The sequence below is a fragment of the Meriones unguiculatus genome, chromosome 7, assembly GCF_030254825.1.
Source record: "Meriones unguiculatus strain TT.TT164.6M chromosome 7, Bangor_MerUng_6.1, whole genome shotgun sequence".
NCBI lineage: Eukaryota > Metazoa > Chordata > Mammalia > Rodentia > Muridae > Meriones > Meriones unguiculatus.
The window spans coordinates 80,716,399-81,004,756 of NC_083355.1; the positions used below are offsets into that span (position 1 = coordinate 80,716,399).

Here is a 288,358-nt window from a genome sequence, read left to right on the forward strand (position 1 = left end):
AACCAGAGAAGGCGTAGCTTTCATTTTCTTGTAACTGGAGTTAGCACCAGATTTTATCCATCGGTGGACTGTTATGCCATACCTTGAAACACAGTTCTATTAAATGCATGGTCTCATAAGCCATGGGGGCTGGAGGTGGAGGTGGGGCTTGGGAGTCTATATTGTGCTGTGTATATTGACCTGTAACTGATTTTAACTTCCAGAATCAACGATTATGGAATGATCAATTAAAAAAACCACAACCATCCCCAGATTTTTCTCACTAGATCACCTCACAAGGACGAAAAAGGATGGAGTAATGAGTGGTGGACTACCCGTGCCTGGGGCTAGCCTCATGTAGAAAGCTGGCCCCAGAGTCCAGGAACTCACAGGTTAGCAGGAAAACTGCATGCATTTTCAGTGGGCCATGTAGCAGGAAAAATGGGGCAGATAAAACTCCTGTGTAATCAAGAAGGAGGAATTTCTCATCAGAAATGCAAACACCAAGATGGACACATGCCTTCCCTATCTATCTACAAAGCCACTGATGTCTCAAGCTATGTGTCAAGAGTCGGGCCAGGCACGGTGGCACATACTTGTAATCCCAGCACTTGGGGAGGCAGAGGCAGGAGGAACTCTGTGAGTTTGAGGCCAGCCTGGTTTACAAAGTGAATCCAGACAAGGCTGCACAGAGAAACCCTATCTCAAAAAACAAAAACAAACAAATTTGGGTAGGAGTGCTGTGTGTGTGTGTGTGTCTGTGGAGTTGTAGTTGTTATGGTTGTGATTGAAGTGTGAGAGTGTAAGATTGTAAAGGGAATAAAGTGATGTTCTCTGACCTCACAGGTCACACATGGACAAATTATACACACACATCATATACACTATAAGTAAGTGATAAAGTGTCGAGTGCTGTTAGGACAAAACCCCCAGTGCCTGGTTGGTCATAACTGCGTGGAGTGACTTCCCACCTTTATAGAGGGCCCTTTCCACCCCATTCTAAGTGACCATGGCAGGAACAGCAGCACACCAGAGCCTAAGAGCTTGGCAGGCTTGAAAGGAAGCACAACCGGAAAGAAAAACCAGGCCTGTGAAAGGCTGGGTTTACACCCCGCCCCCCTCCAGAAGTGGAGGGAACCCCTTCTCTCCCACATTGCTCCTCTCAGATTGGTCCACACACCCCACCTCTGGCTCTTCTTGGTATTTCATCCCAACGTTGGGGCAGCAGAGCGCCCTCTGCTGGCCGGTAGAAACAGTAATGCTGGCCAAAGGGACCAAACGACCCAGTTCACAAACACAGCCAGTTTAGTAAGTTAACTCTCTTTAGTAAGTTAACGAAGGTTCTCTCTCAGAAGTGACCTGCAGGTGGTTATAAATCTTCTCCAAGCTTTTATTTAGAGTAGTTTTCAAAATGTGCCGAGTGGTAGGAAGTCTGGTACACAGAAGAGCGAGCAGCCTTCGGTAGTCCGCTTTGGGACGGCACCTCCCTCACAGCAGGCTCGCTTTGAGCTGTTGTGCATTCCTGAAACAACCCTACCAAGGCAGCTCTGCCCGGGGAAACTGCCGGCTAGCAGGTGGAAGAGTGCCTTCCTTGGGTGTAACGGCGTGTCGGTAGCGAGTTTAAAATCTGCGGAGTCCCAAACCCCTTTCTGGGAACAGAGGGTGCAACAAAGACCTGTGTGCTTTAAGAAAAATCCACAGATGAAATGTTGTCTACCAGGTGCCCCAAAAGACCTCTTCTGTTGGACAGCATGGCTCTCTCACCTGAACGGAGCTCCTGAAGGGGACTTACCACCACCACCCGAAAAAAAGTTGGATGAGTCAGCACACGCCCATACCCTTCATGACCACCCCGTATGCACGCATTAAAATAATAAGTGAATGGACACATCAATAAAATCCACCCTCCCGGAAGCCACAGGGGTATTGACAGGGTCGATTCCTGCTCAGCCAGAGGACAAGGCTGCTTAATATGGTGATATTTAGCTTTTCTCTTTGCTACAGGGTCTTCTGTATCCCAGGCTAGCCTTCAAATAACTATGTAGTCAGAGCTAGCTCAGGGAGGAGGGGCTTGTTTGGTCCCAGATGGCATGGTAGCTAGAGCTCCAGGTGGCTGGTTGCGCGGTGGGTGAGGTCAGGAAGCAAAGAGAAGACAGAAGCTCTGCTTCTAGCGGTCGCCCAACCTCCCCTCCTCAACAGCGAGCAGCCGAAGGCCTGGGCCGAAGGCGACATTTCACATTCACCCACAGCAGCTCGCTGTCTGTCAAGCACAAGAAAGCCCCTCCCATTCCTCACCCCACCCCGGGTGAGCCTGGGGCCACAGCTGGCAGCCACAGCCCACAACTTCAGGCCCCCCCCCCCCCCCGGCCTTCCACCCCACGACGCTTTCCACTTCCATACGCAGCACATTCTAGCCGCAAAAGGAGAAACAAAGTCACGGTTTGGTGTGGCCAGTTACTACTGCAGCCAATTCCTGAAACTCATTGTCTCTAACACTCAATGGACAAATGACTAACCCCTCAATAAATGACTTACCTTTTAACATAATTCTTTGCTGTTCCTCCTCCTCTCCTATCACCCTCCTTTTCTTTTATTATTGCCATCATGGAAACCCCCCTCACAAATCTAGTAGGCCTAGAATTTAACTCAAGATGCATTTTCAGTAGTACACAAACACTCTGCTAGGCAACGCTGTGATCTGCATTCTCCAAATACATCCAGCAAAAATGTCAGTTTTGCACACCATCAGATTTTAGGGTATGCATATACTTTATATCTCGAAGGAGAGCAAATGGCCTAGTTAATTAAAAAAAAAAATCTTTAAATTTTAAAAATGAAATTAGTATTTTTCTTTCGGCAATCTCATAATGTGAGGAATGTGTTATGGTCAGATTCTATCCCCTTTGCTCTTTTTCAGAGCCATCCTAGGGCAGTGTATTTTAAAGTATGTTCGCAGTGTGGGGCTACCACTTCATGGAGAGTTTGACTCAAACATCATCAGAAGGGCAGAAATGAACGTCTTGAGGAAGTCACGGAGCCGGGAGGCAATGTTTAGAGTTTTGTTCTTGGCGGAGCAAGGCTAGCTGCTCCACAGGGCAGATCCATGAAGACCGTGAACGGCGATGCCCTTCCCTCTCGGCCCCTCTGTGGCTGTAACTCCTCTCATTGGTGTCCCAGAGCTAAGTGGCATGGGTGAGCAATGGAAAATTCCTTTGACCCAGGGCTGAGCCGTGGAAGGGCCATGCCACAGGCTGCCACGTTTCCAAGATAGAACCAGCGGAGATAAGCTTAAGTGAATCATGATGTCATCCTCCCCCAGTCTAGAGGGGCTGCTGGGACAGTGGTGGCAATAATTATGGTCTGTGCAGAAGATGGGCCACATTTTAACCTTACAAAAACCGAGAAAAGGCTTTCTCTTGAACCTAATCATGCCTTAAACAGTGAAATGATCCTCGTTGAACACACTCTCTTACCCAAGGCATTAAGATTTTTTTTTTTTAGTATAAATGTCATGGCTTCTCAGGAAGGACTTCAACTTAAAATGTGACGCAGAGCTGCTCCGTTCACAGAGGTACTCTGTCGCCCACATGGCAGTGATTCTGGAAAAGGTAACATTATTGTCTGCAAAAGCAGTTAACGGAACAACTTTGAAACTTAGAATAGGTTTAACTTTAGTCAATGTTTTGTTTTCTTCCTCTTTCTTTTTATGGCTCTTGGCCATTAGATGGCGATGTTTCCAAATATGAAAAGAGCTGGAAATTTAGGCTGTACAGGGGTCATAGGCTTTTTTTTTTTTTTAACATTTTCTTGCTGTTGTTTCGATGAAGACATAGACGTTTTAATTTTAATATAAAATTTCTACTATTTCATGGCATATTGGCCAGAAATCCAGAATAATCCCACAGTCTCAGGCAAGGTTTCCCTTGCATAGAAAATCTCTCCTGTGAGACAGAAGAACAATGCCTCTCCAGGCCAGCTTCCTGGTCATCCTGGGCCCTGTGCTGATGACTTTTTACAGAGGCTGAAAGCTTGTGTTAGTTTAGTCAAATCCCGCCATCCCGAGGGTTCCACCGTTCAAAGCATCTACTTGCAAAGAGGAGGAGACAAACTCTCACTCATCTGAGGTGAAGTCTGAACTTTGGAAAAACCGAAACCGGTTGGCTTTGCTCGACTTTACCCCTGGAGGTAGTTTCATTACTCTCACCTGTAGCCAGTTAATGGAAGATGCTGAAGTTTCCCTCTAGACTTCATCCCCTAGGGACCATAGCCTTATGATGCCAGCAGCCTCCCTCGCCTCAGGCCTTCCTTTTGTTCACTCCAGAGCTCTGCACCAGACACATGGCTTCTTCTTCACAGCTCTCTCTCTTCCTCCTGCTCCTCTTCCTCCTTCTCCTCCATGTTGACGTTTCTCACTATGTATCTTCAGTCCAAGTGTTCACTTCTTCTCCTTGGAGGTCCCTGGGCATTCTGAAAGTTAAATCATCTGAACAGAGACTTGCTGTGCCTGAGGCCCCACTCGTGCTGGGAGTGCCAGTGTTTTCCAGGAAGCTGCCTTAGGCTGAGACCTGAGAGATAACTTTGCCCTTCTCCTCCCACTCCAGTATACACACTGTCCCAGGTCTGCCCATCCTACAGCCCACTTGCTCTCCAACCTCCCCACCCCCAGTGCTATCACCTCATGGATTAGGTCACTCAGATAACAACTGATCAAACGCCTGCTAGATTTTGGTCTCATGGCCTACCAGAGCCAGTGTGATCTTGGTATAATGCATGCATCATGTCTGGCTCCCCGACAAGAATCGCTGATGGCTGCTTACCTTTCTGAAGGTAGATCTAACCTCCTTAAACTGTAAGGTCCTGGGCCAGCCCTACATCTCCGGCCCCGTCTCTTCTGCCTCTATACTCGGTTGTAGGACAAGTTTTGGAGGTTGGTCTAATGCCTATTACTGGTCCTCAAGATCTGGTCACTGCCCACTGGATACACCCATCCTTGTTTGTGTAAACCTGCCTAAAACAGCATGTCTGATTGGTTCATTAAATGGTCCGTACCTGGGCAGGGCAGAATGGGGTAGCCGTGGCTAAGACTCCTGGGCTTGGACAGGACAGAGAGGATCATGGGAGGAGATGGACAGGGAGAGAGGAGGAAGGAGGACACGACATGGGTTAGCCATGAAGAAGAAACCACATGGGGCCGGGAGGAAGTACTCCAATAATGGTGTGGAAAGGCCCAGATGAAGAATAAAAACAAGTTTATAAGATTATGGATGAAAGATAGGATGCTTAAGGAGGATGGCATTGAATGGGGGCTGGGAGACGGATGGTGAGGTGATTCAGACAGCGTAGATAGGAATATCAGCCCGGCCCAAGGTAAATGCGGCAAGTATAAAATCTAACAGGTGTCTGTGTCTTATTATTTGTGATGGCAGGTTAAATAATACGGTCGTGATAATCTTAGAGCTGATAACAATAAATAATGTATAGCCAAACACCCTTTTGTTTTTTTTTTAATTTATTTTTTATTTATTACAATTTATTCACTTTGTATCCCAGCTGTAACCCCCTCCCTCATCCCCTCCCAATTCTACCCTTCCTCCCTCTTCTCCTCCCATGCCCCCTCCCCAGTCCACTGATAGGGGAGGTCCTCCTCCCCTTCCATCTGATTCTACCCTATCAGGTCTCATCAGGACTAGCTGCATTGTCTTCCTCTGTGGCCTGGTAAGGCTTTCCCCCTACTCCTTAGGGGGAGGTGATCAAAGAGCCAACCACTGAGTTCATGTCAGAGACAGCCCCTGTTCCCCTTACTAGGGTACTCACTTGGACACTGGGCTGCCATGGGCTACATCTGTGCAGGGGGTCTATCTCCATGTATGGTCCTTGGTTGGAGTATCAGTCTCAGAAAAGACCCCTATACCCAGATTTTTTTAGTTTTGTTGCTCTCCTTGTGGAGCTCCTGTCCCCTCCAGATCTTTTTATCTCCCCCCTTTTTTTCATAAGATTCCCTGCACTCTGTCCAAAGTTTGGCTATGAGTCTCAGCATCTGCTTCAATACCCTGCTGGGTAGAGAGATCCAGCTATACCACTCCTAGGCATATATCCAAAATCTGCTCAAGTATACAACAAGGACATTTGCTCAACCATGTTCATAGCAGCTTTATTTATAACAGCCCAAATCTGGAAACAACCCAGATGTTCTTCAATGGAGGAATGGATACAGAAATTGTGGTACATTTACACAATGGAATACTACACAGCAATTAAAAACAAGGAAATCATGAAATTTGCAGGCAAATGGTGGGAACTAGAAAAGATCATCCTAAGTGAGGTGACCCAGAAGCAGAAAGACACACATGGTATATACTCACTTATAAGTGGATATTAGACATATAATATAGGATAGTCATACTAAAATCCGTATACTTAAAGAAGCTAAGCAAGAAGGAGGACTCTGGGTAAGATGCTCAATCCTCATTGAGAAAGGCAAATGGGATGGACATTGGAAGAGGGAGAAAACAGGGAACAGGAAAGAGCTTACCACAGAGACCCACCACCTTTTGTTTGATTACCACCAAAGACAAGCCTTTCAGCCCGTCAAGCAGTTTGCTCTCTCCAGCCTCTGCACGCATCTCTTGGTTTTCAGTTCCGAGCTCTCTCCTCCCTGCACCATTTCCCGGAGGGGAAAGATTCTCCCACGACCATCTCTACTTAGGGTGTGTTCTCAGAGGCCCTTGAGACACTTATCACATTTGATTTGAGTGGTTGGAGTCTGTTTATTCTCATGGCTAGAAGAACACTTGTATCCACTAGTCGAGCCAAGGGTTAAACATACATTAGATGCTCAATAAATACCTGTTGGGTGACTGAAGACCTACCTACACTGTCAGCAGTCCACAGAGCCTCCTCCCTCCTCATTAAAATCAGTTTGTTTTACATTTTCAGTTCTGAGAACTTGACACACTCGTCAAGCACTCTACCCCTGAACTACATCCCCAGACCTTTACCCACTCTTTAAAGGCCAGGCCAGTTGTCTCCGATGACCCTGGAGGTCAGTCTACATCAGGGGCAGCTGGGGCACTTTCCACGGACCCAATGGGAACATGACACTTCTGTGGATGCCCTGTAACCCTTCCCTGAGCCTGCACGCTGCCTTGAGGAGGCGACCGCATCCTCCTCAGCTGCACCCTGGTGGAGTTCACGGAACAATTTTCCTCTTTCTAAGAATCACGCAGCAAGTTGTGGTTAAGGCAGGATAAAGTCTACACTTGATTTGAGGGTTTAAGCTTTGTCTAGGTTTTCTGGCCCAAACCTTCCATTTTAGTGCTTTAAAAAAAAAAATTTAGATTTAGAATTTAAGGGTTCGAAAACCTCAAACATTTACTCGGAAAAAATAAACCCGAACTACCCTCTATCACTTGAGAGTATCAAGGTCTGTGTTTGAGTGCATTTGCTGGACTTTGAGGGGGGCATGCAGGTCTCCCCCAAAACTCCAAGTACTTGAAGCCATTTTTTTTTACAGCAAGCATAAAATCTTCAGTGTGCAAGCACATACTTTATAAGCGATTTGCATGCATCAATTCTTTCTACAGGAGAACCCCTTGAAGCAGTTGCTGCTCCCATTTTAGAGATAAGAAAATGAAGATGCAAAGGGTTTTATTAACTCACCCAGCGATAAAGGGGAGGAGCTTGGTTTGGGCCTAGGCAGTTGGCCTCCAAATCATGATCCTCATTTACAACACAGAGAAGGGGGTAGCACTACTCTCTTCCTTGTTCTGAGGAAGGCTATGGTTTCACTTTGTAAAACCTTGAGGACCTACTTCAGTATGTCACTCGCTATCGGTGACAAAAAGGGAAGTCTGTGTCCATAAAGCTCCTTCTCCTCAGCCTCCTACCCCAGAACCTACAGCGTCTTTGCCTGGAGCCCCACAGTGAACTTGCAACCATTGTTCCTTCTCTCTCATCCTCATGACTGTTTTTCTTGGGGCAAGCAAAGCTCTTCTCCTCTTTACAAGCTGACAGCCATCTGCATTGCTATTCTTGTTCATGCTGCTAAGGTACGTGTGTGTGTGTGTGTGTTCGTGTGTACATATGTGTAGGTATGTACATGTTTATGTATGCATATGTGTGCATGCATGCATGTGTATGTATGTCTGCGTGTATATATGTAGGTACACATGTGTGCCTGTATGTATGAGTGTATGTATATAAGCATTGTCTTAGGGTTTCTGTTGTTGTCAAGAGACACCATGACCACAGCAACTCTTACAAAGGAAAACCTTTAATTTGGGCTTACAGCCTCAGGGGTTTAGTCCATTATCATCATGTCAGGAAGCATGGCAACGTGTGAGAGGACAGTGTGCTAAAAAGGTCGCTGAGAGTTCTAGATCTGGATCGGCAGGCAGCAGGGAGAGCCACTCGGCCTGGCTTGAGCTTCTGAAACCTTAAATCCTGCCCCCAGTGACACGCTTCCTCCAACAAAGCCACACCTACTCCAATGGGAGCACAGCTCCCGAGAGTGCCAGTCCCTACGAGCCTATGGGTCCATTTTCTCTCAAACTACCACGCGCATGTAGGTGTGCATTTATGCATGTCTGAATGCACACATGCATGTGTCTATGTGTGTGTATGTGCATATTCATGCATGCATGTTTATATGTATGAATGCATGTATGTACGGGTGTATGTGTATATATGCATGTATATGCTGCTGGGAAAGAGAATAGAGGCAGAGCTTACAGCCATTTGGTGATCCCAGAAGAATTATACTGGCCAGCTTTATTGGGGCGTTGGAAATATTATTAACTCTTTCAAAGATCCAAGCTTTTACCCATTTTTCAACTGTCTTCTCTTTCATCAGTTCCTGCTCTTAATTATCTTAGGTTTAATTTGCTCTTTTCCTGACCTTTCAAAAGCATTCTTTGCCTTCAATGTAGGTGTAAATATTTAAACTTCCTTTTAAGCAATATGTTATCTATATCCTACGTTTTTTTTTTTTCTTTTCGAAATCACTTGTGATTTTTTTTTTAAACGTAATCGCTATAACCATGTTGGGAAATTTTTCAAATATTTAGGAACTTTTTCAATATTTTATCTTTTTTCTAATTTTATCCTGTTATGTTCAGAGTTTACCTTTCCTCAAAGTTTTGTATTTATGTCTCATGACATTTATGCACATGGTCTTGGTAACCATCCCATATTCCCTTGGAAATAATATTTATTCTATGGATGCTAGATGAGGTAAACCAAACATGTTAGCGGTGTTAAACTGGTTATAAAGTTGTTCAGACTGGGGCTAAGTGGATAAGAGCACTGGCTGCTCTTCTAGAGGCCGCAGACTCAGAGCTCATCACCTACATTGTATATCACAGTCGTCTGTAAACCCAGTTCCAGGGATCTGGTGCTCTTTTCTGGCCTTCATGGGCACCAGGCCTGCAATTTCTAAGTTTTTAACTTAGAAATTGGTTGAGTCATTCATATTATATTCACTTTAATATAGCTGTATAAAGTATAGAGATGTATTAAAGTAACAGCTGTAATTATGGACTTTGGTATTTATGTCTAATCTTCATTTGTTTGTCTCACACAGTTGAAGGCTCTTGTAGTTAGGGTTCCTGTTAGGGTTAAGGCTCATAATCGAAGCAACTGGGAAGGGAGGGGTTTATTTGACTTATGCTTTGACATTACTGTTCATAATTGGAGAAAGTCAGGAACTCAAACAGGGCAGAAACTTGGAGGCATGCAAAGGCAATGGGGGAGTGCTGCTTACTGACTTGCTCCTCATGGCTTGCTCAGCCTGCATTCTTACAGAATCCAGGACCACCAACCCAGAAATGGCTCCACCTATGTGGGCCGGACCCTCCCCCATCAATCACAATTTAAGAAAATACCCTACAGGTTTGCCCACAGCCTCATCTTATGGAAGCATTTTCCCAATTGAGGGTCCCTCTCTCAGGTGACTATAAGCCTGTGTCAAATTGACATAAAACTAGCCAGCACAAAGGCTTTCTATTACATATGATTTTTATGTCTTTATGACACCATAACCATTTTTCACCAAAGAGCCATTTTTCAAATCCGACAATTCTCTTTGGTTTGAACTCTATCTCATGTGACGATGATATTACTGGTATTCGGTTTCTTAGATTAGCATAATCTGCCTCTTCCCTTTCACTCTTAACATTTTTTGGGTCTTTGAAAGTATTTTAAAGAGAAGCTCTCAATCAAATCCTGATTTCATTAAACCTTATAATCCTTCCTTTTTCTTTAGTTCAGTTGTTCAGTTTACTTGTATTTAATATATTGTTGTTATGCCGGACTCGTCTACCGCCTTGCTATTCATTTTTTGTTTGTTTTCTTTTGTGGTTTTTCCTCATTTCTTCCTTTCTTGTTTGAAGAAATATGACAGCATGCACAAGGGCTGCATAAGCTCAAGACAGGATCTCAGCATGCTAGAGCAGGTGGGCACAAAGTGGCACCCACACCTGGGGGGACAGTTGACATTTGATAGCTTCTGGGAGAAAGACAGTTTCCTGAAAGGGTGCGTTTTTGTCAGGATTTTCATCGCTGTGACTAAATACCAAACAACTTGGGAAGAAAGAGTTCACTTATCTTATGCTTCACCCCAATTTACTTGGATGCAAACACGAAGGGCTGAAATCTAAATTTTATTTATTTTCTGCCCATTTCAATTTAAATGTGGTCCTTTTTGGCTAGGGAGTGTTACATTGGATAGTAAATCTTTATTAGTCAGTCTATTTAACTTAATGGTACATCAAACCAGTTGGGCCACATTGTGTAAAATATAAGACTTATACCTGGGTTGGCAGGGTGGTCAGGCAGATAGGGGCCTAATCATGTGAGTTTGATGCCTGGAGCCCACACAGTGGAGGGGGAGGACCAATTCCTTCAGGGTGCCCTGTGCCATCCACATGTACACTTATGGTGTGTGTGCGCGCGCACACACACACACACACACACAATAAATATTATAAAAATTCCAAAAGAACTTTAAAATGGAACAATTTTATTAACTCTGTCCTTTTAGTTATTATTGTTACACATTTACTTCATGAGCAAAAAGCCCCACGATGGCTTACTTTTAAACAGTTGGTTGTATTTAAAATCTCTCTCTCTCTCTCTCTCTCTCTCTCTCTCAAATTACTTGTGGTGTTGTTTCTTTCTGTGGCTTGGATTTATCCCTGTTAGCATTTCCTGTCATGCTTAAGTATTCTGCTACTCATTTTTCTTCTGCTTCACTGCAAATTCTTACCAAATCATTTATCCGAAGTTATCTTTTGTAGTTTTCACTTAAAAAAGATTTATTTATTTTTACATCGTGTGTGTGTGTGTGTGTGTGTGTGTGTGTGTGTGTGTGTGTGTGCGTGAGTGCAGGTGCCCACAGAGGAGGTGCAGACTCATCTTACCCCTGAAGCTTGAGTTAAGAGATGTTGTGAGCCACCTGATGTGGTGCTGGGGACAGAACTTGGGTCCCCCGAAAGAGCTCATAACTTCCGAGCCATCTCTTCAGCCCTGTTTTCACTTCTGAATTGGTATTTCAATTCTGAATGGAATTCTGGGCTGACGGCCATTTCATCTCATTCACTGTCTTCTGTTTCTGATGTAAACTGTCATTCACAGTATCCTCCCCCTGAAAGCAATTGTCTGTTCTGACCTCAACATTTATACTTCATTTCTGTGTTTTAGGCTTTTGACAATGATACAGTCACATTCAGATTTCTGTTGCTATTGTGTGTTTGTGTTTGGGAGTGGGGCTTCTACTCTGGCCTCTCACATAGTTGGTTCTGCAGGCATTTCCCGCCAGGCCCAGAATCCGCTTGCTGAACGTAACTGTTGAATAGATTGGACTTTCTATTAAAATTTGCCGACGTTTACTCTATCAGGCTATTAAATTACTGACAAATCCTCATAATATCACCAAGCTTTTAGAAATAACTTGTCAGGGAAGCTCTATTCCAGGTTTTTTGTTCTTCTTTGGTTTTAGAGGCAAAGTTTCACTGTGTAGCCCAGGCTAGTTTCAAACTTAAGCTCCTTCTCCTCAGCCTCAAGAGGTCTGGGACTCCCCCCTCCTCTTCATCCTCCTTTTCTTCTTCCTCTTATTCTTTCTCCTTCTCCTCTTCTAATTCCTCTGTTATCTCTTTCTCCTTCTCTTTATCCACTTCTTCCCTATCCTCTTTTATCTCATTATTATTCCCTCCTTGTCCTCTCCTTCCTCCTCCTTTTCTTCTCCCCTTCTTTCTTTAACCCCCCCCCCATACTAAGGATTTAATGAAAGGCCTCATCCATACTTAAGCCCACACTCTACCACTGAGCTATACCTTAACCTGAAAGATCTTTATTTCACTCCTGTACCAGGACCTTGTTCTGGATAATTATTCTGTGTTCTTAATCTGATCCTAATAATCATTACTTTAGATATAGGAGTACCAACCCCTTGGTAAAATGCTTGCCCAGCATATGTAGGTTCAGGGTTCAAAAAGTAGTTTACAGGCATTCACTTAAATTATTGCAGCTAGTTTGTATAAATGAAAATGACTAGTAATTAACATAAATTATATCTGTAAAACTCATTTAACCCAAAACTGAAAAACATTTGTCAAGGGTTTAGCACAAAATTTGGGCGGAACAATGCATATTCTAGTATGCTTCTATTTAAGAATTGAGGTGCAGGGGTTTGGGGAGGAAGCTCAGTTAGCAAAGTCCTTTCTGTGAGGTAAAGGCCCGGAGTTTGGATCTGCAGCAGCCACGTAAAAAGCCAGGCTTTGCTGTGCGTGACTATAACATGTCTTTGTTACTTTTCTAGTGCTGTGACAAAGCACAGTGACCAAGTCAACTTATAAAAGAAAGCATTTAATTTGGGGGCTCACAGTTCTAGAAGCTGAGAGTCCATTTCCATCATGGTGGGAAGCATAGCCGCCAATGGGCAGGCATGGTGCTGGAGCAGCGGTTGAGAGCTTATCTATGATCCAGAGCCAGGGAGAGCCCACCAGAAAGCACAGAGGATTTTGAAACCTCAAAGTCCCCTTACCCCAGTGACACTCCTCCTCCAACAAGGCCACACCTTGTTAATCCTTCCCAAATAGTTTCACCAACTGGGGACCAAGTATTCAAACATATGAGCCCGTAAAGGCCATTCTCACTCAGACCAGCACAGTGAGGGAAGCAGAGGTAGGAGGGTCCCCAGGGCTTGCTGGCCAGCCAATCCAGCTAAGTCAATAAGTTCCAAGTTAAGTGAGAGACCCTGCCTCAAACAAATCAACATGGGGAGCAATAGGGAAGACACCCAATGTCAACCTCTGGCCTCTGCACACATATGTGAACCTGTACACACAGAAACATATACACATTCAAAAAGTGAAACTCGATAACAAAATGGAGACAAAATGTTCTGTATAAATTTTGTTCTTTATCTGTTACTTTCTTTAAAATAACAAAAAATATAACCTTTTCACAATTAATAATTTAAATGACATATCCAAAGAAAGTGCATGAAATAAACTTGCCTGGCACTCAATTTTCCTAGAAATGCTGATATAAATCATTGCATTTTAACTCTCGGGCTTTGCCTTACTGTGTAACAAAGCATATCCAAGCAATGCAAACGATACTGCCGCTCCTAGAAACGCAAAGACCTGCCAGTCAGTGGTTCACTTGAGAGTAGAGCCTGGAGAGAACTTGGACAGGCTCCAAGTCCCAAGAAGTCAGAGAAAGTGTAACAAACTGTGACAAGTGCTCGCCTTCCCATCCCAGCTCCAGAGTGCTACAACAGGTTCGGGTTCAGTCCGGAGTTGTGCTAGCAAGCCTTCTCACACAATCCACACCTCTCTGTGTGTTCTCAGTTTTACTTTCTAGCCCATCTTCCTACTGAAATGCTGTATACATCCATCTATCTATCTATCTATCTATCTATCTATCTATCTATCTATCTATCTCAATTTTTTAAAAAAAAATGTGCATTGGTGTTTTTGCCTGCATGAGGGTGTTGGAGCCCCTGGAACTGGAGACAGAGTTGTAAGCTGCCATGTGGGTGCTGGGAATTGAACCCAGGTCCATCTGCAAGAGCAGCCAGTGCTCTTAACCACTGAGCCATCTCTCCTGCCCCATTTAAAAAAAAAAAAAAAAAAAGCTTAAGACAACTATTCCGTGCATTTATTTTCATGTCAGTTGTAGCAACATCTTCATATAATTATAAATAAGGACAAAATGCAGTTAAATGCCAGGCAATTTTAAAACTTAAAAAACACAAACACAACGCAGTGAGTCTTTACCTCCTGTTATGAAAATGGATCCAAAGGACGAGAAACAGCTTGTGCATTTTCATGGAATCATAGATGCTGCAGTTGTATCACTGCCTGCCATCCGTTATCTGAAACGGAGTCCAAGTTTTTAAAGTCATTTCCTAACTAATGTTAACAACCCCAGGTGTTTCCTGATTTCAGTTGTTCTGACCCTGAAAAAAAAAAGTAAGTAACTCAGGGAAACGTGTAAAATTCCTTTGCGGGCTTCCTTTCTGCGTATCAAGCTTCTGTTTCATCTTAGTGTGCTGGGAGAGTTTGTATTCCCAGGCCCAGTGGTCCTTGGGCTTGCCACGCCCCCTTTCTTGCGCTGTTCTCCAGAGTCCTCCTTTCCCTGTTGGTGTTCTCGCAAAGTTTCATATTGCACTGTGCGCGCCTTCGTTGTTTGCCTTTGATTCGCAGTTGGTGAGTATGTTTAGATTAAGAGGAGATTTCAGCGCCTCCCTCTGGCTTGATGAGCCTCTTAATGGCTTTCAGTGTTGTGGCTTGGTCTTCGTCACCCCAGGGCGCAAGGCCTTGAGCACACTGCTGTAGCAATGATGAGGTGGCTCGAAGGACCGAGCGCTCTAACGTGGCGCTTCCATAAGGCCGACTACTTTAAACTAACTTCAGCTTCTCACTCATGGAAGGGTATGATCTGTCCGACTCGGCCAACAGCTGTGGAGGACGCAAACCCATGTGCTCGGATGCCGCTCCGCCCCACCCCCACCCCCGTGTTAAATTATTAAACACCGTCCACGGTGCCAGTTACTGGCTCATTCCACTCCCCGTGCCACTCTAAAAGTGTTGCCAGGAATGCCCTCTGAGTAGCTTACCAGCTTTTGGAGCTAAAATGATTTTGAACGTTTAAGGCAGCGGTTCTCGACCTTCCTAACGCTGTGACCCTTTAATACAGTTCTTCATGTTGTGGTGATCCCCCAACCATAAAATTGGTTTATTGATAACTCGTGATTGCCATTTTCTACTGTTATAAATCATAATGCGAACATTTGATGTGCAAGATATCTGATAGGTGGTCCCTATGGGGATCTCGAACCCCCCCCCCCCAAAAAAAAAAACCCAAGGGACAAAAGCCTCAATTCTGAGTTTTATCTATTTATTTATGTCTTTGTTTGCTTGTTTATTTATTTTTTTCTTTTAGGTTTCACCATGTAGAAAAGGCTAGACAGGAACTCACAGAGACCCACCAGCCTCTGCCTCCTGAGTGTTGGAGTTAAAGGTGTGTGCCACCATGACCACCTTTGCTTGTTTTATTATTTGTTTGTTTGTTTATTTATTTATTTGTGAGACATGTGCCTTTGTGAGTGTATATGAGATGTTCATGAGTGTGAGAGTGTGTATATGTGTGTGAATGTGCTTGTGTGTGTGTGTGTGTGTGTGTGTGTGTGTGTGTGCAGGTGCCTGAGGAAGGCAGGAGGGGTTTACAGCCTCTGAGCTGGAGCCACCGGGCATGGTTCTGGGAAACACGTGACCCTCTGGAAGGAGGTGCTCTTAACTACTGAGCCACCCCTCCAGCTACCCAACTGAGAGTTCTAAAAGAGCTGACAAGACAAACAGGAATTTGGAAGATTTCAATACAGGACTATATCTTGGCCAGTTACATAGATACTGTTGTTTTCTTATTGTTCTTCTTCTTCCTTTTCCTCCTCCTCCTCTTTCTTCTCCTCCTTCCTCCTCCTCCCCCCTCCTTTTCCTCTTCTTCCATGAGAAAGATGACTGGGGTTGATGTGAAAAATTTCACATGTGGGCAGGATTTCAAGGACAGGAGTGTGTTCTGCATTCCTATGAACACCTCTGGGAGGAGGGCTCAGTTTGTGCCTTCAATTACAACAACAACAACAACAACAACAACAACAACAACAAAGTTCAAGTTTCACCAGAACATGATAGGAAATGATTAACATTTAAAGTAATCAAAGTTGGTCTTCCTGCGATTTGTGTGCAGTTTTAGAAATTTTAATAAGAGCTCAAAACCCTTTATTTTACTGCTAAAGTTTTCACTATGGAAAAATACAAAATAGAGATAATTGAAGAAAAGCTCACTAGCAATTGAAACACTCAGAAAGTTGCTCTCTGTTTTCCAGGCACGATTCCAAGTGCATAGAATAACTTCTTGAGTAGATAAGGAAAGTAAAGTGCAGTAGGGTTCCTCCATCAGGACGGGCTGCCTTCTGAATCCACTCAAGACCTGTGACAACCATTGTTCCAAATTTACAACAAACCCCTTATACGTATTTCCTGCCTGATAGGATTCTGGACAATTGCAGCATTTGGAATACTATTTTGTTAACTCTGTCCCCTGAAAAAAAAGTTAAAGATGACCAGTGGAGTAAGCAGTTGTGGCTTTATCCTGGTGAGGCTTTCGAGTGAAGATTTCCCTGTTCACACTTCAGTGACAAGCAAAAAACATTTTGTGTATTATTTATCATTCTAAAATGGTTTGATCATAGGCTCTGTGTGTGTGTGTGTGTGAGAGAGAGAGAGAGAGAGACAGACAGACAGACAGACAGACAAAGAGAGAGAGAGAGAGAGAGAGAGAGAGAAGATTCTTTTAAATAACCTAAGGGTAATTCTAGAAGACCTTAATAATCCAAGTCTAATGGAATTATCCAGAGTGGAATTAGTGATTATATAGTCACTTCATAGAGCAGAGAAAAGCCAGTGAAGGGTGAAGGCGCCAGCAGAGTCTGCTGGCATTTTCCTTTCCCAAGGTTCTCACACAAGTGACACCAGCTAATAACTTGGTTGATGCTTGTAGTTAACAACCACTTGGCTTGCTAATGGATCAGAACCAAACCAGACAAGCTAATGGGACAAGCTAACCAAACGCTGTATTAATAATAGGTTTAGAGAAAAATGATTACTATTTTAAGCCATGGTCACTCATGAATGCCTTTTTTATGTGCCATGAAAAAGTATTAAAAAGACATATATATATATATATGCTAAGTTTTAAATTTGAATTTGAAGGGAGATTCTTGACTTGCATGACATGCTTTAATTTCCAGTTGTTATTGTAAACTTGGGAACAAGAAGTTTGGGATGACTACATGCAATTAGCTTTGACTTCCCTAAAATAACTTTTTATTGTATATGAAATGTGTTTTCTTAATTGACAAAGCCATACTTAGGCCTTTATGAGTCTGTTTCTTAATGAACTGTCATAAGGTTTCCTAGGGGTGACACCCAGCCTCTAGAAAGGCATGCAGAGGAGCCAAACGTGGCATTCCAATCTGGGTATAGATTCAGCTGGGTGAGTTATTATGTCAAGAAGTAAATTAATCATCAGAGAGATTTGCATTTGTTCTCTAAGGCACATCAAATATTTAGCCCCGCTGGATTTTCCTGTTAGGAAACAGTGGCAGAAGTGTTTTATGGGGTGGCTGCTTCTGATCACTGGGCTAGGGGACAGAACACAGAGTCACTGACCTGTCTGTTCTTTACAGACGTTGCTCTCATGGTCTGCACCGCTCTCAGTCTGGGGAACCTGTCTTACCTGGGTTTTAAAGCTCCCCTTCTTGTGTCCTCTGAGGACATGGAGTCTGCCTGCTCCTTCAGGACTTCCTGTCTTTTTTTCCCTCTTTCCTCACAGTGTGTTTATGCTACAGACCCCTGGCTGACTGTTGTGTCAGGACCCCTGGGCTGAAGAATCCAATCGTCTCCGATCTCACTGTTCTGCTCAGCCTCCGCTTTGCCTCAGTCCTTCCTCTGTCTTCACTGTCACATTCAGAGACTCCACAACGACAGACTCAGGCGTGGGCCTTTTTCACCCATTCCCGATGCGTATCACTCTTCCCTATGAGGCTGGTGTCATTCTTCCATTCTGAGAAATTTTGCTCTTTCTGTGAAATATCTAGCATTTTCTGTTCTTTCCAGAATTCCCGGAAGTAGGACATTGTGGCCCCTCTCATTTAGATGTGCCTCTGCTTGTTTAGAAGCAGATACAGAACAGCACTGCATTGACCCCTCCCTGCATACCACTGTGTCCTGCCTGTGGAGAATCTCTTCGTTGCCTTGTACTCAGAACCAGTGGTAGTTTTCTAACATGCTATGGATTGAAGTTACTCCAGCATGGAGCTTAGGCATGCATTCTCTTTTAAAATAAGAAATGGGCTAAAACCCAGCTTAACTATCTACTAACTGTGATCAAATTCATACAAATCTTTTGACCCCGAATTCCCTTATTTGTAAAGCCCTGAGTCTGATCAAAACAAACAAACAAAGAAAAAAAAAAAAAACCCGACATGTATTGTTGTCATGGGGATCGAATAAATAAAGTTTGTCAAGTGTCTTGCTAGAATGGTGGATGCTTAAAACATTATAACATGGCAGCTGACATCATGACCCAAGAACAACACCCGCCCAGCAATGGGTCACATGCTCTTTCTGAGGTTGTCCTCAGAACCATTTGAGATAAGTACTCTTATTATTTGTCCACAAGCACAACAGTCTAACGCCTGTTTTCATTTATTTGGCAATATAATATTTTATTACATGCATTTTGTGTACTTTATAACATATTTAAATTTCATAGTCTAGTTTTAAATGTTATTTGCTCTGGGTTTTTTTGCTGTTAATTATACGTGCTTTTAGTAACTGCATAGCAGTCCACTGAGTCGCCACTCTAGGATTTGCTTACACATCCAAGGATTACTAGATGTTTGCAGTATAGGAATGAGCTTTGAGTCCTTTGATACTCACTGTCAGATTGCTCCCCAAAGGCTGTGTCGTCTTGTAGTGACATAGAGTATGTTTTGACCTGGCTCTGACATTTGCTAAGTTCTCTAATTCTATTTTAAAAGTGGAATGAGCATTGTATGAAACATCCCCTAAGAAATCAGAAAATTGCTGGTTATACAGTGAAGCACGCCTGTAAAACCAGCACTCGGGGAGGCAGAGGCAGGCAGATCTCTGGGAGCTCGAAGCCGGCCAGGTCTGCAAAGCAGAGAAGCCAGCAAGGCTACACAGAGAAACCCTGTCTAGGAAAAAAATATATCAGAAAATTGGCAGCAATTCAGTCAACCCAGCAGCTAATAATAATAATAATAATAATAATAATAAATAACATACAGAGAAACCCAGTCACCATGTGGCTAAGAGTAGGAAAAGATCCTTCCATTAACAAAGCATCGGCAGCACTGATTTAAGAGGCTGCACGCATCTGTCTCTATCACATTGGTTGCTTTATTGCATCCCATACGTAGCTGAGCTGGGTAGGATGCACAGACATAAAGAACTTCTTGATCTGCTGTCCCCCTTCCATATCACGGCCAGATCTGGACAAAAGCTGTTCTACAGGGGAGGCTTGGGTTTACAGACAGTCCTCCCTGTGGAGGGGCACCTTGGACCTGTCAAGTGTCTCCCGGAAGTCCCATGTCTTCCTGGAGAGTGGCTTGAAGAAGCTGGTAGGGAACCTGCTCTGCCAGAGCTGCTAAGCTGGGCATCTGGAGCTGCGGTGGCTGTCTCCTCTGGCTGTCCAGAAGGAGCTAGCCATTGGAGGAGAAAATCAGGAAAGCAACAAGAGAAGAAAAAGCCTGTGAGGTGGCTCATGTCTTTAATCCCAGTACTTAGAAGGCAGAGGCGGGTGGATCTCTGTGAGTTTGAGGCCGGCCTGGTCTATGTAGAGAGCTCCAGGACAGGCAGGGCTACACTGATCCACCAGCCTTTGCCTTCCTTCCGAGTGCTGGGACTACAGGTGTGCACCCTTGGCCTTGGCTGTTTTCTTCTTTGACGTTGTTGTTTTGAGACAGCTCAGGCTAAGTTTGAGGCCAGCGTGGCCAGTGTCCTAGGCTACGTAGAGAGACCCTGTCTATAAATGAGGGAGAGAAGGAAGGAGTAGCATGTGATAAAGCAGCATGTGGAGTGAAGAAGGTGAGAAAACATGTAATTGAGAGCACTAAGAAATAGTTTGACCTGCATTTGCCTGTGGCATTCTTGGGATCTATCTCACTCTAATGTGTGACTTTAATCAGACAACCTTAGCGAGCAGACTAAAACGCAAACATAGATGTTTCCCTCCCTCTTGAGCCGATGCCTGGCTGTATTGCCTCGGTTGGACTTGAACTTGGGTTTAGCCCATCCTTCCACCTCTGACTTCCCAGGAGCTGGGTCTAGAAGCACGTGCAACCGTGTGTGCTCGGCTAGATCCTTTACAGCACGGCCCATCCCTTCCTTCCCCCCCGATTCTCAGGGCTGGACGGTGCCTCTGCTGCGTTGCCTTGCTACCCATTGTATGGGAGGCCCTTTCAAGTGTCTTCTCTTCTTCAGGGCACCTTCTCCTCATTCCTACCAAACCCCAAGGCATTACCTCGCAACATTTACTTCTTCACTTTCCACCCCAAACCACCCTGGATGGTTATCTACTGCCTTCTGTCTACAGAGACAGCACACAGATCCCCAAACCCCTTGTACATTGCCCAAACCACAGGACACCTTTGCTCCACGCTTATGTAACCTCGGTATCTTTTGACCGAATGGAACACTCTTGCCTGCTTGAACCCTTTTTCCTTTGGCTTCCACCACCTGCACACGGCACCCTCTTGGCCTTCCGCCTCCTTTCATGCTTGCTTCTCGGCATCCCTGCCCTCATCTCCTACACCTATAAATGTTAGTGTTCCTGAGTAGCTCTTTTCATCTCCTGCTACACTCTCTTTGTCTTTTTTTCCTACAGCAGAACCTCACCCACTATTCTAGCTTCGGTTACTATCTATATACCTTGGCTCCTAAATTTATGTCTTTAGCCCAGACTGTCCCTTGGACTGTCACAATCACCTACCAACTGCCCAGTTTCAGAATTCCACTTAAATGTATCAAACATACATCAAACGTGACAAGTTCCAAATTGAACTCTTCATCTCCTCCCACAAATCTTTTCTCCAGCAATGTTTCTTAACTCCTTAATGGCTCCCCAATGGCCCCGGTTGCTTAAACTGCATTCTGCAAGTCATGCTGGGTACGTTCCTTTCCTCCTTTCCTCCGTTAAGTCTAGCCTCCAAACCTGTCAATTTTACCTCAGCCGTTCTCAAATTTAATCAATTTTTCTTCATCTCCATTAACACCTGAAATTTCTAGTCCACGGCAACCTCTTCACAGGAACCCTCTCCACCCAGGCTTCTTCTTCCAACATATTGGCCACATGGCCCAAGAAATATTCAACAACAACAACAACAACAAAAACACATACAGCTCACCCTACCTAGGCTCTGCTTTAGCAGCCTCTGGGGCTTCTAAGACTGCCCATAGGGAATGTCCAAAGAGTTTTTTTCTCTTGATTCCCCTCCCCAACCCCAGTCCGTGGCCACCTTTTCAGGATACCCCTACCCATTTGAGTCTCACCTTCCCTGGCTCCAGTTACCCAGTCCTCTCTGTTTCCCAGACAGGTCAAACTACCCTGCTTCTCAGAGAGGCTGACCCAATCCTGCTGCTGCTCGCATCCTCAGGGGACTCCTCTCTACCAGTTCACAGAGGGGTAGGGGAAGTCACTTGGCCTTTTCGTTCTTGCCACGCGTGATGTTTTCTATTTGTTGCGCCTCACAGGATTATCAGGCACTTGCCCACCCTCGTGCCTGACAGGATGAACCTGGAATGTCCGGCCTTCCTCCAACCCCAAGCCAGGTCTCCCGCGGGGCTTGTCTTCCTTTGGGTACTGTCTTTTGCTGCCAAAGCTGAGCAGCAGCAAATCCCTCGCGGGTTCTGAAGAAGAGACAGCTCTTTGGAGGAGCCGGGCCCAGCTCTTTGGGGAAGGTGATAAAGTTGACAGTGGACTTGACCTCTTCCCTAGGCGTTCCTCCAACGTTTGCTAGCACACTTTAGAGAGTTCTGCCTGAACTGACGTGACCTGTTACATCCTTGCCCTACTCAGGAAGCTCTGGTATTTCCAAGAGAGGCCCTTCCCACCAGCCCATTGTTCTTGCTTCCAACCTAGAGTGGAGAAGCTGTTACTGGAGAGGCCTCAGTCCACTGATGTGGAATTGCCCGAACCTTCTCCGAGAGCCAAGCCAGGGGCTAAAAAGGGGGCTACGTGTTCCATCGGAACAGTAGGGCGAGAGTATCCTTAAGTGTTTTTTAAGAACAGCCTAGACTTTATGGGAGACAAATTGGTGGTGACTGGCCCCCAGGGAGCAAACTTTGTGGTAGGATGGATTAAGCCAAGAGGTGTTTTTGTAGGTGACAAAATCTGCAGAAGCCACGAGGTGGGTGAATTTGGAGTCTGCCCACTCTAACAGTAACAGCAAAGTGCTCCTACAGGGGGCAGATCCGAAGCCCCCGCGCGGCAGGGTGGCGCATGTGAGCACTTTCTGCCCTTACAGTGCCAGGACTGGGTGGACCAGTAACCACCTCTTGCGGAGGAAGGGACTTATTACCACCTCCTGGCCTTGTCTGTCTCTAGCAGAACCAACCTTTCCTGCTCTTCGTGCAGTGCCACACCTCTCCGAGGAAGGAGGAGTACAGGATTTCCATCATTACCACTGCCCTATTAAAAAAAAAAAAGAATTCACAAACAAAACAACTAATTACTCTCTGCGGAAAGGCACATAAACAGGATGAGTCTAAACTGACCCAGGGATGAGCCATCCCTGTAAAGATGAGGAAAAGGTACCTCCCCACCACCGTGCTCCCGGCCTCCGGGTAGGCTCTGCCCCTCGCCCCAGAGCGGGGTCTCCAGGCCACCGCTTGGGGTGGGAGGTAGGGCTCTCCGCTGCTCATCTTCCGCATCCTCCCGGCCTGGCAACCCTCTCCCGAGCTGTCTCCCACGCCTCAGGTGTTCGCTGGCGGTGGGCCTGGATTCCTTTCTTTCTGCCCAGCCCCTTAGGGCAGCCTCCAGCCCGAAACACACCGCCAACCCCGTCGCCAGGGAGCACTCCGAGAGGAATCAGCCCTCGGGGGGTGGGGTGGAGGGGCACGGGCCTCCGGGCACCCATCCCGCAGGACCGGGCTGCCCCGGGGCGCGCCACGCCCCCGGGGTCCGGAAGGCGCAGCAGCCCGCGCCGAGCTCCTGAGAACTTGGAGGCCGGCGGCGCGCGGCTCGGGGATGCGGCGGCGGCGGCGGCGGCGGCGGCCGCTTCCTGGTTCGCAGCTCGCCGAGTGGGGGAGAGCGTGAGCCCGCGGAGGCGGGGGCAGGAGAAGAGGGCGGAGGCGGGGGCAGAGACGCGCCGAGGCTGGAGCTAGCCGGACGGGTCGCTCCTGCTCTCCGGGGAGACAGTCTGCCCGGCCCGGGAGAAGGGGCGAGCCCGGCGCGCTCCGGAGGGACGATCGGGAGCCCAGCAGCCCGCCGGGGGCTCGCAAGCCGGCTCCCCTCCTTTCCACCTCGGGAGAAAGGGCGGGAGGGAAGGAGGGGAGGGGAAGGTCCCTCGGAGGAGGCGGAATGGCCGGTCGCAGGGGGATCGGGAGCTGCTTCTCCCGGGAGCTGCCTCCACGCCTGGGGCTGCGGCGAGGGCTGCCCTGAGCCGGGGCTCCCCGCTTCCAGGTGCCAGCTAGCGCCGTCCCCGCGAGGACCCGGCGGCGGCGCCGGCATGTCGTCCGGCACAATGAAGTTCAATGGCTATCTGAGGGTCCGCATCGGGGAGGCTGTGGGGCTGCAGCCCACCCGCTGGTCCCTGCGCCACTCGCTTTTCAAAAAGGGCCACCAGCTGCTGGACCCCTACCTGACCGTGAGCGTGGACCAGGTCCGTGTGGGCCAGACGAGCACGAAGCAGAAGACCAACAAACCCACCTACAACGAGGAGTTCTGCGCCAATGTCACCGACGGCGGCCACCTAGAGCTGGCCGTCTTCCACGAGACTCCCCTGGGCTATGACCACTTCGTGGCCAACTGCACGCTGCAGTTCCAGGAGCTGTTACGCACGGCGGCCACCTCGGACACCTTCGAGGGCTGGGTGAGTAGCGACCGCCTCGCCCCTTCACGTCTGCTGGACCTTGCCTCCTTTTTCATTTTATTATTTTATTTTATTGTTTCGAAACTCGTCAGGGTCCCGCTTTCTCATCGCTCCTCCGCGGAGGGAGGGGATTCCCTCGAGACGTTGGTCCTTTTCTGGGTGGCCTGCCCTGGTGACGCGCGCGCGCGGCAGCGGTGGGTGTGCGCGGGCGCAGGTGTGACTCTGGGAAGCCGGCCTGGACACCCGTCCCCTTGGTGGATCTGGACTTTGCACTTGGGGGAAGCCTCACAGAGACAGAGAGCGCTATCACCCTTCCCTCGGGGTTGGGCGTTTAGGGATCTCAGCTCTCAGCCCACCTGCTCTAAATAATATTAATAATAGTAAAAGCGGAGGAGGGGTGATATGAAAGTGATACGGTTTGAGGAAAGTGCTACACCACAAGCGCTCCTTAGGAGAAAGCCATACATTCTCCAGAGTATTATTCATAGTGTTTATGGATGCATGTTGGTTCAGCCACACAGACGTGCACACGTGTTTCAGCATGCACATCCATTACATCCCAGAGATACAAAAGCCACATTGGCAGGGATCAGAGTGAGAGCACCCTGGCTTTGCACGCTGTCAGAGTTTTGTTAGCTTTTTCCCCCCTCCCGAGGGATTGTGTGTGTGTGTGTGTGTGTGTGTGTGTGTGTGTGTGTGAAACTGCTTGTTTGCTGTTAAATTCGGTCTGCCTGGGATGCCTGAGGGCTGCAATAGTGAGTCCTCTGGGAAGAGGTGGCCGGAGCAGCCTAGGTTCAGGTTGTCCTCTCTCTGTGTTGACTTGTAGCCGAGCTCAACTTCTTACGTGCCGCTGCCGTTTCCCGTAGTTCCCTGGAGACAGAATTTCCCCTGTGGATTTCTAGAGTGCCCCACACAGCGCCCAAACGCCCTCCTTTCTTAATCCCCACTCTGTCTTCGTGCTGCTGGGGGTTATTGTGCTCACTCTGAGATGCTGAAATGATAATTACAGTGAAGTGGTCTGGCAAAAGGCAGCATGCGGTGAAGGCTCTAGAGTTTAATAATGGTCTCGGTTCTGACAGCGGTGGGTTTGGAACCCGAGGTGAATCGGCCTCCAGAATCTGTTTGAAACTCACAAGTGGTGGAACCGCCTGGATAGTGACAAAGATTCACTGAGATACGCGTTTTATACGTTGGAGTGCTGTTAGTTTTACCATATATTCTGTAATAGGACAGAAGGTTTGTAAAGAATCACCTTTTGAGTAGAATAATATATATATATATATATATATATATATATATATATATATATATATATATCCATGACTGGTTCACTTTAGTTCTCAAATCATGGGGTTAATTTCACCTCGGCCTAGCTTTTTTTCTTTTGGAATTTAGTGGTGGGCTAGATGGAATAGGATAAACTACAGTTAAAAATTACCGTTGTTGTTGGTTTGAGACATGGTCTCACATAGTAGCCCTGGGTGTCTTGAACTTGGGACAGTAACCTTTGCCTCAGTTTCCAGAATAAGTTTACATGTTGTCTGTGACTTTCTGGACACGGAATCAAACTGAGCCTCGGAATTTTGAGTTAGCACTTGGTTCAGAGGCAGGCCGGGAAAATCTCTAGAGGGGTGAGGGAGAAGGGTGCTACAGGCCGGCCATCAGCTGTGATAAGCGCTGGAGACAGCCTTGATCAGTCTGAAGATTTGAATCCCGTGGGAGCTTTTGAACACCTCTACTAGGGGTGTTTTTAAATATACTAGATAGCAACCTCTGGGTGCGGGACTCCGGCCTCGGTACTCAACAGGCTTCCTAGGTGACAGAAAAAGTGGTTAAGATGGCGAAGGCCTAGACATGAGGCCGTGATGAAAGCGCAGTGTAGGGTTGATCAGCTTGAGGAGCATGGACCTATTTGTTGTTGTGGGGGATGAATGAAGATTTAAACGTGAACTAAAGTTCAGAATCTGTTATTGCTTAAAATTATGCCTAGATGTTTCATAGGACCCACGGGGCTGGGGGGGGCATTTTGGAAAACTTTAATGGTAGGATAGGGCCAGCATTTAAATGAGGTTGGAACCAGTGATTTGTCATACATATGGGATCTATATGTCCATATCCCATATATAAATGGGTTCTAAGTGTTTTGAAATTGAGGAAAGAATGACTAGAAAATAGATGAAACTACATGGGATGTATTCTTCAAAGCTATCTTTTATGGCCTGTGCAAATATTTACATTTGCCTACCAAATTCAAGTGTGTAATTTATTCACAGTTCAAGTGGAAGAATAAAAATTATTCCGGTTGCTAGTGGGACTACAAATTTTTGACCTAAAAAATATCTAGCAATTGCTGGACCATAAGAAAGGGATGCAACTATGAGTTTATTATAAAACAGCTTTTTTTTTTTTCCCATTAGATTAGACCAGGAAACTCTATGCTTCATTGCCCAAGATACTTTCCAAGTATCAAGAAGGTAACCAGTAATTCTGGCTTCAATACGAGTTTGTTGGTGTTATGTGTTAGTTGAAGGGGAAAGATCTATTTTAAGAAAATGTACACCTGCCGCCAGCCAAGCCTAGTGTCTGGCATAGAATAGACTCTCATGTTTTTATTAATTGTACACTCATTTCATTCAGTATGTTTAAGATAAATGAAGGTGGTGAGATAGTGGTAAAGTTTATCTCAAATGGAAATTGATCACCTCAAACACTGGAATTAGTACGACCTCAAATCAAAGAGCTTTGCTTCCACCTAGAACCCGAAGAGCACACCGAGCCGGGAATGAGGAAGTTTGTAAAGATAACAGGAATTGGCCAAGTAGAAAACAGGAACTCAGCAAAGAAAAAGCAGAGTCCTCCTGTTTTTCAATTGATAAGCCTCAGGCCAGAACGGTGAAGACCGGAGGATTCACAGTACAATTACCAAATGTTTGGAATAAAAAGGAGATTATCACTACAGAGCCTCCCAACCTTACAGAGGAGGACAGGGCTGTGCTAGAAACAGTGTTGTGCCAGTGAGTTCTACAGCCTAGATGAAATGCACAAATTGCTTGAAAAGATATAAACTGCCCCATTCCCCTCGAACAACAGAGGTAGTTTCATAACCATTAACTAATTGACTTTATAGTTAGACGTCTTCAACAATACAACTGGTTGACCCACATGGCTTTACTAAGGACTTATACGATGTACTTAAGAGTGAATTATTACATGCTTTATATAGATCCTTTCAGAAAAACAGAAGGGAGTGAGACAACTTACTCCATTATTTAAAATAATGCCAGAACACCATGAAGGCATTGCAAACCAAGGCAGGCGCAGTCAGGTTTCCTCCTTCAAGATCTCAGATGCAAAAAAAAAAAAAAAAAAACTTTAAATGTCAGCCAGGTCAATCCAACGCCACAGCGAGTAGACAGTGCCCCATAACCAAATGAGGGTTATATTCAGGACTTTAAGACACATTTAATGCTTATAGAAGTGCCAGTGCGCTCCTCATGTGGACAGGGTCAAAGTGGAGGCTTGCATGAGCACCTCGATCGATACAGAAAAAGCATTTGAGAAAATGAGCACTCCATTCAGGATAAAGTTTCTAAGCAAGTTAGAGACAGAAAGAAACTCTTCAACCCAATAAAGCCCATATATGCTGATCTGCAGGGACATCTTGGGGGTGGGAGGGGGAATAACATTCCCCCATGATCAGGAACAAGGCAAAGGGGCTGCTCTTCTTTGCTTTTTCCACACTATCCAAGAGCGCGATAAGGAAGTTTCAAGAAACAAAGCGTACACAGATCACAGAGGAAGGAGTAAAACCATCTTTATATGCAGACAAAAAAAAAAAAAAAAAAGCTTGGAGGATCAACAGTCAAGTTTAGCTGCTTTGTAGGGTCCAAACTAATGTATAAAAATCGACCGTATTTCTATATTATTGGCAGTGAACTATTGAAAACTGAAATTAAAAAGTGTCACTCTTACGAAAATCGAAGGTGAAATTGGATGAATTAGGTAAAATAGATGTGAGACCTTTTCAGTGGAGATGATAAAACATTGCTGAAATAAAGAATATGATGTATTCATGGCTGGAAGGATTCTGAATTATTAAGAACCCTGTTCCTCCAAAATATTCATTAGATTTAAAGCAGTCTCAACTGGGATCTCAGTCAGGCTTGTCATAGAAACAGACAGACTGATTCTAATTTATATAGAGATAGAAAGGACCTATACTGGTCTAAGAATTGTGTTTTAAAAAAAGATCACATTGAAGGATTTACACTGTCTGTTTTTAGAGTTTAGTGTAGTGCCACCTACCATAGGCCAGGGGGGCAGAAGGGTCCAGAAACACACCTGCACATGAACCGGCAATTGGATTTTGACAAACGTGCCAGGAAGACAGTTCAGTGGGAAACATGTCAGTATTCTCAGCGAGTGGCCTGTGGGGAAGAAAAGGCTCTGACCTCTGCCCCATAACCACGTACAAAGTTAACTCAAAATGGTATAGACCTACAGTAAGAGCCTGTAACATTTCTGTAAGAAATTACAGCAGAAGATCTTAATAATCTTGAGCTCAGCCCCCCTCCCCCAGAGCAAATCCAAAGCCCCAATTATTAAAAAGATTGGGATCTGTCAAATTTAGAAGACACCTCTTAAAAGATGCCAATGAATGTGAAAGCACAAGCCAATGTCTGGGAGCAAATCATTGCATCAAATAAGTCAGGCAAAGTACTTGCAACACAAATATGTAAAATAACTCTAAAGTATCAACAGTGAAGAGAAAATGCCCAATTTGTGCAATTTAAAAGCAGGCCATAGCATTTGAATAAGCACATTGTAATGTACTCCGTAATCCTAATCACTAAGGAAGTACAGATGAAAACAAAACAGAACGAACTATCAGTGTGTTCCCGCTGGAAAGGCCAACACCAGCGGCCCATCACGAGTGTAGGTTAGAGAAGGTGCAGCTGCGGCTTTCCCCCACCGCTGTTAGGAAGGTCGAACACTGCGGTCTTGCTGGAAAACAGCGTGGCGGTCTCTTAAAACAGCGAACATGCACTGTCTGTATTACGGTCCCCCCCCCCCCCCAGTGTTTACCAAGGGAGATCAAGCCATTCCTGATAAGGCTTGTGTGTGACCATTCACAGTAGCTTCATCTGTGATGGCTCCCAAACAGTGATGTTTGAATAAACGGCGGTGCATTCATACCAGTCAGAACAGAGATATCTGCAGCAACACTGGTGAACCTCAGAGGAATTCTGCCCTGGGGATCAGCCAGACCCATTTCTCTGACATCCACCCTTCCCCAGAAGAACATTACATTATTCAATTCGTCAAAGTTCTGGAAAATGTAATTAAGTCCATGGTGACAGGAAGCACATTCATGGGTGTCTGGGAATGAAGGGAAGAAAGAATATAATGGAGGCACAGAAGTATTTTTGGGCCAGGTGAATTTTTTATTATTTTTCCAGTGATGGTGAGTTCACACTTACCTAAATATGCCAAGAAGCTGACCAATATAATATTTCATATATATTATTATGTATATTATATTATATTATATTATATGTCATATTATATTTCAGTCTTCAAGACGACTGTAGAGAAACAGCCAAGATTTATCATCTTTATTTTGCTGAAAGTGTAAAAAGGATGCTAATGACAATGGATTCCAGCCAGGCCTGGCTGTGGGAAACAGCATTGGTACCTCAGAGCAGGAGCTTAGAAAACCCAAACCTAATGAAACAAATTTATTAAGTTAATTTTTGGACAGTTTCACTATCTAGATTGTCACTCAGTTTGTTTTTTTTCCCTGCTTCTTCTAGAATTTTTGTTTGTTTGTTTGTTTTGTATAATTTCTTGGACTCTGGAATGTTCAAAGTTCGATTAAGGCACTGTTTCTGTTTTCCTCCTGGCGTTTCCTCTTGTTTTCTGACTTGTCAAATGGACCCTGGTGTCTACAACTTGATGCTGTTGTAGAGGACATGAAGGAGGCAAGAGGAGCTGGAGGTTGCGTCATGGAAAGACCTTGGTGCCCCCTCAGGAAGGAAGGACCTGATTGGCGCGGTCCCAGGCCGTTTTCCTGTTCAGCCTCCCGGAGACATTCTGTTCTGTGTGGCCGTGGAGGGCGGCTCTCTCAGTTTCTCTCTGAGATACCCACTTGACAGTCCTCTCCGGTGAAGCCTCCTGTTTACCCGTGGGCAGTCATTGATTTGCCTTTTCACTTGATCTCTGGACACAGCATGGATTTTATTTTTTACACCCAAATTCGTCCGTATCTTCTGCCACTTGGTTTATTCTCTTTTGTGCTTTGTGGTGCAATCATTAATTCTCAAGGTTGATTTTTTTCACACCTGAGCCAGCCCTGAGGAGTGTCTAACACTGACCAGCTCTCAGTGTTTTAGGGGAAGATGTCTTAAAATCTCTACAGAGGTCTGTTTCGGTGTCTGAATTAGCTATCTGGTCCTTCCATTTCACTGTAAGATGGATTTTGCTCTGGGGTAGGGGGCTGGTGGCTTTGTCATGCAGGTTATGGCTCAGATGAGTGTCCACCCTCCTCAGCCACATCCTCCCTGTCACGTTGATTTGTCACCCTTAGTTGTACTGCTCTTATCATTTCCTGAGATCATTCTGTTAATCAATTTCTTTATTGTACCCCCCCAGCCCCCCCCTTTTCTCAGTATGGGAGATTGAACCCAGGGCTTCACCCATGCTAGCCAATCTCTCCATCACTGAGCTTACGCTGCTAGTCCTCACATCTTCCTTCCGTGGAGCGTGAAAATCCTTGATAAGCAGGGTGCCATAATCCTAACACTGTCAACAGTCTGTGGTATGTGACGCTAGATATTTATGGGGGGGGGAAGAAACAAATAAATAAGTAAAAGAAAGTTTAATGTGGCGTTGGGTCAAAGAAAGTCTATGTGTTTTGGTAATATCTTTCTCTTTAAACATTTCATCCACCTTTTAAGGCGGTGAGTGCTGTACTTGTTTATCAGTGGCACACACACGGGAGCTTGAAAGATTGGGTTGGATGTTTATGTCCCGTAGGTGGAAAGGGCCATGCATGGTGGGCTGGTTGGTCTTCTGGTATGGGAGGGCCCAGTCACCCCTGGGCAGATGCTCCTGAGTTGTGTAAGAAAACAAACCAGCGAGCAGAGAGCAGAGTTCCTCCATGGCCTCTGCACCATTTCCTGCCTCCAGATTCCTGCCCCGAGTTTCCTCAAAAAAGGACTGTGACCTGCAGGATGGAGTAAGCCGCCTCTTCCCCAGATTGCTTTTAGTCGCGGTCTTTTTCACAGCAGTAGCGACACAGATGAAGTTAAAACTAGCACAGACGAGATTTTCCTTGCTTTGTTCACTCTGAAAGTCTATAGAATTTTCGCGTTGGTAACACCTGGTAATTTCTCTCAGTGGCCAGTTTTGAGCCCAGTGTTAAATCTGGAGGCCATTGCCAGAACTGCATACCTTCAGCCTTGCAGAGCTGCTGAAGTTGCTGGGTGCAGCCTGAGGCGTCATGGCTTGTGCTGTGTGGTTATCTAGGGAGCATCCGTGGTGGCGTAAGTGGGCACATTTTTATGAGGTGGGTAGCAGAGGGAGGGAAGTACCTGGGGTTGTCTGTAATTTTTTTTTTTCTGACTGAGGCAACCGTTGGCTATCACGTATCCCATTGTGCGTTGATGGCTAAGCTTCCCTTTTAGGAGGATGTGATTAACAAATGGAGCCTAATTAGCAACAGTCTCTAACCACTGCTTTCTACTCCTATGGTTAGAATCCCCAAGGTAGCCTTTCTCGGTTGTCAACGAGAAACTTAAAACTCTTCCTTGGTTTCTCAAGCCTGACCAGAGAAACCTGAAGTCTTTAATTTGGTTTGGGATGTGCCCCTTTGTTTTGCTTCCGGTTTACTCTTGAGGCATAAGTCTCCCCTCTCTCTAGTTCACCTTTCAGCTCCTCCCAGGCCACTCACTGTGCTAATTCGTACCCATGCTTCAGGCCTCATCACAGATAATGCCATACCGGCTTGTCCATACCTCTTGGCTTCATGTCTCCAGCCTGAAGGAAGGAACAGAGTGTGAATGGGTAGCCTCTCACAGACACTTGTGATACTGGTCTGGATCAGTTCAGAGCACAATCAGTGGGCGAGCGACCAAGCCTCTTCTTTGGTCTTGATGTAGCTACTGTGACAGACACATTTCTATGTGAAATGCCCAGCTAGGCTTGCTCACCTTGGATGGTGGGCTGTGGGCCAGGCTTGATGCTGTACCCTTGAGAGTCAGTGTGTGAAACAGATGCAGCCCATTCCTTCATGGGCCTCCTAGTTCGAGTGAGATAAATGGGATGGAAGGCCCCTGGACAAAAACAGCCAGGAAATTACAGCACGGAGGCCTGTCGTCAGGTATTACTACTAATACGTAACTGGTTTGGGGGCCGTTCGGACCGTTTTCCTGGAGGGAAGACAAGGGCTGATCTATAATGCTCTTATACAGCTATCTACAGGTGGCCTGCTGCACTTAAATGACAGAAAAATGCTTCCTCAAAAGGAACAGGAACTTCTGACCTGATGATGCTCTAGAGCATCCCAGGTGAAAGGTCTTCCAGTGCTGCTGGCCCCCCCTCCCCCCAGAGGTGTTTCCATCTTTGGAAACGATGGGAAGGAATTAAGTTTTGACAGCTGTAAATAACCTGCAAATACCTGTGACTGTATAGGCCGAAAGCAGTTAACAAGGCATTTGAATCATAAAGCACCCCGTGCTCTGTAGGAGTCTTAAGAGAGTTACAGCAGTTGAGTGGGAAAAATCACCTACTTCGTGGCCACCAGGATAAGCCCGACAGCGGCGGATGGCCTGCAGAGAGCCTGCGGCTGTACTCACTCGGCACAAATGTTCTTAACACAGACATGGGAGCCATTCAGTGTGTGACACTCCAGTTTGCCACAGATCCTACCACTCCCTGTTAGGAAAGCAACCCTTTGAGGGTTTGAGTTGGTGACACCATAGCCTGTACCTTTATTTTAGGAATGTGGGAACCAAAATTCCATCCCCAGCGTTACTGTTGCGGTGGCTCACAGGAAGTGTGACACACAAACCTGAGCAATTCAATTTGTATACTATGTAGATATATTTACTTACATAAACATCTGTAGATATACTTACTTGTGTGTACATATTTAGATACACTTAGGTCTATATATTTAGATACACTTATGTAGATATATGTAGCTATACTTAGATTTACCAAGATATTCCTTAATTTATGAATACACTAATCTGTATTCTCTGGATTCCAGTTTAGATCTGTAGAGTTGTGTCCTTCTCAGATAAGCTGGCTTCCCAGTAATTATGTTGGGGAGTTAACTTCTACTGGAGATTATTATTGTACGAGCTATCCCATCAGGAGAAGACCTTTTGTACCTCATTCTGTTATTTTATGGTGCTGAGGCTCGAACCCAGTGCTTGAACATATTAGGCAAACACAACTTTGTGCTTTAGTTCACAACTTATAGCACAGATGAGGGCTGTGCTGTACCAGGAGTCAGGAGAACTGGACTCAGCCTGTGACTTCGTACCTTGTTAGCTGGGGTCACAGTCCAGTCTCCACTTGTCAGAGTCTCAGCTATCTGGCTTCATCACCAGTCGATTGCAACAGGATATCCCTAAGGACCCTTCAATCTGGATAGCCTCTGCCTCTGTGCTTGAGGCCACTCTGTATGTCATTTCCTGCTTAAGGTGACATGTCGTTCCCTCCCTTAAGGAGGAACTGGATTGGTAAAGCAGTTGATATGAATTATGTCTCATTAAAGTTACTGACTCCTAAGAATTAAATTGGCCCCAATCTTAAATTGCTCAGGCTCAGAGAGGATTTAGCTTGCGTCCGAATGACTTGTCCAGCATCAACTACGATGTTGGTGTTATTTCTTGGCTTAAAATCAGGCTGAAGTAATCATGTTAAGGCCTCTCATTTCAAGCCATGCGGTTGTATTTCTTAATTTACACTAATGTACTTCTTATTCTATGGGGCAGTTGTAAGTTATGTACCTGTTAGCTCGTGTTAGAGAGAGAGAGAGAGAGAGAGAGATTGACTATCCCACTGTTCAAGCTTTTGATAGAAGTCATTCTTATTAGCAGGGTAATTAAAGCTTTGTAAGTCTCCAAGTGTCTGTAGGCACCAGTCTATATATCCATGCTAGGTGATGACAGTTCGATAAATCACTTGCAGGACAGATGTTTGAATTAGATGGAGGAAGGAGCCCAAGGGCGTTGTCTATTGCAGCGCTGCTGTGCCGTGCTGAAGAACTTTGTAAGTTTTGCTGAGTCCCATCCCAAAGGTTCCATCGCACCTCTGATGCCAGTGTGCATCCGTAGGACCCCTGACCACCAAAGCATGGGAGATTTTGTGTGGTAGAAAGACCCTTGACAGGCTTCCTCAGAAGTGCACTTACTGTTTGCTGCCTTTTTGGAAAGTTCCTTTGGTTTTGTATTTTTACCCTTGTACGCATTCGACCTCACAGGCAGCGGTGTTTGGTTTGCGATTGAAGAGATTTGCCAGAGGATAGAACCATGGTCAGCAGGAGCCCCTCATAATTGCATTAATAAGCCGAGTCATTTGGGGCCGGGGTGAGTGGGTTCTGTATCCGGCCCTGTGAACCTGATTTCAGACATAGGCTTCATTCTCGGCACAAACTAAAACCACAGGTTTTTGTTTTTAAGTCATATTTATCCCGCGCCCAGACACAACACCATCCTTGCGTGTCTGTACCACTTACCTATGGTACTGTGTGGCCTCTGACTCCACTCTGGGCTTTGGCGTTGCTGCCTGTGAGGTCAGAGACATGGATGAGTTGGGTGCTGTGGCCACTCCAGCCCCTGAGTTTTGGGGTTCCATCAGACAGTGGACACGCCGCTCTTTTCTGCCTTCTGCAGACCCATCTACCGAAGCACAGATGTGTTTCAGGCCTTGAAGTTCTTCTCGAAAGAGCGACTGAAAGTCACTCTCACATTAGCATAGTTTTCTAAACGGAAACGTGTCCGTTTATTCACCGGCTGCTAGTCTCTCGGACACGTCCACGTGTTTGTCTATGTTTCACAGCGGCTGGAAGAGCTGAGAGCAGGTTTCAGGTCATGCAGATGGTTCGGAAACCATTTTAGCACCCTGGTTCATAAAAGCTGTGGACCCCGTCTCTAGAGAAATGTGCATGTGCTTTTTTTTTTTTTCTGGCCATATTCTGGGAATCAGTGTCACCTGATTAGTGGTCTCCTGACTTCCAACTTTGGATAACAGAGAGTGTCAGGTAAAAACACCCAATTGAAACTTATGGCAGCTCAGGCTTTTATTTTAACGCTAACTCACCCGGTATGGTTCTAGCATTCGTTTCTTGAGTTGGAAAAGACCTTTGCTCCTATTAATCCTAGGAGACAGTTGGCCAGTTAAAAAAAAAAATAAATAAATAAAAAGAAAGAAGCCATACATTTTAAGGTTGTGCTTTAAAAGCTCTGTTTGCCCTTAGTTCCCACTCCTGGCGGAATATAGTAGATAATGGCCTGCTTTAGGGCCTACTTGGTCGTGTTATTTAGGTATTTTCAAACGCGTCTGTATTTGAACAGGAGCTTTGAGGTTTGCAACAAACAAAGAGTAAAAAAAAAAAAGGCAAAACTAGGGCATGTTGAGTGACCTCGGCTTGGTATCTTCTGAAAAATCTAAACTTTCCCCTGTGAGATGGAATAGGCTTTGTCTGTTCTGTAACTTCCCCTTAAACCATTCACTATCTTTGGGAGCTGTAACAGCATTGTGGCATTGTGGTGTGTGGCTGTCGGTGCAAGACAAATCAGTGACACGGGTGGCAGTTCTGTGTTTCTGTTATCTTTGGCTGGGGGGGGGGGGGTCTCCTTTCACCTAACATGATGATGTTGCAAATGCAGCTGAATGGAGATCACCTGGGGACCCCTCCCTTGGCCGGTGGGAGGTGACAGGGGACTCTGACCTCTGTGCTTTAGGCCAACATGTTTTTTCTTTACTGCACCTTGCTGTGAGGTAGTGTGAATGCCCAGCCATTCCCGGGTGTTTTCCAGGCACCGTTGTGTGTGTGTTCTGGGGGTGGGCTGGGGGGTCCATACTGCAGCACATAGATGATCCAGGACCACCGCCTGATCACAGATCACCGATCACAGAACTGCTGCCTGCACGGGGAGGGCACTAAGAGGAAAGGGTGGGGAAGGGAGCTCAGTTGGTAGAAGCTTGCCTGGCACGCAGGTGTCCTCGGGTTGGATCCCAAACACGGCATGAACTGGGTATGGTGGCAAATGCCTGTGATCCCAATCCTCGAGGGGCCGAGGCAGGGGGATTGGAAATCCAAAGTCATCGTCAGCTACATAGTGAGTACGAGGCCCCGTCTGCGCTACAAGAGATGCTGTGTCAACAGAGCAATAGCTTAAGAAGACAAGGAAGCAGATGACTGAGAGTCTATAATACTTTGTACCGAGGCTCCAAGTGGGGAGGTTAAAACAGGGGGGTATTAAGTGAGAGGGGCAGGACGACTTTGCCCAGAATTGCCAGAGAAGAATGCACAGAGAGGCTGACGTCTCAGTCACGGCCAATGAGATGAAACAAGCGGCTGTGTGAAGCTTAGAGACTGGCGCAGTTTGGTGTGTGACACCCAAGTCAGGACGGCAGAAAGAGGGTCGAGTTGGAGCTGGCTGGCTCAGGGCCACTGTGTCTCGACACTACTGCTGCTTTACAGGAGTGGGACAAGTGACAAGTCCCTTCCATCTCCGGCAGTGGATTTTCTACTCTAGAGAGGGAGGCTCATGCTAGCGACCCCTAGGGTTGATATCGGGGTAAGAGGTCACATTGTACCTTAAACATGGCCAGAACGCTGTAGGCCCTCAGGAAACAGTAACTGCAGTTGCTTTTAATCTGCTGAGGGGGTGAATACGTTGACAGTGACATTCAGAAAAGAATCACACTGTCCAACAAAAGTCACTCAGAAGGTTGCCTTTAGGACATCAGCCCTTCAAGGTGGCCATGGGAAAGTTTCCCCGGGTGGGGGAAGGCCGTTCTTGCGGCTGTTGCTCAGATGACATCACAGAAACTTCTGCTTATCAAACCCGAAAATCTGCTTTTGTCTGCCTGCTGCAGGACGGTGATGGCTGAAGGCCTAGAGATGTGGTGAAGAAAGAAACCAGAGTCTGAACTGTGTTCTAGGTTTTAAATTTTCTCATTTTTCTGAACTTATAAATATTAACGGAAGGCTTTAATAATTTAAAGGGACAGGATACTTGTATTACAAGTGGTACAGCTGATGGGGTGCTAAGGTGATTGTTTTTAATAATAGTATAAGCTTATAGGTGAGAATTAATTAACATAAATACGAATCTTAATATGAAAACTAAATATGGTTTATTCTTGCTTACTTTTGAAAGTTCACTTACTTGGTTCCTCATAATATTATGAGTTAGTTCTTGATAATTTTAAATAGTTTTGGATAAGGGCAATTTTGCAGTAGTGTTTTCCTTAATATTTCTGACCTCCCCTTGAAACATTCATTTAGTCCATGTGGAGTATATAAAGACACGTGAGCATTTGCCTAAGCTGCATTAGTTATGTGCAGAATCTACGGTTGTGGACCAATCACAGACAGATCCAGGCTTCAAGGACTCCATCAGACGGTTGCCATGCGTATGCCTGGATTTCAAGCAGATGTGGGTTCCACTGTTAGTTTTGCCTCCTCTTAGCAGAGCTGCTTAGCTCCTGGGAGTCAGTCTGCCTGTCTGTCCGTTTTCTGCTCATCCAGTCATCCATTGTCCTTCCTCTCTTTTTCTTGGTGTGCTTTTGCGGGTCTCTGTGATGTGTGGTGTATTTGTGTGTATGTGTGACTTTTCTGTGTTTCTGTATATATGTGATGTGTGTGTGTATGTGCGTGTGCGCGCACGCACCTGAGCATGCATATGTGGATCTTCCTGTAGAGGCCAAAAATTGACCTTGATATCTCCCTCTGTGATTTTCTGCCTTTTTTTTTTTTTTTTTTTGAGATAGTCTCTCACTGAATGTGGAACTCACTTGTTGGCTAGGCTAGCTGGCCTGGGAGCTTTGGAGCCTTCTATTTCTGCCTCCTAGCCCTTGAATTATATGTGTACCGACACACCCCAGGCTTTTACTTGTGTGCTAGGCATTCAAACTCAGAGCCTCATGTTTGCATGCTGTGGCAAGCACGTTAACCACTGAGCCATCTTCCCAGGCCCTAGCCTAAGCTTTCTATGCCTATCAATGCCTACCTCACAGGGTCATGTGAGAATTCATCATGGGCTTGTGTGAACCATTAGTGTAGTCACACACACCCACATAGAAAACAATGCTTACTGTTAAAGCCACCATCACTGCCATCATTCTACCCTTGATGCTTATATATAAAGTTTAGAGCCCAGGCCCCTTTCTCAAGTTAATGTTGAAAATGGTAGAGCATTTATTTACACAAAATTTTAGAGTTAAAGGGAGTTTAGAGTGCAATTTCCTTATTTTACTTTCTATTTGATGAGGTTGAGTAATGGAAATCAATAGGCTACTTCTAGTTACTTCTAGAAGGAAAGATGGTTCCTAGGGATCTGGGGTAAATCCTGCACAAATGTCCTCTTAGAGGCCTTGCAAGGAATATGGGAAAGCAAAGTTTCTACCGTGTTTAGCTACAAAGCTGGCAACATTAGCTGGTGGAGAGCTGTCAATGGGATCTTTTGGTTTAATTATTCAGAATTGGAGATATCGAAGGCTCAGAGTTAGGGCAAATCAGTGAGCCACGAAGAAATAAAGTCACAGCCTTTAGTCGCAGAAGCCTGGAGGAGCCCTTTATAAGCTGAGGTGAGCATTTTTATTGTTGCAATGAAAGGGGATGATGGTAAAGCAGCTTCTTCCAGCCAACAATAAAATGTTTATTTCAATCCAAGTCTGAAGTTTAATATTCATCGGGCTGCAATGTTCAGTCACAGAGGAAAACTCCAGCTTAAAGGGTGGACCATTTGGGTGTGGATTTGTGGAGGAAATCAAGGGCCAGCAAGATTTCTGACTGGGTTTTTAGAAAATTTGAAGTGACTTTAGCCCTCGTTTTGAACTGTACTTGTTTCAGTTGACTTTAGCACTTTCTGAGTTGTCCTCCTTTAAAATTTCAGAAGGAAAGTTCCTTTGTGCGCTGCCCTCCCCTCAAGTATGGCACAATTAGGTTTGTCCAAGGCTGAAGTCGGTCAGAAGTCTCTGTGAGTGGAGCTTGTGCTGTTTGAGTCCCTGCTGGGCCTCTTCGCCTTCTTATTGTCATGCATGCCCTGTACCTGGATCGTGGATATATTGATCTTCTGTGGTGCAGATGTCTGGGGTGAACGGAAAATGTGTTTGTGGCCCTTTGCCTTGGCTTTGGTCGATGACCTTGTTATTTTTAGCCCCAAGTAGTGTTCTCTGTGTGAACGCGGGGGACCCTCAGCCTTGCCTCAGCCTCTGCTGAAGTGCCCTTACATGGTAACATGTCTGCAAAGATGTGCAGAAGGAAGAACTTCATCACTTTTCTCAGTTCTTGCACTGGAGACTCGAGCACTGTCATTTATGAGCTGAAAGGTTTCCTGTAGAAATGTGCCTTTCAGATGGAGATGGCAATACATCTTGGGCACGGGGCACGCGTAAAGTTCAGAGAAGCCCGAGGATTAGCTCATTGAATGATTACGGAATCGGATTCTATTCCCTTGCCTGTGCAAAAAATAAATAAATAAATAAATAAATAAATAAAGGGTACAAGAAATGACTTGCCAAATTCCTGGTCCTCTAATAAAAATGTTAACAACTTAGTTTGGGTGATAGGATATAGATTTCAAAACAGGAAAAGTTGAGAGGTTAAACATTGCCCATCACATCGGATGCCCAGAATATATTAATGGGCCTCTTGAGAATAGGGAGCCTGTGAGAGGCACACATTACACAGAGGTACGGCTGTGAAGTGATGGTTGCCATTGAAACTTATTGTCCTTGAGCTATTTTTTTTTTCTCCCAGAAAATCTCCTGAAGTTGCTGCCTCAGTATTCAAGTTTGCATTTTCCTTCAGAACTGAGTTTTTCGTGGGCCATTTTGACTCCCCTTGTTCTAATTTGGCTCTGTAGGACTTCTGCATATAACATTTTGATTCGTTAAATTTTCATTCTATCACAGTATCCTGTCTGTTAGGCAGGGTTCTAGCTAAATAGCAGTGGCTGTCTAAATGCTGATTACGTGACTTTCAGACTGGCCTCACATTCGCAGCCATTCTCCTGCTTCAGCCTCCCATATGCTGGGATTACAGCCATCCATCACTCACCACGACTCACGATTTTGTTTTAAACTCAGAAAAAAAAAAAAAAGAGCCTGGAAAGTAATTCCTGTCAAGATATCATGTGACCATTTTTTATCAGTATTCTTTCTGTCATCACTGTTGGAAAAATTTTAAACTTGTGCTCGTTTATTTATTTTGTATGTGTGTGTGGTCTCGTGTGGATGACCTGTGTGTCGTGGTACGGGTGGAGGTCAGAAGACGGCTTGTGGGAGTACATTCTCTCCCTCCGTTATGTGGCCCTCAGGGACTGAACTCTGTGACAAGTGTCTTCACCCACTGAGTCATGTAACCAGTAGCCCTTCATCGTAGTTTTTAAACCCCTGTGTGTCAGCGGAGGTCATGTCAAAAGGAAGAAACCACCCCAGAGACCTGAAAGACATTGCAGCCTCCCCTAAGCTCACGTTCCTCACCTACCAGTGAGCTTTCCTCAGGCCTAGGCAGAAGCCTTCAACTCCTGACCTTTCTCTTACCCAGGCCCCTGTTCGGGAAGGTGGCCAGAGCCAGAGTTAACACGGTGGGGGGAGAATCGGTTTCTTTTCCTGCACTCAGACTCTCTGTAGGGAAGCGTGCTCGTGCTCTAAGAAGGCTGGAGTTCAGGGGTGAACATGTTGGCTGGCCTTCAGACTGTCCTGTGCTGTGGCCCCACTTTCAGTTGCTGGCAGTCTTGGGGTGGTCTTCCTCTCCCCCTGCTTTGTTAGATGCCTTCTGTGCCCTCTCTGGGTTGAACATTCCCCCCCCTTCATTTCCTCCTAAACAGCTTCCCTGGCTTTAGCTGACCAACTGACCCATCCCGGGCCTGGCTTGCTGCCCTTCTGAGGTGGGCTACAGCGTCTCTCCATCTCCCCTACCCCCACCCCCTGAAAAGAAACTACCCTAAAGAGCTGTCTCTATATTCCATCCCCACAGCACTCAGCCTTCCTTACAGCGAGGTGTGTGGGCTCTGCTCCGGCAGAGCCCAGGCATGCCCACGGCGTCCTGTTCTGTCGGTTGCTACTTTTTACGTGGCTGCTTCTTTCGGGTTCTTTGTGCTTTGGGTCCTGTGTTTCTCCAGTGCTTACCGATGGGGTGTTTTTTCTCTTTGTTTTTGCTTTGTACCTCCTCCATCACCCGTCAGACACTGTAAGCTCCTCGGGGTTCACCACTTACTCCTTTGGCGAAGTAAGCATCCTTACTTTGTTATCTTACGTCATCTTTTATGCTCTTCACTGTCTCACCCTTGTGCCAGGGACCTCAAAGCCCTGTGTCCCATCTTTCCAGCTGACTGTGACTGGCTTCTAGCAACGGGCAGGTTCAGAAAGGGCAAAGGGCTTTCTAATCTGTCTTCTTGGACAACCGCCTCCCCCACCAGGATTAGGAGGGGGGGAAACTATGGCAACACGCCTTTCCAACCTGAGGCAGGTGCAAGAGCAGAACACCTGGGGGTCTCATGTGCTTCTGCGCAGACCCGCTTGGATATCCTTTAAACATCTCCAAGTCCTCAAGTCTGCAATTAAACACCCACTTAAACCTCACGCTCCACCTGCTCCTCTACCCACAGCCCCTCAGAACTCTCCATGATACCTGTCACCTATGGGTCATTGTGTTCCTTTCCTTCCCCGTTACTTCTTTCCCCAGTTCGTTCTATTGGCAGATTCCGAGGAGCTGGATTACAAAAGTGTTTTCCGTGTGAATTTCCTTTCTTCACCAGGACCATACTTTCTGGTATCCTTATCACCTGTGTGGATTACTGAAGGAACCTTTGAGCGGTTCTTCACGAAATAGTTTACTATCTCAGATGAATCCTTCCCAGTGCTGTCCCAGGAGCTTCCTAGGACTCAGCGCTAACTGCTTTTTCTAAGATCTTCTAACTGCTTCTCTTCCCCTGGGAAGTTCAGGCTGCTGGGGGAGATCCCTGAAGACCAGCCCTTGCCACCTCTGTTCTTCTCCCCCTCCCCGACTTCCCAGTTCATGAGCGGATGAGTTTTTCTTGCCTCTGTTCATGTTTGATTCACTTCATTTTTAGTGATTACTGGAGGGGGAGGGCAGAGGACCTGGATAACGTTAGGTGGGGTGAAGGAGGTCCTGTAGAAGAAATGTCCCTCTCTACGTGACACCCACAAGCAAGCCTGAGTGCTCAGAACTCAACATGTGCTTTAGTCCTCTCTATGACCGGAGAGCAGGTCGGGGGCTCTCTGGAGCACAAGGAGGTTGGCTTATGTTTGGGGATGTGAGCAGAGCACAACCATGATGCCATTCTAAGTGACTGGGTCCAGGATAGAAACGTCTATAGGCAGCTAGGGGATTGTACCTCTGAGCACGAATTGGGGGCACTTCTTGAAGGAAGTGGGGGTCCTGGAGTCGGCCTCCAGGGAAGTCGGCATGAACCAGGCTGAAGGTGGTTACCCTACCCTTTCCTCCTTTTCATCTTGAGGATTTGAATTTTTACCTGGAATTTCCCCTGTCCCTGTCTTTTCTCCAGATGGACACTATAGCTGGGTGATTTCAAAAAGTAAGTGTGCTTACGGCATACTTTGGGTAAAAAGTGGCTCCCTGACGCTGGAGTTTGGCCCCTGACACAGCTGTCCCTCTGACTATGCAGAGTAGATGTTGGCTGGATTGGACGGACACATTGAAGGGCGGCATGAGAAAGGGTCCCTTCTTTCCCTGGAGTTGTCAGAAGTTTGTGTGGTTGCTGGGAGCTGTGTAGGTAGCACTACACAGCACCTACCTCTGTAAAACAGCTCTGATATCCTAAGGGAGGGGCAGAGAGGGTTCTGGGTGCCCAGGGTTTCTGAACTGCACTGCCAAACTCATTTGCAAATGAAGGGAAGGCCCTGCTTGAGCCAAAGCTGGTCATTGAATGCACATAAAGAGATGGTGATGGCAGATCGAATTTTTAAAGTGTATAATGGTACTCTCCTTCTTCATATGAATGGTGATGGCTGTAGCTTGTCATTTTCTGGCATTAGATAAGGCTTAGAAAGCTACCCATGATTATGAGTTAATGAGTAAGCACCTCTCTAGAGGTCTGAAGATGCCAGGATGTGTCCTACGTATCTTCAGGTTTTTGTCCTTTGGTAAATGACACATTATTTTATTTATTCATTTATTCATTTGTTCATTTATTTATTTATTTATTTATTTATTTATTTATTTATTTTTAACTCTGCCTATGGGCAGTCAATGCTTGACTTAGCTGGAATCCGAGTTACTGGCTCCAGACCTGCCTTTCCACTGGGCTTCATTACTCCCTGCTGTTGGAGGCGAAGCCTTTTTTTTTTTTTTTTTTCTAGATCAGAAGTATCGCACTGTAAGTGTTTCCACAGGAACCCTGCCCTTTGTTAGTGTCACTGTTGTGGCCGTGCACAGAACCCACAGGGCGGAGGCGTCACAGTCCCCGTTGAAAATACAACAGATCTTTCCACTCCTCAGCATGAATTTTCCAGTGGCTTCTGGGACCACTGTGGTGCCTTAAACCCCAAAGGTTTACTGATTCCCACATGAGAACTGCTAATGAGAGACCCTTAATGGCTTGTTGAAGATTGGCATCTAAGAGAGATGGCTTCATGTTTCTCTCTCAGTGAATGTAAATGCCACGTAAGGCGCCAAAGCCTAAGGACTATATGGTATCATCTACAACACAGCCAGGGAACATCAGCTGTGGAGAAGGGGACTTTGCACTGTTTCTTTGTGGATCAGACACTGTTCTTAGGATGGTATTTTTTTCTCTCTCTCTCTGATCCTCTTTATATGCACTTACTGTGTTTACTTTCCCTACTGTTTACAAGGTGGCCTGGATTCTAGTCAATTCTTCATTATTGCTGTTGTTACTATTTTTTTTTTCCTGGTAGGTTCTTCCATGTGCAGAGTGGCCTACAACTTGTGATCCTCCTGCTTCAGCCTCCCAAATGGTAGGATTGCAGGTCTGAGGCCCCATGCCTGGATTTCATGTTTACCAGTAATTGCAGTGAGGCAGTTGCCAAAATGACCTGGTTTTGGGGTTGATTAATCAAAGGCCTGGCTTGGAGCCTAGAGTACTGCCAGGAGAAAGGACTTAATGCAACTTCAATTAAGAAATGGACGAGTCTCAAACAGTTTTAACCCAAGTGAGAGATCAGATCTCACTAGGGTCAAGCCTTTGGAGTAATGGGGACTACGCTGGTTTGGTAAGCTTGACACAGCTGCATCTGGAGAGGAGGAGACCTCAATTTAGAAAATGCCCCCATTGTCTGTAGGAAAGTCCGTGGGAGCATTTTCTTGATTAATGATTAGTGTGGCAGGGGCCAGGCTACTGGAGAGTGCGGCCTCTGCGGAAGTGGTCCTGGGTTGCATAAACAAAACAAAACAAAACAAGCTGAACAGCCAGGCATGTTGGCGCACACCTGTAATCCCAGCACTCTGGGAGGCATGGGCAGTCGGATCTCTGTGAGTTTGATGCCAGCCTGGTCTACAAAGTGAGTCCAGGACGGCCAAGGCTACACAGACAAACCCTGTCCGAAAGGAAGCCAGCAAGCAAACAAAACAACACCAAAACCACAACCAAAAAACAAGCTGAACAAGCCGGAGGAGCAAACCAATAGACAGTGTTCCTCTGTGGCTGATGCTGCGGTTCTTGTCTCCAGGTGCCTGCCTTAGCTCCTGCCCTGACCTCCCTCAGTGATTCAGGGAAGTGTGAGAAGAAATAAACTTCCCCCTCCCTACGTTGCTCTTGGTCATGCTGTCTATCACACCAAGAAAGACCAAACTAGGAGGGTGACCAGCAAATATGCCGCTGGACCGGATAGAGAAGACTTAGCAGTCAATTCTTTCATGAAACGACGAAAGGGTTAGACTGTTAGGAAAAGAGTTTCATTCGTTCCGGAGCTAAGATAAGACAAGGGGTAGAGAATGCAGGGTGGATGACAGCCTATTTTTTATACCTTTCTCTTACATCAAACATAACGCGAGAAGAGAAGTCTAGCTTTTGTCATTAGGCAATATTTTGAGTGATGTTTTGTTATATAACATCCCGTGACACTGCAAAGATGTAAAATTTTTGTCTAAAAATATACATGAGTGCAGAGAAGTTTTTAAGAGTTTCGTCTATAACCTTGTCAAGCTGGAATGGGTAGAATTGCTTTGAACGGCAAGAAACTCACCCGGGATATTCAGAACAAATGCTTCCTAGGTGTGTAGCTTGTGCGTGGAAGTGAAGTTTGGGCGGTTGGCTTATCTGAGGTCTAGGATCTCGACAGACTAGTTTTCAAGCGTGAGTCCTGTATCCCCAGACCCTTGACACCAGACTACACAGCGCCTGCATGCTGTGGTGCATGCCCCGTTGGATGTTGGTTTCCAGTGGTATTTTCCAACAGGCCTTGCCCCCTTTTCCCCAGAATGGTGAGTGTACCACCCAATGCCGTGGAGCCTGAAATTGAAGGGTGATAACACACAGAAAGTGAACTGGCTGATTTTAAGTTCCCTCGGTGCCGAGACTTCTAATGACACCCATAGCCACTGCCACAGTTTCCGTTTGTGACGCCGCACGTGTAGCAGGACATGGAGATAAACGTCACCTCGTGTGACCAAGGCCATGGGAAGCAGGATTGAGATCTGAGCTAGCGGATACCTGGTATTTCTCAGTTACGCTGGTGCAGACGTGTCCTATGAAGGAAGTAAGGGCAGGCTTGAGGTTCACTGTTGCTCTGGGTGCTCCCATGAAACCCAAGTGGCTGGTTTGGCATACTGAAGACAGATCTTAGTGACACATTTAATCTCCTTCCTCTTCCCTCCCCTTTCCTTCTCCTCTTTCATTTATCCAAGTACTTGATGCTTATGAAGAACTTACTCAATAGGCAAGTAGGTCTCACAGAGTGTCATGTGGATGCCTTGTAAGCACACCTGTTCCTTTCAGGCCACAGAGCCTCCTGGGACCACCTGACAGCTCCAGTACAGCTGGAGCAGCTGGCAGGTCTCCATAGCATAGGTTTGTTCGTGAATGAGATGGGTAGGGTGGTCGCTGGCACGTATGACCCCTGACCTGATTTGCTGACCTTTTAACGGGGTGATTCTTCTATCTTCCAAGGCCTGCCTGTGTGGCTGTCTGCTTTCACTAGGTCCAGATTGCTAGCTCTTAAGAGCTTGGAGGAACCTTGCCAGGCATTCGGGGCTCAGTTGTTGTTTTAACTATGGCGATGGCGCTGAGCGGCGGAGGCTAGACTCCGGTATGCCCTGCCTTACAGGCTGGCTTCCCGGTTTCTGGCTTAAGTGACCTTATGAAGCTTGCTAAGAGGGCTTCTTTCTATTTCTGTCACAACACTAGGCCCTGCAATCGCGTGCCCCCAGTTCCCCTTTCTAACTCTATTTCCTAACTAATCATTTCCGTCTTCCCACTATTTCTAGGGTAGCATGTGCTGCATTATTCACACAGAAATGGCCTCCCTTCAAATGCCCTTCCAGCAGGCTTGTTTCCTGACAGTCCCCCAGGGGTCTCTGTGACTGCTCCCCCTTTGAAGCTAGAAGTTCCCAAGTCGCTTCTAATCATGTCCGTAGCCATTAGTGTACTTGGTTTGTCTGGGCTGTGTAGGGAGAGAGAGAGAGAGAGAGAGAGAGAGAGAGAGAAAGAGAGAAAGAGAGAGAGAGAGATCATTTGTAGCTTTTTCCCCATGCAGAGAGCACACCTTTCAGTATTTGTGTAAGGACAAGCCACAGATTAATGGACCCACGGTGGAGACATCCCTGCAAACTGCATATTGAAGAGCAGAAGCATCCGGCAGCGATGTTGCCTCTGCCTTAGAGCTCTGCATGGTCAGGAGGGAGGAGGGAAGAGATGAATGGAGTGGTGGGGTGGGGCGCCACGGTGGTAGCTGCTCGGGGAAGATGAATTAGGTGTCAGGCCGAGTGCTTCACATGCATTAACTCATCTGAACCTCACGGTTCCTCGGGGACCTATAGGTCACATTATAATGCCCCTCTTCCCAAGGCAGCTGTGGCCCAGGGCCTGGAGCGATGGCTCAGTGGGTAAAATGCCCACTGCAAAGCATGAGGGCCCCACGTGTGAGAACCCTAGCACTCTCACAGAAATCAAGTGTAACCCCGAGCTGGGGGACAGAGGCATGTTGCCTGGGAAGGCTCGCTAGCTAACTGGTCTAGAAGAGCTAGCGAGCTGCCCATCCAGTTAGTGAGCCTGCCTCACAAAATAAGATGCACTGTTCAGGAAGATGTTCATTCAGTATCGACCTCGATCTTCCATATTGGAAGATGCTCACGCCACACATAAATAAACAAAAGAGAGGGTTCCTGCTCCAGAGCGGGGATGTGTGAGCTGAACCGCCGAACTGCACGGTTACCTGCCCCAGGGGTGGCTGTGGGGTAAGACGAACAGCTTGGAGGCAGAGCACCTGAATATTTGCCTTTTGAGGTGATGTACACCGCAGGGTTAGTTTGCAGGATGGATCCTGGGATAGGAAGGACATCATACGTGCCCTGTGTATGCCTCAGCAATGATGACAGGTGCTGGCACTGACATGCCTGCTCTGTTCGAGATAGGCTTGGCATGGTGACAGCCAGGTTTTCTTAACAATTTAAAGTAGTAAACGAGGGTGTGATGCAAATTAAATTAACTTGGGATTTACCTCCTCTTAACACTCTACCTACCTACCCACCTTTGTTTTCTTCTTCTCTTCTTCTTCTTCTTCTTCTTCTTCTTCTTCTTCTTTTCTTCTTCTTCCTCTTCCTCTTTTTCTCCTTCCCCTCTCTTTCTCTCTCTCCATATAGCCCTGCCTGGCCTAGAATGAGATATATAGATCAGGTTGGCCTTGAACCATCTACCTGCTTCTGCCTCCCCACTGTTGGGGTTAAATGTGTGCACAACCACCCTGAGCACTATCTGTATTTTTAATTTTTTTTTAAAGACAAAGTATTGCTATGTAGCTAGCCTTGAGCTCACAGCATTAGCCCAGAATAGCTTCACATGCATCATGCTCTTGTCTTAGCCTCTCAAGTGTTGGGATTACAGGTATAGATCACTACTTCTGGATTGACTTCACTCTTTTCAATCCAACAGTGAAGAGGTAGGTGAAGACATCATTGTCTCAGCATGGGCAGTTGTGTAGAGTGTAGAGTAAGCCACACAAAGAGTCATTTGATGTGGTGTGGAATTTCCCCGCCCGCAGCACTGAGCTCTTTTATTCTCTTTGGAAATATTTCAGAATTAACTGTCACTTTGCCAAGAGGCTTACCCACTTCTGTCGTTGTTTGATGCTGGAGACCAAAACTAGGGCTTTGCACATGCTAAGCCCACACCCAGCTCTGAGCTACAGCCCAGTCCCAGTCCAGCCCTTGGCTGGATGGATATCCAGAGCTGTGCTAGCTGTACACATGAAGAAATGCAAAGGAACTTGTCTTATAGCAGAAGCAGATGCATGCCCACGTTAGTGACCCCAAGGCTTACGTTTGTGTGTATTCCAGGACTTCACGATGGAGTAGAGGAGGAGGGCTTACTCAAAAACAGCGATTAGAAGCCCCTATCAGTGGAGTGGGGGAGGGGTGTGGGAGGAGAAGAGGGAGGGAAGGGTTGGGAGGGGATGAGAGAGGGGGTTACAGCTGAAACACAAAGTGAATAAATTGTAATAAATAAATACATGAAAGAAGCAGGCACTCTACATCAGTCTGTCTGTGGTTCGTGAACCCATTCTGTTAACGTGGGCTTGATTAAGTCTTCTTGAAAGCCCTGGACTTCACCCAAACAGCCGCTATGAAGGTAGATATTTAAGTGACTTGCTTTTCATCCATCAGCTTCCCTTCTGAACCTTAGTTGGAGGTGCAGATGGCTCCTGTTCACAGGCCATTTCCAGGATTGTCTAGGAGTGGCTTGGGAATTTAGCTGCCTTTTTACTTTGGCTGCTCCCTTTTTTGAAACCTGTTCATGGACAATTGTGTCTTTTTGAGGTTGGACAGTGAGGACCTGAGGACAAAGGACTGGTGGGGAGAGGAACCAAGGGTAGACATCCTGAAAACAGAGGAGGGATTTTGGTTTGGTGGTCTGGGTGAAAATGTCATCTTCTTGCTTTTGTGCCCGACTTAAAAGGGGGGGGGCATAAATCCCGGTGTGATCACAAAATTCATTTTATTTTTATTTTGTTGTTTTCCTTGGGATGGTGGGGATGGGCTGTTGTGGTTCTAAACAGTTTGCGTGTGGTGATGTTCTTCTGATTCTCTGTGGAGTACGGCATGGCCGGTGAGTGCTACTGTGCCTCCTTTGGTTGTCCTGGGATCCTCGGGTGGCTCTCATGACAGGCTCCTGGGCTATTTCTGAGGATGGTACAGTTGACACATCTGTACTTTATCCCCAAGCTGCCATTTTGTGGATCTCTGTACTCTGGCTTAGTCTCAGTGGCCTGGAAGTACTGGTTAGTGGCAAGCAGAAGGTGAGAGGGAAGCCACCTGACATGGGTCCTTGAGGTGCTGGGTCCCTGTCATTATATCCTGGCCTTCATGCCACTCTCTCATTTATATACCTGAAGCCTAACATAACCATTAACGACCTCCTGAGCACTGCAGACTGGAAGATCTGAGCTGCTTTCTACCTCTCGTGTTGCATGCTCATTCAGTCATGGAGGGAGGAGGCAACTACTTTTGCTGAAACAGAAAGGAAGAGAGGACCCAGGTTTCCAGGGAACAGGTGAACTCTTTAATGAGGCTGAGGCAGTGGGATGAGGGGAGGAAGTTAATAGGCCCTTGGAGGAGGGTGTTTCGCTGGCTTCTCAGAGTTGATTCATCTAGGGCCAAGAGAGCTAAGGAGCCCGCAGGGGAATGCCCAGGCCCTTCCTGTTCCTCCCTCAGAGAAGGTCCCACTGTACTTCATTTGATTGGCAGCCCTCTGGCTCTGTCAGCACCATTCCTTCTCAGAGCCTCCCATGAGGCTGTGTTCCTGGAGTAAGGAATGTCTCTCTGGGGTGTGTCCGAGCCGGAGCAAGACATCCAACTGCCCGTGTGGTTCAGGTTTATATGCTTTTGGGGTCTGTTGCTGGAAGGAATATTTTGAGTGACCAGATAGGGTCATTGGGTGGGTGAGAAACATGTCGTTTCAACCACATGTGGTATTTGGAGAGATAGGTGGCCTGACAGGGTCTTGTGACTGATGGAGGGGAACAGTGCCTCTGCCTCCAATGCTAGGGCACTGATGCAGAACACCAAGCTTTTCTTTTATACATAGGCTGGATTAAGATGGAGGGAAGCTTTTTCAGTTCGTTTATGGGCCCCATAAAAAGGCATACGTTTTATTGGCAGCTTCTAAATTGGGGTTGGCCAAGAGGAGGTGGACTGGGCACCAGCTCTGGTATGTGACTTCTCACCTTTCCTCATTTATGCCTACCTGTCCTCTGGGCTCAGTTAGATCAGCCCTCGGCTTCCACTGTCTTATTGTGGTTCTGTAGCAATGGGCCCTTTTGCTCTTGGTATTTGTGCGTGATTTTTTACTTATCCCTGTGAGTGTCAGCTTTATGAAGGCCAGCGCGCAGTCCCTCAGCAGCCTTGGTACCTGTGTTTCCAGCACGGCTTGGCCCACTGTCGACACTCAGTCTTCCTTGTACCTGTTACAGTTTGTTGCTGATGGGCAGTGTTTCCTTCCGAATCTGGGACTCGGTTTAGATGGAATCTTCCTGAGAGGTTTGAGATGAGCTTCTGCAGTGTACACTTGGGCCCCCTAAGAAAGAGTTTGTTTGCTCGGCCCTTTAAAGAGTTTGAATGTTTATTCTTTTATGTGCATTTATGTGCTTTGAACCCCACAGTGCTCCTCTTGAGTTCACCACTGACTGTGCCTGGAGAAACAGGATGTTGGGTAGGCAGCTGGTGACATCAGGACAGAGCTGGGACCTGCGAATGATCTCACACTCCAGATTCCTGCTGAGCACCTACTGTGCACCCATCTTTAGCATCTGTTACTCTTATCCCCCAGTAGCCCTGTTGAGAGAGATGTTATTATCTCCATTTTACAAATGAAGATGTGCAGGCTCGGAGAGCAACTTCTTAGGAATGCGCGGTAGTGTGTTTGATGGATCCCCAACAGGTTCACGTCGGGTGCTGCGGAGACACAGGCTGAGCAGCAGCCAGCATTTGTGTGGTGCTTGTGTATGCTGGCTTGCTTACTCTCAGAGTCACTCTGCTGGTGTTGTCCTTTCCGTCCTCTATCCTCTCTCTCCCTTCCCTCCTCACCTCCAGCCTTTCCAGGGCTCAGGGTGAGAGGCTAACCTGCTCAAAGGCCACCAGTCGGCTGCCGCTTATCCGGAAGAGGGAAGAGCACCAGCATAGGCGTCTGCCTTGCCTCCCTTTCTGTTCACACACTACACAAAAAATGCAGAGGTGGGAACTGAAGGTTCTCAGGGTCCTTAGGCGTTTATTGGGATGAGCCTCCCCTCTTGCCCCCCCCCACCATGTAGAGGTCAGCTGGTGTGGCTGTTCCATACTGCTTCAGCTGCCCAGACCATCTGGCTCCCTGGAACTGGATCCCAGCAGCCCACTAAACAACACATTCCCCTTCTCCTTTTGTGGATACAGGTACAGTGGGTGATACCACTGTATTGGTCTACACCTGTGAGCTCAGGGTGCTTGGCAATGCTGGAGTGAGCCTCAGAAAGGAAGACAAGGAGCGGGCTTGTCAGTTCTCTTTCGAGGGATGAAAATAAGGGCATGTGGACATCAGAAGGGTTATATCAACTCTTTAAAATGCCTTCCCTTACTTCAGCGCTCATCTCTCCCGGACAGGCGCTACAAATCTCTGATAGTGGTGAGGTTTTGGATCACACAGTGCTTGGAATCTGGCCTTTGGGATATGAGGCTAGCCACAATTTCTGTGAGGGCTCTAGGTCATTTTTGGCCCTCCTTGTTGCCTGCCAGTTCTCTCTCATGTGGCCTGAGACAAGGAAATGAGCCGCTTCTTCCTCCTCCTGCTGCTTGCTGGAGTACTGCTTTCCTTGGCATGGTGGGGTCCCAAGGTGTGGTTTTCACCCCTTCATCCAGTTTGCACACATTATGTCATGCCTGGTAGAAAAGAGGCAGAGCTGTCAGGAAACGATTCTCCATTGGAGACAAAGCATGGCGAGCTCCACATGTAACTTACCGAACTACACGGAGACAGAGATGCATCACTGATTTGTTTCCTGTCTCTTGGAGAGCGGACGAGAAACGCTGGATTCCGGAGGACCGTGTTTATAAGTCTTTTCTTGTCCTGGATGGCATTATTGGCCGAGGTCCTGCAGAGCTGCCCTGCCTGCCTTTCCCACTCTGAGCAAGAAAGCCTTGGGGAAGAGCACACAAGCCCCACAGAGGACAGGGGCAGGCCCATAGACTCTCACCACCGCTGGTCTTCCCTCCTTGATCTTCTGTGTTCTGAATTTTGGGACTTGTATGCACATGGGACTTACTATACATGAATGAAAACATGGGTTGCTGGAGGGCCATAGTTGGGTGACCTTACTGGGCGTGGAGACAGTGAGGGGTAGCGAGACGTTGGTGGACACTCTTGGGCATTGGTTGTTTGCCAGGTGGTGGGATAATGGCAGTGTTGGCTCATGTAAGGAGAGCTCCTTAGTAACCCCAAACACAAGTCAAGAGGACTGGTGATGGCCTCTCCTACTCCTTTCAGTTTAGCTGTGAAAGCAGAAGGGGCTGTCTGTGAAGTTTGGGAGACTGTTGCTCAGCAGGCCAGTTGGGCTGACTTTTCCAGTCAACAGCTTGGCGAGCTGTGGCTGCCTCCCAGAGAAAGCTGCTGTTGAATTTTCACAGCCACCCTCAGCAGCCCTTGCTGTCAGAGCACAGTGTCTGAGAACAGCCGCTGCAGAGTGGTGGCAGGGGTTGGGAAACGGGATTCCCGCAGTCTTAGGTCAGCTGCCAAGAGGCTCCGGGAACTCTAGGAATCATTGCATCTGTCCCTCATGAGAGGAGCCAGGCCACTGTCTAAGGCTCTCCTACCTCTGTGGTCTGTGACATCTGCTCCTTCTTAACCATTTCTGTGAGTCTAATCTTTTAAATAATGTATTCCATTTATCTCCATCTTAAGGTCATTCTTCTGGTTTTTTTTTTCCCCACTTATTCACACCCATGTGACTGTTAATATGGTAAATTGACGTGGAAAGATGCCCTTGATACATTAAAAAACAACAACAATGGATTTGGAGAGAAGTAAGGAAGTGTTGATCGATTTCTGAAATAAAAATGAAAACGAGATAAATATTCATACAAATCTAAACTTTTATTTAGAAACTATTGGGGTCAGCCATGTGCCTGAGCCCCACAGCTGACTTAGGCTCACAGCTGGCCAGGTATTAATTATATCGACAACTAATAACAACATCTCTAGTGGGGAGTGGAGTGGTACCTGTAATCGAAAGAATTAACATTTCTGCGGTGACACACGAATGTCACTCTAAGTGGGATGAACAAAGAGTATGAGTTGTCACTTTGAGGCACATTTTGACAAATGTTTTAAATTCTGGTTTGGTTTTCGAGCTGATTGAATTTCACCACGGTGGGTAAGAGAGTATGGTCCTGTGTAACCATGTGAGGATGGGAAGATGGATTCCCTTAACCTCTGGGGATCCAGTGGTAGAAGTGACATGGGATTATGGGGACTTTAATTTTCCAAGTTACATATTTTTTTCCAATAAGAATCTATAATTTTATAATAACAAAAAGGTTAAATTGACATATAAAATGTATTTAGAGGGTTGGAGACACAGCTCAGTTGGTCATTTACCTGTCATATGGTAGGTATAAATATATAACTTTCCAGTGTGGAAAAAAAAAAGATTAAATGAGCAAAGACAGTGGCTCATGTTGTCATCCCAGTACCTAGGAAGCATAAGAAAGAGTATTGTTACAAAATCAAGGCCAGGCTCATCTACATAGAGAGTTCCAAGAAAAAAAAAAAAAAAAAAAGAAAAGAAATATGTGCATAATTATGTTTAACAAATCTATGGTAGTGTTTATTTTAGGATATCAAGACTATTTCCTCAGAATTTTAGAATTTTGTAAGAATTATGCTTTACTGGATTTTATTTATCTTTTGATTGTATTAGGATAAAGGTCTGACAGTAAATTAAAATGTCGTCGACCTAAATATATATCTCTTGGAATTCAGGAAATAAGGGACCACTCCCTTCTTGATGTTCTTTGCTTAGTTCTAGCCTAGCCTGATACATTCAGGATCACCTACTACTACTAGGCTTCCTGCTAGGCCTAGACATCAGTTATGAACTGTAAGATGTCATTGAAGTAATGTTGCGCTCATTTAAGAAAATATTTTAAAGGTGTGTTTATTTATTTTACGTGTGTGTGGGTGTGTTTTGCCTGCATGTATTACGTACACATGTGTGTGTGTGTGTGAGTGTGTGTGCCTGATGCCTGTGGAGGTCAGAAGAAGGCATCAGAGCCTCTGGAACTACATGGTTGTGAGCTGGGAACCAACCTTAGGTCTTCTGCAAGAGAAACCATCTCTCCAGCCCCAATGGGCACCTCTAAAGGGGCCTGGAGTGAGCAAACAAGGCTGAATGGGCCTTCTTTGGATTTGGATGGATCAATACCTTCAAATTGGAAGGGGCTGGAAATTTTACGTATGGAACATAAATTAGATGGTTAATTGCGTAATGTCATAAGTCAGTCCTTGGGGACATGGAGCACTCTAGCTTTTCGCTTTTCTGTGTTTTTCATCATATCTACATAACAGTAAAGTCACTGTTTTTCTGTGACGGCTGCTTATATTTCACAGTATTTTTCATAACTTGCTGTGTCTTTGTTGCTACTTTTAATTCTTTCTTGTGTTACAAATAATACCACCTTGAACCTGTGTTCCTCCTTTCTCTGTTCTTTTTTGTTTGTTTGTTTCCATAGTTAGGGTAGTTTTCTTTAGAAAGATTGTCTCACTCCATTGAGAACTTCCACAGTTCTCTTTAATTGAGCGTCTACCTTGTGCTGGGTTCCAGAAATGCAGAGATGGGTTTGAGGACCCAGGTGTGTGTGTCTTCCCTTAACTTCTCCTTTCCGGTGGAACCTGCACGACCTTTGAAGCATGCTCTGGGATTGCTTGCTCTAGCTCTGCGCTCCTCATTAGACTCTGAGTGCCGAGAGCCGGCACGTGTCTGATTTATTGCCCCTTTCAATGCACGTCATACCCAGCCTATAGCAGGCCATGAATTCAGTGAGCAAGTATTTGAATGGGATTCCTGCTTTGAGGACCTTAGAAGGCTAGAGGTGAACAACAGACTGGACTGACAATCTCAGTTTTCCATAGGTGACTTATAGAAAACAGAAGAAAACCCAAGCCTTTCTCTAGTTCCTTCTTTACCGGGAGGTCCCCGGAAGGCTCCATTCTAACATGTCCTGTAACACCTTATGACTGTACGCTAGGAACAACTCACCCAAAGCTAATTCTTTTGGTGTCACAGATGTGGCTTTTGTATGTAAATCCGCTCATGGGTGAGGAGTTCACACCAAGTGCTTTGCTGCTTTCTGACATCTAGGGTTTCTTGTTTCTTCTTTGACTAGACAAATCTATTTTCTTCAACTCTTTTTTTCTAGACCTATTCTGGTCTTCACGACACTTTAAAACCTTAACTCTGAAGATTTCCTCTCCAGGCATGTCCACTATAGACTCCTGAGGAAGAGGGATGCCAAAAGCTGGGTAGCAGACTTTGAAGGCCCATTTTCTTACGTATGATGTAATGTGTCTCTCAGATCAAATGGAGAACTTTCTCTTTCCAAAGATAATCATCAATTAAATATTTAAATAATTTGACCAAACTGGTCTCACAATTTTTTGCTAATATATAGTACATATGTATATATATTATACATATATATGTATATGTAAGGGAAGGTGTTTTGGTCTTATAATTCAGACTGAAAACCTTTGGCTGCTCTTGCTTCGACTAATGGGCTGTTTCCTGGGTGGCTTCAGCATACTCCTCCTGCCACCAGACAGCTCAGGGCCAACCTTATTATAATGTATTGCTACATCATAATTTTAATTTTTGTTGCCTTTGTGTTCCTGCTAGCTGGAAATCTAGGTGAGCGCCATCAAAACGCTTGCCTAACCTCGTCTGAATTTAGAAGGGCCCCACTTGTGAGAGAAGCTGTCTCCAGCCCGTAACGCTCAGATGAAGTCCCCTGTAATCACAGATCTTCTTCTATATGATAGGAACCGGCAGGTGACTCACAAGGGGTGGACACCCGGAGCTCAGCCCGTGGGGAGGGTAGTCTTTCCGGTAGCATATGGCTAGCCACCCTTTTGAAGCATGCGGAGAACCTGAACAGCAGGAAGAGCCAGTCACACTGCCTGGGCGCTTGGCATTCCTTCATGGAAAGATGACAGCTCACACAGGCTGAAAGAGGAAGTGGGAGGGTAGCTGGGGGCACGGAACAGGGGGTGACCCGACGTTTCCATTGTTCTGTGGGCTGCACAGTCTTGTGAGGTGGGTTGTCTGGGGGCACTGGGAGGAACTGGAGTCCGGAGTCACGCATTCCCATTGTTGCTGGTCCCCTTGTGGATGTTCTGTTGACCTTCCAAGGAGGAGGGGCTGGTCCCCACTTTATCCTCACGTCACTTCATATTCTGGATGGCTTGTGATTACTGGCATTCCCCTCACGTTTACTTTTTGGAACTGGGATTCTTCTACACTAAAGTTCTGTGCAACCTGAAAGCCAAGGGACAGAAAGCTTCCATAGGCTGTTTCTAGCTTTCTCACTGACATGCTTCATGCTCTCTGTCTCTGTCTCTGTCTCTGTCTCTCTCTCTCACACACACACACATGTTTATTTATTGTGTACATGTGGAGATCAGAGGATAACTCACAAGAGTTGGCTCTCTCTCCCTCAGTGTAGGTTGAGCCCAGGCTGTCATTACTGGCACAGGCCTTCCCTTCTCTGAGCCTTCTTCCCAGCCCACCACTGACACGTTTTGAGACTCAGTTGGTTTTTGTCTCAGAGGCTCACGCGGCAAGCGTCAAAGTATTTAACTGACATGGTGGAGTTCTTGGTACTTTATTAGGGCTGTCTCGGGAGATCTCCAGGGGGGAAAAAGGATGTTATCTTCCTTGGTTCTTTGTTTCAGTGGCTGGGGTCCTCTCTGAGTCGAATGGAGGTACCCATGGGCAGCCAGTGGTGAGCAGTCTGTAAAATGGAGGGTCCTTGGAACACAGTCAGGACCTTTGACCCTGTGACACACCCGTGCAGGTGCCATCCTTGGGCGGCATGCAGCTTCCTCCTGACTGAGCATCAGGCTGTGCCGGGCAGGAGGGTGCTGCTCTCCCATCCTCCTTGTTCTTCACGCAGCCACTGTTCTCCCTCCAGTCCCCGACTCTTCCCAGACGGCTTCATATCCAACTTTATTAAGAAACTTGAGGATTGTTGGGTGGAATGTCCGCCAGTTTCTCACGTGGTGATTATAAACTTAGGTGTATTCTCCTTTTTTTTTTTCTCTCTCTCTCTACCTCTCTGCCTTATATTGCCTTAGTGGGTTCTCATTCTTTGCTCATCTATCATTTTTGGAGTTTAGTTCAGGGAGGGTTGCTTTTGTCACGCACCCTAGGTTTGAAGCTTCGTCTGCTCCCAGGGTCGTCGTTGCTGTGCCCAGGCTGATGGTCCCGTGTCTCTGCCTGGCTCTGCAGGTGGAGTCCAGCCACCTGCTGGTGACCGTGTATGTATCTGAAAGAGCTTCTGAAGTTCCCCAGGCCCGGGGTGCCTCACCATTCCTCCAACTCTGCCTTGTCTGCTGCGTTTAGACTGTATTACATAGTGGTTTTGAATCTGAAATGCATCTTACTGCATGCTTGGTTTTGAGCAAATAATTTATTCTCCAGCCTTCAGTGCTTTACACTGAAAAAAAAATTAAATTATTGGTGGCAGATGTGTGATATTGTGCAGGAGGGTGTGTGCACGTGGGGTTGTATGTGTGCCGTGGCGTGTGTGTGTGTGGGTCTCTTTCCATTTTTACGTGGGTTCTGGAATAAAACCCTCAGGGCAGTGTGTGAGTGTCCTCAGCTTTTTTTTTTTTGAAGATAACAATGGTTACCTCACCAGAGTCTTCTGAGGTAGCCAGAAAGCATTTTGTACGATGCCCAGTGCAGAGTAAGAGGGTAATATCCATGCGTGGCTTCCGGCTGTGTTCTTTTTCAGTTAGCCCCATTTACAGAGTCATCAAAGCTCATAATCTGGGAGTCATCCCTAATACCTGTTTTCTTTAGCTCCCACATCCGTCCGGTCACCTGGGGTAGCAGATTCTAATTACAGTTTATTTCCTAGATCTGAAAATTTCTGAGGTCTCCCTTCCCTTGATTCCCATTGCAGCAGCCTGGGTGCAAAGTCCTTATTACTGATCTCTGAGACGAAGCGAGCCTCCTCCTTCTCTTTGCTTCTGCAAATCTCCCCTCCAGGGTGCTACCAGGCTGCTACTTCCAACTGCTCCAACACCCAAGACCAAGTTCTTTGACCTGGTGCCATTCTATCTCCTCTTCTCACCACTCCCTGACTCCAGACTTGTACTTGAGCAACACTTCCTGCATTTCCCATCAGGCTCTTCAGCCCGCTCCCCACCTTTGTGAGACACAGGGCTTGGAATGCCCCCCTCCTGCTTTCATCATACTAATTCCTCCCTCTGAGCGCTCAGTTCAGATGTTACCTCCTTCCTCTCCAGTCCCTCTGGGAGAGGTCAGATCACCTCCCATAGAGATCTGTCTTTCTCCACGCTCATCATGGGCTTACCACGTATCATTGTGTGTTTGTATGTCTTTCCTCCCAACATCTAAGCCCACAAAGACAGAAAATGAGTTTCTCAACTTAATATGTCCAGGTTCATGACTGACATGGGGTAGGCACCAATGAAATGAATTACTGAATTCAAGAATGGATTCAAACCTCTGAGTGACATTGGTTTTGAGGGAGGGCTGGGTCTCAGGAGTTTCCAGCTGTGCCTGGGGCATCCATAACTGAGGTTGACCTCCCACTATTCCTTTAATTGGCTGTCCAGTCCAAGACCCGACACTGAGATTGTCAATTCAGCAATGCCAGAGTGATCCCTAGAATTATTCATAAGCAAAATAAAATATTTCACATTGCAGGTTTACTTTTTAGATTTTTTTTCAGCATACTATTTTAGAACCTCTGGTAATGTTAAGGTGTTTTATTTGTATAAGACCTTTCATGATAGATCCTGCGGGTGAATTTTTTTTCTAACTAGTGTTAAACGGCGATGGAATCGCTTCCCGGAGCTTACTAGAGATGCAAAGTAGACTGATTTACCTGAGAGACTGCCAGAATCGTAATTTTCTATTTTGAAAAAGTGAAGAACGGACCTCAAAAATGCTGAGGACATTTTAGAACATTACCGCTCAGTGTTGTGGCTGTATGTGGCCATAATAGGGTTGGAAATGAGAACCTCAGTTCCTCAGTTGTGTCAGCCCCATTGCACGTCCTCCTCAGTGGCTGCACGTGGGTAGCGGCAGCAGAGCTAAACATTTCAGATGCAGAGCGTCCCCCTCCGTGTAGAATGCTCACTTAGCGCTAGCTTAGAATGGGAGACTCTTGACAGATAACTCTGCAGCCACACGGAGGGGGTTTTTCAGAGCCATGGCATAAGGATTCTTCCCGGGAACACCATACAGTTGCTAAACCATTTTATATCGTGGATGTAGCACTGGATCACTATATCATGTGATCGTCTTTGGGGACGGTGAGACCCAGAAAGAGATGAACGTGGCATTCCTCCCGTAGTGTCGTCTGCCTGGAAAAATGCTTTCTTATGCAACTCAGAGGGGAAAGAGAGGAACACAAGTCTAGCAAATGGATTGTTATTCTCTCTTTTACACTATCATAAAAACTCAGAGGCTAAAATGATGCCTGGAACTAAACATTTACATTTCTTTTTAAAAATCCATGTGTGTTTTCTTTGGACAAAATGGTATGTATTGTTGGATGCTATACAAACACAAATTAGCATCAAAAGAAAGGCAAAAGCTTCAGCTTCCCTTTCCTGCCCAGTTGCCTTACCCATGTGGCTTCTAGGGCCTGAAGATCAAGAAGCCAGCAAAGGTTTATTGCAATTGGAACCATATCAGGAAGCTCTTGTGTTGCAGTTGGATAGCATGGACACATCAGAATCTTTCATTGGAGGGCAGCCATTTTTCCCACACTAACTGTCTTGGGTACCAGTGCCTGAGAGAGACAGGAGGGATTGGAACACTCAGAATAAGATTAGACACACCATGCATGTACAGATGCGCGCACACACACACACACACACACACACACACACACACACGAAGATTTACCTATTTTACCTATATTGCCACTCATGGGAAGGATGGGTGTGAGTCACTCTGATCACTTTCAGTGCGACACCACAAATGATACCCACCTAGATGGCTTCTGAAGCTCATTTCAGGGTGTACGGCAGGCGGGCTCTTCTTTAGATTATAGAGAACTGTTCAGTTCCCAGTCAGTGGGCCCTTTACCCAGACTATTCAGAACACAGCCTGGGTGAGGTCCCAGCTTTACTCTACTCATGTATTTGGAAGAGACAGAGCTTGCAGGCGGCAAGGGTCTCTTTCCTTGTTGGGTTCCCCTTATTTAGTAACAGGGTAGACCTGTTTGTGAAGAAGTGAAAAAAAGTATTTATCTCAGATAACAGTCATAATAGGCAAAAAGGACTACCGACCACCATTAAATGTTTATCAAAGAAACTAAATTAGAGTTTCAGACAGCTATTTGTGGTGTTTTCTGTATGATAGCTCTAAAACTTCCAACATTGTTCTTCCGCTCATTTTATACCCTTCTGCTCTTTGAGTAGAGGCAGGCTAGCCTGGGCTTATGAAGTTAAGATTTGGAACAGATAGACCAGCAATAGAAGCCCATGCTCACTGATTAAACTTCTTTGAATTTCTTTAATATCTATCTGTCTGTCTGTCCGTCCATCCATCCATCCATCCATCCATCCATCCATCCATCTTGGTCTTTCAAGAAAGGGTTTCTTTGTTTTAGCTCTGGCTGTCCTGGAACTCACTTTGTAGACCAGGCTGGCCTCAAACTCACAGAGATCCACCTGTCTCTGTCTCCCTGAGTGCTGGGGTTAAAGGCGTGCACCACCACCACCTGGCTAAATTTCTTTAATCTTAGAACCTATAAAATTGAAGTGATCATACCTCACAAGCAAAGAGAAAATTTCTATGTGTGGAATAAAAGCCCAAAGCAGGTTGACTCGTTTTCAGAGAGAGCTTTAAAAATGAGCAGACCTGCCATGTTCTTTCATCATGTGAGGTGAACATTTGTTAGATATTTGAGTTTTACTGCGACTGACATTAGAAAAGTACAAGGAGACAGGGCTGTTGGTGAGTACTGAGACTATCTCAGACGTGGTGTTATTAGGCATAAATATTAGGGAATTAATTAGAAAACCAAATGGAGCATGCTCAAAAGGCTATACCACCGAAATCTTTTTGGAGACAAATGGTTGATGTAGAACAAAATGGGAGGCCAAGGTTAATGAGGAAACTAGGGTACTAAAAGGCTTATTTTTTAAACAAATGGTTTTTTGTATGTGTGTTCACACATACACGGTCACACACACTTGTTTAATGTGTATGCCTGGTGTATGTGCAGGTCTATGTGTGGAGGTCAGAGGTCAACTTTTGGAGTTGTGTCTCATTTTCCACATAGATAGGGTCTCGCTTGTTATTTTTAGTGAATACTCCAGACTATCTGGTCTCAGGATTAAACACACACACACACACACACACACACACACACACACACACACACACACACACACAGAGTGGTGCCAGGTACGTGACCCTAGCTTGTACGCGTGAGCAGAGGCAACGGATGATAAGATTGGCCCACGGTAGAATTTTACCAGCCAGATGTGGCTGAAAGGCAAGACAAGAGAGAGGAGGCAGGGGGGAGTGTGGGAGGAGTGTAACAAAGAAACATGTTCAAAGGGGGCCTAAAGGGCAAATAGAACACAGTCTCTCGACTCAGACAAATCAGGTGTCACAGGGAAATGGCAGGAGGCTGTTAAGTGATGGCGGTTTCTGGACGGACACGGTCTAGGTTATGACCTGGGGAGAAGGTGGCAGAAGTGGCCTGGCAGTGAAGGTCTGGGGCATGGAAGGCAGCGCCGGGGAAAACGACAGAAGTAGGAACCCTTTCTGCTTACATCAGCATTGAATTACAAGGCTGGTTGTGTAGAATGAAACACTCTATATGAATGGTGCGGGTTAGTGTGTTTCCACAAGTCGTAAATGCTTTGAGCTGCCCTGTGGGATACAGAGGCAGATATACGACAGCATCTTGGAAGACTCCTTCCCGTTTGTTTAAGGTATGGAAAAAAGTCAGAGTTCCGGGCCCTTTTAGGAGGAAAAGTTTTGACAATGGGTATAATTTATGGTAATATTTCATTTGTTTTACTTTTCAGTCATTCCGTTCTGTTTGCAATTACGTTTAGTATATTGGCTCTGGGAAATGTTCTCTTCTCCTCCTCCTCCTTCTCCTCCTTCTTCATCATCATATTTTGGTTTTTCAAGATAGGTCTCTCTCTGTGTAAACCAGATTGGTCTCAAACTCAGAGCTCTGCCTGCCTCTGCCTCCCAGTACTGGGGTTAAAGGGGTACCATATCACACCCGGCTGGGCATTGTAATTAAAGCTCTCTTTTAGTTTCTGTAAAAGAGATAGGAAGCAATGTGAGTGTCACATATTTCCATAGATAATGGGTTAGCAACAAAAATAACTGGGAATTGTAAAGTCTTAGCATTTTCCAGGCCGAGGTAAGCAGAGGCCTAGGTGAGGTATGTGCGTTTCTGTGTATCTCCATTTAAGATTCCATTCACCACTTGACAGGTTTCTCTCTTCCTCTCATTTTAAACTAAAGGCGCCAGTGCCTTCTAAGATGAAAAACAAGTCATACAAACATGTATTCTGTGGTTTCCTATGATGTACCAAGTAGCAAGGACACACAGGTGAATAATCTTACTTCTCGCTCTTCAAAAACTTCAAACTGAGTTGAAGAAGCAGCATACACACAGAAGACCACGCAGGTGATCATGCAGGATTTATCAGGTAGGCGTAACGGGACCAGAAGGACACACGCAGCTGCAAGGGGTCACACACAGGGCTCCTTTGCAGCGGCTGGCAGTACAGGGAGGTGGCAATGGCTCAAGAATAAAAACAGCGAAAAGTCATAGAGACTAAAGCTTGGGCATTACCACATCCTTGTCTGCACCTCCCACCCTGCCTTTTTGCCTCAATTTCCCAACCTATGTAAGGCAGTCTGTCTTACCTCCTGTTCTGTCAGCTGATGAAACTGATTGCAAAGCTCTTTGCAGATGAGGTCTGGTCCTCCCGACGTGTGTAGGAGTACCAGTAACACACGCTGAAGGTGTGTGAAGTTTCAGGTTAATAGGGTTTTATTTCTATTGTTCAGACTTAACAAGGAAGACATAAGAACAACCTCATGGCTGTATCTCAGCATTCTCTGTTCCTAAGGAGAGGAGACTCATAAAATGGAAGGAGCTCTACACAGGCTTTTAGAGTAGGAAGATGGTTCCCATGGTTTTGTATCCTTTCTGTATTCCTTTATTTCGACGAGAAAAGGTCACCGTGAGCAAAGAACCAACACAAAGAAGATCCAGACGTTGGAGGAAAGTGTTCTGTGGCTTTGCCTGCGGGCTTCGCCCAGCCCACCTTCAGGATGATCAGTGGGAATAAATTACAGGCTGACTGATGACCACTTTGGGGGAAGCCCAACTTGGCATCAGGTAGTTTGCAGAGTTCATGGTTTCCTGGGTGTGAGGAAATAGGAGCCGGTCACTGCAGCCTTGCATTAATTGCTTTGAGAATATGAATGCTATTCATTGGGCAAGGAAGCTTGTATCCAGACTTGGTGATTAATGCAAATCCTTATGCAAGCAAACCCCTCCACAATCCCATGTTTCATGTTGTATGTTTGTGTGTATGTGCATGTGTGTGTGTGTGTGTGTTTATGTGCATGTATGTGTGTGTATATGTGTGTGTGTATATGTGTGTGTGTATATGTGTGTGTGTGTGTGTGCTTGCTTCAGTTTCGAAAGGTTCTGAGGCATTTGAGGCTCCTGCAACTCTTTAATGCTGTTGAAAATTGGACTGGGGGACCTTAGGTCTCCCCAGCTTGAACCTTCTGAAGATACCTATTAGGACTGTTACTCCTGCCATCTTCTCTGCTTTAAGATAGCAGCGAAGGGTACTAAGCAGGAGGTTTGGGAAACGATGGCTTTGACTATAAAGAACTCTATTTTGAACATGTCTACTTTCCTCTGTATCCCATCCCTTCTGGAACAGTGAAGCCCCCCCCCCCCCCCAGTAGAGATCTAGAGCGTAAGTGATGGCAGAAGCCATGGCCAGAAGAAAAGAGGAGAGAGACAGAAAGACAGAGACAGTGTGAATTTTATCTCTAGATTGGAGTCAACCAGTAGCTAATGCTCAAAAGGTCCAATGCCCACGCCTACCCAAGTCCAAAACTATTTAGACACCGACGACTTCAGTGGACATGGGGTCTAAGAAACCAATGGGAGATGCTGCTGCCCCAGAAGAGAGAGGGAGAGACCCCATGCATCAGATGTTAGCTAGGGTGTAACAACCACAGAGGTTTACCATGGGTGAGGCCTCACAGGCGAGGTCACAGTGCCGGGGGCTGTGCTGTGCTGTGCTGCCCTTAGTTCTCCTCCCCGGCTTTCCCTGTTCTCAGCCCCCAGCATGGTATCTGGTGCATCACGGAGTCTGATAAACGTGTATTCATTCAATAGCTGGATGAATGAGTGTCGGTGCTAACTCCTTAACTCTGGCCTAGTCGAAGGGCCTGTGACCCGGAATCATTCTAGAAAGAGCGTGACTCCCCAGAGGTGATTTACGCCCCGCTTGCTACTTTCTTATAACGACAATAAATGTTGGGTTCCCAGGTAGACAACAGGCCCTTGACCTGGGATGCTTCCCGGTGAGTGTGAGCCTGACGAAATGGCATGTCAAGTCAGGATTTCCTAGGGAGAGAAGCATTCTATTGGTTGGGATCAGTCCTCCCATGTTGCCTGGGGCCACTGGGTATGACAGCAATTGCCAATGCAAGCTCTGCTGCCGATTCCAGACCCTGGCAGGCTACCCTCAGCCTTTTCTTAGCCATTACCAGCACCTCATCTAGAAAGAGAAGAATGGTCTCCAAGAAACTCTGGCCTTTGAGCCTTGTATGTTTGTCAACAAGCAGAGGCCTGCTCTCCGTCGTCTGTGGGATCCTGTCGTGTGCCCGAGCACACTTACTCCTGGGTGAACTGTGAGAAAAGTGATGGAAGACAGAGCGGCCTGCGCTTTACTGTGGTTCAGCAGACACTGATGTTTATGAAAAGTCCAAGGAACAACTAGGTCAGGGGTCAGAGGACTCTAGGGTGATGAGTCCTCTGGCAACTGTCCTGTCCTGTGGGCGTTTCTCATCTGTAAAGCTGGGCTGGTACTAATTACATCCTCTTACTGGACTGTCGAGCTGAGATGGCAGCTACTGCAGAAGGCTTTTGTGCAAATTTTGTTACTTTTTTTTTTTAATTTAAGACAGGAAGATGTTTGATTCTGACTGGTAATTTTCCTCCAACTAAAACAAATTCATGGAAACATTTTTACAGCCTTTGAAAGCGACATACTGAATTTGCTTAGAGGTACCCCCCAAACAGAGGACAAGAACTGACATTGTTGAGTGCATGTCCACTCGTGCACGTATTTATCCTCTGTCTAGAACCTGTTCTGAAGTGTCTCTGGTATGTGCCAGACCCTGGGAGACAAGGATCATACAGCCTGTCCTTCCTTTACGCTTTCCAGCTGTCTCCCGGGTCCGGTGTTTCCGGGCTCTGTAGATCAGCTTTGCTCTCATGAAGCCGTGGGAAAACCCCCCAGGGTGGAGTGTTGGGTGTCTCAGAACAGGTGTGTAAGATGTGTGAAGACGCCGCAAGGCAGGGGTCCCCAGCGTGCAGCCTGCGCGACAGTCACCTGCAGGGTTTGTTACACAGGTGGCCGGGTCTCGCCCATAAGTGCTGACTGTGTGTTTTTGGCAGGTTGCAGGAGGTGACCAGGCCGCTGGCCTTGAGATCTCGCGTTGAGAACCTATACACTAGAACACCTTCTCTGACTGCAGAGCTTTGGAAATAGTTCTTCTGAGAAATGGGCGTGGCGTCCGCGTGATTGACACGAATGCTGTTGCTGGCTCGGGTTCCCTTTTCCCTTTGCTTCAGAATTCAGAAATCACATCTGTGGCTCAACTTTTATACAATCTACACTGTTCATGCTTTAACTTGTTCTCCTGTTTCACTTCCCACATCTTGATTTGCGCATGTTTATTGTAATTTTGTTACATATTCTCTTGTATGTTGAGTCTACTTTGTGGAATACAGCACCTAATAATAAATATTACTTCAGTCAGTGTCCTTTTCCAGGGCATTTGCTTTTTACATTAACACAAAACTCTTGAATGTTTGGGGCTGTTGGATACATTAACTATGGGCGACAGTTTCCTCAGATATGTTGGATTATTAATAGCAAGCAATTAGTGAAAGAATGGAAAAGAAAAAAAACTGTGAAGATGAGAGATAAATCTCTTAAAGGCACAGAACTTTTTAAAATGTCATATAGGTCATATGATGCAGAAAAATATATATTTCTCTATTTATATGCCCCAGAATGGAAAGTTCTCCAAGATTTGAAGTGTTTCGAATGCTAACATGAATCCACAAGTTGAATCTTTCCCTCTGATTCCATGGGATGGGCTGTAGTTGAAGTACAGGAATGCTCAAATTTTTGTACAAAATTACCTCCAGGCTATATGTTTCAAGGTATGTCTGGAACATAAATGGAGTTTATGTTTAGATTTGGATCCCTGCCCCAAGATAGCTCATTAAGTATGTGCACATATTTCAATATCTAAAAGCCTCTGCTGGCATTTAAAATACTTTTGGCCTTTCTGATCAGAGATATTTGACCCGCATCTTTCCCTAAACGGACAGCCCTGATATGTATAAGGAAACCACACACCGTCTTTGGCCGTTGATGACAAAGGGAGGGAGGGAACAGTGATAACAGAAATAGAAGAACCTGACCACAGTGGTTGCCAAACCTCAGTAGGCATGGGAGTCACCCGAGGCGTTTGTAAACTGGGGTGCTGGGTTTTGAGGCCTGGTGTGTTGGGTCCTCATCCTTAATCTCTCCCTGTTGGGAAATTCTGGCCCAGGGGAGGTGGATGGGCAATGTTTTGGCAGTCCTTACTCCCTAAGTCTTGGGGGAAGGAATAAAAGGCTGGGGCTGTGTTGGAAACCTTCCACCTTTATCCACTTTTGGATACGGCTTTCTTGCTCAGATTTTTCCACTGCTTCTGCAGAAATCAAATAGTGTAATGCGCCTGGTGTCATCTGTATTACTCAGCCTGAGCTGCAAGAAAGTTACTCATGATGTTAGCTATTCCTTGGCAGTTTGTAGCTGTGCCTCTGACTGTCTCTGTCTCCCAGCCCCACCCCGCCCCTCACCCCCTTCTCTTCTTCCCTTCCTCCTCCATGTGTCTTGAGCCCTTTCTCCTGCTTCCAGCTTAGGCAGGGCACTTCACCAGTCTTGTCTGAGAACAATTCTTTGAAGCTACTTTGAAAAGTGTGTTGGGCTCTCTCCCCAAGGCCGTCCCTCTTCAGGAGTGTGGATTCAGAAGTGTGGAGTAACCAGCGGCTCCCGTGAACCTTGCTCAGCCTCGGATGCTGACACCTGACTGGCTGTGGGGAGTTGGACAGGGAACACCTGAGCACAGTCGTCATGGCGATGTGACATGCACAGCATGGAAAGGTTCAGTTTCCTTTCCCATTGCTGCCTCTGGCTTTCTTTTGACCCATTTGGTTATGGAAGCAGACTGAATATCTGTAGTGATTGATAACTAATTGGGAGTTAAGTTTCTCTGAGATTTATTCAGGCTTAGAACTCCGGAGGGGAGTGGGGAACGAACAGGTTTTATTTAAAAGTCATACTTCCTAAATAAATGCACATTTTAGAATAGATTTAGAATTACCGAACAGTTGGGAAGATGACAGAATTCCATGTCCTCACGCTGTTTCCTCCATGACTAGTGTCTTCCTGTGGCGTGCCTCACAGTTTATGAACCAATAATGGCACTTGCACTAATTAATTTCCATAGTTTCTCTGCCTTCCTTACATTTCACTTAAATGTCCTTTCTGCGTCAAAATCCCCCTAGGACACTATAGTTTCTGACTTCCCTTGGTATGCTTCCCAACTTACGAAATACAAGCCAGGCATTTTGTATTATGTCTTTATTTGGTTTGTCCGGTGTTTCTTTTTTGATCTAGGGTTTGGGGAAGAAGGCTACAGGGGTTGAAAGACAGATCTGATGACATCACAATGTACTGCCACACACACACACAGCGAGTGTACAAACATGTGTTCACTTGGTCTGTCGTCTCTGATGTGAGTCTGGCTCCTCCCCTGGCTGAGGTGATGCTTTTTGGGCGTTTCCTATGGTTATTTCCTCCCCATCTATATTGTAGTCTTTGAAAGGAAGTCGCTATGCTCAGCCCACACTTAAGCTGTGGAAATTATGCTTCACTTCCTTTAGAGGATAATGTGTTGATGAATAAGTTATTTTGGATTCTAATCTTTTTTCCTTATTTACTTATTCATTCAGCATTTGTGTATGGGTGCATATATGTGTGTGTATATATATTTCGAACAGCATTTCCCAAGAAAGAATTTATTATATATATACACACACATATATGCTGTTATGTGTGAGTGCAAGCATGTGTGTGCCATGCATGTGAAGGCTAGAAATTGGCGTAGAATGTCTTCCTCCAGCATGCACCTTGTATATTGAGGCAGGTCTCTCAATCAAACCCAGTGCTCACCAATTCATCGAGCCTGCCTAGAGAGCTGGTTTCAGGGAATCCCATTTCTGGCTCTTGAATGCTGGGATTGCAGGTGGCCTCTATGCCCACCTGGCATTTTTGTAGGTACTAGGGATCTGAACTCCAGTCCTCATGCATGTAAGGCAAGCGCCTTACCCAGGGATCCATCTAGCACACCCTTATTCAGTCATTTGTGTCAGTGTAGACTTTCAGCTTCCCACTTCTCCAGCAATGACCTGGGGAGCTTCCCCAGCTGGCTTCCTTGGTTCTCAGTGACATGCCCTTTCATCACTGTGGGAGTGTTGCTATAGTTTGTTTTTTAAGCACGTGTTTATTTATTTTTTTGGCTCCATTTCATTGTAGGTACTGGTGTTTAAAGCAAATCATCAGATGCTTCAAGATGACTTATTTTTGGTCCATCTTAGAAACATCCATTTCTTCAAGGAATGTTGGTTTCTTTAATTGGGGGAGTGTATCCAAAACCAAGTTCAGGCTGGGAAGTGGTGGGACACTCATTTAATCCCAGCACTGGAGAAGCAGAGGCAGGTGGATCTTTATAAGTTCGAGGCCTGCCTGATCTACAGAATGAGTTATAGGACAGCCAAGGCTATACAAAGAGAAACTGTTTCAAAACAAACAAACAATCAAACAAACAAACAAAAACTCAGGGTGCTGATGTCCTAGTGTTATTGCAGGACCACACCTGTAAGCTAACAGACTAAGGAAATTGATGTCTCCTAACCCTTGTATACATGCTCGTCTATTAAGAATTTCTGGGAAGCTAATCAAGAAGGAGGACACTGGGTAAGATGCTCAATCTTCATTCAGAAAGGCAAATCAGAAGAGGGAGAAAACAGGAAACAGAACAAGAGCCTACCACAGACGGCCTCTGAAAGACTCTACCCAGCAGGGTATCAAAACATATGCTGAGATTCATAGCCAAACTTTTTTGCAGAGTGCAGGGAATCTTTCAAAAGAAGGGGGAGATAGAAAGACCTGGAGGGGTCAGGAGCTCCACAAGGAGAGCAACAGAACCAAAATATCTGGGCACAGGCGTCTTTTCTGAGATTGATACTCCAAACAAGGACCATGCATGGAGATAACTTAGAACCCCTGTACAGAAGCAGCCCATGGCAGCTCAGTGTCCAAGAGGATTCCCTAATAATAGGGAATGGGCTGGCTCTTTGATCACCTCCACCTGAGGGGGGAGCAGCCTTACCAGTCCACAGAGGAAGACAAAGAAGCCAGTCCTGATGAGACCTGATAGACTAGGGTCAGATGGAAGGGGAGGAGAACCTCCCCTATTATTGGACTGGGGGAGGGGCATAGAAGAAGAAGAAGAAGACTGAGGGAGGGTGGGATTGGGATGGGGTGGGGGATGGGGCTAAAGATGGGATACAAAGTGAATATACTGTAATTAATAAAAATAAAATTAAAAATTAAAAAAAAGAATTTCTGTATGTGTCCATATGCATGGATTTGTGTTCAGCGTAAGTTCCTATCGATGTCTCTGACTCTAGTATGGCGATACATGGCTCACTCTAGCCTTTGCCCCTTGCTTGGCCGAAGACACTTCTTCCTGGATAGTTAGTGAGTGCTACCAGGAAGCTCATCTGCTTACTTCTGGAATGGCGAACAGTATTTCCCAAGAAAGAATTTGCTATTGTTCAGCACTTGTATTAAGTTCTTCTTGCTTTTACTCTGAGTCTTCACATCATTCTAAGGTTACAGAGGCCAGTCTGGGTTCCCTCACTTACTTCAGTGACACTATTTCATACATTTTAGGAACTGGTTTTCATTTGGACTCTGTTTCTGTATTCCACCCCTGGACTTCTTGATGCCCTGAATTTAATTTAATTTTTAAGAAGTGTGTGTGTGTGTGTGTGTGTGTGTGTGTGTGTGTGTGTGTGTGAGAGAGAGAGAGAGAGAGAGAGAGAGAGATGTGTTCCATGGCATTTATGTAGAGATCAGGGTCATGAGGATTTGGTTCTTTCATTCCACCTTTATGTAGGTGCTGGGGATCAAATCACTTCATCAGGCTTGTGTGGAAAGTACCTCTACTCACAGACTCATGGGTCTCCCAAGATTTCATTTTAATTGACTGTATTCTGTTTCAAGTGCTGTTAAGTTGTACAGATTTTGACAAATGTTAGAGTTATCTCTATCAGCACCTATAATATCATTCAGTATAGCTTCTCTTCCCTAACAAAACTAAACTAAACAACTAAACTAAACTAAACTAAACTAAACTAAACTAAACTAAAACCTCTTCATAAATGGTCTCAACTCACCACTTGGTTTAACCATCCAGTTGGGTCTTGCCAGACAATCACATATGAAAGCAGGTCTAGTTACAATTTCAACCAATTTTCAGAAACTTCCCTCTCTGATATTGGTCAGCTGGTGGTTGCTCTTGAGGTTGTGAAGATAGTTTCCCCCAAACAGGCAGCAGCTGATATGGTAAGAAGTAAATAAAGGAGACAGGAGGACTTGATGGAACTTCCTGCGTGACAAACACTACATGATGAGGTTTATTAAAAAGTCACAAACGTTAGGACCCCAGTCACGGGGTGGTAGGGCTGGTAGTGAGGCCTTCAAATCCAAACTAGTTGAACCTGCCACCAGCCTCTAAGTCACTCACCTGTGGATGGTTGGGCCGTGTCGGACGATGATACACTACATTCTGAAGGTGGCTGTGAAGATAAGTGACGGGATCTGTCTGACGCATGTTGGGGACCCACGGGAGACATGGAACCCTTTGGACACCATTCCTTCTCACTTGTGGGGCCTGCTCTCTCCCATTTTCTTATAGTCCCTGAGCCATTGTTTTTTACCCTGTGTAACTAGTCCTTCGAGTCAATGTTTTTGCAGTCTGGCTACCCTCCTATGGGTGGCTTTACAACTCTCTCCCTTCAGCCTGGCATAGTTTTAAGTTTGGAGACTCACTTCTTTGTGCTAAGCACTTCCGCAAGAACAGCCTCCTTATACAACCAGTGCACTTGAAAGCCAGAGTCACCGCAAACCACCTGCCCTTCAGGAATCTTCCAGGATAAACTTTATAAACGTTCAGATACCGGAGCCCTTTCAAGCCTCCCACCGTCTCCAACCCTTTGCCATTGAGTTCTCCAGGTTATCTCTTCAGGACTTTGGTGTCCAAAGTTAGACTCATTTCCTTCCCTCTGAAACATGCTTTTTCTTTCAGAGTTCCCTAGGTGATAAATGGAAACAGAGTTCAGCAAGGTGTTTTTTTTTTTTTTTGTTTTGTTTTGTTTTGGTTTGGTTTGGTTGTTGTTGTTTTGTTTTTGTTTTTGTTTTTTGTTTTCTGTAACAGGCAGAGGGTAAATATTTTCGGCTTGTGGGCCGTACGATGTTTCTCATAACTATAGCCATGTGTTGCCTAATGATGGACGACATCCTGAGAAGTACGTTGTTATGCATTTTTGTCATAGATCACCGTAAAAGGCGGTTACACAACCCTAGGTGAGGAGGTTCATCCCGGAGCCTGTCCTCCTGATGCTATCAGGAGTCCTGAGAAACATGAGCTGTGCCAGCGGCTTCAGCATGGCATGCTGTCTTCCAGCGAGGCTGCTTTCCATCAGTAGGACTGTATTTCCAAATAATGACGCGCATACTATGGAAACACACCATCCAATAACCTCGTTGTCTGTCATCAAGTCTTACGTGTAGGACATAATTGCACACGCTGCACGCTTATGTCAAGGACAGCACAGTGGCCTTATTTACCCCGGCATCTCCACAGACCCGTAATGCCATGTGCTGAGGCATTACCATTCCTAAGATATCACTGAGTGATAGGAGCTCCTCGGCTTCGTTATTGTCTGACGGGACCACTGCAGTCTGTTATTGGAGAATCGTGACTGTAATCATGGCTGCCTTTAGAGCAAAGGCACTCATAGGTAATCTGAGACTAAGAAAGGTATGAGGAATGACTGTGTTTCAATAAAACTTTACTTATAGGAATTGGCAGCGTGTTGAAATTGGCCCTCGGGCACCATTTACCGACTTTTCTTCTGGGTCACTCAACCTAAGGCCTTTGGTCTTTTTCTTCGGTTTTTCTCTTCCAATAGTTTTCATTAACTGCACTATTCCCAAACCGTCCGTATTTCTAGACTATAACACCTTGCTATTCATAATTTAGCAGATTGTCCCTGCTAAACTTATGGTTTTACCTGGTGCTGAAGCCCTGGTTTCCCCTTGGCCTTCCTCATGGCATTGAAATCACCCAGGTGCAGCTGTTCCTTCCCTTCTCCGTGAACATTCCTCCAAGCCCCTGCTCCAGTGCGCTCTCGCTGTCTTCTCACCGCAGGCCTCTGCCTCAGAATGGACTCACCTCCACTCATTGCCTTGGGTCTCAGTGTCGAAGCCACTTCTCAGAGAGAGAGAGAGCATCCTGGTGGACCAGTGCTCTCTCACTTCTCTTGCTCTGAGTAGCATTGGTGATGTAGATACCACTTGCTCAGTTGGGACTGTGCCAGGATGTGAGCTGTATCATGCCATCTCTCACCCTTCACCCGAGCTTGCAGGGTGGTCGGGGATGGTCCAGTGGATATTCAGTCAACAGGGCCAATTAAATTATTTCTTCTAGCTCTGTTCTTTCCCATGGAGTCCCTGGCTCAGTCAGTGGTGCTAAGAGTTGGTCCTTGGTCCTGGATGTGCCATTGCCTTTACCTGGCATATCTGGCTGCTTCTCCCTTCTGGGCATTCTTTTTTCCCCAACCCCACTCTGATGTGGATTTAGTTCAGATCAGTACACTGGAAAGGCTTTTTTTTTTTTAGACAATTGATTCACTTCGTATCCCAGCTATAGGCCTCTCTCTCATCCCTCCCAATCCTGCCCTCCCTCCCTCTTCCCCTCCTCTGCCACTCCCCCAATCTACTGATAGGGGAGGTCCACCTCCCCTTCCTTCTGTCCCTAGCCTGTCAGGTCTCATCAGGACTAGCTGCATTGTCTTCCTCTGTGGCCTGGTAAGACTGCCCCAAACCATCAGGAGGAGGTGATCAAAGAGCCAGCCACTGAGTTCATGTCAGAGACAGCCCCTGTTTCCATTACTAGGGAACCCACTTGGACACTGAGCTGCCCTGGGCTACATCTGTGCAGAGGTTCTAGGTTATCTCCATGCATGGCCCTTGGTTGGAGTATCAGTCTCAGAAAAGACCCCTGTGCCCAGGTTTTTTTGGTTCTGTTGCTCTCCTTGTGGAGCTCCTGACCCCTCCAGGTCTTTCTATCTCCCCCTTCTTTCATAAGATTCCCTGCACTCTGCCCAAAGGTTGGCTATGAGTCTCTGCATTCGATACCCTGCTGGGTAGAGTCTTTCAGAGGCCCTCTATGGTAGGCTCCTGTTCTAGTCCCTGCTTTCTTCTTCTTCTGATGTCTCTTCCATTTGCCTTTCTGAATGAGGATTGAGTATCTTACCCAGGGTCCTCCTTGTTGTTTAGCTTCTTTAGGTATACAGATTTTAGTATGTTTATCCTATATTACATGTTTATTATCCACTTATAAGTGAGTATATACCATGTGTGTCTTTCTGCTTCTGGGATACCTCACTCAGGATGATCTTTTCTAGTTCCCACCTTTTGCCTGCAAATTTCCTGATTTCTTTTTTTTTTTTTTTTTTAATTGCTGAATGGTATTCCATTGTGTAAATGTATACAATTTCTGTATCCATTCCTCCGTTGAGGGGCATCTGTGCTGTTTCCAGATTCTGGCTATTACGAATAAAGCTGCTACAAACATGGTTAAGCAAATGTCCTTGTTGTGTACTTGAGCCTCTTTTGGATATATACCTAGGAGTGGTATGGCTGGATCTTGAGGTAGCATTATTCCTAATTGTCTGAGAAAGCTCCATATTGATTTCCAAAGTAGTTGTACAAGTTTACATTCCCACCAGCAACGGAGAAAGGTCCCCCTCTAAGATCAAAAACTCAATTGACAACACAGGCTGAAAAGGCTTTTTAAGATATGTATTCGTCACCACCATTTTCTCTCCACTTTCAACACCCACTTCTGTGTGTAAGGGTCCAACATGTAAGGATGATGCTGTGACTTTGCTAATTGGAGCCTTCCAGTACATCCCTGTCATCCCAGGGTCAGGGCCAGCCTCTAGCAGGTCACCAGGCTGTACTGGTCCTCAGGCCTCTTTTTGACCTCACTTGAACAGCCTGCATTCACCGTGAGTAATCCCTGACCAGTCAGTCCTCTTCACCTGTCCTTGCCTGCCCTTCCTCTGTCACCTTGTAAACAGCTGGTAGAGTTTTGGAGCATGGTCCCATCTCCTGTGGGGTTTTCAGCTCTCTCCTTCTAGAATATGAAAGAGAGTAAAGATGTCATAAAATATGGGCATGATGTACTTTCTAATTGGCCTTAGATTGAGTCTTCCAAAGATATCCCAGTGAGTGCGCCATCAACTAAGCAGCTGTCGAAAGCACCTTGAAATGTTCAGACTTCTCTCTGTGTGGCTTGTACTTAGTACTTGCTTGATTTTTCTGGAGTCTTCACTTTCTTCTTCTATTACAAATGGGTGACGAGAATCAACAGAATAGAACAATTCTGGGATTATTTATGTCATTTAAAAATGTCCAATATCTTCAGATTAAATTGTTAGGGTGGGGGTAGGACATAAGAGAATAATCATTTCATTGTGACTGAGATATTTCTGTTCTACAAATGCACCAAAACTAGATTCTTCCTAATTTAATATTTCTTCTTTCCTGTGGCGAGTCCCTTCAAAACAAAACAAAAAAAAGAGGTCCAGTCTTGAACCCATAAAGACAGTTAATAAAAGAGGGCCAGACTGTAGGCCATGGAATAAGAGCACACATGACTACATTCCTCCTTTCATGAAGGTCATAGAGAGCACCCCCCCCAACCCTTTTTATCCCATTTGGGAAGGCCCTACCCAACAGAAAAGAGAAGTGATGGGCTCATGAAAAAGTGTTTTGTTGTTTTTTTTTTTTTTTGCAGTATGGAGAGTGCATAAAGCTAGTGGGGTTCCTCTCTCTCACTTAGCATCTGCTCTAGCATGAGCCCTTGGTGTGGCTGACTGGAGCTGAATGGCAGCCTGACACTATGTACGGTTTCAAGAGTAGAGAGGGCATTTGACTTTTTAAGAACTTGGCCTACCTTTTTGGTCCTTTAGGGGTGTCATAACAGTGACTTGTCCGAATGAACCAGTTACATCCTCTCAGAGCCTCCATCCTTATTTGCAAAGGAGCGCAGAATCAAGTGCCTATAGACTTAGGGGGAGGAGTTGTAGAAAGTTTTTGAAAACTGCAATGTGTCTGTTTAATTTACATTTTCAGTGCCTCTGATAGTAGAGTCATAACTGAAATGTGTGCACCCATGTACACACACATTGCACTGTGACATACAGTGGGTCATTTGTGCCTTTAGTCCTCTGTTTGGAAGAGAAAAAAACATTTCAGTCTTCAGAGATATCCAGTATTGCATTCTGATTCCTGATCTTCTACTGTGTGAAAGAAACTTTGAAAAACTGATTTGTGTGTGATTTGTATGTGTGTGTGTGTATGAAGTGAAAAAGTTTTTGTTTTTTTTTCCAGAAGATAAAATTTTGATGTGAGAGGTTGGTGAGAATGAGCCTGAGCTGTCTGAGTAACCCTGAGCCAGAGCCTGAGTAATCTCAAATTTAAAATTGCATTGATTTTGTGTATTTAGCTACCAGGAGTGGATGCATAAGAGTTTTTGTTTGTTTGTTTGCTTGCTTGTTTGTTTTGAGCCTTCAAAGCATTTGTATTTTAGAAACAGAAATGTTACTAGTCTTCACATGTCTTTACAAATCTTTGACACAACGGTCCAGTTTTAGCAGGACAAGAAATGACCACTAGTTTCATCACTAAAATAATGATAGCGTTTTCTCTAATTTTAACCAGTCAGACTTCTTACAGCCATTGCTTTCTAGTAGGTTTTCAGCAGTGGTCCACCTTAGTGTGCTTTTAGCACATTGAACTGAGCCTGAGTGTTAGGAAGACAACAGAAAGTTGAGCAGCCTCAGTGTTTGCCTCCTCTGCCTTCTTTCCTTCTGAACTTCTTTCTGCTGGTGGGATGTGCCTAGTACTTGCCATATGTGGAAAAGACTCTGGTTCTCCAGCCACTGAGCGGTGGGACTTGAGCTACCATCACATCTCATGAGTCCCAGCATGGATGTACCTTCTTCCTTAGCAGCTCCTGCTCCCAGGAGGAGCCACAGAACAAGGCTGTTGTTGGCTCCACCCCACTGTTCTTGGCAGTGAGGAGGCAAGGCTAGAAGACTGGGGTTGGCAGAGGGTGACAAGCACCCCCAGGCGATGATGACATAAATCTTCCAGGGAGCAGGTGATGTAGGGACCTCATGTGCAGGCTGGCATTGGGTTGAGCAGCAGGCAAGTGCACAGACCTGTGGGCGCTGTGCTACAGTAGCATGGAGGGAGGCTGGTTAGGCCAAAATGGAGGGTCTTTTCAGAATTTAAATCTCGATTTGGCCTCCCAGGCTTGTGTGACCTTGGCTCACTCTGAAACACCACCGTGACTTATCTTTTCATCCATTTAATGGGCATGGTGGCGCTTAGCCTGCAGAGAGTAAAGGTGAGAGAAAAATGACAGTCAGGTATAGTAGGGACTCAGCTCATTGGCGGAGCTCAAGAGGAAGCTGTCCTGTTTTATTACAGAATGCAGTTGCACATCTCCTTATGGGTCACTAATATGTCCTGTACGAATGTGCATTCTCGTCATAAGCTTAATTGATAGTTTGTCTTAGGAGAATGATGAGACAGTTTATCACGTTCTCGGGTTCCTTATCATCAAGTGCAAGACTCAGAAAAGCAGTAGAAAAGGGCCACCTAATCCGTGATTTAAGGTCTATGGACCTTTTCTTTCTCGTAGATGTCTCCCACGCAGCCTAATGCACCCGACACCGTTTGCTCAAATCAAAGCCTCTTCCCCTTATGGGCAACCTTCTTCTGCTTTCTCCAGGCTGAGGTGAGCATGCCTTGAGATGGCAGTTTCCTGCCTGTGATCAATTCTAATGCCTTCTGTGAAAGGAAATGATTATAGGTTATTACCAGTTAATTAAATGAGTGTGTCCCTTGAGCCGTGTAAGCACGAGCCTGTTTAGAATCATGGAACATTAGTGCTACAAGGGTTCTGAGAAAACACCTCATGGAAGGTTGAACCCGGGATGAAAGCGACTCCTACAACTTCTGCAAAGTGATGTCGTTGAGACACAGACGTTGGCCCAGGAGTGTAGGCTGGGGTGCTGACTGGGTCTAATTACTAAGCGGCGGACCATAGACCCCAATATGTCTGAAGGGCTGTTATTATTTTTTAAGCTTGTGCGTGTTTCTGTGTGTGTGTGTGTGTGTGTGTGTGTGTGTGTGTGATATTTCACACGTGGAGAGGTCAGAAGACAAGATGCAGGAGTCACTGCTCTCCTTCCACCATGTGGATTCCAGGGATCAAAGTCATGTTGTTAGGCTTAGTCAAGTGCATTTACCCTCTGAGCCATCTGCCTGGCCTTTTCTTTTCTTTTCTTTTCTTTTCTTTTCTTTTCTTTTCTTTTCTTTTCTTTTCTTTTCTTTTCTTTTCTTTTCCTTTCTTTTCTTTCTTCCTTCTTTCCCTTCCTTCCTCCTCCCTCCTTTCCTCCCTCCCTCCCTTCTTTCTTTCTTCCTTTCTTTCTCTCCAGAGCTCTGTGTTTTATCCTGCAGTAAAGCTTATTCTCCCTATTATAGGTGAGGTCAAGCAGGCTTCCTTTGAGCCCACTACACCACATCAGTCAATATTGGTTGCATAGGTACTTGCTGAGCTTCTGGGAGAACAGAGCATCAGGTGCTCCCTGAATGGAACTTGCCCACTGATGGCACATGCTGAGATACGGTGTATGAAAATTTAGTAATTATTCAAGAATAGGGGTGGGTGTTAAGACAGCAGTTGAGATCGGAATTTTAGATTAGTGGGATCAGAGTGGCTGTCAGGGTCTCCCTGAGAACTCAGGGTCTCTCTGGTCTCTCAAGGTCTCCATGCCTTGCCCCTGGACTGTTCCTCCTCCAAAGGTGTGCCTGGTGGGCCATTCCACTTAAAGCCTTACTCTGGGAAATCCTGAGCAGCTGGCAGTGGCCGAATGCTGGGAGGCATCCTGTGAAGGTCTGGGTGGATGATTAGATGAAATGAAGAAACAGAGGCTTCCCAAGTCTCACACAGCAGGAGGAAAGGTATGGCTGTGTAAAGGATGGAGGGGGCAGGCAGGCCTTGAAGAGCTGTTTATAGGATGGAATTTGCAAAGGTTTGGGAAGGTTAGTGGGAGGCAACCCAAGGTGAGCCCGTGTATTCTTGAAAGCCTGTGGAGCAGGTTGTTTTATTCTGAAGGCCCCAAGAGCGCACTTTGCAAAGCGTCCTTGGATAGCAGGTATAGACATTCTTTGCTTGCTTTGTGTGTGTTTTGGAGAGGATGCTCACACCTGGAAAACACGCCTGGAAGTATCCCATGTGAACGGGATGTTAGAGTGCTGTTGAGTTTGAAAGGACAGATTTTCAGGGTGTGCCGAGCTATACAGTGGCTCCAGAATATTTAGATTGGGAAGTTACAAGAATGTCAGATTTAGTGATTCTGAGCTGACTGGAAACGTAGGTGAGCTATTAAAGTTCCCAGAGATCTGGGTGTGATGGACACACGCCTTTAATTTCAGCACTGGAGAAGCAGAGACAGGAGGACTTCTGAGTTCAAGGCCTGCCTGGTCTACAAAGTGAGTTCCAGGACTGCCAGGGCTACACAGAGAGACCCTGTCTTGAGAAACTGGAAGGGAAAAAAAGAAAAAAAGCTCTCACAGATCACTCATAGTGATGGTTCAAGCTATGACTGTGTCAGAGCTTTGAAAAGCACCAGCTCTCCCCCACCATCACCACCGCCATCTTCCCTAGCTAGTTCAGTCTGCGGACTGTTGGCAGGGTGTTGGTGCCTATGTATTTGGTGCCTCTCCCTGTATCTCTGATACAGAGATGTTGAATGCTTTGCCTGGAGCCACAGACTAGAGAAGATATACCTAGCTCTATAGCCTAAGTCTCCTCTGGCATTACTGCCAGACAGATGCATAGGATAAATTTGGGAAGGGAGGTGAGGTATTTGAGAAACGAGCATCCCCGTGGCTACAACTTCATGAATTTCTTTCATCAAAATCCTTCATGTTACTGTGAAGATACACAGTGAGCTCTAAAGATCCATTCTGTACTAAGTACTAGGTCAACCCTCAGTGATTAAAAGTGCTAATATATCAGGTACAGAATATAAAAATTCTGAGAGAGAGAATAGAGAGTAGAGAGAGAGCAGAGAGTAGAGAGCAGAAACCGCACAGATGGATACTTTTTGATAGGTAGAAGATAGAAGCAACAGCAGAGCAAAAGACTCGTTGGAAGGGCATTTTGGATAGGAGAAGGATGAAGATGTGTTACTTCCCTCAAGTAAGTAACTTTTTAAACTGAAGTATATTGATGCTGCCATTGCATTTAAAAGTGAAGACTCAAAATGGGTCAAAGATTCAAATCCCAAGACTGCTAGAGGAAAATGTAAAGGGAAATGCTTCAGCACATTTTTCTGGGCAAAGGTTTTGTGGGGGATGACTCAGAATCACAGCCAACAGAAGTGGAAATTGACAAATGGAATTACATCAAACTGAAGAGCCACTGAATTTCAAATGAAATGATAGAGCGACGAGGGTCTACAGAATAAGAGATGGTCTTTATAAACTGTCCATCCAGCAAGGGATTTGTTTCTAGAATTAATAAGAGACCCACAGAGTTTAAATCTGGTTTTTAAAGGGCCCATGCTTACATGTGTCATTTCAAAAAAAGATGTATGAATGGTTAAAACACAAAGTCTCACTACTAAGGACATGCAAATCAAAGCTAAGTGAAATAGCATTTGTCTACAATCAGAATGACTACTATAAAAAAATTCTAGTAAGACTGTGGAGAAAAGGGAGCTTTCTGTCATTACAGATTTACCTCATATGAATATTTCGTATGGTATCAGAGGATGTGTAGTTTTTATGATTATTTTTTAAATTAGCATAATGTTTTCAAGATCCACCCTTCTACTGATAGCTCATGTCTGGCCTCTATCAATGGACTTTTAACTGTTTTTATTGTTGTCTGAGGGTGTGTTTGAAAAGTGAAAAGGTCCACCTGCCTTCTAAACTTATAAGGGTCCAGATTCTTCGGTATAGCACATAGCCATGCATACTACGTCCCTTCCCATTTTTCAGTCTTTGGCACCCATTCTTTAAAAATTCTTGTACATTCTTTTTAGCAAATAGTACTACGGCACCTGGATATGTAAAATGAAGTCGACTCCCTCGTCAGAAGTTGCGTTGATTACTAATTCACAGTGGACCAAGACCTAAATGTAAAAGCTACAGTCACAAAATTCTTAGAAGGATTTCAGTAGTGACTTTCCCAGCAAGACTGATGCAATATTGGCACAAATGTTATGGGAGTAACCGACTTTTTTTTTTTTTTAATTGCATTTAAGGGCTACTCCAATAGATGGAACCCATGCTTGACATTATCAATGAAGCCAATAATCCACGGCTAGATAGGTCATGGGCTCTAAGGAAAAAAAAAAATCACCATCGTTATTCTGCTAAATGGACATAACAATAAGATGACTCCCAGTGGCTCGTTACTATACTGATACATCAGTGCCTCAGTCGGATCTCATCAGAAATGTTTATCCCTGCAGTAGGTGTCCTTGTCATAAAATATCATTCTTCAGTAGATGCTGAGAGATGGGAGGGAAAGGGTTGGGTCTAGTGGATACTCAGAAAGTAGACTTTATGTAAGGAGTGGTGGTTTCTAGTGTGGGCTTCCGGATAAATGATGGGGAAGGGATGGAGGAAGGTGGACCCTGAAATAGGAGGTTTCAGAGAAGGGCGTCCACAGTTTGGGGGAAAAGGTCTGTGTTGATATGTAGGAGCTAAATCTGACACTGCCTCTCATCTTCAGCCTTCCCTCTCAGAGGTGCCATTATGTCCTCATTTTCTATCTCATTCCCAAAGTTTAACATCTCAGGAAATTGTGGGTCTGAATCTTCCAGTGGACAGAAAAGAGGATTGAAGAACAGATAGATAGATAGATAGGGAGACAGAGAGTGAGAGAGATGGGGAGGAGAGAGAGAAAGAGAGAAACCATGAGTAAGAGCATTAGTGAGGAGGGCCATGAAAGAGTGATGTCAAGCAGCAGTGGTCCAGACACACACACACAACACAGAGAGGGAAAGAGAAAGAGCAAGAGAGACTTGAAAAAGGTTTGAAGGAAACTTTCAATATGATCAAATGTTACAGAGAAATCAAAGACATGTGTAATTAGTATACTTGTCTTTGGATGATGAAGATGGGCCAGTCATTGGATTTGACAGGGAGAGGAGGAGGTAAGGCTGTAAAAGCTATTTAAAGGATGGAGGGAACCAGAGCATCAGATTATAGGAGATAGCATGCAGAAGGAATGTATAAGCTAATTTTTTTGTTTATTCTCTTTTTCTTATATGAGAAAGAATGTTACGTGTGAGTGATAAAAACAATCCTATTTGAAGCAGCTGAACAATAAAAGAGTTTATGAGCCTGAATAATTGAAAACTCAGGGAGACTGGAGTTTATCAGGAGTTACAGGTTGAAATGACACCGTAAGATCTTGGTCTCCTTCTGTCTTTCAGTTTTCTCCTTTTTGCCTCATCCTCTGGTTCTGTGTGATATCAGGGGTGCCAGATATTTCAGAGTTGCTGTCTTAGCATGAAGTTAAGCAGAAATGATCCCTTTGTCTCTTTCTTGCAGATCTTGAATTCCTGGTTGGATCTACTTAAATTTTGTACCCAAACTCAAAGCTGTCAGAGACCAAGAGCAGAGTGTCACCTTGTGTGTTAGTTATGTATTGGTGTGATAGAACACCTGACAAGAGCAACGTCAAGAAGGAAGGGGTTTGAGGGTGCAGTCCTCCATGGTGGAAAGGTCATGGAGGCAAACACTTGAGGTAGCGTGTCACATGTCACATTACATCTGCAGTAATGAGGCAGCAAGTGATGAACATTTGTGCTTACTTTCTCCTTTTTTTTTCCAATCCAGAACATCATCCAATAGCATGGTACCGCCCACATTTATGGTGGCTCTTCCCACCTCACTTAACCTAGTCTAGATATCATTCCTCACAGATGTTCCCCTAGGCTTGTTCTCTTTGGTGATTCTCAGTCCTGTCGAGTTGACATTGCTAAACATCACAGTCTGTCATTCTGGCTGTAGGGACTTACGCTCTGATTAACTAGTCATAGGTCAGATGTGAACCCTGTAATTTGGGGGAGGGGTCCTAGCTGAACCTTTTGGACCAAAGATCAAGAGCTGCTCTAGGTGTTGCAGTGTGTGTATCACCATCTAGAGAGACGGTTTCTATGAAAACCGTGGCAGGCAGAACCAGAGTCAGTGAGTGGAAATTATTGACCTTGTTACATTTCTGCTCATAGAGAAAGAGCTTCCTGTGGAGCACAGGAATAAAACAGGCCTGCTGTTGATGTAGGTAGTCAGCCATCAGTGGGGATATCAAAGTAAACAACCATGAATAAGTGACAATAGTCAGTCTGTCTGCCCAGCTCTACAACCTCAGGTATCTCTATAATACAGTAAAGAATGTATCTTTACCCTGTGGAAGAGGGGAGGAAGGATTGAAGTAACCAGAGGGGTGAATCAACTAATCTGGGCCCATAGGGGCTTGTGGAGACGGAACTGCCAACCAGGGAGCATGTATGGGACTGACAAATGTCTTCTGCATATATGTAACAGTTGTGTAACTTGATCTTCATGTGGGACTCCAAATAGTGGGAACAGGGGCTGTCCCTGACGCTGTTGCCCGCCTTTGGGACCCTTTCCCTTTACTGGCTGCCTCGTCTAACCTCAATAGGAAAAGATGTGCCCAGTCTTACTGCAACTTGATATGCCAAGGCTGTTGATATCCATGGGGGCCTCCCCTTTCCTGAAGAGAAAGGGAGGAGGAGTGGATGGGGAGAGGGGAGGCATGGGGGGGAGGGAGGACTGGGAGATTGGGAAGAGAGGAATGGGTGTAAAGTAAATTAATTAATTTAAAAAGAACGCATTTTTTTACATTAAAGTCCAGCACACTCTTACATACATGCTAAAATACAATCAAAACTTCATGACATTGGGGCTTGGGGAGATGGCTCAGGCAGTAAAGCACTCGGCTCACAAACATGAAGACCTGAGTTTGGATTCTCAGCACCACGTAAAAGTTGGTGTGCCTCTGGAGGGGGCAGGCAGGTAGGTTCTTAGAGTTCATTGGCCAGGTATGAGCTTCATGTTTAGTAAGAGACCATGTTTCAAAAAATAAGGTAGAGAGCAGGAAGACCCGCCATGTTGACCTCTAACCTCCGTATGTACATGTATGCGTGTGTACCCATGTGCACATGGGTACACACAAAGGAACATGCTTACACAAAGTTTTACAAAACAGTGCTTTTCTTTAACACTCGTGTTTACATCTTCTGTCCTGCGTGAGTCTATTTAAAAATCCCCGCAGTGTTCAATCAACTACCTCGTTCTTCCATCCCTCCGATTAAGTCTTGACCTGCAGTGTGAAACCCCATGGTTAGGTACCCCGTCCGTCTGCTTCAGAAGGACAAAGCTTGACGATGGGGCTTGAATCCGGTCTCTCACGATGATGATAACGCTGGCGAGAAATGAGGAGGCGAGCCTGTTCTCTGTGTGCGAGCACCCGAGTCTAGTTGGTGTGCTCTGACATCTGTCAGGGAGCTCCTAGCCCACTGAGACAAAGTGGCCGTCTCTGTGGGCCCGCTGGGCATTGTTGGTGAAGGCTCTCTTCTTGCTGGTAGTAGGTGTGGGATGGCAGAGGTGGCCTGGCAGTCTGTCTGTCCTCAGGCTATTGGTGATTGCAGCAGCACTAGCAAGCAGTTTGTACTGGGAGGTTGAGCTTGTTGTATTATGTGTCCTTTGTCAAGCCTTTCTTTCTCCTGAAGGTGAGGGAGTGGCTTTTAAAAATAACACCTTTTTGACTTGAAGCAAGTCAAGGCAGAGAGAAGAGACAATTAGACACTGATGTCCCGTTTAGTCATCTCTCCAGAGACGACTATTTTCAGAACCACTCAGTAGAGGTTCGCAAGTGGTGTCATGGTAGTTAACGTGACATTGTGAGTTAGTGTTCGTCGTGATACAAGCAGGTTGAGGTGAGCACAGAAGTGATTTCCAGTGTGGTAATCTCACTGGGCACAGCTTCTGTGCAGAGAAAGGCAGAGTTTAAGAACTGGCTGCCAAATAGAGAGGTAAAGCCTCCAGAGAGTATGAAGTGGTCACATGATACAGTGAAATGTAGTCCTTGGGAGCATGATGTAAGAATAAAATATGTGCAGTAGTGACTCAGAGGAAGACCAGCCCACTTCGGGGTGGTTTGTTTACTTATAGGTACAATACAAGAAGTGAGTTGCACTGTTAAGTTCTGTGGTGGAAGCTGGGCCAGAAAGGCCTCATGCTGTTCCTCAAACTCCAGAGAACAGGGAGACTACAGTGGTGGAGGACTGGGGACACTCCAGGGCCACCTGCAAAAGAGTCAGACAGGTCTCCCGGGGCAGGGGTCCTCTGTCGTATCATGCAATTTGCAGCTTATTTAAAGTGTTATTCTGCCCCCAGAGGTCGTCATGTCTATACTTAGCTGAACATTCTTATTCTAGGTGAAAGGCCAAAGGCAGGAGTGGAGCCATGAGCTGAGTCTGAAGGATTTCCTTGAGGACATTTATAAGTGCATGCATTTTAGTCACAAGCATCTCGTGTTGCAGAGTTTTGTGTCCTTCCAGCTCAAGCATACAGAGATCCAGCAGTTCTTCTGCAGGGCACAGTTCCATCCTGGGTACCCTGCTGTGTGAGGGTCTTTAGAATACATGTCTTGATGCCTCAGGTGACAGATAAACTTCCAGGTCTGTGAGCAGTCGAGAGTAACCAACCCTTGTCATGGACTAGACTGGTCGAAACGAAAGACTCTTCATACGGTTTGCTCCATGAGGCTAGACCTTTGGAGTTGAATAAGCCACATATTTGCTCATCACTTCGTATATGTTGTTATCTTTCCTTGCCGTGTGGTTTAATTGCACGAGGCTCCTACCAGAGAGGCACATAAGATACAGCAGCTACGAGCAAGAGGCAAGTGCATGCCTGCTTTTGTGCATCAAGTGAGGCAAGGAGGGAGCTAGGGCAATTCGAGAGGAATGGAGCTCTGAGCAGGTCTCGAAGCATCGCCATTTCTCAAGATTTCACTTATTGCTTTGTCTCTCCACTGGGCAATGAGAGATTTAGATTCAGCCTCTGGCTGTGATTCATGCATCTAAGCCTCTATTATTTAAGAGCCACAAAAAGTAATTCAATAGTAAAATATAACGCGCTATTTGTTTTTCTCTTTCTAGGTGGATCTGGAGCCGGAGGGGAAAGTGTTTGTGGTGATAACCCTAACGGGAAGTTTCACTGAAGGTAAGAATGAATTTTGAGTTGTTTCTGGAGTATGCGTAGCTTCAGTACATGATTAGGAAGAACGTCTACCAATGGAAATGATAACAGCGGTTCCCGAAAGGTGCTTTAAAAATGTGTAACCCTGTTTGCTCGGCAGTTTGCTGGTTCAGGTTGCCAAGTTCAGTGCCTTTTGTAGAGCTGTCAATCTTGGGTTCTGTTATCACATTCACCGAGTGTTTGGTCTTAGCCACTGTCATCGTAGCTGAGCTGCTGGGTTGTTTTGTTTTTGAGTCATGCCTATTAAATTCTATTTTAGAGTTTTGATTTTGTGCCAGGCTTTTAGTTTGCCTCTAAAAGAAGTTTGAGGATCATGTTTTTTGTTTTTGTTTTTGTTTTTCATAGTCTCCACTTTATTATTATTGTTTAGGCAATCCCATGCTTTAGTTTATGCTACCAAACTATTCCCACAACCAGAAACCATTTTTAAAAAATTGAGGCAAAAATTATATATGGTGAAGTGAAAGATGAAATGTGATTAATTTGAAAAACGTGAATAATTTGAATTTCGGCAAATAACCCAGTAACTCAGCTCTGCAATCCAAGACGCAGGACCTTACTGTCCTTCGGAAGGTTCCCTGTGCTTTCCAACGGTCACTTCTGCTGCCCAGAGCAATAAATATAATACCTTCTCACTCCCATGAAGTATTTCCTGCTCATCCTAGGAGTCTGTGTAAATGGAATTGTATAGCGTGTTCTTTTTTTGGGTTTAGTTTCTTTTGCTTAGCCTCACTTCTGAAGGATTCACTCGCACCACTGTAGGTGTCAGTGTTTTTATCTTTGTTATGAATAATATCCCTCTTGATAAGCCTAGCGCTCATTTGTCTTGGATGTTGCGGGTCTCCCCATCATTATGCGTTATGAACAGTGCTACTGCAAACATCCTTGTATGTACGTTTTGGGGGTGCACACTTTCATCGCTCTTAGGTAGATGTGTAGGAGTGAACTTGCTAGGTATTAGAGTGGCCATGAATCTAGTTACATGGGCCTCGCAGATGGCTTTCTGAAGTGGTCCTGTTTTATGATGCTCCCACTAGCAATCTATGAGTGTTCTAGGCACTCCATGCTCTTACCAACCCTTGATGTAATCGTCCTTTTTAAGGTCAAATATTCCAGTGGGTGGGAACGCTTTTTTGTGGTTATAATATGCATTTGCTGGTGTTGAGAACTTTTTCACATGCTCATTGGCCATTTATATTTCTTCTATAGAAGTGTTCCTTTAAGTCTTTTGCCCCGTTTTCTAAAATTTGTGAATTATTTATGATTTTTTTTGTTGATAGCAAGGATTATACCCAGGGCCTCATGCTTGCTGGCCAGAGCACTCCCCCGTGCAGTCTTCCCCAGCCCCAAGTTAGGTGGAAACACCTTTTTATGGCTGTTTACGGGAGTTCTTATGTTTTCTGAATGGAAGGCCTTTGTGAAAATGCATGTGACAAGTGTTTGTCTCAATCTCCTCTGTGCCGGCCTGTCATCTTCCTTCTGGGAACTGACCTCAGGATCTTGTGTATGCTCTGCAACTGATCTATACTCAGCTCATGCTAGGCCCTCTTCTAGCTTCTCTTTTTGAGATGGGATCTCACTAAGTTGCTCAGGTAAACCTTTAAACTTGTCATCTTTCTGCCTCAGCCTGCCGAGCTTTTAATTTAGTTTAGTTTGTTTGTTTTTGTTTTTAGAATTTAGATTTGCCCAACATGGCAGCAGCATCTTTCATAATTCGTGCATTCTGTGTCTTCTGTATTAGGTCTATCATGGGGTAGGGGAGGTCTCAGAGATGTTTTATTTTGGAATCTTGCAGTTTTTTATGTTGATGTCAGTGTTTCACCCTAGTGTCTGTTGTAACAGGAATGTAGAGTGTTTTCACAGACACTGGTCTTATTACCGTAGGATCATTTGTGCTAAAGCTCCCCATTCTCACTGAACCGCCACACAACTTTCGTTGAAAATCAACTGATCACATGGGTGTGCCTGTTTCTGTACTACTTATCCCGTGATGTTGGTGTCTGTCCATCTTGGCTAATCCCACACTGCCATGCTCAGTGTGCATTTGTGCTAAGACAAACGCTTAAGTTGTGTGAGTACCTCAACTTTGCTCTTGCTTGCTTTGTACTTAAAGTTATTTTGCCCATTCTCAGTATTTTGAATTTTGATGACAGTTTTAACAGAAAGTCTGGTCTCCTCAGACATACAAACATCACTCAAATTACAGTCTGAAGTTTTTCTGTCTGTCCTCAGTATTTTTTCTTTTGCTTGATAGCTTGGACATGGAGAGTCTGGGGCCAAATGAATTTACTTTTTTGCAACAGTGGAATAAAATTAATGTAATGTCACATGCACCAGCCATGGTACAGGGAAACCCAGAAGTGAGAAACGAGGCCGGAAGAAGAGTGGGTGAGATTCTGAAAGTGTGGTCTCACCTTCCTACATTGCTGCAGAGGCCAATGACATATGGTCACGCATGCTATGGCAGGTCTGGCTGTGCTGCAGACATTTCAGGGGTGGCTTAAAGGTGCACTCTAGCTCTCTTGGTCTAGAGTTGCTAGAAGATGTATCTTCCTTCTCTGAGCTGACCTGGGAAAACACGTGGATCTTCTCTTTCTATTTATTCCTCAGTTTTTGTGGGAAGGAAGAAAGAAAGGAAGGAAGGAAGGACAGACTGTTTGGGGGTGAGGTCTCTTAGGTCAAAACAAGTGTACTCTGTTTAGAGCTGACCCTGTGTGACAGGCTGAGTTCATCTTTGATAACTATATCTCCCTCTGAGCTAGTCTTTCTTTCTCCCCGGCTCCGGTAAAAATACCACTACCTGCTGGTGAGGAAGACAGTGAGTTCATGGACTAATGACAGCGTGCCAACAGTGCCTGCTGTCTTAGCACCCTGCCGTAATGTGCTTGCATATTTTAAAAGATGCTGTGGCCTATTTTACACACGAGAAGTAGACTTTAATGTTGAAACTTTGGGAGCAGTGGCATCTATGTGTGGGATTTACTTCAGGAATCGTGGATCTGTCTTGCCTCTTTGGGAGCATTGCCTTTTCATTTGGGACTCTACGCTGGGACTCAGTTTGTGCTTTCATGTGGCTTTAGTCTCAGAGGGCATTTCTCTCATCAGCACAGGAGTTGGGATTCATATCTTCCTCCAACCCCTCTCTTTTTCTCTCTGCCCTTCCTCCTTCCCTCCTACCTCTCCTCCTGCTCTTTGCTCTCTTCTCCTTCTCTCCTTTCTACTCTTCCTCTCTACCTGCCAATGCACCGGCCGCAGCTGTGGCAAGAGCGTGGACTTGGCTTGGGCTCGCTCCCAGCAGGCCCGCTATATTACAATGGGGATAGCATGACCCATGCAGTGTGGAGGCGCTGAAGACAGAGGTGTGCCGAGGGGGGATATAAAAAGAGGCTTGGGACAGGACGGTCCCATTCGTCACTGACAGTGTAGCTGTTAAACAGAACCATCTTTCATTCTCTGAAGGGGGCCAAGTTAGCCAATTGCAGAGTGACACACTACTCCTAGAACTGGAAGTGATGATGGGGTACCAGGGAAGACTCTGTTCATGTGTGCACGGTATGTGTGCATGCGTGTGCGGGTGGGATGCATATGCATGTCGAGGCCAGTGGTTGGTGTAGGGTGTCTTTTCAAACACTCTCCATCCTGTTCACTGTGAGGCAGTCTTTTGCTGGAGATCGCTGATTCAGCTAGACTGGCTGGCCAGCAAGCTCAAAGATCCTACTCTCTGCCCTCTCCAGCTCTGGGATTCCAGGCATGCACCATTGCACATGGCTTTATAAAAGTGGGTGATGAGGCTGGAAAGCAGCTTCTCGTGCTAGTGCATCAAGCACTTCACCAGCTGAGCCATCTCCAGCCCCTGGGGAAGAACCTAAGCAAAGAGAAGCGTGATCTGATTTGGTGTCAGTTGGTTTAAAGACTTGGGAGAAGAGCGTTAGACCGTAAGGGCTCAGCATGTCGAGGGCCGTTAGGAGACTAGAAGGGAAAACTGTTGGGCTTGGGCAAAGCTGGACTGTGAGGGGACAGAGAAGGGGCTTGAGCGATGAACAGAAGTAAAATCAATAGGACTTGGCAATCCGCTCAGTACCAGGGATGAAGGAGGAGTCTCGAGTTGCTCAGGGTGTTTCGGGGTCATTGCTAGGGTGGAAACATTGGGTGGAGGATAAGGAATTTAAGCTTAGGCTGGTGGAATTGGAAGTATTCGTGAGAAGGCTGGGAACATATGTCCAAGCTGAACCTGAAATGAAAGTCTGAACGTTTGCCAAATGTTGCATCTGAGGCCGAGCTCTGAGTGTCAGGCGGAACTCAGGAACATGGATGGGGGCAGGGGACCAGTGAGAACAGTAGGGAGCCAGGTCTGAGCAGCATTGTCCTCTGTGGAATACCAACATATAAAGGCTTTGGCTTACGGTGTGTCAAACCAACCAGCTCCTCTGAGGATTCGCTTGATGGGCACTCCTTTTACTAATGTACTCATTACTGAAATAACAATATTGGGGCGCTCACTGCATGGCACCTACCGTACTCCAGGGTGGCATGAGAATGTTTGATAATGAGGGCTGAACAAAGCATGTGACATAAAAGATGTCCTAAAGCAGTGTTTGCACTGGGGGTAACAGTAGTTTCTTCCTTAAAATAGATTCAGAGAAACTTAGAAACCATTGCCTTGGGGAGGTCACTAGCCCAGGCCTGGAACAGAAACAGCTTACCTTTGAGAAAGGTATTACCCATTAGGTCAGGAGCAGAATCCCTCAGTGCTGAGGCAGGGACATGGCTGGATGCATTGTTATTAGGGAAAGACTGTTTTATGTCAGTCTTCTGCTTTTTGGACAGGGGTCTCTGGAGCTCATGGTCTCATCCAGCTGGGATTTATGAGAGCCACAAAGCAGCTGGACTTTAATAGACCTGGACACTGGCATTATGGCTGACCCGGGTTTCTCTTCAAGACAAGTAGCAAAAAAATGTTGAAATAAAGGAGAGTATTAGAAATGTATCAAATTAAATACATAATTGCTTTATTTGGAAGGGAGCCAACAGAAATAAAGTATAACATTCCTTCACTCAAGAACAGGTCAAAAAGATGTTGCAGTGTATTGTTAGGAATACAGAGAAATGTTATGAGATTTGAAGACAGTGTGGGTTTGTCTGGACTCAGAGTTTCTTAACCTGGGATGTTTGGTCCACAGCGTGAAAACCCCACTCAACATGCCAGGTGATGGAAGCCTATGGCATCAGTGAGGAGGGAGGCTTGTCTTGAGTCTAGCCAGGCTTCCGGATCAAACCATGGGTTTCAGAGGACAGGAGAATAGTTCAAATGTCACCAGGTGATGAAACCAGCAAAATACATAGTGGGGGCATTTTACAGGAAGAGAGGTTTGGTTTCTTTGGCCACAGTTTGAAAGAAAAAAGGAGCCAAGATAATAGAAAGGAGACATTTTAAGTAGGTGTAATGCATGGATCATTCTTACAGGTGGAGACTGTATGGAATTGTTAACATTATTTAGGTGTGATTGTAGATTGAGCATCTATTTACCAATGGTATGCTATAATATCTGTGGTTTATGGATAGCATTAACCAGGAAGAGATTGATGGAGTGATTGATTGATTGATTGATTGATTGATTGAATGAGTGAGTGACTGATTGGTGTGTGTGTGTGTGTGTGTTTGTGTGTGTGTGTATACACTCATGCTTGTAGAGCTTAGAGTTTGGAGTCTTTCTCTTTTGAGTTAGCATCTCACCAAACCTAGAGCTCAGCAACCCAGCAAGAGTACACTTACCTAGCGAACTCCAGTGCACCACCACACCTGGCCTTTTAGGTTAGTGCTCAGGATCTGAACTCAGGCTTCATCGTGAACTATAAGCACTTTATTATCCGAGCCAACTCCCCAGTCCCCGTGAATTGATGGCTGAATCTACAGAATGATTGCATATGTTGCACATAGATTTCTTATGATGCCCATTCTAAGTTTGCATGATTTTGGAGTTGTCATTAATATGAAACTGAAAAGTAAAATAAAACGAAAATACTTCTCTTTTAAACAACAACAACAAACCGGAACCTGGCTTATTTGCTTGACATCAAAATCATGCAGCAACTTTGAATACTTGTGCTCTTCTTCCCCTATACACTAAAGCTGGGGAAAGGCATTTCAAGGGAGGCTATTTTGTTCTTAATTCTCAATTTTTAAGCGTTATGAAAAGGTACGTTAAAAATTTAAATGTCTAAAGGACTTGAGAAAGATTTTTAATATGCCCACGTATTAAGCTGTGAGTCAAAAGCTGCAGGTAGGAAGGGGCGAGGGAGATAATTCCTTTCCATCTGTCACGAAGTTCTCCTTCATCATGAGTGACAGGTGGACTGGCTCCTAACAGTTACATAACATTTTGCAGTTTCATAGCTCCCTGTTAAGAGAATTTCCTGAGCTAATCAAGTGAATCAGGAGAATTAATAATAATAGAAGTATCTTTATGAAGATAGAAGGACAGAGGTCCTGCAAGACTCATTTCTTCCCTGTGATAGTCTCCAGAAGACACAACAGTAACAAACTCACAAAATGCTTGCTGGCTGTGGGCTTGACGCTTGTTTAGAGAAAAGGTGGTGGGTGGTGGCTTTATCTGTTTTTGCTACCATCTTGCAGCAAGTGTCCCTTTGTCTCAGGACTTAGAACTGACATGGTTCCCAGAGACAACACTGAGACAGACCCTGGATATTGGTAACCTCTAGCAGGCAGTGAGTTAGAGTGCAGGGCAATAGAGTCTGACCTCTCTTTCTGTGCTCTTGCCTCAGTTTTTAGCTCATGTTTCCTGTCTCAGACCACTGTTGTATGATTGTAAAGCTCTGGTCAGGCTGTGGCCGCGAGGATGGAGAAGACAGGATGAAGGAGGAGGCTGTTTTGAAGCTGCAGCCCACAGTTCCACTCTCTAATACCATTCATACCCGCCATTTTCTTTTGTTTTTTAATTAATTGATTGATTCACTTTACACCCCAATCGTGGCCTCCTCCCTCCTTTCCTCCTGGTTTCACTCTCCCTCCTTCTCCCTATCCCACTCTCCCCTACTCCTCAGAAAAGGGGAGCCCCTCCCCCCACCAACCCATACCAGCACATCAGGTATCATCAGGACTGAGCAGTCCTGGCCTGAAGAGGCAGTCGCATCAGGAGAAGTGTTCAAAAAGCAGGCAACAGAGTCCATGTCAGAGAGAGCCCCTGCTCCCCTTACCGGATAACTCATCTGCTGGTGGTTGATTTAGAGCATTTCTTTGTCATCTTTGAATCCCTATGACAACTTCTTGGCTTTTATTTTTTTTAATTAGCTTTAAAATATATTCATCTTGTGCATTTCATTAGTCTTGGGAATGAGTGTTTAGTATTCTTGCCAGCCTGTGCAGTCCTTGTGACAGCCATTGTGAAGCCAGCGAGAGGAGCTGGGGAAGAGGGGAGGGTGGCATCCAGCATATTTATGGAACACCTTCTGGGGACCAGGGAAGTGCCACGTTCACACTAGAACTCGGCCTTGCTTCATTCTGTCTGGTGGCAGGATGGCCTCTTAACTCGAGTTATGGAGTCCCCGCCATTCTATACATTATCTCATTTGCTTCCAACAAACGTGTGTGGCTGGTGTGATTCCCAGTGTGCAAAAGGTGAGTCAGTCTGGAGACCCTAACACTAACTGAACCCTAACCCTAACTTCTAACCCTAACCCCTCACCCTAACCCTAACCCCTAACCCTAACCCCTAACCCCTAACCCCTAACCCTAACCCCCAACCCTAACCCCTAACCCTAACCCCCAACCCTAACCCATTTTTCTATAACCCACTGGGAAACCAATGGGTTTGGCCAAACTCCAATCTGCATGGGTTCAAGATCTCTTCAGGGTGTCCATCTGTCCAGAACAGGCAAGCCTGATGGGGGCGGGGGGTTGTATCTACCAAGGGTCCTCTTGCTGCTTTGTAATATGGTTGGGTTCCCACACAAATGGGGGAGGGGGAGAGAGAGAGAGAGGGGCTCACTTTGATAACAAGCCTGTGGTAATGAGTTTATTTAAAAAGACAGAGCCGCCATGACATAATTGTTGAGCTCCAAATGCCAACACTTGCATCAGGGTTGCCTTTCCCACCTAGGTGCTCCGGGGAGCACATCGACACGGGGGCACAGCATCCCATCACGTTGTTCCTTTACTCCACCTTGGAGGGGGCCTGGCTTCGGTGGTGCCCTAGGGCCACCGTCCCCAGAGCCTCACATGTGAGATGCTCTCTTTCTGCAAGGTTGCCATGGCCTCCTCCTTTGGCCTGAAGATCAACATTCACATGGGGCAGCAATCCTGGCAGACACAAGGCCCGTGTCAGGAGCTTCTGGTGGACGGAACTTAAGATTTACCCAAATTGACTGCCATCATGGAACCAGTAGGTCTCTTTAATGGAGACTTGAAGCTAGAACTAAGGGAAAACGAAGATTAAAAAATGAGCCAGGTTTGATGGCCATCTCTGCCTACTTTTTTCCCCATACGCCACCCACCATTCTACCGCTGTGTTGATTTTCGTTACCAAATAAGTTATCAAAACCTGACGCCACAGACGTAAGAGAGTTCCGAGGATGTTTTCAGACATTCTGACGCTCCAGTCTGTTTTTCTTAAGTTACTTAGGTGTTATCTTCTCTTTAACTGCACTGACTTGCTGATACAAAAGGGTGGTGGGTAAAACTTTAGGCTCCTGGGTGGAAATCTTCCCTGAGACTGTACCCTTGGCAGTGTGGTCTTTTTTGCAGGAAGAAGGTAGAAAAAGATGCCTTCGATGAAGCCGTCTTCTTATTAATGTTTGTAAAGTTATTCTGTGTCCGAACAGGCAGTGTGTGTGAGGCCATTTGGCTCCAGTATGGCTGCGGCTCAGAGAAACGGTAAAATCCCTTCCTGGGCACACCATTTTTTTGCACAGAACAGCATTTCTACCTTGGAAGAGTGACAGGCAAACTGTAGCAGTGGAAGTTGGCAATTTGCGAAACAGTTCCCAAAAAAAAAAAAAAAAAAAAAAAAAAATGAGTGGATTGAGTCAGTTACGTCAGAGAGGACAATAGCAGATGTTTGGTGCTGGCTATCAAGACAAAACCTTTACACCATAATTAGGCTTTTGGAAAATTTATCTCTGCCGCTGTGGACTTGACCACTTCTCAATACTTAGTCTTTTCCCGTGAGTGTGCTGTTTATATTAATTCAAACTTGCGATTTTTGAAATTGTGTCAGGAAATCTATCAACTTCTGGAAGAGCTACACGACCCAGTAAACACGTATTTTCAAAGTGAACAATACAAGATGTTACAATAGCACAGTCACGCTGAAATTGTTAGACCCTACCGATGGATTTTAGTGTAAAAGTTGCCAAAGTTTTATATCCCACGTTGGAGCTAACTTTCAAGACACTACCATTCGTTGAGTTTTAATGGATCAAAGAAAATAGCCATAATTATCTGAAAAGGGCTATTAAAATGCTTTCTCTTTAAGCTCTCCTCTACGTGAGGATGGATTTTATTTATTCTCTAACTAGAAAAATGCTTTGTCATGGAAAAAGTACGGAAACAGATGGAAGAAAGAAAGCTGTTGCTTTTAAGTCAGGCACCAATTACATTTCAAATTATAAAATAATGTGATCATTTAACTTTTTGCTTCATTTTGAAATAAGTGGTTGCCTTTTAAAATGTCATTTTACGGTGGAATGGATTTGTCGTTACTGTTTTTAGTAAAGGAAAAAAATGTTTAAACTGACGTTTCAGTCACTAATGTGCCTGTATTGGTAAAGTGTATATGACCAGAAGCTCTTTCAGTGCCTGGTCACTTTAAAGGGTATAAAGGAGTCCTCAAACCAAAAAGAAAACTCTTAGAATGCTTAGGTTTCCGAAAAGCTCATCATTTAGTGATAACTGAGAGAAGACATTGACAAATGTTTGCTTACGCTCTATTGACTACCGATGTAATAACAGAACTAATTTAGCCACGTTTTTTGGTCTTTTGTTTTTGTTTGTTTCTTTTCAAAGTCCTTGGGTGGGTTCGAACCTGTGTTTTTAAAACTATAAGGTTTATGCTCTGAGGCGTAATCTCTTCAGCCAGTTGTGCTTACAAGCCTGCTCTCAGAGAACTAAGGTCAGAAAAGGAGTGATACCAGAACAACTCCCCGATTCAGGGTTACAGGGAGCTGACGTTTAATCGGGGCAGATCAGGGCAGGCCCTGGCACTTCTTGAGCAGGTGGTCAGAGCTGTGAGCTGCCAACGGACACAGTGCAGACACCAGCAACCTTGCTCCATGTGTGTGGGCCACCCACCTGTTAACTGCACGCTCCTTGGGAACCAGGGCTCTTGTAAAACAGTCTGGCTAGATTCAGGTTGTTTTTTTTTTTTTCAGGCTAATCATCCTACGTTGAGACTACACCGACATCAGATACTCTCAGTGGAAAAAGATTTGGGTAGAACAGAAATTATTTAATTTTTTTTGATAGAAAATGTATTTCTTCAGCATTTTTCCCTCCTAATTATATTTTAATCTTATTTCCAACCACTCCTCTTCTTTCTGCTCGTTTTGTCCAAAGGAACGAGACAGCGGGTTTTCCATTTTCTCTGTCAGTTACGTGGATGTGCTGTTCTCTTTCTGAGGTTTCCCCAGCAACACCTTGTGTCAAGTGGCAGGCGGAAGGCAGAAAGACACATTTCTCTTCCCTTTCCCCTCTCCTCTTTCCCCCACTAATCCTTACCTTCAGCATCGTGACTTCACCCTGGGTTCTGAGATTTGTGTTCTGGGTGTCAAGCGAGTGTTGGATGATACTACCTCAACATGGATGCAGTGGCCTAGGGTTGTAAACACACTGTGTGTGCCAGGGATCACCTTCGATGTGGCGCCTCAGTGCTCATTTTACTTAGGGGAAAACAGTCGCTGCCTCCGGGAATTTGTATTTGGCTGGCTGCACAGTATGTGGGGTTGAGAAATACTCATAAATGACACCCCCCCTCGCCCCAGTCTCACTCAACAAGTCTCATCCATCCATCCATCCATCCATCCATCCATCCATCCATCCATCCACCTCCCACCTAGCCATCCGTACAATAAAGTACTTCTAGAGAAGGTCATGTCATGGATGTATGTGCTTACATGTATATGTGTACCATACTTTATAATGATACTGTTTTGTCCCCATAGAACTCAAACTTCAGCTTGTGGGCGGAGCCTCGATTAGACATTGTAAGACAACGCGATTTCCTTACTCTGTGGGGCTGCAAGAGTGTCATCTGAGCCGTTGAAGGAGGCGAGGAAGGGTGTAGTCTGTGAAATGGGAGACAGGGAAGGAGAAGAGCGTAAACCCTGAGAAGGGAGCCAGGAACGAGTGAGAACTGCAGCGCGGAGAGGAATGTGGCGAGGCCCTGAGGCTGCTTGTGTGTCGTGGTTGTTGGCACAAGGTCAGCTCTCTGCCAATGCTACTTCCATCCTCAGGAAAATTCCCATGTCACTGCAATGTAGCTCACTGCAGCTTCCCACTGGGACAACTGAACATCCTCTTGTAACTCTGGGTAGAGGCCTGGAGAGCTGAACGTGGTCCCGCTTACAATGATACCATGCACGCTGCCAAAGCAAAATTGATTCTAGGTTCACCACGAGAACTTTCTCAAGTTCTGAAAGATCTGTACTGGTTTGTCATTGTTCCAAGCTACACTGGAAACCCTCTAACCACTCAATGTTACTATAGTGCAGCTTACTAACCATTCAACGGTTACTGACTTTATTACAGCTTACTAACCGTTCAGAGTTCACTTTGGGTTGAAATTGAATCCGGAGCTATGTAACAAGTCTGTGCACCGCTCAGAGTAATTAGCTGTGATTCAGTTTGAGTTATGGCTCATTAAAAAGAAAATTTAACTTATTTATGCCCTTTGCCATTCAAAAAACACGGGTCAGGAAATTTAGGCCGGAGCCTCTGTTCTTGACTCCAGGTGAGCCATCATTTGTGTGCAGTTTGAGTAGATGTTGGTGACATATCGCTCTCCTGACCGTCTGCAGCTGTGAACAGGCAGAAGCCTGGGATAGGGGAGACTCCGTCTGTACCTTTAGGAAGCTTAATTCTCTCTGCATGTTGACGAAGCTTACTGTTTGTGTATAGATGGATACAGTCCTCATTCCCCCAGTCCTGAGGGTTTACCAAGTGCTGAAGACAGGAACTTCGAAAGCATGACATGGCAAGAAGAAAACTTAAAGTAATGGGTTTACTTAAAATTCATGGTGGGAAAAACAGGTTCTGAGGCCTAGGACTGAATCCAAATCTTTGACTATAAGACAGAAGCAGCCAGTTTGAACAAGGCACTTGCCTGGCTGAATCTTGACCGTTTTCGGATACTTCCATCATGTGCTAAGTCATCTAATTTGATCAAGGGAAGGTTTTGACGGTTAGGAAAGTTGCCAGTTGTTGAGCTACATGGGGGAAAGTTGCATAGAGGAGTGGATTGCTTTGCTGTAATCCTTTAAGAGCTGACAAACAGACCAGCTCAATGGTTCAGTGGATAAAGGTGGCTGCTGCCAAGCCTGAAGACCTGAGTTCAATCCCTGAGGCCCATATGGTGGAAGGAAAGAATTGACTCTGTCGGCTAACAGCCTTTGTAATCCCAGCAACCTCTCAGTGCTGATATGGGGACTCGGTCTATCCTTGAAGGTGGTAAAATTCAACGTGAGTGTGATTTCTGGCTCTGCTTTCCATCTGTTAGACAGACCAGGAACAGGCTACAGGATCATCCCTTTTTTAAAGGGACAGAACCAGGCAAAGGCAATGCTAAGTGACTCCAGTTGAAATTGCCCCCCCCAAATTTTATAGTACTTACCCTAAGAACAGGTTTGATTGCTACTCCGAAAAACAGCAACAAAAACAACCAAAGTCTGCTTTTTCCATCTCGTATTTGACAGCGCTCTGATCACTGCTGCACCTGTGTGCTAATTCTTAGATGCAAGAATGGATCAAATAACTCAGTGAGCACCTCTCCATCTGATTCGAAAGTGTGATAACATCACGCTGACTTTCTCAGCGCTGAGGTTTGCAAAATTGTCTCAGAAGGTCAGTGCTTCCAGCTCCATCAGTTTTGATCTCTTCCTCCTTGTTGCCGGGCCCAGTGGCCCCAATCTGCTTTGTCTAGGCCTTGCTATCATCACAGTGCTTTTCAGTTAGTTTTCTGACCTCCCGCACTGACTATTAGATCTCGCCTATTGATCTTTATTGTATAGAGACTATTATGAGATATGTCTCATACTGAAAAAAGGGGAACACTGATATTTACGTGGCGGACCAGGATAGGGAAGCAAGAAAGGATGTTGGAGAAAAAAAAAACTGACTTAAAAGTGGAAAGCGTGTTCATCAGTGATCCTTTTTATAGTCTGATCGTGTAATTTGCCTATTTAAATCTCCCAGTCGGAAACACTTTGGTGGTGAACACTTAGATCATGGGTTCAGGTGTCTCTAAAAGGAGTAATTTATTTCCTATGGTAACATGCTGGCTCTCAAATAAGTCATAAGTCAGTAGTGTTTGTTCTGTGGGAGGAAATAATGTCTGGCTACCCTCATCTCATCTCCTGGACCCTAAGCATCCCTTGAGCCAAAGGACATATGACAGTTCGTGGAGCAGATAGTAACATCCTCTTTCATCGTGCGCTTTCTAAAGGATTCATGCATAAAGACTGAAGCTTACCCTGGGAGGGAGGCATGCTATTTAACAAGTGTTTTTGAAAGCAACATTTCAGTAGGACTGATAGCTTCCCCTTCTCAGGGGGAGCTGAGGGACCGCTCAGCCTCTGTTGTGAAGGATTCCCCTCAAGACTGTCTGGCTTGTCAATATTTTCTACACCTCTTCCTGGAGTGTTCTTTGAAACCCTGGATTTCTGCATTCTTGCTCTCCTGAATGCTTGAACACACCCTGAATACAATCCGTATGAAGCCTGCTATGGACTGTCGTAGTTAGGTTTCTATTGCTGTGACAGAAATGCACACTGCGACCAAAAGCAACCTGGGAAGGGGAGGATGTATTACTTCTTATACTTCCACGTCACAGTCCATCATTGCTGGGTGTCAGGGTAGGAACTCAAGGCAAGAATTGCAGCAGAAGCCATGGAAGAGTGCTGCTTACTTGCTTCTCATGGCTTGCTCAGCCTGTTGTTTTGTTTTGTTTTGTTTTGTTTTTTCATATAATCCAGGGCCTGTCCAGGGGTGTCACTGCCCCCTGTAGTATGAGCCTTCCCACATCAATTGTCAATCAAGATACTATATCATAGACTTGTCTACAGGCCAGTGGTATTCAGGCATTTTCCCAGCTGTGGTCCCCGCTTCTCAGATAACTCTAGTTTGGATCAAGTTTACGTAAAGAGGGTCAGCACAACTGACTCCTTCCTTCCTTCCTCCCTCCCTCCCTCCCTCCCTCCCTCCCTCCCTCCCTCCCTTCCTTCCTTCCTTCCTCTCTTTCTTTCTTTCTCTCTCTCTTTCCTTCTTTCCTTCTTTCTTTCTTTCTTTCTTTCTTTCTTCCTTTCTTTCTTTCTTTCTTTCTTTCTTCCTTCCTTCCTTCCTTCCTTCCTTCCTTCCTTCCTTCCTTTCTTCTTTCCTTCCTTTCTTTTTTTTTTTGTGGCTGTAGCCTGTATGTAATCAGGGATGGCCATATAACCCATGCGCTAAGCCAGCTGCAGGTCTGCCTAGCTTTGTATAGAGCGACAGTGTTCTTGAAATTTTCCCACTTGAACTCTTGAGAAAGGGCCAGGTTTCCCAGTGCATCCCATTCCCAGCAGTCCTGTTCTCTTCATTTCCTTCACACCCCCATGCTTCCATCCTTGGCCTCAACACGTAGTCACTGGGAAGTACATAGTGGCCATGGGGGAAGGACGCCATCTTTATTAGAGTCAAATCTATGACCACTTTTCTTACCGTACAGAAACATTTTTCTTACAGCATTCAGCATCCTAGCCTGATCAGAAGTGTCTTCATATCCAGTTTGGGATAGTATAGTTTTACTATTCTAAGGGGCTTTGTGGGAGAGCAGGGGGAGAATTGAAAAAGAAATCTCTTTCATATTTTTGTTTGATTCCAGAAAATAAGCCCTGCTTTCAGGTGGATCTTTTTAAATGGTTTTGCTTTTAGACATGTTCATGATGTTCACAGTGTAAGAGATCAAAAGAGCTCGTTGCTAACCTTTTACTTAATAGCAACAATCCCCTACCCATGGAGCTTTCGGGGGGTGAAGGGGGAAGCTCTCTGCTGTGCTGGAGATACGGGGGTGGGTAGTTAGAAGCCATTAGCTTTAGATCACATCAACCAGTTCTGCCACATGTGACTAGGTGAGCGACTTTGAGCAATGGTGTCTAGCCCATGGACCTACTGATACCTCTCCCTAGGATTGCTGTAAAGGTTTCAGGAGATTATGCACTCAAGTACACACCCACAGGGTTACATTAGGGTCTGATGAAGCTCATGGACCCACCCACTTTTAAGGAAATCCTTAACCCATTTGCTTCTAGGTTCTTGGTGGTGAATCATGCAGAAGGCACTGGAAAAATATTATGATTACATAAGCCCTGCTTCTCAGCCATTGTTTCAAATTCTAGGCAGCAACTGAATGTCACAGGATGCATGTCACCGCGGGGTGGGGAAGGTGCAGGAAGGATTCATTATCATCCCTCCGCCTTGCCAGTTTTCAGCTCTCCAGCTGGAACATATGTTGCCCCTAAATCCACCCCTCAGACCTGGAGCTCCCCTTTTCCTGGGGCATGGGGTGAGGGTCCAGCTAACGCCCAGGCTGCTGACCATCTTCTGATGGCCGACTCTGCTATGAATGGTGGTGTGTAGACTCACCCTACTGTAGGCATCTCAGTGCTGTCCTGAAGCAGTGTCCCGACCTCAGTTCTGTGGTGATCAGAGAGCCAGAGAGTTTTCATCCCAGGGAGCTGCTGTCTGGGGTCTCTTTGCAAAGCATCCCCATGATGGCTGCTTCCTTCAGTATAAACGAATACAATGTGCACCTTCCCCCTGGAGGCTCTGTTAAGATGAATACAAACAACCAATATTTACAGGACATTTCTAAGTCCCAGAAACAAGATTTGTTTTAAGAGATTGAATGCCACCTGACCAGCGGAGTGGCCATTTACTAGGTTGTTGAGTCCCAAAGAAATGGAATTGGTTCACTCTTTGTAGATTTTTTTTATGTCCCTCAGTCTTTCTCCAAATATTTGCCTTCATTTATTAAATTAGTTCCCATTTTTTAAAGTAAAATATGCAGTGAGTTTGTGGTTTTAACCTGACAGGCTTGGTTGTCTTTGAGTTACCAGATAGCATCTTTCGCTTGAGTCCACAAGCTGGTCTTGCTGGCTTGCTGGCTTGTTTTGTTTAAGGCTTAATTTAACCGCCACCCAGGTCCTTTGTAAATACGTTCAAGTGAAAAATGCATTGAAGAATCCAGTTCTTGCATAATTAATTACTACACACCATGCACATTTTGTAGGCAAAAATTATAATCTTATTCCATGCAAAAGGGGAAACATGCCTGACAAGCTTGCTTCTTCCTAATCTGTTCTGTGTGTGTGGGTGTGTGGGTGTGGGGCGGTATACTGTGGGATAATGGAAGCTCATTCGCTGCAGCCTGCAGACCTCATGAAAGTGTGTTCAAGGCTCTTTTCATTGAGGGCTGCTGGGAAGTCCTGCTGCCAGGAGAGAATGGAGTCTGGCTCAGGGTATTGGCTTCTCGTTGACAGCACCATTTCCAGACTGTGGAGTATGATGGAGGTGACTGTTGTGGTTGACTTTCCCCTCTCCATTGGATTCTTGGAAGCCATGTTTCCTTTATCCCTTTGCTAGTTCAAAGAAAAGAGTCATCTGTGGTCAGCATGTCTGGCATTTTCCTCTTGGGTGGTCACCTCCCTACTTCCATCAACTTGCACTTATCACACTGACTGGTATACCCACACAGTGTCCTGAAGCCCACTGGGAAGAGCGTGGCCAGATACATTTTGGAAGTGGGGAGTGATGACAGAGATACAGAGAAGAGAATGGGAAGTGAGGGGCTCCATCTTCTCCTCAGCTCTTCTGTCAGTTGGGTGTCAGGATCTGTACATCTCCTGGAGAAAAGAGCAACAGAGTCCAGCAGGGACAGCTCCCTAGTGACCTCTCAGACACAGGCACCATGTGACAGAGGGTATCTTTGCTAAGCATGGCGCTGAGGCACTCTGGAGGCGGCCATCATCATGCTCCTAATTTATGTATTGCTCTTGGCTGGTGTCCTCTGCCATCTTAAGTAGCCAACATTGCAGGTGGAAATGGTTGTATAGTAGGAAATAGAGTGACTTCTTTCTCTCTTACTCTCCCCATCTCTCTCTTACACACACACACACACACACACACACACACACACACACTTTGGCATATCTTCAGAAGGATCAGCGGATAGTTATAGAGAGTTAATCAATTCAGGATGCCTCTTTCAACCAACAGAACCAATGGATTTATTCAGGCCTTTAAAGCCGGTGGGATAGATAGCTCTTCAGGATACCTAAGGGGGCTTTTACTGTTACTTAAGATTCTGTAAGGAGGATGGAATTTACTGAGCTCTAACATAAACAAAATACGAATAAGACAAGCGAAAGAGGGATTTGCAATACGCCAGACGCCAGATAAGAGAAATGGGAGGCAAGTCGTATGAGATCTGTGTATTTAAAAATGCCCGGAGCCAGATGTGTAACATGCTGACACCTTGCTTGCCTGGAATGCGTGAGGCTGTAGGTTTGATCCCCAGAAGCACAGACAGAACAGAGCAAAGTAAATTTGGAGGTAGGTGTATCCTGCAGTGTCACGAACCTGTACTGAGAGAGATTTCTGGTTGTAGAAGAAAGATGAGTTATTTGGATGCTTCCTGTCCCCTCCTCTTCCCTTCCCTCCCCTCTCCTCCCGCTCGTTCCCCTCCCTTCCTCCTCTTCTCCCCACTCCCCTCTTTTTTTGAAAGGTTCTCACACCTAGCCCTGGCTGACCTCTAATTCATTATGTGGCCAAGTGTGACCATTAATCTTAAGGCCTCTACCTCCCAAGCGCTGGGATTACCAGAGGATTATGCAATGCTAGGGACTGAAATGGAGCGTTGCGCCTGCTAGAGGGCTCTCTCTGGGATGAACTGCATCTCTGCTCAGACGCTGGACATTTACAAAGTCCGTCCTGGAGCTTCTCAGTCCTGAGCAGGGTGAAGAAACTGACAGAGACTGGGGCGGGAGGTGGGGTGGGGGAACACATCCAAAAGGATCAGAAATGACTTTGTCTGGTGTTCACCCAGGACCAGAATAATACCTTTGCCTACCAACGAGACCACGGACTTCAAGAAAGAGGCTTGGCGCACTGGGCAGGGCACTAAGAATATAGCCAGGTCTTGCCTCTCCTGTGGAGGGTAACTGTCCCTGAGTGAAATTCTGCTGTGGTCCACCCTGTAAATCGTAAAAGCAAGACCTGATGATATCAAGCTCTTTCCAAGTACCTTAACTGGGTCACAGATGAAACTGAAAATGTGCGGTGGGTGAAACTATCTGGCACCGAGCAGGCAAAATTCACAATGTCTGGCATCCAATCAGAAATTACCAGGCAAAGCTCGAGAAACTATTACCCATAATGAGAGCAGTTCATTTGAAACTAACCTGAATGCTGGTGTTAGAACTGACAGATAAGACGGTTAACACAGTTAGAACTGGATTTCCTGTGTTTAAAATGTTAGTTGCAAATGTGGAAGATTTTTTTTTTTTAAGTCCCCAACTGTATCTCAAACCACCCCTGAGGGAGCTCTGGATGAGAGCAGTGCTACTGTCTGGCCTAGCAAGCAGTGGTCACCTCCATCTTGCTGCATTTGATGCTCTCTTAGAGCCCTGCACGCCGACGTCTACGCTCGGAAATCCGAGGACCCTCCTGGTACCTCCATGGCTCTTCCTTGCTTACGTCTTTGGGCGTCTCTGCCCCCTTCAGTCAGTTTTCTTCCGGGGTCTGCTCTCAGCATTGCCCGCACCCCCATCTCACCGCTCCCAGTGCACAGGGTCCATTTTGATCTTGGATTGTTCTCTGCTAACCATCCCTTCATCTGTATCAGTGGCCCCGGTCTCCGGAGCCCTAGCCTTAGTCACGTGTCTAAGTCATGTACTGCGCACGCCCAGCTGGTCTTCACCCTTTCATTTAGCAAACACACATCTTCTGTCCCTCTGTTTCTTTGGGTATAAAATGCAGCACAGGGTGAATGAAAGTATCCTTCTCCCGCCCCACCCCCACCCCGCTGTGCAGACACCGCTTTGTCTCCTTGATTAGCTTTCCTGTCTCCTTCCGAGTTCCTGTCCATCTTTCTCTGTCTCAGGACTGGGAACCTTTGAGGGGCCCATTCCACTTCAGTTCTCCCTGTGAACCCCGGGATCATCACCCCAGATTCCACCCTGTTTCGGTCATGGCTTCCTTGTGGAATGCCAAATCTTGAGCCCAAGTATTTCCCCACCTGTGTGTTTCGTTTTTCCAGCTAAACTAAAAGAACCTGAGGTTAGTGTTCATTGAGTACCCTGCACCCTTCCCCTCCCTAACGTGGTGATGTGTGTCTAAACAAGACGAGAAAAGGCGAAGGAAGACTAGCTCCTGTCATTTCCCCCTGTAATAAGATGCCCAGCTACAACCTTCCCCGTATCCCCTATATCATCTTTGTGTTATTCTGGAGATTTTTATTTAGCCCTTCATTTTCAGCTAGACAAGTGCTGGGGAAGAGAGTTGGTCTTGAGTAAGGACGCGTAATCGGTCAGTGAAGATGCACATTAGGGTCTGCATAGGGATCTTTGGCTAGAACTCGCTTTAGGACTATGTTGCGTGGACTCTCTTTCTTTTCAGTAACAGACCCCTTAATGCTATACTGGGTCAGCTCTGTAACTTTCTCATCACCTTCATTTAGAGTAAAAGCTATTTTGATTGTGGTAGAAGGCACGTGACATAAAAACTCACCATCTTATTTATGTATACGTGGCATTAAGTACACTCACACTGTGTGTAACCACCACCACTCCGTCCTTCCCCTGAACGCTTTCCCTTTTGATAAAATTAAATCTGAGTGGCCATTCAACACCAGTTCCTCTATCCCAGGGCAGCCACCATATTGTTTTCCTTCTCTTTGAATCTCACTATTCTAAAGACCTAATGTCAGTGCCTTCTTTCTGTATCTGTTCATTTTTTTTTCAGTCTTCTTTTCCCTTCACATAGTATGCTCAGAGGTCAGCCACACTGTGATATGTGCCAGAATTTTGTTCTTTTTTTTTAATCCCAAAGATACTCATTATCTCTACATAAATTTGCGCACTTGAGTCACTCACCTTCAGTGTTAAAATATTTCCATATTGCTAAGATTGAACCCTGAGCCTTCTGACAAAATTGCCTCCGACCAAGTGGACACTTCTGGGGCTCACCTCCTCTCACTTGGCTCAGCCGTTTGGAGTAGAGAAGAGGACGAGGTCTTGTCCTAAGATACAGTTTCCCTCCTCATCTCTCCATATTCTCTTTCTCCTGACCCCTCCCTGTTTGCCCTAGGGGGACTCTTAGCATTTCCTTAGGCCTCAGGGAGGGGAGAGAGTGATTTCTCACCCAAAGCACTGGTACCCTTCCTTACATAGACACATCCTGACTTTGAAAGTGCAGGGCAGAAAGGTGGTGGTGTGGGTACTGGTCTTATCTCCAAGAAGGCCCCGTACGAGAAGGCTCTGAGAGCTTGTACTGAGGGGTGCTAAAATTCTGCGACAACAGGAAAAGTCCACCCAGTATCCTGCTGCATACAAATTAAAATGAATCTGGTAGTTACCTATGCCCTGCAGAGGGTTTGCACAGAAATTCTGTCTTCTTCCCATCTTCCCTTTTTTCCTTTCCCTGTCCTTCCTACTTGAAAATGAAGTGTTGGGATTTTAAACCCTTTCTTAATCTCTGCAGGCGACTCCACTCTCTGCAGAGGCCAGCCTCTTTCTTATACATGGACTTCTCTGAAAGGGTTTGCCTCAGGCGAGCTGAACGCTACGTTGCTTTACCAAATAGAATCTTTATTACTCTCCTTGTTGGCAGTCTTCCCTGATTTCTCATTCTCGGGGAATGGAAAGTGCCTCGTTTCTCAGGCTGTTGGTACGGCACAGCAGAGAAAATGATCCCCATGAACTGGCTTGGTGGTTTTGAACCCTCTGATTTGGAAGACCACCACTAAATTCCCCAGATTTGAGTCCCAGCACTTACATGGTAGCTTACAACTGTCTGCAACTTTAATTAAAGGGGAGCTGGTGCCCTCTTTTGGCCTCTGGGGTGCCAGGCACACACATGGTACACAGACATACATGCAAACAAAACATCCATACATATAACTTAAAAAAAAATTACGAAAGTGTGTAAGCAGTCTTTTATAAGGCGTTCTCCCTCTACCTCAGAAGCTATGGAGGGGCAGGAGAGGGGAGGAGGGAAGGAAAAAAGGAGCCAGTGAGGAGGAAGGAGAAAAAGGAAGAGGAAGAAGGAGACACTTATCTTGTGTCTGAGGGGCCAAGATCAATCATTCACTCAGTATCTGTCCCCCATACGCCAATATTATGGCATCAGCTTGCGTCCTGGTGATAAAACAATGAATGCAACAGTATTTGTATTTTCAGATGGTTTCACAGACTCAAGAAGAAGAAAGTCATCTAAATGCTTTTGTGCACGCTGTGTAACGGTTACTATGCCTGTAGAGTGAACATAGCCTTGACAGACACAGCGACGGCATCTAGTTGGAAGAAGGGCTTTGCCACTGCAGTTTGTGTATGTGGGTTTCCTGGACATGCGCTTAAGGACCGATGTGGAAGCCGCACCAGCCCTGCTTCTCTGCCGAACGTGTGAAGTCAAGGCCGTTTGATCCGCTGATTAAATTTGAAAAGGGAGAGTGTGTCTCCTGCCACCTCAAAGGCAGCTATTTGTTGCATTTCTCCAGCCCCCGATTGTTTTACATATGGAACACTTCCTGGAGAAAGATCTAACGTCTGCACAGGCCTATCCTGTTCTTTGACTGTGTTTACTAAAGTGACTTCTGGGCTTGTGTTCATACAGTGCCGACTTCACATACGGTGTGAGTGAGGCCTGAGCCTGCGCTATAGACTCAGTAGGTCATACTGTGAAGCATAGTTTTTTTTATTCCCCATGATGTGAGCATTAGCATATATCCTCATGACAAGAAGGCAAATGTGTCAGCGTTTCTGTCTCCAAACGCTCACAGAGGCAGTTCATTAAATACACTTCAGTGTGATGGAGAACGATGAACGCATGCAGGTCTCGGAGGTCCCAGCAGAATCCAGGTATGGGAGATGAGGCGGTGCTTATGGGAATGTGCTGTGTAACTATGCACACTGCCCATGGCCAGCCCAGCCATGGGTGAGTGTTGCTTCCTTTGCCGAGAGCTCTCAGAGAATCAATCTCCGGGTAGCAGGAAACCTCTGTGGAGGAGAAGGCTGGCTATATTCCTCGCCTTGACCCCAGAACCAAAATTCCTCTTGTATGTTTATTTTTGGTACCGACAGGTGCCCGTTAACCCCTGGGATTGACTAGAATTAGCAAACAGTCAATAGCGGTGACTGGAAAAGCCTCCCGGAGACAAGAGAACAAGGACATTGACATGGAAGCCCAGGCTGTGTTCCATCTTGAGAGTTAAGACTCCACCCCTTCCTAAATTCCTATTGTGATTGCAAACGAAGAGGCCATTGTTCACCTTCCTTCCTAAAAGAAGCAATATATTTAACTTCTGGCTCTCTGCCAGACCAACCGATGGAAAGCCTGGCTCTACCAAAGGCGACACCCATGGCTTCCCATCTGCACAAACAGGCCGCCAGGGTCTGCTTCCCCCACCCTGGTTGATTTTCAAGGGCCTCAGCTGGAGGTTTGCTGCTGTGTGCTCCATGGTGGCGACAGGGCCCTTGATTTCCAACCAGTGGTGAACATGGGAGGAAAAACAAACCAGGAAACTCTGAGCTCTTCATGACAGCCTTTTATTCACATCTGAAAGCAAACATCAGATGTGAAAATCTGTGCTATTTTAGGACTTTGAAGCAGACCACTAAGGGCTAACATTACTCTATTGAATGGTTTGAGTCCAGGCAGGTGTCCTAGAGCAGAAGTTTTCATTTATTTTTAAGCAACAGATACTTTTCCTTTGGAAATGAGATCTGCAGAACACAAGTGCTACCGTGCTCCCACCACGCTCAGTGTTAGGGGCGGGGTAACTCATCGCATGTGGGGATGTGCTTTTCAAAGTGGGATGCCTGCCAGCCTCCCTGGCCCCTGCCTGCCAGATGCCAGTAGCATGCTCTGCTCTTTTTGTGACAATCAGAAAAGGTCCCTAAATATGATAAAACTCCCCGGAGGGATTACAAAGTCATCCTTGCTTGAGACCCGATACGGTTCATGAAACTGATTTTCAAAAAGAAAGAAGCCGTGTGTTAATGGTGGGATCAGACCCCACCTGAGGGCTCTGCTCAGGGTACCTTGGTGGGTGAGGCAGAGAGCTCTAAATGTCCTAGAGGAGGGCAGATCGAAATGGTTAAAACCTGGGACGAAGCGAGCCTGTTACACATGAAACCAAAGACTGAATTAAGGTACCTTGAACCCCTGTACACCAGACACTTGTGTGTGTGTGTGTATACATCCTTTACAGGTGTACCCATGTAGACTTAATAAAGGAAAAGGATGCAGCTCAGTAATGCCTGCCAGGCTCCATAGGCATTGTGGTTTAGATACCACAATCTGCCTTGACCCTCCCCCATCTGTGTGTGTGTGTGTGTGTGTGTGTGTCCTCATGCTTGCTTGACTGTGTGTACATGTGGGGATGGGTGGTATTTGTGTGAGTTCGTGTGCACTTTCGGAGGCCAGAGGAAGACTCTGGATGCATTCCTCTAGCCTGTTCCACCTTGCTGCCTTGAGACAGCGCCTTGCCTTTTGCTGACCATGCGGCTTGCAGCTTTCCCTTTGTGCTGGCGGCCAGCAAGCTCCAGAGAGCCTTCTGTCTTCCCTGCCTCCCCAGCACTGGGGTTCCCGGTATGCATGACCACACCCCACTTTCTGCCATTAAATGGGTGCTAGGAATCCAAACTCAGATCCTCACTGCTGCACAGCCGGTGCGCCTTCCTACCGAGCCCCCCTTCCCAGGACCAGTGTGCCCCGCTGTGCCAGGGATACCAGCCTCAGATGCGCGGCTCTCAGCTCAGGAATACAGTTGGCCCTCCCTGGCAGAAAACTCAGGCTCCCGTGAGGCTTAGCAGGGTTCTGCTCACAGGGGTCCCATGGGCGGTCTGTCTTTTGTGGCCTCTTTCAGTTAGTCTCACTAGATTTCACATTGGACCAGAGTTATTATTCCAAGGTCACTAGATGGGATTTCATACCTAGGGACGTGTGTGTGTGTGTGTGTGTGTGTGTGTGTGTGTGTGTGTGTTGGTTCTAGAGCAGTAGTTCTCAACATTTTTAATGCTGCAACCCTTTAACATAGTTCCTGGTGTTGTGGTGACCCCTGCCATAAAACTACTTTGTTGTTACTTTGTAACTGTAATTTTGCTGTGTTCCGAATCGTAATGTAAATATTGATAGGCAAGCCTCATGGGGGTCACGACCCACAGGTTGAGAACTGCTTCCCTGGAAGCTTGGTGTTGTTTTCTCCCTGCCGCTTTGAGTGTGGGTCTGCAGGGGCAGGGGTGGAGAGGGAGGGAACTCTGGAAATTTGGCTCACACCACTCCACCATCCCCCCTAAGAAAAGAATGAAGAAAGAAAGAAAAAAGGTAAGACAGACAGAAACTGGATCTTGCAGAATCCAAAACCAATTCCACTAAGTGAGCCACTTGTCACTGTGAAGAGACAGGCTGGGAGAAGAAGGAAGGGAGGGAATTGGCTGCTTAGAGGATCTCTGTCAATCTGTCTCCCTAGCAAACTCAGTCTAACCCTGCTTGGCAGCGTAAATGCGACATTAAATCAGTGGCTAGCTGCTCCCGAGCCTAAGGATGTGCCCCTCATTCTAATGACGGCTTTGGCTGCAGGTGGAGGTCTCCTGTTCTGGGTAGCACTGTCTTATTTTTTCTGAAAGATCGAATGACTCCAGCGCTTAGCCCGGAGATGGAGAACAAAGGGGTGAGCAACACTCACTGACTGGGTATGGCCATCTGTGGCTCTACTGAGAAACCCCGTCCCAGGGGTCCTGCAGAGGTATGCTTCCTATTCCTGGAAGAACCAATGATTGCACGCATCCGTCCGTTGTTGGCAGTGCCTTCCCGGTGTCTCAGATTGCTAGAAAGGAGCTCACAGCCATGGTGGATGGTTTGCCGTGGGACACAGGCAAAAGACCCGCCTCCCGTCACCCCCACCACAGCTGCCTCTGGCCCTTGGTGGAGGGAGATTGATGCAGGGAGATTTGAAGGCTTTTGATTGGCCTAAATCTCTGGTGTGGATTGTCGCTGTGAGATAAGTTACACAACCAGGCGGACTGAAATGAGACTCAACAGAAGTTACCGCTGCTGCTGTTAGTTTTGAGGAGCCATGATCTGGTAGTTAGGCTTCGAATGACCGAGCATACAATTGGTTCGTTTTGAAAGAGGAGAGGAGTTTCTGGGGTGCTTCTCTCTTCTGTGGTTCCCCGGTCAGTGATGGCATTTCCTGAGCTTTGCGTATTGGTCACCTCTTATCGTCGAAATATGCAACTTGTTTTAGGTTACATTGTTAGAAGTACAACAATCAAATGATATTAAATTGAACAGGAGGCTGAGTGTAGTGGGATAGCCCTGTGATTTGGGAGCTGAGGCAGGAGGATTGGAAGTTTTAAAGCCTGTCTGGGCTACATACTGAGACTTTGTATAAAAGATTGAGCTGGGTTTGGTGGGATACACCTTAAATCCATTGCTGGCAAAGCAGTGGCAGGTGGATCTCTTTGTGTTTGGGGTCAGCCTGGTCTACACTGTGAGTTCCAGGCAGCCAGGGCCACATAGTGAAAGTTTGTCTTAAAACAGCAAAACAAGCCAGGAGTGGTGGTGTATGCCTTTAATCCCAGCAGTGCGAGGCCAGCCTGGACTACAAATCGACTCCAGGACAGCTGGGGCTTGATACACAAAGAAACCCTATCTTGAAGAAAAAAAAAAAAAAAAGCAAAGCAAAACAAACACATAAACAAGCAACAGAGATTGATTGTGTTTGCTAGGAACTGCAATAAGTATTCCTACATTTTTTTCTTAACATAATACATGTGAAAACAATTTACACATTATGATCTTGCCTTATCATTTCAAATCAGCCTTTTGACAACGGTCTTTTCTTGGCCTCATCTTGCCAGAACTTGGAGAACAAGGCAAGATTATAGAGACCTCTCAGAGCCTCCCTGTGACCTGCGAAGCCTCACACCTCTCTGTCTGGTCCAAGCCTGAAACTGGCTTGATCTAAAAGCTCATACCTCCTTATCTATCATGAATGCTGTGGTCTAGTCATAGCAAAAGACATGGAAGAACCAGAGTGTGTCAGGCCCTTTTATACTGGTGTATGCAAGCATGAGTTCATCCATCCATCCATCCATCCATCCACTCACTCCTATCTGTACCGTGGATACCAGGGAACCATCTGTCTGCCCCCTAGTTCTAGTCTAAGCAGAAAGTATGAGAAGGGTGGTGACCTTGATCTTCTGGGAGCTGTATGGAGGGCCGTCAAACTCTGACTGAAAATAGTCAAACCCGAGGCCTCTCTGACGTCAACCATTCGAATGGCAAGTAGGGTAGGAGAGTAGGAGAGCTGAGGATTGTGGTGGCCGGAGCTGATGTGGACTCCAGGCCCGGCCCAGGATGCAGGAGCAATGAGGTTTGACTAGAAGGCAGCCCGCCGAAGATGCGCAGCTTTGAAGACTTTGACCAGGGCCTGAAAGGCAGCCGTTTGGTGCAGGAGCTTGTCAGGGTGCAGAGTGCTGAAAAGCCCTCTGAACTTTTCCTGCTCCTGCTGACACCCCAAAGCTTTAGAGTCGGTTCAGGCATCACCAACTCCACATGCGCTGGAAATTCCTGGACAAAAAGCTTCTCCTGTCCTCTTGCACCCTGGCCGTGGAGACTGGAGATAAGACAATAATTGCTTTGGTACTTTTATCTGTTTACTGACCTGTGTGTCCTTCCTCCTGGACCACTGGTTCTCAGGACTTCAGATGCAGATTCCTGACTCACGCCCCAAATGTTAAGGCTCAGTGAGAGGTTGAGGCTGAAGATCTCTGTTTGGTGACAGGCAGGCACATTACAGTAAGCTGGCAGCTTATGGAAGGTCCTGCTTTTACACCTGTGCGTGCACACTTAAGCTTGTGCGCACGCTCACAGACACTCGTGTGCTTTCTCCTGTTCGCACTTCACACGTATTTCTGAAACACGATGTATGTATGGACCTGGCATGCATTTGCCAGCCTACAAAGAATGTTGGTATGGCGTTGCCTACATCTGTGCATCAGAACCTAAAAAACTGAAGCTCACAGATGGCTCCGGTGCCAGGCTCCTTCCCAGGGTCACTATGTCATTGTTGCCTGTCAAGATGGCCCTGGAGACACAAGCAGTCCCTTTGAGGCGCATCATCCAGGGACACAGAAATGAGATAAGAGCTCTTGAAATTGCATTTGTTTAGTTTTTAATAGCACTTAAGTGTGATTTACGAAGACACCACTAGTGGCAATCAGACAGTCACTGTTACAGAGGTTCAGAAGAGATACGAAACTGTAGCATTGAGGTCTTGCCTGCAAGAGTACTGGCGCCTTGGAAGGCTAAAGGCAAAAAGACACAGGCAACTGAACTCATGGGCAGGGTGTGAGGACTGCATGGAGCATTCCATCGGAATGGAGGAGAGACATAGGAGGTGAGGGGGGAAGTGCTGGTGGTTGTAAAGCTCTGTAGAAGAGAAATAGTTTTCTTTGGGGCTTACAGCTTCAGAGGGTTAGAGTCCATGACCATCATGGGGTAGGAGGGAAGCATGGCATCAGGTAGGCATGGTGTTGGAGCAGTGGCTGAGAGATTACATCCTTGAAACATAACCATGAGGCAGGGATAGAGAGGGAGGGAGGGAGGGAGATCAAAGCCCACCCCAATGTGGCCACACCTCCTAATCCTTCCCAAACAGTTCTACCAACTGGGAACCAGATAATCAAACATATGAGCCTATGGGGGCCATTCTCATTTGAGCCATCACGGGCCTTAAATAAAAGGCCGTATGCACCACATTCAGTCCGGGTGGGGCGGTGTGTTTGCTAGCGCCTTCCATGAAACCATTCAGAGAGACAAAACCGTAATCTCCTTAGTTATGACAGTTCCCAAGCTGGCAGGCACATGGCTGAGCTAAAGCTCCAAGGCTGCACCAGAGCTGCAGAAGCAAGACAAGGAACTGACGGTTTGCGCGAGGAGGCTCCTCTGAATAGCCCCTCAGCCGGGGAAACATCTTCTTTGTTCCACATGGTAGTTTTGTCCCTGGGGAAGTCCTAAAGGGCTCCTGTTGTATTTTGTGTTTGCCACAGACAGGTCCCTGTTATAGGTAGAAAGGCTGTACTGTCTTTTCTTCAGTGGCAGCGTGAAGCCAGGCACCCCATATCTTTGTCCACAGAGGAATTTTATCACTAGAAAACATGGGAAGTTTTGTGTGAAGATGCTGCACTCCCGTGAGATAGGGCACGCTGCTGATGGGAGTGGATGTGGAAGTGGGGACGTGCAGGCTCCCATTGGGGACGTGCTGGCCCTTGCTGGGGACGTGCTGGCCCTTGCTGGGGACGTGCTGGCCCTTGTGGAGAGCAGCATCTGCTTTCCTCTGGAATCCTAGCTTATCGAGGGACACCAGATACACACTGGTAGAACCCACCTTTGCTCTGCTTTGAGCACACAGCCGTTTATGGCTGACTCTTCAAAAAGGTCGCTCAATACACGATCAGCTTCATTTTGACATCTGTGTTATATCTGCCTTTGCCCTGAGACACCAAATGTCTCTGGGACAGATGGTAGTTTGGACAAGTGAAGTGTTTTGGTGTCTTTGAGTAACAAACGATAGGCCAGTCCCTCCTGGTTTGATTCTGAGAGTTACCAATTGGCCACAGGACTTGGCTTAAAAAAAAAAAAAAAAAAAAAATCCTACCTTGCTTTTTCTATGTGTCTTTATGTGTCTTTTTAGAGAAAGAAGCAGACCTGTTTTCAGAAGTCATGGTTTCATCTTTTTTTTCCTTAGCTATTTTAAGGGACTCTGAATGTTCCATTATGTCCCATTATGATATCTAAGGGCAAAGGTTATAACTGTGTTCTTTTTAATTTTAACCCAGGGCCTCATACACGCTAAGCAAGCACTCTCCCACTGAGCTATATTCCCAGCCTGCTTTTTACCTTTTATTTTGACACAAGGTCTGACTAAATCGCCTCTGTTAGCCTTGAACTCCTGCTATTAACTTGCATCGTTTGAGAGGATACGAAGCCATAAAACTTATTTCTGACCTGCAAGACCTTTTTAGAAACCAGCTTTAAGAACAACAGGCACACAAAATACATAGGCACCTGAATGTGTGTGCAGGAGTCTGTGGGCGCATGGAAGCCCTCCCCAGAAGCCCAAGGACCCGGGATTCAAAGAGGCTAAAACAAGGTCTTTAAAGGAAGCAGAGCTGAAGCAAGATGGAAGTATCTCTAAATTATTTTAGAACACCCCTCCAGTTTCACAGGAGTTTCCAGTTGGTCTGGGGAGGAGAAGGAAACACAAAAAGCTCCATTCCTTAAATGTCACAGGAAGCCACGCCTACCTCCTTGTTCAGTACAAATACTAAAGGTGAGCTCAAGGGCCAGCAAGAACACAGTCATCCCAATGACTACATTTACGTTAAGTCTGTAAGCTTTGATTGACAACCCGGATAGAAGCTTGCAGAACCGAGTCGACTTGGTTTCCCACGGCAAATGGGGAATGTTTGCCAATGCCTGACATTTTCGAGGGCCTGCATTCCTCCGCTGGTTTTGATCTTGGTCATCAAAGATGAAGCTGGATATTTTTGTAAGTCAGTGTACAATAGCGTGGTGCCTCCTTCCCAAACAAAGGTCACACCCGGGGTTGCTCCGTGCAGAGCCTCGGGGAGTCCTGGAGTGCGTGTCCTCTGGATCCTGCCACAGTTGACTAGCTACAGTGACAGTTGCTACAGTCAGGTTCGTTTCAGTCAATTAAGAACTTGACAGTGAGGCTAACAAGACCCATCCTGAAGAGGCCAGGCAAATAAAAAGGCTGTGCTTGTGTGCTGGAACTATCGGTAGACGAAGAATCAGTGTCATCTGGGTTATACTTTAAGACATTGAAATTTTACATTTTAGCTGTGTTGCCTTATTTAATGAGAAGTTTTATTTTAAAAATCTTTTTTTTTCCTATATGTTTTGGCCCAAATAATCTTATATTCGTGGGATTGTAAAACTCAGTCTAGATTTTGTTGCGTCGCCTCTGAGCGTAAGTGAAAAGCACGCATACCCTCTTAGTCTTCTGTCACCTTTACTTTTAGTCTGTGTGTCTTGGCTAAGGAGGACTCAGCCGAATTCCATGGAACCAATACCAAGACACGTTTCTTTTCTCAATAGGAAAAAAAGTACTAGACTCCCCCCCCTTTTTTTTAAGTACATAAGAAAGTCATGGTTCACAGAAAGAGAACTATTTCTTTAGATCCGAACAGACATTTTCCTCTAATGAAGAGCTATAAATGATTACTAAACACACGGGATCATGCTCAATGTGCTTAGGAATTAGGGAAGTGGCTAATTAAGAATATGCTATGATCACTGCTGGAACACAGACAATGAGAGGACTCACAACCCAGCCCTGAATCTTGATGGGCCTGGGATGTGCTAGAATTTCTCACATTGTCAGTGAGGTTGCAGAACGGCACAATCACTGTGGAAAATAGTGCAGTGTTTTCTCCCAGAAGTCAGCGTAGCTCTGCCCTGTGAGGTGGTAATTCTTTTCCTAGGTGTCTACCCAAGAGGAATAAAAGCAAATCTCCTTGAACCGGAAAACGGCAAACCATGCTATACTTTGCAACAACAGAGTTTTAAAAAAAAGAGAGAGAGAATCCATTTGAACTTGGCATCTGGGATATTTTTCTCAGAGTGGTTCAGGGTGGACCGAGAGGCAGTGTGACCTTCTCTCCACAGCTCTGCACAAAACACAGTTTACATAAGAAGTAACTGTTGTTTATCAGCTTATTAAAAAACCCCACTGTGTGATAACTACAGATAGTTATGCTACATTCTTCAGGGGAAACCAACCATTCTCCACTATGTGGTCACATCTGGTCCTTCCCGGTGGTATTTTCTGCTGTTGGTGTGGCCTCTGCATTCCTTTTGCTTAGTGTTTTCCTTACATCCTCCTTCACCCTTTGCTTTCCACTTTCCCGCCTGTGTTTTAGGCCTGTGTCTTATAAACAGACAGAAATTAGACAACCCCCCATCTTTGAATTAGACTGAGGGTCTTCCTACCGGTGGTATATTTTGCCAATTTTCCCTTATTTCCCTTATTTCTACTGGTGTGTAAAATGGAGCCTGTGGAAGTGGCTATGCCTGGAGTCTCCTCAGTATGTGTGTGATGAGTTCTAAAGTTCGGTGCTTCCTGCCCCACTTACAGCCATCTGGTGAGCCTCTTTTTCCTGGCTCACACGCAATCGTTTGATATTTTTGTTTTATGATTTTCATCTTCTGAAATCTCATTAGATATCGTTGCTAACCTTTTCCATCTTTGTTAATATCTACCCATATATTTATAACTTTTAGATTGACATTTTTGAGGAGCAGAGAGACCTGGGAGGACTATCTCCCTCGTTTTAAAGTGGCCTCTTTGTGTTTACATAGGGAAGGTATTTGGTCGTAAGCCATATTTATTTTTATTTTGCCCTCATTCTTAGAAGCTTGTTTTGCTAGTTACACAGATTCTTAAGAATGAGAACAAAGCGTCCCTGATCACCGAGCTCAGCCTTTTCTGTTTCTAGGGAACCTTGCCCCTCAGATCGGAGACAACACACGGCTTGTATAGAGTCCCTTCTGCCCACAGGATAAAGGTCAATTTCTCAGCTTTAGGACTGAATATTGCCTCTGTTTAACTTTGTAACTTCATACCAGGACTCTCCACATATGTATTATTGCCCAGTGGGGTCAGGTCTTAAGAGTTCTTATTGTTCTGACAGAACACCATTACCAAAAGCTACCTGGGGGAAAAAGGGATTCCTTCATCCAGGGAAGTCAGGGCAGTAGCTCAAAGCAGTAACCTGGAGTCAGGAACTAGAGCAGAGGCCACAGAGGGGTGCTGCTTACTGGCTTGCTCCTCATGGCTTGCTCAGCCTGCTTCCTTACACTATCCAGTAAAACCCTTCCCAAGGGTGGCCCTACCCGCGCTGAGCTGGGCCCATCCACACCAAGTGTTAATGAAGGAAATGCATGAATACCTGCCTACAGACAGATCTTTAGAGCAGCTTTTTCTCAGCAGAGAGTCTGACCAGTCTTAACCAGGAAAGACCACTTGTATTAGCAGTTGGTTTTCCAGGTTTGGTGCCCCTTTCATCATATCGTCTGTCTCCCTTGATGTAAGCTCTCTCTTAAGTCGTGCTAGCCACCCCAGGCTTCCCCTTCTCCTCTCTCACACTTCTGAATGGCACCGAGAGTTGAGAATGTATGCAAGGCGCATCTTGTCTCTTGGGTTCTTTGTTTATCTCAACAGGATGCAGTATCCAGGTTCTCCTCTGGGGTCAATGACCTCTCCAGCCTTGGGTAGCTGGCTAGGTTTAGTGTACTAGGCATGAGTTCCCTCTTGTTGATGGGCCTTAAGTCCAATTTAGATAGCTGTTGGTTGCCCCCAAGATAATAGTGCCACAATTTCACCTCTAGGGATATCTTATTGGGTCAGTTGACCCCGTCACAGGCTTTACGGATGAGTCGGAGTAGTGCCTGCTTTTCTGCCTTCTCAGCTTGAGCAGCAACTTCAGAACTATGAGGGCTAAAGTTCTCAAAGCTCTTACTCAATGCCACAGATTAAGTTAAGGTAGACCCTTTTCAATGATCTTTATTAGGATCCATTTCTGGGAGCAGCAGGTGAATAGCACTGGGTCACAGAGGAGGGAATTTCTTCCCAACCCTTACTTTCATTAGAAGTTAGATGCCCCTGTCAACCTTTGCTTATGCCACAAGCCCAAAATACAAGCATGCTTAATTTTTAAAATACTTTAAATTTTATTTTGTTCTTGTTTAATTGAAGGAATAATATAATTGTGAAACGACCACGAAAGCCCCCAATTTGGCAGACAAGATGTATGCTTTTAATTTCTTAACCTCTGAGAGGGAGTGACCAAATAATATAAATGACATTTGATTAAAGGAAGTGTCTCTTTGCCTCTTTTTAATTATTAAAAAAAAAAGGTAACTGATGTTTAAACCCCTGGTGACTGTTGCAGGGAATTGACTGTGTAGATTAAGGCACCTTACCTTTAGTTTAAGGCTTTTTATCAGTCTGATTCCAGTGAACAGGTTTGTTTTTGTTTTTGTTTTACATCAATCACAGGAGGGAGGCAGAGTTGCCGTCACTCTAACAGTGGCATTGGAGAAGGAAGTGACTAAGTAGCCGTCTCCATGGCTGACACCCAGTAGGCTCTTCTAAAGCATCCACCCAGAACTTGGAAGCTTTGAAAGGACATTAGCAAGCTACAAGTGGAAAAGTAGGGGGTGGGAATGGGGGATTGAAAGGGAAATGGAATAAGCCAAACGAATGGGCAGGAAACACATGTTTATCTGGAAAAAATTTTGGTCGGAGACTTTGTTTGTGTAAGACTCTTTTTTGTGTGAGTGAGGAAGGAAGACAAACCTGGGTTTACAGGCTGGGGTGGGGTGGAGTGAGCAGGCTCTAAGCCTCAAGTAAAAGAGGAAAAACAAACAAACAAACAAACAAACAGATTTTCAACGAGAATCCCAGGTTTTGTGGGTACAGGGTCTTCTCTTGTTGTCGGATCACTTCAGAGCTGTGGTGTGTGTATTTGTTCTATGAGAGGTAATGATTAAACGGTAGCTTTAGTATAAATATCAGCCGTTCAGAAAAAAAGATGTAGAGAGATTTAGGGGGTTAAAGAGCAGTTGGCAAAGCACTGCAGGAAGTGTGTGACACCATTAATCTAAGACTGTATGTCTATATCATGTATGTATTTGGCGTGTTTGCCAAGGAAGGTATTTGCTGGCTATAGTAAGAATTAGGATAACTTAATTTTTTTAATATTATATCTTTATTTGTTTTTATTGTATTTTTGTCTGCGTGTGTGTGTGTGTAGTGTGTGCCTAGTCCTGTATAGGACAGAAGAGGGTGTCAGTGTGGGTGCTGGGAACTAAACCCAGGTTCCTTGCAAGAGGTTAAGCCATCTCTCCAGACTCCAGGAGAGATGTTGTTTAGGCAACTATTTTTTTTCTTTTTTTTTAAAGACAGAGTCTGTCTGTGCAGCTCTGGCTGCTCTGGAACTCACTATGTAGACCAGTCTGGCTTTGAACTCTGCTTCCCTAGTGCTGGGATTAAAGGTGTGTGCCACCAAGTCTGGCTTTAGGATGACTTTTTAATAGTGTCTGGACCATGTGTATTTCCCATAGTGATCATATATTATCGTTCTAAACAATAACAGCAACAGTGAACCAAGAGTGATTCACTGGCACTTGCAACTGTGTTCTGGCTGCACTGACCTTTCACATGCTTTTTTTTTTTTTTTTTTTTTTAAGATTCATTTATTATGTGTACAGTGTTGTGCCTGCGTATACACCTGCACGCCAGAAGAGGGCACCAGATCTCATTATAGATGGTTGTGAGCCACCATGTGGTTGCTGGGAATTGAATTCAGGACCTCTGGAAGAGCAGCCAGTGCTCTTAACCCCTGAGCCATCTCTCCAGCCCTTTCACATGTTTTTAAAAAAGTTGACAGGATGGGATTTTGTGACGGGTCATTCTCATCTCTCAGTGATGTTTTTGTAACAAAAGACAAGAAAAATATCCAGATAATTGGAAAATGCTTAAATATTGAGCAAATAAAACCAACATACATAGTCTAACGTGAGCTCGAGACGACAGCACTATACAACTTGAGATACTTTTTAGATAAAATAACACAGAATAACTGTGAGAGGTGCCCCTAAATGAGCCATTTTAGTCTTGGTGGGATGGAACCCCCCCCCCATTCTACTACGTGGTGGCAATCTAGTGAAGAGTTTCTTTTTTAAAAATCAGAAATCTGGAGAGGAGGTAGCTGCAACTTTACTTATAAGTGAAATCAGTTGAGGGGAAATGAAATGCTTGTGGAATCATAGACAGAAGGTAGGAAATATTTTTTTTAACATTTTCTTACAGAAGAGAACTGATAATAAAAGACAGAAGGGGATGTATGTGGTTAAATTATTTGTGCAGAAATCCCTGGGCATCATAATAATTGAAAGTTATTATTGGAAAACGTTCTGCTCAAACGCCATTCCGCAGTTTGATGACGCATATAGAAAATGCATATAAATTATATATATATATATAAATACTGTGTATGTATCTCTACATGTGAGTATATATAAATGTATATCATATACATGATGTATGCGAATGAGTATGCATATATAAACACACATAAATGTAAATATGAAAATAATATATGTAATAGAAAAATATACAGAAATTTGGACTAGGATAGCAATTTATTCCTGGATTTTCTGGCCATACTCCCTCTTACTGAAAAGAAACTGGAAATACTGGTAAGTTAATGGGCTTCCAATGGCAGCTGGCAGCTGGAGGGCAGAAACCGAGTTTCTTCATTCCCTGCTCATGCCCTGCTTGTGATTCCCCACAAAGCATTGTGACTCAGTTGCCCAATTTGGAAGCCTGTTAGTAATATCTACTTTGTGGGCTCTCTTTTTGTCCCTGTCTGGCTTCTGCAATCTTCTGTTGTCTTGGGGGTTATTTTCCAAGTGACCTTTCGTTCTTCATACTCGCAGGAGATTATTGGCTTCACTCATAATACCAAATACAATGCAAATATAATGTGCCTGTTACAGTACGATGAAAGAATGCATACTTGTCCAGTGGAGATGTACCTTAAAGAGTGTTCTTGATCAGAGGTTGTTTGAACTCGTGGATTTGGAAAGCACAGGTGCCACATATGTCCGTGTCTCAAGCTCTGTGCCTAGAAGAATCCATAGGATGACGGATCCTGATGGAACAGAGCAAAGACAGGCAGACAGGAATCAAAAGGCTCTGGAGGCATTGATCCAATCTTCGGGTGACTCCAAGGATAAGGGAACTGTTACCACTGAGGACAATGACCGTGCTGAGGAAAGTTCAGCCCGATAAATGTCAACAAAGGGTTATATTTGAGGAATGCTATAAGTGACAGAGGAGGAGCTAGAGCTGTACATCTGGGAATCATTGGTATGTAGACAATCATGAGAAGTCAAGGGAATGGATAAAGTAGGAGTTGCGACAGAGATGAGTGGACATCCGGAACATCCAAAGAGTCTTGGAACAAACACACATTAGAAGATTGGGTGGGAGATAAGAACCACTGAGAGTAAGACTTGTAAAATAAGCAGAACCTGGCGCTGTGGATGGAGCAGAGCTTCCTCTAGAAGTTCTGAGAAGCAGAGGGCTTGTATTTAGAGTTCTAGTAGATCACTGAGGTGAAAAAAGAAAGGAGATGATGAGAAGGAGGTGGGAAGCCAGGGTGTCTCCTCAGTGCCGGTAAGAGGTCTTTCCCCAAGGCTCTTCTTAATGGAACTTCGGTGCCATTTCAGAGGGCCACAGTTCTGACCTACTTCCTGGTAGTGAGGGATGCTGGAGCGACAGTGAGTCCACTCAGCCTTCACGGTTTGTGGAATATACCAGTTCAACTCAGGAGAGACAGTCTAATAACTACTTCCTAATTCTCCTTTTGCATCGGCAGCTGGCTTGTCCAGCTCTCAGAATGCTGGGTCAGCCTTCCTCAGAGGGAGCCAGATCCTTCGGAAGACTGCATGCAGGGTGCATACAGCCAGCCTTCTGGATGCGGCGAGCCTAATCATCTGAATTTGGAAGCTGCTGTCGGTCATACAGCTAGACTCTTAAAGAAAACCCAGAAGACTGTACTTTTCGGCCCCTCTCCTGCAGCTCTGCTGCCATTTTAAAAGGCACAGACCTTCGTACCATCTTCATCACTGGCAGTGACAGAAGTTCCTGGAACCTGGGCTCTGTAATTCAGCAAATTCTCATTCTTCTCCTCCACACAACTGCTATTCTCAGCACCTTTATGTAGCACAGCAGAGGCCAAGATATGCATCTCCCATGACTTCTTCTCCACCTAGCACCTGTCAAAGGCTCCCACCCATGGGTGATGTGTCCTTGTAAAGATGAGACTGTGTGCTTCGTGAGTGTCTAGTCTTTCTCTGTTCGCATCACTGCTGTCTCAAACAGGTTTCATCTGGATTCACAAGCATCATGCTTCCCTTAAGCAGCTCTGTAACCGGGGAGTGGCTTATTCAGCGCGGTTGATAGCGTGAAGGAGCCTGCTTCTGCCGTGGTGTCTCATTCCCTTCCGGAGGTATCTCTTGAGAGCATATGATGCATTTTGGTTTTGTCATGATTAGTAACTTGGTTAACTGGTCAACTATTAGCTTTTCTAGTTTGTTTTGCTCAGGATTGTTTTCTCCTAGATCCTGTGAATAGTAAAACAACTCTCTTGATAGGAAGAAGGAAAAAAACAAAAAGCATGGATTAGTATTGCTCAGTAGTTCGACAACAGTAAACAGACTCTGGCCTCTTCGCTGGTGACATTGGCTGCTTGACTCCACTTGACCCTCCTGTTGGTTTCTGAGCTTCCAGAGAATGTATCACTTCCCAGAGATACCCAGCGTGAATGAGGAGCACACAGGGAGACAGGGAGTTAGGAACTGTGAGCATTGCTCTTGTCCCCCCCGTCTGAATGCTCCGAAGTATTTCCGAACAAAAACCTCAAATCATGTTGGTGAGACAAAGGACTTGTGAGGGTGTGGAAGTTACCTCTTTGAGAGGTAAAGCTAAAGCTGATTTAAAGGGATGTCAGAGACCCAGGCTGCCTCCGAGAAGCCTCATGTGATGTAAGTTTAGCGCAAAACAACTTTTGCAAGTGAATACTTACGGTGGGATTGCACGGTGGCTCCCAGGGGTGTGAGCTCTCGGCAGTTCTCAAAAAAACAGTCAGCCAGGTTTGCAACACTGAAATTTTGTCAAGGAAGGTTCCTTTTAATTATGCTGACAGGCTTCCTCTGTCCCCGGGATGGGATGGCTGGCCACAGTCAGCTCCTGGAGGGACCTATCAGGACTGCAAGGCTGCTGACCTCTGGAGACCGGAATGTGTATTTCCTTGCTGGGGCTCAGCGCCAGCTTCCTATTTATTTAAGAGGCCCTGGGCACCTTGGGAGCCGAGCAGAAGTGGTGATGCAAGTTTTAGCTGCAAAGCGTGTTAGGGTTGCCCAACACGTCTGGACTGAAATACGATTTGAAAGAGTTCTCAAAGCCCAGGTGGCATGAGCCACAGCAGGATTAGGTAGTCTTTTACAGTCCTTTCAGTTCTGATGTAAATAAATAGAGTGGTGCAAACAAGGAGGAGGCTCCCCTCTGTCCTCCTGTTGGGAAGTGAGGTGTATGTCTGCAGTGGGGCAAAGAGAATGCAGTGGGGATGGGGGGGAGCTTTCTCTCTATGCACCAGTCAAGAGATGGGGGTGATACAGACCCCAGAGGTTTTATGTGACCAAATTTTTTGCAGATTCCCAGGTGTGTGTGTGTGTGTGTGTGTGTGCGTGCGTGCATGTGCATGCAAAAAAAGGTGCACATGGAAAAGAATGAGGGAAAGAGGGAGTGGCAAGCCTGGGCTCACAGGGTTGAGGCATAGAACACTGGGTTACGCTCTCAGGCTGCTGCATTACAGGTGAGGAGCATTTTACTGCCTGGGGATTTGACGGAGGAGGCTTCCGAGTTCTAAAACAGGTAGGGTAAAGATAAGTCTAGCAGGGAAACAGGAAGAGGTATTCTGGAAAGGAAGGAAGACTGGGGGCAGCGTAGAGAGCAGCTACAAGCAGATTCTGTTTAGATTTCCTGGTTAAGAGGAATCGGCAAAGTTCATAGTTCAAGCTACCACTCTGCAGAGAGCCTCTGAGCAACAGAAAGGATTTAATTCATGAAATATTAAAAATGCAAGGGATCTGACCTTTTAGCCAATCTTTGTAGTATTCAAGGAGTAGATGATGAGTAGGTTCTTGGTAATTAGACTCCTACAGAGAATTTAATTTGTGTGTAGGTATGGTAAGTGTTTAGAAATTCAGGACACATGCTCCTTTGGCCACTATGGAGCCGTGTCTCAGGCCAATGATCACGCGGTTCCCCATGTGGTGATACCTTCAGCCTCATTTTGTCACCTGCCACCCGGGGACCGTTAGCACCTCTTCAGCCGAGGGTTGCTAGGTGACTTTTGGGAGCATAGTGGGGTCAGGACAGGGCAGGAGGGTGACTTCTGTCCTTATGTAGCCATTGTCCAACAGTGTAGGAACCTGACAGAAATCTGCGGCATTATCCTCACAGGGTTCTATTTTATCTTCTCGAGACAGAAAATATGAGAGAGAGACAGAGTAGGTGGAATGACAGAGGCTGTGAATTCCTCACCCACAGGGTGGACCAGCTGTAATTTTATGTATTCCGGAGCCTCTGAATTCACTGGCCTTTTAGCCAAATTCCTTTTGCCTCTTCTTGCGTTTTCTTCTTTGGGCTTTAGAATATGAACTGTACTTCCCCCTATCTTTTATCTATTTATTTTTTTTAGTGTATGTTAGCTGTACAAAGTAGGGGGTTTCCTTATGCCGCTTCCATACATGAATATAAGAGACGGGATATATTGGTCCCTTCTGCTACCCAAACTCATCTTCAGTAGCGTCCCTTTTGCTTTCATGAACTTTTAGACTATTTTAAACTTAAGAACCTTTTACATTTAGGGTCTTTCTTTGTTACCCAGATAATTCTCACTGCTCTGGGTTCAAGTAGGCCTCTTGCCTCAAGCTCCCGGGTACCTGGGACCATAGGTGTACCTTTGCACCTAGCAGACCCAGCTCCTACTGGAAGAGAATGGAGTGCCTGATACCAAGATAGACTATATGTTCTTGCTTATTGACTCTTTAATATATGAAGACAAAAACCCTTCAAGCTGACTGCTGGATGTAAGGAAATGCACATTTAAACTTTGAAAGATACGAGACCCTCTCCCCAAATATTCCCGAGATAGCTTCAGTTTTTTAATGGTGTCTTGCTTTGTGCAGAGTGTTTAGAGTGTGTTTTTCATCAACCCTTTCTGGGCAGAGCTAGGAAGACCGTGTTGGTACATAGGAGTCCTGAGTCTTGGAACCAAGAACATAGCACAAGCCCTGGCCGGGTTAGGATCTCTGTCTATCCTCCTATCAACCACTGTCAACACAGGCCCAAGTCTCGTCATATTTATGAATTTAAAAGGTAGCATGTGATGTAGTCTTGTTCTTAAGTGCCTCTCTTGCATGGGATTTGCTGTCTTGCCATGTTTATTGGCTATCTGCATAGTTTAAAAATTGTCCTTTACAGCCTCTGCCTTATTTTTACTGAATTGTTTACTTATTTTCCTTACTGGTTTCTTCAACTCCCTCCCCTTTCCTTCCTTCTTCCCTCTCTCCTTCTCTCCCTCGATTCCTTCCTCTTTTTCTTCCCTAGGGTCTATCAAGTGCTTTATCACTGAGCGGCATCACACAGGATCTCACTAAATAGCCTGAATTAGGATTGAACTTACCTGTACCCTAGGCTGGTCTTAAACTTGTAATCCTCCTGGGTCAGGCTTCCAACTAGCTAGATTTCAGGCCTGTGCCACTGAAAGAAGCTGATTTTGACATGCCCTACATAGTAAATCTCTGACCTGTATTGCAAACCCCCTTTCTCTCTGACTTGTTTCTACCAGCTGTTTGCTTTGTGCGTTTTGCCAAGCAGAACTTTGTATTTTAAATTGTGAATCTGTTGATCTTTTAAGGCATTAGGGGTTGGCTGTTCCTCCTCCATCATAGGACTACAATATTTCCCATGCTTTCTTATTTTTCTACAATTCCTCAATAACATATATTTTGAGATTGACCTATTGGTTTTTGTCAAGTTGACATAAACTTAGTTATATCAAGGGAGAGGGAATCCTAATTAGAAAAAAAAACGTCTCTGTAAGGCCAGTTTATAGAGCATTTTCTTGATTAATGATTGATGTGGGAGGGCCCAGCCCACTGTGGGTGGGGCCATCCCTGGACAGATGGTCCTAGTAGTGTAAGAAAGCAGACTGAGCAAGCCATAAGGAGCAAGCAGGTAAGCAGCACCCCTCCATGGCCTCTGCTTCAGCTCCGGCCTCCAGGTTCCTGCCCTGTTTGAGTTCCTGCCCTGTCTCCCCTCAGTGATGGAGTGTGACCTGAGAGTTATTAGCTCAAGTAAACCATTCCTTCCCAAAGTTGCTTTTGGTCATGGTGTTTTATGACAAAAAATAGACACCCTAACTAAGACAGTTTACTTTATACATTGAGAGCAAAGTTACAGTCAGATAGCGAGTTGTAGAGCTTGATTGTAGTTAATGATACTGTATCATATTAATCAAATGGCTGTTCTTATCAAGAAGAAATGCTAACTGTTTGGGGTGATGGGTAATCTATTCATACTATGTTGAATAGTATAAAGCAGCTCACAGCGAATAAACAGATACACTGAAGTGTGGTTCTATACTCCATAAATTGCTCGCAGTTATTATGTCAATCTTCTATTTCTTCTAGATTTAAAAATTATTCTTAATCCATTCTCACATGGTTCCTTAAATTGTCTGAATACTGCTGACTTATTGGAGAAGCACCCTGAGGAAGTAAGCTTGGCTTTAGTCACCCCAAGTCCCTGCACTTGTTGGAGAGTGGAAAACACAATTCCCTATCTTCGGATGATGCACAGCTTTTGAGGGCTTCCAACTAGGAGCCGCTGCTTTTAGATACCAGATTAGAGAATTCCGAACCCACCCGGGTCACCAAGATTCACAATGGAGGGTTTGTGCCGATCGTGTTTGGGCAGCACCCCCATCCAGTGTGTGAGGGCGACAGAAGTGAAGGAGGAACTGTCTCTCCAGCCAGCACCTATATAGCCCATGGCTGGAGCTGAGGTAGCAAACATCTATATGAGGACTAGGAGACCCTCAGAGAGCGCCTGGGAGGCTCCTCTCTGTGCTGAGGGATTAGCCCAAGACAGCTTATGTCAAAGAAGCAGTAGTGTCCGGGGGGGGGGGGGGTCACACAGATCTAACTTTAAAAAGTAAGACTCAGTCAGTGTATCCCATCATGCCAGCTACTGGGGCTGGAGAATCAGAAACGCCGAGGTCTGCCTGGGCTACAGAATGTGGTCCTTTCTCCAAACAACCAGCAGCAGGAGAGCTGGGTAGGCTCCCGTAGCGGCAGAGTACTTACCAAGGACTTAGCGCACGAGGCCCCAGTGTCACAAAAACAGGCGAGTGAGCACATAATCCTAAAATCATTACGAAAGCCTACTTTCTAAGACATTTTCAATCTTGAAGAAAGAAAAGGTAATTTAGAGAGCACTTAAGCTCTCTGACTTGCTCATATATTTAGACTGATTCACTACAGCTTCCTTTCTTTTGTATGTGTAGTATTACGTACGTGTGTGTGTACCTGTATGCACAGGCACACGTGCGCATGTGTGCGCGCGGAGGCCGGAGGTCCACACTGGGTGTCTTCCTCTGTCCCTCACCACCTTGTCTTTTGAGGCAGTGTCTCTCGCTGAACCTGAAGCTCACAGATTGGCTAAACCGATCAGCCAAGAAGCCCCAGGTTTCTCCTTTCTCTGCCCCTGCCCCCTGAGAGCTGAGACTGCAAACCCGTGTCACCATGGGCACGGGAAGGGGGGGATTGGAACTCAGGTCTCGATGCTTGTGTGGCAAGAACTGTACGAGTCATATCCTCAGCCCCTGTTTTCCTTCCTTTTATCACACAGCCACCCTCCAGAGAGACCGCATCTTCAAGCATTTCACCAGGAAGCGCCAAAGGGCGATGCGAAGGCGGGTCCATCAGGTCAACGGACATAAGTTTATGGCCACCTATCTGAGGCAGCCCACCTACTGCTCTCACTGCCGGGAGTTCATCTGGTGAGACACTTGATCCCACTACCCTCCCCATTTTGTGTCTCTCGCTGTCAGAGACTTCTTCGACCTATGTGTGGTTCCAGGAGAAAACGTGTGGATAAGCAGGAACATTCCTCGGGTCTGATTTTTGCCTCCTCTGTCAGTATGCAGTGTCAATCCCACTGCTAAAACAGTAACAACAAAACTGAATATGAGTTTATAGATCCAAATGTTAGATATTATCTCTCACCCTGGTAACCTCATTGAAGGCGCTAATGGATCCAAAAAGCGTGAACCAGAGAGAGAATGTAATCAGTTCACATATTTGAAAACCTGGATGGGGAGAAAGGAAAGCTAACAGCATTGCCTTGAAGAAGGGCATGGATCACGTGCTGAGTTACGGGACATGACTGTGGTGAGGAAAGGTCTCAGTAGTGTCCAGACACACGGCATATATAGTGTAAGGTCATAGCGTTTAGTGGTCCGATGCCACAATCTAACCTCCAGCACTCAGGAGCTAATGTAATTAAAGGTTGAGAAATCCTAAAGACTCGGGGCAATGCCTTGCCAGATGTAAAACAGGACAAGCAGTAGCAAGTCTAGATAGAGCAGAATGTAAGTAACAGTTCCTTTGAATGAGAGTCACAGCTGAGCATACTTAGGGCATTTGTAAGCAGAATTCCCCCACTCCCTCCCCAGTCCTCTTCACACAGAGACATGCTTACACAGAACACCTCAGGGAAAGACATAAATCAAGCTATGGGCAGACGGGACATGGTGGTGACTCGTCTGCCCCCGTGTGGACACCAGAGGGAGATGTAGGGACAAGACGAGGGAGGGTGCTGGGGCCTGGTAGCTGCAGTGTGTGTGTGTGTGTGTGTGTGTCTGTCTGTCTGTCTGTCTGTCTGTCTGTCTTCGTGTGTTTACTGCTGCATTGTGTGTGAGTGAGAAGTATTGTGGTAATGAGGAAGCGCCTGGCCGAGGTTAGCCTCCTCCACGTGGGGTTGGTTTTCACTTAAGGATTTAGGAGACAGCTGAAGGAAGTTGGAACAGGAACCTTCACCACCTCACTTATGTCAGGGGAGGGGGGCATTCTCATCTGCCAGCCGATGTTCCTCGTGCCTGCTGGCCGTAAACAGGAGCTCAGAACAGCACACTGTCCAAGCCCCTTCCCTGAAGAGAGATTTTTTGTTTGTTTGTTTGTTTGTTTGTTTTTTCATAAGGGACCAGAGAAAACAATTCATCTCTAGACCTCTAATCAGAGATGTTATTACTGAACAGTTTGACTGACGGTAATTTTTCCCCTTTTGTCTTGAACAGGGGAGTATTTGGGAAACAGGGTTATCAGTGCCAAGGTAAGAAAACACGTTGACATCCATGTTCTGTTGTGTTTCTTTGTGGAAATATGCTAACACCAAGAGGAAGCAGGGCGGGCTGCGGCCCAGGAGCACTGTGGCAACTCCCCCAAGCCGCCTGGCACCCAGGGGGAAAACTGGCTTTTCGCAGACCCTGGATGTTTTTGACAGTGTAGAGGGTATAAGCTCCTTTCTAAAGCCAGGACACCCCAGACAGTTTTGCTGCTTGGAGTTTGCCTCTTCAGTAACATGAGAGGGCTAAGAGGTAGTGCCAGTTCGTGAGCATGAAAATTTTGGTCTTCACATTGCCCCGTTGGTGGGGTGAGCGATCACATGCTTGTGTGTTCATGTCACCTGCATAAGGAATGGATGCTATTTTGTCCAAATTAGCTTTCTGGTTTTAGGGGGGGAAATGAGGGGCTGGAGAGATAGCTCAGTGGTTAAGAGCCCTTGTTGATCATGCAAGAGGACCTGGGGTTCGGTTCCCAGCACCCCCATGGCTTCTTACACTGTATGCAGCTCCAGTGCAGAGGACCTGATGCTCTCTTCCGGCCTCCACGGCAACTACATGCTTGTGGCACATAGATGCACACACAGGCCAAACACCCATAAACATAAGACGAAAACTGAATAATTTTTTTAAATGAGATATTAGTATGTACTAGGTCCTGGTCCTGATCCCTAGCCAAATGACGGAAGGAAGGAAGGAAGGAAGGAAGGAAGGAAGGAAGGAAGGAAGGAAGGAAGGAAGGAAGGAAGGAAGGGAAAAAAATCACAGTTAAATACAGTTCATTTTTCACAATTCTAAAGTAAAATCAACTTACTAGTATTCTTGCAGACGTAGAATAAAATAAAAGAGAAGTGTGAAAGCAGCCTCCTTCTAGGTGGGTTTCTGTGGGCCGAGTCCCCTTATGGTTGGCCTGAGTGTCGTTAGTCTGGACATGTAGTGCTGGGCATTTTGACTTCCACAGGTGATTGGTGACAGCACCGTTTAGTCTGCTGTGCTAGTCCAAGAGTGGATAAAAACATCCTCTTTCTGTTTGGGAGGAAACAATGTAGCGTGTATTTTCACATGGGAGAACTGATTGAGACATGCTCTTTTTTTTTTTTCAAGGATTTATGTATTATTTACACAACATTCTGCCTGCACACCAGATCTCACTATAGAAGGTCAGGAGCCACCATGTGGTTGTTGCTGGGGACTGAACTCAGGACCTTGGGAAGAACAGCGGGTGTTCTTAACCTCTAAGCCATCTCTCCAGCCCCAAGACATACTCTTGAATCTAATTTTTACCTTTATGTATGTGAACCCCCACTGAATTCTCCAAGTTAGGAAGAGTGAGCGTGTAGATCAATACAGCAGTTGTAACTGACCTACGTGCTGCGAATTCAGTCCAAACTGAGAAGACACAGCTCACAGGTCAGGCTGGCATCACTTTTTAACTGGTACCTGCCCAACATGGAGGTATGTCCTCTGGTGATAGATCCATCTTGTACATTCTTGTATGGATTAAGAAGCTCCAGAGACACAGGGCATGGTTTACAGATTAAAGTGTCTGACTGAAAGGTATGTCTGATGTTTCTTTTTCTCTCAGCACAGTGCTAGGGTATTTGATGGGCAGCTATCAGCAGGGTGCCTGCTGTTTACAGAGCAGTTGAGAAGTTGGTTAGGAGGCGTGAGAAGCTGCTGTTTACATCTCACTGATGGACACAAACCCGAATGCCTGGTAGGAGAGAAGTATGCTGAGCCAGCCCTCATCGGGAGCACAGGCTGCGTGTTTCAGACTGAGCAGGCTTGAGGGCGAGGAAACCCTCAGAGATAGGAAGGTCCCTGTGTAGGAAAAACAGGGCCAGTTCTCCAAAAAGACACGAACGTGGTTAATGTGCACATACCCAACAATGGGCAGCAGAGCACGTGAGACAAAGGCCCTAGGACCACGAGAGAACCAGCTGCTCTGCCAGGCATTGCTGGCCTTGGCAGGCAGAAAGGCAGTAAGGCTCAGGTTGACCTAAACAGCACTGTCACTATGTGATCAAATGAGCACTCATAGAGTGCACCAGCCAACCATAGCTCATGTGGAACATTTACCAACAGAAACCACATTCTGGACCTTGAAATGCTTTAACAAACATGGGGGAAAAATAGAAAGCACAAAAGCCATGTTGGCTGACCAGTAGAGGTTGATCCTGGGCAGCCTGAGAACTTGAGATTGATCCCAGGATCCCACAGTGTGGCAGGAGATGTCCAGCACTGCCCTCTGGCGCACGTACACACACACACACACACACACACACACACACACTCAGACCTTGAACTCAGATCTCCACCTGCCTCTGCCTCCCGAGTCTGGGATTAATACCACGTCTAGCCTCTTGTTCATTCCACATAACTATGCCCTTATATGGCTGAAAATGGAAAGGTGCACTATTCAGAGTTCTAAATATTCAGGTAGCTGGTTGGGCCAGTCTGCAAACGTTTATTGATTTGCCTACTCAACACCATGCAGGGAATTCTTGGCAGGCCTCGGCCACATGTGCAAGATTTGAGGAGGAGGCAGCCTGAGGGGTTGTGGGAAATCAGAGGAGGAGGGGTAGTTTGGGTCCAGAAAGGGGTAGATAGAGGATATTTTCTTGGGGAAGATATTCTTTAAGTTTTATCCTGCCATACATGTTAGGTATAATCATCAGGCAAGTGACAGAGAGGCAGAGAAAGATTGTATGGTTTAGCTTTAATTGAATCAAATAGGTCTCCTAGGAGAAGGATGTCAAATAGCATGGGGGGGGCTCTGAAGGGTCAGGAATGTGGCTGGGTTTGACGGTAGGGAGAGGCCGCTGGCGGTGTTCAGGAACGGATCCGACCAGGGTCATACTGTGAGAAAGAGTCCTCTGAGGGTGGGTACGGGAGGGAGGGAGTGCAGTCAGGAGTGAGAGGACCGCTTAGGACAGGATGGCAGGCCGTTTGGACATCAACAAAGGTCTTGTTAGGGTGGTGCCAACAAACACAGCAAGGGTGGGGGTGCCGGCTGCCAGCATGTGGCCAGACATCCAAGTCAAAGCTGGCACGGGCAGCTTTCGGCTGACTACTGCATCTGGCTGTCCTGGGAGCTCCTGATGAATGTGTAATTGCTGGGTTTAATTTCCTAGTGTGCACCTGTGTCGTCCATAAACGCTGCCATCATCTAATTGTTACAGCCTGCACTTGCCAAAACAATATTAACAAAGTGGATGCCAAGGTAAGAGACGGCTGGTTTGCTGATTAAGCACCCTTTCCCTCTGTGTGGGCTCTCACGCTCTCTCCCCACTCCTCCGGCTTCTCTCTCACTCCTCCCCGTGGCCCTCCCATAGTCCTTAGGACCCACAAAGGCGCTGGAGTTTGTATTTCTGCTCGTGTGTGGTGTCATCTCACTTTGCATAGTAGGGACTTTGCCTCCCTGTGATAGAACGCCGACCCATAACTACCCATAGAAACCCACACTAACAGGAGAAAAGGTTTGTTTTTGTCTCGTAGTTTTAGACGGTTCGCGCTGTCAGAACGGGGAGAGCAGAACAGTTCCCAGCAAGGTGGAAAGGAAGCCGAGCCTGGAAGTTAGGGTAGGGTGTTACCTGCAAAGTTCTGCCCTTAAGAGTGAGCTATTTTCCCTAAAGATATATCCCACCTCTTAGTGACACTAGCCATGCCAAACAGCACCACTGTCTGGGGACCCTTGAGTTCTGAAAACAAGCTTGTGAGGCATAGTTAGCATTCAGAGCACAAGCACTTTGCAGGGACCGAGTCAGTGGCTGTCTGGGCAAAGCTATATATACCACTTGTACTATTCTAGAGAGAGCCCTATTGGAGCGAAAGAGGGCCGAGCTTGTACAAGCGCCTGGATTGAAAGGCTGAGTCCTGTCTCCATTAGTGATCCTCTGTCACCTCAGCTCCAACCCACAGCCTCCCTGTGTATCAGTCAGAATCATCTATGCCTCGCTCATGCATCTTTGCAGCAGTTTAAATAGAACTGACAAGTGCATTAACTGTAAATAGCGCTTGCTAAGCAAAGAGACTCCGGGCCTCCTTCGGCCTCATGGGGGCTCCAGGGAAGTGTCTGTGTGTGTGTAAGTGCTCTCATTGAATTTGCCTCAGATGGGCACATGTTGTAAATTCGGGAGGGAGAAAGCAGGGGGAGGGTGGTTGATGCCCGGTAGACCTGCAGAGGCCTGGGGACTGGTGACGGCGCCCATGCACGACAGGGAACACGCAGAGAGATGGGAACGGCACTTGGTAAATGAAAGAGGCCAGGAAAGTCCAGAGAGGGCATCATCTCACCCTTTCCCGTGGGGTACCTGTCGTTTTTGCTGACCACAGAGCGTATGGCGAGGAGGTGCATAAGAAATGGCACGTGAGAAGAAACCATAAAGTTTGCACTCACACTGTCTAAATGCAAATGTCAGACGAAGGCTTGGAGGGCGAGTGTGGTGGCCACCGCAGGGTCACTTTGGAATGGCTTCATTCTGTGACCCCCAGGTCTTTTGAGTGACACAGACATGACTGTGATCTGAACAGAGAAGAGGAGAGGAGATTTTTAATTGCTCTCTCTTTCTCCAAATGATGAATGGTTTACAGGTACCTGTATCCCAGTCCTGTCTTGTTCACTAACAAAATGTGCTAAGGCTGAGCGAGTGGCTGAGGCTGAGCGGAGTAAGATAACAGACCCAGCTCGCGCGCCGTTGTGGCGCGTGGGGTGTGCTCTACTCCGGCTCCAGTCCTTGCAAAGGGTGCCGCTGCGAGAGCTGAGCCCTCCCTCCTCTCCCTCCAGATTGCGGAGCAGCGGTTCGGAATCAACATCCCACACAAATTCAGCATTCATAACTACAAGGTGCCTACGTTCTGCGACCACTGCGGCTCTCTGCTCTGGGGGATAATGCGACAAGGGCTTCAGTGTAAAAGTAAGACTCGGAGGCGCCGGCTTCCCCCTTCCTCATGACAGCATCAGGCTGTAAGCTCTGAGCTCTGTAGACTCAGAGTCTGGCTTAGGGCTGAGGCTTTACACACCAACAGCTGAGTTGTGTTTGTGCATCATTTGTAGAAAATGGCAACTGGTCCCTAAAATAATACTAGAAGACTAAATTAGATGTTGAATCTAGAGACCCACTTCCTTTTTTTTTTTTTTTTCTTTCTTTTTTTTTTTGAGACAATTTCTCTGTGTAGCCCTGACTGTCCTGGACTTGCTTTGTAGACCAGGCTGACCTGAAACTCACAGAGATCCACCTGCCTCATCCTCCTAGAGTGCTGGGATTCCAGGCATGTGCCACCACGTCTGGCTGGGCTTTATGTTTTCAGGAGGCATTTGGAAGAGGGATTTGAAAATGGGCTCAGCCTCTGGCTGAGACAGAAGGTGGGAGGAGGTGTGGGGAAGCTGAACGGCCAGGAGAAAAGGTTGGGTTTTAAGCAAGATCTGGCTCTCACCAGAAGTCGGCCGGTGGCTGAGTTGTCATACTGGCAGGAGCTGCATGGGTGGCCTGCGAGAGTCCTGTGATGTGACTGAAGAAGCAGTGCGGCAAAGAGCTGGCCCTGAAGCTTTGATGGTGGCTGGCACCTCACCAGCTGTACCCGCTGCTCTTCAGAGCTCTTGCCTTTTCAAAGATTCTGTGTAGGGCAAAGGCCAACCTATCATTAGGGGCTTTGGAACTATTGGCCTGGAGTCATTTTTCCATTAATATGTGATTATCAGGCTTTCTTGGGGTGCAGCTGAATGAAGCGTTATCACACACACACACACACACACACACACACACACACACACACTAGGACGACAACTTCCATTGGCTACTATTTGGGACAGTCAAACTGCGTCTGTCAACAAAGGGGACCAAATTTTAGCGAGGTGTAGTGACTTAGGCCTACCAGCATGCAGGGGACTGAGGCAGGAGGAGCATCAAGGGTTCTCTATATAGTGAGGTCCAGAGAAGCCTGGGGTATGAAGAAACAAAGACAGACAAAACCAGCAGCTCTCTCTACCCCTCCATTTGCATTCACCTGATACAGCAGCCAGCTCAGGGGAGTCAGAATCCTTGGCTGAGGTGTTGCTTGAGGCCAGCCTCATGGTCTCACCTTGAGGGAGCCACCTTCCGTTTTCTTGTATTTCCAGCCAGTGGACAGATCCACACATGAGGCTCACCTGCCTTCCTCTGTCCCCAGTTGCCTGAGAGTCATATACCTGCAGGGACTTCTGTGTTTACTGTCACAGGGTTCTCCTAAAAGGCCACTGTGGCTTGTATCTCTCTGTATCAGTCAATTCCCTCACGACTCTGGGCACTTCTCAGCTTGATGTAGTGTTCTTCTCCATAAAGAAAGCTTCCCAAATGACAGGCTCAATCCCCATAAAGTCTAGATCGCTCTGTGCTTCCAAAGACAAACTGCCTCCATCAAAAAGGCATTCATCCCACACGGCTTCAGCCGGGCTGGGCCGGCTGTCAACGGGACCCTCAGATAAGAATTCATTTCTGCCGATTAAACCTCAGAGCCTTCATTGTGAAGGGCAACCGCACACATGCAAGAAACATAGCTTGCTTTACTCGCTTCTCCAAAATGTCCATTTACCCTGACCTGCAAGCACTTTAAAGGCTGTTTTTTTTTTCCTCCCTTCCCCTATTAAAACAGTTAGAACCACACCCCACCAGATAGACTTTGTGGGCTAAAAGTGCCACCCAATCACAGCAGTACCCAGAAAGAAGCCACACGGAACCCTCTCCTCTCAGAGACCCATTCCTGCCTTGTTTGACCGAGACCTAGCACAGCGTGTAGACTCATTGTTGACAGGAAAGAGGGAGTGCATCAGTTGGCGTGACCCTTTGTTATCTAGTTGCTCATGATTGTCACTGGGAGGAGCATTTTAATCTTTATATACCGGGTCTCGCTGCTATGGCAGCGGCGGGCCATTACACATGATTTAGGTGAGTCTATCCCATCAGGTCATGGTGGAGAGAAGCGAAATCTATCACTCGAAGCCCATTGTTCCTTAATATGCTAGGATTTCTGCCTCTGCGCAAATCAGGAGTGGATAAAAGTGCCAGGGCTTGTTCTGAGCATGAGTTCAATTTAGTGAGATGACACCATCAGCCGGTGTCATTCCTTCTGCCACAGCCCTTAGGCGGCTAATGTCCTCTGCAGCATGTGGTGACTTGGTCCTTTTGTGAATCTGGATTCTGTTTCCTTCCCTGCAGTATGTAAAATGAATGTACATATCCGATGTCAGGCGAACGTGGCCCCAAACTGTGGGGTGAATGCGGTGGAGCTTGCCAAGACCCTGGCAGGGATGGGCCTCCAACCCGGAAATATCTCTCCAACCTCGGTGAGCTCTTTACTTTTGGCTGTGTATGGTCGGCTGAAAGTTATTTGGGTGTGGTGAGCTCAAATGAGAGTACAGGGGAGCATAATCTCAGCAAATACACGGAACAGGTCTACCGCACTTAAAAAGAAGCATTTTGTCTCCCAAAGAAGAGTCTAATACAGCTATGGCAAGAAATAGTGAGTATTCATGCATATGAGGAGGACGAAATTTTCTTTCCCTTCCCTTCCCCCCTTTAAAAAAAAAATCAGCTTCCCACCAATCCGGTAAGAAACTCAGAATCCAGATGGCTAAGGGACACCGCTGGTTGGTGACCAATCTGGACAGCTGGCCAGTAGCCACAGGATTCAGCTTCTTTATCTCCAAAGGGGTTGAAGGTGATGATGCCCAAGGTTCTCCGTTTCCCTAGACTGCAGCATGTGTCTGCGAATTCATCTCTCGTGTTCTGCAGCAGACAGACCCTTCCTCAGGACACTTGGGAGTGGGTGGAGTGGTTCCAATGCCCTGCCAGGTTCTGCCCTGCAACCTCCCTAAGTGACATCCAACTGATGCTGTCTGTCAGAGCCGTGGCTGCCTCCCAGTTCTTACTGCTGCCTTTCTGGCGCACATCTGCAGAGGGCTGGGAAACAGCCATGGCCGGATGGCTGTGAGATCTGAAAGGAAGTAGCCTGAGGGTGAGTTCAGGAAAACCCTAGGCCCATTGTGAAGTCGTCTCCGAGTGCAATTACTCTGAAGTTCCTAGTAAACCAGAAAGCAGCAGGGACAGGAGGATCTCTGTGAGTTCCAGGCCAGCCTGGTCGGCAGAGTGAATTCCGGGGCAGCCAGGGCTACACAGAGAGGCTCTGCCTCAAAAAAAAAACAAAAAACAAAAACAAAACAAAAACAAACAAAAAAAAAAAAACAGGAAGCAAGCAAGCATCAGTACTAGCAGCTACTTAACTTCCTTTCACAGAAAGGCTTCTGCCTAGCTCAGGGCTTGTACTGGCAGAGTGCTTCATGGCTGATTGTGGGCAGGCAGGCAGGGTGCTAAAATGGTGAGATGGCGGTCCTAATGCGTAGAATAATTGGTTCTGAACTGGGAACAATAGGGATTTCAGACTGAAATATGCCAGGCTACATGACAGTCCCAGAATGGGCAATACCTCCTTGCCTCTCAAACCAAGTACCTTCAAGGTTATTATATTTAATAGTGGGGAAACCAGATTTACCCATAGACAGGACATCATTAAAAAGAGAGAAGTATAAGTAACCAAAGAGTAAGAAAAAAAAAAGAGTTTACAAAAGAGATTAAGGAACCGTGGCTTTGGGTGTTTAGCTCCAACCAAGAATGCCGGTTGAGGAAGTAAGATCTGAGCTGGAACTACTTTTCTGTCTTTGAAAAGTTTGCAAGCACTTTGGAAGGAGATCTGTTAAAATCACTGTATTTTAAACACAATCCATTGTATTATGTTGTTGTGCCTGCTTGGTGGTGCTAAATGTGTAAGCTCCTTGAAGATTCAGGCTGTCATAGTTGGGCCATTTTCAACATTGCTTATAGGTCCCTCTAGGGCATAAAGTCCAGACAAATATCCTTTACACTGGATATGTCAAGAATTTCAAAATTTGTATTCTCAGAGCTGGGGAGTATTTCAGTGGTAGAGGGCTTGTCCAGCATTCATGGAGCACCTCAGAGGACAAACAGGGTTAGGCAAAAACAGCCTCCTGGGGCTGGAGAGATGACACAGCAGTTAAGAGCAAATTCTGCTCTTGAGACTCCAGTTCTCAACCCCCGTGTCAGGTGGTTCTAAGCCACCTACCTCCAACTCCAGGGGATCCAAAACCCGCTTCTGGCCTCCATCGCACTGACACTCATATGCGTATGCTCATACAAACACACACACAATTAAAAATAATAAAAATAAATATCTTTTAGAAGCAGCCTTGTGCTCTCAAAAAAAAAAGGTAAAAATCCAGCGTGATCATTTTAAAATAATACTGTGTGCAATAAGACATCAGTCACATCTTTACATTTAGTCTGAAAATTTGTGTCTTTGCATATTGGTTTTAAAAAATGCATACTCGGCGAAGGCTGGTGGGATTTTAGGTATGTGACATTTACCCATCACAATTCTTGCCATTCCCTTTTTACATTGGAACTTTATTTCTATCATTTAAGTGTTTGTGTTTAAAAACACATTCTTGTCCTGCTGCTGAGACTCTGGGCAAACATGAGAACCGCCCTTTGCATAAAGTGGTCACTAGGTGGCGCTCCTAGCATTGACTCCTCTGCGGTGAAGCCATCGCACCAGAAACTACAGTCACCAGCCTAAGGCGTTGGCCTCTTCGTTTGTGCACAAACTTGCACGTGTTCTCCACACAGCAGTGCACACCAGAAGTGGATAGTGAGGTAGTTTTCAGATGAAGGAGCTGAACATCTGCTCAGGACTGGTTTCTCCACGTGCCTGGTGGAGGCTGAGACCGCGCAAAGCTAGGAAGCTCATCCCAGTCCATACCCACCTTGCGTTCACAGTGTGGTTTCCGCCCTCCTCCTCCTTGCAGAAACTCATTTCCAGATCGACGCTAAGACGGCAGGGAAAGGAGGGCTCCAAAGAAGGAAACGGGATCGGTGTTAGTTCTTCCAGCAGATTCGGCATCGACAACTTCGAGTTCCTCCGCGTGCTGGGGAAGGGGAGCTTCGGGAAGGTGAGTCCGGGCTTTGACCAGCTGGATGGGACGTTGCGTGTGCTGTTAGTGTACGTGCGTGGGTGCACTCCGCTCCTAACCCCCGGGTACCCACACCCTCAACCCTCGAGTCTCCCTCATGCTCCCCCCTGTTTTGCTCTAGGTGATGCTCGCCAGGATAAAGGAAACAGGAGAACTGTACGCTGTGAAGGTGCTGAAGAAGGACGTGATCCTTCAGGATGACGACGTGGAATGCACCATGACTGAGAAGAGGATCCTGTCCTTGGCCCGCAACCACCCCTTCCTCACCCAGCTCTTCTGCTGCTTTCAGACTCCCGTGAGTATGATCGCTGTTCCCCCTGTGAATATGGTGCTCCCCCTGTGAGTATGACCGGCCGCTCCCTACCTCACAGCCTCCAGTCTTGAAGAGCCGAGGTAACAGTGAGGTGTTAAAGATGTCAGGAAGCTGTCTGGAAAGGGTCCTCAAGGTGTTGGCGGGTTCTGATGACCTGGGCGGGGGTGATAGGAACTAGTACCTTAACCCTTCTTTCATGCCGTCCCATGGGAGGGCCACCTGAAGGGTTCTGTGCCCTGACACTGAATAAGTTTCCTACGGCAGAGAGAAGTTTACAGAAGTCTAAGGGTAGAGTAAATGCCATGGGTTTCCTTGGTGAAGTCGGTTCTTGCCCTAAGTTTTTGGACAGGCTTGGACGTGATTGAAAGAGTTGAGAAGGCTCTAGAATGACCCAGAAAGGGCGCCTTTGGTTTGATTCATCCCCAGGCCTTGCCCTGGCCTTAAAGACCGTTGGACCTTGGACCAGTCTTGGGATTTGGCGGCCTGTGATGTTTAGAGTAGAAATACAGACTGCTGTTTGCTGCAGTCAGCAGAACACTGAGCTAACGATGGTTTAAACAGAAGCCAGGGTGCTCTTGGTTCGTTTGGACAGTCATTCATGTTAATCCACACAGACTTCACACGGTGGAAGTCTGCCCGTGAGCCCTGGGTCGGATTCATTGCCCAGCGCCATTAGACGTGTCTTCTGCCTGGTGGCTCCTTGCCACCATCACACTTTACACATCACACTTTCACAGGATGGCCTCCAAAACAGAGGCTATGAGGTAGCCTCAGCCACTCTCCTTTATTGGCTTAGGTCACCTCCTCCTTTTCTTCCTCCTCCTCCTCCTCCTCCTTCTTCTTCAGCAGCAGGCGTTGGGAGAGGAGATACCCTCACCAAGATGAGCCAATGAGTCACGACCGTCTTACACTAACTCTGGTCCATTCTCTGGACAGGTCACCCTGCGCCTTCATAGAGCGGGGTCCATAACCAGGCTTTTCTTATCAGCAAAGAAGAGGGTGACCTCTAAGGAGGCACCCGGGTTCCAACAGATGAGTCAGAATTTTCTTGCTGTCTGGGCATGCCCCTCAGCTGTCATCCGGGAACCAGAACTGTGGCGGGGACAATCAGGGCCATCCATCTCTCTGAAGATAAAAATTAACAGCTCTATACCCTCCCACTTCTGCTCTCTCCATATCTGATCCCCACCCTCGATGCCCTCCACGCGCCCTTTGCTACATTGTTTCTACGTCTATTCTATTTCCCCTTCTTCGCTGAGTCAGGCGACCACCTCCCCTTGGGCTCTCCTTGTTACTTATCTTCTTTGGGACTGCACTTCCCACTGAAGTGATGATTTTATTCCTTCTCAAGTCTCTGATGGGATTGAAGACTAGCTTCACAGTTAGGCTTAAGTTGTTTAGGATTTAAGAAAATGTTTTAAGGTCTAGAAAGATGTTTTTTTCAAGTTGATAAATACAAGATGTGACAGAGAATGATTTAGGTACAAAACTTTAAACTCACCTAGAAAGGATAGATAGTATTTTCTTCAAGGTTGCCAAATATAAATGAGCTAAACATTTTGAATATAATTTTTACATGTGGCTTTCCTGACTGTTTCATAAATGTTCTTACTGTTTGTAGTTTATTATAAATAAATAAAGTCCATATGCAAAAAGGAAAATTAAAAAAAAGAAAAGAAAAAATTAACAGCTCAGCTGAGGCCAGAAGTGAGACTCCGTATTTGTCCCCAAAGAGAGTGCTCCCACAGCAGGCAGACAACTCTCACAGAGCTGGGCTGAGGCAGAGCATCGGATGTGAACAGAGCTCAGTGTGATGGGAGACTTTGAGGCTGAGGAAGGCCCTGGCTGCCTCTGCGCAGGAAAGCAGAACCAGGCCTCGGAATGCCACAGAAAAACCATGGAAGAAACGGAAGTAGAGGAATGGCAGGCCAGGCTGCGATCTTAATTATAGAAAGCCAACTTCTTCAACAGATGGCATATTCATTCTCCAAGTGCCTTTGTGCCTACTGTCACAGGAATTTTGGGTGCATAAAAGCATTACATGCATATCACCGTTTTTTAAAAAAAAATACGAATTCTGGAGGAACTGCTCAGCGGTTAAGAGTTGGTCTTCCAGAGGACCCAGGTTCGATTCCTAGCACCTACATGGTGCCTAACACGGGATACTGAGGCCCTCTTCTGGCCTCTGCAGGTACCGGGCACTCACTTAGTGCACAGACACTAAGCAAAAGACCCATAAAATAACTAGAAAAATAAAAGCACAAACAGTACTAGAATTTGACTATGATTGCACTCATTTTTTTAAACACCGTAACAATAAATCTTAGAGACTGCTTCATGCTTGTATACATCTAAGTGCTTCATTTTTAGAGCTGTATAGTATCCTATATTGAGGACATATTGTGCCAGGCATGGTGGAGTATGCCATTAATGCCAGTACTTTGGAAGCAGGAGCAGCAGATCTCTGTGGTTTCAAGGCCAACCAAGCCAGCCAAGACTGTATTCTCTTGTGTTAAAAAGAAATATATGCAATTTATTTACTCATTTATTTTTAATTACCTACCTGGCCTTTTTTTTTTTTCAGCCCTTCTTTCCACAAGCCCACAAGCCCCCTTGTTCTCTCATCTTTGAGTTTTTATAGAGCATTTCTACGTGGCATACATATTATTGGAGGTAGTATTTCACAGGAGACATGTGCGTTTAAAATCTGGATGGAGTTCAATTGTACCTTCCTCCATGGCGGTTAAAGGTTACTAACATTTTATGTTCTGCCTTTTAAGCATTGTTCTGAGAGCTCTGTGTCTACTGTCCTAATCTGTGACGTGGTCTTGCTCAGCAGTGAGAATTTAGGGGGCACAGGGATTCCTAGCGCTTAGCAGCTCAAGTCTTCACTAGCATCCATGGTGGTTTTGTTTTAACCCCTCCTGTTGAAGATCTGATGTTTGGCCACAGGGTGGCAGTCGTGACTGTAAAGTGGTCTGGCTTTCTCTCCACCAGAGTGGTTGACACTCTGGAGCAATTTTAAAAGGGTGTGGATTACAGTGCTATCTCCAAAACAAAGACCAAGGGGAATGTTAGGTTAGAGGATGAAAGTAATGATGGAGGCCAAGAACCAAATGAGTTCTTCATGTGGTCCAGTGGAAACAGGGTTTTCATTTCACCCTCTGGGGATTGTGGGGTCGCAAGTGCTGTACTTGCATCTGGAGATCCCCTCAGTTGTCTCCCCTACCCACTGTAAAGCCAGTTATAAAGGACTGGAGATGCTAGTCCCTACAAAGAATGACAAACTTAGACGACTCTAGCTAATGCAAGCCGTGGTCTCTCAAATGAGAAGTCAGGCGCTGACTATGGCCTTCTCTCCTTCAGCTAGGGCACTAGAGTTTTCCCCAAAGCTGCCCAGCAAACGCCATTTCAGGAGGGTCCTTGTTCAATAATGTGATGTCTCTGTCTCTCATGTCTGTCCCTGTTGAGTGAATCCCTGTGGCTGAAGGCCAGAGAAGGGAGGGCGCTCACTAAGAGCCTCTTGACCTAGTGTGGTGGAGACACAGTTCAAGTGCAGGCCAGGCTGAGTGTGGCCCACGGGTCACGTGCAGTCTCACACCACGCATGAGCGTTGGCCCACCAGCTGCTGAAGCATCTGCCTGTAGAGATGGAAAAACATTGCCCCCGGGGTAGCGATCTGAATTCTTCCAGCTTCCCTGCGTCTAACAGCCCGAGTCTGTTGTAAAAGCCTTTCTGCTGCCAAGTCCTGGTCAGAGGAGTGAGGCCTCTGTGAAGATCCAGTGAGAGGATCGAGACTCCTCACAGCTCAAAAGCAAGGCTGACTGGTAGATTGCCCTTGTCCCAAGGAATGACACCAGAGACACGTTCTTATGGGCGGTACTGACTGTACTTAATGGGTTATTTGAAAAGGGGGAGGCGTATTTGAAGCTGGAAGGAAGATGTATTGAGGAGGAGAGCCTGGATAGAGGCAATGGGAAACAGATAATGATTAAAATGCATTGCACACACCTATGGAATTTTCAAAGAATAAAAATTCTTCTCAAAAACTACGGCTGTTCTGCAACGAACACCCACTTCCCACACCAAAGGCAACCCTCCGGAGCTCCCCACCCCGAAACCATAAAGTGGGAATTCAGGAGCTCCTTCTGTGCTTGCCGAAGAGAAAACAGCAAAGCGAATTTCAAACGCTAGATCCTGTGTCAAGTTCACTGTGTAGGGTGAGGAATCCATAAACTCTTCTGTTCAAATCCCTCCATAAAGGCTATAGTTTAGAAGGGTATAGCCAAGTGAGCATTCTCAGACCTTCCGATAGCGTCATAAATTCTAAAACTTTGTGAGTAACACTCTCCACTGAGACTTGCCGAAGCTGCTAGGTCTGGTGATTCTATTTTTTTATTGTGTAACCAATAGAAACAATGTGATAAGAAGAAGAAGACAGATGGTGTATGTAAAGATGCTTGATTTCAGGGTGGCAAGACATGGTGGGTAAAGGCACCTGCCTCAGGGCCTCTGACTGCCATGCATCTACTGTGGCACGCAAGCCATAAAGACTCACAAACACACACACAGACACACAATAAATGTCTTGGGAAGATGCTTAAATTTTAAAGACGGTTAAGAGATATTATTAGTCCATCGCTAATAGCTTTCGATTGGCAGCTCCTTGGTCATCCCACCCTCAGCCCGGGTACCCAACATTGTTCTGTCTGCTCGTGTGAGTCTTTTAGATTTGATTTTCTGTGCCTGGCTTATTTCACTTAATCTTCTCCAGATGCATCTGTGTTGCCACAAATGACAGGGTTTCCTCCTGTTTCAAGGTTGAATGATATTTCGTCGTATATCTACCCTCACATTTTCTGTGTCCGCTCATCCACATCTTTGTCCATTCAGCCATACAAAGAATAATGCTGGAGTGAACGGGGCACACAATTCTCTCTTCAGTCTGTGGACTGCGTTTTCCTTGGGTAGAACCACTGAGTTAATGGAATTGTTGGGTAATACGCATATGCTATTTCAGTTTTTGAGGCATCTTCATCAAGTTGGGCAGTGGGTGACTGACTCACAGTCCCATCATGAGCGCACACGGCCTGCTCTCCTCCCCACTGTGGCCAGCACTCAGTTCCTTTCTTCCTTTTAATTAGCAGTTCCAGCAGGGAAGAGGTGATACTCAGGGTGGGCTTCCATTTGCATTTTCCCTTGGTTAGTGTTGGCGATCGTTTCTGTTAAATATCTGTTGACCGTTTATACTTCTTCTCTTGAGAAGTATTTATTTAGATCCTTTTGTTTGTTTTAGATTTTGGAGTTGTCCGTTTTCTTATCTTTTGAGTTAAATTGAAGCAACCTGAGCCTTCCGCAAAGGGAGTCCACTTAAGTGATGTACTGTTTGAAGAGGATTTTCTTCCAGGTGTGCTGGCACATACCTGTAGTCCCTGACAGGCCATGAGAGGTAGTGTGACTGGAGTCCATGAGTCCCGGATGCTCTCGTTCAATTAAAAACAAACAAACAAAATCCCAAAGTACCGTGTATCAGGCATCCTCATGAGCACCTGGCTGTATGATTAGGGTACATCGTGGTCATAGCATAAGATAGATTCAGTTATCATTTTTGCTCTGTCGGTAGTTCAGAAACGTGGGAATATCAAAGCACTCCTGCAAAACCCAACACTTTTAGGAAACTGTAGAGCTAGAGGGTTCCAGGAAAGAATACAGAGTTTACAAAGATGAATGGTTGGTATCCATTTCAAGTTCTGATCAAGACAGTGGACTGGCTCTCCACTCCCCACGAATGCACCAGCAGGAAATGATGGCAGAAATCTCACCGGGGCAGTAGTTACATGGCAGAATTGCTGGGGTGGTGCATATTTTTCAAATGTGCGTTTTGTTGTTTTAAACAACAGAGGTAGTGAGAATAAGGCATTGTTTAGCTAAGGCGGGCACCTGGTCACTAGGGACCTGTGTCTCAAATCTAGTACGTGCTGCATGCCTCGCTACTTTGAAGCTAAATTCACTTCCAGCTCCTTTCATCTTCGTTAGGGGCTGTCAGCCTTTTGGTGTTTGTGGCCCAGAATGGAGACCCCACTGCCTTCCTTCCCCCGGCTTACCACTTGGGCAGAAGGAGCTCAGTGGGGGGTGGGGTGCCTGGGAGAGAGAAGTGAGCTTGAGAGAGTCAGGTAGGAGTAAGAGGCCAGCCAGAGGGAGAGGTTGGGGGAGGGAGAGAGGAACAAAGACAAAGAGCAGCCTCCCAGGAAGGGGGAGCGGCAGAGTCAATGGCGGTCAGAAGCTAAGGTTTTGTTCTGAGACCCAGTTGATCAGTGCGGTTGTTCTGCTTGGAAAACGCAGGACATCCTGTGCCAGAACCTGGAGAAGCCTGCACGCAGCTCCCTCCCCACTCCTTAGTCAGCAATGTTTACATTGCTGGTGGCTGTAGACCGCAGAGGCTCTCAGGGACAGTTTCCTCGGAGAGCCCGGGCTGCCAGACTTCCAGGGTCAGCCCTGCAGATGGAGCTTGCTGCAGGCCGGAGGAATCCATTACCCCTCACCTGTAGGTCAACACAGCCAAGGCCCTATTGCCTGCTGAAGGTGATGCACCCAAGCTGACACTCTCAGCAGACTCCAAGTATATAGGGAAATCACCTGGTAAGGCAAGGGTAAGGGAGTACTGCTACCTCTGTGTTTTTCTCTTCATTGTTGTCATATTAGTTATTAGCGAAGCGGTGTAGGGGAAGGTCAGCCACAGCCCACGCTCCACTGATCTTCGGGCAGCATGGCCGGTCCCGAGTGCATCCTGAGCTGCTGCCAACAGCTGTATTGGGGAGGAGGCACACTCGGCTCCTGTCAGGGCATCCTCTGCCCATGCTCTGATACTGTGCCATCCTGGTCACAGAGAAGAGACCCCAAGGCTGCGGGTTAGGAGAGAAGAGTAGAAGACAAAGGAGACGACAGTCTCAAGAGGCCCTTGCTAGCATCCATGCGCCCTGTTGCTTCCTGGAGTCGGAATGTGCTGGTTCTACAGGATGGGCCAAGTGCGGAAGGAGGAAGTTCACTGAAATTCAGCATCCATTCTGGATGCTTCCACCCATTGCCACTGCCCTGGAGCTGCCTCAGAAAGTGCATCCTGCTATGCAATAAATACCTGTTGGGCAAAATATCTCACAATACTGCAAACAATCCCAGAAGGTGAAGGCATTTCCTCATGTGGTAGTTTGGACAGGTGAGGTCCCTAGAGGTTAAACAGTTTGTCCTGGATCACATAGCAAGAGCACAGTACGTGGGTTCCTGACCCGGTTATGCAGCCATGTCTGTTATACCGTAGCAAGAATTCTCCGCTCTCTGCAGCGGAGAGTAGGGATGGTAGCAGAACTGCGTGTGCCTTCCCACCATGTGTGTTTTCTGGCCCTTTCTGAAGCACCTACGGATATTTCCTCTGCTCTCTCTGGAACTAGGTTTCCTCCTTTCCCTGAGCCGTGACTACCCCACAAGCCATTTGGTCTGCTTATGGGTCAGTTGTTGTAGTTTGCCTTTGGCTCAGATGAAAATAGAAAGCAAAGTAGAGCACGGTCTTGGTGTTTCCCATCTCTGCTTGCTCCCAGCCTATCAGTGTGTTCCATCTTTCAGGTTGGTAGCTATGGAGATGGGTCCACAGATGAAATTAGGATATTTGGACCATGCCGTATGTTAGGCTCACCTCTCCTCAACTGACAACCCCTGGGATGGTATGCAGAGGACCATGTCCAGGCACAGGATTTGGGCTTCTGTCCTCTCAGGCCACCAGGCCTCTATTTCCTCTTGGTCTTGAACATGAAGGTGGGGGGAGGAGAAAGAGTCAGAATGTCGAGCTGTCCCTGTGCCCCTGTCTCTGAATAGGTCACTTGGTGTGACTGGAGTTTAAAACCATCGTCTTGGGGTTATTTACCTATGACTGGTTTGTCTATAGCTATCACCATCACTGACAACCTAGAGGATGAGCAGCCCCTGTACCTTCGCATCCGGGAAGATGCTGTGTGGCATTTCCCGTGATGTCCCCCGTCTGTACCAGGGTTAGCCCCAGCCACGTGTGCTCACAGTGACTGGAAGTGTTGGAGCTGGTGATTGCTTAGTCATGGCTTTTGCTTACCACAGTGAGTCAAGTTCCCAGTCCTCTTTCTTCAACAGTGCCCTTGGAAGTTCCAGTGCCAAGCCTGGCTTCGGAGCTGAAAGGGGGTAGTTTGGTGAGAAGCCATCAGTCCTTCCTCTTGTGCTAACGGAAGTGTGGCACATGTGAAGTGACAGTGGGAGGTCGAGCTCATGTAACAAGGATGGTTCTTACACCACGGTGGCAGTAATAGTTGACCTTGAACTCTGGATCCTGGGGGAAGCTCTGACCTATGTGTCAGGCTTTCTGCAAAACCAGGGTAGCTGTAAGAGCCTAACCAACTAACACTGCCGTGCCTGCAGGTGGCCCCTGGAGGTTGAGTGGGCTCCCGCCTTGATTGGCATGGTTGTCCAAGCAAGGTCTGACGCTACCTCTGTAGCTGGAGTGAGTTGACCCCACCCTGTAAAGACCCGACCTTCTTGGGCAGAAACCATGGGCTGTACCTAATGTGTTCTGGTCTTGAAATACTTGGTTTTCTTGTAAATACTTCATCACTGGTTAGAACTAGGTTATGTCTGTTTCTCCTGGGCCCCAGAAATAGCCAGTGCCCCTCATGAATAAAAACAGCCTTGTTGCAAAGCTTAGCTTGCAGCAGAAGGCCGGGAAGCATTTATTCATTCAGCGCATGAATATGGAATGTCTCTGATATGAAGCCTGGATTTCAGCCCTGAGAACACAGCAGGAGACAAAGAAGAGCGGGCTCTGCCTTCATGTAGCTGCTTTAAGGAAGCTAGAGGCCTGAAGCTGTCCTGTGTGGGTAGACCCAGCAGGTGACCAGTCATCCATGGGAGGCTATTCTGGGATTTTCACTTTGCTCAGACTCAGTAGAGCCTCCTGCTTGGAAGGGAGTGTAGTGGGCTGGTATTGAAGCTCTATTTGCATGACGAATGCACCTTTATTTCTGTGTAGGGTGGAGTGAATTTGGGGTCTGCTGAAAATTATTAGGAAGGGTTCATTCAGGCCTCACATTGGCCCTGGCTGGTGATTGCTGCTCTGTTGATCAACAGGCCCATATCAGGAGGCAGAATGGAATGAGTGGCAGTCCTGGCGTGCTTCCCTGCCCACCTGGATGTTTGTGTTTTTCACGCCCTGACACCACCTGCTCAGGCCACAGAAACTTTTTGTCTACCTCCCTGCCCACTTCCAAATAACCTCATGAGCCATCCAGACCCATCGAATTTCTCTTCTCTAAGGCTCCCTTTCCCGATTTCTACTGTCTGTCAGTATTGCCCTGGCCCTGTCTCACTGCTATAGTCCTCTGTTCTGGAGAGATCAGGATGCCTTCTTCCTCCCTGTAGGGCCACCCATGGTGTTCCTTGCTTCTGTTCTGTGGGAGGCTTCCAGCCTGCAGGACACTCATTCCGCCGAAGAGCCCACTGTTTTGTGGACTCCTCCCTACCCGATGCGGCTCTGTCATCATTTATCTCCCAGGGGCTGTGAAGGGAGTGTTGGAACTCTTCCCAGGGTCTCTTCACTTCATCCTCATTCACTTCGCTTATGACATTACAACGTCGTACAGTGTAATTCCCCATCCAAACAGGAGGGCTATTTGGCCACCTTCCCTTCCACCCATCCATAGTTTTCCATTTCTTTGCAGTGCTCCTTGGGGAGCCGCCCAGGCATTTCGCTGCTCTGACGATTCCTACCCTCTTTTGCGGAACACGGAACCATGGTGTCTTTGGTATCCTCTGAGGAAACTCGAAGCAGGGATGAGTGCTGTCCACAACTTCTGTACCAACATCCGTCTACCGATGGGGAAAGCTGCTTAGGGCGAGTTAGACACAATCAAAACAGCCTATAAGGCAAAGCTGGCCCGCAGCCTGGTTAAATTTCTCTCCCGGAAGCCCGTGGAACTCGGGCCTGACATTCACCTGATTAGCTCCTCTTTATCTGGGCTTTATAGAGGGCAGATCTGCAGAGAAAGTTCCTCTCCACATTGCTCAGAACATCAGCCCTATCACATGACCCACCTCAGGGCTGGTGAACTGTTACCATCTTCAGTGAAGCAGAAATAAAATCCACACGTTGCTACAGCGCCATGTCGTGGGCCCCCTTTTAACACATGGTGGGATAGGCCTCTCTCAGGGGGCTGTCCTATGCCCTGGAGGCCAGCAGCATCCTTGGTACCAACTCGCTAGGTGTCAGAGGTGCCTTTGAGTTATGGCCAGGTGTTCCTCAAGAAAACTGCCGTGGCTCAAAACTGGCCCTGTGTGACCGTCACAGTGATCTAGTCACACGAGCTAGAGGACTATGTCTAACAGAGAAATCAAAGTGCTCCCGATTGTCCTTATAACAGTGTATCTGGGCCAGCAAGATGGCTGAGTGAGTGAGGGAGCTGACCACTAAGTCCAGCTACCCAAGTCCTGGACCCCACATGGGAGGCATTGGAAACTTAGGAAGACCAGATGCAGCAGGGGACAGGAGAGGGGCCTTACGCTTTCCAGGTAAGCTGTACCTTGACCCCAGTTTTGATAGGTGATTGAATCAACTCCTGGCCTCTTATAGGGTGTGCAGGATGATGAAAACCAAACAAACAACAGCAACAAAACCCCAACAAAGCCATGAGACTCCATCTCACTGTTTCTTCTGTAAAGCCTTTGCAATCATTCTTAATGTGGTTAAATTCAAGTGGTTTCCAGTTCGGCCATGGTGCAATCAGATTTCCTGACAAGGGTGCTTTCCACCGTGACCTCTTTGACGTCAATAACTGCTTCCTGTTGATGTGAACTCTGTCTCTCTTCTCACCCAGTAGATGACTTGGTCAGTGAAAAACAATGAAGCAGTGCGCCTCGGGAGACTTTCAGCATGCTCCTATCTGTTCCCAGAGACTGCTTCCTTGCCCACAGCTCTTTATAGCACTCTGCTGCTTTCAGTATGGTGTTTGTTATTCATACGGAAACACTCCCCAGCAGCTCTTTGAATTTGATGAGTGTAGATAGCTCTCCCAGTTCTTGAATCACTATCTAAATTATTCATAACCATAAATGTAATTGCTATTCTTTGAATTTTTTTTCCTCCATCTTCACTGTGGCCAATATGCCGTGACTGTTCCTTACTCAAAACATTTCATTCCCAAAACAACATTATCTGCAAATGAAACGTATTTGTAAATCAAAAGGATTGTGTAGTCTAGTTTTGAACAGAGAAAAATCACTCTTGGTGTGGTTATCGGAGTGAGTAAATGTCCTAGAAGGGGGAAAGGACGAGATGCAAAGTGTTTAATAGCACATTGCCTTCTCCAGGGCAGAGCATTTGTTTTGAGGTAACAATGTTTTAAAGTCCATAAAGCTGAGAATCAGAATCCTCATCCAGTGTTAGAAAATTAGGAAACTGAATGGAACTGTGTGCTTGGTTGGTATCTTTTCGGTTATCAACCCAGCTTTGGGACTCCTTAATACTTCCTAGAATGAAGTCTTTACCTGATCAAGGTCATTGCCGTGTGGCATTAGGAAATGCTTCTCTACTTCAACAGCTGGGCTTGGGGGATGGAGGTGGGGAGCTTTCATCTCGTTGGACCTGCTAGACTTTGGGTTGGCCTTGCCTTAGCTGTGTGGTCAGGGCTAGCCTTGAATTCCTGATTCTCCTGCCTCCCAAGAGCTCAGGTTATACACATGAGCTGCTGCATCCCGCTACGGTGCTCTGTATTCTTGTGCTACATTGGTGGTTAGGGAGACATTGCAGCTTTTATCAGTTTGCACATGCCTCTGTGTGTGTGTGTGTGTGTGTGTCTGTCTGTCTGTCTGTCTGTCTGTCTCTGTGTGTTTGTATCTCTGTGTGTATGTATATGTGTGTCTATCTCTGTGTGTATATGTCTGTGTATCTGTGTCTCTTTGTATATGTCTGTGTCTGTATGTGTGTATATATAGGTCTACATATCTGTGTGGGTCTGTGTGTATGTATGTGTCTGTGTATGTGTGTCTGTATGTGTGTGTGTGTGTGTTCCCTGTGTTTATGTGTGTTAGCATCTGTGTGTGTTTCATTTAATGTATAGATAGATGTTGGCTGGGATGTAGTTCTAACCGTGGGGCCACGGTGGCTGAAGCTGTAGCGGGGATAGTTATGGAAGTGGGGTGATAAGGATAATAGTTGCTATCCCATTTTAAGCACTTCCTGTAGGCCAAATACTGTTAAAAAAAAACTTTTGGCTTGACATAGCTAATTCTTGTGAACCTTGAGTTTAGTCATCTTGCCATCCCCATTTTACAAGGTGAGTTGAAAGAAAGGAAATGAGAGAAAGAGAAAAGGAGGGGGAGAGAATAAAGTATACCGGAAGCTGCCCATGCATCCTGAGAATTCTGGGTCCACAGCTCAGGTGTTACCACTAGGCAGTGTTTCTATTAGTGGCACCAAGAACTTGGCACTGGGCACAGTGTTTCCTGGATTTAGATTTACCATCTGCTATTAGGTTCTATTGGTTAGGATTCTTTTGAAAGCCCCTGGTACTGAGGCTCTTTGCTTCTGTTGATCCTTTTTGTGATCAGTGTTGCTATAGGCATTTTGTCTTAGATTTTAAATCAGGAAGCTTCTTGCTCCTTAAAAAACTTACATGTGTTCTACTTAAATATTTTCTGGAAGCAACAGAAAACCTGCCCAAGGCTATAGAGGAAAAGAACCAAAGATAAAGATCCACAAATACAAGAGGCACCGTGGTACCTGAGGCTAGGAGTTGACTGTCCAGCCCTCCCAGAGGGATCTAAAACTGAAAATACATGATGAACCCTAGTGATGTCCTTCTAATCCCACTCTCCCTTGCCTCATATTTCTGCTACGCTCTATATTTCCTGCTCCATTCTTTACCTTGCATTGACCCATATGTTGATCAATCCATCCATCCTTCCATCCATCCATTTACTCATCCCTCCTCCCTCCATTCATCATCATCCATCCATCATCCATCCATCCATCCAGGTTTGCAACACTCTGTCCTACTGAGGACTTCCATGTGGTGGCACAGAGGCAGCCTCGGCTCCCCCACTCATATCCCCTTGGTTCTTACTCACAGCTCAGACTGAATTAAAACTCCTCACCCCAGTTTGAATGTTCTGGGAAAGAGAATCTAGAAACATAGGCTTGTTCCAGTTACCTGCTGGAGGTGTGGCAGTTGCCTGCACGGCCCCAGAGCTGTCTTTGAGCAGAGTGTTACTACCCTGAACAGATAGCCCCCTAAACGTGTCCTCCACAGTCTCCTTACGATCAAGGACTCATTTTGTCATACATCCTGTCTTAGTGGAGCTCGACCACGCAGCCTGGCTTTGCCTAATCTAGCTGTCAGCACCTGGGACCAACCCATAATGAGAACTTTGAGAAGTGTCTCCCGTTCAGGGTATATGTGTATCTCCTGTTGCCAGAGAGCCGAGGCGGAAGCTGTCTCAGCCTTCAGTGGGTTAATGGAACCAGGGCAGATGACGACAGGAATTTCATTATTGCCCTGCACCAGCTCCCTGAACTCTGTGCCTGTAACTAATACAGGGCGTGGGACAAAGGGATTTGTGAGTTGCTTTATTCCCTCGGGTGTTCATCATCCCCTGCGTTTGTGGTTAGTTGAATCAGAGACAAGAGAGAAGCACTCGGGATAGACAAAGGGCTTGGCTTTGGAACTGAAGCTCAACCCGTCTCCCGGACCTTGGGTTTTGTACCACACAGGTCAGGGCAAATCTACAGTAAAAGAACAGAGTCACAGGCAGCACTCCACAGAGGCTCAGGCTCAGCTTCTGGGAAGCTGGATGCTAGAAATCCCAAACAGGGTGTGTATACAGATTTCAAGGACAGGAAGGATCCTCTGGCTGCCGGGGTGAGATAGCAGAGCCCTCCTTGACCTAGAAGTGACTCACAACCACCTAAATCCATCACACTGTCCCTCCCTAGTAATGTGGAATTTCCCCCAAAAAAGATTCATCTCCTTTTATGGTTCAGTGTATTGGGCAAGTCACCGTAGGGACTAGTTCTTGGACAACCTAGACAAGAGTTGTAGGCAAGAGGTTATCTTCCGCCTCCTGTCAGAACCTCACATCCAAGTCTCTTCTCTGGTGAGATTTTTCACCCCATGTAAGGCTTCTTGGAGATTGATGCAGTTCATTCCAAAGGAATAAGATTTCTCTGGGGTGGTTTGGTTTGTTACTGATGTTTTATTATATACGTGACATGTCCCAGCGCTCACCGGGGTCTTTTCAAACCATATCCCACGGCTGTCACCTAGCTCATCCCAGACACTGGGTTTAAAATTCTGATGCAGTAGGTGAGTTTATTGGTAGAAACGGAAGACCCTGCAGTTGTCAGTTGTGGGTGACGTAGGATGGGGTCAAACACCTTCCAGAATTTGCCTCTTGGTTGATCAAAAGCCTAGCAGCCTGGGCACAGAGGGCTCTGCAGTCGGCAGCTTCAACACTTAGAAAGCTGTGCTCTGCAAGAACCAGTCCCGGCCACTGTGTGTCATGGCTACCCATCCTCTTTCTGTCCCTCTCTAGCCTGGCCTGTGTGATTTGTTTGTTTGTTTGTTTGTTTGTTGTTTTGTTTTTGTATGTTTGTTTGTTTTTACTTTCTAAACTGAGGGTGCGGGCGGGGAGCACGATGTCAGCTCTTCTCAAGAAGTTTCCCCAAAATCCCACCCTAGCCTCCAGGCTGTTATCTCTCCTTTCCCAGGACCCTGTTAGGCCACTGTGCCACCCTTATCACCCTGGCTGGTACGTTCTGTCTACATATCTGCCAGCAGGTGTAGGCGCACATCTGATTCAGGATGCACAGGCCCTGCCCAGGGCCTGGAGGTCTGAGTGTGCCTAGTAAATGGTCATTCTTATTCACACCCTTAAAGAAAGGAAGATGGTTTCAGAACTTCAGGAGGTACCCTGCTCTTTAACCCTTGCAGCTCCTGAGATAAAACCCACAGCCAGTTGGCTCTGGCTCAGGAAGCCATTCTTATAAGTGTGATGCAGTGGGAAAGCCTTGAGAGAAGGGGTAGTTATCAATGACCTCAGTAAGAGAAACCACAGTATGGAGTTTCTGCAGCCACTTTCTGATTCCCACTGCCTGGGCGATGCTTCTGTGATACCTTTTCAAATCACATGTTTTCCAATATCTTCTCTTCCCTCTTTCAAATCACAGTAAGAAAAGTGCAGGAAGACCATGAGACTTTAGAAACCGTTAAGAGCTCTCCCAGGAAGCAGAAAGAGATGCTGTTCAGACCCCGAAACCTAAAGCTGATGTCTGTCGCTGCGTGGGGCTTATCTGGCTTTTCTCTAGCTATAGCGGAAAGCATTCTGTGCTTCCATGTGCTTTTCTGGGCTGAAAATGTCTTCACTGGAGCCACTAGCAGCAGCAGCAGCAGATTCTACGTCCTGAGCCCTTGCCATGGGGTGCAGTGCTCAATAAAATTTTGTTTCTGATGATGTTCTATCTCTCATCTTACACCCTCCCCACACACTATACTAACAATAAATAGGTCTCTCTGTAAACACTGGAAGCTTCTGTGATTTGTTTCCTCCTCTGCAATGACAATCTTGGGATCACTGCAGTGGAACCTTCTCCCTCTCTTTAGCAGACATTTTAGAATAGGGTTCATACAAGCTTAGGTCTGAGGAGGAGGAGGAGGAGGAGGAGGAGGAGGAGGAGGAGGAGGAGGAGGAGGAGGAAGAAGAAGAAGAAGAAGAAGAAGAAGAAGAAGAAGAAGAAGAAGAAGAAGAAGAAGAAGAAAACATGTTGGAGGAGGAGGAAGAAGAAGAAGAAGAAGAAGAAGAAGAAGAAGAAGAAGAAGAAGAAGAAGAAGAAGAAGAAGAAGAAGAAGAAGAAAACATGTTGCTGGTTGATAAACATAATTTTAGTGTTTTACCTTGTCATGTGACTTGGGGTCTTTCATAGGGTAGATCTTGTCTTCATTTCATCCTCCGGTTGCCTCTTCTCAGTCTTGCTTTTTTTTTTTCTTCTCCCTGATAGCATCCCAGGGGCTGTGAATGGTACCCTGTGTATTCTACATTGGTGCCAGGCCTATAAAAGAAGTGGGACTCTGGACGGAAAGAAGCATGAACACTGAACAAAACATCCCTAGTTTTAAATCTAAAGATCCTGCCTCCCTCCAGATTCAGCAAAGGAGAAAGGGTCAGATTCTGTAGGTTGATATCTGCCCCAAACTGGGGCTATAGGTGGAGCCAGGATGGAGGAGAAAGAGAAAAACCTGAAGGCAGCATGTCCTACCCTCACACCCACAATTTAGCACAGGGTCTGGCCTTTTAGATTTTGTATATGAAAAAGATATTGTGTGTGGAAGAGGGTTCCTTCTGAATGCCCTTATTTTTTGATGACCACAGCTGCCTTGGAAACTCTTGCCAGGGACGCTAGCTTACAGCGGCCTCAGGATGGCCACTTACCTGCGGACTAAATTCTGGTAATGGGATGTTCAGAGCAACTAGAACTCAAGTAGCTGGCTGCGAGCCGCATCCACGAGGAAGGCAAATAGCGCGAAGCTGCGCCCCTTATTCAGGTGGCTTTTCCAACCTCGTCTTCCTCACACCCCTGGGCCTAGCCCTCCAGATGAGTCCTGTGTTAGTATAACAACTTCCTGCATGTGCGTTGCTTTGGTAGCTGTCCCTGGAGCGTTAGTTAACCCTGCACCTAATCCTCTTTGCTAATGTGCCCCACCCACCAGACTCCTGCCCATGGAATATAGGATGGCTGTTACTCATCTGAACCCATCCGCCCAAATCTGCCTCTCCTTTTGCCACTCGAACTCAAATGACAGCCCATAGCTTAGTCACAGGCCTTGCTATGTTTGTATAGTCTTCCCTTGGGCTATGGGTCAACCTGGAGAGTTGAGTTGTTGGTGGTAGTTTCTTTCTTTTCTTTCTTTCTTTTTTTTTTTTTTTATGAACTTTGCCATTTTGGTTTTGTTCCTAATAAGTTCATGCTTCTAGCTGAGTGTGTGTGTGTGTGTGTGTGTGTGTGTGTGTGTGAGTGTGTGTGTGTGTATGTGTGTAGCATTTCAAACTCCAAGTAAAGGCAGGTTCTTGCTCGCATACATCTTTTGATAAAACTCCAGTTTGGCACACAGTGACCCCACCCCCACGTTCTCACTGACTTTGAAGCATGGCATTCACCTGCTGACCTTGACTCACAAGTCTCTTGCTCAGGCACTCCCTCACCCTCATGCAGGTGTCAGGTGTCCCTCTTCCTGAGCCACTTCCTTCACAGCCCTACCAGAAGGTTTAGATTCACTGCTTATGTTGTAAGAAGCCATGTTCCTTGCACCAGTCTTTCTAAGGCGGAGCCAGATCTGCTTTATGTCTGTGAGCCTCTTTGTTGAATCCCCAGGACCCCATTCAGTGATCAGAGAAGGGAGTGAGAAAATTCACTTCCGTTGGCGGTCCCTAGGTGCAAGCCTTTTACACTATGCGTCTCAGAAAAACTGCTTGCTGGGTGGACCTTCCTGTCAGTAAGCAGTCTTACCATCCAGAGTCTTTGGCGTGAGCGGTGGTGGCTTTGTTAGGAGGCGTTTTCCCTCCGTGGTGACAGTCACAGCAGGTGACAGCCTCCCGTGTGCTTTAAGTCCTCTGCTAATTCCTGGTCTTGTGGTGGACTAGGGGACTTTCCACCAGAGACTGTCGATCAGGCTTCCATTTGGCTGAGTTCTAGGATGCGATTTCTTTGTTTTCTGCTCCTCTGTGATGGGTGAAGCACGCTCCCCAGTGTCCTTTACTCTATGATTAACCCTGTGTGCTCCGCTGAAGATTTTGCCAGAGGACTTGACGCCCACCCTCTCTCGACTTACACAATTGTTCATGGGTGCGACTGGAATGAGGCCCAAGGTCTCTTGATGCTTTTCCCTATGGTTACTGGTGGAGAAAGTTAAGGCTGTGTAGAAACACCTACAGGAGATTTCCAGGCCGCTCTTCCCTAAGAGACCATGGACCTGACCCCACACAGGGCCAACCTTTGCTCCCAGACAGCAGTCTCAATACTTCCGGGAATATCTATCCCTTCAAGGGAGCATAATGCTGATGAACAAACAATAGGCTAATCAATCCCCACATGCTTCATTTAGGATCGTCTGTTCTTCGTCATGGAGTTTGTGAATGGAGGTGACCTGATGTTCCACATTCAAAAGTCCCGCCGATTCGATGAAGCCCGAGCACGCTTCTACGCTGCGGAGATCATTTCCGCACTCATGTTCCTCCACGAGAAAGGCATCATTTACCGGTGAGTTTGTGCACTGGGTGCCTCTCTGGAGTCACCCCACGAGGCTGGCTCCTCGCTTGGTCCAGCCTTCTACTTCTTATGCCCGTCCACTCAAGTCTTTAGCCATGAAATCCGCAGAGAGCCCAAGTATTCGTTAGCGCTAACACAGAGGTGAACTCCAAACTAAAATGTTCAGTCTGTTTGGAGTCCAGAAAGATTAATATTCATGGATTGGTTGAGCCAGCCTTGGCTGTGGTAGCCAAGCCCTGGAAAGTGCTGGATTCATTGCCGTTCTTCTCTTTCCATTCTAATATTTGAAGTGAGTGGGTTAACGTGGACCCATTCTATTTTAAGAATCTGCCGCTGAGCCAAGCAGTGAGTGTGTCTTGGGACTGTTGCTGGAAGTAAGTAGCTGGAATGGCACTGGGGTCAGATGAGGTGGGTTTGCGTGTCCACAGCTGTGGGGTTGATGGTATTTCTCACATATCATCTCACAACAGCATTTCATTACATTTCATGACACAATCTTTTGATCTTAATCGGCTGTAATTCGAATGGGCTCAAAATCTGATTGCTGTTCCCACTCTATATCCGGGGAAGCCTTAATCAGAGAGATGGGGGACAGTGTGAGGGGTGGGATAGCTAGCGAGCGTCCAGGTGTATTCATGTTGACATTTTCCTTTCACCTGTGGTCAGAATCCCGCCCCCCCCCCCACTCTTTAAATCATATTATACCTTGGTGGCCACATGTGATGGCTAGTTTTAATGATCAGCTTGACCCAAGAGCAACCCTTAAAAGGGAGTCCAGGTGAAACATTGCCTAGATCAGATTAGCCTTGGGCATGTCTGTGGAGAATTAATCGATGCTGGAAGCCCTGGCCCAAAAGTGTACGGCACTATTTTCTGAATTTGGGTCCTAGATTGTGTAAAAGAGGAGAAAGTGAGCTAAGCACGGGTTAACATATACATGTTTGTTTCTCCTGCTCTTGACTGTGGATGGGATGCGATTAGACGCTTTAAGTTCCTGCTACCGTACATTTCCCGCTCTGGTGAACCATAGCTGTGATGGTTTGCGTGAGAATGACCCCTATAGGCTCCTCCTATATTTGAATGCTTGGTTCTCAGTTGGCTGATGGAACTGCTTGGGAAAGACTAGGAGGTGTGGCCTTGTTGGGGGATGTGGGTCACTGAGGATGCCTATCATGGATCAGGAGTAAATCCTCTTCTTCTGCTCTAAGGCCAGGCTCCCTGCCATAGACTCAAACAAGCCCCCCGTCAAGTGCTTTCTTCTGGGTCTTTTCACCATAGAAGAGTAAGGGATGAACCATAATCTAGTCACTCTTTCTGCCCTAAGTCACTGTTATTATTAATTATTATTAACCCCACAACAACTAAATTGCATACTTTTTCCAGGATCAACATTTTTCCTATGTTTGCCACTCAGTTCTCCTTAACATTACGGTCATCACCGTTGACTAGATAAATAATTCTTCGAAAGATGTGATAACCAGGGTAGTAACAGCTGGTGAGCTGAGAATTCAAACGCTGTCTAACTGCCTCCATCTCTGTTCAGGAGAGACTTGAGGATTGGAGATAGCACTGGAGGGCTGGTGTCTTATTTTCTTTCTAGCGCTAGGAAAACTTTTAATTGTGGAAATTATGGCAGAAATGGGGAAGAGGAACGTGGTGCTCCCCCTCCTCCATAGATTCATGTGCTTGGCCATAGGAAGTGACACTATGAAGAGGTGTGGTCTTATTGAAGGAGGTGTGGCCTTGTTGGAGAAAGTAATAGATGGGTTTTGAGGTCTCCTATGCTGAGGCTCCGCCCAGGGTGGGAGATAGTATCTCCTCCTGACTGCCTTGGGATCAAGATGTAGAACTCTTGGTCCCTCAAGCATCACGTCTGCCTGCATGCTACCATGCTTCCTGCTATGATGATAGTGGACTAAACCTCTGAAACTGTAAGCCAGCCCCCATATAAATATTTGCCTTTATAAGAGTTGCCTTGGTCATGGTGTCCAAGGCATGGTCATGGTCTCTTCACAGCAATAGAACCCTAACTAAGATGAGGAGTGAGGCTTGAAGTCAAGTGGCCTGACTCCTTGGGGCCTTTAATTGCACAGCACCTACACTGACGCAAGTGCAAGCTTGTTCTTCTAGGTTGAATGTCATATACTTACTTCCATTTGCTCTGTGGATCTTGTTCTATAGACCATAGTTGCTGTGGTTGATGGTGTTTCTGGTGAGGCAGTACTGATCCACATACTGATGTTTTCTTTAGTTTCTCAATTCTAATTTTTAATCCAATTCTGAGTTTCATTTATTTCATTTATTCTTGAACTCACATCCCCATGTTCATATTCTAGAGTCTAACTGACTTTGAAGGGAGGACATTTAATCAGGATAGATTAAAGTGCTATTCTTGTCCTGTGGATTTATTTCGGAGGATACTTTAATTCCATCAGACTCCTGACTGGGACCAGAGTCTTAAGGGTCAGGCTCTGCAAGCCAAGTCCTTGGAATTCACACATGGTCAAGGACATATCTGGGTCACAGAGAATGTGAATTGGATGCATTCGGGAATCAAGTAAGACACTTAGAAACTTGAGATAGCCGCATTTATCCTGTGTGTCCCAAGATGGCCTTCATAAAAACTAAAATGCCCTCTCTAGAGGATTCCTCTGAGTTGTCTAAATAAAGTTATTGGTTGATTGGCTGGCTGGTTTTGGAGGCTTTTCTTCCTGGGCATGTGTGACTTATTTTCCATCAAATTATAAAGATGATTACCATTAGCAAGTCCTCACCAAGTAGAATCTCAAGAGAAGAGGATGCGCTCTCTTGGGCATGGATTTCTCTCTTCCAGTGACTGTACCCATGGGTAAGAGCAGAAGACAGGCTGGTCGTATGTCTATGTTTCTGTGACCTCGAGTGCTCACCAAGAGCAGTTATCGGAGGAAACAAAGCCCACATTCTGGGAGGTACAGCTGCAGGAGGCTCTGCCCTGGTGCTTTTGGTTGCAGAGTCTGCAGCTGCCCAGAGCCCTGTCCCCAAACCAAAGTGAGCTAAAGAGCAGGGAGCCATGGAGTCAGCTTTCACAGAGAAGGAGAAGGACTGTTCATCCCTGTGTCCTGGGTTCATGAATAACTTCTCTGTAGCGTGAATGTTTTTCCAGCATCATACTCTGCAGGAAAACTTTGGGGGGAGGGGGGCATGCAGGCCTTTTATAGCAGTATGGGAACCTTTTTCTATCATGCTCCATAAACTGGAGCATGATAGAAATTCTCCATAAAGGAGAATTCAGCCATCTCTAACTTTTCAACTCCAAACCACTTAGTCCTCCACCACCCATTCGCTTTGCTGTCTCTAACCAAGTGTGCTTTTTGTTTTTATTTCTTCATGCCTGGTCAAATGAAAGGCATTTGTTAGTCTTTGTAAGTTAGTCTGGACTGAATGACCAAGCTGTCTGATGAACTATAGCCTCTTCTTATTCAGGAGCTCTCTCCTGTTCGTATCTAATCTTTATCAATTTTGATGGTGTCCACAGCTTTTCTTTTCCTGTGGAAAAAAGACAAATCTCTTCTCCAACGTATCACATATCCTGGTTTCCATTCTGAGGTCAACACATGTTTAAAATATTCAGGCTGATTTAATTCAGCATTTTTTTCTCTACTATCCAATGACTCTTCACAGCTATTCACACAATGTTTAAAGTTAATAAAGCACTGTGTAATCTATCTCTGAGGGTCTTTATTACCCCTGTTTATTAAGCATATCTTTTAAAGTGTCATTAGATCTTTCTATAACTACTCATCCTGTAGGACTGTGTGGTAGACCTATAATATGCTTTGTGTTGTACTATGGAAAAAAACTATCTCATTTTAGTAGAGACATATGCTGGAAAATTGTTAGTCTTAATTTGTACAGGTATCCCCATAATAGCCACAAGTTCTTATGAATGTGTAATTACTGAATCAGCCTTTTCAGGCCTTAACTCAGCTGCCCATAGAAATCCTGAATATGTATTATGTCAATCCCAGTTAAGTCATTTATCTTTTCATTTTCTGCTTCTAGGTTTCAAGCCTCTAAAGGAGCACTATGCAGGGTTTTCATGTCCTGTGTTATGATATTTCCCATTTTTAAAGTGGGAAAGTTTTTTTTTTCTTTTAATATTATTTAACTCTCTCCTTGAGGATTTCCAGGTGTCTTATCAAATCTTATGGCTTCTCAGTTTTTCTGCAGCTGGTGTGATTTCTCTGTCCATGTGGTCATGCCACACATTGGAATGCCAAATGTTATTTTAAAAAATCGTAATCTTTCCATTTTACCAAGAAAGACTCGGGAGATGCTTGGGTGAAAGCCTGCTGGCTCAGAGAGTCAGAGAAAGGACCCAGATGGCTGTCCTTCTCAGTCTACATCCCAGAAGGAATCCCTCTCCTTCATGCTGTCTCAAAAACCCTTCTACTTCCTGTGCATCTCTCTATCCATCCTCCTGACTTCTTCTTCCCTCTCCGGTTTTTTTTTTCTTCATAATCCTATGTTCACTTCCTCTGAACTGGTTGGTTGTTCCACCTCTTGTCCCATGGTTGACGTTATTTAATCCTGTTTACAATATTCAAGCAGAAATCTCTTGGATTAAAAGGTGTGTGCTAGGGCTGAGCCACACCACAACTAGAAACAGGCTTTTCTAGTGAATAGCACAATATTGGCATTCACAGTGTGATCAAATATCCTGCAACAACAACCAAAAAAAAAATCATTTTGGATAAAAGTGAGAGTCAAATTCAGTATCTCTGTTTTTGTCATCTAACCGTGCCCTTCTTTCTACTGAGAACCAGGCTGACTCTGTCTTCACTTGCTTTGCTTCGGGGATGGCCACGTGTTGTCATGTGTTATTTTTATAGCTCAGGTTATATTCAGAAAGGGCCAGCCACAGAAGTGCTTAGGACATAAATAACTTTCATGTGAAAATTTGCCTCTGAGCCCTCCCCAGAACTTTTTTCAGTCATATTCCTGCCTCCTTTTGTCATACTTTGCTCATTCAGAAACTACACTTCCATTGTCACCACAGAGTGGTCATTATGACCTTATTGTCCCCTACCTTCTTCCGTCTATTCATGGAGAACTTTTAGCCAATTGGATTTACTTGACATTCTGCTTGTTTGCAACCTGCCTTTTCCCACAGGAAAACACTTGGCGTGTTTTTGCCTCCCCTCAGCAGCCCTTGTAGATCACTTAGTGTTCCTTGACCATCAACTCACTGCTGATGACATGAACATAATGCTGAGCAAAACCAAGAGTGTTTCCTGACGGAGAATTTGGATAAAGTTGTCAATCAAGTAGTCACACAAATAGAAACGGCAAGTACGGCCAATGCTGTGAGCAGGGAAATGCAGTGCCGTGGTTGAAAATTTCCCTAAGGTGGAAGGTCTGGGTAGGTTCATGTCACGATCGAGGACAGAAAAAAAGAATATTCAAGGCAGAAAGAACACCAACTGCAGATGCCCAGTAGCAGGAAGAATGGCAAGTTCTAGGGCTTTTAAGGGCCGTGTCGCCGGAACCAATGAGGAATATTTTCTTACAGTTAGCACTCCCAGAGTACTCACAGTCATCTGATAACTTTAAATTTTTATTAGACATACCTCCTAAATAATTTATTTGCGAGTTAGGTAAGCTGGTCATGTTGCCAGTCCCTGGAGGAGCCACCCAGTCACTGCGAGTTTCTCGCATTCACGTCTCAGTGTTTATACCCAACAACAGGATTATTAAATTTTAGAAATGGTAGCGACCTCAAAGATCACCTAAGGCCAACTTCTTTTTTATGGATGAGGAAATTCAGGTCTGAAACATCCAAGCAGCAAATTGTTTCTTAAAGTAGAGGCGCTGTCAGGATGGTTCATCTGCAATTTGTGGTTCTTCTTCAGAAAACTGAATATATGATTAATCTTCAACTTCCTGCTGATTGAAGAGTTAATCGGGCATTTTGAGGCACTCATCACTGTTTGCTCCACTCCATTGAGGAAAATCCCATCAAGGCAAGAGCATGTCGATTAACAGTGTGCCAAACACTGTATGAGGAAGTACAGCTCTGCAGAGAATGTGGTAGGGTTCTGCCCTTTGAGGCTTTTTTTGTAGAGTGAGATAGACAATCCACAGACCGCTAATGGTAGACGGATCCCAAAACTGGCAGAGCAGGAAGCAGAGATCTCTAGCCATCGCCACACACCTCCAGTGAGCCACTTTTGTTAGCTAGGCCACATTCCCAAAGGTCCCACAACCTCTCAAGATAATGCTGCCAGCTAGAGACTGAGTGGTACTACAGATACCTGACCGTGCTGGGTGCAGTTTGCATTTGCTTTCACTTAAGATCAAAGGTGTTTTTGAGATTGCAGAAAATGGCCATTCAGTGTGAGACATTTAGGCAAACTTCATGGAGGAAGTGACATTCGAGCTGAGTGTAGAAAGTTACGGCTGAACAAGATAAGGATATCTTTGTGGTTGTGGAAAGGAGCCACAATTGAGCGAAGCAGAGAAGCATAAATACTTAGATGGTTACCAGATAGGTAGAAGTGAAAACGACAGGAACGGTGGTAGTACCAAAACCTAAAGGGTAAGATGCACAGGTTCGGTATGGGTGGCAGGAATGAAACTATAAAGGGCTTGACGTGTTTAGCTTCTGCATAATTTTAGCATTTGGCACCATTACCAGTCACGGGAAGCCTACAAATGCCAGTTACTCCAGGTCAGCAGTCCAGCTCTGCCATGAAGCTCCACAGAGGTCTGTGGGACCCAGAGGTCTGTGTTTCTTGATCTGACACATTCATGGCCATCTCTTAGTCTAACAGCTAACGGTCCAGGGATTGTCTCTGAATTAGAATTCCAGGTAGTCAGAAGGGCTGAAGGGCACTGTGCCCAGCTGGGTACGCTCCTTTTTTGAATGTGTATCATGGAGTTTGGCTGCCCCTAGCTGCAAGGAAGATTGAGAAATGCAGTATAACATTCCGAGAAATCACTTCCAGCTAAAGACCAGGAGAAGAAAGATGGTGGCTGCATGGCGAGAAACAGTATCAGACACATTCTCTCCCATGGAGTGTATGTTGAGCATCTATGTGATATGAGTACATTTTGATTTTACATGTGTTGGGGATGGTGGTCTATGTGGACATATGAGTGGCAACGCAGGGAGTTTCTGTTTGAGGCAGTTGCAGTGTTCTTGTGAGAAGATAATGCTGAGCTAAGCCAAAGTATCTTTTATTGTGAAGTTAAGTCGAGACAGTACATGTATTCTTTCTGCTAATAATTTGGGCGGTTTTCTGTGAACCCAGCGGCAAACCCCGTCATGGTTCTGGAGACGTGGTCAAGTTGCCGTAAGGCTCAGTCCTTTTACCTACAGAAACATAGAGCCAGCGTCCCTGAAGGATGGAAGTGGAAAGCTACAGTCTGCGAGGTCTGCCCTGTCAGAAAGGACATTAGGCTTTGCATACGAGTCATCGGGCGCCCTCAGTTCCTTCCACTTAGCTTGAAATTATGCTTAGAATGCTGACGCTGAGACGGGGGTTCAGCGTCAGATAAATCCAGATAAACGGGATTTTTGCCTTTGCTAAATTCAGCCCTTTAAAGAACAGTGCTTTTTTTTTTCTTTCTTCCCCCAGAATTTTTTTCTCTGTGTTTTATTACTATTTTGGAATGATATGTATTTATCTTCTTGCTATGTATTTGCTACAAATCAGCTTTGAGGTGATAGTCTGAGAAGGTTGTTGGGCCTGTGGGACAGGTTGCAGAACATCCTAACTGTTTCAAAAAGAACAATTCACACACACACACACACACACACACACACCTTTTCTTTCTTTCTTTTTTTTTTTTTCTGCTTACCTCTAGTATAATAGTGAAACAAAAATGTGAGGGGAGATTCAAGGACCTTTCTAGACCATCCGTAGACTGAACATCCTGAAGACTTAACCACAGTAATGCCTTTTCTCAAAGAACCCAGCTCAGTGTCAGAACAAAACATAAATCCTGGGACACTCAATTGTTTTGTGTACCTCATTCATTAAATCAAAATAGCCGTCCTGGCATGCTGTGCCTGTGCCCGGCTTTACTGTCAAGGAAGGCTGTGGTTATTTGTAACTAATTGATAAATGTGCTAATCAGTTTCCCTGGCTAATGAAATCAGACCACCAGTTTTGCTCTTTTCCCTACCAAATTGACCACAAAACCTGTTTTTCATTGTGGTTAGCGACAACTTGGATTTATCTGCTAAGCAATAACAATGCGGCAGGTTGACCTTTCTGTGCTGGCTGAATGCCACCATTTGTCAAAAGCTATTGGACTGGACAGTGCAACAAATGTCTGGGCTGCTCCCCCTACTTAGCTTTGTGTCTGCCTCCTGGGGATCAAAGGAGGATAAAGATGAGCCCTGTGCTCAAGCTGGGAGCTTGTTCATGCCCTCAGCCAGTAGCTGATAAGTATCTGCTGTGCTCCACACAAGGCTCTAAGCCCCGGAGAAAGACAGGAAATAACACAGACGCGTCCCTTTTACCCTCAGGGAGCTTATATTCTAGCACAAATAGAAAAACAAACAAACAAAAAACTAGAAGTATGTCAGACGTTGAAATGATAAACTCTATGAACAGAAAGCTTAATAACAGAAGATAAAAATTGAGGATGTTGATTTTACAGGGGAGGGCAAGAAAAACTTCTCAAATCAGGGACGTTTGAGCAAAAGGAAGACCGGCCTGAGGGGGAGGATTGTGGGAATATCTCCTGGAAGCACACTTGATGAAGCTGGGAGAGAGGAGTGGGGCCGGGCTGGGGTGCTGTCACAGCAGGGCTGGGGTAATGTGGTAGCCACCGTTTCTCTCGTAAGGAGAAGCTTCCCTGTAGGGAGTTTTCTCCTGTTTGGGTCTAATTTCAAGTAACTGCTGTACAAGGTAAGGGATGCCACGCTTTCCACCAGATGAGAGAACTTCAGGCTGTGGGGAGTAAACAGGTGGTGGTTCAGCGTTCAAGGTGACGGAGGATTTGTCAAAAACTCAGCAAGCTCCCATAACGACGCCTTTTGAAGCCTTTCCATGTGGGTTCCCTGGGCCCAGAGGCCCTGAGTATGGATTTGCTTTCTCCTCTATCTTTACGTTCCCCTTCTCCTTCCTTCCACCCCTTTAATCGTTTTCTATCTCAATTTTGATGTCACCAGCACTGAATTCTCCTGGTTCCAAGCACCCTCTGGGTTAGGCGTTCCTTCAGTGATCCATGGTAACCTACCATGCTCTCCTATAGCACTGTGCCTCTCAGCACATAAGATGCCTTTTTAAAAAATTTTTTTTTTGTTTTAATTTTAAATTTTGTATGTATAAGTGCTTTGTTTCCATGTAGTCTGTGCATGTAGCCTGGTGTCCAACGAAGCCAGAGGAAGGCATTGGTTTCCCAGGAACCGGAGCTAACAGATAGCTGTGAGCCATCACGTGGGTACTGGGAATTGACCCCCAGTCCTTTGGAAGATCAGCTAGTGCTTTTAACCTCTGAGCCATCGTTCTTACCAGGCCCACCTGGGCCACTTCCTGAGGACAGAAGCCGTGGATCTTAAACCACAGTGCTTAGGAGAGTGACAAGAAAGGGATGTCTGTCAGTGTTCATAGGTGACCAAGACTTCTAACCTAACCACGTTTCTTCCTGTTCTGAGGCAGCAGTTGGATGGCACTATATTGTGATTACCACCATTGACTGATCACCTACCATGAGCCAGGCTTCTTTCTGAGCTATAAACAACTCCATTTCCTTCTATACCATCACATAACGGCACTCATTGGTTTACACTGATCTCAAGATTCAAAGTATTTTTTTTTTGTTTTGTTTTGTTTTTTTAAATAAAACCCTTCTGGGAACTTTCTCTCATTTACTGAAAGGAATGTTTTGCATATCTTAGCAGTGTTTTTTCAAAATAGTTTTTTTTAAGGTTTAGTTTTCCGTTTTATATATATACATACATACATACATATGTGTGTGCCTGTTGCCCAAAGATGCTAAAAGAAGCTACTGGATCCCCTAGAACTGGGTTTACAGATGGCTGTGCACCGACAGGTGCATGCTGGGAACTGAGCTCTTAGCAGGAGGGCTTGGCAAGTACAGTACGCTCATAATAATACTGAGCCTTTCTCCAGCCCTCAAAGTATAGTTTAGGTTTTCCAGTAATTTAAAATTTGGGGTTGGTAGTCTTGGTGAGAATGTAAATAATTCTTTCCTTCATCACAAAGGGCATTTCCCCTCTCACACCAGAGGTCACTGCCCTAGTTCTTCAACCATACTTCTCCCGTCGATGACTTCAGTCCCCAGCATTTCTGATAGACCCATGAATTCTTGTGCCGAGTTCTCAGTTACGTTAGCTCCGTATGTTAGGTTCAGAGGGCTTCTTTTGGTAATGTCTTTCAGCTTCCTCTTTCCTGCTAAAAGTGAAGAGGAAGCATCGAGGTACTTTGTACATTTCCTGCACGCCCTTTCAGCCTGCCCTTGTCTTTCGCCTGCAGCCGAAGGGAAACCTGGCCGGGTCTTTCTTTTTGCAGCTGTGTGTGGAAGTTGTTGAATAGCAGTAAGGAACTCCTAAACATTATCAGGTGGGTTGTCTGAATAGAGAGACCCTGGCTCAAAAAATCAAGACAAAACAAAAAAAACCTGCCCATAAATACATGTCTTCATTTAGAACTACATTCATGAGTGAGAGCAGTGGTTTTTTTCCATGGAGATGCTGTTGTTTTCATGGTTGTTATTGTGTTTCGTGGATAGGGTCTGGCTTCATAGGTTAGCAGAGAATGGAACTCACTGTGTAGCCCAGGCTGGCTGTGAAATCATGATCCTTCTACCTCCTGAGTGCTGGGAATACAAGCATGTGCCCCTCCCCCCATTTCCAGCTTTGTATTTTTTCTGTTAAATGAACTTGGGCTGGAGAGATGGCTTAGGGGATGGAAATCACAGTGAAAAGGCATAACCAGATCCCCAAAGTGGACCCTCCCACCCCTACACACGTACACTGATCATAATAACATGCAAACTTTACAATGTGACGGTTTTATTTGTGCGCTTATTACAATAGTGATTTTTTTTTTTAAAAAAAGGAAATACGTCTAAAGCAAAGATTTTAAAAATATGGAATGAATTGAAGCAGAGTAGTAATTGTTGAAATTTAGCACATAAGAAGTAAAAGTGAAATAGCTTACAATTCTGTATAACCGACCATTTTGGTTAGATATAGTCCCTCAGAGTGTTTTAGTGGATTTACCTATTTGAATGGGACTTTTTTTTTTTTTTTTTTTTTTTTGATCTGTGCTTACACTGCATGATGCTGCATGGTCAGCAGTAAACTGAATACAAAGTAAGCCCATAATGCATAGACTGCTGTGTAGCTATCTTACTTTGTGTAAGGACTGTGTCCATGAAGTGATGTAATTGCTGAATGATGCCCGTGTCCCTTTCTTGAAGCAATATACAAGAAAGTCTTAAAGCACTTTTTCTTTCCTTCTTTCTTTTGTGTCATAGCCATTTTGCTTTATCACGGAAATTGTGTGTCTTGTTGTAAACCAGTGTTGAGCAGTGTCGAGCAGTTTATCACACGAAACTACTTATGCTACAGCGTATTCAAAGAGACTGCTATCCTACTGAAGCATTTATGTCTTTGAACACGTGGACTCTGGGTCCATAAGTGAGTTCTCCTGCAGACCCCCAGAGAGATGGCTGCAAGGTCAAAGGCACACAGGGTCGTGGGAGGTCCAAGACTGGCAGGAGTGGGTAGGTAGGACCCGGGTTTTAGTCTTGGCTTAGCAACTTCCTAGTGGTGGGTCTCTGAAGAAGCTGCACATTCTCACTGAGCCTCAGTCTCTTCATTGACCGAATAGCGCGCACGCCCAAGGCTAGTTGCTAGAGTGAAATGGTTGGTGCGCAGAAAGCCACAGACAGTCCAATGTGTGCAGTAGCTGCTCGGCCAAAGGCTTTTGAACTCTGCTGCCATGACTAGAGCAGAGAAGCACATGTTCTAACGATAGACGGACCCTTATCTTTCCAGCATACTTTCTCTCGGAGACTTAAGAGAAGAGTCTAATGACTTTTGACACATGAACACATTGCATAATCAATGTTCCGAATAATACATTCAGAAGGGTCCCTAGAGACCTTTCTGTTTTACCCCCATAGGCGGCCAGGGACCCTCTACAGGTGTGATATGGTGAGGACCTCTACTACTTCAGCACTGTAGAGGGTCCCGTGGTCTTTTCTCAGTGGTGTTCTTGTGAATAGAAAAGGATTGATTTGGTTTTTTTAAATTTAATTGTTACTCATTATTATTGTGTGTGGCATTGTGAGAGAGGGGATGTACAGGCCAAGGCACACATCTGAAGGTCAGAGAAGAGCTTTAGGGAACCTGTTTTATTCTGCTACCATGGGATCCAGGGATCTAACTGAGGCCTTAGGGCCTATTTAGCAAGTGCTTTTATCTCCCAAGCTGTCTTGCTGGTCCAAGGATGTATTTGGGTTTTTGGTTAGTTGGTTGGTTTGGTTTTTGGATTGGTTTGGTTTGCAGACAGTGCCTCACTGTGTAACCCTGGCTGGCCTGGAACTTGCTATGTAGACCAGGCTGTACCTGAACCTACAGACATCTGAATACCTCTGCCTCCCCAGTTCACATACTTTGCCAGACTACCAACAATGTTGTGGTTTTTTTAATTTTTAAAATGTAGTTATTTCACTTTACATCCTGATCATAGCCCTCTCCTTTCTCTCCTCCCACTCTGATCCTCCCTCCCTCTTTCCCCTCCTTCCCACCCCTATAACCCAAAAAAGGGGCGCTCGCCCAACCCAGCTTATCAAGTCACTTCAGGACTGAGCATGTCCTTTTTCCTATGGCCAGATGAGGCAGCTCCACCAGAGGGGAGTGATCAAAAAGCAGGCAACCAAGTCCATGTCAGAGACAACCCCTGCTCCCCTTACTAGGGAACCCACATGAAGACCAAGGGACATTGAAACAGTGGTTATAAACAAAAGAAAGGCCCTCTTCTCAGGTGTGCTGTCTACAGTGGAACCATCCAGAGAGAATCACCATTAGCGCGTCAGCTGTGGGAGTCTAAGTATGTAAGACAACTTTCATGTTTTTTTTTTCAAACTTTACCTTTTTATGCTTTTCAGCAGCCCAATAGTAAACAATACCATACAGAGGCAATATTGACACTAGAATAAAGCTCCGGAAGCAAGCTTGAATCTGAAACCCCCACAGTATGTTTTATGATACACAGATAAAACTTTAATTTATAACTCCATAATGCAGCATGGGTCTAAGAGTATCCAATCCCATGGGCCAATATTCATGATGAAGTATCATGTATCTACTGAAGGAATGATCACTGAACATAAAGGGAAGAATAAATCTACAGTCGTTATTCTAAGCGAATTGTCTTTGGCAGTTAAAAGTTGGGAAAGAAAGCTAAAAAGCACTCTGTATGTTCATTTTAATAAAAAACAAAACCAAAATGAACAGGAGAAGCTGTTTATGTGTGTGTGTGCATGGAGAAACATGTAGAAAAGCAGAAGGAAAAAAAACCCAACATGAATGGTTATTAACTGTGCATCTTACTTTATTATATTTTCTCACTGATTGTGACAGAAATATGCTAGCTACTTTTTATTCTTTTTAAAGCCTGGAGTGGGATATTGGCAGAATAGTAAGATGCCCCTAGGTCTGGGCAGACAGAGAGTGGGTGTGTCCAGGGAAGGCAGACAGAAAGCCCTCCTGATGGTTTCCACTTCAGGTCACATCTTAAGCTATTTCTCTCTTGCTCATTTTCAGTATCAGATATCATTTAGTTGCTGGCATGGGGCAGAGCAGTATTTCTTCATTTCTGTTTTACCTCTGGTCACATTTGTCCAGCAGAATTTGTTGGGGGAGATGAGTAACAGGAAGATTGATAGAGCCGTGGTGCCTCTGTTGATTGGAGAGCAATATCAGCCAGGCCTGAGGGTACAGGGCTCTAAACCCAGTTGCCCAGGAGGCTGAAGCAGGAAGAATGAGAATGAAAAGTTAGTGCTGGCTACAGGGAGAGTTCAAGGCTAGCCTGAATAACTTAGGGAGACCCTATCTGAACATTTAAAAAGTTTTTTTTTTTTTTTTTTTTTTTAATGATTAGGAGTCTGGGGCTGGAGAGATGGTTCAGCCATTAAAGGCTAGGCTCACAACCGTAAATGATTAGAAGTCTTTCTCAGCCTAGCTCAGCCCTAAGTTCAGTTCCCAGTCTTGTCCACACCCTTAAAAATAAAATAACCATTTTAATACAATGTCAAAATGTACATTATGCGTAGACATGACCAAAAAGGGAACAGTTCTTAGCTGCTGTGAAGGGAACTGAGAGTTAAGCCTCCCTTGTACTCTGGTCCACAGCTCCCCCATTCCTTTTTCTTGCGCTTGTATGTGCTCCCAGAAATGGTCAGTGCTTGTACAAGCTATCTGAGTGTGTTTCCTTAGAAAAGCTAATGGTGGCCTGCCTACCCTACATGTACAGAAACTGTTCCTCGGTCTCCAAAGAGAGGCAACCTAGACCTTTACAGAAAGGGGAGGAGAGCCCCCGCTTCTCTCTGAAGAGTCCCAGTGTCTGAGGGCTGGAAGAATTTTGCTGTTTGTGTTGGAGACACTGCAGGGTTTTTCAGATTCTGCAGCAGGCTCATAAAATCTTGTTTCAGCAGCGTAGCAACGAAGCTGTCTTCTACCCGGAGCAGAATTACACCTATCGCTGTTTCTAACTGGGCTTCAGAATGGCCTGTACTCCCCCATGGTGGACAGTGTCAGGCAGCAGCGGAACACCTTTGTCTGCAAGACAGCGAAACCAAGTCCTGTCAAGGAGAGATGAAGAGCTAGCGCCTGTTCCTGAAAGGGGGTGGGGGTTGGGGAGACAGGGAATGGGAGCAGTCCACAGCCCCAACCCCAGATTGTGCAGTGAAGCAACAAAGGGCATAAAAATTCCAGATGATTCCAGGAATGAGATACCCGCCCCTCTCAAGCTCACAGGGTGAGGATTTTAGCACTCCTGTGAGGAAGAAATGAGGGTGAGGAGTGGGGGAGAGGGGGCAGATGACAGCTGAGTCACAAAATTCTTTCATTAGAGAGCCAGGTCCCGCCATGGAGTCCCTCCAGAGGGAACCAAAGTTCTTATGTTAGTGAAAAGGACAGAGAGACAGAGACAGAGAGAGAACAAGACACAGACAGAGACACACAGAGAGAGATAGAGACCAGGGAAAGGAGACAACATGCCAGGCAGAGAAACGGGCCTTTATTTACAGAAAAAGCCCTACACAGACAGGATTGAGACCAGCTCTGGCATGAAATTAGCTTGCAAAGCTAGGAAAATGTTGACAAGTGTGAACCATAACTGAGAGTGCTGTGCGGCCCTTCATAATATCCCTGAGACACTGAGAAAGGTGACACCAGTAGGTCTATGGAGCACTGAGGTTTTACTGTCTTCTCCGGGAACAGGCTCAAACCTGCCAGAGGCTCTCTGAGTTTCCTTCTGACTGATTTACCTGTGTGTCCGTGGTTCCTTCTCTCCTCCCGCCTTTTCCCCGCCTCCCCCCCCCGCAAGAATCTGGTTTAGTAATTCAGAAGATTAAAAAATAACACAGCAGAAATAAACGAGAGGAGCTAGCTGAGGTCCCCCACCTCTGGCAGGAAGGTGCCCACAGACTGGAGACGTCTGTGAGGTCTTTGTTCCTGCCCCTGCAGATCCTCATCCACTCCAAGGAGCCTCTGTGTGGTGTTGGGTTCCACCACCCTTTAAGAAGGAAAAGCCTGTTCTCCACAGCTTATTCCTGTAAACTAGGAAGTTTACCCTCGCAGGCCAGTTTCCCAGCATTTCCTGGCATCTCGGCATTGGCAGCCGGCTTGGGAAAAACTGAGATGTTTTATGGCTGGGGAGACTGAGGCGTGATGGCAGCGTGCTCTACCACCCAGCGCGTCTGAGGGCTGCTGAGCTTCCTTCAGCCTGCCGTGGCGACTGTCTGTGTTAATAGTCTGGTTCATGAAATGAAAGAGGAAGAGTCAGGGCCAGCCTTCCCGGATCCTGCGCTGTACTTCGTGGCTTGATTTCTATGGTTTAGGTGCGGGAAGTCAAAGACTGGACCTCGCACATGCTCAGCATGTGCTCTACCGCTGAGCTACGTCTTGGCCATGCAGTTTTGTTTGTTTGTTTTTAACTCTGAAATAGAACTCTTACTGTTAGAAGCTCAAAATACTATGCCGTGTAAGAATTAATGCTGAGGAGAAAAAGGCATCCGAGGTCAAGATGGGACAGAAATAACAAAACCATCTATTCAACAAGCAAGTAGTGCTTGTAGCATTGCACAAGCTTCGATTAGCTTGCCGAGGGGAGAGACAGGTCAGGCCCCGTGTTGTCCTTTATCCTGACAAGTTCCCGGTTTGCGCTGGGAGCCCCATTTTAGACAGGACATTTGCCAGCACCCAGGAGGAGGTGTCTGTCTCCTGCTCTCTTCCCCAAGATACAAAGCCAAAGGGCAAAGGATTTTTCTCCCAGATGAGAGGGGTCCTCTGAGTGGGGGAAATTCCCGCCAGCATCTCTCTACACACATATGAACACACACACACACACACACACACACTACCATGCCCTCCCCTACTCCACGAGACGTAGGTTCAGTCCCCCGCTTGTATCACTATCAAGTATCAAGCCCGTGAATAAAGTACTTGCATTTAACCTGTTCACATCCTCCCTTAATACTTTAAAGCCATCTCCATACGGCATTTGTAAGGATAGTGTCCAGGAATGCAGTTTACCCGTGTTCATTACAGACGGAATTCTTTTTCCAGAGCGTTTTTATCCGTGTCTGCAAATCCACAGGTGCAGAGGCTCTATCGTATTTGCCTGAGGTCTAAATTCACCTGCGCTCGTGCCTTTAATCCATTTATTCCTCCATTCATTCACGCACTCACTCAACAGTATTCGTTGACACCTCCTGTGTACTTGAGAATATAATAGTGGCCACCTCCCTACTTACAGGAACGGCAAATCCTCACATCAGACTGTAAACGAGGAAAAGTAATTGCAAACGTTGGAAAAAAAAATGTTTCTTGTTTGTACCTGTTTACCTCCTAAAGCTGAATGAAAAGGGGGAAGAGACAGACAAAAAGCACTCTCTGTTTTTCATTATTGAATGTCTAAAGTATTTCTTAGTCCATTCAGACTGCTGTGAGGAAATACCTCAGGCTGACATCTACACAACAGAAACCTACTGCTCACATGTCTGAAGGCTGGGGAGTTTAAAATCACGAAAGGAAACTTTGGAGATAACATTTTAATGTATTTAATGTGTTGTCGTAGAGGTGGTTACATGGATGGTTACTTATCCAAACATACCAGATTGTATGTGCTAAATGTTTGCATCTATTTGTGTCAATCATACCTCAATGACTTTACAAAGCGGGGAGAAAACCTTTTCTTCGGTCCCTCTTCTTTTAACACAAATCATTAAAAAGAGGAATAGGCTGAAAAACCACTGTCTCTTTGATTCCAAGAAACCATATCACAAATGCTGATGACGTTTATCTTACCCTGAATACTACTAGTCCAGGCAGCTGACAAAAGCCTTTTGAACTTCCTTATTTCGGAGGCACTAAAGGAAAGGGAGGAGGCAGAGGTCTTAGAATTACAGCAGCACAGAATGGAGTCTTGTTTCTACCCACACGAAAAGTGTCTCCTCTCAAGGTGCAGTGACGGAAGGTAGCCTGGTTCATTATAGATCCCGATTGAAGCCCCCTCCCTCCTTGATCTCCTCTCAGTCCCACCCTCCCTCCCTCTTCCGCTATCTCCTTCTCCTAATCCACTGAAGGGGGAGTTCTTCTCCTCTGTCATCTGCCCGTAGCTTATCAAGTCTCATCAGAACTGCCTGGATCCTCTTCCTCCATGGCCTGGCAAGGCCGCATTGCCAGGGGGAAGTGATCAAAGATCAGGCAAAGATCAGTTCATGACAGAGGCAGCCCCTGCTCCCCTTACTTAGGGACCCATATGGAGACTGAGTTGCCAGTCGGCTACATCTGAGAGAGGGGGTCTAGGTCCTCTCCTTGCATGGTCCTTGGTTGGTACGTCAGTCTCTGCAGGACCCCCTGGGCTCAGATTTTTCCACTTTGTTGGTCTCCTTGCGGGGCTCCTGTCTCCTCTGTGACCTTCTATCCCCACTCCTGCTTCCATAAGACTCCCTGCGCAGAGGGCTAGTATCCAGAATATATAAAGAACACTCTGGCCAGCTTCTGTCTTGGCAAACATGTGCTCAGGGTCGTTTCCTTCCCAGGAACTGAGGAATTTGATCTAAGAAAAAAAAAATGTGTGAGTGGTTTTCCCCATGTTAAAAGGGGTAAAGATGAAAACAGGGATTACGGTTAGCTTGCCTTGCTTAAGGGTTTCCATACGGATGTATTATTACAAATGAGACCTTCTTAGCATGGGAGGTGGGCTGGACAAATGCATAATCTCTGCATAGCTGTATAGAGACAACTGGAGAGATGTCTCTCCACAGAGACTCTATGAAAGATGCCCCGAGAGAGCCTCTCAGAGAGGTACCAGGACTCCAGTTTCCAGGAAGCGTATTTGAGGTGAGTTGGTGAGTTGTTTGGGGCTGAACTGTACTCCTGCTTTGGACCCGTCACCTCAGACTTTGCGCACCACAGTGGACTTATTCGCCCTTCCTTGGCTGATGCTTCACACAAATGAAGACTAGGTCATGGTTTACTCACCCATGAAACTTATTTAACTGTGAAGGAAGTTTCTCCACTGTGCCATCAGGAGAAGTAAGTCCTGAACACCTGCTGTATACTGTGTTTGCTTTTGAAACTCAAAGGACAAATAGAATAGGGCTGTTTCACAAGAATTGTGTCTGTTGGGGCATCCAAACATGCACATACACACACACACACACACACACACACACACACACACATACACACACACTTTGATGGTGTAAGACATAGTACCCTAAAGGCTCAAAGTAAAGTGCAAGCAAAGCAACAAGAACACAGAAATGGCAATCATTTTGATGGGGAAGCCTTGAAAAATGAATGCCACTTGAACCTATATTTAGGAGGAGGCACCTGCCGGGTAGGTAGAACAGGAAGGACAGAGGCACGGAAAGCAAGAACGCGTGAACACTCCATGTGACTCACTGTGGCCAGGATTGGGGCCTAGGAAATGACGGCTGAGGGAGATTGAGGAGAGAGCATGGGAGGTTTTGAAATGAGGCTCCAAAATGTCAGGTTTCCTTGCTTTTCAGTGAAAGCCATCAGAAGTTTGGGGGAAGAGACTAACAGGAACCAGCCCAGAAGGAATTCAGAACTCTTGTGATAGTCCAGGCAGGAAACCATCACAGCTCGAAGCAAGCTAGTGGGAAAAGAGGAACAAAAGTGGTAATACAGTAAAGGGAGAGTGGACAGGACATGGATGGGACATCCAGTAGACATGAGAGATGGCCCAGCATTTCCAGTGAAGAACTTTATGTTTTCTACTTTTAACCACAGCAACGGGATGACTTTTACTTTCAGTCTTTTGTGTTTGGCAAATGAAGGCAGCCCTAGTAGCCATGCCAAGAAAGCATGCATCTCCCAAGGCAGGTTTCCATCCAACAGTCCTCTACCTCAGTGATGTTTAGGCTCATGGGATTCAGATACACAGATAGAGAAGCAAGGGTGAATGCACCTGGGAGGGTGGAGCCTGAACAGAACGGCCTGGGGAGTGTCTCCTCGTCGTGGTTGGGGTCAGCATGTGTGTGCATAATGGCTTCTAGTCTTCTAGCAGACGCCAGTTGCACATCTTGAGAAAGAGGCGCCTTCCCCAGATTTGCACGGAGGCGCCTTACGGTCTAGCAGGAATGATGGAAGAAGATATAGGCAAGAACAGAGTCTCCCGGGGAACCACCCACCCTTCCAGGGAGGGCCGGGAGGAGCAGCTCCAAAGGAGACGCTTAGGAGTACTTAGAGACTTAAATAGAATCATTGTGTTTGGTTGCTTCCAGTCCGTCGCCCCCGGGATCTTTGCCCTGCCACTGATTTAGTGGCTCAGGTGGACCTACACTCCAAAGTGCCAGCAGCTCATAGGATTCCCCCTTGCCCAGACTGGCTGTGTTTGCCTTGCTACTGGCAGATGGGGCGATGGGCTGTCTATGCTTGGTTAAGATTAAGAATTGTCACACTTGTGGTTGTTTGTGCTCCTGAAAGTCAGCACTAGGCAGATGATGACCACCCCAATGAATGGCTGCCTCCATTCAGTGCCCATGATGGTGCCCGAGGGCAAAGCAGGGAAAGCCGTGCTCTCTGCCCTTGTGGCTCACCTATCACAGCCAGGCTCTAGACAGCCAAGATTCAAGCAGGGACAAGTCCCAGCACAGAGCAGGAGGAACCTTTTGGGTACCCTCAAGTCTTTCCTTCTTTGGGCCAAGCAGGGCTGGGGAAACTTCGTGCCCTGATGGCTGCATCAGGAAGAATAGAGCACCCCAGAACAATGGCTTGGAAGCTGGCCTGGCTCGGCTTACCTCCAAAGGCTCTCAGCCTCTCTATATGTGCTGGTTAAGACACTTGGAAACGTTCCACACAGAAGAGAAAGCATACTCCCGCCCTGGCACGTGATCACCTACCCACACGGACCTCTCACAGGTGCCCCTGGCAGTTCTGACCTCGTTGGCATGGGTGGAAAGTTAGAGGAGTGAGGAGGAGTGGCAGCAATGCCTGCCTGGCCAGGAATGTGCCTCCTGACCCAGATCACCAGTCCAGTCCAGGGAGACATCAGAGTGACCACGAAACTCAGTGAAACCAGCCAAGCTGACTGGGTGGGGCCCCACCATGTTGCTCCCTAAGACAGGCAGCCAGTGTTTTTGCCTGTGAGATATTTCAAAATGTGAGATCCAGAGTTGGCTGTATACTTCCAAATTTGAGTAAGAAACAGAGTCCTTCCCTGGCTGTATGAGCAGGAAGCCCTGCAGGAGCCGAGAACGGATCTGATAGAATTTTCCTGTGAGTGGGCTGGTGATCTCGTGGTGTGTGAGTGTGTGTGTGTGTTCATATGTGTGTGTATGTGTCTCTGTGCGTGTGCATATGTGAGGAGACCAGAAGTTGACGGGGACGGTGTATAGCTTTGCAGAGCACTATCAACCTTGTCTTTTTTAATTAGAAATAATCACGTTGTTTTAACATGGTGTGTGCCTATGTGGCCATGCTTATCATGGAGTATGTGGGGGTATTGCACGACACGTTTATGGAGCTGGCACTCTCCATCCACCTGTATGTGGGCTTCGGGGCCTGGACTCCTGTCGTTAGGCTGCAACACTTGTATCCGCTGCACAGTCCTGCTAGCCCTGTACCTTATTAAGGTCTCTCCCTGAACCTGGATCTTGCTGATTCTGCTCGGCTCCATGGCCAGTGAGCACCAGGGAGCCAATTGTCTCTGGCCCTGGCCCTGGCCCTGCCCACCAGCCCCGGGGTTACAGGCATCTGCCTGGCTTATCCTTATTACTGGGTGATAAGGGTCCAGGTTCAGGTCTTCATGCTTATGCACAGGCCTTCTGATGACTGAGCCATCTCCCCAGACCCACATGGCCTCTTTTTAAGGAAAGGATTCTAAAGCATGAGCCATTTTTCTGCTATCTTGGAGGGGAAATCTAGGAGAGGAACCCAAGGCCAAAGTTCTAGAGCTCTGTCCCCAAAGGGCCTTCTCTGGAAAAGTCAGGAAACTATCTGATTTCCAAGGGAATTAATTCATTAACTTTGAACAAGAAATTAATTCGATATGGTGGGAATCGTGTTCTTTGGTTTGGGCTTAAAGGATTTTCTGTGCTTCCAAATGGTTTTCAATGTACTATTCCATCACTTTGGAGTTTTCCATGAAATGCCTTAGCAAATTTCATCAAATGAGCCTTTCAACTTGATGAAGGGCTCCAGGACTCTCATTACTCCTTTCCTTCCTGAACTGACCTTTTAATTTTATGCAAGATGCACAGGGGCAGTTTGTCTTGTCTGGTTCTAATAGCGCATTGCCATAAGGCTGGCTAATCACCAGGCACACATATTAGTCACTGGTAGTTGGATGTACAAGCTCAATTTTTCTTACGTTAACTGGAGGAGCAGACTATGAGCCAGAGAGAGAAGGGTGTGGCTGGATGGGTACAGAAAGGATTTACCAGCAGCTTCAGAGAATGCTCTGGCCATGTCCTCCCTCAGTGCCCACTGTGCCCAGAATACTAGTAAGATGTTAGGGGAAGGCACAGAGGAATGAGGACTTTGAGAGTGAGGGGCATGGAGAGGGAACTTGAACAAGTTTGGAGTAAGAAAATTAACACCTTTTGTTGGGTTTACTCACACCAACACCTTGTTTGAACACTGGAGAGTTGAAAGGGAACTTTGAGAAAGGCACATGCAATGCAGCAAAGACATTGGTGCTCAGAGGAGAGACAGTAGGCTTATACGATAAAAGAGTGCAAGAGGCTTCGGAAATAAAGATGCATGTGTGAAGAGAGTGTTTGTCATCCCGGGAGAGACCCAGAAGGGAGGCTAACCCAGAGCCCCTCCATCTATCTGTAGTGTAAGATGTGGGGTCTTGTTTTCTTCTGCAATCCATTTAGCATTAGCACGTTTTTATAATATATAATAAAAGTAAATTGCTTGAAAAATGAAACTGCAAAATAATGCGTAAAATGGAAGCCGAGAACTGGAGAGATGGCTTGACTTTTAAGAGCACATACTGCTCTTCCAGAGGACCTGAGTTTGATTCCCAGCACCCATGTCAGGAGGCTCAGAGTTGCCTGTAACTCCAGCTCCAGGAGCATCTGACTGATCTGGTTTCTGTGGGTACCTGCCCTCATGTGCACATAACCACACACCACACACACAATTTTAAAATAATAATAAAAAAAATAACATCTTAAAATAGAAGCCCAACTCTTATTAGGTTAAATAGCTATGCAAATTAATTGCAGAAGTCCTCACGTGCTCTGTCTTCCTCCTCATCTCACTACCAGCCAGAAGCAGTTTGCGGACAATCTGTGGGTCCCACTTTGAGTAACATTGTTCTTTGGCAAGGACAACGAGTGATAGGACAGACGGCTCACGGGAGGCTGTGTGTGGTGCTCTTCAAGGCCACTGAGAGCAGACCAAAGAGCCTTGGGGATAAAGACAAGGCCAGAGGGACAGCCGTGGCTGGTGATAGGGGGCTGGGAACTCCCAAGCCTTCTAGTTGCTGTGTATAGTCTCAGACATCAGAGGGTGGAGGTCAGAACTGTATCCAGAAAAAACAGCTGGCAGAACATAGAGAAGGGGTGTGGCAGATGTGACATGATGGGGTTAAATGGAGGCATGGCAGTTCAGTGGGGAGAGGGTATCTGATTCTAAGTGTAACAGAGGGTAACTCAGGTCTCAATGATTGACTGGAAGTGAAAGGTGGGAGGGGAGACCAATCTTCATTTTACAGGTGAGGAAACAGGCCCAGAGATGTGGCTGAGCCGTGGCCAGACACTTTGATTTCAGGCTCAGGACAAGAGTTTTTTCCCTTGGCTAGCGTGAGACATCACACTAACCCAGGCCCTCCAGCTTACGTCTCCTGGTGCCACCCCTTACAGCCTGGCAGTCCTGTCTGCCCTCTGCTCATGGCCAGTGTCTCAGTGCTAGAAGCCACTTCAAGAGTTCGCCACATTCAGCAAGAACCAGTTAAAGTCACATCAGTCCTGCCTAGGCAGTCTGACAGGATGTCCCTGCCCTTCTTTAAAAAAAAGAACAAAGGTCATTCTTACCTCTAGGCAAACTTAAATGGACAGTCACCAAATAATGCAAAGAATATTTTCTGGTCTCTCTTGATACTGAATTCGCTGTAGTTACTGGTCCTGAAGTATCCATGTCTGGAGTGGGGCAGGCTTGAGACTATGTTTAAAGCCTTCAGAGATTCCTGGGGTGCTGTCCCAGTCTTATGCCATCATCAAAGGAGGGGACCCCAGTGAGCAATGGCAGCTTGACAGTGGAAACAGTGACCTAACAGAGCTTGAGGGCACCCAGCTTTCCAACAATTTCAACACCCTCCCTAGTCCAGCCTCACCAGGGGTATTAGGTTAAAGCATTCCAGGCTAGAGAGAAAAGTTGCTACTTAGATGAATGGCTGTTGATGGGTGCCTGCATATGTAAAACGCTGTTAGACACCAGGGGGAGCCCCAAATGAAAAGACAGAAATAAGGAGAGAAAGAGGCAATCTCATGGAGGAGATCAAAAATTCTCGTAAGGACAATCTAAGGTGGAATTTTGGAATTTCTGCCCTCTGCCTGGCCCCTCCTCAGACCCCATACCCTCTTCCAAGAAACACAAACACCAGTGATGTGAAAACACACAGTTAAAAATATTAACAGGTTTGGGCATACCTGCGTGTCTAAACAGCAGACTGGGAAACATCTAACTAAGGAAGTAGCCTTTAATGGGCCTAGGGTTCATTGCTCCACTGAGCCTGTCCAGCTGGTGTCTGCTGTTGGGTTTATGATTTAAATCATTTCGGCACAAAGGGCAGGCAATGAGGATTGAGTGTTAGAGGCAAAATTGATTTGATTATATTGTGATATGCAAACCCAGGAAGGGTCCCTGGAAAGCATGGGCTTGAATTTGGGAGAATACTATTTCTACAGAGTGGAACTAAAGTTCTCCAATCCCAGTGGTGTTGGGATACCAACAGAAGTCAGTGATGTCTTTCCTTGTCCTCCAGCAGCTCACTCTACCTGAAAGAACAGGTCACCTGATGATACCTAGCTGACATCCAGGAGTCCTGGATGAGCTAAGTGCAGTGTGGGCACCACACCAACCGGAATGGAGTCTTTAATTCCTTTCTTAGTGCTTCACAATTCTGTCTCAGTGCTCGTTTGGACAAAGGTATTGTGGCTGGCTGATGGGGTTTAACCATCTCTGAAATACGCTGACACTGGGACTTTGTCTCCTTAATGCACTGGAAACAAAAACACAACAAAAAATTTCTTTTTAAAAACAGAGCATTTATACCGAGCCAAGAATGCTGTGAGTCAACAGTCCTAAGCCTTCCTCCCTCAGCTGAAGAGGTCCTTGGTCTCAGAGGGATGAACCAGGGATCTGCTACTTTAGAGATCACTGCCCAGGTCAGGCCAGCTGGCTTTGGCCAAGCACCTACTGAGTGTGGCAGGAACAGAGAGCCGCTGATTATCTGTGCGGACAGACAAGGCTGAGCACTAGGTGAGCAGACCCAGGCTGCACAGAGAGAAGAGTGTGATGGCGGGGTGGGCAGTTCCCAGGCCTGAGTTCCCTCTGCGTGAAGGGCGATGCCTTTGAGTGGGGATCATTCAGGGAGTGTTCCTAGAGGAGACAGGTTTGAAACAAAAATGTGGATCTGCAAGAGGAACTGAGCTGAGAGCAGCTGGGGCCACAGCGAGCCGACATTTAAGATGGGAGTCCTGAGGTGCATTAGAGGAACAGTGGTTTGGTTTGTAGGTTTGGGTTTGGGACATTAATTGTGTGAGGAGTATACGAATCCCCTTATAGCACCTCTGGATATAATGAACAACCCCCGTCTGCATAGTGGGGCAAGGTTCTGTTCTTCAGACTGTCGAGTCAGCATCTCTTTGATACTCCCATTAAAATAAGATAACTTTTAAGTTATAGTCACTCCATTCCTCCCCCAGAATCTCTGCTCACTTCCCTCCAAACCTTGCAGCTGTGAAGTTTTGCCCCTGTCCTGTCTGTGTGGCACAGGTTTTCATCCTTAGCCAGATACAAAAGCATCACCTTGGACTCCACTTCCCAGGGAATGTCACATGGATCCCTGCTCTAAAAGCTTGAGGAATAGTTACAAGAATCAACAAATGGGATTCTGCGAAACTAAAAACTATTGTACAGAAAGAACCAGCATAAGGAAACACCTTACAAAATGGTTATCTTTGCCTATAACCTGACAAGAGATTAATGTCTAGGGTTTACAAGGAACTCTAAAAGATTAAGCAACCCCAGACCTTGAAATCATTCAGTCAATAAAAGGGCTAATGAGTTGAGTGAGATGAAGTTCATTTGATAGAGTGTGTACCTACTGTGCAGGAAGCCCTGGGCTCAGTCCTCACACTGCATAAACTAGGTGCTTCAATGCCATTTTCACCTACATAGAGTGAGTTTAAGGCTAGCCTGGGTCACATGAGACCCTGATGGAGGGAAGGAAGAGAGTGGATGGGAGGGAAGGCAAGGAGAGGAAGAGAAGGAGAGAATGTTACTTGAAAAAAAAAATCTTTAACATTTTTAGTTACCAGAGAAATACCAAATAACACTACATTGAGCTGACTCTGTCATGCCATAAGTTGGAACAGCCATCATCAAGAAAATAAATGACAACAGATGCTGGCGAGAAGATGGGGAAAGACGAACCACTACTATAAACTGGTATAGCCACTATGGCGATCAGTGTGGAGATGTTTCGACTAAGCTAAAAATAGGTCTACCGTGTATGCGATCCAGCTGTACCTCTCCTGGTAAACATCTGAAGAAAGCTAAGTCAGTTAGGTGATTCACGTAGCCCAGAAAGGGGGTGGACCTGGATGGTCACGGCTACATGAGAAGTTAAAGGAAGTATGGTACAGCCACACAATAGGGTTTAATTCCACTCTGATGGACAATTAAATGGTGTCATTTATAGAAAAAAAATGGTGAAACTGATAATAAACATGTTAGGCTAAACAAGCAGGATTCAGAATATATATATATTATGGTTCTCTCATGCAGAATCTAGATTTACACATAAATATTAATATGTGAAACGATAAGAGGGATTATTGCCTCTTATTGTGTGTGTGTGTGTGTGAGAGAGAGAGAGAGAGAGGCATATGGAGGGGAGAAGGGAACAAAAGAAGTTAATGGATAGAAGAAAGATGAAACTCCACATTTTTCTCTCACATGTGGAATCTAGGCTTAGCCATATGTATAATATATCCACGCATGATCTAAAAGCAGATGGGGCTGCTGCGGGGAGAGGAAGGGGACCAGTGTTAAAGGAGAGGGCAGAGGAAGCAACATGAGCCGGGCCAAAGATTTAAGTATCACAGGAAACTCTCAGAGACTTAGCGTCCCTCTGTTAACGTCCTGTGTAACTTCCTAGTGTGCAGAGACATCGCCCTCCTCAGTCGAGTGCATGTGGACCAGTAGTATCCCGTAGAGGTGACTCGATGGCACCCTGGGTTGGTGACCACCTTGATGACCGCCTTGAAGCCTTGGTGCTCAATAAAGAAACTAAAGTGCTAAGGAAACTGAGCAGACCTAAGTAGATATTAGCACTGTACAGGCAAGAAAGACATCAGTCCGTTCTCAGAAGGCGAGCCTCCCTGCCACAGAGAGTCAGGCAATAAGCACTGAACTAAGACTAAGATGTTTTAACTAAAAAGTAAAACTTCCCCTCATCTCTGATCCATATGTGCTTCAAAGGTTTGGGAAATCGTGACAACTCAAATGTAGGCAACTCAAATTGCATTGGTTTTGCTTTTTTTTTTTTTTTTTTTTTAATTAAGGGTGCTGTGACAGAGCTGGACACATTCTTTGAGTAGTACCCCCACATATATAAAACCTCAGATATTTACAGAACAAACAGCTAGCTGGCTTTTTTGGGAAAACTGGACTCTTTGTAAAAAACCAAGTGCTGGGAACAGAGTGACTCAAAAAAATGTTAGCAAAGTTTCCCAGAGGGAATTTCTTGGCGGGCAGGGGGCGGGGGGAGATCTGATGTCTTCTGTACATTTTGTTTTGATAGGAGACCCCCATTAGCCAATGTCTTAAGTGTGCCTTGTGTGTGTGTGTGTGTGTGTGTGTGTGTGTATGTGTGTGTGTCCTTACTCTAGAGAAAATAGAGACACTCCAAGGTGACTTTGGAGTCTATAATCCACTTAGAGTAAGCAAGACTTTTTATTTTTAGGCAAAACACAGAGGACAAAGGAATACTGACTATAATCCAGAACTAAACTGTGAGGTGTTTAATTCCCAGGAGCTGGAAATGGTCCTGAACTCCAGATTTCCTCTTGGGTGTCTCAGACTTCTGTTTAGATGGTGCAGGCTTAATTCGATGGGGATAACTGGAAACCAGAAGAGACCTGTCGAAGCAGCCTCAGTGTGGTACAAGTTGGAAGAATGCCTCCGCCTCCTTTCCTATGTTATATAAAGCCGATATAAATGCTGGCAATGGTTGTCTTTAGCCCATTGCCAATAGCAGCCAGGGTGTCCCCTCCAGAAGCCTGGCCCTATAGACTCTCCCCTCTTCCCATGGGACATACATCGCTTTTCACACCATATAAGGCCACATGACTAGGCAGTAAATGGCTGGACTGAGAAGTTCTAACACTGTCCAGGAAAGTACATGGCTGTCTCCCATCAACTGAACTTCTTCCGAGGACCAACATGGGTGTGGACAATGTCTGCATTCTCTTGTAAGACGAGCCCCGCATGTCTGTCAGAAGGAACGAGCTGTGGGGAGGCAGGCCAGTCTATCACCTCACCCTTCACTTACTTACTTTTGAATAAATTTTATTGTGTGTATTTGGTACGTGACAGCAGGATATAAAAGGATGCTTATAGACAGTGAAATACTTGGCAGTGAAGCACATTCGCATACAGTAACAGGAAGCTGACATTTTTTTTACAAGAGCAGCTAACGTCTAGTTCTCCAGCAATGCCCCACCGCGCCCGGTACATTTCCAATAGCTGTAGAGCTCACATTGTTCATCCTAGGTATCTATCCACGTTCTTTTATCAGCAGCCCAATTGTGGTGCTTGTTCCAGTCATCAGGAAAGCCACAGCGTCTGTCTGCCTGACAGTAACACTGCTATCGATAATGCTAGCATTTTTCCTGTGCCCTCCAACACTGGTAGTTTTTGTTAGGCCTGAGAAACAGCTCCATTGATAAAGGGTTTGCTGTGCAAGCGTGTGAGCCTGAGTTCAATTCCTCCAGCCTCCACAGAAATAGCCAGATGGGGGCTGTTGGCACGTGCTTGTCCTATCAGCTCTGGGGGAGGTGGAGCCAGTGAGAGATCTTGTCTCAATGTGGTTCCTGAGGGGTTACACTTGAGGTTGGCATCTGGCTGGCCTCCACACACATACCCACTCATATGAACAGGAACACTCACACACACAAAATTGTTTTTGTCTTGTTTTCAACAACTGGAACTGAATTCCTGAGTCCTGTGGGTGCTGGATAAGTCCTCTACCTCTGAGCTGCATTCTCTGGTCCACCTTCTACTTTTTTGCTCAGAGACAGGGTCTCAGTAAATTGCCTAGGCTGCTCTTGAACTCACTCTGTAGTCCTGACAAGCCTTGAACTTACAATCCTACTCTATTGGTCTCCCAAGTAGCTGCACGTCCATGCCTAGCTTTAGAGTTCACTCTATGAACTCTTTTCTCAGTGCGGATGCCGTGTTTCCAGTGTGAACCCAGATGTGCCCGAAATGGTCTGGCCCTGACCATTCCTACTCCAGCAGCTCTAATTACGATTAGGAGAGGCTGAGGAATTGCAGCTTGGGAGGCCCTTGATGCAAGCCCAAGTATGGTCTTAGTCCTACTCTTCCATGTTGCTAGAGGTAGGCCCAGCATTCAGGAGGCCCCTTGCCATGTGATCATCCACCTTCCAGAGTCTGCTGGAGGCCCCTGAGCTGCCGCTCTGCTTCTCGGCGAGCATTTCTGCAAATTAAACACTGCCAGGTGTCACGTAAGAGGCAGCTTGGCACGGAGAGTCAAGAAGGAGGGTTTCCTGGCAAGTACAGAATGCCAGTACTGTAAAGAGCTACTAAATACATTTGTGTTGGTTCAGCCAGGGAATTTCGGCCCTGGGGGACTTGGTGGTGGAGGGATGCGGAATGCGAAAAACATTTTTATAAGACTCAACTGTCAGCCTGATGGCTCATTTATTGTCTGTCGTAAGAAAATCCGTGGCTGTGTAGATGTTCGTGAAGCCCGCATCCTCTTGTATGTGTTTTTATGATTGCTCTTTCCTACTGTGAGCCAAGCTTCTCTGTCCTTTGGTGAGGTTTAAGTTGGTTCCCCGTGTACGCAGCGGTAGAGATGGCGACACAGTGCCTGCCTATCGGCGATGACAGACTCTCAGGCGTGGATGGAGAGCAACATCGGGTCCGCAGGAATTCGTTTCTGAGTCCCTAGCCCTGCTTAAAAGAGGGTGTAGCAACGCGACTCACACAGAGTCACTTTCATAATTTCCCATCCATCCCATGTGGCTGTCGGAAGGAGGCAGGAGAAGAGAGCCAGGGCTGGCTGTAAATGCCTGACGTCACTCACTAGAGAAGGAACTTTGCTTTCACATCCCTGGCTCTCGCTCTCGAGGAGATGTTCTCACAGATGGAGCCGAAAAACACCAGGATGAGTGTGGGACTTCGTGAATAGGACTATTGATCCAGAGAGGCCTCAATCTTTACACCTGATTGGGTTTAGGTTTCAGGGACACATTTGTGGGGTTATTGAAAATATGATCAATACCCATGATGACCTAGTATACTGTGGGTGCTAGGCGATGTCGGCGGTAAAAGAATGAATCTCTCACGAGAGGTTCAGAGTTGCAAGTCCTCTGAGGGAATAACAGTTTTCTTAAATATTCCTTTGCAGGTTTTTCCCAAAGAGACACTTAATGACCCTGCCAGGGGTCTGTGTCTCCTTTACTCCTGTGTTAGAAATTGTGGTCCTAAATAGCACAGAAGTGAGAGAAGAAGATGAAGGTCAGGATATGCTGTAGCAGTGGCACCATGGGGCCCTGTAAGGAACTTAGAATAAAGGAGAACAACCATTTTGAGCATATAGGAAGCAGGATTTTAACCTTTCTCTTTTATTGCCCCTTGCCTGCCATGTCCTCTCTTCCTTCCGTTGACGCCCACAATCATAACGTAATTAACAGTTATTTGTTGAAAGTGTAATTTTATATCCTGTTCTTACACTTACATCAGGCTGTAAATACTTAACACAACCCATAGGCTACGAATGAGGCGCTCATAGATCTACACAAAAAATATGAAAGTTATCACACACACGACTTAAAGACAAACTAGACAGTAATACTTAACATGGATATAACTGAATTATTGCTGCCTTATTGCTGCCCGCAATATGTGAAGAACATCTTGAAATGATCCAAAAGATAAATAAATAGCTCAAGCTTTGCAATGAGTAAAATGTGGATAAGCAAGAAAAATTACCAACAGCCATTAAATATACATTTAAACTTTTGCACTTTGACGTTTCATTTCTATCTGAAAATATTGTTTTAAATACTCTGCAAGTGTGTAAGTGATGCCCTCAGCACCACAGTTTCAAGGAGCAAAAATAAAATAAAATAAAATTTGAACAGCAGAAATGTATACAGAGAAGAGATAAGTTCCACTATGGTTTCTTCATAGAACCAATTATGTGAACCCATCGTGGAGAATGAGGCAGATTCGCAGCTCGTGTAAGTCCCTCCCAGGCATTTGCTGATGAGAAAAACAGGTCACTTCATGGTACTGCATTAATAAATCTTGGGAAGGAAGACTATAGTAAGATGAAGTCATCATCCTTTCTTCATGAATATTTTTTGTCAGGAATAGAAAGATTTTATAAGAAAAAATTTTTTTTTCAAGAGGCATAAAAGTGCTGCTACAAGTACATTTTTTTTAGTTTTGTAAAACTTTGATAATTTTCACAAAATTATGTGATAAAAATATTATTATTTAGCCACCCCACTAATAATACACAATAAATTAGCTTGTTTACAAGTGTTATTGGTAGACATGATGAAGTGACAAACATCTTTATAAAATAAAATATGTTGGTGTGTGGTCATTATGAGCAGCAAAACTGCACAGGAAGACTGAAAGCCAGGCTGCAGACCTACTGTGTGGCAGGGAATGTAGGCTCATAAATCGTTTTGTTGTTCGGGTTAGTTTGTTAATTTGGGGGGGGTGTTTATTTGTTTGTTCTGTTTGGATGTTTTGCTATTTTTTTCCTTTTTGAGGCTGGTCTCAAATCCTAGGCATTCTTCGTGCCAGTGTCCCAGCGAGAGGATTATAGATATGTGCCACCATGCATGGTGGCATCTTAGCAGGACTCTAAATGGCCCATGTAGAGGCAGGGCATTGGCCCCACCATCCTGAATCCTCAGTGATGCTCCTCATACTAGCTATAATCTCTCACTAGTATTAGGGGTCTCAGTGTAAAAAGAGCAGGTGTCTCCACTTCTCCACTGAGGGTGCTTTCCTTAGCTCTCCTGCATTCTCTTACTTCGTCCCTCTCTTGGGTGAGTTCATCCACCTGGAGATAATGGCAAACTCTTTCCTCCCAGCTACTAGCTGTGTGTACTCAGATGCCATTAAACATTTCTACTTTCAGATCTAAATAGATAGATAAATAAATAAATAAATAACCATTTCCAAAATAAATTCTGTGGGTCAGAACCCACTGCCCTCTCTCTGCCTTTAGCTCTTCTCCTCCTGTGCAACCTCCATTTCTCTTTTATAAACACAATTGTCTGAGGTACAATTGTCAGAGTAGATACAGCTCTCTGTACCTACTACCTCCACCCTCATCCACGCCATCATTACTTTTCTTCCTTTTTGACACTCCAGCCCCTTTCTTACTATGATCTCTCTAGTTTTACTCTCATCACCCCCCAACCCAAATTTAGAGATTGTAATCCAAATTTGAGATTGTAAAATCATCCATCCTGTATTTGCCCACCCCTGTTCTGTGCCAGACTTTGTGTGGTTCTCTTCTCTTGGGTAAAGATTCAAATCCTCTCTAGACCTCATCTGGCTCTTGGGATCTCTTGGTTCTTTCACACCCAATCCCCTTCCCAAGACTCCTGTCTTTACTTTTTGATTATACAAAGCAACCCACCGCTTCCTGGAGCCCCCACCCCTCCGTCCATGCCTTTCTCTCCACACTTAGCTAATAACCTTAACAGCTCAGCTCATGTCCCTCTCCTCCTCCTTCACACTCCTGTGTTTTCTCTTCAGCTCACTCATCACACTTCATAATTAGGATCTTAGCCGCTGGCTGATTGTCTGCCTCTCTCATCAGATGTGAGAATAGTAGTGCTCTTTCCTTTTTCTTTCATTCAGAGCTCCTTGCCCATGGCTTGGCTCCTTGGCGATGCTCAGAGATTTGCTGAGTGGGTGAAGGAATGAACATCTGATATTGGATGACACATGGTGGCCGCTCCTGTCTAATACAGGATGAAACCGAGTTTTGCTCTTTTTGCTGTGTCAGGAACGTTTTGAAGTGCATCAAGTTAACACCATCATCTTCCTTTACATTTTTTCGAATATGAAGCCAGACCCTCAAAACTCAGCCAAACCTGACTAGCTTTGTTTTGAAATTAAGATAATAGTCCAGATTCGCACTCTTGGCAAACACCAGCTGTTAACATCTGCATGTCAGCCTCTCCTCCTGAGACGAGGGCACCAGACGGTCCTTGGGATGTTGAACAGGAAGGAGGCACTGCTGTGCACACTCAAGCTTGGATGACCTGAAGCACACTGGGCTTTTTCCCAGTGCACAAGCCAAAGGCAGAAGGGTGTCTGCAGAATGTCAATGGCACATTTTATGCTGATGTGGCTGAAACAGCCTTTGTTTTCTCAGGATATTGATCGATTCTCTCAGATGGTTCTTCATTTCAAGAAGTGAGAGCTCCATCCCCATTACATAGAAGAGAGTGGTTCTGGGTTCCAACCCTGTGCCTGCCCCTGGCTAGCTAGAAGATCACGGGGGGGGGGGGGGGTAAAGCATTCTTCAAAAGCTTGTTGTTTGGATAAGATGAGTTAGCATTATAAAGCACATAGCATTTGATGAGCGTTTGATTTTTTGTTGTTACCGATAGCACTGTTATTCTGATTATCCACAAAAACATCTTTTCAGGCCCAAGATCTCTCTCTCTCTCCCCCCTTCTCTCTCTCTCACTCCCTCTCTCTCCCCGTCTCTCTCTCTCTCTCTCTCTCTCTCACACACACACACACACACACTAGAACATCAAATAGAACACATCAAAGTAGAACACTGATGGAAAATTCACAGTCCACTATTTTAAGATAACTGGTCTCAATGTTTTATTTACTAAATAAGCATCTTTTGGATTCAGATAATAGAGTACAGACGAGTTCAGTTCCTGCATTTGATTTGCTTCAAAGGAAATTGAAAAGAGGTCAGGTCAGCAAGGGAGCGAGAAGATGGGCAGATGGGACAAGATAGGGCCTGTCACCAGCGGCTTCTGCTGGTAAATGATGAGGTTGGAGCTGCACCTCTGTCTGTATTTGACAATTTCATCAACAGACAGAAAAAAAACTCATTGCAAATAGTGAGTATACACTGACTGTGAATAGCCTCCCAGATCCATTCTTACTCAGGAGCCTGCTCCCAACTCACTTCCTTTATTTCTTTTGGAGGGGCGACTGAGTTTAGTGAACTAAGCAGGACTCAACACCATTCTGTTTTCTTTCTCTTGGGATAGCTTGGGGTGGAAACAGAATAAGTCCGATTTCTGAATCTTCTTTGTCTGCAGCCACTTGGGAATTCTCTCTGAAACTACTGTGGGCATTTTAAGTAACCCTGATTACCCAGCAAGAACAATGGACCTCTCAGGCAAGCTGAGAGAATAAAATAACTCGGCCCCCTGCCTATGCATGCCAGACAAAGGCCTTAGCTATTAAATACCAGTGTTCAATGAGCTAATGACTGGTGAGCTGGCATTGTGTTTGGCTTCTTAGGATCTCAGCCTCTCTGCCCTGTGTGAACTTGTAATCTTCATCCTGTAGCCTTGTCAAGTTTGCCTCTTGTGTCCTATGTTGGTGTGCGAAACTGAGGAAGTTCCAAAGCCCAAAACTGACCTCTGCAGTTTGCAAGTTCAAGTCAAAAACTGTATTCTTATTCTTATTCTTATTCTTATTCTTATTCTTATTCTTTTATTCTTATTTGCATTTGGTTCCTTTACTCCAGTAAAACTATGGTTGACCCCCGTTGTGGAAGCTGGCCATGGCTGGCCATGGCTCAGTAGCCTTGGGTTTGTTTGTCTGCCTTCTTAATGTCCAACTCTTCCTTTTGGACGGAATCCAGCAGAGGGACAATGGCTCTGCTCGGACCCTCCTGGCCCTGAGATTCTTCTTCCAGATCAATTTCCTTTCTCCAGTTTCACTCCGAAAAGAAATCTGAACTTCCGTTTCAGGTTTCTTAGTTTTCCCTCCGGACTTTGTCTCAAGGTGTGTGACGAATGGCCGTGTAGCTCACTCGCTTCAGAACAAAGGTCTCAGTGAATTTTGTGGATCGTCTTTTCTTCCTCTAAAAATAGGTCCGGCTCTGAATTGTTTGGGGCAGCCAGAACTAGGCATCTGAAATCTATCCGTTTCCCTCTTGGGCACCTGCTACCAAGACTGAACAAGACCTGGAAGGAGTAAGGCTTGGGTCTTGCTAAGTAAAAGGGGGGTGCAGTCAGAGCCTTGTAGAAGCCAGTGCAGGAGGTGCTAGCATGTAAGTCTGAACTGAGTATTCCAAGGGCAGAGTTGACATTAGTATGTCTGTCCTGGGGTAGCGTGACAGACACCGTAGTGGAGATGCGAGGCATTTGAGCTCAGGGCAGAGCTGATAGCCGGATTTTACGTTATGCTATCAGCTGAATCGTCTTGGAATCCCAGTGTGAGATTTTTGGCGTTATTAGATAGCACTGCAGCATTCTCCTCGGGACTCACACAGTTCTGAGAAGGCCTAAAATTAATCAGAAATGTCAGGTTCAGGCTGTGTAACCTGCGTTTGTGGCCTCGGGCATCTTATGACTGGAATGAGTCACATCCCCTGGGCTGCTCAGGTGTGTCCCCCGAGAGCCATCTCAAGACTTTGCTGTACAGAGGAGATTGCCAGAGAGGGCTGGCAAACTGATGACAAAGCACTTTTCTCTCATCAAACAATCCTGCTACCCATGGCAGCTGCTGAGTCATAAGCGATGAAGCTTCCTACCTGGGCTGTTAGTCACAAGCCCTCTTGAGCAATCGGGTGTGAGGACCGTTGTGGGTCTCTGTCAGCACTTGCTGCTGTTGCCCAAGAGCCTTTCCGAGACTTCAGCAGGCATAACGGCTCCAGGAAAGTTCAGAAACCCAATAACCTTGTTGGGAAATGTCAGTGAGGGTTGTCTAAGCTCAGGCCCACACAGGCCTGCACTGCTGGGATGTGGTGTGGATAAGGCCAGCCTGGCAGGCCCAGGCCCTGTAGTCTTGCTGCCTCCTGTGCCGGCATCCTCTCAGATCTCTCGTCAGCCAGTGGAGGCCTCCCCAGAATTTCATCATTGATTCCATACAAGCCAGGTGACAGATGTGAAAGGGGCCTCCTGTGTCAGAAACCACAGGAGTTGGCCAGCTGGGAGAGGCCACTGCCTCCTTGTATGACAAAATTACATCATCCTCACTCCCCATGTCCCACGGTGCTCCTGTGATTCTGGTGTGCACAGTCTGTTGTGCTCATGCTTCGGGGCTTATGGGAAGAGAGGGGATGGCATTGATAATCACAGCCCACTGAAAACAGTGGCTTCTGGGGACAGGGGAGGTACTGGCTAGGAGGTGGAGGAATCTCGCCTTGCTAAGGTAGGCATAAAGTATTCAGCAACTCAGGGATGTAGATCTTACATCCCTGAGCCTGGGGACAGCTGTCAAGAACCCAAAAGCAGAAGGAAGGCCTGTGCCACGAAAGCTCTACTGTGCTCTCCACAAAGCATTCTTGGAAAAAAAAAATGAAGCTTTATTTTCATTTCTTGGCATTTTCCAGTGACTGCTGTTGTAAGACCTACCAGCTAAGTTATGCCAACTCACGGGGAACCACAGCTGGCCATGCCAGTTTTCTTCCCCTCCCTCCCTAGGCATAACATGATCTGAGCTGGACAGAAACCAACCTTTTCCCTTGGTCCTCACAGCCTTTGATTCTCAGACCAAGGACAGGGAAATAGAGCCATGAGTTCCCTGACCAGCCTGCTATGCATGTGAGACTCTTAAGAGAGCCATCAGCTCCATATACTGAAGACACTACAGTACAGGGAGAGGCTGGGAACACCTTGGCTCCCAACCAAGAGTCCTGGAAAGCTAGAGAAGTTGCACTAATTGGCAGTTAGCTGCCCATCTCCAGCCGTGTGGAATCTCCATGCCACCCGACATCCCTACTTAATATGCTGCCTTCTTCCCACTGATAGGCCTGTGGTTTGCCTCTGGGCACATCATTGCTTTAAAAAGTGAAGCAAGGAAATCATGAAAGTTGCAGGCAAATGGATAGAACTAGAAAAGACTATCCTGAATAAGGTAACCGAGAACCAGAAAGACACACATGGTATATACTCACTTATAAGTGGATATTAGCCATATGATACAGGATAACCATACTAAAATCCTCAGACCTAAAGACGCTAATAACAAGGATAGGAGGATGCTTAATTCTCATTCAGAAGGCCAAATAGAATAGACACCGAAGTGGTTGAAGAGAGGGAACAACGGGATGGGAGCCTACCATAGATGTCTTCTGAAAGATTCTACCCAGCAGAGGATCAAAGCAGATGCTGAGACTCACAGCCAAACTTTGGGCACAATGCAGGGAATCTTATGGAAGAATGGAGGGATAGAAAGACCTAAAAGGGACAGGAGCTCCACAAAAAGACCAACAAAGCCAACAAATCTAGGCCCAGGAGGGCCTGCAGAGTCTGATGCACCAACTAAGGACCATGCATGGAGAGGACCTAGACCCCCTGCTCAGATGAAGCCCATAGGTAGCTCAGTTTCCATGTGGGTTCCCTAGTCAGAGGAACAGGGGCTGTCTCTGACATGGACTCAGTTGACCGCTCTTTGATCACTTCCCCCTGGCCGAGCGGCCTTGCCAGGCCACAGAGGAAGAGGATGCAGGAAGCCCTGATAAGACTTGATAGGCTTGGGTCAGATGGTAGGGGAGAAAGACTCTGTGGTCTAGGGGAGGGGGAGAGGGAGGAAGAGTGAGGGAAGGTAGGACGGGAAGGAGACAAGGGAGGGGGCTATAATTGGGATATAAAGTGAATAAATTATAAGAAATAAAGAAGAGAAGCCTACACCCCCAAAATAACAAGTGAGGCATAAACGTCTCTCACATGCTCTCTGCTATGCCTGGGTGACTGGAACCCGTGATGGTCGGCAGCATTCCTTCCCAGCATGCACTAGCATTCCTTCCCTGGCAACAGTGCCCAGGCTGTCTCGAGTGATTGGCAGCTAGATGCTAGAGCCTATATCAGAAGTTGTGTTAGAACACTATTGCCTTTGGCCTACTGATAACTGTTGTCAACCTATAGAAGAGACACGTGTGCCTTCCTGCACTGAAGTTTTGTTTGTTTTGTTTTACCAAACAATCCACTTCCCTCCGTTGGCTTCTTCTCTAAGAGGCTGGACGAGGGGGAGAAAGAGCCTTTGTCTGAGATCCCGAATATCTAGGTCTTCTGTACTTGCAGTGTGTCCCACACAGACCCTGTCCTCACTCCTGTCTTCTTTTCCTCAACCCTCTGGCTCTAAGGCAGAAGGTGGGAGGAGTCTTCCTGCTGTCTCCCCGTCACCTCTCTAAGTTGCTGGCTGCACTTTCCAAAGCCTCTGCTTCCTCCAGCCACCCCTGCCTGTGGAACCATTACCACCACCTGGTCAGCCGCTCCCAGACTTTGCAACCGCCCCTCATTCCTCCCTCACCAGGCTGCTGCTTCCCTTTGACACAGTAACTAAGTATCAAAAGGCCTTCCTGAGGGACCAGGCTGTCATAGCTTCAAAGACCTGGTTTTTCTCTCCAACCCTGTGGCCCTGTGCTCCGGTGATACGGTCTTCTGAGTCCACTTGCGTGTCCACACCTCCTTACCTGCCTCTGGACACCTGTTCAGTCCATCTGCCACCACAGCCTTCTCCCACCCTCCTCTTAGCCCCAGAGTCTTCTACTAAGAAGCGTTCCCTCTCTTCTCTTGTTGGAAGGAATTCATTTCCTGGCGTGTTATTCTCACTTTGAGTTTCTACTGCTGCTGTGGCCCTGATATTATAGAGCAATTGACTTTTTTTTTTTAATTTGTGTGTATATAACATGCTCTCATCCCCTTCCTCCCTCCCTCCCTGCCTTCCTCTCTCTCTTCCACCTCCTCCTTTCCCTCTCTCTTCTTCTCCCTCCCCTCCCCCACCACATATGTTTAACAAGTATTTATTAAGGACCAAGCACTAGGCGTGAGAGTGAGCCAGGCTGATCAGGTTATTCCTGTCTGCACGGAGCTGAAGTTCCATCACCTGTCTGTGCTCCTGTTGCCTTATGAGTTCCCTGTGAACATGCTCTCACCATGTCACCAAGGCTGACAGTGAAGTCACTGTATTGCCTACTCTGGCTTCAGACTCAGAGCCTCTCTGACTTTTCCTCCAGAGGACGGGAGTTACAGGTGTGCACCGCACCTGTCCGTGATCATCCAAACTCTGAACACCTGTCCCAGTCCTCGGCACACAGCTGCCGCTCGATCCGTGAACGCTCACCCAGTGAACCCTGAAGTGGGTACTAATATGGAAAACGGCATGCGTGTCAGTAGCTGGATTTCTTATGGGTGGTACAATGTACCTGGAAAGCCTAGGAAAAGAGTCACATTCCGCCCTACGAGGTCAGCCTGTTCTCGGGGACTCATCTTCTAGGGTCCCTGAGGCAAGTTCTGAGAGTTGGTGTCCACTTGGTTTTTTTATCCCAATGGCCCGGAAGTTTGCTCGGAAGCAGTTGGGGATGTTCAGCAAGCCTGCGTGGCCACCTCGGGCTGGCTGCCTGTCTCATGCTGTTCTTGGCTTCTTTCAGAGACTTGAAACTGGACAACGTGCTGTTGGACCACGAAGGTCACTGTAAACTGGCCGACTTTGGCATGTGCAAGGAGGGGATTTGTAACGGGGTCACCACAGCCACCTTCTGTGGCACGCCCGACTACATTGCCCCAGAGGTGAGTGTACCTGCCCGGCACGGCTTTTGAAAGCTGAGCTCTGAGTGGAAATACGACCAGCGGTTATCCTGTGCCGTAGCTTCGTGGGTGACGCCGAAGCCAACACGGCCAGGCTCACTGAATGAATGGTAACTGAAAACTTCCACCATCCAAACCAGAGTTTAAAACTATTACGGATTTTGCCATTGATTCTCTCCTGGCTATTTATCCTCCTCTTTAATCTCTACGTGGTGATTTCATTCTCCCCCCTGGAGCAGATCTAAAGAAAAGCAGTTGCATCTCTTCCCTAAGGGTGAATGAACTTAGTGTCCTTCCCCCTCCACATTAGACATTCCCAAGCCCCTCTTGTTTTGAATATGTATGTGTTATTGTCTCAGCCTAAGCTAGCCACCAATGCTGGACCACTCAGAAGAGAAGGCAGCTCAGCGCATGCTCTGCAGAGATGAATGAAACAGACCTGCCAGCACAGGAGACTTTGGCTTTTTGGTTTGCTGTCTCCTAAGCCCATGTCCTGAAGGACACCCTCGTTAAGCACAGGCATAGGCACCTCTCACACCTCCTCTTTGTAACAGATCCTTCAGGAGATGCTCTATGGACCTGCAGTAGACTGGTGGGCCATGGGCGTGCTGCTCTATGAGATGCTATGCGGACACGCGCCCTTTGAGGCCGAGAACGAAGATGACCTCTTTGAGGCCATACTGAATGATGAAGTGGTCTACCCTACCTGGCTCCATGAAGACGCCACAGGGATCCTCAAATCCGTAAGTCTGACTCACCCAGCCAGCTTCCGGGCTGTTACAAATGAGCTTGCCTCGAAGGCCTCGTGTGCTGTTTCTAAAACTTTTTCTGTTACTGCCGCCACCACCAACTAAAATTTGTGTTTCGGTATGAGTCGTCAAGAATTTCTCTCAGGCTGTTTTTCTCATACACCATTGTTATTTCTGGGACAACTTCAACATTAGGGGAGTTGTTGCCAAAAGTCAAGTGTTCCTAGCACTTATAGATCAGTTCTAAGTGAAATGAGACACCCCCTTCATGGAGTCAGGCCACAGCAGGGTCAAGGGAGAGTCAGTCCCAGCTGGTGATATCAGTTTTGTTTCTGTTGGCAATGTCCAAGAGCAGAGAACAGAGATGGTTTCCTTTCCTTGCTGAAAAGGAGGAGGGGGCTCTTAAAACCTCCCTAGAACTTGGGGACCCCATGTCAGCCTTTATGCAAGACCAAATGCCAAGCTCAGGTTTCTGGAATAACATGTCGTTAATACATTCAAAGTGCACAGAGTTGATGGCCTTAGATTGAAAGTAAAAACAGTATATATGATTCTGCAACCACGTTAATCGAATTCAAAACTCATATTGTTACCTGCTATATGCAGAGGAGATATAAGTGAATTTAAAATATACACTTTAGTGAAAACTAGAGCAAGCCTGGTGAATAATGTCTGTTGGCTGTTTATGGACTTCTATCCCATGATGACCTCAATTTATATTTTTCATTTAGTTTTGTGATGTTAGATACCCTTTATATGTGCTTGAAACAAAAAAAAAATTAAGTTTGGTAAATATTAGCTGTCATATGAAAGTCTTGTCCCCTCAAAGACTCACTAGACTTACAATCATGGCTGTTTTGAATATCCATGCCGTTCCATGCCTACTGAAGATAAGATTTTCCCTTTAGTGCGTCACCCAAAGTGGAAGGCTCCCAGACACACTTCTTGACTCAGCCAAAATTGAGGAAACATTAATGCCATAGAGAAGTAAAAATAAAATACTTTGCCAAGGGAGCTGGCGCACACCAGTAACCCCACCACTGGGGTGGCAGAGGCAAAGGCAGGTGGATCTCTGTGAGTTCAAGGCCAGCCTGGTCTACAAAGTAAGTCCTGGATAGTCAAGGAGACACAGAAAAAACCCTGTCCCGAGAAACCAAGAGAGAGATAATTAATTAATTAGTTATTACTTTGGGTTTCTATTAGATATCTCTAGTCTAGTTTAATTTTCATAAGAACAATTCATTTAAATAGCTAGAAATTTTACAGTGAGGAAAAGAAGATGAGGCTTTTATAATTTTGCAATTAAGATATCAGAGAGAAAGTCTTATCTCTGCTGACTCATGCTGTGAAGTTTCTCAACTTCCTGGGAGGAAATAGACCCACCTGGGTAGGACACAGCTAACCTTGATAACAGGCCGTGATGATACAGCCTTGCTGTGCTGCTCAGCGAAACCTGCTTCGAGTTGCTGCTTTACCACTGCCGTGACCCAGAATCCAGTTCCTTATAACTCCGAAGCCATTCTGGGGCCCCTTGACCTACAGCAGCCACCACACCGTCATACTAATGGCTTTTCATGGAGTAATGTGTCATGTTCTATCACTGCAGCTGCTTTGACGTTTTTATTATTTAATAAAAGAACGATCCCAGCATCATTTTTATTTTTGTAGTGCAAAAAGAAAGAAAGGAAGGTGCTAGTTAAAGCTATAAAGACCACTGTGCTACCACTGAAGGCAGGAGACCAAGTGGCCAGTCAACGATGCATCTGGAGACCCCTCCTTCTCCAGCTAGATAGATGGCTTTTGCGTCTGCTTCTCTGAGTTGTCTTCCTCAATTTTTTTTCAGAAGTTCCCAGTCTTATTCTGGTATCTGGGACCCTACAATGGTAGGCAGTTTCAGCAGATTTAAGGTAGAATTACTATTTGATTCAGAGACTGGACTCCTGACCACATACCCAAAAGAACTGGAAGCAAGGACACAATTCTGGTATTCTGGTATCTGGGATCAGTATACCCAGAGGGATACTGATCGAGGCTGAGAGTCCCATGGAATTATTAAGACCGTTTCTCCTTAAAAAAAGAAACTCAGTATAAGTGTACAGTAAATATTTTCAGTAACCAGCTTTCATGATGCGGGCACATTTCCACAGACTCTGTCCTGACAGGAAACAGCCCCCAGTACCTCACCAGCCTCAGTGAGGACTGGGGTCCCCCTTCTTCGTGGGGTTCCGCACCTTGCAGAAGGACAGAGTAGCTGAGAAGACAAGCAGCACCTTGTATCACCTCTGTCCCCCCCCCCCCCCCCCGTCTCATCTCCGTAGGAAGGAGCCAGGTTCCAGGCTGACAGGGACAGGCCTGCTTCCCAGCTGTTTCTTTTCAGTGAAGTAACCATGGCGAGTCTCTTCCCCTCTGTGCATCTCCCCTGAGGGTCAAACAGAGCTGATGAAGTGGACCCCACAGGGTTCCTGCTAGGGTTGTATGGAAGCCTTCCAGGCACACTCCTAGTCACACCTCCAAAGAGTCTGACGTCAACGTAACTACAGAAACGCTTGAAAGTTGTCAGACAAAATTTACTACCAAAAAAAAAAATTTTTTTTCCCACTGGGGGACTTTCTGGGGCAATTTTGTATATTTTAGTCTCCATGCCTGAAACTGAGAAACCTAAATGCTAAAGCTGAGAACACTGGGCAAGATTTTACAGAGGGCTGAAGCACTTAAATGGAAAATAACAGAAAAAGAAAAGAAAAGAAAAAGCCCCTAGGGGCACTTAAGAAATGCTAATCAGGAAAGGTGGGCTTGGTGGCCCACACCTGTAATCCCAAGCATTGTGGAGGCAGAGGCAGGAGGATTGCTGTAAGCTCAAGGCCTTTGTGATTTATATGATTTCTAGGTTATCCAGGGCTCCATGGAGAGACCCTGCCGGAAAATAAGAGAGGGAGTGAGAAAGGAAAAGAAGAGGTCTGTCTGGGGCAGATCTAGGCTCTTCCCATGGCTGCTGGGTAACCTTGAACAGGGGGTATAATTTTGCAGGGCCTTAGTTCTCACCTGTGACCTCGGGATGTTTGCTCTCTAAGATCATGTGACCTCTGAGCACTTGCCCTCTAAGATCCCATGGGAATGCTCAGAACGTTGCTCAGCAGAATGTGTTCCCAGGAAGGGATCTCCACCCTTCTGACCACTACAACCACAAAATGACCTTAGACTCCGGGAAGGCTGTGACTTTGTTGCAATAGGAAAACTGTGAGTATCAACTCAAGCTCCATGAGCCATCCCGACAGCTTTCCGACTCCTTACATCTTGACTTAATTAAGCCAAGCTAATTCCTTTACTGTTGCACAAAGCTTTAGAAACTGTCCGGTTCTGATCCCTTATGTTGTAGATGAGAGAAAGAAAGCCCAGAGAAATACACCCCCTACTAGAGGCCGCCTAGCACGTCACTCAAAGTGACACCTCCCTGGATGGCTGATGAGAGTGCAAAAACAATGGTAGGCAGTTTCAGCAGATTTAAGGTAGAATTACTATTTGATTCAGAGACTGGACTCCTGAGCACGTACCCAAAAGAACTGGAAGCAAGGACATAACAGCAATATTCACAATTTCAAAAAGTAAAATGAGCCCAAATGTTTATCAATAGGCAATAAAAAATGTGGTATATCCATGCAGTGGAATATTACTCAGACGTAAAAAGTGATTTTTTTTTTAATACATGCTATAACCTGGGAAAATCTTGAATACATTATGCTGAGTGAGATAAGGCAAAAATAAGACATGAGACACTTCAAATAGTGCAGTTCCCGGACGCAGCCAGGAGGGTGTTGCAGGGAGTTGGAGAAAGAAGGAGTGAGCACCTCATGGTGCTCGTGAATGAACCATTCGGGAGATGGCTGTAACATGCTGGGCCGCTCTGTTGTTGGGCGATCAGAATCCATTTTCAGTTCAGTTCAGCATTTGCTTGTCAGGTGAGCCCTTGGCATGCCTTGTGTGAAGTACTAGGAATGTGAAGGTAGCAAGACCCGGGGCCTACACACTCGGTTGCCTACAGTCAGGGAGGAGCTGGGAACCGGTCAGGGAACGCTTCACACATCACCAAGGAGAGAATCGTCTTCTGAGGACCTTCCCTCTCTCGAGGCAAGACGGGGGAGGCGACAGAGGCACAAGGAAGAAGAAATGCATTCAAACCGGGAGGGAGAGGTGTGGTTCGCCCGAGTGGACAGGGCGAGAAGAATGTGTAGGCAGGGGAACAGCTTGTGAAGCCTCGGGCAGGAAGCAGTGGGAACGTGCCGAGGACCCTGGTTGCTGGTTCTGTGCCGCTGGAGCCGTGAGCAGTGAGGTCAGGGGGTGCAGGCTTCAATGGGTCCAGGAGACATTTGGAAAATAGGACGTTGACCACATGGCTCCGGAGCTCCGTGTAGTCGGTTGAAGATTATAGGTGTAAGCTGTGGGAGTAGGTGTTGAGCAGGACGGAAATAAAGAACTACAGAGAGGTGGGGGATGGGATAGGACCCAAGGCAGGGGAGAAGATACAGTGAGTAAGCTGGGAAAGGATGACGTCAGACTGCATTAACTCGAAAAGCTGCAACACGTCTACTGAAATAACCAGTTGTGCCCTGTGATCCGCCTAAAAGCCGGTGCCTACCGGGGTGTGCCAGCAAGGTGGAGGGAGATTGGTGGTCCTCACCCACTAACCTGGTGTTTAGGAGTGAATCGGGTGTGAGCGGTTGGGTAAGACGGAAGAGCTTTTTTGGTTTGGTTTGGTCTGGTTTTTTGTTTTCCAAAGCAGGGTTTCTCTGTGTAGCCCTGGCTGGTCCTGGAACTCACTGTGTTGATCAGGCTGGCCTCAAACTCATAGATCTGCCTGCCTCTGCCTTCCAAGTGCTGGGATTAAAGGCATGCACCGCCCTGTGCAGCCAAGACAGAAGCGTTTTGAGACAGAACAAGTTCGTATTTGGCTGTGCAATGCCAGATGCAGTTCTGTTCTCCTGACTGATGGATCTCGAGGCCCGTGGTCAGCCATACTGGGAGCATGATGTCTTCAAGAGTCCCTAAGGCTAAGCGATCAGATACATTGGGTGGTGTCTGCCAGTATGAGTGCTAAGTTGTGAGTTGTAACCAGTCCTCTTTGCCTTTAATTTCGTAAAACTCTGTGATTGTTAGAAACACAGGCAGAGAAGTTCAGGGATGAAAATTCTTAAGAGCAAGTTTCTCTAAAGCCCTGGTTTATCGACGAACAGTGAGGCAGGCTGACCAAGGCCGAAGGACGTCACCTGTCAGAATGGTGTGAACTCGTTGTAGCCGTAGAATCCGAGCCCTGCTCTGTTTCTGTGACTCTTTTCCCATCATGTCTGTGAAGTATTGGTGACAAATGTTCACTTCCATGAGAAGACACTCGCGGAAGCATTTTCAAAGTGGCACATCCGACATAAAGCAAGTTCTTAGTATTGTTAAATTCTGAGTAGTGATCCCGCACTGCCCTTAAGGTGTCACTAGCCTCATCCTGTCCCTGAGCAATCTAGAAACAGCACCACGATTATGAAGTATCTGATTACGTGTGCGTCTACAGTAAATGAGTTTTCTTCCTAAGGGAATTGGTTTTTTTTGTTTTTGTTTTTGTTTTTGTTTTTTGTTTTTTTTTTTTTTTGGTCTATGGCCATTCAGTCTAAGCCAAAGACACACACGTAGGGTTCAAAGAGCCAAGTAGATGTGTGTGAAACATGTCCATGTGTTCACACATGTGTCTGTGATGTCTGTGTGTGTATGCGTGCGGGTGCATGTGTTGTGTGGTGCCTTATTTTTATGTGCGGGTATGCCCTCTATGCAAATTGGTGCTTGTTCATCTTGTGTTCCCTACCTTACGGAATTTACAGTTTAGTTGGGAGGGAAAGGAAAAAGATGTCTGAAAGAATCGATTAATTATACCGTCACTAAATACTTAGAATTTAATAACCAGAATTCCCCAGTGCTATGAAAGCCATAACCAACAAAGCCTGGTCAAGGAAATCATCTTGAGGATAATTTTAAGCTAAAGACAAATGGATCAGGCTTAAAGTATGTAAAGGCCCCGGGGAAAAGACACCCCCTCTGAGTAACTAACTAAGTGGCAGGTAGCTGGGATAGCTTGAGCCAAGGGCAAGGCAGTGAGGAGTGTTTGGTGAGCTGCAGGAAGGTTTGGACTTTGAAATGCCACGGCAAGGCTGAAGCATCTCAGATCAAGCCTGCACGATCACATCAGGTCTTATGTTTAAAAAGTCACACAAGCTGCGGTGTGGACCAGCCGCAGAATATCTGCCCATGAAGTGATTCCTTTCACAGCGAATCAAGGCATCCACCAGTCCAGTCTCGGTGCTGCATAGATCAGGGTGACTCCATTGTCCCCTTCTGATTATGTATCTGACGGTTTCTGTAATAGAAAATGTAAATGGAAGACTCCCACGGGCTCTGTGAGTGTGAGCTATCTTCAGTGTGTAGGGGAGAAATGAGCTTAGCCTTCATGAAAGCATGAAGATGGTTTAATCAAACAAATATACAGAAACAGTCAACACTGTGAGCACTGTAAGCGCTCACCCATGGGGCCTAGATGCAACTTTTAGACCAAGCAGGAGTCGAAGGACCCTAGACTTGGAGTTGGTGTCACCCTGTCGTACTGTTTGATGCTTATAAAATGAGGCATGGTTTTTACTCGTTTAACATTCTTAAAGAATCATCTTGCCTTCTCAAGAAGTGCCCTCCCACCCCAGGTCAACTCCCTAGACCCACAAGAAGCATTTTCAACAAGTGAAAAGAGACCAACACAGAGAGCAGAGCTACCTTCCGCACTACACGGCTGCTTCTTGACCCCATGGGGTCCTTTTCTGCCCAGCTAGGCCATCCTGTCCTGCTGGGGAGGCAGGATGATCTCCGAGGCAGCCCTCATGTCCCCTTTCCCAGGAGCTCAGTGTGGACACATTGGGGACAGAGACAAAGCGATCGAGAGAATGCTCCAAAATCTGTCGCCAGCGTCCTGAAGTGAGTTTCAAGTTTAAACAGAGGGTCAAGAACATTCAAATCTAAACAGCCCCAGAGCAAGGTATGCCCCCCGCCACTGACCCGTCCTTGTCGGGGCTCCAGTCCCATTCTATAACTGACAAGTTGTTACAACTGTATGTAACAACAATTCTATATGTTACAACAATTCTATAATTGACAATTCTATAATTGACAAGTTGTTACAACTGTATGAAATCTCTTTCTGGGATAAGTTCCCCCTCAAGCTGGTGCCCTTTCCTTCTCTCAGCATGCCATTACTGGAGAAATTCCCATTTCTTTGGTGGTGGTGGGGGGTGTGTGCCTTGCTTCTATAGTCTGATAATCAGATTGTCACAAGTGTCTCTTTGGAACATCTCCCTCTGTATTGAGGGCTGTCTACGTATGGCTTCCTGAGACTCCCTAGGGATTTTTTTTTTTCTTTGAGGAATGGTCAGAACTGTTCTTGGAATTAGTGTCTGCTAAATATTTTGCATGCCACTGTTTTACTTCAAAATAACAGGCGACTTGAATTCCCTCTTTTGAAAGTGAAAGGTGTTGTTATTATTATTATTATTATTATTATTCGCTGTCTGTGAAAACATCACACTCTCATTTGTGTAACTACCACAGACCTTAGCCAGCGTTTCATCCATACATTAGTGTCACTGACCCTCTGACTTCAGGGTAGAAAAGGGAACATCCTTGTTCACTGTCCCAGTGAGTGTGAACAGGTTTCAGCCTCCTCTGAACTGTAATCCAACATCAGTTCCTGCACTTTCTCTTCCCATTATTGCCTCTTTGTGGTGGATATTTGAAACCCTCATATATGTCTGTTCAAAAGTTTTATACAGATAAGGAGCTAGGATAGTGGACTTCTCTGTGGGAGCATCTCTTGTGGAACATAGAATCCGTGGCTGGAGAAATAGAAGATGCAGACTTTAGCCAGAAGATCTACTTGAGAAAAAAAATAAAATAAAATAAAATAACCACTGATCCCTGTACTAAAGATAACCCATGGAAAGGCTATTTCCTCTCTTGCCCCTTTGTTCTTCTCATTTTGTTTTGTTTTGTTTTAACTGTACCCATTGGGCCTGTGAGATGACCTTAGCCAGTAAGGCACTTGCCTACAAGCCTGATGACCTGAGTTCAATCCCCAGGACCCACACAGTGGAAATAGACAACCCAGTCTCAGAAGTTGTCTCCTGACCTCGGCATGTGCCACCATGGTATAGACACGTGCCTGTACACACAATTAAATGTAATAAACTTAAATCATATCTGCTAAACACGCATGCATGCTCCAAACATCCCACTTCACCCTCTCTCTCAGCGGATAGATTGTTAAAACTTCCAGTAGCTTCCAAAGCTAACAGGAGATGTTTAACAGTACATGTTTGTATATAAAAAAAAAAATAGGTATAGGTTTTCTAGAGCGCTGGCCTTCCACGTCTGCTGCTGTTGTTTACGTTTGTCCTTGCTTATGAAATAAATGCTGTGGTCACCATGTGACCAAGTTCCCTACGCTCTCCCTGACTTGAGCCAGAGTGCTGATAATCATGGTATATACACCAAACAGCATGGTTTGCATTGAGCTTTGAAGATTCACCTGAGTTATGCCCATTTACCCCCAGAAAGGAAAGCTGGGGGGTACCCTCAAGTTGCACTCAGATGGAGGATGCCCAACTCATAGGTGCTGAGTCAGCACCCGTGAGGGACTCACCTGACTCCATGCTAACTCAGATGAAGTCAGCACTCTGCCCCTGAGCTCACACAGAGGGTTAGCTAAGTGCTGAAAGGAGTTTTCTGCATTATCCTGAGTCACCCCTGTCAGTTCTGGAGGCATTACAGTCTTGGCATCGGCAGGAGGTTATAAAGTGCTTTTGTTCCCGAGCTTTATAGAAATTAGAGTATGTACACAGGAGGGTTTATCTGTCACTGAAATGATCAGATTTCATCATCCATGCATTGTGTGCCGAATCCCTGCTGGCCTCTGCCACAAAGAGGGGAACCACAGGAACTCCGCCTGCCTCCCTACCATGAGTGGGGCCCTGTCTGCGGCCAGGCAGCTGACTGAGGGGGCACTGACCACGGGTACCCTCTCCCTTTCCCATGTCCCTCTTGGTGGAGGTTGGACGTCTCGAGGGGGTGGAACTGAAGGCTTGCAGTGGGGGGGTGGGCTCCAATCCCAGACCATCGGGGCTGCTTTTCAAACACTGTTATGGGGAACACCTTCAAGATGGCTGTCCAAAGGGAGAGAGGTGGTTAGCAAGTGGCCAGACAGACCCTTCTTCAGGACTGGAGCTCCCACATGATATATCCACAGCCTCCCACGGAAGCTTCTCTAGAGTGACACCTTCTAGAAGCAACCCGTTGACCCAAGGGTTGCATGACGGGCAACAGAAGCAGACGCATCTCCCCAGGGACTTTGTATTTGAGGAATTTTTAGCCTCTGTTTTATTAAAGGTAATTTTTTTCCAACTTCCTTCCACTTCATAGACAGTTCATTTCCTGCGAAGGGGGGCTGTTGCGTTTTATTTGCAGGAAGTTGTGTGAAAGATTTCCTCTCTTCCTTTTCCTTTGTTTTCGGCTGGGCTTTTCACACCACGGCGGGTCTCTTTAATCTCCACCACCAGCTCTCCAAGCAGGAACACAAAGCTCTCTTGGGGTTCTGGGCCATGAGAGCAGGGACCGTAGGTGGCTGTCGCTAGCCAGCCTCTGAGAGTCAGAAGCACGTTCTAAGCTGGGGACATCCTGAACAGAAGTAGGATTCTTCTCCCGTGCATCTTCTCTGCCAGCTACCAAAGATCTAATATTTTTGCAATTGATTGTTAGCTGTGGTTTCTGCCTTTCTTTCTATGTTTCTTTCTTTCTATGTTTCTTTCTTTCTATGTTTCTTTCTTTCTATGTTTCTTTCTTTCTTTCTTTCTTTCTTTCTTTCTTTCTTTCTTTCTTTCTTTCTTTCTTTCTTACAGGCTGTTCCACTTAAAGAGTAAGCACCATGTATAGCTGAGGATATAGTCATCTTCAAAGTGCCAGCACTTTCTTTCCAGAGTGTCAGTGACAAATGTAAGGAGAAGAAGAAAAGAAAGGTGAAGCGTATAGACTCTAATGTTGACACAGACTGTAGGATACAAGCCTTGCTTCCTATCCAGCACTGTACATATAAATATATAAATATAAAAAATAAAGACTAAAATAAATATAAAAATAAAGACTAAAAGAATAAAGCATTATTCTGCTTCAGACTAGAGTGAAGTTTTTGTTCAGTGAAGGTCCTGTTCCCAGAAAAAGCCCTTCCGTCACATAAGGGCAAGGAAGGAAGAGAAGGAGAGGAGAAAGGAAGAAGGAGAAAGAAAAAAGGGGGTTGAAAAGGAGGGGAAGGAGGAAATCTGTTTTAAAGACTTATTTTGCCTTTCCTTATGATATGTTCCCTCCCCTGTCTGCCTGAATTTACGTCTCCCATCTAAGCTGCACCTAGCCAGCAGCCTCCAGACATTTGAAAATATGAACGTGCACTTTTCATTTCTAACACACCAACCTTCACTTGCTTGCAGTAAAACCAGGTGGTCAGGCTCAAAAAGGCTTCAGGTCCTCAGAAGAGCAATGGCTTTGCTGCCCTCTCTCATCCCACCTACTTTCTTGTGGTCTCAGCCACTTTATTGGTGGCAGGGAGAGTGCCGTATGGGCCCTGAGAGGATACACACCAAGCATTCTCAATTTCCATTCAGGTGAGGTTCCAAGGGTCAGGCCATGATCCCAACCAAGTCTTCAAAAACTCCTCCCCAATCCAGAATCCAAGGGAGACATTTGCCTCCAGAGGAGAGGAAACATGGTGACCTAGAGCAAAGGTTTCTGGTGTCACATGTGTCTAGGTGTGACACCCCGCTCTACCTCTTCCAAACCATGTGGCCGTGGACAGGTTACAATGGGCCTCTTCCACAGTTTTACCATCTATAAGATGGGAATGATAACCATGGTTGCTCTAAGTGTTACGTGTTATGAACCTAACGCATTTGACTCACTGCCAGGCGTAACGAGAAATGCTAGCATGCCCATAGCATAATGAGAAATGCTAGGCTCCCCGTATAAAAATGGCTGACACCCCCTAAGCAATAGCAGCTACAAAAACTCTACTCTCTTTTCTCCATGCTGTCCACTCCTAGAGCTGCCCTTTCCTAAACAAGTATGGACACATGGCAGGGTTCTTCTTTGTCGTATGTATGTGGATTACTAGTCCCAGCCTTGCCAGTAAAACCCATGCAAGTCCAATGTGAGCAAGTCAGAGTGACTCCCTTCTGGCTCCCCCAGTCATCTATAGCAGCACCACACAGCGTGAGAGCCTAGCCTTTAAACATTGCAGCTGGCTTCCCCGGAGACAGGATCTCCTGACATTCCGTTCTGTGTCCTCTCCACCACCGCTGCATCTCCTCATTCCCCGTGGATTATCATCAGCTCCATCTCAGGTGTGAACATCTGCCTTCCCCTGTGGGGAAAAGTGACATCAGCCCCAGGTCAGCCTAGGGTCTGTCCTCTCTCTCGCTGCCCCGTCTGCTAACTCACGCGCCCAGCCTCGTTCCCCTGTGACCACAGCCCTGAGGTGAAGGGTGCTGCTGGCACAGGTCATTCCAAGTTGTGTGTCCGCCAGTTTCACCACCGCGGAGGGATGTGAAAGGACAAAGTTGGCAGCTGTACTTCCCAACTGGGTCAGACTCTTCTAGGGCCCCGAAGCAGAAGGCATGAGCCTTCGGCATGCATCCACGGGGCGCATTTCGTTAGCCTCTGGGTGGCCTTTGAGCTGTGCCGGTAATGAGGTTGGCCCTCGTGGCAGGGAGCCAGCCCGTGTTTTGCATCCTGTGCTCTTTCTCTATCCTCCCGCCCTAGAGTTCTCTTTAGAGCCGTGAAACGCCTTCCTCCCGCTTCGGAGTGGCTCCCTGGAATACTGATAGGAGAGTCTTGTGGTTTGATTTCCTTCCCTTCTGGCTTGGCAGCAACAGCCGCCAAGTCTGTTTAAGCCTTTTGTTTAAGGTCTGAAATGAAATGAAAAGAGAAGGTCATTCTGTTTGCCCAACAGCCAGATCCAGCTATTAACCAGAACACACAGTGTTTTCTGACTCCTGGGAGAAAACGTTATTGTCTAATTGCTCAGTTTATGTAACTAGCGCTCTTTCTAAGAAATCAGACACTGTGAAAGAGGGTACATCATTATTGCCACTGCTTATGTTCTAACAAATTTCAAAGTACGTTTTGGATCCTGTTGTCTCAGGACTTGTCATTATACAGGGAGGTTTAAACTCTTGTCATCTGGAGCAGCACCACACTGCTGCCTTCACACGTGTATTCAGCCTACAAGGCGTGCTCAGTCCGGCACAGGGCACCGCGCTGACTAGATTCTCTACTGCACCTGTCATCCTTCGTGTGGAAGCTCCCTCGTGCTGGTGCCTCGGGTGAAACCGCACATAGGCCCTGATTTGTGCCGATCTTACGTTTAAATTGGCTCAGAAATGATTTGCTATCAAACTCGTTTCTCAAAGAGCATTTCCATCGCTCCACAGTTGAGGTCTGGGACTGAGAAGGGAGCCAAGTATGTGGTTCTCTCTTTTCCTGGCTGCAAATGGAGGAGCAGGGGGGCCAGGCGAGCCTCCGGGTCAAGGCTGACCTGTGATGTTATTCTCTTCTCTTGTTGGGGGCTTGAGGTAGGACAAGATGGAGCTACAGAATTTGACACTAGACTCCTGTCTGCTGTGCCTTGAGGACCGCTTTGTGCCGGGCATTTCACTCGGATGTTGTCGCATGCTTATTGTAACATACAAAATACAGAGCCATCCCCAGCCCCCTGTTATAGCTGAGGAATCTGAGTTCCAGAGAAGTGAAAATGTTTTCGGGGCCGCTCGGCTCCACAGGCTGGAGCTGATGTACACGCAACATGAACAGCAAAACCTAGATAATTGCCCTCCGCAGTCTGCTCCATGTATCCTTCCTGCTCCTGCTCGTCAGGTGTTCTCCGAGACATGCTGTACCAGACTTAGCCAGGAGTATCCGGTACCTTTCACTATGGAGCTGTCTCCCCCACCCCCACCCCGTAGACTTTGTCAGTGGCTGGAAAGCTTCGTAGTAAAAGGGGTTCAAGTTTATCCGTCTCTCATTCCCTTGGCATCCTCTACTGCTGTTCCACTTTCCTTGGGGGGGGGATACAGAGTGGGTCTGAGATGCCTGCCTTTCTTTTGCCCCCCCCCCATAATGAGGCTTATATTTGGGAAGGAACCAGGCCCCTCCCCCACTCTCCACAGTGTGTGAAGTGCTTTTGTTGGCCCTATGAACCATCCTGCTTCCTCCGGGCAAATGTGTTCAGAGTCTCCTGCAGCCACATGATTTGCCTTCTTGGCAAATGTTCCCACCTGGACCGTCGGCAGAGGGGTCGGCAGAGGGAAGGTATATTTTAAGAACGGTCTTAGACATGGACTGTTAACTTATTTGAGTTAACATCTGAGTCCGTTAGAGACATGAACAAACTGAGGATGCTTTCTGCAGAAGCATTTAGGCCGTCACTGTTCACAGCAGGGAACCAGGGTTCTCAGAGACAGCTGTTTGCAGTCCAGGCTAGCAAACCCTTCTGGCCTCCGGTGCTGCCTCCTGAAGAGTGTGTGCCAAGAGAAAGATTTTCTTTACTCTCCAACTCTGCATGTCTGGAGACAGTAGTTATACGGGGGCTGTAATCCACTCCCCGCAAAAGTCTTATCCATTGGTTCCCATCCCATTACCTCCTCTTTACAGTGGTTCTTATTTTAATAGTCAACCCTCCATATCTGCCAGCTTCTTCATAGCCTCTCTCTCTCTCTCTCTCTCTCTGTCTCTCTCTCTCTCTCTCTCAGCCTTATTGCTATTCAGTAGCCCAGGCTAGCCCCAAACTTGCAACAGTCCTCCTTCCTAGGCTTCCTGAGTGCTGAGGATTATTGGCACAAGTCATCACGCCCAGGAAGAACTTTCTTCTGCCTCTATTCCAGAGGTCAGAAGCCATGGAAGTTGACAAGTGACACAATCCTCATGTGAGACCATAGAGGGTGGCAGTATATATATGGCCGTCAGGGGATCTGGTGCCTATCACTGATCAACCTCAGGCTACTCCTCTAACAGGCTGAAAGCTCCAAGTAGGAGGTATCCCATGTCTAAACCTGGCCTTCATGTGGTGTGCCATTTCCTACTTTTTCAAATGATAATTACAATTGAAAGTATTTTAAACCACACAATGGGATTAAATAAATTAGGTCTCAGTTATTTTCATTCACCTTCTCTCTCTCTCTCTCTCTCCTTCTCATTCTTTCATCAATCTTGCCTGCCTTCCCAGCTTCAGCCTTTTACCTTCACATATCATTGTAACCCCGGCCTACCCCATGAAGACATGGTTACTTGCCTCTCTGTGGGTGCTTTGTATCTCTGATACAAAACTGAGCATGTTAATCACTCATAGTTGGCAAGACATTAGAATCCTTGATTAGCCTAAACAATGAACAGAGAGGTTCTCCATAGATGCATATGCTTAGTCAGGAACTGGCATGGCAGCGGTGTTATGCGTGCCAACATGTAAGCCATGAGCATATTGCAGGAGGCTGACACCAAGGGGAAGTTTTTGAAGGCCAAAATGAGGAGCATTACATAAACCATAATCCTAGGACTTATCATCAATAGCAAGGATGTTAGCAGTCCAAACTTGGAAGCTCTTGTTGGGCAGACAAGCCTGGCAGAAGTCCTTTCTGTGTAAGGTTGTAGTGACGTGTGTGGGAAGAAACGTGCTTCTAGCAGAGCCTTCTGGGATCGTTCTTGTTATCAGGTGTCTGTGAAAAGCTTCCCCTCGTACCCAGCCTCCTAGCTTTGTTAAAGTTTGGCATGACTGATTCCATTTTGATTCTGACAACTCTGACAATCTTACGGAAGACTTGCTTTTGTGTTTGTTCCCCTGACTGCTGCTGTTGTTGCCTCCTCTGATGGTAATGCTGGAGAACCTGCCTTTGGTCCTGCATTGCACTGCTACATCAGACAGCCTGGGGAGATGCTCTGACCTTAAAGTCTAGGCATGTGTCTTCCTTAAAGCCTTCTAGAGCTTGCTTCCAACTCTCCCTATTCATTAACTACAAGGACATTGTAGTTTCCAAACTTGCCTGTCATTTCAACTCTTTGTCGCATTCTCATGACTATGCTCCCTACTCCCAATCCTTACTTATTCGTTACACCGTGGCCAGTCTTCCTGCCTGATAGGGCAGACCCACTGGGCACACACTTCCCAGGCCATGCCCACGTGCCAGCTGTCCCAGGCTGTATATTCTTCTGTTGGCACCCCAGGTGCTTATATGAATCTGCGTGCTTTGTGATCAGGCATGATTTTCTTTCATACGTGGATCCTATGGTGCTCTTTATCCCATCAAATGCCACCTCTTCCACGATGCTATCACTCACCTCCCTACTCCCAGCCCCAGCGCTGTTTGCTCAAGCCTCCTTGGAGCTCCATGGCACTTGGTTTCTTTTCAGCGCGCCCAGTGGTCTGCTTACTCCTTCCTTTCTTGATTTGCTCCTTGATGGAATGCTATTTATTACCTGTGTCACCTGCACACTCCCAGGCTTAGCGCACGGCCTTGCATTCACCACATCCTGTATAGACTTAGTAAGTGCAGCAAAGTTTTGTTTTCTTTTGTTGAAATTGTTTCTGATAATTTAAGCAGTGGGTTTGCATCGTTTTTATCTTCTCTTCCCCCTCCAAATCCTTCCATATCCCCCACCCTCCTGCTCATTCATGACCTTTTTTATTTATTTATTTATTTATTTTTTAATTAGTATTGCTACACCCACACACACACATAGAGCCATTTGGGTTCATAGTTTTATCTCGTGTACATGTGTTTAAGGAGAACCACTTAGGTCTAGATAGCCTATCTGGGAGCTCATCCCTGGAGAAGAATGATTCTTCTCTCTGAAGCCATTGACTGTCTATATCTCTCAGCTAGGGGTGAGCCTTGTGGAGTTTCCATCCACTCTGGCATGTCAGCTGGCATTGTTATTATGCAGGTCTTGTTTAGGCAACGCCTGTCTAGAAGAAACTATCTCATAGCATGCATCCCGGTCTCTGACTCTTATACTCTCTCCGCCCCCTCTTCAGTGGTTTTCCCTGAGCCCTCTCTAAAGGGGTGACACTGTAGATGTATTAGTTGGACACCCCATGGTCAGTTGTTCCTGCATTTTGCAAAGAGAGGCTTCTTGGATGAGGGTAAGAACTGCGCTTATCAGGCCGGGTTGGCTGGATTTTCTCATAATGTGGAGGAGTTTTGCCATCTATTCCTTTAACATTATCCTTCTCGATTGACCCAACACGGGGGGCTTCCCAGCCCTGGCTTCCCAGCATGACCTGGGAGTCAACAACTTCCATATCTTCATCAGCAACAAGCCTTTCTCTGAAAAATCTTTAAATTTGCTCAGTAAATTCAGCTCCAAACAGTTTCTATAAACACAGCATTTTGTTTTGTTTTGTGTTCACAAGTTAAACTTGCGAAGGATCTTTGGGGACTGTCAGACCTTGTCATTCGTCTGTTATCTTTACAGATAACTGTGCACTTACAGTACACTCAGAGGTGTGCCTAAGAGGTAGGGTCCTCACCCCCCTCAGACTGGGCCCTGGGTTTGATCCCCAGCACTGGAAATTAAGGTTGGAAGAAACACAAAGAAACTTAAAGTAACTTGATTTAATCAAAACCACAACAATTTTTCTTTCTTTTGTTTGCCACAGTTCTGGGGTGGGACTCAGCACCTTGCCAAGCTAGGTAAGCTCTCTCCCAGTAAATGGTTGCCATAACGCTTGCATCATTGCTTTGGTTTTGGCCTTATTTTATAGCCCAGGCTGACTTAAAATTCACCACTCTTCTACCTCAACTTCCAAATGGGATTACAAGCAGGGTACCACCATTCCACAACCTAACTGTCTTCAAGTTCACCTTTTTTTTTTTTAAATAGGAAATCATTTGAAATTAAAAATGACATGCTCGCCCCGAAAAGTGAATTGTTCTCTGAGTCCTTCATTAGGAAATGATTAAAACACTGAAACTGTTACAAAAAGTGGAGTTTTCCCAAAATGCCTGGGAGCTGAACACAAGGAATGTCTCCCAATTTTTATGAAGATGGAAGATTTGTGTAAAAAAAACGTTTGGATATATGGCATTTTCTTTTAACTTTTTGGTCTGTGCAGTCACATGTCCTCTCAGTCCATTAATCTATTTCAAAAAAAAAAAAGGAGCATTTAAAATACAGAAAAGGTTCATCTTGAACCATAATGTCCCAGTCACAGAAGGACAAGCAGCCAACCTGTATTTCTCCCTAGAACCAGACACAGAAGTTTTTAGAGGTTCTCACCCTTGCTGACATTTTATAGAGCTCTCAACAACAATGACTCTCACTCTTCTCTGTGGCCGTGGGAGAGAGCAAGAACCCTGGCCAGCTGGACAGGTGGCAGACAATGGCACAGCTGTTCCTAAAAGTAGGCCCTTTCAGACTCTGCTTTCTGCCCGTAACTGCCGTGCTGGGGAAAGGTGCACCCGCTCATAAGGACTTGCCTTTCTCCAGAGAGGAGAGAAAAATACCTGGTATTTACAGAAGAGAAAATTGGACCCTTCAGCCTTCTTTTAGTGGCCCTGCCTGAAATGGCAGTGGAGAAAGCCAAAAGTCCACTCAGGCAGTCTGGACTCTGACGAATGATTCATTCTCCCCAGGATGGAAAATCCAGCTAGGGAAGCAAGATCAGCCAAAAAAAACCTCCCAGAAGCGCCTTTGCCAAGGCTGGTGCCTGCTGTCTTGTGACAGGCTGTATGTGAATGAATGAATGACTCTCTCTCTCTCTCTCTCTCTCTCTCTCTCTCTCTCTCTCTCGCACTCTCATAGTTCATGACCAAGAACCCCACCATGCGCTTGGGCAGCCTGACTCAGGGAGGCGAACATGAGATCTTGAGACATCCTTTCTTTAAGGAAATCGACTGGGTCCAGTTGAACCATCGCCAACTAGAACCACCTTTCCGACCCAGAATTGTGAGTGTCAAGGCCACTGTCACAGAGCCTTCCTTTTCTTCAGATGACCAAAGTTCATGGAAAAGCTGATATCTCCTCTGGAATGGCAGGTTTGCCAGACCCAGCTGCAGAGGGTTGGGCTGATCTACGGAGGCAAAGTTTTCACCTCCTGCTTGCCCTAGCTCTGCCCTTCCTTAAACTTAAACAAACAAACAAACAAAAGACACTATCTACTATGCCTAAGATGTTTTAAGTATCCCTAGAAGAATTTAAGTAACTGAAGCTATTGTTCCTAGCTAATTTTCTGATACCTCTTGGGAGCACCATTTGTGCCTTTCCCAAGTCCTAGGACCGTAGAGAAGATGCTGGGTGCTCATCGCTGGGCCTGCCTGCTCGTCCTGCACAGCTTGTCATAGCTGCTGTGAGAGAGGACTCAGGCTAGATAGGCAGAGCCCCTTTAGAGAAATGCAGATGGCCACAGTGGTACTGACCTAAGCCACAAAGCCTAAGATTGGCCCACCTCACAGTCTGTGAGCTGAGCGGTACAGTTATGCATCCCTGAGTAGGAGGAGAGAGAAGCCAAGCTAAAAATAGATCAAGATTATCAGGGAGGAGACATGGTCTAAAGGTGAAGCATCCTTGAATCAGAAGGCCGAGAGGTCTAACAACAATTAAAAAGAAAGAAAAAGACCTCTTTCATATCCGTTTATAAAGATGTCATTTACACAGTTCCTGCAGAGTGAGCTTAGTCTGGGCCTGCCTGTCAGGCTTTAGTGTCAAGCAGCCAAAAGGATCTGGCTCCAGCCCACTGGGGTTTCTAACCAGTAACAGGATAGGCACTTTTGCTCTAAGCTCAGCAGCACCACGAAGTCACTTGAGAACACGGTAAGTGAGGTAAGCATGAGATTACTCAACCTCTGGACAGATGTGAGCTGGCCTGCCCGCCCCCCCCCCCCCCATTCCGAGCAAGGCCTGCTGGGAAACAGCCCCTCAGTGAGATAGAGGATAGTGAGCAAATGAGTAAGCAAGTCTGGGTGACCACATTAATTCTGTAGCCTCCCAGTCTAAGGCTGTCCCACTTGGCAGGACATGGTGACTAGAGACAGCCACCAGAGGATGAGTGACAAGGCAATCGGCAGAGACCATCAAGATACACGGCCCTAAAGCATTGCTTGCTCATGGGATCAGAACCATAAATGCTGCTACTGACCAAAGGTGCAGAGAACTTCTGTGAACTCCTTGAAACAGGCTGAGTCCCATGGAAGAGGCAAAACCCTAGGTACATATAATTTGACCATGGTTTCTTTCTTTCTTTTTAACAGAAATCCCGAGAAGATGTCAGCAATTTTGACCCAGACTTCATAAAAGAAGAGCCAGTTTTAACTCCGATTGATGAGGGACACCTTCCAATGATTAACCAGGATGAGTTTAGAAACTTTTCCTATGTGTCACCAGAATTGCAACCATAGCCTTATGGGGAATGAGAATCCAAGGGGAATGTGGATTTCTGTTTTTCCAGGAATTTCTTTTGTGGGAATTCCCTACCTTGGAACACCGCCTACACCTTCAAGGAGCAAATGTTCATAACTCCTCGAAGAACGGGGGGAGCTTCAAGAGAGCCACTTTCTCAAGTCCCAGGGAGCCATGGTACATGTCAGTAGTTGATACTGAGACAGGATGTTACAAAGATGTACACTGCTCTACCCATGAGTCTCCACGGCTATTTCAGGCTTGGAGCAAAGGACAGAAGCCAAGAGAAGAAACCGTGAGAAGAACAGAGGAGGTCCTGGAAATTATGAGCCCAACCGGCCTTTTTTTTTTTTTTTCACTTCCAGAGACACTCCATGCTCTTCTTTAAGACAATATCACAGTCTGCCAAAGACTGAATGCTAATGAAGAATTTTAAAGGTCTCTTTAGGGGAATGAATGACATTCCGAGTAGAATGATTCACTCTGAAGAAACGACAGAAGGGCGTCCTTCAAGCTCCCAACCTAAAACCTGGTGTTGAGAGTGGAGTTGGACATCACGACAGCTGCCAGTGTCTTGAGTCTCCCACTCTTTCTTTCAGTAACTAGATATTTATTGTCAGATGAAGAAAAAAAAAAAAAAAAAACAGGTGCCACAGTCTGCAGTAGCATACACAGTAGAGTCATCCTCGTGATGCTTTTCTTCATTCCGGGGTTTGCATTCCGAGAAAGGCCTCTCCGCCCGTTGCGTAGGTCTGTCTTCTTTGTCTCTTGTTCTTGGAAGGACCACTGCCACAGCAGGGTGCTCAGCAGGCAGGTCGCATGCCACCCGCTGGCCGTTCCCATCCGATCCACTGGCGGCCTATTTAAATGACACGGGCAGAGGCAAAGAAGGCTGTCTGAGACACACATTAATAATTAAAAGTGGATCTTGTAAGCAAGGCCGGTGACAAAGATGTAACTTTCCATGTGTAACCATAGATACAGTTGAAAAATTTTATCTGGCTGGAAATAAAGGCATTTTGTAGCAAAAGGAAATTCTGTGTAAAGAGTAATTTGTTCCCCGCCCCCCCCCCCCCAACTCGGAGAACAGATGTCTAATCAAACTAAAAAAGCGTTTCACCGTTATTAGAACTCAGGACTGTAGACAGACTCCTGAGAGGAAGCAGTGACACAGCTTTTTGTTTCCCTGAGGAGGGTGTGGCCGATCTTACTGGTCCACGCTTCTACTCTGAATCTGGGCAGTGACTTTTGGGTGGTGTTGTAGCAGGCTAATCCTCAAACTCTTAGTGACTAGACAAAAAGTTTTCATTTGTCATTCACAAACAGCACCTGCCCATGGCCCTCTGTCTCCTAATTGGAGCAAGAAGAGGGATGTCTGCTTCTTAACCACCTCCTCAGAGGAACACGTGCAACCTCCTCTAACGTTTTATTGGTCAGAACATGTCATCCCTAAAAACAGCAAACAGCCTGGGGGAATTAGGAGACAGCTGAGCAGGGCTACAGTCTCCATCATGGCTTCCTTTTGGCATTCCAGGTTAAAAAAAAAAAAAAAAAAAGTTGCATGAGTGGAAAAGCTTCCCGTAGATGTATTCAGAAATGCCCAGAGAAGTAGAATTTACTGGTTTCCCAGTGTCTTGGTCTGGGTAAGGGGTGGACCTGGATCTAAAGTCTGAAGCTCTACATCCTAATCCCACAGCCTGCCGGGAAACAGAGACTTCATTCTGACTTGGGGCTTCCCTGTCTTTGTGCCTGGCATTCTTCAGGTTTGGTTTATGTAAAACAGCTGTACAAAGATTAAGTGTGTTTATTTATTCAGTGCTTCTATGAAGCAAAGTACTCTCACCTTTGCTGTACACATGGGTTAAACTGAGGCACGGGGAGGGTGCTTTGTTGTTATTGTTTTGTTTTTTAATAGCTTGTCCAAAGTCACACAACCAAATCATTAAAGCCAAGATGGGGACCACGCACCTTATTTCCAGAGTCCTTGCTTTTAGCCCAAATTAAAAAGGCTTTCCATTTAAAATCAATTCTATCTCCCTACCTTTGTGGGGTTCTGAGAGCAGTGAAAGGGGTGTGGTCTGGGGTTCACAGGAGCAGGAAATAAGCTGCCAGTTGGCAAGAGGGCCTTAGTCATCCTTATCGCCTGTGCAAACTTACAGATCTGCAGGGAAGATGGCTCAATTTGCAATCAAGGGCGGAGCTTCTCACCCCTGATTCAGGGAACTGGGGCAGGCCCCAGTGATGCAATTGTGACTTTAATTTCCCCATCTTTCGGAAAAGGGATGAAAGAGGAAATAGTCTGGGTCACACTGGGTCCCCTAAACTCCATTAGAACCCCCTAGGGATAACCTCTGTGCTTTTGTAGTTTATCATGCCTCTCCTCTTGGAGGTCTGCCTGTGTTTTGGTAACTCCCAGTTTCCCTCTTACCGACTGGCCTTGAGCAACACCCACAGCTGCGGCAGGAAGAAGGTGGGTATGTACAGCCACAAGGCAGCCTGTGTCAGCTGCACAGTTACAGTCTCGAACCCATTGTGACTTTGCTGCAAAGGGAAGAGCAGGAATTGAAACACTGACTGCCGTTGGGTGTGCAATGCCTTCAACAGTTCCAGGCACGTGTCTGTCCTTCACCACTTCCCAAGCCTTTTCTCTTTATTTTCAGTCTGGGTCTTCCTGATTGCTTCATCTGGCAGTGTTGACCTACAGTAACCAGCCAACTGTGATGCCCTGGCTTTACAGGCATGCTGGGTCATTTAATTCCTCCTTTTATATCATCCAAAGATAAGAGTCTGAGCCAAGCTCAGACGTTTGTGCAGGAAATGAGCCCCTACTAGTCATAGGTTCTCCTGGCCACGAGCCCTGTGGTCACAGGTTCCTCGGGGCTGGGTTGAAAGTTGGAGGAGACAGCAGAGCACAGATGTGGACAGAGTTCTCCTGTCCCTCTTCCTTCCTGCATTGAATGCTAACTAGAGCTGAGGGTGCCCCTGGGCTTCATCCTGTTCCTGCCCCACCTTAATTCTGATCAGTTGTCTTTCCCTTCCCCCCTAGTCTCCCTCCACGTGGTTTTCAGAGCCAAGCCTCTTACATGGCCAGCTTTCCAATCAAAATGTCTTAAAAATCATTTGTGTGTTTATTCTGAAGGTTCCTTTGGAGCTCAGAAATGTCGACCACCTTTCCCGTGTATTTCTGCTTCTGTCATCACTCTGTGTGCTCCTCCCCAGCACAGAATGCCTAAGGTGTGTGTGTGTGTGTGTGTGTGTGTTGGGGGGAACACTTCTCTCTGCCATGTGAGGCAAGAGGCCCCCAAGTTGAGAGGGCAGGCTTAGTGGGGGTCAGACCTTTGGGCTAAGCCCCCGCTGACTCGATGTTGTCTAATTTTAGTGTTCTTGTCGGTGAAGCATAGACGACAAAGGCTGCCTGCCCTGTGTTAATGCCTCAGTGATAAATGCTAAGTGTCCAGTTAGTGCAAGGACATTGGATGTGCTCAGTGTTAGCTATTGGCACTACCAGCTGTTCTGTGGAGCTTGGGACGTCCCTCAGACAATGGGCAGGATGGACCCCCACGTCCTTCATGATCTTCTCACACAGATGTTGAGGCATCTCCACTTAAGGGGAATCCACTCTCCTGCTTAGCTTCAGAGCCTCCTACACAGCCCACTCTAAAACAGCCAGGCTGAGAAATGCCCGTGGTTTTCCTCAGTGGCTTTTCTCTCCAGCATGACAGGAATGCTTTTGTCCTGTTAGATTTCACTACAGGATTCATTTAAATTCACTTCTGATCAAACTAGCACAAGGACCACAGCCATCTTGGGTACCGACTAGGTACCCTATGGATGGTCATTCAGCATGCTGTGTGACCAGTGTCCAGAAGCAAAGACATAGTCAAGACAATCAGTAAGCCTTGCCACATCTGCCCAAGAGCCTGAAGCCAATGGCAGAGCCAATACCCTCTTCTCTTTGAGGCAAGCTCTCTGAAGATGTATTGTGGTAAAAAAAAAAAATAAATAAATAAATAAAAATAAGAAAGAGCCTCCACAGGCCTGTAGACCCTTCTGAATACAGCCCTAACTCTCCCTGCCGCATGCCACAGCTCTCCCAGATCCCACAGTTACCTGTCTCATGCCACTACCAAGGGCAGTTATTACCCGACAGGGACTTCATTATCCCAGTGACTTGAGCCACTGCTAGAAGAATTTGGGTGAGACAATGGGAAGGCTGTGTTACTACCAGGTGTGGACATGTTCGAGTGGGTTGCCAAAAGTGAGACAATCGTTAGAGACATTTCAAATTTAGAAACCAGGGAAAGTCGAGTAGTCATTTGACCAGACGTTGCCAAAAATACCCTGTATGACCTCTCAAGTTTTTCCAGCCTTGTGCTCTGCTGGATAAAAGTAAGTGGGTGGCGATGCCCAAATGAGGCCCTCTGTCCTTACTGATAATGTTCCTGTCATACAATGAACCTCCCCTCAGGTTCGCTCTTTGTCCAGCTCTGGGCAATCTTTATGCCTCAGCTCATCTCTACATGCTCTCTCTGTCTCAAGATTCTTTTTGAGACACAAATCTCTCATTGCCATGGTCATGTACTCACCAGCACCCCTTACCCCATTGCCTTTCCTAGTTCCCATGTGTGCCCATGTGCAAAAAGGAAAAGGGAATTACAGACTTACAAGGATCACAAGAAAGCTAAGCTCCCTTGTGAGCAGGTGCAAGCCAAGCATTTACTAGGAGGGAAGGTGGGACTCCAGTGTGCATGCTCTTCCTCTCAAGCAGCAGTTCTCAGCCTGTGGGCTTCGACCCCTTTGGGGTGGGGGGTGTCAACCCTTCCACGGGACCCATGTCAGACATCCTGCATAGCAGATATTTACCTTACCATTCATAACAGTAGCACAACTACAGGTACGAAGTAGCAATGAAAATAATTTTACGGTTGGGGTCAGCATGACATGAGGAACTATATTAAAGGGTCAACAGCCTGTATAACAGGTTCCTTGGAACCTCCCTGTTCCAAGGAAAGGGTTATGCCAGTGAAGAGGGTGGGCCGCCCACTAATAAAATGAACCGTATCCCAGAGATGGGAGTCTACGAGGCATTCGGATGAATGCCGGTAAAAATGTTGAGGCAAGAATTATTTCAGCAACGTTATTGAAAAACTGGACGAGATGTTGATCAGTGGGAAAAATTAACTTCAAAGGTTACATTTGTGTATTTCTTTGTTATGGTAGAGAGGTGGGTAGGATGCCTTCCTCAGTGTGGGTATGATGCATTGCAAGTGTGGAGGTCAGAGGACAGCTTCTGGCGTTAGCTCTCTCCTTCCACCGCGTGGGTTCTGAGGATCAAAGTCTGGTCTTCAGGCTTGGCACCAGACACCTTTACCCCCTGAGACATGTCAATGATCAACCGCAATCTCATTGCTTTTTTTTTTCTTTGATGATTCCTAGACTTCAAGAATGGGTGGTATGTTTTCTGTGGCTGAGCTTTAACAATATAAGTAACAAGATCTCAATTCATTTCCTTGTGGCAAGTGTGGATTAAAAGAGCGGCAGTACCCAGAGTGTGGTGGTTAATGGGTTAGGATCAGTCTGAAGAGGTGATTCTGCAGCCTGGAGACAGCGCTACTCTCCTTTGATTAAAACAAATTTCAATCCTTCCTTTAATCTTACTTAAGACTTCAAGCCTACAATACTGTAACTATTAGATTACAGTCTCCCTAGTTTTCTTCTCTGTCTTTCTGTTTCTCTCTCTGTCTTTCTCTGTCTCTGTCTCTCTCTCTGTTTCTCAGACACAGAACTGATGCCAAGAGAACATGCTGAGCTGCGGCTTGCAGTCCTTCCAGAGAAGTTGATAGTCTGTACTCTAGCAGGTAAGACACCCTAGGCTAGATGCCGTAGGAAGCCTTATCCACCACTTACTTGGGAAACCTATAAGAATAAGAAACCTGCTCTGTCCCAGGGCTTTGAAAGCTCTTTCCTTCAGGATGCCTGTCAGGCTACACTCTCCTTCAGATATCCCATTGAAATGAGGCAACTCTTTGATATTTGAAAGGAATGCAACTGTCCTTCCATTGAAGGCCCCATAGGACTGCCTATGGCGTGATGCCGCATCTTCTAATGCTCTCCCAAGTCAGTGTCACGTGGCTCTTTATTTTAGCCAAGTGCCTCTGGAGGGTGATCTCACGCCACTGCTGCTTTACATTCTAACAATAACTAAACACAAAAATGAAATGGCATAAGAAAGAAATACTTTTTTCAAAACAACGCATGTTCTTCCAGGAGAATCTGAGAGAAGAGTCAATGAACCTAGAGGGTTTCTCATTCATTAAACTGGGATTCACCGACTACTTACTATATTCCAGGCACATTCGAGTTGCTGGAAAACCTAGAATTGTTATAAATAAATAAATAAGTAGATCGATAGATAGACAGACAGACAGACAGATAGGTTCCCCCACCCCCAAGTTTCCTGTATTCCTGGAAATGAAGTGGTCATGGATATGACATATTAATATTTTTTAAGGTTTTATGTTCTTTTTATTTATGGGCATATGTGTGCAGCTGCCCACAGAGGCCAGAAGCCAGCTCTGGGTTTCCCTGGAGCTGGAGCTCCAAACACTGTGAGCTCCTTGACAGGGATGCTGGGAACTGAACAGTCTTCTGTAAGAGCAGCCAGTACCCTTAACCAGTGAGTCAGGCCTTCAGCCTCCAAGTTATATTCCTCACCACAACCTACTCAACAGAAGGCAGCTTTGTTTAGATCATTGCCTCCACCTTGTCCTAATCTAATTAGCTTTTTCAAATACAAACTCGGGTTATAGTCTGTGCTGGGGAAATTCTAACTAATAAACACAAGCTACATTTTGGATCTTAAAAAGTTCATTGTGTTAGGAGGAGAGGGAAGCCATAGGACTTGATAGCCAAAGCAAGATAATTTAGGTAGAACAAAGTTTGTTCAGCAAATATTACTAATATTTACCTATTTCTAAGTTATAGGGACACAACAAGGGCAAGATATCCATTGCTGCTACAAATGTGAGCGCTAATGAAAATACAGCAGGAATCTGTGGATACCAGATAAAAACTATCCTTCAGAGTGGCAAGCACTGGGTCTCAAGTGAGCCCGAAAGCAAACCGCACTGAACACTGCCTTGGCTTGACCATGTCTGGAAAAATGAACACTCTAGGTACCATGATGGAGGAAGATGAAGCTGGATCATGTTCCAGGGAAGTGAGCTGACCTGTGGCAAGAGCAAAAAACACAAGTGAGAGCTAAGTAGGGACAGCCTCAGAGGAGAAGCGAGCTGATATCACAGGCACCTTTAAATGCAGCGTTACTTGACTGAGGAAGAGGCTGTTCATAACCAATAAACCTGCGGTAGATTGAAAATACCCTAAGTTACAAAGTGCATTTAAGCCGCCTCACCTACCAAACATCACAGCTCCGCGCTCTGCAGAGTATTGACTGGTCACGGGACTGTCAACTGCAGCTCACTGCCATGGCCCAGCATCCCGAGAAAGGATCATAATACATGTTACTAGCTTATGAAAAGATCGAAACTCAAAATTCTAATTACAGTTTCTACCGAATGTATGTCATTTTCCTACCATCTTAAAGTCTAAAATAGCAAGTGTACCATGTACGGGAAAACTTACTAGGGTGGTCCTCAGGTAATGTCCGGAGAGTAGAACGGTGTTAAAATAATTGCAAGTGGGAATAATTTCAGTGATGGCCAAAGGGTCTTTTTTCCTCCAGTGAGTGGCTATAATGAGATAGTGACTAGTGTGGATCCCTGCATGATTAACATGAGCCATGGAGAACCCATGAAGTGTATTTAGAGTGAGCAAGGACTAATTGCTATTGTTCTTACTTTTGTTTAACACTACGGAGGCTATGACCAACTTTGGTTCTTATAGCATAACCTGGCTGCTGTGTTTTGGGTGTTCTCTTCCTGATGCTGCTGTGGTTGAAACAGAGTCTTAATACAGAGCCCAGGCTCACCTTGAACTTGTGATTTTCCTGCCTTAACCGCTTGAGATGCTGGGACTATGTTCATGGGGTACTAGGCCTGGCTTTTGTGGTTTGAGTTTTCATTGTTCCCAACAGGTCCGTGGGTTGATGACTTTGTCCCCAAGGTGGTGCTACTGGGAGGTGAGGAGGTGGGACCCATGAGAGGAAGTGAGGTCGTTGGTGATATGCTTTTATGGGGACATTGGGATCCTTGTTCATTCCCATCACTTTTTGCTCCTGGATTCCAAAAGTTAAACAGAATTCCTCTACCATGTGTTTTGGCTGTGATATGCTGTACCAAGCAGCAGGTCAAGAGACCATGGATTGAAACCTCTGGAAACATGAGTTAAAATAAACATTTCTTCTTCGGGACTTGATTTATTTTGGGTGTTAATCATGTTGATAGAAAGCTGATTGACATAGGGGTCTGTCCTGGCTGCGTGCTGCCTGCTACATAGAAAGGAACTTCCTCAATCAATGGGGGCACATCAGGATGCAATAAGGATAATGGAATTTGTGTTCGTACCAAAATGAATATTTTCAAAGATGTATCCAAATGTCTGAGGGCTGTCCTGAGAGAAGGAGTTCGCCATCAGTAGGCATGGGCAGTTTGTGTCCTGGGGGAGAATGATGGACAGGAACCCTTTCCCAACCCCTTAGAAGCTAGCATGCCACAGTCTGGAACAGGCTTTGCAAGAATACCACAATCTCACTGCCGACTCAGGCGAGCCTGGAACTGGCTCCCCACCATGTTTCCGCTGGCTGCATGCCCAAACCCTGCTGCTTCACTGTACCTCACAGTCACGAGTCCTGGCTCAGCATTGTCGAAGGAGCTCGTCAAGTGTACACATAATTCTCAGCAAAGAAATCAAGCAAATGGCAAGGGCTTTCAGTCCCCAGCAGAAAGAGATTTCTCCTGGGACTCTGTTCACAGAATTAGCACTCTGTGGATGTTGGGGAAACCCTGAAATTCACACCCATTTGTTTGTCACCCTTGGTGCTGTCTGCCTTCTAGGAACGAGAGTTAAACACTCATGCAGAACTCCAGGGTAAAGATCTGTTTGGGGAGCTGTGTGTTAAAAAGAAAGTCCTCTTCTGGGGTTGCAGGGAAACCCAGCATCAAAGCTTGGATGTGTGCACTTGCTCCATGTTCTAGTAGTTTTCTGTGTTGGTTCACACTGGCTTGTCCCAAGTTAATGTCCAGTGAACTCAATGGTGGCTCAGAGTTGATGGGATGCTAATTACTTACACCGTGGAAGTGGGCAAGAACTGAAAGTGGGAACTTTTATTATTATTATTACTTCAGAAAGCCTCATAGCACATCCCTGGGAATCGTCAGGTAGTGAGACAATCATAGTCTTTGTGCTCTGATGACTAATAGTGATCAGAGGGGTGGCCAAGGTCAAATAAAATTTATTTGCATTCCAAGCACAGCTCGGCTGAGCCTGGTTCTACTCTGGCAGCTGTTGCCAATGAGGCCTTGGGGACACTGGATAGTGACACCACTGGGGACCTTAGTTTTCTTGTTTATAAATTAAAAGTACTAGTCACCTGAAAGGACACTAGGAGGACCAAATGCCCCCAAAAATGCCCCCAAAGCCCCAATCATTTACCGACCTAAGCCCCCTCTCTAAAATGCACATTTCAACAACTTCCAGAGACAAAGAGTGTTCTCTTGAATCACGGATTTTTTTTTTTTTTATGTTGGAAGCATTTCTAGACATTTTCCTGCCTCATCCTCATAGACCGTTGGCTAGTTTCTCATCACATGACCATGCCTATCACCAATTATCAGACAGAGAAATGGGAGCCAAGTTATAGTACCATTCCAGAGACCCTGCCTGGTTTGGTGAGATAATGAAAGTTCTCCAGATGGTTCAATATGCAGCCAAAGCCTAGAACTGGAGTTGTCACATCTAAGTCTTAGATAGATTCTGGCTTAGCTTCTAGGAGCTGGCTGTAAAGGGGTTCTTACTCCCAGAGAACAAGGATGGAACAAAGCCAAAGATGGAAGGGTGTGAAGAGAATGGAGAGGGACTGTCAGGAGCATTGCCCATGGTCTACCTTTCCAGCTACCAGTCAGTCTTGATGCAAAGAGTCCATTGGGAACAGTAGAGGCACCATATGCATGGCTCCCAGCCCTCACCAAAGAAGTTTCTTTTGGCAGAAGATGAAGACCATTACAGAGACCTACAACTGGTCGAAACGCAGAGATTGGTGACCTTAGGGATGCCTTGCCCAATAAGTGCAGTCTGACACCTAAGACTCAAGAAAAATTGCAGAAGAGGGGGCAAAAATTTCAAAGAATCAGAGGGACCAGGAAGACTGCTGCTAGAATGTGTCTTCTAAGCATGACAGGGGATGCCACATCCATGAAGTCTCGATATATGGTTGCCTTAGTAACACCCAAATAATGACAACAGCGGCTGATACGGCAATGAGGATGGGGTAAATGTCACAAGGCGTCACTACAAGATGAAGAGTTACAGGCAACCAATGTCTTCTAAGAGAAGATAAATCAGTTTTCTCCAGGGCCAGGTTCCTGGAGTCGGGTTGTCCAATTCCAAGCCATCAAGCCTAAACACATGTATATAAGAGCAACACTAAATAGACTCAGTAAGGTATGTGCAAGTGTGTGTGTGTGTGTGTGTGTGTGTGTGTGTGTTTAGTAATAATAATTACAGAAGAAGAGATCATGAACTGGGGTGAAGACATGGAAGGAGTTGGTGGGAGGAGAAGGGAGTAGGAATGACGTAAATATAGTTCTCGTAGACAAAATTCTCAACACAATTTAATTTTTTAAAAAAGGAGTGTTTTAAAAGAAGATATATAGTTGTTCGGAAATGAAGTTTTGGATGACGCTACGAGGAAATGGGCTGTAATAAAAGGCGGGAAGAAGAGAGTTAGGAAACTTTTACTACCCTCCCTGCAGAGGGTAAGACATGGCTTGAGGGAGCTTCTCTGTTCACCTTGAACCCCATTAAAGCACCAGGCCAGGCCCTGTGGGGACCACCATGTGCTGCGGACAAGCTCTGCAGGATCACAGGCTTAGCAAACCTCTCTGCAGGGTCACTTGCCTTCTCAGAAAGCTGGCACCCCTCTGGGATTCCAGGGACTTGCTGCTGGGGGTCGCCTTGATTTGGGAACTGCCGGCAGCAATTACGGGATGTGAACCTGGGAATCGGGAGACATGAATGTATAACCTGATGGGGCTTTCACCCTACACTGCGCCTAACCCTTGCCCTGATCAGTTAAATGGCAGTATAGATTGAATGTCTCTTAAAAAAAAAAAAAATGCCTGGGACCAACAATGCTTAATGTCTGGCAAGTGAGGGATGTTACTACCCATCTGATAAGATTGTAGAAACAAAGACTTGTAAAATTCTAACTATCATTACAAATTGCAGTTATTTTCAGCATGACTAAGGAATTTGTTTAACAAGTAGGTAAGTAGGTTCTTTATTGTTTTTAAGCTTTTTTTTAATAGTGTGTGTGTGTCTATGTGTACATGTGTGTACCATACCATACCATAGCTTGTTCATGTGTGAAGGTCAGAGGGCATCTTGCAGGAATCTGTTGTCTCCTTCTACTTTGTGGGTGTCAAGGATTGAGCTCAGGTTGAAAACAAGTGCCTTTACCCAATGGGTCTTGACAGCCCCAAAGTAGGGTCTCTTAGCTTAGCCTTTCTCTGTGTGAAGATGTCAAAAGCATCAATCAAGGAAGGATGGAGGAAGGGAAAGGGAAGGAGAAAGAGGTCATTTTCCAGTTTATATTAAAGTAGGCAGAGTTCTGTTAATGCTTCTAAGAGCTGTCCCCTATTTCTTGGTTCCATCTGCTTTATTCCCAGACACCTCCGCTCCCATTAGTTTCCCATTTGCTAGAAAAGAATAATGGAAGTAGAACGAGGAACTGCGGTGTAGCTCAGCTGCCTGTCATGAACAAAGTCCCTTGGTTTGACCCCCAGCACTGTATTAAAGCAGGTGTTAGGAGGTATGCCTGTAATCCCAGCCCTCCAGGACTGGAGGCAAGATGATCAGAAGTTCAAGATCATTCTTGACTACATAGGCAGCTTAAGGCTAACCTGGGCTACATAACTGTGTGTGTATGTTTAATGTTCATTTTTGCATGTGGTGGTGCCTCATTGAATGGAAAAAAAAATCCAGAATTTGTTCTTGCACATTCCCCATTGCCACCCAGGAAGTGTTCCATTCTCAATGCAAATAGCTGTCCTACGGAGGCAGCAGAATCTCCTGCATGGAGAGACACAGGCACCAGCCTGAAGCAGGAGGACCCTTCCAAACCAGTGCCTTATTCCTGAGAAAAGCCAAGACCAATTCAGTAAAGGCCACGGTAGCTTTCTGTGTCAGACGAGGCAAGAGCGGGGTAGGAACAGGCGTCTTTGTGACATGTGGCACTTGCTCCCTCTCAGCCGATCCACGTGTTAGGGTAATCTGCAAAGGCCTGTTTCCCAGCTGACCACATACCACTTCCCCATGACTCCGTGGCCTGCCAGACAAACCCACCGCCCTGGCTGATGACGTGGGGAGGCTCTGAAAGAAATGGACTCCTGCTCCCAAGAGGGATGGAAAGGCCTGCTGGAAACATTGTGTCTGGAATCCCCGTGCTCTGCTGCTCAGGAATGCTGGTTTGGGTAACTTTCTGGTTTGACTTACAGGAAGGTCCAATGGGGACCAGCAGGAATGTAGTAACCGCTCACAGCACCTTGGAAAAACACTCTTCGGAGCAGCCTGGCATTGTAATTTCAGGAAGCAGCTGCTGGTGACTCAGAAGTCTCCTCTTTCTTGTGGCTTCAGGAAGCGTGTCCAAGGCCTCACCCATCTCCTCTCCGGGGAGGGGTCCTCGTGCCAGCCACGTACAGGCTCTACTGGAAAGAGATGCACAGATATTCCAATCCCACACCAAGGGGGCAGGCAAGGGATGGGAGCCTCTGGGTCCTAGGCCCGACCTGGGGCTCTTAGAAACACTTTCCAGTTTTTGGCATAGAAGATCACGTTGTATTTCTCTGGTCTGGAGTTCTAAACAGTAAAAGTAGGTGGAAAGCGCTACAGCTGGGATGGCAAGGATGACGCTGTGACCCCGCCCTTTACCTGCAGAGCCAGAAAGGTCTGAGGAGCCTGTAGGTTCATCTTGTGACCAGGCCGCCATTTGGACTCTGGAGCCACCGGTCCTGCTGCAGTCTGAACAGGGACATAGAGACGAAGAGCGCTATGAGGGACTGACGCTGGCTCCTGCTTAAACCAGCTCCAAAGAAGCCTTTGCAAGTGGTAACTTTGGCCTCAGTGATGGGCCAGAAAAAAGTAGCACTATAAATGCTAAGAGGAAACACCTAAGAAGTCCAAGGCCAGGGGAGATGCAAGTAGAGGGAACAGAGAACCTCCGAAGAGCCCAGACCAGCGTCACCCTTGACCAATGGTTCTCAACCTGCAGATCTGCATGACCCTTTTCACAGGGGTCGCCTGAGACCATCAGAAAACACACAGGTGTTTACATTACAGTCCATAACAGTGGCAAAACGACAGCAGCAAAATGGTAGCAGCGAAAAGAGCTTTATGGTTGGGGGGTCACAAGGCGAGGAACTGTGTTAACGGGTCGCAGCATGAGGGAAGATGAGAACCAATGCCCCTAGCCTTGTCCTCTATGCAGCCCACCTCTGCCCACCACGCATTCTCATCCACGTTTTGGTTATTTACGGTGTAGCCTGGTGTTCCTCATCAGCCACACCTGGAAACGTTAGGAACAGAAATGGTTCCTAACGTTTCCAACTTAGTCAGTACCATTACTGAAGTGGAGCCAGCAAAATCTGTGCTTGCCTAGCCCTCCAAGTGATTGTGTTGGCCGTTAATGTTTGAGAACCCCCTCCTGCCCCTTTCCCAGTCAGGCTGTAGACATCACAGCGTCCCGACTCTCTCCTAAGCTCCAAGAGGCATGGCCCGGACCATGTCAGGAAATTAGAGGAAAACTCAAGGAGGCAGCCTGGTAGTCATCTCTGCCCACCCCCACTCGTCCCCCTCCTGCCAAGTCACTTAACCTCATGGGCTGTTTGCTTCCTCCTCTATAAAGGAAATATTCTTAAAAAGTTAAGGCTCTGAGGTAGGGTAATCCCAGTCTGAAGGCTATATGGAACTCAGGCTGCCTGTCTCATTCTACTCCTTACTGATTCTGCCCAAATACAAGGGTAGATCTGAGCTGGGTTTTTCCTAATCCTAAGCCAGGTAGAAGGGTGTGTGTGTGTGTGTGTGTGTGTGTGTGTGTGTGTGTAAAAGAAAAAGCATGCATGCTACAGTGCACATGCACAAAATCTCCAAATGGAACAGCAACACAGAAAGGGAAAGGCACCCTCAGAGTGTGGCTGACCTGAGTCCTTGCTTCAAACCTAGGTCCTCTGGAAGAACAGCCAGTGCGCTTGAGTTCTGAGCCATCTCTCCAGCCTGGATTTTAGTGGGGCATTCTCTTTTAGGTGTCTTTGTTACCCAGAGTGCTTTGCTAATATGTGCTGTGTGCCTAAGCATCCAGGACACTGCAGGTTTCTTAGCCAGCTCTTCTCCCTTTGCAGACCTGCACTCCTAGTTTCCAGAGGCCTGGGTTTTCGTGTAGACTCAGATTCTAACCGTTGGGCCTGAAGGGGAGTCACCTGATTTTAGTTCAGCTCAGCTGTACTCTGGAATGGATGGCTAACACTCAGAGAAAGACCTCAGGTGGCCTTAAGAAAGGGCTGTTCACAGGAAGTGGCCTTGAGACAGGGCTGTTCACAGGAAGTGGCCTTGAGACGGGGTTATTCACTGGCCTGGAGCTCGCCAAGTAGGATTGGTGACTAGCCAGTATATCTCAGTCTTCTGCCTGCCTCCACCTCCCTAGCTCAGGGGTTACACACACACACCACCCTTGTGGGCTTTTTTTTTTTTTAATAGGAGTAATGGAGATCAGATCAAACTCAGGTCCTCATGTTTGCATAGCTAGCACTTTGCCTACTGAGCTATCTTCTTATCCTATGTTTATTTACTCTTACACATAATTTTACTAATTTTATTCTCTCTTCCCAAGTGGACTGTGACTATATTTATGTCTGAGGTGCCACAGTACAGTTCATTATCAACTGACAAACACTTAGTCAGATTTCAAGGAATGGTCTTTAACAAGGACCTGGAAAGATAATCCTCAAATTCCAGGAAGCCCTCCAGACAGGATTCAACAGGACTGGCCCTGTCTGGGGTTCCTCAGAGGGTGGCCAGGCTCTGGGTTTGTTCCCCCTTATCTAAGCTCTGCAAACGAAAAGTAAACAGCATTCTTCCAAGGATGGATGGTTCTGAACCAGTCAAAATTAGCTGATGAAGCAGAGTTTTAATGACAAAGCTTGAGTGAGTTTCCTATAGCATACTGTCAAACATTAGGATTCAGTCAAGCTGGGGAAAAGCCCAATCATCTATAAATACATACATACACACACGCACACATATATTTCTCGTGCAATAAAAAGTTTGGAACTACCAGACAAAAACGGGGATCAGAAAACACAGTCTCCGCTTTGTAGCCTCCGACGATTAGCACACCACTTGGCCTTTAAGAAAACACTTCATAAATATGTATCGAGTCGATGGGCAAATGAATTCTTGAAAGCACAGTCAACCTTGCATGTTACCTGCAAGCTAGCAAAGACCAGCTGGACGGGGTGCAAAGGGCCAAACCAACAGCAGCTAACGGGGCAAGAGTGAGGGTGAGCGGAAGAGAAAACTGGATGGTGAGAAGCGGCGTCGGAGAGCAAGGCACGTGCCCTTGAGAAGGTTGCTGCCTTCGAGCGAGTGGATGCCTCTCCGAAGGGACCTCCAGGAATTCTGTGCACCGTGGGTCGCTTCCCTCCAAGGGGAAGTGCATCTCCTCGGGACAGTCCGCACTCCTTCCTCTGATTCCCAGGCTCCTTTGGCCTCCTCCCCAGCCCATCGCTTGCTGCTCTCCCTCTGAGCTGGCCTCCCTGCCTTCTTGCAGGTCTTTCAAGATGCTGTTTTTATCCCCCTGGAAATCTCATTCCCTCCACCTGCAAAATTAATTCCCTGACTCCCCGCCGGGAAGCTCCGTTCACCTAGCAAAGTCCATTGTGACCATTGAATCACCTCGTGAAAACATGCTCCGCCCTCCCCACAAGAGCCCATCCGCCTCCTGAGGCTGGCGGTCAGCCTGTAGTGTTCCGGTTCCGATGGACCTTGGGATTGCTTTGTACAGAGACACGAACAGTCTGGGTGATCTGGACCTGGGGACGAACTGGGGTCGGAGATGAGAGCTGTTCTCAGAACAAGGCAAGAGAATTGAGGGTTCCAAGCGATTTCAAGAGACCAACGGAAAGGCAGACTAATCCTTTCACTGGGGTCAGAGAGCTCAGCGTCACATTCTCTCAAGGCAGACTGCCAGCTGGCCCCAACACCGGGGAAACCCAGACGGCTGCACAGGCCCACGAAGGCTTCATTCCGTGCTCTGAGACACCAGGCGCTGGCTGCAGGTGGGAGCCGCGCCCCAGGAGCGTGGGCAGAGGGCTTGCTGTAAAGCCCAGCCCTGCGCTCCACTGCATCAGGTGCAACGCGGGGGCTGGCTCAGGTGCCCTGCAAGAGGCTGGAGCGGCGCCTCCAGGCTGGTGCTTGGGGCAGCTGATTTGGCTGCTTGACACGCTGATGCCTTGATCTGGTCTGACAAGTGGTGGCTGACTGTGAGAAGCAGGCTGGATTTTTGACATTCAGCAAGCTAGAAATAACCAGCTGAGCTCGCGGCGCTGTAGCTGCAAGCGTCTTGCTTTTCCTAGGCAACTGCCAGATGGAAATGGCTTCTCCCTGGGCAGACCTGCCCTCCAGGAGTATCGGGAGGCCTGGGTCCTTTTATAGACTCAGCTTCTAACTGCTGGGCCATAAGGGGAGTCAATTGATTTTAGTAGCACCCAGCTTGTATGTACAAGGGGAGCTCTTGGTAGCAGAGTCCCTTTTGTGGTGTCTTGGAGAAAGTGACTCCGAGCGAGTGACTGCGCTCCGTCCTAATTGGGTCGCTTGCACTTGAGATCTACTGTCTGGAAGCTTAGGTCTGGGGAAGGTTTGGAGACCATCCTAGTGGAAAACCGTGCGGAAGCTGGTGTTGTTACCCAGTTGATAGAGTTGCCCTGGGTGTAGGAAGGCCCAGGTTGGGGGCCCAGAAACATGCAAACTGGACATGGCAGCACATGCCTGTAATCCTACCTCTCTGGGGGAGGGAGCAGGAGGACTAGAGGTATAAGGTCATCCTCAGGTACTTAGCAGATTCAGAGTCAGCCTGGGTTACATAAGACCCTAGAAAGGTGGAAAGTTAGGGGGTGGGGTGGGCACGGACAGTCGAGACAGGACTGATGACTAGAGACAGAGACAGACGCAGAGAGAAAGACAGGGAGAGGCAGAGACTGAATATAAGTTATGGATTTCATGGTAATCCTTTGAAACCTGTTGGCTCTGCACAAGCCGTTGAAGACGCGGCTTCCAACTGCAGAGTTTTAAAAGAGCTTTTAAAGTCCCTGTCTTTTAAAGTCCGCTATCTCTCCAGCTCCCCTTGTGGGGGAGGAGACTGCAACATTTCTTCAAGGTTTCATCCTTACACACCTTTTTTCCCCTTTCTTCTTTGAAGCAGCCTCCCTTCTAGTCTCAAGAAGGAAATCATCTTACAAACGCCTGTACAAGTATGGGTGTCCCACAGCAGGGGAAGAGGAAAGTAGAACACTCTTCCACACTGCTCTTTCTCCATGTTTCCCGCAAAGCTGGGGCAGGATGGGCAAAGGTAGGAGGCAAAGCTGCCTCTGCAAGGTACTTCTCACACACTTCAGAGTCGCTGCTAGCTCTGCCTCGGTGAACTCTCCACTCAGTCCACTCAGAGCCACAGGGCTGGGGCGCAGGAGCCGCAACGGCTGCCTAACAGACAGGCTTGGTGAAATGGACTTCTTGGACAATGGGGGAACTGTAGGGGGACCCTGCTGAATGTACTTACGGGAAAACTGTTAATAAGGGGCAATAACTGGCCCTCACTCCTACCATGTGGCTTTGATAAAATGATAGTTCAGTAGTGGATAGTAAAGTGGCAAATAACCTTTCGAGCTTCTCAGAATGTGGCTGAACATCGGCATTACCAGGATATTGGTGGAGATACATGCTCTGACCTTGGAAAGTTGGGGACAGCCTAGGCTTTACAATGACACCTTATCTCAACAATAACAACAACAACAACAACAAGAAAAATAAATAAACAAGAAAGGGGAGCTACATTTTAACATGATCTCTAGAGGTCCTGCTTATAAATTATGATTTGAGAGATCCAGCCCAAATCTTCGGATACAGGTCCAGGCTAATCTCAGACTTCCTTTGCTGTCCTCTGGGAAAAGCAGAACAGGGACCAAATTCCCTCCCAGAGTGTGCCCTCAGAGATGGTGGCTGTGATCACAAGTAGGACCTACTACTCACAAGTTCTCCCCTCACTCAGAGGCCCCAGACACTTGCCAGCTACGCTGAATGATTTTTCTGTCACTTAATGTCCTAGGAAAACAGGTATCTAAAAACCCCTAGAGCACAGCACAGTTTAGCTTTAGAAGTAAAGCTGACCTCAGTGCTGCTGGGTGACACCTGCCGAGATGGGAGCCTGGCATCCCTCCCAGCCTGTTCTCTATAAATGCTGGGGTTTCTGCAGATGAGAAAAAAAAAAGATTCTTGTCCTTCAGATAGAAGACACAATGTGGGCACTTTGTTGCTGCCTTGGCTTTTAAAGGGGTCAAACACAGATCAACTTTGAGGTGTTAGCAGCTCTTTGCAGCCCTGGGAAGACACACGGTTGATCTTTTATGGTTCTGCCTTTGCTCAGAGAAGCGGACTCTCCTGGGGAAAATGGCTGGCCTTAGAAGAGACCCTGGTATAACTGAAGACGGTTTAGCTTCCCTCCTAGTCTCTGAGTTTTGTAGGAAGTAATTGCTACTGGGGCATATGTGTCCTGTACCTTTTATCCCAGAATTCTTGCTTACATGGACGGAAGCTGAATGGACAGAGCTACTTAAAATTCAGGAGGGCTTGTATTTCAATGGAGATTGGTTCAGATAACAGGAAAGATAATCGCAAACAAAATCAGAGAATATAAATTATAATACTGTGATGCGGGCCAGTAGGTAGAATGAAGTGACTATTCCATAACATCCTGGATTAGTGAGAGGGGTGGAGAGGTGTAGATTCCGTACACTGAGGCAACATCTGGTCAGGATGCGGAATCTAACTTAGTCTGCTTATGCAGAGCTTGAGCAGTTTCTTCATACAGGGGTTTGTATTTGCCCCAATTATAGCAGTTTAGTAGTTGAGGAACCCCAAGCTCATAACACTCATAACGAAAGGAAGACCTCCTGAATGATCCCCACTCAAAGGCATCGCCCTTCACGCAGAGGAAACTCACGCCTGGGAACTGCCCACCCCGCCATCACACTCTTCTCTCTGCACAGCCTGGGTCTGCTCGCCGAGCGCTCAGCCTCGTTCGTCCGCACAGATAATCAGTGGCTCTCTGTTCCTGCCACACTCAGTAGGTGCTTGGCCAAAGCCAGCTGGCCTGACCTGGGCAATGATCTCTAAAGTAGCAGGTCCCTGGCTCATCCATCTGAGACCAAGGACCTCTTCAGCTGAGGGAGGAAGGCTTAGGACTGTTGACTCCTGGACATTCTTGGCTCTGTATGAATGTTTTGTTTTTAAAAGCAGAGATTTTTTTCCCCCTCTGGTGCATTGAAGAGACAAAGGCCCAGTGTCAGCATATTTCTTAAGCATCTGCTTGCATTGGTTGGATGCCACTGTCAGACCTGAGTCCCCACACACAGACTCTGTCACTTTTCTCTGTGCAGTCCTCAGAGATGGGACAGCCAGTGGAATGCATTCAAACCATGGTCTAATCTTAACAAAAGAAGCCAGGGCAGTTTGTGGGCTCATCTCTTCTCAAATTCTCCTAAAGTTCTGAACCAAAAGTAACAAAAAGAATGCACGTGTTTTGTTCACAGCTATTAATGCTTCTCTAAAGCAGTCTGGCTCGCTGGAATGTCCATGGTCAGTGACCACGCTTGTAAGCGTGAATGGGGATAGCATGCTAGATGTTGGAATTGTCTTCTTCACCTCATCTTCATCCTTCTGAGATCATTGCTGCATACCAGGCACTGTAATAGGCCTTACATACAATGATGAGTGAAAGGCGTACTGCTTTTAACCTAGTGGGAAAGACTGGGATTAGCCCAGCAGCTATCAGTAAATATATAACTCCCAACAGAAGCCGTAAAGAAAAAGAGCAGGGTGCTCTGCAAGAGCAGAATGAGCATGTATCTGATCCAGAAAGGGAGAAGAGGGGAATGCAGAGCCTTCTCAGAGGAAGTCACGTTTGAGATGAGCATTGAAAGAGAAATAAAAAAAAAAGAGTCAGAGTATGCTTGCGATATAAAAAGCCTGTCTACTGGAGGAGCAGAAATCAAGTCCCTGTGGCTACATGACAGGGATCCAAAAAAGTGAGCATGTGGGGCATGAGTGGGGATGGAGGGCTCGGGAAAGAAGGAGCAGCGCTGAGGATTTGAGCTTTTATGTTAGGACAATGGAATGCCATTTCCAGAAGAGGATGAAAACGCTGTTTCTATCCAGAAGATTGCCATGGCGAGACAAGGATCAACAAAGACATCATTGCTGAAATCTCCCCAGTTCTCCCACTGCATAGTCTGATGACCACCCAAACCCTGTAGCTTGGGCCAAAGTAGGTGCTGGCTCCCACGTCCCACTGAAAGCAACCCGAGGGCCTGTTGGAAGGTCCAAGGGCCTAGCTGGACTCATTCCTCAGGCATTCAGATCTGACTCCTTTCATTTCTACCAGCATTTTGCCTCCTCTCTTAATGAATAAATCTCCTTCAGGTTACAGCCCACATGTCACCATGCCCAGACAAGCTCACATAAATTAGGTCATAGTAACCCAGTCTTAACTTAAATAATTAGCCCAAAAAGCCAGATGGAAGCTGCCTTAGCTAGAACCAAAGTGTTCTCTGAACACAAACAGGTATTTTTCTAGGATGTAGTCAAGGGCTTCTATACAGGCCTTGAAGGGAAATGAGGAAGGACAGTGTTCTAGGGTCTTCCTTGGGATTTGTTTATTCTATCTGGGTGAAGTAATCAGCATCAGCTTCCAAGGTGGTCAGAAAACTCTCTGAGTAGAAGGTGATTCCTTATTTGAAACTTGCGTCTAGACAAATTTGGTTCTTCTGAGCCATCAGTGCCCTTTGTGGATGGTACTGGCTTTCTCATAAGTTTCCCTGCCTTGCTTTTTCCTGAAGCTACTCAGAGTTGAAACAGGTATGATGTGAACCACCTAAAAGATACCTTAGTCCTCAACAGCTTTTTTTTTTTTTCCTAAAAACCAGGGGCTTGTTCATTTGAATTGCTTTGCAGATTTTTGCACCATAGACAAATTGTGCCTGGGATTTTCCTCAACACTCTGTAGAAATGAGAGGCAGGCTTGTTCATCCTTGGGGATTTGAAGGGGATTCCGGGAGTGTTCAGACAAGGGGCTGGAAACACTGTGCTATTTAGTGATGCCCGAGCAGGGATATTTCGGGCCTCAGTAATGCACTTGAATTAGAAATGAGTCCTGTGCCAGAGGTAGCACTCTACTTTCTGAGGATGAGGTGGCAGGGCACCTAAGGCTTTATGGGCAGCTCCCTGGAAGAGAAGCAGCTGATCAAATGGGGCCTATATGTCCAGCTTTGTCCTTTCAGACAGAACCCCTCCCCTCAGTCCACTTCCCACTGAGCTTATCTGTCCTGACAGCTGCCAAATTCACCCTCTCATTCCATGGCCTCAGTTTGGTGCAGCACATAAAGCTTCCTTTTGAAGTCTGCTCTTCGTGCAAAAGTGATGCCCAGCCTTTCTTTGGGGGTGAACTGCATCACCTTTAAATTCTCCCTGGAAAAGGTTAGTCCCTATCAGCAGACAGATTCCATTGTATAGGTCAACAAGAGCTGCCAGGACTTATCTACATGAATGCAGATCTACATTTGGATTGAATTTATGTGTGAACAACTATGGTGAATAACACATCAGCAAGCAATCACTCATTGCCTTGTTTTAAAATTTAATCTCCCTTCAGCTGACAGGCACCAATTGTCTGTGCCTATTGGGGCTACAGTGTGACACCTCAATATATGGATACACTGTGTCTCAATCATATCAGGACTGATTAACCACGCCCATCACTCCCCTGTTTATCCTTCTGAAATCCGTTCTTTTAGCAGTTGTGAAGTGGGAACTGTTATTAGCTCCAGTCTCCTTGCTGTGCCCTGCTGCTGTTCTTCCTCATCCGTGCACCAACAGAATGTCTGCTCTGTTCTGTACTCTGTCTGGGTCCAAGAACATGACTGCTGAAAAGCAGAGCCCACATCCAATCTAGAATGTGATAGAAAATAAAAGAACGTAGCTTCTGCCGGTCACCGGCTGGCCATCCCTTCTGCCACCAGTTGGTAGAGTGACCCACCTGACTTCTGTGTCCTCGTTTTCATTGTTTACAGAATACAGACAGTGTTGACTGTATGCTCTCTGGGCATGACTATTGTGAAACTTATTTACTGTGCAGAGTTTTAAAATAGCGTGAAGCATAATGACTGTGTTATTAAGTAAAATAGTGTTTTCCTACCATTCTCTCTACCCTCCCTGAAGGAAATAAACAAAAGTTCCAGCCCAAACTAAACATGTGTGAGGGCTGGTCTAAGTAAGCCAAAGTGGCTGGAGAGAGCCAGCTGTAGGATGGGCCCACCCATGGGTTCCTGTGCATATTCTGTCCTTATTTGCTTCTTTAGTTGTCTTCACAGCCTGAACTTCCTGCGGGAGTCTGGGAGAGGTCCTTTCTGGCTTCTAGGAGCACAGGCTGATGCATACTAATGCCAGCTCCACTCAGATCATCAGCCTGCCTGCCCATTTTTGGAAGGCTTGAAAAACACCATGAGCTTGCACGCTGACTGACCGTGGCTCTCCGCCTCGGAAAGTCACTAGAGGTAGAAGCCAGGCCCTTCTGGTCCCTTTTCAAGACGAAATGACTTCCTGACAACAACCAAGTTCTTCTGCAGCCCTGGCACTGTCACCGGCTGGCTGGCATGCCTGGGCTCTCCATTCCCCTTTTTTCAGTGGGGGAGGACCAGAGATAGACTCTGGGGTTTGAGCTAACCTAGAAAGTTAGAACTTAAAAAGTTACCGAAAAACAAAAACAAAAACCCACTAGTCTTCCTTTGCCTGAAAAGCCTTCCCAATCTATGCTCCCACTGATCCCAATGAGACACTGTATCCAGCTGAGATGTTTCTCTTTTTTTTTTCCTTGAGACAGGACTTCACGCTGTTGCCTAGGCAGTCTGGCAACTCACAATTCTTCCGCCTCGGCCACCTGAGTGTTGGCATTAAGGCTGTGTACCGCCATGCCTGATGACTTCTTTTTCTTTCAAAGGTAATAATCACAAGACACCAGTGACTAGAGAAAAATAGCCATGTTGGTGTCCGGTAAGTTAGGAACTCTTCATTGGATCCTCCCAGTCTAGAAATGCTAAGGATAGAGGCTTGGTCAAGTGAAAGGGGGGTGGGCAGGACTGGGGTCCTCATAGCATGACTGTCTTTCTAGAGAGTGTAGGTTGTTTAGCTACTCGGGTAGCTCCTGAGTTCCTCTATAGCCAAAGAGCTTTCAAAATTGGCTCTGTTTTGTCTTCCTTAGTAAACCGTGCATTTGTGCATGTGCGCACGCACACACACTCACAGGTGTACACATACCTCTATGTGGTGGCCGTCAACCTTGGCTGTGTTGTTCCTCAGGAGTCACTCCCTTTGTATTCTGAGACAGAACTGACCACTGGCTTAGGTCTTCCCACGTAGGCTAAGCTGGCAGAGCAATAATCAGCGGGAACCCAGCCGTCCTACATCCCCAGAGATGAATGACAAGCATCTGCCACCATGGTCAGCTTCTTACTAGCAGCTAGCAGTTGGATGCCGGTCCTCGGGCACAGCAAGCACTTTGCTGTCTTCATCCCCTCAGTCTCTTCCTGGGCAATTTTAACTAAAACAGGCAGACTTGGGCATACGTGAGGAAATGGAGATGTCACTAAGAATCTCAACAATGCCGTCTCCCAGAAGCAGCCTGATTTTCTTGTCTCCTTCTGACTGTTGATGCGTCATTTGTGCCATCAACCCAAGGTTGCCGTGACTTTGCCAGAGACAAGACTGAGCGTCTGAGAGGCAGGGAAGGGGACGTCCCAGAAGAGGCCTCCAGAGTGAATCTGGTGCCTAATGAGCCAGGCTTTCCATATAATATATCCAAGCTACCCCTTCCACCCATGTGGTCTACAGGATGAGAAGGCAGGAGCATCACACGCGAAGAACAGTTTCTCTCCCATCTCCAGCACTTCCTCTCCACCCTGTGATCAGGGATCCCAGCCCAAGACTTCCTCCTTATTCAGCAGAAAAGCTTCTCTGGCAAGGGAGAGACCTCCGAACGTGGAGAGGCTGGCACGCTTTGAAGCCTTCCTTAAGGTTCTCAAAGGCACGTGCACTCGCTCTCTCACTTCATTAACAACCCTCCCCCCAACATCCGTCCCTGGCAATGCTACCCTAGTTCAAGGTGCATTCTCAAACTCGGTCACCAGGCCTTGCTGCAATAGAGCACAGAAGGCCTGGAAACAATCTCAGGCTCGTGTTGACGCTTCAGCACTGGAGTCACGAGGCAGCTTTCTCGGAAAACGTTGAAAAGGAGATTGTGCGTCTCTGTTTTGAATTATGGCACATAGAGAAAGAAGCTAAAGCAATGTGTTACAGAAGACTGACAGGAATCCCAAAGCCCGAGTGCCTTGAATATGGTTTTCTGACCCACTTGGAATGTGGTACCCATTGCTGTTCTGGGTTCGGCTATTTAAAACAATTGCATCACATCATTGTGTAGTCACTGGTCTATGTTTATCCCTACGGCAATCTCTACCAAATGGTCCTGGTGCTGCTTCTTACATGGTGTGACAGGCAAGGTGGTCAGCATTGTTGCCTCGGAGAGCAAGCATTTCCTCACCCAACAGAGTCGTGGTTTTCTCTAACCCTTGCTCACAAAGGCCCTCGCAAGGACAAAGAAGCCCTGAAAAATCACCTTCCTTTTCCATTTTGAAATATGCCCTCTTTTAGCTTTTCCTGCTGCTTATAGTATTGTCTTTTTCCAAACTTCTTATTTCAAGAAGAAGAAAAAAATGCTTCAAATCTATAAAGTTTCAAGAACACTCTTAAAAAAAAAATCTCCTGTGTACCCCTTCACCCAGAGTCACCATTTCTGGAATAACAATTTTCCATCTCCTCGTCCTGTCTCTCCAGATCCTCTCTCCTCCTCCTGTTCCTCCTCTTCCTCTATCTTGCCTCCTCTTTCTCCCCTTCTGATCCCATCTGAGTGTCCTTTTCAAGCATCATATTTTCTGTGTGTTTCCTAAGAATGAAAATGTTCCCTTACCTTGCACACCTCAGTTCAGACTTTATCATTTATCCAAAGAGTATCTTACTCTTCCTACATATGCTCTTGAAGTTTATGATAGGAGGTGCTTCTATGTCATTTACTTCTAAGTGAGTGTGTGTGTGTGTGTGTGTGTGTGTGTGTGTGTGTGTGTTTTAATGTCCAGAGACCTCAGAGATGTTACTCCCTAGGAGTTATTCACCCTTTTTTGAAGCAGGATCTCATTGTTCTGGAATTTGCCAAGGCTAGACTGGTTGTCCAGCTAACCCTGGGCAGATATAGACTTGTTCAAACATTTCAAATTCTTAATAAGATTTCACTTTATTACTTAGTCTCAGTCATCTTTTTCAGTGTTGATGCAGTTTGGTACTAGCTGTATCTGGTCAGGGCCGGTTCTCTTTACTCATTCTACTTAAGCATCCAAGTTTTCCTTCAGTCCAGGGATTTTATTTTTACAGCCATGAAAGCCTGTGCTCTTCTCTCTTCAAATATGATTTCTCACAATTTTCCACTTCAGAAACGTTTTTTTTTTTTTCTATATATGGTAGTTGTCAGTCAACTTATGTTCCTTGGCTTTTTTCATACTTTAACTGCTCTGTATCTTTCTTTGGCTATCTTGAGGCAAATTCCTCGCTATTACTTTCCACTTTATCAGTGTTGTGTATAATTGTATACAGCTTATCCTTTCTGCTTAAACTTTTCATTAAAATAGCTGTAATTTTATTTCAGATATGTCAAGTTTTGTTTTGTTTCATACTCAACAATCTCACTTAATGTCTGCACACCTGTATTTAATGCCTTGCTATTTGCTTTAAAAATGGAAAAGTTGGGACTTGGGAGTACTTCTGAGCTCAGGCTTCAAGTCGGAAGTAGTTGTTATACCAGGGGGTCTCCAAGCTTTTGACGTTGCAATATGCCCTATTATCTGTAAATGTAGTTGGCCAAATACATCGTAATCTTGGGATCATGTGATCCGTGGGCTGCATGCTGGACACACCTGATTGCAAATGTTGGTTACAGGTGATTATCACTGCAGGGGTGAAGAAGGAAGAGTCAGGAACCAAGTATAAGTTGTCTACAACATTAAAGGATGAGAAGAGGTGGGACCATTTAAGAGGAAAAGAAAAAGGAACTTAGGAGTTCAGTGGGACACCAGGCAAGACTCGTCTTACGTAGAAGAGAAGAAAGGGTACCGCCCGGTTCTGCCTAGTCGATTGAGAATTGAGGACTAACGGTTGGTAGAGTGGTGGGTGGGTGGGAATGCCTGTCTGGAAGGGATTGAACTTAAAAATGTTAATGCCCCTTTAAGTTAATGCTAATGCTCCTTTAACATTAAGTTAATGTTAACGCTCCTTTAAGCAAGGAGCAGCTGTGCAGCCACGCCCACCACCCCTCACCCTCAAGCAGTGATGAGCTTTCAAGTGGAACTTTTCAAGTCTCTACCTAAGTCCCGGCTCCCTCAACCCTTCTCTGCTCGCGCTGGAAACAGTGGATGGGTGCCTGCTGAGGCTGTGTCTCTATGACACACAGTTTCTGTTTCCTGTCTTATCTCCTTAGCGCTACGGTTTTACAGGCCCAAAGCCGTATCAAAGCAATGTGAGAAGTTATCGATTGATTCGAAGTTCCTCACCTTCTTCAAGCATCTGAACATCTTGAAAGGTATGTTAGGAATGTCGTCTGGAGAACAAGCTACCCCAAAACGTGGTGGCTCAATATAGGAACGCTGTGTTGAGCCAATCAGGGGCTTAACATAGATCAACTGTTCATTCTTCTGAACTTCAGGTTTTTGCCATGCATCATGAGCTATGGGTCGGCTAAGGAGCCCTTCACCAAGGTGATGACTGGCTGTCGGCTGAGGCAACAAGGGTAACAGGTGGCCTTTCACCGTCTGGCAGGCAGGCTTTCCCATGTGGCGTCTGAGCAGAGTTCTTGGAGTGAGGACAGAAATTCACAAGACTTCTTAATGCTGAGGCTTGGAAATGGTACAGCGTCCCTTCTGATACCAGCCACAGAGCCAAACGGGTCACATGGCCACTCACTCACTCCAGTGCTACAGCGAACAGTCCTGGATACAAAGAAGGAACGATCTGGGACATTTTTTTGTCAAGAAGGTGCTATAAGTGGTGTGTGAAATGGACTTTAGCTGTGACCGGATGCATTTTAGTTAGACAAAAGGAGAAATGATGTCAACTCCAGAGCACACTGGTAACTTTGGAGCCTTGCATATGTACGAGAAGTTGTTTTAAGATTAGAGCCAACAGAAGCTGGTTGTACATGCAGTTTCGGACTAGTTCCTCACTATCTGCCATAACCAGAGAGCGTGCTGGGAGCTCTGGGGAGTCAATTTTTCTTCTGCCTTTTAAGGGTTATTACTTGAACAGAGAATCCTGGCCAAACCTCTGGTGCTACAATGAAGCCGAATATTAGGTACTTTGAATTGATGAGTCAGGGAAAAAATTACCGGAAAAAGGTGGACTGTAAGTGTGGGTGGAAAAGAAGCTACGGGAGGAGATTAAAAACACAACAGGGACAAAGATGGCAGACAGCACTTGCTTGCATTTTGGCCAACATCCTTAACTGATGGAGAAGCCAAGGGCTTGAGCAATGCTTCAACCCTCAGGAGACAAAGGGAACAGGATCCAAGTTCTCCCAAATGGTTTTCTTTTGTAGTTAAACCAGAAGGAATTTATGGCTTTTAACACTGAAAGGACGCTTGTATCAACAAGAATTCTGCACACTTCAGCAAAGATGGGTCCTTGCATGTGATAATTTGGGTGGTTGTTTCAGGGAGTTACCAAGACACCCTCTTTATTCCATGACTGTCCAGTGCAGACTGAAAACAGCCCAGAGGCCCATGCGTGGAGGGCATGCCAGGCTTCGGGCTCTTTATTCCCAACTCTGCAATCACGGGAGTTTCTCTTTGTGCACTTGTCTGCTGTCTGGAGTCTGTAGGAGTAGAGGCCATTGATGATGAAGTCCTCCAGTTACTTTTTTTTTTTTTCCCTGTTCAAAGCACTTAATAAATTTTTTTTTTTCACGCTGACCAAATTTGACTAGGATTCCAATTCACAAACAGTTTTGGCAAATCTGGCTTTCTTGGCGGTGACTGGGGATGGGCACTATTACCCTTGTGGCTGTGTGCACGTACACACAGGTGCGCAGACATACCCACGCCCTGGCACTGCTGCAGAGGTCCGAGGACAACTTTCTGGAGTCGGTTCTCTCCTGGTAAGAAAACAGGTCATCAGGCTGTAGAGCAGGCAGAGACTTACTGCTGAGCCATCTCGAGGGCCCTGGAATGCCTGTAACGGGGAAGACCACAGCCTCTTAAAGAGCCATGTCTCTCTAAGCCACTTCTCCAGGGTCAGACTGCTCACAAACCTCTGTTCTCGGAAGCCACCAGACCTCCACCCTCTGGAGCCAGATTGGAGATGGCATAGACAGGTCCTACATTCCCATACTATTTGGCATCTCCTTCCCAAAAATCAGTGACGCGAACACAGTCAGCCACCCCAATGCAAAACCCAGCAGTCATATGATAATGAAATGGGAAATATTTCCTAACAGTGATGTTTGTGCCTTATCTCTGAAATGAGCTTAACACAATACCACATTGGAGTAGGAATGAACTTATGCAATAGGAAGGCCTCAGAGATGGGAAGAGAAATGTCAGTGAGCCACTCTGTGCTGAGAATCTGTGCTTCACTGTTTTCATTTGCCAAGGCTAGCCCACCTCACCCCACTCCAGGCCTTTCAGTTCTGGCTCTTTAATGATCTAGGATTCCCTCTTCCCTGGTTTCTTTGTCAGTGTCTTTACTCACAGGCACAGCATCTTTTGAAATTGTAATAGCCTCTGTCCCAGGCTGCACTGCTTCCTCCTCATGTTCTTTGTTGATGTATACACCTACCATACCTCTGAAGGTGACTGAATTTGGGGATGGGGCCTTGAGGGAAGTAATGTAGGTAAAATGAGGCCATATAGATTGCCCCAAAGTTGATATCCTTAGATGAGGAGGCAATTAGGACAGAGATACATATAAAAGGAAAACTGTAAAGACAGGAGAGGTGTGGGTAGGAGAGGCAGCCATCTACACACCTAGGAGAGAAACCTCTGGATGCCTCCAGAATTGTAAGAAAACAGTTTAGGTCAGTGGTAGAGCTCTTGCCTAGCACCAAAAAAACAAACAAGCAAACAAACAAACAGGAAAAATGTTGTCTAAACGACCTGTCCTATGATTCTTGGCTATGACAGCCCTAATGAAATAGTACAGCCTTCAGTCTGGGCGCCATGCTTTTCTTTCTAGTCGTTGTGTGTATATGTGTGTGTGTGCCTGTGTAAGTTTGTGCACCAGCACAAGTGTGGAAGTTATAAGACTACCTGCCTTGCAAATTTCTGAGGATTCTCTTGTCTCTGCATCCCATCTTTCCAGAGGAGCACTGAGATTAGAGATGTGTGATGCCATGCCCAGTTTTATGAGAGGCTGAGGATTCAAACTGCATAGAACAGAGGACTGTATAGAAGAACTTGGAGAGGCCTCTGGGCTGTCTTGGATCCCATTTCAACATTCTATTCCTTTAAAAGGAAATGTCAATGTTTCCAAGCAGTGACCGTGAACTCCAGCCTGGGAGGGTGAGTCAGGACAGACCTCATCAGGCCAATCTCCCGCAACAAAAACTCCCAGCAGGCTCCACTCTCCTCTAGAAAGCCACTCCTAATCTTGTTGAACTGCCTGGACTCCTCATTCTGCTTCAGTCCGGACTGCTGATGCTTGTATAGCTTTGGTCCCTACCATCCCTAGATGTTCTGTTTCATATTCCTACATGGTTTTAAGTTTCTGCAAAGTGCCATGGGCGTATACATTTCACTTTTTCCTCTCCAGGGTTTTATGGCCCTTCCAGCCCCACTCTGTCTCCTCCCTCCTTGACTTGCGCCCAGTTTTTCTGGCAGCGTTTTTCTGCCCTGTCACTGGAAGACTGGTCAGAAGCACATCATTAATCATAGCCACTGGGACAGCTTGCCCAGGAACCGCCAAGGCCAACCTTGAGTAGTCGACACCCACTGCCTTCTTCCTTCGGCTCTAAGTTCCATGATAGCATTAGCATTCTGCTCTGGCAGGTGGCCAGCGCCTTAACTGGGAATTCTCAGCTCTCTGTAAGTTTTTTAAATGCTGCAGGGGGAGGGGAACTTTGTACTTTTCCAGCACAGAAAAGGGATGCTGTTGGTTAATGGAAGCTTCCAGTAACGTTAAAGTTTACTTGTTTCTATTGTGGTAATTGAATGGTATTCAGTAATGTTCTTCCTATGGTAGGATTAAAAAAAAAATTCCTTCTTAGGGGAAAATTTGGAAGAGGAAACGACAAAGAAAAGGGTCAACTCAGGCAAGGCCTAAGGTCACTTCCTTGGAACCTGAAGATCATAGACTTCATGATATAAATAAAATTTGTGAGAATTTAAATCATTGTAAGGGCACAACACTGCTGTAGTAAGGCAGCCTAGCTTGACTCGCTTTATAAAGGGAATTATCTTCATGCAATACACAGCACCCTCCTGAGCACCCTCCTGATTTTTGTCACGAGTTTGAGTTTTGCACAGGCTGATTCTCATCAGATTGGGTGCCTCTATTAATGACAGCTGGTCTAAGACCACAGACACTCTCAGGCTGTAAAGCAGAACTCTCCCAAAGCTTTTTACGGAGCATGAGCAGCTACTAGGATTCCATGAGAGTTTAAACTCAGACAACAGTCACCCAGTAATCCTCCAGTTCTATCCCCAGAGAGATGCAGGAAATTACCAGTGCCTGAATGACGGGAGGACTGATGGGAGACAAACTCTGATGTGTTTGATGATGATGGGAGGAGCATGGGCCTGTGGTCGTATTGCTACACCTCTGCCTCTGTCTCCTAACTGGGTGATTCCCAAGAAATTTGTATCTCTGCTATAGAATGATAGTGATTATGGTCATACCTACCACAGGATTATTGTAAGGATTATTGGTATCTCCACTACAGAATGATAGTGGTGACAGTAACGCTTATCACAGGGTTACTGTAAAGGCTACATGAGGAATGGCAGGAAGGGACATGGTAAATTCTTAGAAAGTGTTGGCTATTTTCAACTTGATATCTCTATTAGGTTTGGAGAGGGAAATAAAACAAGAAGATTAGGGGCAAGGGATGCAGCTCAGTTGGTAAAGTAGCTGCTGTGTGCAAGCATGAGGACCAGAGTTCAGATCCCCAGCTCTCATATAAAAATCCGGGTGTGACAGTGTGTCCCCCTATAACCTGGAGGGGAAGAGGCAGAGACAAGATTATCCCTAGGGTTCACTAGCCAGGGAGCTCCAAATAAAAATAAAAAATAATGATAAGGTAAAGTTTGATTACAGATGATGCTCAATATCAGCACATGGGCTCCACGTATGCAAATCACATGTACACATGTAATCACATATACATACAGATTTTTTTTTTTTTTTTTTTTTTTTTTTTTTTTTTTTTTACTGATGAGAGCAAGGATGTTTGTGTCTGCTTAGGACTGATCCATGTGAAGTACCTGCTAGGCACCATCCACATACGCATGCTCATTTTATTATCTCCAGTTCCCAGAGAAGACAACCAGCGTTCGGATGTCTCCTGACATCGCGTGGCAGATAAAGGCAGACGTCGGAGACTAGTCTGGTCTGTTGTTTCGATCCTGAGCCTAAAGGTGACTTTTCAAAAATGAAGGCTCAAGGCCTAGAGGTGTTTAGATCTGAATGTAAAATTGATTCAGGAAGTGAAGAATGAGAGGGAAACGTATTTGTTAAACCAGGATTTATTGAGAAATGATGGATAGAAAGGTGGATGAGGGGCTGGGGACAGGGCTCGGGTAGTAAGGTGCTTGTCTTGCAAGCATGAAGGCCTGAGTTCAGATCTCTAGGATCCAATTTGAAAGCCAGGCACGGGATTGTGTGCTGCTAACCCCAGCCATGGTGTGATTGGAAATGGAAGCAAGCGGTTCTCTGGAGTTCGCTGGCTAGCTAGCCTGGTTTATGTGGTGAAATGACAAGCCAATGAAAGGTTCTGCCTCACACAAAAGGTAGAAAGTACCCGAGGACAGTGTGAAGTGTGTATTACGTCTACATTAAAACAAACAAATGAACAAACAAAGCTAACTTCTAACTTTACCTCAGGAAGGCTTTAAAGGAAAAGATATAGTTGAGGGCTACAAATGTTGTTTAATTCCTAAGTACTTGGTGAGATGGGCAGTATTGTGACCCCAGGGCACTGACAGCAAGTTGCCCACCCGCTAACTGCTCTCTTACTAAGGTAGCCCTGGGTCCATGTGGTGGAGGGAGATGAGCGGCCCCAACCGTATGTTTCTCTTGCTTTCTTCCAGGCAGCTGCGGCTCAGAAAAAGGAAGCAGGAGTCACAAGATTAAACTTGAGAGATGCTTAAGAAGGCTTTAGGCTGCTTACACGGGGGTTTTTCTCGCTCTTTCCCCTTGTTCCTGCTTCCTGCCTGGAATGGCGTCAGGATGGCTCAATTTCTGGCACCAGCTCATAACCTCAAAAAGAAAGCTACAAGCTAAATTTTATGAAGCAAGGATAGAGGGTGCTCAATGCCTTGGAACGCTTACCTCTGGTCTTGCTTAAATGAAAGAAAAAATAATTTATGGTTGTTTAAGTCTGTGTTTACTGCTGGCTATTGTGAATAGCATCTGACCCAACCCCTAGCTGTGCCTCATTCTGGAAGTCTGGTCCCCATCCATGTGTTCCCACTGCCCTGGGCGATGGGAGCGAGACAGTGGTCCTAGACCAACTGGCTACCCTCGAGTATTTGTCCAGAGTCACCATCTTCTTTGTGTCTGCCCCCGGAATACATAAGATGCACTGAGTGAGCTCTCTGAATAACCGTCCCTCGACCATTTTCAGAGAACTGATTCTCGGGGACTGTAGGACCTTCACATCTCACACTCTCCCAGGCTGGCCTCAGTGCAGAGCTTGTGAGAGATCTCAACTGCTTTCAGAGGCTAAGAGGAAAACATATGTTGAAGGTGACAGAATAGAAAGAGAGAAGAACCTGTACGTCAACCTTCTTTTTAAAGAGTGCAGTTCTGATGGTCAAGTGCGCGGTTCTGACAGTCAAGTGTGAGCGTGTTTTTTTTTAAGGAGACAGTGAAGACTTTATTAAGAGGGGGGAAGTGGAGATCTCAAATCCCTTTTGCGAAAATATTGTTCACTGACTGTAAAAGTAACAAATGTAACTCTGTAACTAATTGAAACAGATTATAAAGATCAAAATATTGAGAATCCTTTTCCAGAAGAGCACCGTAAATGGCCTTTTCACCCATTTGAGTACAAGAATGTTCAGTGTGTAAGGCTCTCCCTGTGACCTCCTGCTGTACATACTCTTGCAACCCTTATTTTTGTTTTTGTTTTTGTTTTTTCTCCCTCAGGTTCTGACCTCTGACATCTCCCCAAATCTCTGCCTCTCTGTGGTTCTATTCAAGGTGGCAATGGGATGCTTATTCCAATATCCCTCCCCTAAAAACAAAAGTGTGTCCTGATGTAACGTTGGCTTTGCTCTGTGGAGAGCCCAGGGTGTTTGATGAGAGCGGTAGAGCCTAACGCTCACCCCTAACTGGGAATAATCTGAGTGCTCGAGTGGTCGGAGATGCTAGAAAACACCCAGCTGTGGCGAGAGAAACACCCTAGGATCAGTGTTTTGCTGCTCTTGAGCTTTTGAAGTCAGGAACAAACATCTAAGTATATGATGGTAGCCGTGCTCCCAGAGACTGGCTCCTGGTGGCTTTCTGAGAGCTGAGGCTGCTGCTCTCTGGGGAGAAGCAGAGCAGGCAGATCACCTGAGGCTCCTCTGTAAATCGCCACAGGTGACTGAGCCTCAGGTTCAGCATGGTAGCAGATGGGCTTCTGGAAAGTCACTACTCTGGATCCAGAGTCCATGTCCTCAGGAGGAGGTAGTCAAAATCAAGCCCTGTGAGTCTGGCCTCTAGCCTAGGTCGCTTAGGCTGCAGTGGGGGAGATGAAGGGCGTGAGCCACCCTCCCATCACAATCAAGCGTACTCCCAAACATCATAAGTCAACCAGCCACCGGAGATCCCCTGATAAATGCTGAGAGCAGCTGCTCCAAGGCTGAGTAGCCAAATGGGTTCCAGCAAGACACTGGGGTAGCTGAGTTAATCATCAAGCAGGGATCTGAAGGAGGGAAGAGGCCCAGGGGCCAGAGGCCAGACCCAGCTGGCCCCGATGCATAGACCTGTAGCAGAGGTACAGGCCTAGGGGAAGGGGTGGGAAGGGTAGAGAAAAAGGAGGAGACCAAAGGGAGGACGAGATCATAAAGGAAGGAGGGTCCAAGGTAGAATGTAAGAAACACAGGAAATAGAGCTGATGGAAGAGTGGAGACAGAAGTAGCAGGTGGACTTTTGAAGCTGCTTGTGTACGTGTCCAGATGTGTGTATTTGAACACACACTTGTGTAGAGGTCAGATATGAGTATCAGCTGTCTTTCTCAGTTATTCTCTATCTTGTTTTTTACAAGCAGGGTCTGTCATTGGCCTGGGACCCCATTGACTTGACTCAGGGAGACTGGCTAGCCAGTGGACCCAAGGATCCCCCTGTCTCTACCTCCCAGTGCTGGTATTACAAGCCCATGCCAACATGCCCAGATTTAATGTGGGTGCTGACAGTTGAACTCAGGCCTTTGTGCCTGTATAGAAAGCACTTTACTGTCTGAGCTGTCTCCCCAGGCTCCTAGGGATGCTTTGAAGAGACTGAGTTGGTTAGATTAGCAATAGGGCGTGTCTTGCCTTAGGTAGAGACATCCATGAGGCCGGCCAGCCAGGCCACAAGTGCTCTCGCTGGGACTTGTCAGACCCTTTGCCTGCCAGGAAGCAACTCATCAACCAGGAACCTCTCAAGCTCCTGTCCATGCAGGTTGGTGCCAGGTACTCAGGAGCACCCAGTGTTATTGATTTGCTGGCATTGTGATTCAGGATTTTCCAGCTGACCTCTTGACTCAAGGAGGACTTCTCCACGCCAAGATGGCAGAAACGTGAGGCTTGCCTTCTCATGCATACTGCTGAAGACACCAAGAACTGTGGGAGAAACAATGTTGAGTTGTCTGGCTAGTGGCGACGGAGATCCGTAGGGCAATGCAATAAAGGGATATGAGAACAAATGTAGAGAGTGGGCTATAGTTCAATGGTAGGGTGCTTTCGTAACATGCGCAGACTCTAGGTTTGAACCCAGCATGGTGGGGAAAAAATATTGCTATAGGATTTGGACTTGGGAGATGGGGAAGGTTCAAAAAATGGGATAGTGTGCATTTGGTGTTATCAGGAGTGGAGATAATTATGTGATTGTGTATCTTTAATGATCCTTGCCAAGAAAGCAGGAGGAATGAGGTAAGACTAAAGCTGTAATTTAGTAAAGAAACAGAGGTCACCTGTATTAGCCAGGAAGGGGCATTGTTGGCCACTTCTGTGGTTTGGGCCATGTTCTTGTTTTTTGTATGGTTCCAGACGTGATTATGGAGTAATCTTGTCTTGTTTTGTTTGTGAACTCCACTGTGGTCGGAGTGGCCTTGCCTGCTCTTGATGCCCCATGGAAAAACCTATGTTCAAAGAAGCACGGTGTGGGCGCCAGGCAGGAGGTACGTAGGCTCTCTGGACTTTCTCATTCCTCGGGAAAGACTTAGGGAACCAGGAGCCCTCTCGAAAACAAACCTGAGGCTCCTCAGCATGCAGACCTAAGCAGAAACTCCCCTTGAAAGCTCAGAATGAAGCTGAGGAAAGCCAGGTCCTCTGGTTCATGAGTCCCTCCATCTTTTTTCCTTACTTGACAAGTACTGTGGATGAGTAGCACATTCAGGCACTCGGGCAGAGGGTGCACGTTGGAGAGACAAACGGTGCACATAAATCATACGGCACATGGTCCCAGGAACTGCTAAGTGCTGGGTAGAAAACATGTAACTCATAGAGCCTGGATAACAACTTCGTGAGGTCCTGAGGTAAAAAGTGCCACGTGATTCCACGTCGTTTCAAGCAGAGACATTGGAAGTGCTTGCATCGCTGGCAACGGGAAGAGGCGAGTCTGCAGCCTATGAGCACAAAGGCAAGTTGGGCCAGGGACATTTGAGGCCTGTGCCTTGTGTCCTGAGGCTACTGGAACCTGTGGCAAGGAGGACAGCAATGGGATAGCCTCTGCTTGTGAGGCTAAGGCTGGTCTGTCCCTGACACATTAGGGCCAGGGGCTGAAGCTCGGTATTTCTCCTCACTGTTGGACATCATGGTTCAGAGATGTGGCTATTCCTTTCCCATTGCTACTGGGACAAATTGCCACAGTTCATTGCTCCAAACAACACACGATTGAATAGTTCTGGGTGTGGAAGCCACTAATTGTAAAGGCAGGCTCTAGTCCTCTCAGAAGCTGGGAAAAACTACCTGTCTTCATAACTTTCCTGGACGACATTCCTGGGATGGGGACCCTTCCCCTATCTTCAAAGATGAGACCATAGGAGCTCTGACTCATTCTCTCTCTCTCTCTCTCTCTCTCTCTCTCTCTCTCTCTCTCTGTGTCTCTCTCACACACACAGTCTCTCAACACACTCTCACACACACAGTGACACTGTAACTCACACATACTCTCTCTTCCTCTCTCATAGGCTTTCATACAATCACATACATACTGTTTCTGTGTGTGTGTCTCTGTGTCTCTTCCTCACACTCTCTGTCTGTCTGTCTGTCTCTCTCTCACATACACACACACACACTGCACACTTCCACCATCATACCTCATTCTCAGACTCTGCCCCATCTCCCTCTTGTAAGATCCTCTGTGATTATCCTGGGCTGACCCAGATAACGTGGAGTAATCTCCCCATCGCCAAGTTCTTAATTTAATAGCATTGTCAAAGCCCCTTGGCCACCTTCAATAACACACAGGTTTTGAAAACTGGGACTGGGCCATCATTGAAGGAACATTGGTCCCTCTACTACTGGTGGTCAAACAGAGAGCAGAGAGCTGACATTTTTCTCAAACCATTCACCTGATTGAATGTGTCATTAGCCACCAGGGGCCTGCTTACTTACCTGCACAAACAGATGAATTCTTGTCTCATTAATCCTGGGATGTTATTGTGGGCATTCCACGACTTGACGTAGCATACTAAGAAAAACAAAACAAAACAAAAAGACTGTCAAATAGAAGGCATAGGCCCAATGCCAACTATAAAGCCTGCGACACGGGGGCTTCATAATGGCTCTCTGTCTAGCAATACAAAATTCTGAAACTAAATTTTCAGTAGAGTTAAGTTGAATTGAGGAGTTGAGTCCTTGTTTTACAAAAGACAAACAGTATGAACTTGAAAAAGTAGCAAATCCTTTGACTTTCACTGATTTGGAAAATACTCTCTTTTCACAGCAGTAGTGTGTGGCCTTGAAATCAGACAGCACGGGTAGGAACACACAGCAAAATGTGACACAATGTTTTCTATTCCACCAGGGAAGACACATAATAAAACCATCAGTGGGGTGGTACCCACCCCACCAAGACAAATGGGGTTTGAATGTCCACTTCACACAGTGTGCCCGAGATTAGCAAAAAGGGCTATTCCCATTGCTCCTCCTTTTACCTGCCGAGGGGTCCAAGGGTAGGAAAAAGAATGAGAATGGATAGCACCAATGGTTATTCTAGGTCAGAAAAAAAATGTGAAATGTGCTCCCTGCAACTACAGGATCCCCATAAATGAGTGAGTTTAGGTGAAGCTTACTTTCCCTAGAGCACAATGGTCTGGTCATATTTAATGGCGAAGGTAGGGGATGGGTTTTCACTGTTTTGTTGTGGCGTTAGAGGTGGAATCTATAGTGTCTTTAGCATGATGGGTAGTTCTACCATGGAGCCACACGCCCAACCCTTTCTTTGGTGATGTTCGAAACATCAAAACCGCTGGCCAAGGCTTGGTCTACTGATGCAGCCACTAGCATGGGGTGGTAGATTAGGAAATGGTGGGAACCAGATGTCTTCTCAGCGTAGGCCAGAGACAGGCAGATACATCTCTTTACATCCCACTCTCTAGCGCTTGACTGTGTCAGGTCCTTCCCTTGGTGCCGGGGATGCAGTGGAGAGGCAAGACCTACTTAACCTCATGGAGTTTAGTATCAGAAACCAAATAATTCATATGTGAATTATAACTAAGGCTCCTCAAGGCAAGGTTTGCTCTCATGAGAGCTCCTCACAGATGCCTGAACTTGGCTTCTGGGCTGTGACAGTGGGACAAGATCCGAGAGCTGCATATGGGTGTCTAGTGGGAAACAGAGTCAAACAGCAGTTCTGACGGAAGCAATGGCAAACCCGAGGCACACAGTGTCCAGAGACCGTAGAGAAGGCCAGTGTGTCCTCACAATAAGCATTAGAGGGACAGAAGCCATGATGCAGACCGGGGGGGGGGGGGAGGGAGGCTAGGCAGGGTAAGCTGGCTCCAAGAGTCATCGTGGGGACAGGTATCACACTGAGCAAGTTGGGATGCCATTTCATATCACCCCAGGTTTTGTTTTGTTGCAAGTTTATAATCTGAAAGATCCATTAGACGCATAATAATAGAATCGCACTGTCACCCTGCATAGGTTTGTAGGCGTCCCAGGTTGCTCTTGGGTGTCCGCAGCTGGTCAAAGGCCAGCCCACACGCAGTGGGGATCACCAACAGCTGCCCTTACTCCTCAGAGGCTTTCCCAAGTCTCTCTCATGCAGGATCGCACCAGACTCCCACAGAGCAGCTGTGGAATGAGTCTGTCATCATGGGAAAGATATCTAGCAACTTGTCCCAGTGCCCCATGACAGGGCCCACGTGGACCTTGAAATCATGTTGCATTTTCTAGATTAAAAAATGTGTTTTCCCACAAACCACAACTGAGTCACCTACTCCCCCTCCCTCCCTCCATTTCTTTCTCTCCTCCCTTCTCTTCCTCCTCCAATAGAACGATAGCATTTTCCAAGTGGAAGGGAATCTTTAGCAGAGTCACAGTAGACACCTTGTTAGAGTCCTCATTTGGAAACTGCGGGAAGTTTGAATGTTTTGAGAAGAAATATTTTCCTCTAAAGAGAATGGAAGCGCTATTTTTCCCCTAATGGAAGAGACAAGTGATTATTCTGGTCCTTTCTAGTGACTCACTATTGACTCCCAGCACATGTTCTGTTACGGAAAGATTCTGTCCTGTCATTAGCTTACTGTGAGCTCAGAAGGCACATCACCTCAGGTGCCCTCTGTCTCTACACTCAGAAATAAAAACACGGAGTTACCACAAATGATGATGATATAACACAGTGTGTGCCCACACGAGACACACAGAAGCGCAAAAACACAACTACACACAGACATACACACAAAGACAAAGACACACAGGCACAAATATACAGAGTCACATAGACACACATGGACATACACACAGGATTCAAAAATACACACAGACACACAGACACACACACACACACACACACACATACACACAGGTGAACACCCAGAGCAGTATGAAAGCAGATGAGTCAGGTAACTTAGCTTATAATACCACTCACTACTCACCTACTGTCATAGAGCTGGAAAGAGAAATTCTAACTGGGAAAAAATTGGCATAAAAATATGCTGGCAATTCAATAATGATACAATCTGCATACTTTGTTTTTAAGCATTGTACTCATTTGAAAAAAATCAACTTATAATACTGTAATTGTTCAGAGGTGGCTTTTCAAGTTTAATTAAAATTTCACTTTATAAAGAGCTTTTTTTTTCTTTATTAATTACCCTTTATTCACTTTGTATCCCTCCCCCTGTGGTTTCCTCCCTCCTCCCGTCCCAATCCCTCCCTTCCTCCACCCTCTGCATGCATGCCCCTCCTCAAGTCCACTGATAGGGGAGGACTTCTTTTCCTTCCTTCTGATCCTAGTCTATTAGGTCTCATCAGGAGTGGCTGCATTGTCTTCCTCTGTGGCCTGGTAATGCTGCTTCCCCCTCAGGGGGAGGTAATTAAAGAGCCGGCCAATCAGTTCATGTCAGAGACAGTCCCTGTATAAAGAGCTTTTTAAAAATATGTGATTAACTTGACTATTAACTTGTTACAGCATGGGTGCTGTATGCTTAATATTTGTCAATGAGCATGCACATTCTCATCAAGATTTTCAGGAAGGTTGTAAAGTTGCTGTGATGGTGTGCTTCTGAAAGAATGCTATACACGTGGTGTCATGAAGTTTTAGATTTTGTCATAATTCTGAATATTTGAAAATATAGTAACAACATCAACCCTGGTGTTTCAATGTTTGAGTGAAATAAGCCCCTAAATCCCAGTGTTGCCTTTTTGCCTGTGTTTCCTTCATCCACAAAGAACTGGGAAAGCAGTGGCTCCAGTGCTCCAGGATGCTCCAGGATACTTCAGGATGCTCTGGGGACCTGGCATTGCCACCAAGCCCTCAGACATCTCTGATGGGAGAATGACTAAAAGGAAGGAAGAGTGTGATAAGGAGAGAAGGAAAACAAAAAGAATGAAAGAGAGAGGAGAAGGAAGGGAGAAGAAAAGACAGTCTGGGGGAGGGTAAAAAGAGCCCCAAGTGTTGCTTCCGCCTTCCCAGTTGGTTCCCTGTGGAAAAGGGAAACTGAAGACCATTGCCATGACAGGTTCTATTCACAGTAGTGGTGCTGGAGTGCCCTGGTGAGGTGGCAGTTTTATGGAATTTCCCTGGGCAATAGGAAGAGAGTGCTGCTTTTGACAGATGGAGTGGTTTAATCCCTAGCACTATTTCTATGTTGAATTTGCTATGGTAACAAAAACTGTGTCACAGAAATACATCCGTGTGCTGCAATTACTCTCTTTTCTTCTCTAAGAACCACTTGTGAGTCTTGGAAGGAGAGTCATAGTTTTGTGGTTTTTACTAATGATAAAAATAATAGATGCTCATTCGTTTTGAGTAAGGAGAAAACATAGACAGGTATTAACAAGAAAATAAGGATTACCTATTCAGATATGAGGCTTGGTACTATCTGGTGTTCACATTTTAAAGATACAAGTGGAAAACCCGATCATACACACTCCATAGTAGGTGGTATGCATTCCATTACGTAATACCTCGGTCCTTCTTTTTAAATTATTGCATAATTGTTCCACTTCCCTTTGATAGATACTTAGGCTTGCCAGTGTTTTGTTATGATAAATTACATGTTGAAGACCATTCGTATGGGGCTGAGTGGGATGACTTAGCTAGTACTCAAGTGGCACTTGCCAAACTTAACAACTTGAGTTCAATCCCTGGGACCCACAGGGCAGAAGGAAAAAATGGATTCCTACAGTTATCCTTTTACACACACTCACACACACACACACACACACACACCCCACTAAATAAATGTTAAAAAATTTAAAAGAACCATCTTGTCTGAGAATTTTTCTGCATGTATCCTGCTGTTTCCTTAGGATAAATTCCTAGGTGTGAATATTTCTGTGTGATTCTTCACATTTTAAAAAGGTTGTTTTTTTTTTTCCAGTTTGCCAAATTGCCTTCCAGAAACTTTAAATCAATTTACACTCCCTTCAAGTACACCCATGTTTCTGTTATCTCACTCCTCATAGCACCACTTGCTATCGTTGTTTTTAAAGTTTTATTTGTTTTCTTTTCAGTTTTGTAAGTTAAAAAGTATTTTCACTTGTATTTCAATATTACAATATTGTATTGTATTGTAAATACAATATTATAAATAAATAGCATTTCATTTATTACTAGTAAATGAAGTATTCTTATGTTTATTGTTCATTTATATTTTCCCTTTTTTGTAATTTGATCATCTTTGAACTATCTCTTGCCTTCCCACAGATTTCTACAAGATCTTCATAATTCAAAATCATCTATCCTTCACTGTCTATCCAGATTGGAGATTCTTATTTCACATACCCTTCAAGCTCTAAGAACAAGGATTGATGTTTTTACCTGAAAGAACAAAGTCAGTTTGCTTTGTAGTTTGACAGAAGAGAGACTGTTTCCCCTGGATCATAGAGTTTCCAATGTGGAAAGACCTAAAACACCTTCTGTCTAAATCCCCTGCTTTAAGGCGTGAATGCTAGAATGCAGTCCTGCTTATAGTTGAGAATACTTTCCAAGCAGAGTGGAGACCAGAACCAAGGGTGGGCCCAAAGCTGGTTTGTAGAGTTGAGACAAGACCCAAGGTATGGTCTCCCAAAAAAGAAGCTGGGTGAAGACAGTTACAATCAGTGTCTCTCAAAGACAGCAAAAGCAGAATAACCCAGGGGTGATCTTCCAGTACCCAGAATCTAAATCTCTGTGGGAAATAGGTTTCCTGAATACCATTTTAGGAGGAGAGTAACATACAAAGTGAAGACACCACAGACCTCCCTAAACAGTAAGTGCACAGGTCCACACACACCAGCAGCGAGCCATTCTGCACTGAGCCTTGGGAGCAGAGTTCAGGCTCCGATCACTGTCGCTGGCTGGCATTTAAAGGCCATTCCGGTGGGAAGCTGGTAAACACTGGTGCCGAGAGAGGCAGTGACTGCTGGGGTGTCATGAGAAACCCTTTCATGTCAGGAAGACCTGATGGTCTGAGGGCACTTGGGAATGTGTTTTCTGTATTGCGAAAACTCTCAAACTATGATCAATAAAAACTGCAACTTTGCACAATTAAAATAACGATTTTTAAATATGTGAATGTATAGAACTTAGTAAGATTATGTTCAGAAAAGCCAGCCATCCCACTCCTACCCTCTCCACCTGTGGCGATCTCTCCCCAGCAAATGGCCTTCTATGGAAGGACACTGAACTGTAAAACATGGTTGAGTTTCTAAAGTGATTTTGAACTTATATCTATTTTAACAGGAAATACAGTTAAATAGTTTGAAATTCAGAATGCACTACACTAAAAGTTAGGTGGTGAGAAATTTTCCTCTCATGCTTACCTGGAAACTTAACTCCTGGTCTCAGAGGAAACCAAGCTCTGCTTTCTCATACACCCTTCTAGCTTATTCTAAACACGTTCCGAAACATAAATGTGAGATACATACTTTTTTATCGTGTATTGTTGACAAAGCACACTAAAACGCCATTCTGTACTTTGATTTTTTTACTTAATAATACAGCTTGAAGATACTCTAGACCCATTCAGAAAGAGCTATTTGATTCATTATGGCACCATTACACTCTAACACATGAATAAAGAAAATTTTGCTTAACCATTTCCCCTGTACTTAGATGGTTGTGCTGGTCCCAATTTTGCTTTTACAGTGAGGCTATAATTGAGATATTTTTGCATGCCAAGGATACATAAACAAGAGCATTTGTAATTTTGACAAATTGCGTAATATCCCTATTTACGAACTATCAAGTTCACACCCTCCCAGTGACATAGAGTTGTCTCACAGCTTTGCTATTTGAGTGTTGTTGGCCTTTAAAAAAAAAAACACTTTATTAATATCATAGATGAGTGATGGTTTCAATTTGTATTTCTCACGAGTGACATTGAGAATCTTTTCATATATTAAGAGTAGTTTGTATTTCTGTCTTATAACTTGCTCACCCCTTTAATGCTTTTTATGGTTTGTCTTTTTTTCTTACCGGATTTGTAAGCTGTTTTTGTACATACAGTAGAGCAATTTGCAACTCAATCTGTGATCTTAGTTCCACATACCTTGACTTTCACCCTTACCATTGATGTTTGCCAAATGTTTTTTTTTTAATTTCATTTTTAGTTTATGAATTATTTTCAACAAGGACTTGTCCTATTCTAAGAAAACAGAAAGAAAAGATAGTGCCACAGATAGAAAGAGAAGATGTATCCTCTCTGAAAAGAGGTCTCATCCCAAGTCTCTACAGCTTTGGTAGATGTATCACGGCCTGCATGCTGTTAAAACGTGCTAGGTACACCAAAAGTCGGGCTCATGTGATTGAGAAACCGAGGGGAAAGGAGAAGAAACGAACAGATGTTAAAATTGGAAGAACAGGCAGTCAGCGCCGTTGCGTGTCAGAGAAGAAAGGGTGAACAGGGGAGTCGGTGGCTGTCTCCCTTCCACCGCCACCCCCAACCCCTCTAAGGCAACCTTCTGTCCTCTGGATAATCCTGACAGTTTACTTGCTGTACTCACCACCATGCAAACAGTACTCTGTGGTTCAAAGCTCGGAGATTCTGAAACCACATCTCATTCAAGTTCAAGATCAAACCTGTGTGACCCTGGAAGGGGTGCTTGTCTCATTTGTACCTGCCTCTGTCTCCCTGCCTATAAAGTGGAGTTATTAAGGTAATGAATTGGGAGGTAATTAGCCTGACCCAGCTGCAGCACCCCCACCCCGACTTCTTACGTAAGCCCGGGCAACCTTAAGTTTAACTAGCTCTGCCGGGGACTTTTCACTGGCGTGATCCGAATCTGGCTTCTGCTCTGTTCTTTAAAACGCCATCTGTTTTCCTGTGTCTGGGGACGTGCATAGCTGGGGCCCTCAGAGCCCAGAAGACTGCATCAGATCCCGCAGAAACGGAGTTAGAGACCTTTGTTAAATACTATGTAGGGCGAGGAACCAAACGGAAGTCCTTCGCAGGGACATCAAGCGCTCTTAACCACTTCTTCTCTATTTTAACCAAGTGCTTTCTCTCCCTGGCTTCCACATGAGCCCTCTCTAACAGTTTTCTCTCTGCACGCTATTGGTGGAGCCCCACACTGGGCCTGGAACTGTTCAGCCCCTAAGTCTGTCTACTCAAACATGTTCTGTGAAATGTGATTTAAAACGCCTGACTTTATCTTCCAACAGCCAATCATGGTAATTTCCTCGGAAGATTTTTTTTTTTTTTAGGAATTCAAGTATATTCATGCAATTCAATTGCAATGACAGTATATTTAATTTGTTCTGGATTTCCTCATAAAGCCCATTTGCTGAGTAACGTGGAAAGAACATTATTTGGGAGTAGGGCCAAGTCTACACACTTTTTACGCTTTTGATATCATGAATATTTGTTTAGGGAGGGACGTTCTTTTGAGAAAGTCTTTGAGATGTTAAGATGTTTAATTCTTTTTCAAAGTTTTTTATTTTATTTACACAGGAGTTTTGCCTACCCACGCACATGTGCATCATTGAAGCCTGGTCTTCTGGAAGAACAGCCGCTGTTTTTAACTACTCCATCAACTCTACAGCCCAAGATCTTTAATTCTTTAAACTGGCACGTGTTTCTTTCGTCCACAGCACTTGACTACGTGAGGAGAAAGAATGGCAGGTCTGTGGTATTATGACTGCAGAGGAGTCCTGACACTACCCAACGTCTCCATTGCCTGCCTGCCCTCTGCTGAGTGGTAGCTATACAGGCCCGTTCCTTGGGTGTAAGCAATGGGGTGCACTTGATCCCCTCTGGCTGTGTGAGCTCAGTGGATGGGCCCACTGTGTTCCAGAGCCCGAGACACCCACCTCCAACTCCACAGACTTTTTCCCTGTTCGCATCACTTCAGGCTTCTGTCGCCCTCTCAGTCTCCCTCAGACTCTCAGACTCCTTCCAGGGATGGACAAGAGCAGATTCCTCTTTAGAACCCCCCTTAATTCCTGTTCCTGTTCTTTGTAATACTCTCTTGGATTAGAAACTATATTTTCTGGGAATGTAATAATGTCTTCTACCATGTTTTTGTGGTGAGGGCTCTGTCCAGTTTTGATCATCTTCAGTGACTAAATACTGCTAAACAAATAAATAAGAAACCTGTCATTTCAGGGCCCTACAACAGAAGAAGAACATAGTTAGTCTTGACTTAACACTTTCCTATCAACAACAAGAGCCTTGATAGTTTACTGTTCATTTCACATGTTCTTTGCTATAATAACATTGATGTGGGGGGATGGAGTTGTTGTTCAGTTGGAAAAATATCCAGCCAGGAATAGACTCATATATCAGTCTAAACTAATCGTGGTATTTCCATTCACCTTGCCAGCAAGGTGTCCACGTTGTGCCACGTTATTTGGCCTAGTGAGCTAGAAAGAGACGTCCTCTGGGAGGCTTCGGAAAACTTCGTGGGAGGACAGAAATGAAGGAGGTTATTCTTTTGTACTGTCTGCTCCGGCCCCTTCCTTTTTAAATGTGATGGGACATGAATGTATCCGTCATCTCAAAAAAAGACTGAAGAAATGCCAAGATGACTCCAGGGACCAGCTACTCCAGTCCTGCACCAGCGGCACACTTCTTGTGTAAAACCAAAATTGCCTTCATTATTGAAGCTCCTGCTACCTGAGTTGTCTGTTGCTAGGAGCCCATTTTCCTTTTTTAGCTGATACTCTTTTGGCATTAATGCGACTCTGTACATGTTCTCTGACCAAAGAAAGCCGACTCAGCATCTTAGTGGTTCTGTTTCTATCCTGTCAGCCTCAGATACAGGCCTCCACATAGGATGAATGTCAGATACAGCTTTGTGTGACATTTCTGAAGTACGGCACAGGATGTCCAAGTGGTCACCATGGAGATCAAGCAGAGCAGCAGCTCAAGGCTGTAGGACAGGGAGGCGGGATCAAAAAGGCTGAGGAGGAAAGTCTGAAGCCAGGGAGCAAAGGGAAACCAGGGAGCCTTAAAACTTAAAGGGTGGGTACTGGGGAGACGCCTCCAAGCTTAATAGCACTGACTGCTCTTCCGGAGGACCTGGGTTCAAATCTCAGCACTCACATGGCAGCTCACAACTCTCTGTAACTCCAATATCTGACACCCTCACTCAGATGTACGTGTAAGCAAAACAATGAACATAATAAAAATGAATAAGTTTTTACTATCTACAGAGTGAGTTCTAGAACAACCAGAGCTACACATTGAGACCCTGTCTCAAAAACAACAGAAAAGACAAAAAAAAAAAAAAAAAGACAAAGAAAATAATTCAACAACAACAAAGCCCATAAACAAAGCTAGTAAGTGAATGGCTAGTTGGGAAGTGTGTGGTATTAATAGCAGCCAGAGAAATGCAAATTTAAGAGTCAGCAAGATAAAAATCACAATAAAACACAGCAAAGAAGCAAATTGGTGGAATGTTGGTGTAAATTAGTGGAGCCATTCTATCCAGAAACCCATCAGCCCAGAAAGCAAAACCAAGTAAACACTAGTATGTAGATCATAAGGATATATAGGAGGGGTATTCAGTGTGTGTGTGTGTGTGTGTGTGTGTGTGCGTGTGCGTGTGCGTGTGAGAGTGCACGCATGTGTGTCGCTGTATGCAAGCACTTGGAAACCACGTGGCGTTTGCTAGTAAAGCAATAGCTTGGTTAAGCATAAAAGAGACGGATCACTAATCATACTGCAAATACTATTGAGGTTTGCAGTAATGACAGGGATGTTTTGCCAAAGTGTAATTTATATTATATGCGTATATATGTATGTGTACATACGTGATTTAAGCTGATAACGTGTATTTGCTCGTTTGTTTCTCATGGGAAGGGGAGCCCACACTGTCAGAAGGCAACTTATCGGAGTCACTTTGCTCCTACCGTGTGCGTCCTGGGCATGAACCTCATGTCTCTAGGCTTGCTGGCAAAGGCTTTACCACTGAGCCATCTCACTGTCTCCAACGCTCAGTGACTCAACAGTGGACGTGGCATAAAGACCAGAGCAATAAGCACTACTCCAGACTCCTCAGGGCCAATAAAAATAAATTATAAAACCTAAGTCAAAAAAAAAAAAAAAATCCTTGCGCGTGTCAAATTTTAACACACACGAGGATCAGCTCAAGATAACCTGTGATAAGAACAAAAACAAAAACGAAAGAACAAGTGAGTCCCCTACCCAGAGATTCTAAACCTGCATTTGAAGCATACACTGGAGATGATTTCTTCTGTAAGAGAACCGTGACTTGTACTTGGAGAGACTGTAAACCAAGCAGGAATCGGGAGAGTAACACGTGAAGAGCGAGTGGGGTGGTGGCCGCAGGACCTAGGCATAGACCAGCAGGCAAAGACGATGTGCAAGCAGCTGGCCCTGTCAGCACCGAACGCCTCTCTTCTGCCGCCTTTCATGAGCCAGTCTCGGCGGGCTCAGCCTGGAGGGTCCGGATGATAGAAATTGACAATTGCCATCTGGGGAATTGTGGACAGCACGCCACTGCGGGCGGCTCCTTCCCGAGGCTACTACTGGCTGTGCTGCCTGCAGGGTCCTAAGCACAGCTTGCTCAGCCTGACTCATGGCCATCGCTCTGTTGGGCCTCGTTTCAGGGGATGGGGGGGGGATGAAAAAGAGATGCAGCCAGATACAAGTCAGGGAGGGGCTTAAACCTGGACTGATAAGAAAGGAGTGGCGGGGCCACCTCTCAGCAGATCTAACGGTCTCTCTCGACGTGCAGATGGTCTGAGCGGCAGAATTCTGTCATCCCTACAGCATCTGCTTTGCCCTTGTCTCTTGGGTCTCCGCTTCTGCTCTGGGCTTCAACAGCTGGACTGTTTGGGGGGGGGGGATATTGCACACCACGTGGGGGGACACGGCAACGGTGACTGCCGTGACAGTGGGCAGATGGGATGTTCTCTCAGGCTTGCCTTTAGGGAGGTCTGACGGCACGCTCGGCTCAGTCCTCGTCCCTGGCCGCAGAAGTCTACCCCCTTGCAAACCGAACACAACCACCCCAGTCAGGAGCAGGCTGTGGGCTGCTTCCACCATTATTTATCTAGGCATCACGCCCCAAACGGCCCAGAGCATAGATGGGAGGTTTCGACTCACTGTCCCCTTCCTAATATGCAGAATGGCCTGGTTTCCTAAGGACAAGGAAGGTTTTTTTAGTTTATTTTTTCAACTTTATACAAACAGACCAGGCATATTTGTGGGTAACCAGGTAACAAGCCCGGTCTGAAACTCCTTTTGGGCAGCGTAATTCATAGCTCCAGACAGAAATGCTAATATGAACACAGGCACTCTAAGGAACCAGCAACAGTAGAAAAGATGAAGAAATGATCCCGCATATAGCGCTCTCTAGAAAGAAACTGATTCTCCAGCGGGCCTCTTTTTATAAATAAATGTGAAATATTTTCACATAAAGAGGGGAACGGGAACAAAGAAGGAAATGGGCAGAGTCCAGAGATGTAAATATTTCGGGCTTATTAATAATCACTAAAGTTCTCTTCCTCTCCGTAGGAGCTAGCTGCTTGACACTGATTGCAAGCGACGTGTGAATGGGAGCCTGTGAATCCGAGGCTCCCCTTTGCATCTACAGGACTGCATCTCCCTGTGCCCGCTTGAATGAGACCCAGGGCAACTGCAGCTTCCATTGTGCCCGGCACCCTGGGCAAGCTCAGCGAGCCATTCTTCCCTGGCAGTAATGTGTTTGCTCAAGCATGAACATTAGTGTCAGAAGCGCTTAGTGCAAAGTGCTCCTTTTGGGGGTGAAACAGTCACTGCCAGTCTGTGTGTCTGGGAATTCATTACTCCTTTTTGGGGTGGGGGGTAGGGTTAGGTAAATCATACGGTTACTGATGCAACTGAAAGTGTAAAGTATAGAAGCAGTAACAAAAGCTCCACCGCTTACGAATTGTCTTCTAAGGAGAGTCCAACTGAAAATTTCACTGATTTGCACAAGCAGCGTTTCCCTGAAGACCCATAAAATGGCTCTCATGTGGGACGGCCCCATGGCCTCTCTTATGTGGGGCAGATCCTCATGGTCCCCTCAACCCCGACTCAGAAATGAGCACAATGAAAGTTATTTTGTACCAGCCTTGCACAAAGCAAATGCACCTAATTAGTGGACGGTCTGCTCCTAGGGTGGGAATTTGATTTTAATCACCGAGTCTCTCCGAGATGAGCACACACAGCGGCAGATGACGAGATCTCCCTTGTCTTTCTTGCAAGAGCGACGAATTTAGTAAACACAACCAGAAAGTCTCCCATCCCTATTGCCAGCATGGCCAAAGGCATTCATTTGCAGCTAGACAGTGCTGAGCATGGGGATTACGGGCTGGACCATGTGGCTCTCTGCTCACATCCTTCCTGATGGCTGGTTCGTGCTGGACCTCAGCTCAAGGCAGAGCTGGAGCTACGACACCACTAAGACACCATCTATCTTTATGATTTTTGGGCGTTCTAGGTAGACCCGGTACAAATCAAAGCCTTTTGCTGTCCCTCCTTGCCCTGTGAGTGTCTCTTGCCAGCTTCCTGGGCAGATGTCCACACAGCGGGAGAGGCAGGCACTGGGCCCTAAGTTCAATTCCCAGAACCATTAAGTTAAGTAAGGAAGTCAAATTTAAATAAGAGTGAAAGTGAATCGGAAGCTGACCTGCTGCCAGTCACCACCAAGCACTGACAGTTTGAACAACGTCCGCCCTGAAATGCTCCTCCCTGTAACTCAGTGCGGTGGCTGCTGCCCTCAGCACAGGTGGACTCAGCTACAGCGGGGTAGGCCGAGAGACGTTTGTGACAGGTTGAAACCATGCAGGCACCCCCACCCCCGCCCCAACTCCAGCCGGGGACGCGTCACCCATCCCCACATTTAAACAGGTTCAGAATCAGCAGGACGTCACAGAGAAGTCCAGATGAGGAGACCGGAGCATGAGTTGTTGCCTGCCTGTTGGGCCACAGATTATAAATCGCAGCGTGTGATAATTTCGTTTGTTATATCCAGATTTTACTTAATATTTGAAAGGTGTCACTGACTTCGACTAGCATCACAATCAAATTTTACTTTCTTATGAAAATTCCTTGTTACGGAAAAACTAAAAGCCAGTGCTGCGCTGTTCTTTGGGCCACACCCCTATACTTGGCTGCGTGGCCTGCTGTGTCTGCCAAAATTCTGTGTGTGTGTTCTGTCTGACCTTCAGTAGCCAGAACTCTGGTAGATGGCCCAAGATTCTCCCTTCTAACCCCCATAACAGCACTAGGAATAAGGACTCGAAAATGCAAAAGTGTTTTGGAAGCTGCTATATCTTGAGACAAGGTCGTTGCTCTGTAGCTTTGGCTTTTGTAGTCACGGGGGACTTAGAGTACAACTGTCCTGTGTCTGCCTCCTGAGTGTTGGGTCGACAGGTATGTGTCACCATGCCTGTCTTGCAAAGCATTGTATCAGGAAAGTGTCTAGGAGCAAAGATGGTTAAGTAGATCCTCCCAGCACTGTGGTTAGCTGGAAGGCATTTTAGCAACTGGTTATTGGTTAAACTTGATTTTTTTTTGTTTGTTTGTTTTGAGCTTTGAGGCATCCTGGCAAATTTCTTCTCTCTGTAAAGTTACCAAAGTTAGAACTGTTTTTTTACTTTAAAGGTTTTTTTTTTTATTATTTTATTGTTTATTTATGTGACTATGTCTGTGTGAGTGTATGCCATGAATGTGTAGGTGTCTGTGGAAACCAGAAGAGATCTGGAGTTACAGGCAGTGGCGAGCTGCTTGACTTGGGTGCTGGGTATGGAACTTGGGTCCTCTGGAGGAACGGCAAGTGTTCTCACCTGTGAGTCATCTCTCCAGGCCCAGAACTGGTATTCGAAGTTCAGAATTACACATAGCATTACTGGAAATGCCCACATATTATCCTACCTGTCAAACCCTGCTTATAGTCTACATGTCCTTGACCACCCTGACAAGGTCAAAGGGATCTGACAAGACAAAAAAAAAAACAAAAAACAAAAAACAGAGGCTCTCTTTGATGAGAGTTGTTTTCGAGTTTGTTGAATTTAAAATAATTCAGAAAGACAAGGCTCATTTTTTAAAAAAAAACTTCTAGTGAGAGTTGCAGTTAAGAGAAAATAATCAGAAACAGTGAGAAACAGAAAGCAGCATCCCAGCAACAGTGACAGCCAAGTTAAAAATGTCCCAGCCCAGCCACACATAGTGAGTGGCACATGCCTTTAATCCCAGTACTTGGGGAGCAGAGACGAGGAGAATCTCTGTGAGTCTGAGGCCAAGGATGGTCTACACAGTGAGTACCAGGCCAGCCAGGTCTCATTCCAACATCTATTTAGATTAGTTTTTATTACTTGATTACTCAAACGACTGTTAGAACAAAAGACTGAGTCAGTCTTTAGCAAGCTACAGGAAACACTAATCCCATCCCAGGAATAAATACCAGTCAATGGAAACGTTCTGTGCAAACCCCACTTTTTCCCCCCGACATGGGCCTTCCTGGTCCCATTCTTCTATTGATTGTTTCTCTTGTTGATAAGGGTTCTGTGTCGGATCCTATTACTCAAAGCTAGTTCTTTGAAATCTCTGTCAGACGCTGGGATAGAGCAGTGGCAAAGATGATTGTCACCAAGACTAGTGCCCTGAGCGGGACCCCCAGACCCCACTCAACAGAAGGGGAGCACTAATTCCTGGAAGATGTCTTCTGACCTCTAAAGCTTATGTACACACACACAATCAAATCAATCAACCATGTGACAAAACCTCTAGATATGTTTCCTGGTTTTTCTTTTGAAATAGTGACATTATAGTGGGAAGACTTAAAAGGTTTATAGGAAAGGTCTTAAAGCCAGGCCTGGTGGCACTCTCCTTAAATCTTAGCACTTGGGAGGCAGAGGAAAATAGATTTTAATAAGTTCCCTTAACACTGTGCCTGTCTTGTGGTATAGTACTGGGCTGCGTCCCCTCATTCAGTTGCTAATAAAACCCTGCTAAGGATGAAGGCCTGAGGTCCTGGCAGTTGCTTATCTGCTCATGGTATTTGTCTTTTCCCTGATACTTTGCTGAGACTTGGCTGCATGATGGTCTTTCTAAGCACCAAAATAAAAACTTACAAGGCGTCAACTTCCTCACCCTATCCTACCTGCTCTACCCTCCCACCTCTAACATACACACTTGGACATGAACTCGGGAGCTTGGGGACAGCACGAGAAAGGCAACGTGATATTCAGTCCCACTAAACCAGCTGCTTTTGCAAGGCTGCCTCTACTGGTCTGGCTTGCCCTGGTCCTTGCTTCTCAGTCCTAAGACGGCCTCTGTGCTGGCATTCCTGTTCTGCTGAGTGAGGAGTAAAGTGATCACTCTCTAGTAACTAAGCTGTCCCTCATCTAGTCTCCATCAAGAGAAGGTCCAGGCTGTCCCTCTCCTTCTTAGCCTTAGCACTTAGTGTAATGTCTAGTACTCAAAACATATTGCTTATTGGATGAAGGGAAAGGGGTCCCAAAAGCCCATGCCTCTGAAGACCTTCTAGCTGTGGGTGCTTCATATCTCCACCACTGTGCAAACCCTCTCTTTCAAACTCTAAACATGTCCCAAGACTTTCCCAACACTGGGCCAATGCAGTAGATCTCCACTGCACATAGTAACATACAGAATCCATGCGTCAAACTGAGCCCATCAACGAGGCTTAGACAAGGGGCAGCCCCCAGTCACTGATATTTTAAACACTCCATTTAGTACTTATTTGGTTAAATATTTAAATTTCTTCAGGAGGAAGACTCCGTGGGATTCACTCTAGTAAAGTAGTAAAGTTTGCTTTTCCTCGATCTCCCTCTAAGCCTACTCCTGCTCCCAGACTGGCATACCACACTGTCCCAAATTCCCAACGACCGTTGGACTCACCACTTTGGAGGTCAGGTCAGGAATACTCAGCTTCTCTTTGAACCTTCTCCTTGGAAGTCCCACTGCTTCGGTTCAAACGATTTGCTAAATTATACCATCTGAGCACACGCAGGGCTCTTCTGGGAGGACTCCGGATGAACCACTAAGTTCTTCACTTCCTCAGGTATGTTTTGAGATACATATGGAATAGACACCCCATCCCATGCCTGCTGTAGGCTCACCACACCAGTTGTATGGGATTTATAAAGACCGTGCTTATTAAATATGTTCGAGCTACATACAGAAGTCTTGATCTTGGGAAGAAGAACATAAAGCCTGACACACACACACACACACACACACACACACACACACACACACACCCGCCAAGTGCTGTGTGCTTTTTACATATTCTTTGCAGACTCGTGGATGGCAGAAAGTAAAAGGTTGTTGGTTCCTTTAAGAGTTCCACGGAAATAGATGTGAAGTTCTAGAGAAGGAACTGGCTTATGCAACTGTGGAAGCTGGCTGAGTGAGTTCACAATCCATAGGGCAGGCTATCAGGAAAGACAGGCTGGAAGTGACGACAGGAAATGAGGCTTCATCTAAGCCAAAGGCTTCAGTTCTGTTCTTAAGGCCTTGCAACTGATTGGCTCACATCAACCCAGGTGTTCTAGAATAAACCCTCTCATAAGTTAACTGATTGTAGATCTTTATCACACCACTAAATACCTTCTCAGCAACACCTACATTAACAACTAGATACTAATTCTCCTGGCAAAATTAGCACAAGAAACTGTTATTTTTCTACCTATGTAAGCCACAAAAGGAAAAAAGGACAAAACATGTCTATACTTGTGTCACCTAAAGACAGCCACTGCTAACACATTGTTGTATTCGAATTCGTGTTTCCTGAGATTGTTGTTGTTTTGTTTTGTTTGGTCTTCGCAATTTAAAAGAGTATAAAATGAAATAAACACTGCTTGGCAATGGAGAGATGGTTATGGAAATGATGGAATATGCATATGGTGAAATTACAGAGTTTTTATCAGTTATAATGATGAAAACTGTATCAACATGAAAGGATATTTCTCGGGTGGTGGAAATATAGGATGAAAATCATATCTCTTATGTGATTACAGCTACATGAAAAATAGTATGTAATGGGGATAAGCTAGAGAAGGAGACCTAAGAAATGTCACAAATGTCCACATCCCTGGACGCGTCCTCTCACAGTGATCGTTTGTGTGTCCTCAGCCAGCACCTAAGGCTACTGCCAACATTCCCACAGCCACTAAGGCCTTTCTCTGTCTCCTTTAGTCCTTTCTTCTCATTAAAGAAAAAACAAGATCCCTAGTTCAAGGTCACCCTTGGCTCTAGCAAGCTACAAGACAGCCTGAACTGCAGGAGATGGTGTCTTAAAAAGTAACCAAATCAATAAAATTGACCAAAGGTACATAGACATGGAGACGGGAGGGCAGGGCTGGACCTCTAGGGCATGAGGAGGGTGAGAATGGAGGAATGGGTGAGGAAAAACTTTCTAACAGGAGAGGACAAAAGGAAGAGTCACGCGAAGGCTGGAGGGAGGGCCTCTGGATCCAGCAAGTAAGTCCCGGTGCTTTTGTGGAAAGCGCGGAAGATCAGAGCAGACCCCAGGTGAAACTTTGATGTCAGGCCATATTTAATCTTCACCTAAAAGTAACGGCGAGGCGTGGGAGTGTGCAGAGGATTCTTTGTGGAATTGATTCTCATTGTGAAGGCCAGATGTTGTGAAGGGCAAAGGGGAAATGGGGGAGCCAAGAAGGTGGTTCTGGCCAGCCTAAGTATTTGGCAGCCCCAAACAAAGAGATAAGTCAGCTCTGCATTGGCTCACTATCATGGCACCCCACATTCTTGATCCAGTCCCAAAGAAGCCACTCAGAGCATTTGTAACAAGTTAGTCAGGGTGCTGTGTTGTCATTTCTCATCTTAAAGTTGGGCAAAGGCTGGTAAGTGCCATCCTTCCAAATTTTGTCTTGGGTGAAAAAGGAGGGCCAGGGTCCTAAGTCAGGCCAGGCTCAGTTTCCACATACTCGGGGAGGACAGCGCCGGCTGGGATGGGAGTTTTCGGGAAGTGGAATTGACGAGGAGTCCCATGAGCTGTTCACATGGACAGAATCACATGTCAGGATGGCTTAGGCAAAGCAGACAGATGCTCAAAGTCCCTTTCTTAGCCCTGAGCCAGTGAACTTTATGATCTTATGTAAGTCCCGTGAGACTTTCTCCTTGTAAACCTGGAGCAGCTCGTAAAGCTCCTGGGAAGCATGGGGTAAAATTCCATGCCTGCCCTCAGTGCCCCGCTTGTGGGAAGTGAGTCACCACAGTCTCCAGCGTCTTAGAAAGTGCGCTGGGATGACACGGGTCTGCTTCCCATGCAGAGATGAGGTGTACGCCTGGAGACGCGCCGTTGTAGCTGTAAAAACACTTCGTCTTGCCTGAGATCCAGGTCGACCTTACATGGATGGCGTTATTCTAGCCTCACCTCAACCCTTTGGGGTTATTGTGAGGTGACTGGTGCCGCTGGGACTGATGGGCAAATCCTCCATGTTCTGTCAACTACTTTGCACAGCTCCTATGTCTAGCTGGTAGATGGAGCAGACTGGATGCGTTGCTTACCTGCAGGGACTATCACCACATTTTCTCCCCAAGAGGCAGAACCATGGTTTAATTAATGGCAGCAGATGATAGCTCATAAAAGTAGGTGGGTAAAGATAGCAAGAAAGACCTTTGACCGGAGCTTTCTTTGGTGTGGACTTAGGATGGAAGAGTCCAGAAGACTGGCACACCTCAGTCTTCTGATATGACCATCTACCATATTTATCTGCTTGTTTATTCATGTATAATGTAGAATTCTTTGGCCTAGCAATGCGCTCTCCAAAGCTCTGCTCTGTACTTTCTCTTGGAGGGTGCCAGGTATGGGAAGAAACTGAGTAAGCCACTGTGACTCTGCAATCCATCTTCAAACACCTCAGGTTACCTTTGAGATCTGAGCACATGTAGTATCTTAAAGGAGTTCCCTCCTCTTGCCAGAGACTTTGCAAGCAACCCACCGACAGATTTGAACTCACGTCTCATCTCTTCCCACCACTTCCGGGACTGGAGAAACTTCCTTTCCTCCTCCTTACTTGTCTCCAAGATAACTGCCCATAAGTAAGTCCTTCCCTCTCTGTGGCCTCATGTCATCCCTCATCAAGAGTTAGAGGCTTCCCCTTCAGTTCCCTGAGTCTGTGCAAGCCTTCATGACGTGCAAGATTAATAGAAAGTAGCAGAAGTGACATTCTCTGACTTTCAAATCTAGGACATAAAAACTTGGTGCCTTCCATCTGGATTTCTCAGAAATTAATTACAATGTAATGAGTATGGTTGTTCCCGGCCTTACTCTAAGAACCCCTGGAGAAAGAAGAGATGCCCAAGGAGACCGGAAGCACCACACATCTATGGAGCTGCCATCTTGGAAATGGGCCCTCTTGCACCGACCACCACTGACACAGTAAATTGCCTAGCTAAGCCTTTGAATTCTGACCTACAAAATCATCGGGCTATCCATTTCACTTAAGCAATTTAGCTATTAGATAGTTTCATGTAACAATAGTTAAGATGAAACAGTCACTTAAACATTCTCAAGCTCCTTGGCTTAAGAAATAACAATAGGGGCCGGAGAGATGCTTCAGTGGTTAAGAATATTCGCTGCTTTTCCAGAGGACCCAGGTTCAATTCACAGGACCCACATGGTAGCTCACAACCATCTGTCACTCTACTTCCAAGAGATCCAATGCTGTCTTCTGGCTGCTGTGGGCACTAGGCATGCCTGTAATACATAGACACACATGTAGGGAGAACACTCATACACATAAAATAATTTTAAATTTAAAAAGGAAACAAGAACCAGGGATGGTAGCATATCCTTTTTTAATGTCATCACTGCAGAACCAGAAGCAGGTGGAGGTCTTTGAGTTCAAGGTCAGCCTGGTCTACATAGCAAGTTCCATGTCTTCAGAGCAAGAACCAGTCAAAGAGGAAATTATGGTTTCATTCCAGAAACCATAATTGATCACAGGTCACTACCACCATTTTCATCGTCAACAACAAGTACATCAGAGCAGAAAGGGGGCCTTGCTGGGAAGGAGAAGCTTTTCAGCCAGAAAGGGAAGAGGGTGAGAGAGGGTAATGTGGAGTGGAAACCACCAAAACTTCGTGTATGCTCACCCCAAATTGTGAAAGAATACTTATGAAAAGAAACTGTCCTCCCCAAGCTGACACCCCCCCCCCCTTTTTTTCTCTCTCTTCACATCTAATCTTGAGAGCTGGTCAAGTTCCTATGTCTCCTCGACTCCATCTCGCCCTTCTACCAACTTTTATCAGCCTGCTGGCCCTTTCTACAGTGATAAATCCTGATGGCTTATGACTGTTGATCTTCTTTTGCCTTTATCTCTCTAGGCCTCCAGATAGAGCCTAACATTTTTCTTCTTCCACTGGAAACAAGCCCGTTCCTTGTGCTTCTCCCTTCCTGCTGAGTATTTCTGCTCAGCCTTCCTCCATCTCTTGATCTTAAATAAATTATATCCCCTTGGCTTCCGGCTTTAATTCTCCTAACGCTATACACTCTCCTTTGTTACAGCCTTACCAGCAGTGATATATTAAATCCACTATAGGAACCAGAAACTAAGAGTTGAATTTTAATATGAAGGCCACAAAAGATATCAAAATAGAAAGAGGTTGAAGCAATCCAAATGTCTGTCCATGTTAGAATGGGTGGGAGAAAATGTGGCTTATGTAGACAATAGAATGTTCTTTAGCTTAAAAATGAAAGAAATTCTGTCATATCCTTCAGTGTGGCTAAAACTCGGTGATATTATGCTAAGAGAAATAAGATAGTTAACACATGAAAAAAGATAAGTACCATACTATCCTTCTAAAACAGTCAAATTTACAGAAATGGAAAGAACGAAGGTTCTTGGGTGGAAAGAATAAAAAAATGGGGATTTTGTTGTTCTGTTGTTTGGCAAGTTCTGTTTGGCAAGGTGAATGCTTTCTGTACATTTGTCCTTCCATAACAATGTGAGAGGGACACTTAAAAATGGCTGAATGATACATTTTGAGTTTTTACTATTATAAGGAACAAATAGAAGACTCTGCTATAATATAGTGACTTCTTATATATCACTATTTTAAATAGTCCTTTTCTAAAAAGTGCCAATTATAACCAACTGTTCTATGTGAAGATAAAAGTATAACACATGATAGAGAACCTTTCACGTTAAATGACAGAATATTAAAATTATATTTATTTACTTATAAATAAATAAAATATTAATTATATAGATTACCTGTGTGTATATGAGCAAGTTCAGGCATGTGCATGCATGTTACAACACAATTGTGGGCTCCCAAGATTGAACTCAGGTCATCTGCTTGGTGGCCAGTGGTTTTACCAGGCTGAGACCCTTAATCATATTCCATGGAGTCCTGGAATCATGGAACTAGAACTAGAGCTAGAGAGACAGGAACGTCTTGTCTTCTCACCCCCAAATCCATCACAGCTACAGTATAAATAACAGACCATATAAATGATAAAAGCTAGGTCGTCCTGATTTTTTTTTTTTTTTTTGCCTTCTTTATTAGTTTATCCACCCTGGGTTGTTTTGTTTTGTTTTCTTGTGTCACATTATCTTTGGAGAGCTAATGGGTAGTAAAGGAAGAGACTCCCCCAAACATAAGAGCAATCTTGAGGTGCTGATACTTGTAAAAAATACACTTCTTAAAAAAAAAGTTACCCTCTCAGAGATGATAGAATAAAATATTTGTACCCAACTGATAATTCTCTTGCAATAAGTTCCCTTGAACATTGTTTTGTGTTTTTATATTTAAGAAGAAGGGGCAGGGGATAAAATTGAAATATTGCTGAAAAATCCTCTGTGGATGCAAACACTTGGCAAACATTCCCAGCCACTCAAAAGATGCAAAGCCCACCAGAATCTTGTGGTACCCAGGACCTTGACAATCAGCAGAGCAAAACAAAATACCAAAGGGGCCAGGCATTGCCCACGTAGGGGGAAATCTAGGTTGCTGCAGAGCACTGTAGAGAGTGCGGAAAGCATCTTTAAGATGTTAAAGATTGATTTATGAACTGGAGAGACAGCTCAGCAGGTAAAGTTCCTGATGTACCAGCATGATGACCCGAGTTTGCATCCCAGGACCCACATAAAGGCCGGATGTGGTGATACATATCTGGAACCCCAGCATTGGGGAGGTTGAGACAGGGCTGGGGAGTGACATAAGGGGACTCACTAGTCAGGCATCCTGGTTGGGACAGAGAGCACTGTGTTCAGCGAGAGACCTTGCCTCAAAGAAAACATAGAGAACAATAGAGGAGGGCGCCCAAAGTCAGCCTCTGCCCTCCTCCAGTGCATGCACAAGCGTGTGCCTCACACATGTGCGTATATGAACACACACAGGAGACTGCTTTAGATTCACCGTCTTTTAAGCTGTATCCGGTAAAACAAATTTAACGAAAGATAAAGTTTGTGACCACAAAGAACTAGTGATGTTTGGCTTGTAGCTGTCTATCAGAAATGTTACAAAAAAAAAAAAAAAAAAAGAAAAAGAAACCATGAGGCAAAGGTCAACAATGTGACCTGAGGGTCCAGGTACATGTAACTGGCTCTGGCCACCCCTGCCTATGAAAGGGGCTCCCTGCCCCTTTTCTTAAGCTCAACGGAATATAGTCGTGGTTCAGTTTGCTCTGCAAATGAGGAGGGGAGGCTTTGATTTCGATGGTACACCGCAGATGTAACCACTGGTAGGTGAAAGGCAGTGTTTTCAGAGGCCTCCTTCCAGCCCCAGGGCTCCCACCTCCTGTCTCATTTTTCTTATTAAGGTTAAGCATGAGTCATGACACTGCTCAAAGGAGAGACGGGTTCTTTGCCAATATGTCTATGAAATGCTTCTGAATCAGAAACTGTTCCCACACAGGAGATTTGTGAGGCTGATACATCTGATCTGTTCTTCTCTCCCCAACCCCTGCCACACCCCTTACTTTGTGTCACTTTCAGGAACTCTAGCCTGCAGATGTATGTCAGAAAAAGTCTGGAAGGGGTGAGGTTGTATCACCATTATATCTCAACTTTAATTTCTATTTTATTTGTGTAGTGTGTGATAAATGTCTATACTCCCCCCCTGCCGTGTGTGTGTGTGTGTGTGTGTGTGTGTGTGTGTGTGTGTGTGTGTGTGTTTGTAGGTCAACATTTTCCATCTGCCTGGTGTCTTCCTTAGTGATCCCCACCTCATTTTTTGAGACAAGGTCTCTCACTGAATCTGTGGCTCGTTGATTGGTTAGGCTTGCTGGTCATTGAACTCCAGGAATCTGCTTATCTTTCCTTTCCCTTCCCACCAAGCAATGAAATTACAGGCATGTAGCTTTTACATGTGTGCTGGACAGGCAGACCCAGGTCCTCATAGTTGTCCAGCAAGCACTATACCAAATGAGCCATCTCCCCAGCTTCTAATACATACACACAATTACATATACATATATATGTGTGTGTACATATAATGCTAAAGAATCTGGATATGGCAGAACACATCTTTGATCCAAGATTTTGCAATTGGAAGCAGAGGCAGATGGATGTCCGTGAGTTCTCAGACAGATAGGCCAACATAGTGAGCTCCTGCCTCAAAAGTTTTATTTTAATTGAGAAGACTACAGTTGTCTCTTCATGATTATATACTGACATGAACATTTCCACTCAATCTTTTTGGGAGATATGTATCTAATAATGACTATATTGAATGTCTACTAAGCATCAGGTACTATCATAACTATGTTATACACAACTTCCAATTTAATTATCATACTAAAGAAAGCATAGTATGGGAAAACCAAACACAAAGAGTTTTGGGGAACAGGCTAGATGGCTCAGTGGCTAAAAGCACTGGCTGTTCTTCCAGGGTACTCTGGTTCAATTCCCAGACCCACGTGGCAACTTACAAACATCCGTGACTCCAGTTCCAGAGGATCCAAAGCCTTCTCATGACCTCCACAGGCACCAGGGACACACATGGTGCACAGACATACACGCAGCAAAGCACCCATACTCATAAAATAAAATAATGAGAAAAAATTTAAACAGACCTTAGGGAACTTGTTCAGATTCACACAGCCAGCAAGGAGTGGAACCTGAGCTCAAAAGGAGGCCAGTAAAATAATAAAACTACGTGGAATTGCTCTATGTGCATGAAATTTTAGTCAATGTCTCACTTCGCTGATAGCAGCAGATAAAAATACTGGTAAGATATAGATAGCTCATCAGTGTGTAGATAAATAGCAGATATAGGTAAGAGTTTTTATTAATATTTTTAACATTTATATACTTATTTTCGGTATGTGTATGGGTGTCTGAATGCCATGACACCTTGTGAAGGTCAGAGGACAATTCGAAGGATTCTGTTCTCTCCTTCCACCATGTGGCTTTCAGGGATTGAGCTTAGGTCATCAAACTTGGTGACCTCTGGGCCACCTCACCATCCCAATACTGATTTTTTTTCTAACATTCTTGCCAAAGTTATTAATTACTTAATGCTTCATGTTTAATCATACAGCCTTCTAGGGTGTGTTAATTCAATGTATTAACTTGGCTGAGTCATAGTGCCCAGACACGGATCAAATATCATTCTGGGTGTTTATGTGACAGCATTTTTGGAAGGGAGAAGCATTTCAGTTTGTGGGCTTTGATGTGGGTGGGTTTCCTCCACTCGCTTAAAAACCTGAACAGAGGTGACTAGGCATGCCCTGGCGAATACAAACACAGACAAGACTTGAATTGGAAAAAAAAATAAATAAATGAAGCCAACAAACAAGTCAACAAAAGTCCCATTGACCTCCCCCAAATACAAGGAGCCTCTGCCAGCAGGTGCCTTCAATCTAGAACTGCCGATTTTGAGCTTGCCAGCCTTCACGACTGCAAGAGCCAATTTGTTGAAATACATCCTACAGGTTCCGTTTCACTCTAAAACACCATCATGCTTCACAAGTCAGAAGGTAAGTCTGATAAAAGGGAAGTCAACATGAGGCATAGTCTTAATATTGACAATGTTAACCAAAATAAAAAAAAATTAAGAAAGGGAGCCAGAAAGATGGCTCAGTAGGTAGAGATATGTGTCCTCAGGCCTGACAACCTATGTTCTATCACTGGATCCAATAAAGTAACAGGAAAGAACAGAATCCTGAGAGCTATTGTCTGACTTCCAAATGCATGCCATGGCATGAGTATACCTGCATACATGCGCGCGCACACACACACACATGCGCACACGGCAGGGAGGTGGTAATAAATAAAGAAATAAAGAGCTAAGTCTAAAGCCAATCATTTGAAGTTTATTAAGAAACCTAGGTCCTATCTCAGACTTACTGAATACGGTTTTTTCGGACCAGAACTTGGGCATGCATATTTTTGTGAAGCCCCATACTGTGGCACTGTGTTGGCTAATCTCAGTTGTCATCCTGAAGAACTCTAGAATCCCTTGGGTGATGAGCCTCTAAGCACTCCTGTGGAAGATCTTGATTAGGCTAACTAAGGTCAGAAGACACATCCACTGTGGTTGGCACTAGTCCCTGAGCTGAGGTCTTGAACTGTACAGAATAAGGAAACTGAGCTAAGCATCAGCACCCATTGTTCTGTGCTTCGTGGCTGTGGATGCAGTGTCACTGACTGCTTAGGACCTGCCGCTGTGACACCTCCACAGTGATGAACAATGACCTAGAGCTGTGAGCCAAGATAAACTCTTCCTTAGTTCAGTTGATTTCATCAGGTATTTTGTCATAACAATAGGAAAAGTAACTAAAACAGACACCAATTGCTGACTGATGATAACTGCATGATAAGAAACTAGAATGACTTCACGTCAGTCAGGAAAGTCAAGGCTTTGCTGTAGTAGCCAATAGCTCCCAAATCCCAGTGTTCATGCTACATGAGTGATGATGGCTGGACAAATGGTCTGTTGTTATAATACTTTTCCTTGGCTCTGTGTGTTGAGGTCCTGGGAAGAAACAGATGACATACTCGCCTAGGTGGTAAAGGAGATGTTGATAGATGGGATTTCACAAAGGTGAGGATCAAGTTGGGATAACCAACATCAGAGACCAGAAAATAAGAGTAGGTATCACTCAGCAAGACCTGGAAATCCTTAATAGAGGGATACAACCAGCCCACGGCAACCTGGAAAGAAAGGTGAGAGCTAATGGGTATCCGGAGTTAGTCCCCTTTGTCTTCCGAGTGGTAGCTATTTCTTTTCCTTAGTGGAACTCAAGCAAATGGCGGTGGAGGACAAAAAGTTCAAAACAAAACAAAACAAAACAAACAAAACACCACACTTACTGATTGGGTTCATAAGGAAATAAGGAGGAAGGCTTCCAAGCAAAAAGCATCATGGAAATCCTGGCACCTGGGCAAATGTGAACTATTTAACACACCGTGGACCTCCGGCTGATGTCTTTTGAAACACTGCCATTCAACAACGTGTAAGGAAAGAGAACAAAACTGAGCATGAATTTGTTTCTAACTGCCTGTAAGTAATGTGGCCACTATATACTTATCTTACGTATCATTGGCCTCTAACCAACCACATAGCCAAACCTGACTACCAAGAGTGAGAGAATAAAATCCTCCTACAGGGAGGGAAAGTTAATACTGGTGACAGTAAATGCTCTACCAGGGATGGTGAGAGTCTGGGGAGAGGAACGCTTTGGGTTTTGTTGTTCACACACCACACACACACACACACACACACACACAACATATGTTCTGCTGTTTTGAAGTTTGCAACTTAACATATTGCCTTCCAAAACCTATAAAGAATAGTAAAAATGTTAAATAAGGTCTGTAGTCAACATTTCCTATCTATCCGAGCTGTTCATCCCAGTTAAACCTTCTGCTGTGGAAACTATCACAGATACACATCCTCTGCTCCTGCTTCCTTTGCTGCTAGACCAGTGGCTGTATGACCAACTCTAACAAAGGTATTTTCCCAAGGCCATAAACTGGAATCTGGAGGTACAAAGAGTGTACCGAACAAATCCTTGTAGGTGATAAATGGTGGTGGGAGTGGGACCGTGCCGGCCGTGCTAGGAAAGCCACCCAGAGTGCCTGCCACCCAGCAACAGTGACATTCTGCTCTCGTGAAACGAATTGTATGGCAGGCTTCTCATCACTTTTTATTTATGTAGGCTCTAATGTCGATCCTACCTCTTCTGAGGTGTGTAAGAACAACCTGGCATCTTTTGATTATATTTTATTTGCTTCTTGAGTTAGCCAGTTCGGTGCCTGCTGCTCGAACCTGAGAGTCCTCACGGATGCCAGGCCTAACCTGCCTGATTATTTTCACAAGAACCAGATAAGACGCTCTCTAACTTTCAAAGTAAAAGATGAAATGTGAGGGATGGGATAAATTAGTTATGTGACCCTTCTCCTTACAGGAAACAAGTTAAAGGAGGGATGTGTAGTCCACGTTCCAAGGCATACACAAGCAACCACAGAACCACCTCGGGAACATGAGACCGCAGGCCACAATGTAGTCAAGAGACAGTGGACAGGAAGAGGGGTGCGGCTACCAAATCTCAAGACCCTCTCCTAGAGATTCACTTCCCCCAGAAAGGCTCCACCTCTTAACGATTTCTTCACTTTTCAAAACAGAGCCACCAGGTGGGGACCAAGTCTCCAAACATAGGAGCCTGTGGGGGACATTTCAGAAACAAACCAACGCATAAGCAAATTGCAGTTCAGCCTCCCTCTGGCAGTCCCATACACAGAAAGCTTTTCTGAGCTGGCAGCTTATCATTGCCTAGAAGAGCTTCAAGGTCAACCCAGGCTTTAGGCTATTTTAAATTCTGAAAATAAAGGGGGTGTTGACAACACTCTAGATACAAAGGGTTTAGGGATTATTTTTGTTTAGGGTTTTCTTTTCATTACTGAGATATTGTGAAAGCAAACCCATGCAGTTCTAGTAGAGCAAGGCCAAGGCTGGGTAGCCAACAGGGATTAGCAGATCTCTGTTTTCTCAGATGAATCAGAGGATTGCTGATACTCTGCTTCTAAATCGGTAAAGCCCAGAGGGAATTCTGTTCCAAATTGGGTAAAGCAGCTCAGAAAAAAAAAAAAAAAAAAAAAAAAAAAGGCGCCAGCCAGATAGAGTCAGACGGAATTACCCTGTATTTAGCTTCTCTGTACTTAAGATTCTTTCCCGAAAATGCATGCTTAGAGATAGTGCTTTGCAACCTGGAAAAAAGGTCACGGTTGCCTTCAGATGACTCCTGCCGGGCTTTTTGTTTGCAAGTCACAGCCTTTTTCCTACTGCTTTACGTTTCCTTAAGCTCAAGAGCTGAGAATCTGGTGAGCAGAACAGCATATGAGACAATTCATCAGGCAAGAGATTAGCTGATCACATCTGTCCTCGAGCCGATTGCTCCAGAAGCCTCGGCCATCCACCACCCCACCCAGCAACAGGCAGACGGAGAGAAGATGTGTTCCGAGGCACACACAGGCTGTTCTTAAATGCCAGTGAAAACCTGCAGTGCACAGCTTCAGTGGGAAATCTATGCTTTTATTCAATTAGACGTTTCACCTGCCCTCTACCTTATCCTTATTTTTTTTAAATGAAATACATAATCTCTCATTTAAAAAAAAAATCCTGGAAGGAGTTCAGAATTGAATCCCTTCCAGTTAATGTGATTGAAGTGCTTTATAGAAACCTTTTAATCACATTTCTCCCCCAACTGTACACAGTTGGAATAGAGAGGCTTTGTTTGCACTTCAAAACAACGTCCTGTCTCTTATTGCTGACTCTGACTTCCAAAAATTACAGTCTGTAGCCAAGGCTAACAATGAAAATTCAAAGGGGAGAAAGTCATCCTCCAAAATTACTGACCCAAAGAGGGTTTTTTTTTTCAAATGATGGCTTGGATCAAGTCTGTCTCCCGAGTTTGAACTTCTAGCTCGGTTGTTCGTTTCTTGGCCCCTCGGATCAAAAACACACCAGCTCTCGCATTCATCAGAAACTCTTGCCAACAAGGGACTGATACAGCATATTCACATTCAGCTGGAAAGTAGTCCACAGCCTCCCTCTGTACTTCGACTCCCTGCAAACTGGCCTTTTCCTAACATACGCCTACTGGAGCCTCTTCCTGAGCCTCTCGACAAGCTCCTCTGTCCAAAACCCAATGGGTACTCTTCACCCTTGCACTTACTACAGGAGAGGGGCATTGCAGTGGCTATTTTCACATCCTTCTTGGTGACAGGACTCTTACTTTATTTGTCCAGCCCACAGGGATTTGTCATGATGAATCCAAGCCAGCCACCACAGCCGAGATCACTTTTACCGCCAGCCACTGATATGGGGATGAAAAAGAACCTTGTCAGTGACACCTCAAGAAAAATCTGATGGAGTCCCCTAAGGAAATCTTTCCTCCTTAAAAAGGGATAAAGCACAGGAGAGGGCCTTAATGTCCCAGCTCTCCTTAATTTCTGCTTGGGATGTTTTCTGACGCAGACTTCATCAGACTTCTCAATAAGCCATTTTGTATGCATCCAGCCCTGCTTTATGCCACCAAGGGCATCCTAGCTAATGTGCTCTCACTCTGTACTCTTGATAGCATAGGCCTTGATTCTTTAAGGTTCCTCATCTCAAGTGCTCATCTGCCTTCACATGTTTTTATTCCTGATGAAGAGACTGGCCTTCACATCTCCTCTGTGCCTGCTCCACACTCGGTCTGAGGAGGGCTGCGAGCACACCACCCATGGAATGGCCAAACACTCAGTCTGCTCTCACAGACTCCTTCTCAATATGTTTAAACAAAACCCAGGCATTTGAAGAACATGCTCGTCTGTCTATCTTCTTCATTTCAACTGGGGCTAAAAGCTCTACCCAGTCCTGGACAACACTGCAAATCTTTCTCTTCAATTATTTATAG

At 45.9% G+C, this 288,358-nt stretch overlaps 1 protein-coding gene across 1 annotated transcript; it reads left to right on the top strand.

The window, feature by feature from the left end:
- Positions 1-23,419: 23,419 nt before the first annotated feature.
- Positions 23,420-221,420, top strand: Prkch (protein kinase C eta). Its single transcript, XM_060387646.1, has 14 exons — positions 23,420-24,160; positions 86,847-86,910; positions 130,002-130,152; positions 131,449-131,483; positions 134,628-134,716; positions 136,280-136,409; positions 138,687-138,814; positions 141,350-141,493; positions 141,636-141,809; positions 159,989-160,143; positions 199,974-200,112; positions 200,685-200,873; positions 218,793-218,936; positions 220,238-221,420. Exons 1-14 carry the CDS (start codon positions 23,798-23,800, stop codon positions 220,382-220,384), a joined length of 2,052 nt encoding a protein of 683 aa, XP_060243629.1. The 5' UTR covers positions 23,420-23,797; the 3' UTR covers positions 220,385-221,420.
- Positions 221,421-288,358: the final 66,938 nt, after the last annotated feature.

Coding starts and splice junctions, on each gene's coding strand:
- Prkch (XM_060387646.1), top strand. CDS start 23,798: ATGTCGTCCGGCACAATGAAGTTCAATGGCTATCTGAGGGTCCGCATC. Junction 134,717..136,279: donor TTAACAAAGTGGATGCCAAG/GTAAGAGACGGC, acceptor CTCTCCCTCCAG/ATTGCGGAGCAGCGGTTCGG. Junction 200,113..200,684: donor CCGACTACATTGCCCCAGAG/GTGAGTGTACCT, acceptor TCTTTGTAACAG/ATCCTTCAGGAGATGCTCTA.